At 46.5% G+C, this 242,517-nt stretch overlaps 2 protein-coding genes across 6 annotated transcripts; both read left to right on the forward strand.

Moving 5' to 3' along the window:
- The first annotated feature begins 31,290 nt into the window (after positions 1 to 31,290).
- TMEM71 (transmembrane protein 71) lies at positions 31,291 to 99,235 on the forward strand. 4 transcript variants are annotated; one of them, XM_088449694.1, is made up of 12 exons: positions 31,291 to 31,753; positions 47,347 to 47,416; positions 53,421 to 53,481; positions 55,254 to 55,463; positions 56,777 to 56,925; positions 60,897 to 60,974; positions 63,857 to 63,991; positions 67,829 to 67,942; positions 76,613 to 76,738; positions 79,548 to 79,620; positions 89,117 to 89,168; positions 95,412 to 99,235. In XM_088449694.1, the coding sequence occupies exons 2-12, from the start codon at positions 47,371 to 47,373 to the stop codon at positions 95,418 to 95,420; spliced, it is 1,053 nt and encodes a 350-aa protein (XP_088305820.1). In that variant the 5' UTR covers positions 31,291 to 31,753; positions 47,347 to 47,370; the 3' UTR covers positions 95,421 to 99,235. The 4 variants fall into 4 exon arrangements, with proteins under 4 accessions (XP_088305820.1, XP_088305821.1, XP_088305822.1 ...); XM_088449695.1 differs by having other exon boundaries at positions 67,853 to 67,942; XM_088449696.1 differs by lacking the exon at positions 79,548 to 79,620.
- A 4,440-nt stretch (positions 99,236 to 103,675) lies between these two features.
- Positions 103,676 to 240,012, forward strand: DNAAF11 (dynein axonemal assembly factor 11). 2 transcript variants are annotated; one of them, XM_088449698.1, is made up of 12 exons: positions 103,676 to 103,793; positions 106,673 to 106,840; positions 110,944 to 111,021; positions 115,081 to 115,253; positions 145,687 to 145,916; positions 149,350 to 149,532; positions 168,109 to 168,186; positions 177,671 to 177,736; positions 187,429 to 187,498; positions 191,318 to 191,413; positions 219,949 to 220,025; positions 239,559 to 240,012. In XM_088449698.1, exons 1-12 carry the CDS (start codon positions 103,784 to 103,786, stop codon positions 239,755 to 239,757), a joined length of 1,428 nt encoding a protein of 475 aa, XP_088305824.1. In that variant the 5' UTR covers positions 103,676 to 103,783; the 3' UTR covers positions 239,758 to 240,012. The 2 variants fall into 2 exon arrangements, with proteins under 2 accessions (XP_088305824.1, XP_088305825.1); XM_088449699.1 differs by having other exon boundaries at positions 239,562 to 240,012.
- The last annotated feature ends 2,505 nt before the right edge of the window (positions 240,013 to 242,517 follow it).

Below are 242,517 nucleotides of genomic sequence, written 5' to 3' on the forward strand. Positions count from 1 at the left end.
ATGTGTCACACACTGTATCATCCCTGTCACCTGTGTCACACACTGTATCATCTCTGTTCCCTGTGTCACACACTGTATCATCCCTGTCACCTGTATCACACACTGTATCATCCCTGTGCCCTGTGTCACACACTGTATCATCCCTGTCACCTGTGTCACACACTGTATCAGCCCTGTCACCTGTGTCACACAATGTATCATCCCTGTGCCCTGTGTCACACACTGTATCATCCTTGTGTCACACAATGTATCATCCCTGTCACCTGTGTCACACACTGTATCATCCCTGTGCCCTGTGTCACACACTGTATCATCCCTGTCACCTGTGTCACACACTGTATCATCCCTTTGCCATGTGTCACACACTGTATCATCCCTGTCACCTGTGTCACACATTGTATCATCCCTGTGCCATTTGTCACACACTGTATCATCCCTGTCACCTGTGTCACACACTGTATCATCTCTGTCACCTGTGTCACACACTGTATCATCTCTGTTCCCTGTGTCACACACTGTATCATCCCTGTCACCTGTATCACACACTGTATCATCCCTGTGCCATGTGTCACACACTGTATCATCCCTGTGCCATTGTCACACACTGTATCATCCCTGTCACCTGTGTCACACACTGTATCATTCCTGTCACCTGTTGCACACACTGTATCATCCCTGCGCCCTGTCTCACACACTGTATCATCCCTGTGCCCTGTGTCACACACTGTATCATCCCTGTCACCTGTGTCACACACTGTGGCCCTGATTCAGAGCCGGACGCTATTTGCGCTCGCTCGTTCATTAAAAAGGGGTGGCTATTCAAATGAACCGTTCGCACTTTGCAGTCTGTTCACGCCTCTATGTCTGAACGAGCGAACAAAACTTGCGGTCGTAATTTTGAAAAAGACGCCCCCTGGCCGCTCGCACCATACGTCATGTCCGCTATTTAATAGATTAATCGAGTACATCGAACAGCGTATGAACTGCTCGCTATTCTTGTGGTTGGTTTTTCCTACCGCAATCTTGCGAGCAGTTTTGACTATAAATCAACCAAGTGACGTGGTCAATGAAGCTCCTGCATTAATTATGCACACCCAAAAAACGCCCGTTTTGACCTTTAAGCACGCCTGCGTTCTGATTTCCACTCCCCGTTTTCAAGCACCTTCCCCTGTTACCACCCACATATGCCTCCTCCTGTCACTCAAAATAGCAGGCATTCGCTATTTAGCGAACAAACGATTTTTGGCCGCACTGACTGGTTCACGCATGCGTATTAAAAACCGTACGCATGCGCAGATGAGCGAACATCGCTCATAACGAACGAGCGGCCGCTTACGAGCGGCTCTGAATGAGGGCCTGTATCATCCCTGTCACCTGTGTCACACACTGTATATATCCCTGTGCCCTGTGTCACACACTGTATATATCCCTGTGCCCTGTGTCCCACACTGTATCATCCCTGTGCCCTGTGTCACACACTGTATCATCCCTGTGCCCTGTGTCACACACGGTATCATTCCTGTCACCTGTGTCACACACTGTATATATCCCTGTGCCCTGTGTCCCACACTGTATCATCCCTGTCACCTGTGTCACACACTGTATCATCCCTGTGCCCTGTGTCACACACTGTATCACCCCTGTCACCTGTGTCACACACTGTATCATCCCTGTGCCATGTGTCACACACTGTATCATCCCTGTCACCTGTGTCACACACTGTATCATACCTGTCACCTGTGTCACACACTGTATCATCCCTGTGCCGTATATCACACACTGTATCATCCCTGTGCCATGTGTCACACACTGTATCATCCCTGTCACCTGTGTCACACACTGCATCATCCCTGTCACCTGTGTCACACACTGTATCATCCCTGTGCCCTGTGTCACACACTGTATCACCCCTGTCACCTGTGTCACACCCTGTATCATCCCTGTCACCTGTGTCACACACTGTATCATCCCTGTGCCGTGTATCACACACTGTATCATCCCTGTGCCCTGTGTCACACACTGTATCATTCCTGTCACCTGTGTCACACACTGTATCATCCCTGTGCCCTGTGTCACACACTGTATCATCCCTGTCACCTGTGTCACACACTGTATATATCCCTGTGCCCTGTGTCACACACTGTATCATCCCTGTCACCTGTGTCACACACTGTATATATCCCTGTGCCCTGTGTCACACACTGTATCATCCCTGTGCCCTGTGTCACACACTGTATCATCCCTGTCACCTGTGTCACACACTGTATCATCCCTGTCACCTGTGTCACACACTATCATCCCTGTCACCTGTGTCACACACTGTATCATCCCTGTGCCATGTGTCACACACTGTATCATCCCTGTCACCTGTGTCACACACTGTATCATCCCTGTCACCTGTGTCACACACTGTATCATCCCTGTCACCTGTGTCACACACTGTATCATCCCTGTGCCGTGTATCACTGTCACCTGTATCATCCCTGTCACCTGTGTCACACACTGTATCATCCCTGTGCAGTGTATCACACACTGCATCATCCCTGTGCCCTGTGTCACATACTGTATCATCCCTGTGCCCTGTGTCACACACTGTATCATCCCTGTGCCATGTGTCACACACTGTATCATCCCTGTGCCCTGTGTCACACACTGTATCATCCCTGTGCCATGTGTCACACACTGTATCATCCCTGTGCCCTGTGTCACACACTGTATATATCCCTGTGCCATGTGTCACACACTAGATCACTTTACCATCCCATACTTACAGACAAAAACAAATTGTATCCGCACAGACTAATGTTTTCTAATTGCAAATATGATCCTTCCCTCTCATCCAGTAATAATAATCTCTAATTTATTGTGCAGGGGGTGCACCCAGGAACCGAATTGACTAAGGAGAAAACACAGAAGAGAATATATTCCTATTATGGGGCACTCATGACATCATATTATATCACTGTTATCAAATCATGATCTGGAGATTCAGAATAAAGACAATTTTCCCCAAAAAAATCTAAAATATAACTTTTATTACATATCTTTAAAAATTACAAGCAAGCGAAATATTAAAAGTTGAGTATGAAAAAATGTATTCACGTGTTATTGTCTTCAATGTGATAATTAGGATATTTTATAATGATCTTATCCTCATTATAGTTCCGTATGTTTAATTATAATCCAACGGATAGGAATCTTGTAATGACTGGGTTATGTAGTGTACCTGGTGATCTTATCAATTAGTCCTACATAAATCTCCAAATATCAGTATAATAGTGACTTGATTAATAAGACAGTAATCGATTAATAATACAGGTCCATATTTGCCTGGTGAGTCTGATGTCCAAGTACCTACTGATATTAATATAATATAATTATTTATATCACTTATCGCTGCTGCAATAACAATATCTCTCACAGAAATGACAGTAGAACTGAATTGTCTTCTCTTACTTTCTCTACATTTGAGGTTCATGCTATACGCCTCTTCCAACCAGTTCACCTTAGAGTAGCTGTCATTTACCGTCCCCCTGGCCCTCCTTCCAAATTCATTGACAACTACGCTTCCTGGCTTCCTCACTTTCTCTCCTCTGACCTTCCCTCTGTTATCCTAGGTGACTTCAATATTCCTATTGATATCCCCACAGAAGCCTCTGCCTCCAAACTCCTTACCCTCACGTCTTCATTTGGTCTCTCCCAATGGACCTCCTCACCCACCCATGTGAGTGGGCATTCACTTGACCTGGTCTTCACTCACCGTTGTGATATTTCAGATTACTCCAATTCCCTATTCCCCCTCTCAGACCATCACCTTCTCTCTTTTAACCTATCTCTCTCTCCGTCCCTTCCTCTACCTCCTAAGGCCACCATCACTAAGCGCAACATTGATGCTATTGACACCATTTCTTTTTCTTCCCAGCTTGATTCACTTCTCTCCCCTATCCTTTCTCTCTCCTGCCCTGAACTAGCCATTTCTCTATACAATACCTCCCTTACTTCTGCTCTTGACTCTGTTGCTCCGGTGATCACTATTCACCCTCGCAGATTTACACCTCAACCCTGGCATTCCAAATGCAACAGATACCTGCAAAAGTGTTCGCGAACTGCTGAGCGACAGTGGAGAAGATCACGCTCTAAGGCTGATTTTCTCCATTTCAAATTTATGCTCTCATCATACAGTGCTGCCCTTTCCCTCTCTAAGTCATATTTCAAGAACCTCATCTCTTCTCAGTCCTCAAATCCCCAACGTCTCTTCACCACCTTCAACTCCCTCCTCCGCCCACCCCCTCCTAGCCTCCCCTCCTCGCTCTCTGCCCTTGACTTTGCTACCTATTTTACATATAAAATTGACTCCATACGTCAGGACATCATATCCCACCAGTCCCCCTGCTATCCACCTCCTCTCTTCCCAGATCACCCCTCTCCTTCCATTTTATAGACTAACTTTCTTCTCCCCTGTATCTGGAGAGGAAGTCATGTCCCTCATACAGTCCTCCCCCCCTTCCACCTCCCCCCTTGACCCTATCCCCTCCCGCCTCCTCCGCTACCTCTCTCCTTCTGCCTGCTCCCATCTTGCCCACCTCCTTAATCTCTCCCTATCATCAGGCACTGTCCCGTCTGCATTCAAACATGCCCTTGTCTCCCCCATACTAAAAAAAACAACTCTTGATTCTAACACTCTCTCCAACTACCGTCCCATCTCTCTCCTCCCTTTTGCCTCCAAGCTCCTTGAGCGTGTTGTTTGCAACCGCCTTACCACCTTTCTTTCCTCTCATTCCCTCCTTCACCCTTTTCAGTCTGGCTTCCATTCTCTCCACTCCACTGAAACTGCCCTCATAAAAGTCAGCAATTACCTTCTTACTGCCAAATCCAAGGGCCACTACTCTCTGCTCGTTCTCCTTGACCTTTCTGCTGCTTTCGACACTGTGGACCACCCTCTCCTTCTGCAAATCCTTCACTCCCTTGGTCTACGTGACACTGCCCTCTCCTGGCTATCCTCCTACCTCTCTGACCGATCCTTCTCTGTCTCCTCTCATGACTCCTCTTCTCCCCCACAGCCTGTTGCAGTGGGTTTTCCCCAAAGTTCTGTTCTTGGACCTCTCCTTTTCTCACTCTATACATCCTCACTAGGTGAACTCATCAGCTCTTTTGACCGCCAATATCATCTCTATGCTGATGATAATCAGATCTACCTTTCCTCCTCTGACCTCTCTCCTTCTCTCTTCACTCGTGTCTCCAATTGTCTCTCTGCTATCTCTTCCTGGATGTCCCAGCGATTTCTTAAACTTAATATATCTAAGACTGAGCTAAACATCTTCCCTCCCCCCTACATAACCACACTTCCCACCATTTCTTTATCAATTGATGGCACAACTATCTCCTCTAGCCCCAAAGTGCGCTGTCTTGGAGTTATCCTGGACTCCTCCCTCTCCTTCAAACCACATATCCAGAATCTCTCACAGTCCTGTCGTTTTCATCTTAAAAATATTTCCAAGATTAGACCCTTTCTCACCCAGGATGCCACTAAAACCCTCATACACTCATTGGTCATCTCCAGATTGGACTACTGTAACCTTCTTCTAGTTGGCCTCCCCAAATCCCTTCTCCCCCCTCTCCAGTCTGTCCTCAATGCTGCTGCTCGGCTCATCTTCCTCTCAAAACGCTCTGAATCTGCGTCCCCTCCCCTCTCCGCTGGCTCCCCTTCCCTTTTAAAACCCAATTTAAGGTTCTCACACTCACTTACAAAGCCCTCAGCCATTCCTCTCCCATTTACATCTCTGATCTCATCTCCCTTCACTTTCCTATCCGCCCTCTTCGTTCAACAAATGCATGCCGCCTCTCATGCCAATTGATTACTTCCTCCCACTCCCGCCTCCAAGATTTTGCCCGTGCTGCTCCCACCTTTGGAACTCTCCCCCGCTTCCCATCAGACTCTCCACCTCTCTTCAATTCTTCAAATGGGCTCTCAAGACCCGCTATTTCATCAAAGCCTTCCAGCTCTCATCTTAACTTGCTGCTACATACTCCTTCATCTCTGCCTACCCCATCTGTTTCACCCCTGTTTGTCTGTCCCTCCCCCTTAGAATGTAAGCTCCTATGAGCAGGGCCCTCTACCCTCTTGTGCTTCTCCTTACTCTATCTTCATCTACTTCTTACTCTCTACCAGGGCACCTAACACTTGGTTCCTTTGCATTGTTGCTTATCTGGGTGTTATGGTCGCGAACGTAGCAATGTATATTATCCATGTCCTGTAATGTATTGTATTGTACTGTACAGTAAGTTACTGTAAATCAATATATTTGTTTATGTACTTTGTAAGGCACTGCGGAACACTTGTGGCGCCATATAAATAAACGATAATAATAATAATATTGTAATAATCAGTATTGTCTGAACTGCTGTACCCCTGCTATAGTGACACTATCTCTCATAGGAGTATGGATTTTGCCTATCGATTCCTACCTACCTATACCTTCTAAAACTGCCGCTATTTAGCGTAATGAGTTGCACAAGAAATAAATGCTTTCAGACTTTGAGTGTGGTTCCAAAACACAAAAAGTTATTATTCAATATAAAAACAGATGGTTACACGCTGTGATCTAAATACAATTAGCTCAAATAAATCATACAGACCCAAGGTACAGTTTATACATACGCACGCGCTCTGGACCCAGAATCCGGCATCAATATAGAAACCTCCGTCAACAGCAAGGCAAGAAGACTGGCATCCAAGTTTAGAGAGCCCACATATATACTCTTACAGGGATAAGCAATACAATAGAACAGTTTGGCATGATTCCATTGGTTCTTCTTCCTGGTTCTTCTGTTACAGTATAGTTCATAGGTCAATTCGAATGGACACAAATCAGCCTCCAACAGCCCTTTGTGTCCTTTTTCCTGCTGCATACTAAATCAAAGCTGGTTACATTACAGAGTACATTTTAATGTTTAACTCTGTATAGTTCATAGTTTGCAGACACATGTTGCGATCTTCTCACCGATGGTACCGGAAATCTGCAAAAACACAGTGGATTAGTACAACACCAAACACGGTCTGCTTACCATGTACTAAACCTTAGATATCAATTACATTTATTTCACAACATTAATAATACTGAATAAACCTTGAATATTACACTTCAATACTAAGTGTGCAGTGTGTAAGTATTGGGGTTTTGGGAAAAGACGCTAGCTAGCGTTGTGCAACTACGTGTTTATGGAGTACACCATGGTACATGTTTTGCAGGGTTAATCATTTTATATGTTTTAGTGACTGTCTGTATTTATATGATGAGGACTTTTAACTTCTTTCTATTGCATGGGAATCGCACAACGCTAAATAGCATCGCCGTATGATCTTATAATATGTGAGATTCACTAAAAATGGCGCTGGGCGGCCAGTCGCAAAATGGCGTCTTATTGCCATTCGCAAAATGGCGTCGTGCAGATTTAATTTTAAACCGATCCTGTCTCAGCCAATTATCCAGCTTTGACAGTCCACCCTTTGATAGCAAACAACATGCTATCATACTCTGATTTTTAAATTAATTTAGGCTTACATTATGACATATTATTTAATGTTCATTTATGGGATGGCACAAGGTGGTTCTTAATCCAACAATAATGTGTCTCTATTAGGGGACATAAAACTACCCTTATACGCACACCGCGGATCTTGGAAGATCATGGGACAGATGTGGGGATGCACCAATCCTATGAAGGAAGTCTTGAGGGGGAATAGGGGCTTACATTATTTAAGATGTTTTAAAATAACATTTTAATAACACATTTTTATGCATGTCTAAATCTTATACATCATATGATGGTACCTTCTAGTTCAGGGTTGTAATGCAGTCCTACATTTACCTCAGTATTCATATTGTTACTACTGACCACCATCATAATTTCATTCCTTTGATTCACCTTATCTTTACATTTTCCACATTTCAACACAGTAGGAAGTGGAACACACCTGACACATATGCCAATTACTATGATGACAACCAGTATGAGAATCAGGAGTTTACCTATACTCGCAATCATTTCCTGGACCCACTCTCATAGACCTGAGAACCATTTCACTGGGTTCAACCATGAAACCCATTCCTCTACCTTCTCCTCTACTTCAGCCACTGAAGCATTATGGCTCTTTCAAAAATCCCATTTCAGCTGCAGAATTTCATCCATCTTCCGGTCTATCACCTCCTTGGGATCGCTGGTATCGTTTGTAATGTAAGTGCAACACTTTACTCCAAATTGGGTGGCCAAAGTTACGCAATACCCTCCAGTGACAGCTGTTAAATAATTTAACACTAATCTATGTTGCACGAGTTCTTTCTTGTAAGCTTGCAACTCCCTACCTGTATACCTGAATGTGTCATCATACATCTTGGTGATATTATCTACTAATTTAGCAAGATCTTGGATATATCTAAAATTTAGTGTACCCCAAGCGATCCTGGTGGGATCCAATGCTACCAAAACTTGAAAGCCAGTTGTCTCACTAATTAACTGTGTGGCTGTATGTACGTTACCAGGTATCATATTTCTTTTGTCTCTGTATTCATACTGTGTGTGAAGTTATGGTGATGGTGTGTTTTTATGAATACCAAGCATTTCACCATGTGTAAGGGTCATAACCTCTGGAAGTACTCTTCCCAAATAACACAAAATTTCGGAACTCAGAGAGAGCCACTTATACGCTTTCCTTCCACATATAAAATATACAGTACATCATCGGGGAGAACATAAGGAATAGTGAACATCAGTAACCCACACATTTCCCTAGCAAGTGATCCTACTTCAGGTTCTCCCATTTGACTCATACAAGTTTCTCGTTGTAATATCTTGGTACAATACCCTTCTGGTACCCTACCAATCATTTCTTTGGTGGAACTTAGTGTATATTTATACCGGAAGTGTTTTCCACCCGACCTAATTGTGCGTGACAGTTCATAATTCATAGGCTCACGATCAGCTCTTAGTGAGAAGGTCATCGTCTGGTTATTCCCAGTCACCTCCCAACTTCCTGGTTCATTGGAGTTGGTGATGTTTAAACATAAAAGTGATTTATCTACTTGGTACTGGTGGAGTTTAAAATTAGGTGGTTTTGATTTAAGAAATTTTCCATCTAGTGCATGCCCTCTCTGTGATTCTAAAATTTCAGAGACATTTAATGGGAATGGCACTAATCCTACATTATGCTGTCCTTGGGGCACATGAGAGCACACCCAACAGTCGGTTTGGTTTTGCCCACCATGGTGTGATAATCTTCTAAAGGATACCCAGCCCAATACTGGTTACTGGTTATACTTAGGTTGACACCGTTGGATGCATCTCTCATCAATTACGGACACACAGAACTCACACATACAATAATCCTCAGACGACAGACCTTCACACTGTCTCCGAGTATCCAGAATAGCAGATCTCTTAACAATTACTAAGATTGGTCAGACACTCCCCTGATTGGCATAGCACTCCTCCTCTCGACTCCACTCCATCAATACTGCCATTAGCTCCCATCTCCTCTATCGTCCCCCATCACAGAAACCAGAAATCCCTGAGCAAACCAGGATGATGGAAACTCTGGAAGAGAATACAAAAATGAACACAGCAGACCAGTCCATTGCCGTAACAAGGATCTACAAATTTCTTTAGTTCAGATATCTCACTGCAACCTTTTAACCCTCCCGGAACAAGATCGCGATCGAGAGGTCCACGTTATCTGCCTCGTCTCCGCCTTGTATCTCCACCAGTTGGTTGACCTTCTTACAGTGAGTGGAATGGAACCAGGTATCTCTCTCCGCCACCTTCAATGAGGTTGTACTCATCAGCAACACCTGATATGGACCTTCCCACCGATCAGTCAAACAACCTGAACGCAAGAAATTTCTGATCATAACAAATTCTCCAGGTTCAACATTATGACAGCTTGTTTCAGGCATATCATGTGACAACAATTTCAGTTTCTGCTTTTGCTGTTTTAACTGTTTACTCATTGTTATAAGATACCCTACAGTTACCTCGTTGTTACCTTTCGAATCTTCCTGCGGACTTATAATCAAATGAGGTTGTCTACTGTCAAAGCCGGATAATCAGCTAAGACAGAATCTGTTTACAATCGGAATCTGTGCAACGCCATCTCACGAATGGCGACAAGATTCCATCTTAGAAATAGATCACACAACGCCATTTTGTCAAAACCACAGAGTAACAATCTTCCACAAACACATACCGACAGTGTTTAACATACATAAAAAAGGACTTATTAGCATTAGAACACTTTAGTACATGATAAGTGGACCATGTTTGGCACCGATCTAAACTACTTTGTCTCCACAGATCTCCGGTCATATCGGCGGGGACATCGTAACATGTGTCTGCGAATTATGAACTATATTAGAGTTAGGCATTAAAAATGTATTCTACAATGTAACCAGACTAGATTACTATGCAGCGGGAAAGTGGAAACAATGGGCTTTCGGAGGCCGGATTGTGATCTTTGCACTGACCTATGAATTGTACCGTAACAGAAGAAGCAAGAGGAAGAACCAATGAGAACATGCCAACGTGTTTTATTGTATTGCTTATCTCTGTAAGAGTATATATGTGAGTGCCTCTGAGAGCAGACCCAGTCTTCATATTTTTTTGGTGTGGACGGAGGTATCTTACAGAAGCCGGGGATCTGAATTCTTCAGAGGAGCTTGCGTAAATAACGGCTGTACCTTGGCTCTGTATAATTTATCTATTTGCGCTTATTATATTAGATCATAGCGTGTAACTATCTGTACTTTTACCTTGAATAATAACTTTGTGCGTTGAAAATACAATTCAATGTCTAAAGGTATTTATTGCTGTGTGCGCCACTGATAACGCTGAATAGCGACATCTGAGGTTTAGAGGTCTTAGGCAGGATTGTTTAGAGGTCTTAGGCAGGAGTGTCTAGAGGTTTATAGGCAGGATTGTACCAAGGTTTAATTACGATTCAACACTACCAAACAGTATTTCAAAGGGGGACAGATTGAGAGGGGGCCTAGGAGTTGTCCTGATACTATGAAGGACAAGTGCTAGTGCTTGTGGCCAACCCAGTCCAGTTTCCGACATGATTTTACTTAATTTGTTTTTAATAGTCCCGTTCAACCTCTCCACCTTGGCACTGGCTTGCGGTCGGTATGGGGTATGAAGTCAACTATTAATAACCATCAGCTTACACATATTTTGGAAAACATCACCTGTGAAATGAGTACCCCGATCACTCTCAATAATTCTAGGGATACCATATCTGCATACAAACTCCTGAACAATTTTCTTGGCAATAAACACAGCAGTATTAGTGGCAGCTGGGTATGCCTCAATGAAATTTGAAAACACATCAGTGCACACTAATACATACTTGAGATTCCTGCAGGGTGGTAATTGGATGAAATCAATTTGTATTACCTGCAAAGGTCCGTCAGTCGGAGGAATGTGGGATGGTTCGGTAGGGATCGTTTCCCCAATGTTTTTCCTCAAGCAGGTCAGACAGGACATTGCTCTCTTCTACGCACCAGTATGCTCTCACCAATTTGCACATACCTTGCTTTCCAAGTGAGTCAGACCGTGCGCTGCCTCAGCCAGGCTTGGGTAGTACAACTTGGGAGCCACTGGCTTACCTTGTCCATCTCTCTAGAGTCCAGAAGACTCTTGTCCACATCCCTTGGACTTCCAGACTGCCTTTTCTTGAATGGAACACAATTTTGCATCTCAATTAATTCAGCATGTCAATCGTTTGAAAAGTCATTTGTTCAGTTGTTACATTCATCTATAACCCTGCTGCCCATTTTGTAGCTTTGTCTGCCCTGTTGTTGCCCAGTGACACCGGATCATCCTCACATGTATGGGCTTTACACTTAATTACCGCCACTGTCTTAGGCAATTGGATTGCTGTCAATAGTCGTTTTATATGTCTGGAATGTGCAATTTGTGTGTCTGCAGCTGTCATAAATTTTCTCAGACGCCATAGAGCACCGAAATCATGTACCACCCCGAAGGCGTACCTATAGTCAGTGTAGATATTAGCAGATTTACCTTCCACTAATTCACACGCCCTCTTTAGTGCCACCAGTCCGCCACTTGGGCCAAGTGTGGTGGGCCTAAAGGTTCGGCCTCTATGATGACCTCGTCATTTACCACAGCATAGCCTGTACATAACTCTCCAGTGTCAGTTTGTCTATGACAACTCCCATCCGTGTAAAATGTCACATCTACATTTTCTAAAGGTGTATCCCGTATGTCAGGTCTTGCATTAAAGGTTTGATTCAGATATTCCATACAATCATGTGCATCAATATACCTGCAGAACTCACCTTTCACCAGTGACTCACCTATCTCCACCCTTTGTGCATTATGTTACACATATGGTAAATACGTAGCTGGGTTTAACGTACTGCACCTTTTGATGGTGATGTTTGCAGGTGCTATTAAGGCTAGTTCCCATTTTGTGAATCTAGCTGAGGAGACATGTCTGGTTTGGGCAGAGTTTAGCAAAGCAGATACAGCATGGGGAGTATAGACAATCATATCATGGCCTAGTACCACATGCTCACTCTTACTGACTAATAGAGCAGTTGCTGCTACACTTCTTAAACACGTTGGGAGTGATCTTGCCACAGTGTCCAATTGTGCACTGTAGTATGCTACGGGCCTACTGGCATCACCATGTTTTTGTGTGAGGACACCTGCTGCACAACCATCAGCTTCGGTACAATACAAATCAAAAGGTTTTTCATAATCAGGTATTCCCAATGCAGGTGCTCTTGTCAGACTATCCTTAAAATTAAGGAAAGCCTGCTCTGATTCCTCTGTGTGTATGACACGATCGGGCTTTGAGGAAGAGACTAAGTCCTGCAATGGCAAGGCCAAAATAGAAAAACCTGGGATCCACATTCTGCAGTATAGACACATTCCCAAGAAGGTACGAATTTGCTGTTGATTCTGTGGCAGTGTCATGTTCTGTATGGCTTGGATTCTGTCATTTGTCAGATGTCGTAACCCTTGGGTTAGGCAATGTCCCAAGTATTTAACCCTGGACAGGCATGGCTGTAGTTTGTCCTTAGCAACCTTGTGTCCTGTTTGCGAGAGATGAAGCAATAAAAGTTTAGTATCATTTAAACATGACATAAACAAATCAGAACATAACAATAAGTCCACATATTGTATTAGAACAGATTCATTGGCAGGTTGAAAAGATTGTAAACAGTCATATAAGGCCTGGGAGAAGATACTGGGGCTGTCTATGAAACCCTGGGGCAATCGTGTCCATGTATATTGTACACCCCTGTATGTAAAAGCGAATAGGTACTGACAGTCAGGATGAAGAGGTACAGAGAAGAAAGCAGAACAGAGGTCAATGACAGTGAAATGGGTTGCATTTGGTGGGATCTGCATAAGAATGACAGCTGTATTTGGCACTACGGGAAATTGGCTCTCCACTACCTTATTAATCCCTCTAAGGTCTTGTATCAGCCTATAACCCCTCCCACCACTCTTCTTCACAGGAAAGATGGGACTGTTGGCTACACTTGCTGTATGGACTAAAATTCCCTGCTGTAATAATCGCTCAATTATGGGATAAACCCCTAATTCTACCACCTGTTTTAATGGGTACTGGGGAATTTTTGGAGCTTGGCTAACGCTTTTTAGATTTACCATTACGGGAGCTACATTTGCCATTAATCCAGTGTCCTGTCCATCCTTGGTCCAAAGTGAATCTGGAATTTGGGATAACATTTGATCTACCTGAGATGAATTTTTACCTGAACCAGTAGAGTGATACATTATCCTTTGGGGAGTGTCCAATATATCCCTCATCTCGTGTGCAACTCGCTCTGGGATATCTAGAAATATACCATCAGGGGTACAATATATGACACATCCCATCTTACATAACAAATCCCTTCCCAGTAGGTTAGTAGGAGCCGCTGCTGCCAGGAGGAAAGAATGCCTGGTATGCAATGGCCTGATAGTGACCTTTGTGGATTTAGTTAAAGGATAATGTTGCACTTTACCCGTTACACCCATTGTTGGTACTGTCTCGCTGGTCACCTCTAAATTAGCTGTAGATTTTATCACTGATCTGGTCGCCCCTGTGTCTACAAGAAAAGGTTATTTAGTACCAGCTACATCAACCATCGTTACCGGTTCTTCCCTAGTACTTCCCGTTAACCTGACTATCTGTAGACTACAGGTATGACCTGACCCCTAGCGTTGACTCTCACTCTCCATTACAGCATTTAAGGCCACAATTGGAGCTGGTGACTGTTGTGGATTTCCTGTACTCTGTGTATACCCTTATGGGGACATCCAGGTACTCCCTGGTTAGGGGGTCCTACCTTCTTCACCTTACAGTTCCTACTTACATGTCCCACTTGGTTGCAGTTAAAGCACCTTCGTGAGTGGGGTGGGTGAAAGGGTTGCTGTGTGGGTTGAGTGGTAGAGAAAGATTATGGGTGTGGATAAGGATTTTGAGGGTAATATGGTGGTTGTGGATAGTATGGATTTTGTGGCTGTGTGTGATAAGTGGGGTAGGGCTGTGTGGTGGTGCAGGATTGGTGACGGCGTGTAGCTGTGCAGGTGCATGTGTGTCTGGTGGCTGTGATGTTACAGTCATTCCTTCTAGAGCTTGAATACTAACAGCCATTAGCTTCTCGCTCTGGGTCTCTCTCTTTTTGAGGATGTTTTTATCATGTTCATTAGCGGATTCCATGAGTGTGTCTACAGTAACTCCTCTCCAGCCAGGTAGTGAGGTCTGAACTCGGGTCTTTAGATTGTCTTTTAGACCATCCATGAGTACTGTGATGATTATTCCCCTGTGATGAGTGCTATCTTTAATAACCTCTATCCCAGTGTACGGGGTGATAGCCTGCAGAGCTCGGTTACAGTAATCCTCTGCAGATTCACTCTCTTTTTGTTTTATGGTGAAAATTTTACTCCAGTTAACTACTACTGGAAAATATACACCCAATTGAGTTATTATGCGGGTAATGTTACCTTGGTTACCCTTGTCTGTTAAGGGACCATCTCCATCCAATACGCAATCCGTGATAAACTTTTTCACGTCGGTATTGTGTGGAAGACAAGCCCTTAACACCACTCGCCAATCTTTATTGGTTGGCTCTTGAGCATTACCCAAATTTTTAAAAAATCTTTGGCATTTCGCTAATTCCTTTTTAGGGTCAGGGAAATCATTCATTATGGAATTTAGCTCAGCTCTTGTCCAAGGACAATGCATTGCTACCTCCCTTGTGGGCACTACACCGTTCGTATCCTCATTCCCATTTGGAACAGTTATTGTCCGAATGGGATGCAGACCGGCCGCACTGCTACTTTTGACCTTGTTACCTGGCTGGGGATATGGGGCTCTATTTATTAACATTATTTTTACTAAATAAAGTGAAAAAGGGTGTTTTCACACCCTCTTCACATTATTTTAGTATCACCTATAGTTATTACAGGGCAATTGGAGTAGAATTCGTAAAATTCTACTCCAACCCCTAAGTATCACTTATTTTTAGTAAGCAGATCGCACTTCCCATAATTGTAATGGGAAATGTGATCCGACCAAAGTTACTATAAATAAATTGTAAAAAAATATCGGGGAAAGCCCTGTGATAATAACGCCACCTGGAAGTGGCGTTATCCAGGGTCTCCTTTAACGGGGAGAGCAGAGTCGGGAGTCGGTCCCAGTAATCAGCTGTGTGGTCTAAACAGACTGCAAGCTGATTACTGTAAAAAACAGGAAAAACATTTTTCAAAAATATTGTTAATTACCTGACTCCAGGGACCGGTGATCGGGCCTCCGGTGGTGTCTCCCCTCCGGTCAGCTGGTCTCCCATAGTGCAGTGCGGCCCAGTCATCAGGTGATCGGGTCCCAGTGCAGTATGGAAGATCACCTGATCGGAGGCATGGAAGACATCACCGGAGGCTCGGATCATGCAGGTAAGTGCTATTAAATGAGGGGTGGTCGCGGGGGGGTCAGCAATTGTGGGGGCGGGGCTTAACGACAGGGGCGGGGCTCAGCGCCGGGGGGGTAGCAGCGGAGGCCGGTCGGCGCATGCGCGGGCACTTTGTCACGGTATGTTTTGCGAGAATACCGTGACTAGTGTGCGGAGGGGATTCGCAGAGACAGAGCTTTCTCGCAAGCTCTGTCCCTGCAAGGGATTTGTAGTAAATCCCTGTGATATTGCCTGAATTCGCAATGCGAATTCAGTCGATAATATCACACTACAATCTGCATTCAATATGTGGATTGTAGTAAATAGAGCCCTTAGTCTACTACTGCTACATATAGAGTTAACTTCCTCTATGGGTGCAGTGGATGTTAACACTTCCTGTACTATCACTGATGAAGATGGGCCCACCACTCGTGCTTGTTGTGATGGTGCATCTAACATGTGCACAGCATGGGAAATGGCAGACATAAAAACAGGTTCATCATCTGCATCATAAACATTTTCTTTGTGATTACTCAAGAGAGGGTACAAGTTACTTGTTACATTTTTATGGGTTTTTAAACCGACTGTACCTTCACCTCCATCCGCGTAGGGCGGTGGTGGTGCGCGTGAACCACTGGCAATACCTTCCGCAATGCTACCTTGCCGTGCGTGCACGCTATTCTGAGGGGCGCACGCACCGCAGTTTAGCGCCGCATGTGCACTCTCCTGTATTGTGCTCGTGACGCTAGTTTGCATCGCGTGCACACCTTTAAGCCACGCATCCCCCTCATGCTGCCACAACTTTAAACACTCGTTATATTTTATCTTTTTCATTCGAGATTCGAGAGTGCACCATACAGATGCTATCTTGGACATTGTTCAATACCTCCTTATCAAAGCTGCCAATTCTGGGGAACGGTCTATCACTCTTCATCATCATATTAAACAATATATCACAGTACCTAGTTGCATGAGCACCATACCTAGTATGCATAATATGCCGTGCCGACCCAAGCGGCGCTTCCAACAGCAGCACATCATCTAACATCTCTACCATTTGCTTGGCTCCCATCCTGGGAGAACCCTAAGCTTTTCAATAGAGATTTAGACTGGTGAAAGAACGTCAAGGCTACTTTCACTTACCTGTGGACGATATTAACAGGATGCGCCCACACACCTATGGAAGAATAACCAGGCTGCTTCCACGCACCTAATCCATTTTTGACTACCTTTCAACTGCTAGCATGTAGGCATTCCAATAACACCTACCCTTCTCAGTGATTTCGTCCACCCTCTACTCAGTTCACAATCACAATTTGCCACAACTGTGCGGTTCAATTACAATGCTCAAATAACCCTAACTGATTACTGAATACTGTAATCACACTGAGAGCCGATACCTACAACAAGGACAACAACTACACCTGCTTATGAGTATAGACTGCGGTATCTACTACCGAGCCACTAGGCCGACACCAGGCGCCTAGCACTTAAGGGTCTTACGATACCCTTAACTAGGGAACATGTTACCCCTACCAACAAATGTTCACTGTTACACACCCTTTTCCTGCGCAGAAAAATACACGTTTTCCCAGATTATGGCAACACTGATAAAGATGCTTACAACAATGCTATCTATCAATATCACAATGCAATCTCAACGGCTTTGTTTGAAACACGTGGCAGCAATACAGGAAATACGTATACGCTATTGTGCGACTATTTCGCATACACAATAATGTGACTACTACACCAAACTTATTATTACCCTTACGTTATTGTGCGACTTCCCCTTTTTAACATAAAATTCTATCAACGAAGGAAAACAAACTTTTTCCACCCTTGTCCCTGGATTCTAATCAGCGTTCATGAGCCACATAATAACGGGTAGCGGACTCTCAGCAACAAAGTGGTAGCAGATTTTCGAAGGCACAATGCGTTCTTTCCTGCTATGGCACCTCCACCCTTTTGCTGAGAGATCGCTGACCGAGTGTTACCGTATGACTGGTAGCGTGATTTCACACTGCGAGCCCCCAACTATCAATTCCTACCTACCTATACACTCTAAAATAATTGTCGCTGTTTAGCGTTATGAGTCGCACTAGAAATAATTGCTTTCAGACTTTGATTGTGGTTCCAAAGCACAAAAAGTTATTATTCAACATAAAAACAGATAGTTACTCGCTGTAATCTAAATACAATTAGCGCAAATAAATTATACAGACCCAAGGTACAGTCGTTACATATGCATGCACTCTGGACCCAGATCCCGGCATCAAAGTAGAAACCTCCGTCAACAGCAAAGTAAGAAGACTAGCATCCAGTTTCAGAGAGCATGCATATATACTCTAGCAGAGATAGGCAATACAATAGAACAGTTTGGCATGATTCCATTGGCTCTTCTTCTTGGTTCTTCTCTGGACAGTATAGTTCATAGGTCAGTTCGTATGGTCACAATCCAGCCTCCAACAGCTCTTTGTGTCCTGTTTCCCGCTGCATAATAAATCTAAGCTGGTTACATTACAGAGTACATTTTAATGTTTAACTCTCTATGGTCCATAGTTTGCAGACACAGGTTGCGATCTCACCGATGATACCGGAAATCTGCAAAGACACAGTGGATCAGTACAACACCAAACACGGTCTGCTTACCATGTACTAAACCTTAGATATCAAATAACATTTATTTTACAACATTACTAATACTGAATAAACCTTGAATATTACACTTTAATGCTAGGGAACCTTTTTATATAAGTGTGCAGTGTGTAAGTATTGGGGTATTGAGAAAAGACGCTAGTTAGCGTTGTGCGACTACGTGTTTGTGGAGTACACCATGGTACGTGTTTTGCAGGGTTGATCATTTTATATGTTTTAGTGACTGTCTGTATTTATATGATGAGGACTTTTAACATCTTTCTATTGCGTGGGAATCGCATGACACTAAATAATAGCATTATGGTTGGGCGGCCAGTCGCAAAATGGCGTCTCATTGCCATTCGCAAAATGGCGTAGCGCAGATTTAATTTTAAACCGATCCTGTCTCAGCCAATTATCCGGCTTCGACACACAGCAGGGTCACTCTGCAGTCACCGGCACTCTGAGACCCGCCGATTTGTGCCTGACCAGTGCCTGACGTCAATGGCCAGGCCCTTCCAGACTTCCCCTGCTTCCAGCGAAGCAGTGGTCACTGGTGCAGCGTAGCGGAGGAGCAGTGAGGAGAGGGGAGGAAGGAGGGGGAACAGCAGGGGGTGGGACTTTATGAAGAGCTGGTCAGACTCAGCCGCACTTCTCTCTGCAGCAGGCTTCCGTTGCATGTCATACAGTGTGACAGGTGCAGCGGAAACCTGCAGCAGCGTCAATGAACCCAGCAGCTGCTGCAGGGAGAGCGCCTCTACAGCCTGGCGCCTCCCTGCAGTGCAGGATCTGCTGAGTGGGTTGCTGCGGCCCCTCTGTACCTCAGGGGACGGGTTTGGGGTACCCTCTGAACCCCCTTGTCGTCTGGGCTAGGCTGCATGTGTGGGAACCATGGCTTTCTACATGGTAAAGCATAATCATAGTTTCAATTCAATGAACCTCAGAAATTGTAAGGGAACTCTTTGGAAAAAAAAGAAGGCTACGTGTGCACGGCAAAAGAATTGTATTTAATGTGCTGGCACCGTGTGCGATGCAAGAAGTTGTTTGTGAACTAGAAGATACATTATTTGTTTCACTATGATAGTTCCTGTCCTTGTGAACTATTTTGTGCCATGTGTAGATATCAGGGTGAAAATTATAAATTTTTCTATCCATTCAAGCACCTTGCACCTGTCACAACTCATGCAGTACCCCTTTTCTGCCTGGAGTGTCGCTGTCTGCTCTGGTGCTTCTAGCACACTCACTTGATGCAACAAAAACTGCTGAGATACAGACCAGAGTGTGCTAGAAGCACCAGAGTAGAGAGCAACACCCCAAGCGGGAAAGAGGAACTGCACAGGTTGTGACAGGTGCAGGATGCTAGAATTAAAATATCTTTACTAATCTTCAGGGGGAAACTTCTGACCTGATTACGGGTTTGATTACTCCAACTTTGGAGGAGTCAGCCGCGGGGAAAAAGCTCTATTTAAAAAGGAACATTTTTGGAAAGGGGTGTATTTGTAGCAGGGGCCAATGTACTAGTGCTGTCACTGGCCCTGCTATTGTGCGCCCTCACCCTCCACGCCCGGGGCGGTGGAGGTGTCAGGGCTTGGAGGTGGCCTAGGGCATCATGGCGAGAGGATCCGGAGAGCTCCTGGCTCCATTCGCTGATGCAGTGGGGTCCAGCGCAGCAACAGGCAGGGAGGTGGGCCTGGATCTGGTAGGATCCAGTCCCCACCTGCCACAGCAGCAGAGTTCAGCAGCAGGCATGGAAGTAGCAGTGGCTTTCCACCGCTGCCCCACGTGCGCAATGGTGGCAGGCCTGAATCTGCAAGGATTCGGGCCCCGCCTATTGGCGGGCAGCATTTTAAATATGGCGTCGGCCGCCAGCCGCAAGCCGCATCATCGCTCCACCCCCTGACATCGGCTTTTAATAGCCAGCATGAAGGAGTGGCAGCCTGTCTGATGGCCAGGAAGAAGGAATGCAGAGCTCCTGAAGATGGAAAAAGGCAGCAGAAAACGCCAAAAGTCCTGGAGAGTGGCGGCCATTGCAAAAGAGTGCAAACAGGCTGGGTGAAGATCTAAATGCCGATGCCCACCAGCAGTGGGGTCAGTGAAGACATCAGGGGCAGCAGTGGGCCAGGAGGCGGTGGGAGGTGTCCCCCACTCCGGTCCCGTGGAGGCTACAGGAGTAGTAAGTCCAGTGTTATTTTACCTTAATAGACCATCAGGGTTTAGCTACAAGCTCGTGGACATTGTCAGACACTAGGCCTTGGAGCAGTAGTTGGGCAGTAGGCCCAATAAACATAAAGGGCACTGGGCCGTGTTAGGAAGGGCACTAGGACCATATGCATGCCACCCCCTCCCCTCTTTCAGATCTGGTAGGTGTTCAATTTATCTGCTAATGGATAGGCCCCTTTACCCCATGACGTAGGTAGGCCGTAGGCCTGAGTTGCTATTGTTATAAGCACCATTGATTAGGCAGTCAGGCCCTCATTAAAGGTAGGCTATTGGTAAGTCCTTGAATATCCCACAGTCAGGTCCCTGTTAAAGGTAGGCTGTTGGTAAGTCCTTGAATATCCCACAGTCAGGCCCCTGTTAAAGGTAGGCTGTTGGTAAGTCATTCTATTCCTCGCAGTCAGGCCCCCGTTAAAGTTAGGCTGTTGGTAAAGTACCTGTTTTGTATTTGGTTCTGTCACTGTACTGTGCATTGTTCATTGATTGTTACTGCATTATGGTGTACACGCATTGGGAAGTCTAGGAGTAGTGTGTTAAGGGAGTTCACTACACACAGCCTGCGATATTGTTGTTGTCCACCGGATCAGCTAGAGTTAGGGCCTGGTGTGTGAATGAGTAGACAGGTTGTTGTGGGTGGCACACGTTAGGGAAAGAGGTCAGGGTATTGCAGCAGTGGGGTTGGGCTGTATCATTGTGCATATTTGCAGGTGCCGAGATCAGGAACATTCATCCATTAAAGGGACCAGAGCACATTAGGTGAGCGTAATTTGTGTTGTGTGCGTATTCTGTGTTTTGTGCATTATCCACCCCCTTTAGTCATTTTAATTCAGGGTGAACGTAGGTATAACCAGTTTGAGGCCAAAAGTGCCAATGATGACCATCCACTGATGCCAAGAGCGACCTCTAATTATTCACAAGGCCTACAGCCTTTACTGGCAGATTAATGCTTCAGTGTGGCTGGTAGGACTGTTGCCCTGGGCCTACCAAAGGCCACTGGTCCCATTACACTTACTAGTAATGGAGTATGGATAGGGAGTCCCTGACAGAGCTTATATCTCAACCCCAAGTGTTTAAAGAACTGGCTTCAGCCTTATGTTCTTGACTACCCTGACATCAGGGTTGCCTACCCTCCCGATTTGGGCGGGAGCCTCCCGATAATCGGGTGCAGCTCCCGCCCCCCCGGAAAGGCGGGCAAGCCTCCTGGCGGCCACCGATCCCCCCGTCCTCCCCTGCAATTTATTGTAAACCCCCGCTGTGAGAGCAGCCAGTGACGCGATTCGCGTCATTTTTGCCCCCGCCCCCTGCCTCACTATGCCTGTATTATCAGCGTTGTGTAGCGGGGGTGGGGCCAAAATGACGCCACCCCCCGTCATACCTACAGACGTCAGGCACCGTCCGGACATGCCCCCTTTTCTGGCCACGCCCCCCGCTGCCCTGCCGATCTGGCTGCTCCCTCCTGGAAGGAGCAGCCAGAAAGTTGGCAACTATGCCCTGACATTAGCCCAAGTCCTAAATCTGAAAATAAAAATCAAGTTTTAGCCCTAGACCAAGCATAAGCTGAAACATAGCAACAACCCTAGCTCAACCTCTTCAATTATCCTGTCCTAAGAGATCTCTGTACCTCTGGGGTCTATTTAAAAGCAAAGGGAAAATCAGCACAAAAAAAATTGCCACTTTTTGCTTAGTTTTTGTCTCGATATTTATATTTTTTAAGCGCCGGGCCAGCCCTTGAGAAGGCGGGGAAATCAGTGACTAAATACTGAGATAACAAAAGTATGTCTTTCACCAGCTAAAATGCTGGAGAAAAGCCATATTTGTTTATTAAAGAGACCCCTTTAAATGAAAAAAAAAAAAAAATTCACACATACTATTTTATACTAGTTTTGCACCATTATTGCATACTTACCCACTTTTGTAGTTGAGTGGTGATGGGGGATGGGGCCGGATTATTCACTTCATTAGGCTCTGCTCCCTTGCAGCAAATTGCGCAGATTTTAATAGGGGAGGAGCCAAATTATGTAAATTTTATAGAATTGCATGAATAGGCCCCACCCCCTTCTCACGGACCATGAATTACTGGTATTATTTTACCCATTATGTGCACTTCTCTGGGAAGTCGGTGGGATATGGGAGGAGTACCTACTCTAACGGGGGTGTGGCAGGCTTGCCGTCTTCCCGGCAGCCCCCTCTGGGGGGCGTGGTGCGGTAGAGGAGGAATGGTTGGGTATACTACCCGACAATGGGCGCGGGGCAGGGGGCGTGGACACAGAATCGCAGCACTGAGATGTTCAGCATTGTGTAGCAGGGGGGCGGGGCCACGATGACACAATTTACTGCGAATCGCGTCACCAGACCCCCCCCGCACGCGCCGCTGTTGGGGTTTTATTGTAACCGCTGGGGGAGGCTTGCCTGCCTTTCCGGGGGGCTGAGAGCGGCACCCGATTTTCGGGAGGCACCCGCCCCAATCGGGATGGTAGGCAAGTATGGGGTGTGGGGGACTACCCGAAAAATCGGGAGCCTCCCACAAGTTCTGGGAGAGTAGACAAGTATGTATTATTGCTTTCAAGTTAAATGTAAACATTCTACACATTTCCCCTTGTGTTCCACAAAGGGCATTGGAGTCCTCCAGTTGCTGTGAACCTTTTTATAATCATCCCACATGGAAATGAATGTAGAAATAAAAAGACCCACACTTTCTGCTGTCAGTCCTGTTTTTCGCAGTCAGGTGCTGCCGAGGAGTCAGTCAGTCGCTGACATGTATCTGCTGTAGTCAGGGCTCCTACCAGGGGTAGAACTATGGGAGACAATGGAGGCGCCTGCCGCCGAGCGCCAACACGGAAGGGGCACCTCCTCCATTGCCCACAATATATTCACCCCACATAGGGCTGTAAATATGTACCAATCACGGCCGCCCAATACATGGTATTTTCCTTTTTTTTTTTATAACTTGCCTCCGGGCGTCTGGGATGAACTTACGCCACTGGCTCCTCTGTATAGCAAAACAATGTTTTCTGTCACAATTTTGTAGTCACGTGCAGCATACAGTACTGACATTCAGAAAGTAGGATGAGATAATCCAGCCTGTTGTAGATGTAAGAAAACACATGAGATCATTCTGAGAATCCTGTTCTGTGAGGTATGAAAACAGCTTATTTTTCGTTTATTCTGAAAATGACAGAACAGGGGTTAGTTTATATCAGTGATGGGCAGCAGGCGTCCTGAGTGTAGCCCAATCAACCGTTAGTCAACCGAGGTTCTTACCAAGGGCCCTGCATGCTCAGAGGGGCCGTAATTACCCTAACCCGTTCTTATGTTTTTCAAAAGACCCATATTGTGTAAGGGCCTTATTCATTCCCAATCAGAACTGTGATTTACGCATGCAGACGGGCGATAGTTGCTTTCTGCGCATGCTTATGCATCGCGGTGCACGAAGGTCTTACTGCGTTCGGGCTGCAATCGCAGTGACTACGCGGACCCATCGCAGAGTGATTGACAAGAAGTGACCGTTTGGGGGTGGTGACAGGGGAGTGGTCAGTGAAACGCAGGCGTGCCGTGCGTTTTAACGCCGTTACAGGGGCATGCATAAAGTAGCCACTGCATGCCATACGCAGCTTGGGCTTCCACTGCGTGCCATGAGGTTAGCATTTCCTGAGTAAGGTCAGAGCTTGTGCAAGTGTGCGTGAGGCTGCGATGGTACTCGCTGTTACCGATGGTTTGGCAGACTTGCATTATATTACGGATGTGTGTAAGGTGAATGAGGCCCTAAATTCTGGACCCAAGGGTCACATGTGGTTTGCCGAGACTTTACCTCTTTACCCTCTGTATGGCCTTCAGTCCTTTTCTCTGCTTTTTGTCCAGTTATCCCCAGCTCGTATTCTCTATTTCATGTCCAAAGAAGTTTCAACTGCGTCCCAACTTGTAATGAATGATACTGGCCTGGAGTGGAAAGAGTTAACTTCCTGCTTCACTTGTCTGTTCAGTTGAGCACATATATGAGCAGGTTTTCAGTTCCATTCATTCTAAATATTATTGATTTTTTTTTGTACGAAAAACTTCAATCTGAGACTAAAACATTTTTAATGCTGGCTGTGTAAATAAATCTGCTATAGATTCGGATTGGTTTATATGGGTTGTTGCACATTTAAACCTTTTTTAATTGTCTCATGTTTGTATGACTTCCATCAGAAATTGTTAGTCTCGGGACTGATAAAGTAGGCAGCCCCCCTCCGTGTTTCTGCAACTCCAACCCTGCAGTGTCTCTCCTGCCAGCACCTTCTGTCGCTCCAACCAGCACCCCTTCTGTCTCTCCAGCCAGCCCCCTTCTCCCTATCCAGCCAGCACACCTCTTATCTTGCCAGCCATTCCCAGTCAGCAGCCCTTCTGTCTCTCCAGCAAGCACCCCTTCTATCTCTCCAGCCAGCACACCCTTTGTCTTTCCAGTCAGCACCCTCCTGTCTATCCACTCAGCACCCCTTCTATCTCTCCAGTCAGCACCCCTTCTACCTCTCCAGTCAGCACCCCTTCTATCTCTCCAGTCAGCACCCCTTCTGTCTCTCCAGTCAGCACCGCTTCTGTCTCTCCAGCCAGCACCCCTTTTGTCTCCTCAGCCAGCACCCCTGTCTTCTCAATCAGCACCCCTTCTGTCTATCCAGCCAGCACCCCTTCTGTCTCTCCAGCAAGCTCCTGCATCAAGACCCCTGCAGCCCACAGAAACTTACCTCCTCCTGTCTTCTGGCTGGTCATCTTCCTTCCAGCCCCTTCTGTCGATCCAGCCAGCACCCCTTCTGTCTCTCCAGCCAGCCCCCTTCTGTCTCTCCATCCAGCCACCTTCTATCTATCCAGCTAGCACCCCTTCTATCACTCCATCCAGCCCTCTTCTGTCTCTCCATCCAGCCCCCTTCTGTCTCTCCATCCAGCCCCCTTCTATCTATCCAACTAGCACCCCTTCTGTCACTCCAGCCAGCCCACTTCTGTCTCTCCATCCAGCCCCCTTCTATATCTCTAGCCAGCACCCCTTCTGTCTCTTCAGCCAGCCCCCCTCTGTCTCTCCATCCAGCCCCCTTCTGTCTATCCAGCTAGCACCCCTTCTGTCTCTCCAGTCAGGCCCCTTCTGTCTCTCCATCCAGCCCCCTTCTGTCTCTCCAGCTAGCACCCCTCCTGTCACTCCAGCCAGCATGACTTCTGTCTAGCCAGCCCACTTCTGTCTCTCCAGCCAGCACCTCTTCTGTCTTCCCAGCCAGCACCCTTCTCCCTATCTAGCCAGCACCCCTTCTGTCTCGCAAAGCCATTCCCCTTTTGTCACCCCAGTCAGCACCCCTTCTGTCTCTCCAGCCAGCACCCCTTCTATCTCTCCAGCCAGCACACCCTTTGTCTTTCCAGCCAGCAACCCTCTGTCTATCCAGTCAGCACCCCTTATGTCTCTCCAGGCAGCACCCCTTTTGTCTCCCCAGCCAGCACCATTGTCTTCTCAATCAGCACCCTTCTGTCTCTCCAGCCAGCATCCCTTTTGTCTCCCCAGCCAGCACCCATGTCTTCTCAATCAGCACCCCTTCTGTCTCTCCAGCCAGCACCACTTCTGTCTCCAGCACCCCTTCTGCATCCAGACCCCTGCAGCCCACAGAAACTTACCTCCTCCTGTGTCTTCTGGCTGCTCCTCTTCACAAGCAGCTTCCCAGATTGACACCACAAAAATGGATGGGATAAATCTATAACCACTGCCTGTGCTGCTGCAGTGATCAGCATGGCACAGGCAGTGGTTATAGTTGGATCTCTCTGTGCCCCCTGACAGCTGGTGTCCGGAGGTCAATGCTTCCATGGCGTCTGGGAGTTCCGCTAATGTGCTGTACTCTAGATATTGACGGTAGGAGCAACTGGAAGGCACCCCTCTCTATCCGGTCTTGGGGCTTCAACCGCGGCAGTCCCCCCTGGTGGCAGCCCTGCATGTATGCAAAATATATTTTCAATATCTTTATAATTTTTGTGTTTAAGAGGACATGCAATGGGACTTATTCAGAGGTCAATATACATGTAAAAGCAAAATGTGTCTGAAAAATTTTTGCAACCTATTCTCAGTTGGCCACAGGTGCGAAATGCGACCAATTCTAAGTAGGTAACTGCATAACGGTGGGTTTCGTTCTGATCGAAATGAAATAGTACACACATGTGACCAATATGAGTGAGTACAAATAAACACACCTTATTTACAAGTACAAACAAACAATAAACAAACAACATACAAAGTATACAGTATACTCAACTTTTGTCTATGTATTCAGATGACACCGGTAAATCATCATCTTCAGCATAAGATGTACTTCATCTTATCTTCTCTCTGGGGAGCCCTCGTTTTCCAATGCCCAGATAATTCAATTTACATTGCAGGCACCTCTACTGCAGAGTCTTAGGTCCATACATGAGCTAATGGGTCCTTTGTGTACCTCTGGTTTATATACCTTAGTCTGGGGTGTTGGCTTGCCGGATATTAAGCCCATATCAATTACATACAGTGCTAGGTATCAAGCACTCATTGGTCCAGCATAGCATTGACCAAACTTATCTCTCTTGCACATGCTCCGTAAGCACTAAGATATACTACCAGACAAAGACATACAGTAATGACGTATCCTAATGTCTGGAGATGAACTCTATTTCAAGGCTGTTTTGTGTGTAGAGTCTGGACATCACTAACAGATACCCATAATGCTTAGCATCTCTACACAGCTTACGATGGAATGTAGCTAACTGATAAGAACATAGAAGCTATGAATGGCTCATTATACTTCTACTAAAAGCAGTGGCAGGTAGGAGCTAGGCCTCAATTTATGTCTTCTTTGACCTCAAAAGGTTATATCTAACCATTCTGTCCATAGACTGCAACTGTAATAAGACAATCTCATTTCAAACCTCAAGAGGCCTAGCAAGGGTACATGTGTGTTACATGTTATATGCCTATGTAGAAATTAACTATTAAACCCACTGATTACAGTAACAAATGCAGTTAAAACAAGGTTGCAAAGGGAGCAAAATCTTTTATAAATCAGTTGCAGCACTTTAACTTCTTTTGCATTAATGAGTGTGACTGAGACGCATTGGACCAACCAGACGCAGTCTGCAGCATACTTACCTACTCTCCCGGAAGATTTTCCACATCACACCCACTTCCTAGTGAAGTGGAGAGAATACTGGGAATCGCTGCTCCGTAGGGAAGGGGCGGAGCTAAAATGACTCAAAACGCATTGTTTTATCCCTAGATGCAGATGATGGTCTGCAGCCATCATCATCCGTAGCTCACAGTTTGCACCAGGTGCCCATTTTGCAACACATCCTTAGGGTATATTTACTAAAGTGCAGGTATTTAGAAGTAGAGTTGTTGCCCGTAGCAACCAATCAGATTCTAACTATTATCTTCTAGAACAGGGATGGAGAATCTCAGGCCCGGGGGAATCATTTGGTCTGGCCCTCTGAGCTTTTTGCTGCTAGTCTCATCTGGCTAGCAGGGGGCCTAGAATGACACCCTGCAGCCAGTATCTATGCAGCAGTGCCATCTGGAGTGTTCTTAGGATGCTTCAGACAGTCACACCGCTGCCCTTACAGCTCCCCGGAGCATCCTGAGGATGCTCCGAACATTGCTGTAATCACCGGCGATTGTGGCCCCGCCCAAGTGTGATGTTACACGTAGAGGGGTGGCCTGCACCGCGCCCGCAAATAATGTTATATACATCAAAATGGCCGTCAGCAGAAAAAAGGTTCCCCACCCCTGTTCTAGAAGGTGCTAGATAAATGTTACGTAGAATCTGATTGGTTGTTATGGACAACACCTCCACTCCACTTCTATAAACCCTGCACTTTAGTAAATATATCCCTCACTGTACTTAGGCCATGTCTACACTCCTCCTCCTCTCCCAACCTGAGCCCCTTGTGCGGATCTGCAAGTGAAAGGTTTTTGTGAAAAAAAAAGATGATCACTGCAACTTGCTTTACAGACAGCCTGAATAAGGTCTAATATGTGACGTACATGCAGGAGATGAGATTATTAAATCTGTGAAACTTTTACGAAATGTTATCAGTGTCTAAACCAGTGTTGAATTAGGACCTCATTCAGAGCCACTCGCTATTTGCGGTCGTTCGTTCTAAAACAAGGGGTGGCTATTCAAATGAACCATTCGCTGTTTGCGGTCTGTTCACGCCTCTATGTCTGAACGAGCGAGCAAAACTTGCGTTCGTTTTTTGGAAAAATACGCCCCCCGGCCGCTCGCAGCATACGTCATGTCCGCTATTTATTAGATTAATCGAGTACATCGAACAGGGTATGAACTGCTCGCTATTCTTGTGGTTGGTTTTTTCAACCGCTATTTTGCGAGCAGTTCTGACTTAAAAAAAACCAAATGACGTGGTCATTGACGCTGCTGTATTAATTATGCACACCCATAAAACGCCCGTTTTGACCTTTAAGCACGCCTGCGTTCTGATCTCCACTCCCCGTTTTCAAGCACCTTCCCCTGTTACCACCCACATACGCCTTATTCTGTCACTCAAAATAGCAGGCACTCGCTATATAGCGAACAAACGATTTTCGGCCGCACTGACTGGTTCGCGCATGCGTACTAAAAACCGTACGCATGCGCAGATGTGCGAACATCGCTCGGAACGAGCGTACTGCCGCTAGCGAGTGGCTCTGAATCAGGGCCTTAGATTGTTGTTTTGAGGCCACATCATACTGTACATGATTAGTTAGTGCTCAGGGGCGTCTTTAGAGAGGAGGGGGCCCGTGTGCATCCCCCATCACTGGCCCCTCCCCTCACCCCGGCGGGGCACTAGAGTGTGCAAGGAGTCTATTGTGCATGCGCAGATCGCTGGGGAAATGGCGCGGCACCATTTTCCCAGCAATTTCCTCACAGCGCATGTGCAAAACGCCAGAAAAATGAGCAGCGCTGGGAGACTCGACGCGGGACCTCGGAGAGGTAAGTTTTACATAATATGGGTGTGCGGTGCGGGCCCCCCCCTGGATCCGAGGGCCCGTGTACACCCTGCACCCATTATAGATACGCCCCTGTTAGTACTGCCTAGAAATCATAGCACATCAATCAAATTTTCAAAGGAATAAAATGCTGATATCTTATTTGAATTGATGGGCCTGATTCAGCTTAGATCGCAGGTGCCAATGCGCATGCAATCGGCCGATAGTTACGTTCTGCACGTGCATCGCAGTGCATGAGCCAGCCACTGCAATCAGAGCTGCGATCGCAGCAACTATGCAGACCCATCGCAGAGTGATTGACAGGAAGTGCCGTTTGTGGGTGGTGACGGGGGGAAGGGGTGGTCGGAGAAACTCAGGCGTGCCAGTGCGTTTGAACGCCATTGCATGGGCGTGGATAAATTATCCACTGCGATGCCCTACGCAGCCTGAGGCCTCATAGCGTGCGATGAGGTTAGCAATTTCTGAGTAAGGTCAGAGCTTGTGTAAGTGTGCATGAGGCTGCGATGGTCCTCGATGTTACCGATGGTTTTCGCAGTCTTGCTAAACATTCCGGATGTGTGTAAGGTAAAGTGGGCATCCCTATGTTGTGCTGCGACAGCATAGCGATCACAATGCATTAGCATACTATCGCAGTGAGACTGCGTGCGTAATCGCTATTGTAATCACAGTTGCGATCCATATTGAATGAGGCCCAATGTGCGGTAGAATAGTTTCACTGCTTGGGTTAGGGTTAGGCACTTACTGTACAGTTAGGCACTTACCGGAGGGTTAGGGTTAGGCACTTACCAGAGGGTTAGGGTTAGGCACTTACCGAAGGGTTAGGGTTAAGCACTTACCGGAGGGTTACGGTTAGGCACTTAATGGAGGGTTAGGCACTTACCGGAGGGTTAGTGTTAGGCACTTACCGGAGAATTAGGTTTAGGCACTTACCGGAGGATTAGGGTTAGGCACTTACCCCGATGGTTAGGGTTAGGCACCAGGATGGAGGGTTAGGCACTTACCGGAGGGTTAGGGTTAGGCACCAGGAGGAAGGGTTAGGATTAGAGTGAACATTTTTGTGTCTACCGTATTCATGTCGACGTTTTGACACTGTTGACCTTTTGGTGTGTCGACCTTTTGTCCCTGTCGACCTATTGCCTGTCTAACATCTGGTGTCTATCTAGACATTGTCTACCTTTTTACTGTCTATCTGTTAATCCACCCCCGAGAAGAACATCCATTTAGAAATATTTAGCATTTATTTATATAATGCCATCATATTTCATTGCGCTTTACAATTGGCAACAAGACAGTAATAAATCAAGACTGGGTAATAATAACACACAGGCAGCGAGGTAAGCAGCAGGCATACAATATAAATCTTACACCACGAGATGTTGCAACAATGTATTTATGTTATTGGTCCAGTTTTGCAGCAACGTATCTCTCCTTAGCAGACAATTATGCTGTAGTTTAAGCATCTTATGCAAAGTTCCAGCACACTGTACGGCTCCATCTGTTTCTGCCGCTAATCTACATTGTCTATCCCCTATGAATGCCTCTCATCGGAGCTGTAATGCAACAGGAAACGTGACCTCATTCTGCCTGACAGCCACTGACTGCTCAGACTATTTTTGAAAGGAAACAAGAGGGTTGAAAAAGTGAAGCGCCCTCCCCAACAACACTGCAGAGCACTCAGAGGAAGAGAGCAAGATACACAGTAACACTTGTGGGACAGTCCTGATCTGTGCTGTACTTCCATAGGATGTACTGTACTTTCTATGCCATGCATTGCTACACCGGCCAATGACAGCTGACACTGCTGGGGCCTCTCTATAAAGAACAGCTAATTCATTGGCTTTCTGGGCACCTCAGCAACCAAAGAATAATCAGCAACTGTCTACAAAAGCTGCCAGATACCAGCTGACGTCTCCTGAGAATAATAATTTATCTTTGTACATGACTGGTAAGTAATACCCCTTAGCAAGTTTGTTAACATGGCGGTACCCAGAGTGAGTATGTTTTCACCTGGCACCTGGCTGTTGGTTCCATTTAAAGCTCCACCACCAACTGTTCTCCTCCGTAACTGAGAGACTCTACGGCGCCATTTAATGTTGGTGAACGAGATAGATTTGCTGAGTCTGTACTGCGGTACTGGCAGAGCCCCAGGAACAATTGCTGCACGTAGCAGCGTCCTGGACTACGGCGAGTAGTGATTCAGTATGGCCTTTTACAATTGGCAGAACTACCGCCACTGTAGGGGGTGCCGACGCTACAGGGCATGGAGGTGAGGGGGTCCAGCAATGTAGGGTCTACCCCTCCTCCAAGATCTTGGCCCTCGTTGCCTTTGGGCCCATTGCTGTTATTAAAGAGAAGAGCTTAGGCCCCTACTGAGTATGTATGGGTCAGGAGCATGCACAGTGAAGCTCGGCCCCATGCATGCGCAGAAAGGGGTCCCACTCTGCACTTCTAAGAGGAAGAGACGGGAAACTAGAACAGCTTGTCAGGCTTTTATTGAACATTATATGGGGCACCAAGATGTACCGTTCCAAAACTGTCTTTTACCTAAATGGCCATTACAAGGTTTAAATAAAGATGTTGTGGGTCCAGGGAACGCTGTGCACCTAGGACCAAGCAATTCTCCACTGTGACTTTCCATGCGACTCCCCTTTCTCTGCTCATCCGGCGCGGACATCTTACCGGTGATACATTCAGAAAGATGGCTCCGCGGTATGTAGTCAGGAAGCCGCCGGCTTCCCGACAGTGAAATCCCGGCACGGGACTAATGATAGGCATCTAAATACTGACGCCTATCATTAGCCCTACGCCAAAATCCCGCCGGCCGGCATACCGATCAAAGGTAAGCCCTTTAGGTTTAGGGTCTTCCGGGGGGACTTAGGGTTAGGCATCCCCCCCGGGAGGGTTAGGGTTAGGCTAGGGGAAGAGGGGGTTAGGGTCAGGCACCCCCAGGGGGGGAGGGGAGTTAGGTTTAGGGGGAGGGGGGTTAGGCACCCCTAAGGGAGGATTAGGGTTAGGGGGAGGAGGGTTAGGGATAGGCTTTATACTTATCCTGTCGGGATCACCATATGCCAGCCTTCCGGCATTGGTATTTCATCCGTCGGGCTGACTTCCGGCCGGCATAACATACCGATTCCGGCTCCGCACAGGAGGTAGCACAGACACTGTACCAAAGTCCATGCTGTCTTCTGTGCATGCGATGTCAGTACAGCGTTTAGTCTGCCTTGATGTTATACTTGCCTACTCTTAAAAAAGCTTTTCAGGGAGATTGTGAAAGCAGCACCTATGAGCGCGGCGGTAAAGTGGGCGTGTACTGCTACATCTGAGGGGCGTGTCATAATACTGACTTACATACAAATGTAAATGAGCCCCAAAGCAGTCAGTAAGATCTACTTGTTGATGAAAACACACTGATACATTTCAGAAAATGCATGTAACCATAGGGATCATTGTGCCTTATAACCAATGCAGGGAAACGATCCTAATAATCCAATTTGAATGTATATATCTATATATATATATATATATATTTATATCAAACAGCTTCATAATGGGGGTAAGGTGCAATCAGGGAGATTGCTAGGCTCTTCAGGGAGTCAGGGAGACTGCTACTATTTCAGGGAGTCTCCCTGACAATCAGGGAGAGTTGGTTAGTATGTCTTGATGTCATTGCAAAATGATGCATGGATATTATATTGCTGTAATCACGCTACGTGGCCAATACATGGCTTGCCAGCAGGTTTGGAACTACAAGATCCAGTTCCACAGCAGCCAGAGAAGTGCAGGTTGTCTACCTCTGTAGTAAACAATTGGTATTCTTCAGACATGTATTTTCCTATTAATTGTGACACTGCCTGTTCTCTAATAATAAAATCCATAGTGTAAACAATTGTCATAATAAATAACCCTGTTCTTCATTACTGACCTGTTGTGCATTGGATTTATTTGTTGCAAATAAATCACCTACGCTGCAAAAAAATTGCTGATTAATTAGTGAGCGATGTAAAACAGGGGACATGTATTTATACTGCCATTTGTCTAATCATATTTCTATAATACATACTGTATTCTGTCTGCGATATAGAAATATACACAAAAGGTGATTGTCACCTTCAAAGGAAGTTTATTGTATTGTCTGTCTTACATGTACCCTCCTTTAACTTTTACTAACTACTGTACATATTACATTACCTTCCAGACTTCCCTCTATGGAGTATTTCTATATATTCTATTACCAGACAGTGGTAAATATTATTGATGCCCTATCACACTGCTCTGATGTCTCCTCTGTATAAGACAAAATTGCTGTATATCCAAGGTCAGCAGAGAATACATAACTCTGTTTGATAATATCAAGACATGGCTGAATATCACACAGCTTGTGTACATAGTAAAATGCTCGAGGTCACATTTAAATGGGTAAAATAACCTGAAGGTGGAATCCTGCCTGAAGCACATGTGTGTGTTATTGTATAATATGATTTGTTATATCTCTGTAAATATTGTGACATTTAATTTACTTTTGCAGAATTCACTTAACAAACATCATAGTTCATAATAGTTCACACTGTTCTATGGCTCTTTCAAATAATAATAATAATAATAATAAAAGTAATATTAATGCGTATATGAGTTACGTTATGCATTTTACAACAGATAAACAAAACTCAATTGGAAATTATATTCGCTGGATAAAGTGCTGTGTGTAGTGTTTCCTTGTCAGTCTTTGTGTTATTCTGCACATAGCAGGAATTCCAGATATCTGTGGGAATCTCAAGTGTTAAACCAGCAGCCACCACTTTGAATAACTGCTGGAACTGCAGCCATACAATAAGTATCACTGTACAGTGAAGCTACTGTTCCAAAACAGTCACAGAACACACTTGTCTACTTTTGAAAAAGCATTTCAGTTGTACGGCTACATCTGAGAGGCGTGTCATACAATTGACTTTCATGCAAATATAAAGGAGCTCCAAAGCAGTTAGGTGTCTATACATGATGTTAATTATCAGGGTCCGATAATTAACATACTAACTCACCGCGAGCGCCGGAGAAATGCATCATGGCTCCGGCGCGGAGACAGCTGATCCGAAAATCAACTGTCTCTGCAAGCGGCTTCACTGCTCCAGATTCAAATTGCGCCAGCGCTGTCTGTCCATGTCTGCTGCTGCCTGCCGGTGTGCCAGCTGTAATTAGCTGGCGGCCCGGACTAAATACACACCTGCTGGCTGCTGATGGCAAGCAGGGGGATGCGAGAGGCTGCTGGAGGGACACGGGGAGGTGAGTTGCTGGGGAGGTATAATGTGTAAGGGGCATTACTGTGTGGCATAATGTGTAAAGGGCACTACTATTGTGTGGAATAATGTGTTACATGGGGCACTACTACTATGTGGCATAATCTGTAAAGGGCATCACTGTGTAGTTTAAGGGGCATTACTGTGTGGTATAATGTATAAGGTGCACTACTACAGTACTGTGTGGCATAATGTGTATAAGGGGTACTACTTAGTAGCATAACCTGAATAGGCTCTGTGTGGCATATCATGAATGGGCTTTGGGTGGGGGTCAAATGTATGTGTTTTTTTTTTTACCTCTGGGGGGCCCTTTTAAGATCTTGCTATGTGGCCCCCAAAGTTGTAGATATGCCCTTGCATGCAAATACAGAGGGCTGACTAAAGCTGGGTACACACTAGACGATTTCTAATGTGCCCAACATCGTCAGCGAGGGGACCTGGCAGGGGAGCCAGCATCGGCAAGTGCATACACATCTGCCAATGCTGGCAGCGACGGAGTGATGGCGGGGGCCATGCTGCATTCAGCAGCATGGCCCTTGGTAACGACATACCCTGTCAGACTTGCATGTGGAACAACAGAGGATGTAGAAGACGCGCGGGAGCGCGCATTGTCAATAACATAGTGGGTACACACTAGACGATGTGCCCGATTTGTTGCTCTGATCCACCGGATTGGATGACATATCATCTAGTGTGTACCCAGCATAATATAAATAGTCACTTTAAAAAGTACTAACTGGCTTTAATATGAACTCTCATGAGTCATAAAGTTTGACACTTGCTCAGACTGTGGTGCCTATTCATCAACCGATAAATGGCCCGGTAACCATGCTGCCGAGAACAAGCACCATCTTCAGACTAGAGATGTGCAGGCTCGGATTAGTTCTGATTTTTCCGCCAATTTCAGATTTTTCCCGCCAAAAATTGGGTCTCAGAAAGAGGCACAACGTCATCTTTCATGGACAAACATCATCATTCCTGGACAAAAGTGAATGAAAGATGATGTTTGTCCATGAAAGATGTCGTTTTGCCTCTTTCTGAGACCTGATTTTTGGTGGAAAAAATCTGAACGAATCTGAGCCTGCACATCCCTACTTCAGACAGTGCTTGTTCTCGGATCCCCGCTCCTTCCTATGGGAAAGAGTTCTGGGGATGCGAAGAGGGATCCCCCCACCGCCTCCTCACTCCCTCCCAGCGGCTTTACGCATGCGTGACCCGATGTCACTCATGCGTTGCCGGGATGACGGGGAGCAGGTAAGTAACATAGCTACATCTGTAGCTGCGATACTTTCCACGGGGACAACTGCTTTTCGGAGCCGTTGTCCCCTCACCAGAGCATTGATGAATTGCTCCGGTGTCAGGCTTCCCCCGCTGCGAGTTGGATACTGAAGTATCCCTCTCAGCGAGTTCAAAACGTCATCATCGGAGGCTATATGGCCTTCGTTGATGAATAGGCCCCTGTGAGGTTAAAAGAATACTTTTGAACCAGCTCCGGAACCTGTGTAATGTAAGTGTCCCCATTTTTAGTTATTGTGTGACAGCGTGTGACCCCGACGAAGTTCAAACCTAGGAAAAAACATAATCCTGGTCATACTACACCACCCTACCACATTTAGTGGAGTTAGGTCTAAAACTGCATAAAGGACAAACAGACAGACAGACACGCTTTCTCGCTTATTGTATAGATTACTATATTTAGGCCAGGATGTACTAAAGGAAAAATGCGATAAAAACACTGTTTTCTGGGGTTTTACTGCATTTTCGTATGTACTAAGCCCCGGCCGACCTATTATCGATGCAGAGGGTAACACCAGAACAACCTGGCATTACCCTATAGAAGCCTATGGGCTTCTTACCGCATCCCGCACCCAATGCTTTGCCGCCGCCTCGCCACCCTGCAGTCGCCCAGCACTGGCCCCCACTCACCTTAGTCTCCTGGTCGCCGGCCCGTACTCCTCCTGGGTCCTCCGCTTCCTTCTCCTCCTAATCTTCCGGGTGCAGAGAGGAGGAGGAGGAGTCCGGGACTTCCTGTACAGGTCACCAGCAGGAAGTTCTCCGGGCTAGGAGGGGGTGGAGTCCCACGGAGACCCCCTCACCCGGGCGTCGGCTGCTTCGCAAAGGGCAGCTCTTATTGTTAGTACATATGCAATTAGTAAGGTTGCGGTGACTGGCGGAATGTACATCGCAACCTTAGTACATCCCGGCCTAAGCAGCGGGTTTAGAACCTGCTGCGTTACTGATGGTAAAGATACCCATATAAATGCCTGATTGACTGCGGATTCTCATCCGGATTGTGGCGGGAAAGGGTCTTTAAAACAGAGGATTCTAAATGACAGTCAAAACTGATGCTTAGTAAATTTACTCCCAGGAAGCAAGTTGTGACCATTTAAATGCTGCAGCGTTCAGCCCGATCTAACATTACCCCTCTGTGAGGGACCACAATGACCTGGCTCTTGTGGTTGAATCTTATGGAAGGCTTTTCTCAACCAAGGATGTCTCTCTGGACATAACCCTTGCACTGGATGAGATGGTGTAACTTTCCCTGCACCTTTTTTGGAGTCTAACCTTTTTGTCTACCTAGAATTCAGGCTGGCCATCTACTATCACTGCTGGAGGCATAACAGTAACGCTGGCAGGAATTTTGTGTGAAAAGAAAGAACATTTAAAAAAAGAACAGTGGAGGTTTCTGGGAATTCTAAGGACTTGGTGCACGGTACCTTGGGGGTGGTTCCATTGGTGCCCCTAACACAGGGCCGTAACGTATGGTTGTGCGACCTGTGGCACGGCAGGGCAGGGGGCGCTGTTTGGGCCGGTCAGTTTTCCTGTTTATTATCATTCTCACATGTAGCTTCCGCTTATTTTATCCCCAGCATCTCCTGACCTCCCCTATCTCTCCCCTGGCCCTGCCCCATGAGGCCATGGCCCTTTTTCAGGTGCACTATCTTATGTCCTTATTTAAAAAGTGTGTGTGTGTGTGTGTGGGGGGGGGGGGGCAGGCAGGGACAGGCAGAGCACCAAAGGTTCGCGCCCCCGAAAAGGGGTGTGGCTTACAAAGGGGGCGGAGCAAGATAAAAATGGGGTGGAGCCTCGTGGCTTCTTCCGTTTTTGTCACTTTGGGGGTGTGCCCAGCACTCTCTGAGGTGCTGGGCAGCCCCCAGGCTCTCCCTACATGAATGAACAGATGCCGTGCGCATGCGCACAGCATCCAGTGGCAAACGCAGGATTTCTAGAGGGGGGTTTCCAAATGCTTGATTTTAGAGCGAATGTGGCCAGTCCATGAAGAGGGCAGAATTAGTATTCAACCAGTTTTATTATGCATCATACATAGGGGCCTATTCATTAAACCTAAAAATTCCCTGGAGATAATTAGCTTTAGAATTCTCATGGAGTTCTAGCTAATTATAGGTGGAATCCATCATTCCACCTCTCCATAAGTATCTATTCCGAAAAGCTGTCATTTTTGCGATGACAGCTTTTCGGGAAATAGATACTTTTCCCTGCCTACACTACCTTATCGCATCTGGAAACAGTGCTGCGCATGCGCTGTTACATCTGTAAAACCAGCGCATGCACAGCACTGCCTACAGATGCGTCAAGTTTCGTACCCCCCCCCCGACCTCCCCCCACCCCCCTCCGCTCACCTTCCCCCCCCCCCCCGACTTACCTGTCCGCGCAGCAGCCTCCGGCTCCGTCCTGCTGGTCTGTCATGTGGTTTCCCAGCAGACCACATGACAGATTAGAAAAAAAAAAAAAACTTATTTTTTTTTTGTCTAAACTTTCTTGTGCTCTGCTGGGGAGCACACATGTCCGACCAGCCTCCGGAGCCTGAGGACGGGGGACCTGCACACGCGGATACAGGTAAGTTTCACCTGCTATTCGCCACCTCACAGTAGTGAATAGTAACTTCATCAAATTCTGAAAATTGATAATTTTCGGAATTTGATGAATACCATAATTTCCACATCCCCATACTAATGTACTAATGTACTAATGTATGGGGAGTGTGGAAATTAACGCAGGGGAACTTAGCAAGGAGATATCTGTGATATCTCCTGTGCTAAGTGGCTACATGAATACCAAAATAACGTTATTTAAGGAAAATGTCCTTAAAAACGTTATTTTAGTGTTGATGCATAGGCCCCAAAGTGTATTGTGTATCATAATTCCAGCATATACAAGACCAGCGATCACAGTAAGCCATTAGATGCGGCAGTAGGGCAAGTCCGGGAGTCTGGAGTAGCAGCAGAAGAACCCAGCACTGCTCTGGACATATATGTACATATTGGGCTCTATAACAGTGCATCCCTAATAGTACATGTTTTCCAGATCTCCTAGTTGGTGCACAGGTTATTTATTACTGTCTGATGCATGTTAAAAGATCCACAGATGGTGCTAATTATTTCATTTGTGATACTGAGAAGAACATGCAACACTAGCAAAATTCTATTATATTACTATTTCTACTGTGGTCATGTGTGTGCTGGGAAGGGGGGTTTCCAGGCAGACGGAAACCCCCCCTGCGTTTGCCTATGGCATCTATTCTACTCCTGCACACCCGCTGCTCTGCTATGCTCTGCTATGTGGCTACTTGCTGCCGGGAATAGCATACCTCCAAACTGTCCCGGACCCAGCGGGACAGTTGGGAGGTATGCTATTCCCGGAAGTAAGTAGCCACAGAGCCACCTAAAGCCTCCTTAGGGGTCTCTGGGTGCTCAGCTTCTCAATGGTTCCTGTGGCTCCGGACCCTCATTTTGACATGTTTGGGGGCGGGGTCCTGCACAGGTCACATTTTTGCCCTACTTCGGCCCTGTCCTAAAGGCCCCAATATATTGGTGTACTAGTTGACAGCTGCACCATGCCACCAACATTAAAAGTGCAATTGTTTTTCCTTTTGCAGTAAAAAACAAACAGAAACTGCTTGTAGCCCCCCTAATTTTTGGAATCCATATACACAGAAAGATGGTGAAATCCCTGAACAAGAATGTGGAACGTTGTTCTAACACCTGAGATACTGGTTGACCCTTAGACTGACCATTAGTGATGTGCAGATGAAAAACATATATGCAAGGCGCCTGGCCTCATACAGTACAAGGACTCCCTACGAATCCTGCGTTGGCCCCTGGTTAATGCTTTTAATACTACTAGGGCTTGGTTCTTTTAAACATACTTACCAACTTTTAAGTCTTAGGGCCATATTCAATTAGCGGGGAAAAGCCTTTTTTGCCAGGTTTTTTTTGCCGATGACGTAAATTTCGCCATTCTGCAATTATCCCCGTTTTCAATTCCGTTGACTTTTCGCAGGTGTGAAAAGGCAATGGGAAAAATCAGCGATAAGTTTTCACATATGAATAGGTGTCAAGAACTAGTGCAGAATTGGGGTATAGGGGTGCAGGGTTGCGGGAACCCCCTAGAACCACTTGGACAGTCCACCAGAGCTTAACTGTGTAAAAAAAAAAACACTGGACACCCCAAAAAACTACTTTCATTTTGGGGGTGAAAATAAAAAGTTGGGGTACAAACTTTAAAACTAGCAAACTAGACTCAGGGGGGGTCCCCAAGTATGCCCCAGGTGTTTTTTTAATTGCGGGTGTTTTTTTCTGCATTTTTAAGTTAACTTTAACCACTTGAAAATATGCTTGCACCCTTTTTCCGGTTCCCCAATTTGATGGGACTACTTTTTTTTTTTTAAACTTGCTAAATTATATTCATCACCCCTTATCCAAAGACGCTAAACTGCACTTATTGAGACCGTTTAAACACCCCAAATACCTTCAGCAGGGCTATTCGGAGGTACCCATAGTGAACCCCCATGTCAGAGCATCTTTTGGGGGGGTGTCAGGCTGATTTCCCCAAAAAATTACAGCACTTTTTGCCTGTTTCAGATTCGCTGCCTCACGTTTTTGCCGATTTGGAATTGAATACGGGGATACGCGGGCACGAGCGCGATACTTTATCCCTCTGAAAAGCGGCGATGATGGCGAAAAAGTCTGGCAACAGACTTTTCGCTCCTAATTGAATATGGCCCATAGATGCAGTTTGTCACTGTGGGGGGGCAGACCCATGCCACTGATTGCGGAGAGAATGTAAGAGAATTGCGGCCCCCGTCCTGTCCATTTCGCTAGGTGGGTTTGTGGGGATTCCCCTAAATTCAAAAGTCCAGCAGACGCTTCGGGAGAGTAAGCAAGTACACTTTAATCAATATACAAATTTAAACCTATAATACAAAACAATTATAGATGGCTTACATGGGTCCCTATTATTGTTTTATAAATTTATATACTTATGTTTTATGCAAAGGAGTTATTAGAATGTATGAGATTTTTTTTGCTCTATTGTATGGATAGTTTTATAAGATGCTATTATGTTGTTATAATAATACTAATTATACTTGCCTACTTGCTGAGAAGCCCAGGGAGGAGAAGCAGGTGGGTTCTGACGGGGGCGGGGCCTGATGGTTCGCGTAAGTAAGCCCCACCCCCTCACAGTAAATTTAAATAGGGGGCGGTGCTAAATGACGCGATGTATGAAGAATCGCATCATTAAGCCCTGCCCTCTACACGGGGACCCACGATCGCCGCGGAAACTCTCCCCATTCTGCGGCTGTCCACTTCACTAGGAAGTGTGCAGAATGCGGGAGAAATGCCTACCGAGGGTGCGGGGCGGGGGGTTACCCGAAAAATCGGCAGCCTCCCGCGACTAATATGGTATAAAGCCTTGTAATAGGGGGGATGCTTTTTGCACATTAAATTTTTTAGATCGGAGCCCATCCCTGCCATGTGTAAAAGTAAAGTGAACATTAATTCAATCTCTTTACTTACTGCTTTGGGACCTCGGTGAGCTACTATGTCTGCATGGTCATCAAACGGTATGCAGTCGGGAAGCCGGCGGACGTAATCCCGACTGCCGGCTTCCCGACTGCTTTATCCCGGCGAGGGTTAAATGACAGGCGTCAAAATCTAGACGCCTATCTTTTTACCGATGCCGGGAGACCGGCGCCCGGCATCCCGATCGAAGGGATGCCGTGCGCCAGGCGCGGACAGCCGCGGGGGGGGAGGGTTAGGTTTAGGTCTCCCGGGGGGGACTTAAGGTTAGGCACCCCCCCGGGAGGTTAGGGTTAGGCTAGGAGGAGGGAGGGTTATGGTTAGGCACCCCCGGGGGGATTTAGGGTTAAGCACCCCCCCGGGGGACTTAGGTTTAGGCGGCGGGGAAAGGGGGGTTAGGTTTAGGCACTTAGAGGGGGGATTATAGTTAGGCACTGGGGGGAAGGTCAGGGTTAGGCACCCCTAAGGGAGAGTTAGGGTTAGGGGAGGGAATTAGGTTAGTCTATACTTACCTTAGGGACGATCGGGATTTTCACCCATGTCGGGCAGCTGCTGTCGGGATTCCAACCGCCAGCGATAAATCATACCGATTCCCATCAAACCATGCATGAGCGAGAGGCCATTGCAGGAGGGGGGGGGGGGTGGGGACCCTCTCCTAGTAAACGCTGTGAAGTATAGCCCATAGGCTACAATGGCTTAAGCCATGTAAGAATGATTTTAGCTATCGAGAACATCTGTAAATCTGATAAATAGTAGCCCCTATACAAACCTATGGTGGCTGTTAGTGCGAGTGAAAAAGGAGGAGCACAAGAGATGTTGGCGATATCTGCTGCGCTCCCTCATTTTTTATACATCCAAGTGATACCTGAAATTTGCAGATATCAGCCCAAAACAGGTGTTTTAAGGGGACAGTCTGCAAATTTCTTTAGATAAATAGCCCCCTAAATTACTGTTTTAACTCCATTTTATAATGTGCCAATGTTAAACACGAAGGTAAATTATGAATCTACCAGTTTGGCGTTTACTGTGGGAGGAAGCCGGAGTTCCTGAAGGAAAGCCATGAAATAATGAGAACATACAAACTCCACACAGACCCTTGGTGGGAATTGTACCCAAGACCCCAGTGATGTCATGCAACAATGCTAACCACTATACCACCACACTACCCACATCTATGTAAGAGGCGTTAGGCTTTGTATTGTGTTTATTGTTTTATCCTTAGCCTCCGTACCCCTTTACTAGAGTGATCTACTTGAACCGCGTCACGCATACCGTCAGGTGCATAAATATTGGGACATTGACAGAATTTTCATATTTTGGCCTCTATTCACCACCACAATGATTTGAAATGAAACAAACAAGATGTGCTTTAACTGCAGACTTTCAGATTTAATTTGAGGGTAATTACATCCAAATCAGGTGAACGGTGTAGGAATTACAACGGTTTCTATATGTGCCTCCCACTTATTAAGGGGCCAAAAGTAATGGGACAAACTAAACAATCCTAAATCTAACTTTCACTTTTTAATACTTTGTTGCAAATCCTTTGCAGGCAATTACAGCCTGAAGTGTGGATCGCATAGACATCACCAGACGTTGGGTTTCATCCCTGGTGATGCTTTGCCAGGCCTCTACTGCAAATGTCTTCAGTTCCTGCTTGTTCTTGGGGCATTTTCCCTTCAGTTTTGTCTTCATCAAGTGAAATGCATGCTCAATCGGATTCAGGTCAGGGGATTGACTTGGCCATTGCATAACATTCCACTTTTTAAGCTTAAAAAACTCTTTGGTTGCTTTTGCAGTATGCTTCGGGTCATTGTCCATCTGCACTGTGAAGCGCCGTCCAATGAGTTCTGAAGCATTTGACTGAATATGAGGATATAATATTGCCCGAAACACTACAGAATTCATTCTGCTGCTTTTGTCAGCAGTCACATCATCAATAAATACAAGGGAACCAGTTCCATTGGCAGCCATACATGCCCACGCCATGACACTACCACCACCATGCTTCACTGATAAGGTGGTATGTTTTGGATCATGAGCAGTTCCTTTCCTTTTCCATACTCTTCTCTTCCCATCACTCTGGTACAAGTTGATCTTTGTCTCATCTGTCCATAGGATGTTGTTCCAGAACTGTAATGGTTTTTTTAGATGTTGTTTGGCAAACTCTAATTTGGTCTTGTTTTTGAGGCTCACCAATGGTTTACATCTTGTGGTGAACCCTCTATATTCACTCTTGTGAAGTCTTCTCTTGATTGTCAACTTTGACACATATACACCTACCTCCTGGAGAGTGTTCTTGATTTGGCCAACTGTTGTGAAGGGGTTTTTCTTCACCAGGGAAATAATTCTTCTGTCATCCACCACAGTTGTTTTCCGTGGTCTTCTGGGTCTTTTGGTGTTGCTGAGCTCTCTGGTGCGTTCTTTCTTATTAAGAATGTTCCAAACAGTTGATTTGGCCACACCTAATGTTTTTGCTATCTCTCTGATGGGTTTGTTTTGATTTTTCAGCCTAATGATGGCTTGCTTCACTGATAGTGACAGCTCTTTGGATCTCATATTGAGAGTCGACAGCAACTGATTCCAAATGCAAATGTCACACCTAGAATCAACTCCGGACCTTTTACCTGCTTAATTGATAATGAAATAATGAGGCAATAGCCCACACCTGTCCATGAAATAGCTTTTTAGTTGATAGTCCCATTACTTTTGGCACCTTAAAAAGTGGGAGGCACATATAGAAACCGTTGTAATTCCTACACCGTTCACCTGAATTGGATGTAATTACCCTCAAATTAAACCTGCAGTTAAAGCACATCTTGTTTGTTTCATTTCAAAGCCACTGTGGTGGTGAATAGAGGCCAACATATGAAAATTCTGTCAATGTCCTAATATTTATGCACCTGACTGTATATTCACCTCATTTCACATTTTTGCGCTAAAAATTGTTTAAAATTAGTTGGCAGAACTTTGCCTTGAGTGTTCCCAGTCCTACCCCAAACGCACCACTCAACAGAAAGGACTGACCGTCCTAGTCCAGACCTGTTCTTAGACCAGAGGTTCCTAAATTTGGTCCCTAAGGCACCCTAACAACACAGGTTTTAAGGATATCCATGCTTAAGCATAGGTGATTTAATTTGATTTAACCATCTGTACTCAACCATGGATATCCTTAAAATCTGGACTGATAGGGTATTTGGGAGTTTGGGAACCTCTGTCTTAGACTATAAAGTGTGCAAAGTTGTGATATTTCCTTTCCTTTGTCTACTTTGCATTAATAACAGGGATCAGAGAGTACAGTATAATGAGAGAGACTAGAAAAAGCTGATTTTACTAGGAAACGAGGAGTTACTGTCTCCTGTCTTTTACACCCTGTGTGGCCAAGGAGCAGCATTAGTCTGCTTCATTGTATGTGGTAAAATATGCCCAACTGATACCAAATGACGTAGGTGCCAGAGCTAAATTAGGTACAGGACAAGTGCTGAAGATAGGAAGGAATTTCTTCAAGTGGCTTCACCCTCTAATGCAGTCCAGCGAGGCTGATAGACCTATAATGTACATTGCACAGTTCAAGACAGATTGAAGCAGTAATTCCTTATGGATCAGCAGCAGAGGAAATCTTCATGGATGGTTTTTAGAATGCAGCGGCCAATCAACTTTGATGGGGTGCTATGATGGGTAGAGCCGTTATGAACTGTGAGGGGCTCTGGTGCTAATAGGGGCATAACCACGTATGGGAGGGTGCCTATTCCTTGTTGTGGGCCCTATGCATTAACAGCATGCTACCTCGCCGAGGGGGCACGCCCACGTCTCCTCTGCTTTCCCAAGCCCCTCAGAGAGGCCCAGATACTTTGAACTTACCACCCTCTCATTGACACTGATGATGTCCATGTAAGGCACATGTGGCGAGGTCTGATGGTCATGTGGGGAGGTCTTATGGTCATGTAAGGTTCATGCTGAGAGGTCTGATGATCATGTGGGGAGGTTTGATGGTCATGTAAGGGGCATGTTGAGAGGTCTGATGGTCATGGGGGGAGGTCTGATGATCATGTGGGGAGGTCTGATGAACATTTGGGGTGGTCTGATAATCAAGTGGGGAGGTCTGATGGTCATGTGGGGAGGTTGATGGTCATTTGGGGTGGTCTGATGGTCATGTGGGGAGGTCTGATGGTCATGTGGGGAGGTCTGATGGTCATGTAAGGAGGTCTGATACTGAAGTATGATGGACATGTGAGGGGCATATGGGGTAAGTCCATGTGGGACTATTTTGAGAGTGGGTGAAAGCATGTTGGCACTTTAGGATGTGGGCATACCAAGGTAATTTTTGTTTTCAGTCTTGAAATTAGGGGCAATATGTGGCCCTTTCTAACTTACAGGACTATTGATGAAGTATATCAGGTTGTTTTTCTTCATCTAGTAAATGATGATCAATCAAAAGTGCTTTATTCTTTGAATAAATAATTTTTTTATGTTCAAAGATTTTTTTTTCTCAACTGTTATTTTACATTTTATTTCATTATTACTAGAATTGAAATCGCGTTCCATTGCACATGCGTGATCTGGCAAGTATTTACACAGAGACTGGCTGGCAAAACGGTAAATTAAGCCATTTGCTCCAGGCCAGTACACAAGGACAGCCGAGTGTCATTTCAGGCACTCCGGTAATATCTGTTATATACACAACCACACACAAACAGTGCTGACATATGGGAAAATGTACCTGGTGAGAGAAATGGACAGGTGATTCAAACTTCATTCATTATGTCTGTATTAAATAATGTTCCTGTTTAAACAGAAGTCAAAGCTGATATACATTAGCACCTGGTCCTAACCACGTAGTGTGTCCACCAGGCCTGGCAGCTCTCACTACCTCTGTATGCTAGAGGCTGTCACATTCATGAATTTAAGATTTAACAGTGGATATGGATACCATATGATATCATTGTATGCTTTGTATTTACTCCAATAAAATAATAAATAACAGTGGGGAGACAATGGGCATCTAACGATACATAACAATGTATTAAAATAAGGGTGCATCCCTATTAAGTAGCCAGAAAGGAGGGCTCTACATTACTGATATCTGGCACTTGCATTTAAAAGAAATGTACACTACAGCTTCAAATTCGCCCCTCATACCCTGTATTACTGATATACATGCTGGCCCGTCTCTGCCACCGTTCCACAAATGCAAGATTAGGTGAGACACAAGTTGCAGCTTGCCTCTTTCGAGACCTAACAATCTGCCCTCATCATATATATATATATACAGGTGAAAAGGTCACAGGAAATCCCTGGACTAGAAGATGACTCTCTCTAATACTCTCCTAAATGAAACAAATAAAGACAAAACTCGGTCTCTGTATAATAAAGTCATCTTTTTACCAAATTTCCCAAGTTAATCTGATTTTTTTTTTCCCACACAGATATTGAACACAAATATTTTCAAGATGGCCGCAGAGACACCCCTGACCTCAACGCCAATGAAAGGAAAATGTACGTGTGACATTACTGTGGTAAAACAAAACAAATATTCAGTATGATGTTTCAGTCAGGTGGGAGTCTTGGTGACGTAGCACCACGATCATGTTATTGTAGCCTTGCCCCCACTACACAAAGCTGCGATTGCCGGCATTGTAAAGCTGTGACTGGGACCATGATGAGGTGATTCAGGGCCTAATTCAGAGGCGCTCGCTGTTTGCGAGCGCTCGCTCTGAAACAGGGCGTTTCTTGTTGTTGTTGTTTCGGCCTCCAGGCCGCTCACAAAGCTGTGGGTGACCACCCACAGCTAGTGCAAGCGGCCTGGCGATGGTCGCATTATCGCCATTGGGCTTGCGTCGAGAACCTGCGGGAGGGTCTCGGCTCCCGCAAGCCCGAGTGGACTTCCTGCTCTAATAGATGCAGGAAGTCCACTACTGACATCACAAGTGATGTCAGTAGGGCCGCCCACAAACGGGAACTCCTGCGTTTGTGCAGCCACCCCCCTCCCCGCCTACAAAACGGGGCGAGCTGTCAATCAACATCGACAGCCGCCCCATCTTGTAGTGAGCCCCGGAGCTTACGTATGCGCACGCCGGAGGCGGTACATGCGCAGTGGGGGAACATCGACCCGCTTGTGAGTGCTGTGCGCTCGCGAGCGGGTCTGAATCAGGCCCTCAGTGCGAATGGCGTCATCAAGCCTCCTGGACTGTCCATTTCACTAAGGAAGTGGGCAGCAGGGGGCGAGGGTGAGGCGCATACAAGAGACAGGAACTCCAGGAGAGCCACAAAATAAAAAAATATGTAAGTAACTATGCAACTTGACAAAACATGTTGCAGTACAAGAGGTGCAAATACTATACATTTATTATTTTTCATGCAGTGTATATACTAGCTGCTTTTGCATGTAGCTCACAAATGTTGGGCAGCCTTATTGTTACACTGCTATTTAGATTTGAGGTAGGTTTGGTCACCTGTGAATCTTTAAAATGTGACAGTTGGTAATATATACCTGTGCCCAGCTGGGTGGTCTGGAAATGTGACCTGTTAGGAGTCCTGAGGACCAGGGTTGAGAAAAACTGAGCTACTGTAGGACACACCCCTAACAACCAGAGGCGGGCCCAGAGGTTGTGCTGCAGAGCAGTCCAAAATTCAAATAGGGGAGCCACAACAACTGCCAATGAGTCCCGGCCTGCGATATTTGGCAGGAGTTGGGGTGGCAGTTGGTGTGGCTCCCCTATTTGAATTTTGGGCTGAGTTTCAGCCCCACCTCTGGAGCCGCCACTGCAAACAAGAGAGCTCTCTAATGCTGTCTGTACATCTTACATCTGCCCCACCTACAGTGCAACACGGAATTTGCCAGGGTGTAAAGTTTACTGCTTTGTTCCTAAGAGGTCTATGTACTAGGAGTCTATTTACTAAGCCTTGGATGGAGATAAAGTGAACGGCGATAAAAGTACCAGCCAATCAGCTCCTAACTGCCATGTCACAGGCTTTGTTATGAAAAATAACAGTTAGGAGCTGGTTGGTTGGTACTTTATCTGCCCACTTTATCTCCATCCAAGGTTTAGTAAATAGATCCCATAGAACCAACCAACCAATCATCTCCTAACTTTCATTTTTCAAAGACAGCCTGTAACATGGCAGTTTGGAACTGTTGGTACTTTTTATCTCTCTCCAAGGCTTAGTACGAGGGGTAATTGAAAAGTTCATAGCCTAAGGTGCTATGGATACAAGGATTTAGTTGTAGGCAATTTAACATTATTTTTCAACATAATTTCCTTGCAGATGTACACACTTAGAGCCTGATTCAGAGCCGCTCGCTAGATGCGATCGCTCGCACAATTTGTAAGCAAATTGTGTAGGCAGTGCTGTCGCACAGCAATGCATTAGCACCCCCAGTATTTCTTAGAGAGCGATCACATAGTGTATGCAGACGCCCACCAGCCTGTCTTAAGAAGCTCACCTGTTCACGTCATGTCCAGGAAGTGTATGCAACCATCGGTACATCGGGTAACATCGGATGCTATCGCAGCGCTTGAGGTTGACCATACCCTTCCGCAAGCACTGCGAGCACGTCAGTGTAAAAACAAGCCAGGTGACATGTACTACGATGCTGTCTTATAATTATGCACACCTCTAAAACGCCGCTGAGATGCTCAGGCACGCCTGCGTTTGCTCCTCCACTCCCCCGTTTTTAATGGCCAACCCCTGTAACCACCTACAAATAGCTTCTCCTGTCACTCACTCTGCTGGGCTGTCTATGTGCAGCGAGCGAATGTATTGTGAACTTTCGCTAAGGTAAGTGCATACACACTGCATACCATCGGCAGCAGCAAGAGTATGCATCTTAGCGAGCGCGTCTGAATGAGCTCCTTAGACCAGCGGTCGTGGAGCATACATATCCCTGTTTTGTAGAAGTCAGCATCTTGTACCCTCAAAAACTGATCAATGGCTTCAATGACGTCATTGTCCATGGCAAAATGGCGACCACCGTCCTCTTTATTCCATTTGGGGAAGAGATAGTAGTCAGAGGGTGCCAAATCAGGTGAATAAGGCTGGTGTTCAAGCAGCTGGAATCCACAATTCTGGATAGCAGTCATTGCCACCAGTGACTTGTGAGCTGGAGCATTGTTTTGGTGGAAGAGCACACCTCTTGTCAACTTCCCACGTCAATTCTTCTTGATTTTGTGTCGTAGTTGCTTCAAAAGATCAGCATAGTATGTCCTGGTGATAGTTTTACCCTTTTCGAGGTAGTCCAGGAGCAGTAATCCTTCTGCATCCCAAAAGATGGAGGCCGTCACCTTTCTAGCAGACAGACTTCTTCTTTGGAGCAGGAGATCCCAGATGCTTCCACTGTTTTGATTGTTCCCAACTTATCTTTTTGCAAACACAGCCTGTGAGATGGCAGTTAGGAGCTGATTGGCTGGCACCTTATCACTTTTCACTCTGTCTCCTAACACTACTTAGTAAATAGACCCCTTAGTCTCATGTTGGAAGTGATGCACCCAATTTTCATCCATGGTTACAAATTCCTGGAGTAACCTCTCAGGATCTGCATCAAACAGAGACCGATTGGTGAGACGTTCCCGCTTGTGATCAACACTAAGAAGTTTTGGGACCCATCGAGCTGAGACCTTGGTCATTTGGAGTTCGTTGTGAATAACAGCATGAACACTTTCCTGGGAGACACACAGATGTCTGGCAATGTAACACTCTTATTCTTTGGTCTTACAATATCATGTCATGGATTTTGTCAATGGTTGCTTGTGTGGTAACATTGACAGGCCTCCCGGGCGAGGATCATCTTCAAGGCTCTCCCTTCCTCGTTTGAATTCTGCTGCCCATTTCTTAAACATGCTGTAAGAAGGAGCAGCCTCCCCTATTGTCATAACCATGTCCTCATGGATCTCTGTAGGTGTTAAACCCTTTATGACGAGGTAGCGGATGACTGCGTGATGAGCAATGAAACTTGTAATCCTAAAAGAAGTTCAATTTTATGTGGAAAGAATAAGAACTGTTTAGCACATTTAATTGTACATTAGGCCACAAACTTTTCAATCACCCCGTAAACATAGACCCCTAACATTGAATCAGCCCCTACAATATGTATAGCAGTGATACTGATGAAGTTATTGGTGCACTGTCTCTAGCTGTACTGTACCTCTGATGTCACAATGCTGCCTGTGACACTACTTCTACACTACTTGTCATGTCAGTCACACAAGGTGTTGCAGTACATGCCCTCAGTAAAGCACTTGCCCTGGGCAGCCTCATTCTACCTCATGTTGGGAGTTCCTATAGGATGATTTCGGTGCATTCAGTGAGTACTAACAAAGTGTGAGATTATTATATTATAATGATGGACAACCAGAGTGATGACATCATTCAATGTCTTACCCCATTGAGTGACAACATGAGAGGTGGCCACCTGCTTCCCAGATCTTTCCAGGTCCATGCAGTAGGTGAAGCTCCATCCACCCAGTAAGGTGTACTGAGGGGTCTATTTACTAAGCAGTTTTAGGAGACAGAGGCCCTGATTCAGAGCCGGACGCTCTGACAGAGCAGTCGCTCTGAATCAGGGTCGGCCTTCTGTTTTTTTAGAGCGGCCTCTTGGCTGCTTGCATAGCTGTGGGTGACCACCCACAGCTATAGCAAGCGGCCAGGAAGATGGTTGCGACCATCGGGCTTGCGACGAGACCCTTGTGGTAGGGTCTCGTTGCCGCAAACACCAGAGTGCTTTTGGCTCTAACAGAGCCGAAAGCACTCCCACTGACATCACTTGTGATGTCAGTGAGGCCGGCCCCAGACGGTAGGCGTTCCCATGGGAACGCCTCCATCTGGGCAGCCACGCCCCCAGCCCGCTCACCAAAGGGGGCGTGCTGTCACTCAACATCGACAGCACGCCCCCTATGGTACGAGACCCGGAGCGACGGATTGCCCGTCGCTATCCAGGTCTCGCGCATGCGCACGAGGGAGCCGGCTCCGTTGTGCGCATGCACACTGGGCCACCATCGACCCGCTTACGAGCGCATAGCGCTCACGAGCGGGTCTGAATCAGGCCCAGAGTGAAAAGTGATAAGGTACCAGCCAATCAGCTCCCAACTGTCATTTTTCAAACACAGCCTGTGAGATGGCAGTTGGGAGCTGATTGGCTGGCACCTTATCACTTTTCACTCTGTCTCCTAACACTGCTTAGTAAATAGATCCCTCAGTGCGATAAGCAACTAGTGTTTAGTGGCAAGAGGAGCTATGCTGACCTACATTCTTTATTGGCTGGTGTCAATCTTTCACCTCCAATAATACTTTGTTGTATTGCAACTTTTACTGCATATACTGTATTAACCTCTGTATTCTGTGCTTTCCACCAAAACTCTTTATATCAGCATTCAGAATGACTTTAGTTATTTAGATACCTTGGGATATGACAAAGGTTTGCTGTGTTCTTCGCATTGGATATAATAGTATAAAAAAAATGGTTGGGCAAAATTTACGCTGCGTGGTCTAAACTCCAGCGGTTTGGTGGTGGGTCCTAAACCTCGACGGTTTGGCGGCAGTTTCTAAATGACACCAAAACCACCGCTTAGTAATTTTAGAACCTAGCTATTCTATAATGTGCTTTGACGGCAGTTTTGCAACAGTTTTGGCTTTAGTAAATCTGCGGATAGCAAAACTGCCACCAAACCGCCACCAAACCCACCGCTTAGTAAATTTTGCTCATTGTTTGTAATAACCCAAAGCAACAAAACTGTTCCTAATGAAGCTTGAGTTGAGAAACAAAGACAAAAAAAAATTATTTAAGAAACAAAGAAGGGCAGGTTCACTCTTGAATGAAATTAATCTGTAGGTGCTTACCCTTATGTACAGTGGGCCTGATTCAGACCCGGTTGCAAGCGCTGAGCGCTTGCAACCGGGTCGATGGTGGGCCAGAGTGCATGCGCACGACGGAGCCGGCTCCGTCGTGCGCATGCGCGAGACCCCGATAGCGACTGGCAAACCATTGCTCCGGGTCTCATACCAGAGGGGGCGTGCTGTCGATGTTGAGTGACAGCACACCCTCTTTGGTGGGCGGGCCGGGGGGGTGGCTGCCCAAACGGAGGCGTTCCCATGTGAACGCCTACCGTTTGGGGCCGGCCCCACTGACATCACAAGTGATGTCAGTGGAGAGATTCCGCCTCTGTTAGAGCCGAAATCTCTCTGGGGCTTGCGGCAACGAGACCCTACCACAAGGGTCTCGTCGCAAGCCCGATGGTCGCCATGGTCTTGACCATCGTGACCATCTTCCTGGCCGCTCGCTATAGCTGTGGGTGGTCACCCACAGCTGTGCGAGTGGCCAGGAGGCCGTTCTTAAAAAAAAAAAGACCGGCCCTGATTCAGAGCGAGCGCTCTATCAGAGCGTCCGGCTCTGAATCGGGGCCAGTATTTCTTGTGCATTTATTTTCCATAACATCGTTACAAACAAAATTGCAAAGTAATGTATTTTTTTATTATTTTATTTTCTGTGTGTACTTTCCCCTAACAGATTCATCACTTTTCAAGGAGCTGGCTCGGCTGCCTTCCAGGCTCTTTGGATATTTCCCTGGGTAAGTTTTAGCTAAATGTTGAGTTTTTGACACAATATAAAGTAAAGAGAGAAAAAGAGGGAGTCAGATAGGCAGATGGGAGTGAAGACGTTGTAAGAGCGGGGTTGTTAATCATTACTCAATGTTCAAAAAGTCATTTAAAAAAAATCTAACCCCCCCACCAAGTAAGCTACTGTAAGCAGCAGCCTGGGCATGCTTTTGAAGGCGATGGCGGGACTAACATCAATGGATGGGGTGCGGTCGCTACAAGGCCTGTTGGTGAACTAATGCAGGTCTTCGCCCCACATAAGCACCAAAGCACCCCTCTCTCCCTAATGGCCCAAATAATGGTGCAGTGGTATGGCCGAGCTCTTACTCAAACTTTGGTATGGGGCCTGATGATGCACTGTTCCAACACTACATTGGCTATAGGGACTAATACAATTAACTTTCAATCCAATCAGAGCTCATGATTGGTTGACTTATGGGCCATGTTACTAAATACACTAGTGTTATAGAAAAAGTCAATGGGGCTTAGGGCCTGATTCAGAGGCGCTCGCTATTTGCTAGCGCTCACTCTGAATCAGGGCGGATTTTTTCTTAAAATCCGACTCCAGGCCGCTCACCTAGCTGTGGGTGACCACCCACAGCTTTTGCGAGCGGCCCGGCGATGGTCGCGATTATCGTGACCATCGGGCTTGCGACGAGACCCTTGTGGTAGGGTCTCGGTTCCCGCAAGCCCAAGTGAACTTCCTGCTCTAATAGAGCAGGAAGGTCACTGCTGACATCACGAATTATGTCAGTAGGGCCGCCCACAAAAGGCAGGCTTTCCTTCGGGAACGCCTCCGTTTGTCCAGCCACCCCCCCTCCCCGCCTACAAAACGGGGCGAGCTGTCGATCAACATCGACAGCCGCCCCATTTTGTAGCGAGCCCTGGAGTGACTGAAGTTCTCACTCGCTCCGGGGCCAGCGCACGCCGAGCGTGCGCACTGGCTGGCCATTGACCCGCTTGCGAGTGCTATGTGCTCGCGAGCGGGTCTGAATCAGGCCCTTAGTCAATAATGTTGTGTAACTTGCCTAGATGTGCTGTAAACCAAGTTAGCAAAAGTTACAAAGTGAAATTTGCACCCACCCAATTATTAATTTAAACGTTTCTTATTTTCACCCATTGTACGGCAGTTTCCCCGCAATTTACATGTCATAGGATCCTGCATGACCTGCACTAGTGACCGCCCCTCTAACGCTGGGGTACCCCAACTTCGTTATGCTGCTGGGGTGATGTGTCTTAGGGGCTGATTCAGATTTATATGCTATGCCGATGTTTAAGCAGTTGAGCGATCAGTAAAACGCGCATGCGTGTACTGTAAGTCGCACTACGCCTGCGTCAGGGTACATTACGGTAGTCGCACGCAGCGACTTTATTACACGCAGTCTGATTGACAATCTGGGAGCATTTGGTGGAGGTAACTGGGACATGCCTGCGTTCTTTGCCGATGCTCCCAGTAATCCCACATGGACGCCGCTGTCATTGATTACTTAGAGTACGCTTAGGATGGGGGAATGGGAGGAGGTGGTTATCATTATGGGCTTGTTACCCACTTATACCATATCCCCAGACAGCTTCGTCTGATAAGGAGACACCTGTGTTGCCTTGTTTATTCATTTAGTGGGTGAAATCAGGAGCAGCGTGTGCAAAAAAAAGTCACATCATCACAATCTTACCCTTCACGCCAGCCGCTTATGTTCCTATGCACACGCCATCGATTGAGAGTTTTCATCGGTTTGTTCCACAGAAATACCTTTGACTTGCTGAAGATGGACATGGCCAAGAACCCCTTCCTGATTCCGCAAGATGGAACGATAAGTCCATGCCGGCACAGCCCTCGCTTGCTCTCTAACGGGTACTACACCGTGGATGAAGAAAGTCTCTGCTCCGACGAGTTTGGCAATATATCCATCACTCCTACGCAATATAATGTCTCCTACAAAGAGAACGTTGTAAGGTAAGTTGCTGGAATGGGAGGAGAGTTTTACTATCCGCGCGAACTCACCTGTATGAAGGAGATAGTGTTCATTTTTATAGATATAGGTTATATGGCTGCTGTGCCGCAACTTGTTGGAGAAATATACAGAGACATCTCCATTCACCAGCAGCTTGGACATGTAACGCCAAAACATACCATGTACCCCAATGACTTTTTGCTATGGGACCCTATGTACGTTCTGCACTGGTTGTCAAAGGTTTGCTAATCTTGCTCATCCTTTAATGCCCTGTCATTGTCATTTAATGTCCTGTCATTTAATGCCCCTTCCATTGTGCTGTGTGCAGAGCTGTATCATTAGGCAATCTAGGTTCCCACCTAGAGCCCATGGGTATTGAGGGTCTCAGATCACTGTAAACCAGTGGTTCCTAAACTTGGTCCTCAGAGCACCCTAACAGTCCAGGTTTTAAGGATATCCATGGTTGAGCACAGATGGTTAAATCAAATTGACTGAGGTCCTAATAGAACCACTTGTGCTCAAGCATGTATATCCTGAAAACCTGGACTCCAAGGGTGCTATGAGGACCGAGTTTAGGAACCACGACTGTAAACCATTTTTACGTGTTTTGTTTTTTTAAACAGATGGTGAGGAGGGGTCTCAAGCTTATATTATGCCTATGTATGTCTCTGTGTGGTTTTAGGCTCTAAAGACTTTCTGTTAAGATGGCCAGATTGTGACCACACGTGGGCTGATCCTGGTGCTCAGTCAGCTCTCACATAGGTAGCCAAGTTTAATGAGATCTTGCCGTTTGGACACTTGGGCTGTGCAGCCTGATCACTTCTGGCGTAATTGAGAACTGTTAGTACAGCTACAAGCTGACTGTACGCACGACAGCCGTCATGTCCTGACCACGTTTACCAACATGCCTTATAAAGATCCAACAAGTATCCCATTAATAGCCCCTCTTGTTAGACATCTTCCCACAAATGACCACTCCATTTTCAATAGGTGTTGCCCCGCTTCCCTACCACTTCTTGGGTGGTGGAGGGGTTTTATATCATTTTATATTCTCAGGAGTGTGGTGTTGGCTTCACAGGCCCCTTGGTGTTAGCAGCCTTGTGTGGTCGCCATGCTAGTCAGAAAGCTGTTGAATGAGTGTCAAAATGTAGGTGCCTCCTAAATCCTGGCACTGTAGGCTTACCTTGATGTAGTGCTGGGCGTGACAACAGGGATGTTGTGTGTAGAGTAGTTTTAGTTTACACAACTAAACTGAGATATCCGGTGAGGGACCACATCCTACAACACTCCTGGAACACGCTTCTCCTTTGTGCAGGATTTTTAGGAGGCGGCGTAAGCCACATGCCCAGAGATGCCTGGATCTGCAGAGCAGAGGGAAGCAGGAGGATTGTCTGTCTCTCCCAGAAAATGACATCTATGATTGTGAACCACTTGTGCTGGAGAGACCCTGCAATTGCCATTCAGGTGATTTCTTTCTTTATTATAAAAAGTCCACTTCATCTGTAATTTGCACATTACATTTCTTAATTCATTTGTTTTGGGGGGTAATCCAAAGTGTCTTTGTACTGCACCTACAGTAAAAGCTCCCCACATGTGGGTAGTAGTCCCATCTCGCCAGTCAGGCTGAATTACAGACACCTGGGTTGCCAGATTGGGCAGTTCCTGAGATGAATGACAAGTTTTGGGTATGGGAAGCTGGCACTCAGGATCATGGCGCTTAGAATACAGACGCCGGCATCCCGACTGAGTTAAAATGCCGATACCGGCTGCTAAATACTCTAACCCTACCCTTACCCCTAAACTTACCTCCCTCCCCGCAGCCTATCCCTAACTCTCCGCCCCTGCAGCCTAACCCTCCCCCTAGTGCTTAACCCTGAACCCTAACCTTCCCTCCTCGCAACCTAACCTTAACCCTCCCCCCTGCAGCCTAACCCTCACCCTAGTGCTTAACGCTAAACCCTAACCCTCTCCCTAAGCCCAATACTTGCCGTTGGGATGCTGGTGCCGGGATTCTGACTGGTGACGAGATTGCGTCACCGGCATACTGAGCGCCTGCATCCTGACCGCCGAGATGCCACCTACATCCCCTCAAAATAATCTCTTCAAACTTACATTTATTTAATAATCGTCTTTTGGCTCCTTAAAATGTCAGCCGGAGTCATAGGCGTGCATTTACTAAAGGTCGATTTTAATCAATTTTACTTGATTTGAAATCTATCTAAATCAATCTAAATCGATGTTATGTTTCAGGTGATGAATCACACATTTACTAACACTTAAAAAAACAAGTAAAAATTGCCTATTAGTAAATGTGTGATTGAGCCCCAGAAACATAACATCAATTTAGATGGATTTAAAACCGACCTTTAGTAAACATAACCCCTAGGCTGTGAAGTTATGAATTACGCCACCTAGCTGATAGTCTTAAGGGTAGCAATGTCTCACCTCCATGAATAAGGCAGCATGCCGAAACGCGTTGGGTAACCCACACCTACCATCGTATACTAAACTAAGTCCTCACTCTGCTCAGCTTTACCAATCCCCTAGCTGCACGCAGGGTGGTGCGGCACAAGGAGCCGCCAGCACCTTCGGCGAGCGGCATCCCCACCTTGTGCACACACCACTTCCGGCGGCAACCCAGTGACCTCACTATCAGGAGCCGGGAGCAGCCGCCAGACTCCGCACCGGTCTGCCCCGCCAGCACACGCGGCACAAGATCCGGCCGGCAGCGCGCCTCCCGCACCTCGGAGCCGCTACCCCACCGCAACCGACTCTCCACCCGGGTACAGGCACACCCGGCTTCCAGAAGCACTCACCAAGCTCCCACCCCCGGTCGTCCCGCCGGCACACGCGGAACCTCCACTCCACCAGGTGCCGCCAGCCCTACCGGGTACAGACACTGAGCCTACGCAGACATCTCCAGTCTGCCATCAAGTACGCTACCACCATCACCATCAGCACGTGGCATAACCGCTCCAAGAGTTACAGGACAGAAACAACAGTCCACAACCACAACGCTGCACAACAACCAGAGACTGCCGAATACCATCATCCCCATATCGCAACGCCATCCCAGGCACCTACCGGTAGGTAAGTTGCACACTGTGCGAGACGCCGCCTCCACACCCTCCATACCACATTTGCCGGGCGATAAGACTGTTGACCAAAGGTCCAGCAGGGATTCCGTGCTGGTCGAGAACTGCACGGTAAGGAGCCCCCTAAAAGGGTCCACCTACCTTCCCCCCCGTGCACGTATCTATCCACACCCCCTTACACCCCAGGGTCAATTGATTCTCAAGCAGCACTGTGCCTACCCAAATAAAGCGTTCTGACCCAACATTACCGACTCAGTCTCTCTTTTAGACATTCTGTGCACACCCACACGCAGCACACACCCATATCCCCACAAAAGAGCGCGCCTCACCACCCTATTATTTGTCCGATATCCAGGTAGGATCAGGTATTCCTACCACAGGTGCAGCACTTACCCTCCCCCAAACCCCCCCTCCCCCCCAGCTATACACACGCACATCCCTTTCCCCATCCCTCTCCCTCTCCACACCCCCCCTTCCCCTACTCTCACCCCTCTCCCCATACCCTATAACCATACCAGTGAGCGCGGTTCACCCCCCTCATCCACGTCTCATGGGTGTATCTATAATGTGTGCACACTATGCCCATAGACTGTAAGTACATCTCCACTGGCGGGCTCAAAAATCACTGTTATAATGTCCCTAACGCCATTTTCCCGAAAAGCTGCACACGTCTCTCCTCCTGCACTGCCTAGGCCAGTGGTTCCCAAACTTTTTTGAACCAAGGCGCCCTAGAGTATCAGCATTGTTTTCACGGCACCCCTAAGACAAAAGTTTGTTATTGAGACATTAAAAAAAAAAGAAGAAAAGTAGTAAAGTGAAGTAAATTGTGCTGACCTGTCATCCTTAGGCTCAGTTATGTGGTGGTGGACAGGTTTGTGCTTCTGTTTGTCCACATGTTTACATTACATTGACCATAAATAATTTGAGTTGGTGCTGGACCACCAACATGAGGCACCCCTGCAAGTGTCCTGAGGCACCCCAGGGTGCCACGGCGCACAGTTTGGGAACCACTGGTCTAGGCCAACGGATTCACTTCAAGGGTGCAGCCCCCATCCCTTCAAAAGGGCCGCACATTACCTTTAGTGTCAGTAATAATTTCTAACAATAAATTTAGCAAAAGAAAAAAAAAACACCTCATGTAATTGGTTATCACAGATATCTCCTGGTTACAATTCTCCCCCGATAGTTTCCACAGCTCCCATACTTTGGTATGGGGACGTAGACATTATGCCATTCATTAAGCTCTGAAAAAATATTTTTTTTTCGGAACTTGAGTGTGTGACTGTACGCCATCCTGAGATGGCGCACAGGCCCCCAAAGTCATTCACAAGTTCAGAGATCTTTTCAGATCCCTCCCTGCTCTATCCCCACTGCCTTTGGCGGCTGTCTGCTACATCTGCCTCCCTCCTCCCCTCCATAATACCCGCAGCTATCTTATCTGCCTCTGGCGGCTCTCTCACTGCTCCTGGTTCTTCTTCAGCATCGGCCATCGCTCTCATCTGAAGCTGCAGGAGGGGGGTGCTGACCGCTGACACCAGCATGGAGAGGAGACACTGGGGGGGAGAGGAGACATAAGGAGGAAGTTGGGGAAGTGAGAGGGAAGACATGGGGAGGAGGTCCGGGCACTGAGAGGGGAGACACGAGGAGGAGGTGCGGGCTGGGAGAGGGGAGAAACCGGGGATAGGCTACGGCCAGGGGTGCTCAGGGAGCAGATGGAGGTAGAGGCTGCGGGTTGGGAGAAGGGAGATGGGGCAGAGGCAGTGGGCTGGGAGTGGAGACATGTATGGATTAAAGAGAAAAACTGACTCCGCAGAAAGTGATACTTTAGTTAATGAGGGATGATGAATGACTCTGAACGGTACTTGGAACTTGCAGCGAGTTCAACACATAATTATCACCATTAATAATTAAGTAATGATGAATAGACCCCTAAGAGATGTACGCAAACCCAATAGGAGTGCCTGGTTTCAGCTGCTGAGCTCCGAGAGCCATTCGGGGTAACCTCAGGCTTACTCTAATGGCCGATGGTATAGCAAAAGATCTGATGATGCGTCTTTGGATGCATCACTCGGATCTGCACTGCTGGTGGGAGGCGTCCTCAGACGCTGCTGCAGTAGCATATGTTAGCAAAACTTCCGCGTGCAAAGAGGCAGCAGCCATGCTTAACAGCGTCCATCTCTGAATGAGGCCCAGTGATTGCAAAGACTATAACTGTACAGTTTCCTCATCACTAGATTACACTGAAACAGATGAAAGTTCTATGATATTGCTACACAGACAGCACATGATAATATGCTGCAATTGCTTAATGTTTAACGGTTTATTTTCTCTATACTGCAGAAATCACTGATCCTGGTAACGCAGCAAGCACCAGTGCGAGTCTGTGTCCCACCAGACATTCTCTGCGCACGTACCATGGTAGGAGCCTGAGAACTCTCTTATTAAGTTATCTATGGCAGCGATTGTCTGCAAATATGAACATTGCAGACATCAGCATTCTGAGTCGGATGCAGCGGCCTTGTTTTTCATCTGCGCACGTGTCTTGAGTCGCACCGTGTACTAATTGTTAGCGCACAGAGGGCCTGATTCAGTGATGTGCATGATACCGATGTTCCAGCAGTTGAGCGATTATCTGTGGTCTTCACATGCGTCTTAAATGGGGCCCTTTGGTCTAACATTTTGTCAAACATAATAGGAAATATATGCACTAGTCGTTATAGTAGCTTTAGTAGGTAGCAAACCTATTGTAATCAGTCCACTTTAGTATGCTCAGTATCCAACTGGTGATTCTGTTACTTTATTAAAAAATTTGCCCAGGTTACACAAATTGTCATACTTTTACCAAATATATGTAGATGTATCCCCTAGATGTCCCCATCTTGCAATAAAATTGTGAGAGGCCTATTCATCATAACTTAAAATTCTCTGGAGGTAAGTAGGTTTAGAACTCGCATGGAGCTCTACCTAATTACCGGGGGAATTCATCATTCCTCCTCTCCATCAGTATCTATTCCGAAAAGCTGTCATTTTTGCGATGACAGCTATTCAGGAAATAGATAGTTATCTCTATCTACACTAACTTACCGCAGCTGGAATCCGTGCTGCACATGCGCTGTTACATCTGTAAAACCAGCGCATACGCAGCACAGCATACAGCTGCGGTAATTTTGTGTGTGTCCCCAACCCCCTCCGCATACCTCCCCCCTATCCCGTTCTTACCTGCCCGCTGCAGCGCCTCCGGTGGCTGCTCTGACACTGTGTTCTCCCAGCAGACCACAGTACAGTTTAGAAAAAAAAAAAAATTTTTATTTTTTTTCTAAACTTTGTTGTGTTCTGCTGGGAGAACACAGTGTCAGAGCAACCACTGGAGCCAGAGGAGGGAACAGGGGACCTCATTCAGAGCCGCTCGTAAGCGGCCGCTCGTTCGTTCCGAGCGATGTTCGCACATCTGTGCATGCGTATGGGTTTTAGTACGCATGCGCGAACCAGTCAGTGCGGTCGAAAATCGTGTGCTCGCAAAATAGCGAGTGCCTGCTAATTTGAGTGACAGGATGAGGCGTTTGTGGGTGGTAACAGGGGAAGGTGCTTGAAAACGGGGAGTGGAGATCAGAACGGAGGCGTGCCTCATTGCATAATTAACAAAGTAGCGTCATCGACCACGTCAGTTGGGTGTCTTTTAGCCAGAACTGCTCGCATGATTGCGGTAGGAAAATGCAACCACAAGAATAGCGAGCAGTTCATACGCCGTTCGATGTACTCGATTAATCTAATAAATAGCGGAGATGACGTATGATGCGAACGGCCAGGGGGAGTTTTTTACAAAATAACGACCACATGTTTTGTTCGCTCGTTCAGACATAGAGGCGTCAACAGACCGCAAAGAGCGAACGGTCAATTTAAATAGCCAGCCCCTTTGTCTAAACGAGCGAGCGCAAATAGCGTCCGGCTCTGAATCAGACCCAGAGCACCGGAGGAAGATGCCGGGGGACCTGCCCATGCTGACACAGGTGTTACCTGCTATTCGCCACCTCACAGTGGCGGATAGTAACTCCATCAAATTCCGAAAATACATAATTTTCGGAATTTGATGAATAGTGTAATTTCCATATCCTCGTACTAATGTACTAATGTATGGGGAGTGTGGAAAGTAACGCAGGGGGACTTAACCAGGAGATATCAGTGATATCTTCTGTGTTAAGTCTCTTCATGAATACTAAAATAACAGTAATTAAGGAAAATGTCCTTAAAAACGTTATTTTAGTGTTGATGAATAGGCCCCTGAAAATCTAGAGGTACACACACACGGCTCTATGCATCATCACTTAATTTCTACAAAAGCAGGTGAAAATTAAGATTTTCTCCCTATTTTTGTAGAAATGAAGTGCCAGGGTAAATCATCATTCCTATAACGCAAGGGATATCACTGATATCTCCTGGTTACAATTGTCCCCTGATAATGTCCATAGAACCTGATTCAGACCAGCTCGCGAGCGCTGAGCGCTCGCAAGCGGGTCGATGTTGGGCAGGTGCGCATGCGCACGACGGAGGCTGCTCCGTCGTGCATATGCGTGAGACCCGTATAGCGACAGCCAAGCCGTCGCTCCGGGGTCTCGCACCAAAGGGGGCGTGCTGTCGATGGTGAGTGACAGCACACCCCCTTTGGTGGGCGTGCCGGGGGCATGGCTGCCCAGACGGAGGCATTCCCATTGGAACACCTACCGTCTGGGGCCGGCCCCACTGACATCACTAGTGATGTCAGTGGGAGTGCTTTTGGCTCTGATAGAGCCAAAAGCACTCCTGGGCTTGCGGCCAACGAGACCCTACCGCAAGGGTCTCGTCGCAAGCCCGATGGTCAAGACCATCGCGACCATCATCATGGACGCTCGCATAAGCTATGCGAGCGGCCAAAAGGCCGCACTATGAAAAAAAAAAAAAAGCCCTGATTCATAGCGGGCGCTCGTTCAGAGCGTCCGGCTCTGAATCAGGCCTATAGTCCCCATACTATACTATAGTGCGGCAATGGTGCGTTTAAGGGCAAACTGAGACGGATTAGCGCCAGTACAAGTGGGCTACTGAGTATGAACAGAATAGGTGGTGGCTACGGCACAATGAGGCCCTGGGTGTGCTTAGTGAATGAATCCCATTGATTCCAGATGGCCGGATAATATTGCAATGTACAGAAAGATTTGTGCGCTATGATTTCTATGACATCATTCATTAAACTGTGACGCAGAAAATTGTGCTTCGTTCTAACATGATGACGTATTGATGAACTTTTATTCACTTGTTTTGTACTGCAGAAAATGCTGGTATTGGTAATAAAGGAAACATGGCTGCGAGTCTGCTTCACGCTACCCCTCCCCCCAGGACAGGGGGCCGTGTCGATGAATCAGCGCAACATCCGCCTTCTGTGTCGCCCCAGCACATGGATCATGGTAGGAGCTTAGGAAATCTTCTATGTCATTGTAAGGTGGGATTGGTGACGTCACTGAGCCAATCTATGATATAATATCACATTATTGTCCGTACACAAGTTATTAAAAAAAAACTAACAACAGATTTTTGAGCTATGGGGCTGATTCGGAGTCAGATACCCAGTGCGCATACTCACCCTGTCACCCCTCGCTGTAGACTCCTTGCACACGCACTCACAAAAGGGGCGTGGCCTCGTGCCTGCTAACCCACACTCACTGTTGAATAACAAATGGGGGACTCGACTGCGTGTCACATCCCCGTTCTCGTCACACTAGGGGCTTGCCGAGCGCTCCGGGAACTACTGGTCAGCCCCCCAGCCTTTCCGGACACAGGACTTCATTCAGAGTCGGTCGAAGCGGCCGCACGGTCATACGCAGCCGATGTTCGCTTAACTGCGCATGCGTACAGTTCGCAATGCGCGTGCGCAAACTAGCGGCTACGATCAGAAATTTCTCTCTCCTTGAACACCGCCAAGTCGGTAGTTTGAGTGACAGATTGCGGCATTTGTGGGTGGTAACAGGGGAAGGTGCTTGAAAACGGGGGTGTGGAGATCCGAACGCAGGCGTGCCTCATTATGCGAACGGCGTTTTAAGGGAGTGCATAATTAACAAAGTAGTGTCATGGCACACATGACATGGGAGGTTTTACACTGACCTGATCGTAGTGCTTAAGAGAGGGCATGGTCAACCTTTAGCTCTACGACCAGTTCCGATGGTTTACGATGCTCGCGATTAATCCTTATGTAGCCGGAGATGACGTGTTATGCGTACGAGATGTGGGCGTATTTTTAGCGATCCGACCGCATCCTCCCCTTGGTCGGCCAGCTAACGATCTGACCTTAGGGACGCAACATGCGTGTGCATCATTTGCATATCCGGCCCCTTTTTCTATACGACCGTGCGGCCGCAACGACCGACTCTGAATGAAGTCCACAGTGTGGATGATGCGTGCATGAGCACGTCTTCCGCTATCACAGCTGCTTGGTGACACCATCCAAGGGGTTGGGTATGGGATGCTGGCGCTCGGGAAGCCAGCGTACGGGATCCTAGATGTCAGAATTCCAACGCCGACAGGGTTATTATTCCCCCCCCCCTCTGACCCTAATCCATTCCTAACCCTTTCTTCCACTAGTACCTAAGCCTAACCCTCCCCCTGGTGCCTAACCGTAACCCCTAATTGTAACCTTAGCTCTCCACCGGGACTCTGAGAGGTGTAGGTATTTTGGGCACGACTCACAAGGCAGCATTCGCATGCACCCGGTCGATGTTTGCGTTCTGCGCATGCATATGAATCACAGTCCGCGTGCGCGAACCGGGCCACTGCGATCGGGAAGCGATCACAGAGAGCACGCAGTCCCATCGCACAGTGATTGACTAGAAGTGTCCGTTTGGGGGTGGTGACGTGGGGGGTGCGACAGAACACAGGCGTGCCTCTGCGTTTGAACGCCGTTACAGGGGCGTGCATAATTAAGCCACTGCGAATGCATACGCAACTAGCGGTCTAGATGGCGACAGGAGGTTTAGCAGTTTGTGAGTGATGGCATGGTCAACCACAACCGTGCGTATGGGTCCGATGTTACCGATGTTTTTTAGCTGACTTGTGGATGTACGTAATGGGAAGTGGGCTGGCTTTATACAGTGGTGGGCGTCCTGTTATAGTGCTGCGGTTGCCGTGCGATCGCATTCATTAGCATATTTTAGCAGCTATCGGGTGCGTGTGCGAACGCAGCCTTGCAATCCGTGCTAAATCAGGCCCTTTGACCACATCCTATCTGAGGGGGTCACACCGAAATAGCAGAGCAGCTCTGTTCTTCTGGTGTTACCCCCTTCGGATGGGGTCACACCCCAATAGTGACGCCACTGGGTAAGCAGGCTGCTGTGGTCGAATGGATAAATGGCCGTGGACGCGTCCAAATGAAAACCAGTCCCTATATGTTTGGCGTGAAGCATTAGATAAATTGACCCCGTACACAGTGAATGTATCTAACGCAATGGTTCCGAAACTTTTCTGAGTCACGGCGTCCCAGAGAATCAGCATTTATTTCCATGGCACCCCTAGGCCAAAGGCTCCTAACTGAGAAACTGCTAAATGATTAAATGAAGTAAATTGTGCTCACCTGTCACTCTTTGCTGTTTCCTGTTCTACTACAGCACAGGTTCTCAAACTTGGTCCTCAGGACCCCAAACAGTGCATGTTTTGCAGGTCTCCTCACAGAATCGAAAGGGAAACAATTAGCTCCACCTGTGGATCTTCTAAAATGTGTCAGTGAGTAATGAATACACCTGTGTACTTTCTTGGTAACCTGGAAAACGTGAACTGTGTGGGGTCCTGAGGACCGAGTTTGAGAACCACTGTACTACAGTATTAGGTGGTAGACAGATTTGTGCTTCTCTTTGTCCACATAACTTTATGATTGGCAGACTTTGTTTTATCACATTGATCTAAAATAATTTTCTTTGGTAGTTGACCACCAACCTATGGCATCACTCCAAGTGCCCCGCGGAAACCCAGGGTGCCCAGCCAGTTTGGGAACCACTGATTTCCTAATGCATAACATAACAGATTTTGGGCCTGATTCAGACCCGCTCGCGAGCCCCGTAGCGAGTGAATTTTCACTCGCTGCGGAACTCACTACAAGACGGGGCGGCTGTCGATTGTGATTGACAGCTCGCACCGTTTTGTAGGCGTGCAGGGGGGGTGGCTGGAAAAACAGAGGTGATGTCAGTAGTGAGCTTCCTGCTCTATTTGAGCAGGAAGCTCACTGGGGCTTGCGGTGGACGAGACCCTACCACAAGGGTCACCCACAGCTTAGCGAGCGGCCTGGAGGCCGGTGACTAAAAAAAACGTCCCGCCCTGATTCAGAGCGAGCGCTCGCAAATAGTGAGCGCCTCTGAATCAGGGCCTTTGTTTTAAAGACATTGTGGCTGCCACTCTGGCACTGGTGAGATGATGGCTCATCTTAGCTTCAGTCCAGATATACTGTGAAATGAGCGAAAAGGGACTTAGGGGGCGATTCAACTGACCGGGATGTTAATAGCGCCAGGATGTTGATTCCGGAGTTATTCTTTTCTAGTCCAACTATAATCACTTAAGTTGGAGAATGCCGGTTCTCGCAACTAAAGCTGGGTGTTTATTCCCGAGAAACGCCATTTTCTGACTAAAGTGCCAGCCGCGAGGTTGGTAGCACCGTGATAAGCCAGGAAAACAGCTTTGCGGCCGGGACTTTAGTCACATTGTGAGCAGAAATTGCCCTAACACTACGCTAAATTGAATAGCTCCGGGAGCTCCCTCCAGGCGCTATCAGTAGCACACTGAATTGATTCGACCCCTTAGATAGGTATATAGGGCAGGGTGTAGAGGTAAAGTGCAGTGCTGTAGTTGTACACCTCTGTGCCCTGGGCCGCATCCTCCCCCCTGGCCACGGTGCATGTGATGTCATGATGTCACACATCAAGCGCTTGGGGAGTACAGGAAGCAGGAAGTTGAGTCCCAGACGCATCCTAAGAACATAGCAGGGCGCCTCTTCAGTCAGCCCACAAGGTGGAAAGGGTGGCGGGCTGTGTCTCCCAGGCGGCGGGCTGTGTCTCCAGGCCTTGTGCCCTGGTCGGCAGCACCGGTCACACACCACTCGTTATGGCCATGGCAAAATTGGTGAAGATTGCGAGCGAAGAGAAATGAGCGAATGTGAGTGGAGGACACTGTGCCGTTTCCTGCTAAATCTTGTCTAAGCAAGCTTTACCCATACAGCAACACAATGTGATCAAAATTATACTTTATTTGTTTTTTTTAATAAAAAGTGACTACGACTCTGCTTCCGATAGCACATTCCCTCAGTATGGCAGAGATGGAGACCTATGTAGAGGAAATGTCAGAGCATTGTTCCAATGGAGGATACGTGCACGTGGACAACGGTAGGAACTTGTAGCATATAATGAGATAAGTTGATTAAATATCAGTACCTTTTAAAGTATGGAACTATATATGTAAGTGTACAAATAAAGAGATAAAAAATTTACCATTGTACTTACTGTACATGTAGCTGTACCCTCTACCCATGAGGGAGTGTTTTGCTGCCGCAATCTGCGGAAGCGGCTGTCTCTACAGTGCGCGGCATAATATTTTTCGCAACCACAAGACCCCAGGCACAGTCATTGCCACACTATTGCTCCTGGTTCTACATCACCCACTGGCACCCGACTGCTTCTTTTTTTTTTTGTGCCCTAGGTGCCTTCTTTGCTCTCTCTACCCAACCTTGATTTCATATGTGCCTCCTGTGCATTTTTTTCATTGGACCTCACACGGTGCTTTTCTACTTTCCCACCATTACATTTATTGTTACACAAGTTGGTACTCCCTGGGCCAGTGTCATTACCAGCAGTCATGGATACCACGGATTGCTGGCCTTTCCAATTAGAATCCTTATTAGAACCCAGCTGGGCTCAGCCTCAGGCTAGAGATGACATAACACCTCTCTCAGGTGTTACCACTGACCTCCTGCACCGATGACTCATGCGGGGAATCACCCATCAGACAGCCACTATAAGAACCTGCTCAGTGCACTATTCCAGTGCCTGAGTATCAATTGTGCTCCACATAGATACTCTTGCCCCAGAACTACACTATTCAGTATAGTTTTCTGCCAGTGTTGTTTAAACCTCAGTTTACTCAACAGCAGCACATCTATACCCGCATTTCCATCTGCGGTGTTTCCAGGCAGACTCCTTATACTGTACCAGCTAAGTATTCTGTTGCTTTCATGGTGGGAACCAACCTGGGCCCTCACCAAGTAAAGTCCTTATCCTCTTGTGTTAAATCCTGGTGAAGTCCAATAGGGGGTCTTAGACTCAACACCAGGGTATTTGGTTGTTCGAATTCCACCAGTTTGCATTTATCACCTGTGTAGGTGTGTGTACTCTGATGCCCTTGCTGTCTGTTTCGAGCTACAGGTTTATTGCAATATATGCCATGTATCTCATTGCACACTAGGCATTGTTCCCACAGTGCCAACGTATCCGTGCCTCTTACTGCATGCTACGTGCTGTTCCCACAGTGCCAACACATCCGATCCTCTCACTACACGCTACGCGCTGTTCCCACAGTGCCAACGCATCCATTTCTCTCACTGCGCGCTACGCGCTGTTCCCACAGTGCAAACACATCCGTGTCTCTCACTTCACGCTACACGCTGTTCCCACAGTGCTAACGAATCCATGTCTCTCACTGCGCGCTATGTGCTGTTCCCACAGTGCAAACACATCCGTGCCTCTCACTTCGCGCTACACACTATTCCCACTGTGCTAACGCATCCATGTCTCTCACTGCGCGCTATGTGCTGTTCCCACAGTGCCAACGCATCCATGTCTCTCACTGCGCGCTATGTGCTGTTCCCACAGTGCCAACGCATCCATGTCTCTCACTGCGCGCTATGTGCTGTTCCCACAGTGCCAACGCATCCATGTCTCTCACTGCATTTGGGCTGATAGTGTATGGGGTGTACACTCCCACATTATACTGACCACACCCACACAGCACTGGCCATGCCCACATTACACTGACCACACCCACACAGCACTGGTCACTGCTCCCTTGCTTCCTATGATAGGCCTGTGATTTTTTTCTTTCCCAGGCCCGTCTGGCTATTCCATGTGTGTAGACTCCCTCTTTTATATATCTTTCCTTTTCAGAGGCAGGTAGGGTAGATTCTTGCACTGGATCACGTGTCACACACCAGCTGCTGTACTATACTGATTTATATACAAATTCTGCATGCAGCAATGTAATCACAAGAGAAATAGACTGGTAATGTTCCCAAGGGTAGGGTATGTTGTGATTATATACAGGTAAGAAAATTAGTCTATAAAGGGGCGCTCTTATATTAATACTTAACTTTAATTAAATATACCTTATATATGGTATAAAAATTACTTCAATTTATGGTACATGCAATGCGCCATCTTGTCACTGTGTTATGCTGAGTACACACTCAACCATGTGTACCCAGCACGATGTCGGTCTCGGCAGGGGTTACCGGTATCGGCAAATGCATGTCCGACAGGCGATGTCTCTGAGGACGCACGGGAGCGCGCATCGTCAGCAACATAGCGGGTACACACTGGCCGATGTGCCCGATAGGACATATCATCTAGTATTTACGTGGCTTTAGAGCGCCATAGTGGAAGATGGACGTCTCCCACTTAGCTCCCCAAGAGACCTTATCTACCTATATCTACCTATATCTGCCTAGTATCCTGTGACACATTTTTATTAAGCTCTGTTTTGCCCCATGTGATCCACTAGGGTCAGGTGGGCGTTATTCCGGGTCAGCAGTCATGGGACCCAGAGAAGGCATTTGGCAGGGTCAGTTGGCCATTCATTCTCCACCATTTTATACAGGTGTACTGGCCTTATACTCTGCCCCCTGCACCAACGTTTCAATCAATGGGATTGCAACCCGCCCTCTCCAAAATGACCAATGGAACAAGACAGGGGTGCCCTTTTTCACACCTGATCTTTGCTCTGGTTCTAGTGCTTCTCGTGGTGCAGGTGTGACTTTCTTCCCACGTTAAAGGGATCTCAGTGGGCTTGTCGTACTACATGGCTTAGCAATATCTGGAGATGCCATGCTCAGAAAAGGACCCACTGTCCTTCTCTGAGCATGTGCGGGGGTCCGCGTATTGTTAGTGACATCTAAAACTGGGCCCCGGAATGCTGCTGTTCTCCTGACTCCCTCTATTCTCCAACTATAGTGTTCATTCTAGCACCCTGCACCTGTCACAACCCATGCAGTTCCTCTTTCCTGCCTGGGGTGTCGCTTTCTGCTCTGGTGCTTCTAGCACACTCAGTTGATTCAACAATCTGCTGAGATACAGACCAGGGTGTGCTAGAAGCATCAGAGCAGAGAGTGACACCCCAGGCAGGAAAGAGGAACTGCAACAGTCGTTGTGACAGGTGCAGGGTGCTAGAATGAAGACCAAGCTATTACAAAACTTTAGGCGCGGAATGAGGATGACAGAGGTATCTGATCGGATACGCGCCGTTGCTTATCCAATCATGTGCGTTTAACACTTTATCACAGCTCACAATCAGTTTTCACCACACAGAATTCTAGAGCACAGGTTCTCAAACTTGGACCAAACAGTGCATGTTTTCCAGGTCTCCTCACAGAATCACAAGTGAAATAATTAGCTTCACCTTTGGATCTTTTAAAATGTGTCAGTGAGTAATTAATACACCTGAGCTCCTGCTGGGCGACCTGGCAAAACGTGACCTGTGTGTAGTCCCAATGACCAAGTTTGAGAACCACTGTTGATTCACTACGGAACGCAGCTGCGAATGCAATAGCGATTACGCATGCAGTTCAACTGCGAGAGTATGCTAATCCATTGCAATCGCTATCCCGTCGCAGCACTATACAAGGACGCCCACTTTACTTAGCACACATACTGCAAAACCATCTGTACAAACGAGGACCATCCCAGCCTCACGCACACTTGCACAAGCTCTGTCCTTACTCAGGAATTGTTAACTTCCACGCACGCTATGAAACCACAGGCTGCATACGGCGTCGCAGTGGATAATTTATGCACGGTATCTTAACGCACTGAGACACCTGCTGTTCACAGATCACCCCCCTCCCTCGTCACCTCCCACAAACGGCAATTCCTGTCTGGGGACTGATCGCAGTCCCCATCGCAGTGATTGCTTCGCACAGGCGCACTGCGACGTATGCGCAGTACACCACAATCGGCCGATTGCGTGCGTATTGGCAACTGCGTTCCTTGCTGAATCAAGCCCACAGTTCAACGTGAGTACATCGTTAACAGCAAGTTTACTGGGAAAGAAGAGTTATGTAAAGATTCATTAAACATTAAAATTCTCTTGAGATAATTAGCTTTAGAACTCTCATGGAGTTCTAGCTAATTATAGGTGGAATTCATCATTCCACCTCTCCATAAGTATCTATTCCGAAAAGCTGTCATTTTTGCGATGACAGCTTTTCGGGAAATAGATACTTTTCCCTGCCTACACTACCTTATCTCATCTGGAAACAGTGCTGCGCATGCGCTGTTACATCTGTAAAACCAGCGCATGCGCAGCACTGCCTACAGACGCGTTAAGTTTCGTACCCCCCCATCCCCGCTCACCTTCCCCCCCCCCGACTTACCTCTCCGCGCAGCAGCCTCCGGCTCCGTCCTGCTGGTCTGTCATGTGGTTTCCCAGCAGACCACATGACATATTAGAAAAAAATAAATTTTTTTTTTCTTTTTCTAAACTTTCTTGTGCTCTGCTGGGGAGCACACATGTCCGACCAGCCTCCGGAGCCTGAGGACGGAGCAGAGCGCCGGAGGGACTCGTCGGGGGACCTGCACACGCTGACACAGGTAAGTGGATTCTGCTATTCGCCACCTCACAGTGGCGAATAGTAACTGCATCAAATTCCGAAAATTGGTAATTTTCGGAATTTGATGAATACCACAATTTCCACATCCCCACACTAATGTACTAATGTACTAATGTATGGGGAGTGTGGAAATTAACGCAGGGGAACTTAGCAAGGAGATATCTGTGATGAATACCAAAATAAAGTTTTTTAAGGAAAATGTCCTTAAAAACGTTATTTTAGTGTTGATGAATAGGCCCCTATCTGCAAAGCTGAACTTCACCTTTAAGAAACAAATACAGCTTAAAAAGACTTCAGTAAAATAAAGATACTATTCGTGCCAGATAATTAATTTTAATGTACAGATATTTCCTTGCAGCTGAATGTATCTGTTCTGTTCTCAGTCAATAAATAACTGTTGGGCTTTCTGCAGGTATTATATTCAGCAATATCTCTTTGCTAATGCAGTGTGCATTATGTTATTTAATTGTGTTCTTGTATAACAACTTAAATAGCAAAGTGTGTTGGAACTCATACTGTACACCACAACAATGGTCTATATCTGGTCAGCATTAGGGGGAATACATTATTAATGTCTTTTGCGGCCTGTCATGCAATTTTACTGCAATTTAAATACATTTTCTTGCTCAGCAATTTTCACAAAGTGCTTAGAGCTTTAGTTATTTCACTCATTTTTAACCCAAGCTCTAAACCTAGTCCTATGGCTTAAGAAACATGTGTTGTTTGTGAATACAGCATTAACGGGGGATCATTAATCCCACAAGAAAACAAACCCGATAACTGTTGGAGTATGACAACAGTTTACAGGCTAAGGCCCGTATTCAATAAGTTTTGCACCCGCGATACTTTTTCGCCTGCCGGACTTTTCGCCTGTATCTCGTGTTTTGGGTGCGGAAACTTTTCGCGCGTGTCCCCGCGATTCCCCTTGTTCAATTTAAAAGTGCGCAAAAACGGCACCCGGCGAAACTTGAACAGGCAGAAAGTCCTCTCCAAAATGGGGTAATCAGCCTGACACCCCCGAAAAGATGCACTGACATGCGGGATCACTATGTATACCCCCGAATTGGCCTGCTGAAGGTATTTGGTATATTTAAATGGTCTCAATAGGTGCTGTTTTGCGTATTTGGATAAGGGGTGAAGAATAGCATATAGATTTTTTTTTTTTATGAAAAAAACTAGTCCAAGCAAATTTTGGATACCTGAAAATGGATGCTAGCATATTTTAAAGTTGTTAAAGTAAAATGTAAAAAATTGTGAAAAATCCACCTGCCGCAAGCACCAGCAAAGTAAAAAACACCTGGGGCATACTTGGGGGACCCCCCTGAGTCTATTTAGCTAGTTTTTAAGTTTGTCCCCCAACTTTGAACTTTTTCACTCCCAAAATGAAAGTACTTTTTTAGGGTGTTCTACAGTCTTTTTTTAATAACCTTTTGGGGGACTGTCTTAAGCCTGCACGGGGGTTCCCGCAATGTTGCACCCCAAAACCCCAATTCTGCACTTTTTTCCGCATGCAATTCATAGGCGAAACTTTTTCGCCAGGTCCATTGCATTGACATTCCGCCTAGGCGAAAAGTATTTGAAATTGAATACGGCGAAAAGTTCCGCCTGGCAAAATTACATCACCCGCGATACTTTTTTGCCGAAATGGACTTTTCTCTTCAAATTGAATACGAGCCTAAGAAGTTACACTGTAGAGACAATAGGTGGCACTGTTTTTTAAGTTATGACCGCTTTATTGTAGAAACTTCTTGGTAGTCCTTCATGTTATAGTTTAACACTTATTTGTTTTATCGCATAAACTTCCCCGCTTGTTTGACGCTTGAACAGCAAAGCATATTCTGCAGCAAGTTGTGGGCCCTGGCAGAGCACATAGAAGAATACAGGCAATCTTTCAGTGAAATCTGCAGAATGTTTGTCATTAGTCATTCAGCACTGTATTTCAAAGGGAGTAGAGAAATAATAAAAAAAAATGTCTGGCAGCTAAAAGACAGACAGGCCAGAGAAACTGTTTATTAGTCGAAGATATCAAACTAAGTCAGTTAAGTTATGAGGCTACTGCAAAAAGCATGTTGGATGCATCACAGAAGCTGCGTAAAACATCAGGTCTAAAGCCGTTTCTACTGAGGAAACTATACCTAATGAGACAGGAGAAAGTAAAGGACTTTGTATGTAATACTATAAACAGCAGCTCAACGTCTATCAGTAAATCCACATGGTCGCCATACTTCTGTGCAGTCTGGAACATAGGGCCTGATTCTGAACTGCACGCAATCCGCATCCCGTGAAATGCTCATGTAGTTCAGCAATTTTTTTAAACTGAAAATTTCCAAAAACTCCTCTGGTGCATAAAGTGTACACACAAAGGTGCTGTTGTGATCGGGACAGAAGCGTTGTGGAAAAGTGATGAGCGTTCCTGAGAGGTTACTGTGAGGTGGCTGCGAAGCGTTCCCAGACACACAGCCACAGGCATAAGAGTCCATGGTCAGATGGAGAAATGGCACCTGCCATAGGGCCTGGTGCAAGTCTCCATGGTGTGACCGATGGTGACGTATAAGGACACACAAATCGGTATTACAGCGTGCACGGTGCTAAAAGTCGGCATCTCAGTCCTTGCACATTTGCCGAACGGATGTACTCAAGGGGAGGTGTTTGATTCGGCATTTGCATAAATTTGCAGATGGACGACCGCTATTAGATGCTGACACGTCCGCTTCTGTGTGTGACTCAGAACCAGCCGGCTAGTGTGCACTGATTAATGCCTCGGAAACTAGGTCTGAAGCAGTAACACTGGATGTTGTGAAAACCCAGGTCCATAGATGAACACCAGCGCACCCTACTGTCACCCTACTGTCACCCTACTGTCAAGTCACACATGACGTGGAATCCACAGAAATAAACGCACACAATAAGCGAATGAGAGCAAGTGTCAGGTGTGATAAACAGGGATGCTTGAAGGAAGATTGCTCAGCATCAATAGAGCAGAAGAACAGTGCAAAGGTCCAAAAAGGTCATTAAAGGTGTAATTGTTGCATAAAATCTAAAGCCACACGAGCTACAATTTCCTAAACTAAGACCAGACCACTCGATCTCATGTACAGTGACTTGTGTGGTCCTATGAAATGACCCACACTAGGGACCTCATTCAGAGCCACTTGCAAAATGCGAGCGCTCGGTCTGAATGAGGGCGGCCACTTCTCTGCAATGAGCCGGCCTCCTGGCCGCTCGCTAAGCTGTGGGTGACCAAACGCCGCCGTTTGGCCAGCCACCCCCCCACCCCGCCTACAAAACGTGGCGAGCTGTTGATCACCATCGACAGCCGCTGCTTTTGTAGTGAGCCCCGGAGCGAGAGAATTTCTCTCTCGTTCTAGGGCTTGCACACTCGCAGTGCGGCCACTGCGCGTGCGCAGGGCCTCAATATCGACCCGCTTGCGAGCGGATCTGAATGAGACCCTAGGAGGTAACAGATACATATTAAGCTTTACAGACAACTTATTAAGATGTACAATCACTTACAGTATCTAATGAAGTACAAAGATAGAGTTAGTAGTCTTACAGCCTATCAGGAGCTATGTCTTATCTTCAAGAAAAGACACAGCCAATCAGAGGCCCTTCGGAGCAAGTTAGCTCAGTTCAAGGTTGTTGTTTTTTTTAATTCCGAGAGAATTACATCTGGCCAAGCCAGGAACGAGAGAAGAGGTAAGTATAAATTTAGGGATGATACAGTATATGTATGACGAAAATGCTTTGCCACTGAAACGTTGAGCACAGGAAGACTCTTGTCACGTGTACTATTGAAGCCTCTGAGTGCCGCACGTACTTTGCTCTTTTATATCTATCTATATATATTAATGTAAAGAATGGCATTTTTTTTCAAATAAATTTTTTTACTTTATCAATATAGTGCCACTAATTATTTTTTTTAATGTTAAAAGTGGACAATACAGTACTTTAATACACATTTTAGAAGGGGCACCAGATCCTTACCAACGTTGGGCTAGTTATCTCACGGTAAGGGGGACGGTATGTTTGTCATGAAAATGCTACATTTCGCATCCTACTGCAGGTGTATAATGTGCAGACGTGTTATAGAGTCCATCCGTCTCTAGTTCAGAACACTTCAGTTCTTTATTGTTATAATCCTCAAACAAAACAAATGTATTTTTTCAATGTCATTTTACAGGTGTCTGCACAGTTTCATATGATATTACAAACTGGACTCCAGCAAGGAAGCGGAACCTAAACAAAATGTCTCAACATCCTGAATACCCGGCTGTAACGGTGGAAGCGGTCTTTGCAGAACAAGTTGGTAAGGGACCCCCATAGTTGTGATGTGTGGTTATGAAACGGTATAGTCTATATTTGATGGCCTTGAAGTGCTAACTACACACAGAAACTGAATAGAACTTTTTTAAGCAGTGCAGATAAACTCCCTCCTGGCTGATGACAGCCTCCATCAACCCCCAACCAGCAGCATCAACTTACATATCAAAACAATTATCTAAAAATAACGAGACCAGACAAGTATTAGTGGGGCAATTAGGTCAGCTTTATTTAAATATTAAATTATGCTATTCAGTTAAAAAAATAATATATGGTGGCAAAGAAAGAACGGCCAATTACTGCACTAAACTCCACCTTCCTGGTTATTTAACAAAACATTTGGAACAATGATAAGGGCCAACTGCCAGTCCAACAGCCCAAAATGAGGGCCATCCGCCAGCCCATTCAGATGGGGGCCATTTGCCAGCCCAATCAGTTGGGGGCCATCTGCCAGCCCAATCAGATGGGGGCCATCTGCTAGCCCAATCAGATGGGGAGCATCTGCCAGCCCATTTCAACATCAGCTTTTCCTCGATATCTTGACTCCCTTCTAATGACCATTATGACAGGCCCACCCGGAATGATGGTGCCGCTGACTCCAGTAGGGTATAAAATTAGTCTAAAAAGGAGTACCCTATGGGAGTGCCCTTAAGATCTATTAGATCAAGGTGGCCCCTTTACTGACTGGCGATCTTTCACGCCCCAAAATCTGACATGAAATGACGGAGGGATTCCTAGACCAAAGAGACTGATTGACTGCCTGCACTAGCATACAAAAGGCTAAAACCCCTCCCTCTAAGGCCCTAAGCTATGTAATAGGTACACTAAAGTTGAGTACACATTAGACGATACGCCGTCCGAAAAAAGAAGTTTTCCAATAGTATGTAACCCCTCTAACATTTATTCTGGTAATTTGTACATGAAATCTTGCTAAATTGCATACCCATAGCTAGGATGATATGGAGATATTGAGCTTGTTAAATGCTGGGTCAGACTGGGATATGAATGGTCCACTGGGGAAGCAATAGCCCATGAAAAAGGGTTTATGTGTGGAGAGGGTATCGCCAGTCCATGGAAAGAGCGTGTTTAACACTTGACTAGTCCAACCGGGATGTAGTTTATATCCTGGCTGTCGGGATGCCGGGGCTCAGAATGCCGGCTCCGGAATCCCGACACCAGTGAGAATCCTGGCACCAGCAACCCGACTGCTGGCATCCCGACGGCAAGTAATGGGGCTAGGTGGAGGGTTAGGGGTTAGGGTTAGACATTAGGCGGAGGTTAGGTTTAGCACTGGGGGGGGGTTCGGTTTAAGGGTAGGGTTATGTAAGATCTTATGAGCAGGGCCTTCTACCTTCTTGTGCTTCTCCTTACTATACTTTCATCTACTTCTATAGGGGGGTATCCACTAGATGATTAAGTTGAACGATTGAATGATAACGATAAAATTGTTCGATAATCGTTCGATAATCGTTTGAAAATCATTTGAAAATTTGGTCTTTTAGACATCCATCATCGTTCAAACATGCTGGTCAACCTGACGATATCGTCAGATTCAGCATGTTTGCAGATAATTAATTGTGCCTGCACTGAACGACATATCGACATATCGTTCAGTTGGGCACCTTGCAGTGTAGTGAACGCCTGAACGATAAAGATATAGTTATCGTTCAGTCTTTTCACTGTCGGGTAGGGGATATATGCTTATATGGGTGTTATGGTCGCTACTGTAGCAATGTATATTATCCATGTGCTTGTCCTGTATTGTATTGTATTGTATTGAAAGTCTTTGGTCACCTATTTGTTTATATACTTTGTTTAGCGCGGTGGAACACTTGTGGAGCCATTTAAATAAATAATAATAATTATAATAATAATACGGTTAGGATATACATGTTTTCCAGGTATAATGGTTTGGTTACACTCAGCTGTCTAAGGGCCTCATTCAGACCGACTCGCAAGCGGCTGTCCGCTCGTAAGTGGGTCGATGGTGTGCACTGCGCATGCGCACGACGGAGGGAGCTCCGTCGTGCGCATGCGCCAGACGCGACGAGCGAAGGACTTTCCTTCGCTCGTTGTGTCTGATCAAAGGGGGCGTGCTGTCGATGTTGATTGACAGCACGCCCCCTTTGGTGGGCGTGCCGGGGGCGTGCCTCCCAGACGGGGGCGTTCCCAAGGGAACGCCTACCGTCAGAAGCCGGCCCACTGACATCACTAGTGATGTCAGTGGGAGTGATTTTGGCTCTGATAGGGCCAAAATCACTCCGGGCCTTGCGGTTGAGAAACTCAACCGCAGGCTCCGGCTCGCAGTGGCGATGGTCGCGATGGTCAAGACCATCACGGCCATCAACCTGCACGCTCATATAGGCTGTGGGTGGTGACCCACAGCTATACGAGCGTCCAGAAGGACGCTCCATAACTATGGAGGACGGCCCTCATTGAGAGCGTGCGCTCTGCTCAGAGCGTCCGGCTCTGAATGAGGGCCTAAATCCAGAGCAGATTAGGAGCTGTGATGTAGGGAGTGGGTCTGGCCAGTCCAACACTGGTTAAATGATCAAAATAGGCCTAAATAACCACTGGCATGACTGCATACACCTGGTCCCCTGACACAGCATATCTGCAGGAAAAGGAACGTTAGTGTATGTAAGCCATAGTAGAGGGAGGATCTGTTTTGCAGATTTAGCCCCCATATAAAGAATTGCAGGTCTCCTCTTTAAATGTTCCTCTGACGCTTGGAATGTTGGGCATATGTACATTCACATTGTAATACATATATTGCATATGTGTTTTTTTTTCAGATGCTGAAGGATGGAAGAAGTATAGTCATGTTGTCATAATTGTATTCTGCGTCTTCATTTTATTATTTGCAACGTAAGCGAATATTTTGTACATTATATTATTATTATAATGCATTTGATGCACTTATGTTAATGGAAAGACAGGAATCAGCCATTAGGCACATCAGGTCTGCCATAATACTTCTGGTTACAGCCAATCAGCACTTGTCAGGTGTGTACCAATTCGGTGACTACAGCACATGGCTGACTACTTGTTTTCTATATAGGAACACCATGAGGGAGGGCAGGTTACCCAGGCTTCAGCGAGCTGTGTATAAGGACAATGACCCCCCCCCGCGGTGCGCATCGCTGCTTCCTAGGGGAATGTACAGATGTGTCCACATACACCTATCCTCCGTGCGTTACAAGCCGCGCTACACATAACGCAGGAGCTCCGTGTGACTCGGTATAGCCGAGCTTCTATTCGTGTAACTTTTTACCTTCAAATGCGTCTTTTTTGGGGTGCACTGCGCCCCAGACGTGAACCCCTTAGTGTTAGGGACTGCTGGTAACAGAGAAGCCGTGACGTGGCCCAGCAGCCTCCCATGTATTTGCAAATGCATGCAACTAATATTTCTGAATTTATATGACCATATAGTCTTCATATATTGTTGCAGGTATTATTCAGTGTGCTGAGGTACAATAGGGGGTTAAATCCCCCTCCTTTCTCTACTTAGTATGACCCCTCCCTTTCATGCACCTGATTAGTTCTGCTAGATTGATTGAGCAGCTGCCATTTTTGTTTGTTTGTTATGAGTTGCATGAAGGAGCCAGCATTAGTAGGGCATGCTGGTTCTAGTAGTGCTAGTTGGAGTTCCCAGGGGTGACTCCCAGGTAAGCTGGCTCTCAATTTGGATGCATTTATGTATGTGCCTTTATCATGAGGCCTTACATTTGACAAAATTATATATGTGCCTTTATCATGAGGCCTTATAATTGGTATATTTTACATTTGGGGTGAGCGTTTGGGCGTAGGGCCCCCGGGACTGGTCTGGCTGGGCCTCCTCAGGGCATCACCACTTAATACACATAGTTGCTTTTCACATCACCTTTTATGTTTGTTTATTATTCATGTATTTTTTCACATATATTTTAATCTCTCATTCCACACTTAATGATTATTCACACACAGCTATACTTTATACTGCACTGTCACTCTTTTTCCATTTTCGTGTGATGCCCTGGGGGGGGTCCTGGGCTGGACGTTTTTTGGGGTGCACTGCGCCCCAGACGTGAACCCCTTAGTGTTAGGGACTGTTGGTAAGAGAGAAGCCGTGACGTGGCCCAGCAGCCTCCCATGTATTTGCAAATGCATGCAACTAATATCTCTGAATTTCTATGACCATATAGTCTTCATATATTGTTGCAGGTATTATTCAGTGTGCTGAGGTACAATAGGGGGTTAAATCCCCCTCCTTTCTCTACATAGCCGAGCTTCTATTCGTGTAACTTTTTACCTTCAAATGCATCTTTTTCGCACAGCGATGCGAATAGATAGCACAAGCTATGTTACAGTGTTACAGTTGCATAAAAAGACATTTGTTGCTACCAACTGACGCCACGGCATGGCGCGACTAGTGGACTGGTTAACGCGCAAGGAGGCTAGATGTATGAGGACCCTTCTGTATGGTATGTTTCAGAGTAGCTATGGCCACACCTCCCATATTGGACCACACCCCCCGTATGACCTGATGATGCTGCATGCGGCTGGCGTTTCTCCCCAGTTGGCGCTATTCCTGCTCCTCAAAAAGGCTTCGTTCTGCGCCAGCCCAGATAAGTTCCAACCTATACTTTTAATAGGAACATGCGCCCGTATGCTACACTTTGGCGGAGAACTGGTGCACTGTAGCTCCTGTATAAAGTAACAGGAACAGTAGTGCGCTGTTTAAAGTAAAGAATAAATTATGGGCAGCATGCCCCCTCTTACATATCCTTAACCAGTTACAAACATGATGCCTCCCTGCCATAGAGAAGACCATGGGGGTTTTAAGAAATGAACGGGCATGTATATGGGATTTAGGCCCTCATTCAGAGCCGCTCGCTAGCGGCAGTACGCTTGTTCCGAGCGATGTTCGCACATCTGCGCATGCGTACGGTTTTTAGTACGCATGCGCGAACCAGTCAGTGCGGCCGAAAATCGTTTGTACGCGCTATAGCGAGTGCCTGCTATTTTGAGTGACAGAATGAGGCGTATGTGGGTTGTAACAGGGGAAGGTGCTTGAAAACGGGGAGTGGAGATCAGAACGCAGGCGTGCTTAAAGTCAAAACGGGCGTTTTAAGGGAGTGCATAATTAATACAGCAGCGTCATTGACCACGTCACTTGGTTGTTTTATAGCCAGAACTGCTCGCAAAATAGCGGTTGGAAAAACCAACCACAAGAATAGCGAGCAGTTCATACGCTGTACGCTGTACGATGTACTCGATTAATCTAATAAATAGCTGACATGACGTATGGTGCGAGCGGCCAGGGGGCGTTTTTATCAAATAAACGAGCGTATGTTTTGCTCGCTCGTTCAGACTTAGAGGTGTGAACAGACTGCAATGTGCGAACGGATCATTTGAATAGCCACCCCTTGTTTTTGAACGAACGACTGCAAATAGTGAACGGCTCTGAATGAGGGCCTTAGTCAGCATGTCTACATTAACAATGTAGACATTCATTATGTCAACACCAAAATGTCGAATTTTACTGTGTCGACATAGTTCAACACTTGCAAAATGTCAACAGTCTTAAAATGTTCACATATGACATGTTAACATTTTTACAATAGAATTGTTAGGGTTAGCATTTAGGTTTAGGGTTAGCATTAGGCCTACAGCTAGTGTTAGAGTTTGGGCTAGTATTAGGCAATGGCGTAAATATAGAGGGTGCAGGGGATGCGCTTGCTATGGGGCCTGGCAGGTTTAGGTTCCCCGCCAGCTCAGCAAGCATGCCCCTGCACCCTCTGTAGCATGGCCGGCCAAGTTGCTGGTGCAACTGGGAGCGTTGGTCTCTGAAGAGATCGGAGACTAAAGACACCTCTGATCACTTCAGAGGCCAGCGTTCCCAGTGATGCAGTGCGTGGGTGACGTTATGACATCACTTTTGTCACTCGCGATGAGAAGAGCCTGCGCTTGCTGATGGATCTGGTTAGATCTAGTCAGTGGCATCGTATACACGGGAGGAGAGCTGACGGCGTGGACTGGAGTGTTGCACAGCGGTCAGTGTGAGAGGTAAGTATGACACAAGGGAGGGGAGCCACACCATAGGGGGCACTACTATGGGCATTACTGGGGGCACTGCATTAGGGGCATTACTGGGGGCACATCATAAGGGGCACTGCATAAGGGGTACTACCGGGGGCACAGCATAAGGGGCTTTAATACAGGGGGCATTGCATAAGGGGCTCTAATACAGGGGGCATTGTATAATGGGCACAACTATAGGGGGCATTGTATAATGGGCACTGCATAAGGGGCACTGTATAGGTAGACCAATGGGGGCCCCGAGTAAATTTTGTTATGAGGCCCCCATACCTCTGGTTACGCCCCGGGTATTATGGTTGCCGTTAGGGTAAGTGATAGGGCTAGCATTAGGGCTACTGTTAGGGTAAGTGATAGGGCTAGCATTAGGGCTACTGTTAGGGTTAGTGATAGGGCTAGCATTAGGGCTACTGTTAGGGTTAGTGATAGGGCTACTGTTACTGGTAAGGATTAGGGTTAGTGATAGGGCTACTGTTACTGGTAAGGATTAGGGTTAGTGATAAGGCTACTGTTACTGGTAAGGATTAGGGTTAGTGATAGGGCTACTGTTAGGTAAGGATTAGGGTTAGTGATAGGGCTACTGTTAGGGTTAGTGATAGGGCTAGCATTAGGGCTATTGTTAGGGTTAGTGATAGGGCTAGCATTAGGGCTACTGTTAGGGTTAGTGATAGGGCTAGCATTAGGGCTACTGTTAGGGTTAGTGATAGGGCTAGCATTAAGGCTACTGTTAGGGTTAGTGATAGGGCTAGCATTAGGGCTACTGTTAGGGTTAGTGATAGGGCTAGCATTAGGGCTACTGTTAGGGTTAGTGATAGGGCTAGCATTAAGGCTACTGTTAGGGTTAGTGATAGGGCTAGCATTAAGGCTACTGTTAGGGTTAGTGATAGGGCTAGCATTAGGGCTACTGTTAGGGTTAGTGATAGGGCTAGCATTAGGGCTACTGTTAGGGTTAGTGATAGGGCTAGCATTAAGTCTACTGTTAGGGTTAGTGATAGGGCTAGCATTAGGGCTACTGTTAGGGTTAGGATTAGTGCTAGGGCTAGCATTAGGGCTACTGTTAGGGATAGGATTAGGGTTAGTGATAGGGCTAGCATTAGGGCTACTGTTAGGGTTAGTGATAGGGCTAGCATTAGTACTACTGTTAGGGTTAGTGATAGGGCTAGCATTAGGGTTACTGTTAGGGTTAGTGATAGGGCTAGCATTAGGGCTACTGTTAGGGTTAGTGATAGGGCTACTGTTAGGGTTAGTGATAGGGCTAGCATTAGGGCTAGTAATAGGGCTAGCATTAGGGTTACTGTTAGGGTTAGTGATAGGGCTAGCATTAGGGCTACTGTTAGGGTTAGTGATAGGGCTAGCATTAGGGTTACTGTTAGGGTTAGTGATAGGGCTAGCATTATGGTTACTGTTAGGGTTAGTGATAGGGTTACTGTTAGGGTTAGTGATAGGGCTAGCATTAGGGTTACTGTTAGGGTTAGTGATAGGGCTAGCATTAGGGCTACTGTTAGGGTTAGTGATAGGGCTAGCATTAAGTCTACTGTTAGGGCTAGCATTAGGGCTACTGTTAGGATTAGTGCTAGGGCTAGCATTAGGGCTACTGTTAGGGATAGGATTAGGGTCAGTGATAGGGCTAGCATTAGTACTACTGTTACTGGTTAGGATTAGGGTTAGTGATAGGGCTACTGTTACTGGTTAGGATTAGGGTTAGTGATAGGGCTACTGTTACTGGTAAAGATTAGGGTTAGTGATAGGGCTACTGTTACTGGTAAGGATTAGGGTTAGTGATAGGGCTAGTGTTACTGGTAAGGATTAGGGTTAGTGATAGGGCTACTGTTACTGGTAAGGATTAGGGTTAGTGATAGGGCTACTGTTACTGGTAAGGATTAGGGTTAGTGATAGGGCTAGTGTTACTGGTAAGGATTAGGGTTAGTGATAGGGCTAGCATTAGGGCTACTGTTAGGGTTAATGATAGGGCTAGCATTAGGGTTAGTAATAGGGCTAGCATTAGGGTTACTGTTAGGGTTAGTGATAGGGCTAGCATTAGGGCTACTGTTAGGGTTAGTGATAGGGCTAGCATTAGGGTTACTGTTAGGGTTAGTGATAGGGCTAGCATTAGGGTTACTGTTAGGGTTAGTGATAGGGCTAGCATTAGGGTTACTGTTAGGGTTAGTGATAGGGCTAGCATTAGGGTTACTGTTAGGGTTAGTGATAGGGCTAGCATTAGGGCTACTGTTAGGGTTAGTGATAGGGCTAGCATTAAGTCTACTGTTAGGGTTAGTGATATAGTGATAGGGCTAGCATTAGGGCTATTGTTAGGATTAGTGCTAGGGCTAGCATTAGGGCTACTGTTAGGGATAGGATTAGGGTCAGTGATAGGGCTAGCATTAGTACTACTGTTACTGGTTAGGATTAGGGTTAGTGATAGGGCTACTGTTACTGGTTAGGATTAGGGTTAGTGATAGGGCTACTGTTACTGGTAAGGATTAGGGTTAGTGATAGGGCTACTGTTACTGGTAAGGATTAGGGTTAGTGATAGGGCTACTCTTACTGGTAAGGATTAGGGTTAGTGATAGGGCTAGTGTTACTGGTAAGGATTAGGGTTAGTGATAGGGTTACTGGTTAGGATTAGGGCTACTGTTACTGGTTAGGATTAGGGTTAGTGATAGGGCTAGCATTAGGGCTACTGTAACTGGTTAGGATTAGGGTTAGTGATAGGGCTAGCATTAGGGTTACTGTTAGGGTTAGTACTAGGGCTAGCATTAGGGTTACTGTTAGGGTTAGTGATAGGGCTAGCATTAGGGCTACTGTTTGGATTAGAGTTATGGGGCCCATACATCTGCAAAGCATAGACCCAAATGCTTGTTCTGCAGATGCCAGGATCGGGGGATATGAAAATTTCAACATTATGGACAATCTCGATTCTCCAATTCTGCATAAAAAATTTTCAGAATCGACACATCATGGATTTTTAACATGTTGAATTTACCCAAATGGATTGTCGATCATCAATCACCACAGATCAGCGCCTTTGATTGCCGATCGGCGTCAGCAGAACAGGGAATCGGGCCGTAGATGTAAGGTTAGGGCATATGGCTAGTGTTTTAGTTTGGGGTAGCATTAGGGTTACCGTTACAGTGTTATGAACCATATTCTCAGCGGCTGATAACCCCTACACAGAACATGGTACGGGATGTTTTTCACCATTAACAGCCACCTTTTCCGGAACCGCACTGTTTACTGGTACTAGGTATACTTGCCTACTCTCTTGAAATGGTCGGGAGCCTCCCAAAAATCGGGTGTTGCTTCCGGCCCACAGTAAGAGTCTCCCGGCCAGCGCCACACGCCCGCACCTCCCGACCTTTCGCCGGCATCCGCTCTCACCTTGCATAGGTGGCAGGTACGGGGGGTACTGATGACGCGATGTGCACTAAATCGCGTCAATGTGGCCCTGCCCCTGGCTACACACTGTGTAGCGGGGGTGGGGCTATGATGACGCGATCACGTCCCCGCCCCCACTAACAAAACCGCATCATGCCCCCTAGTTGCGCCTTGCTGGCTGCCACCTCCCAGAAGAGGCAGCCAGATTGTCGACAAGCCTGGTACTAGGGTGCCACCTGGACTTGATCCCAGTAGTATATAGTTGTTAACAGTTGAGAGTGAGATAGTCAGGAAGACTCGCAGCTATGGAGCAAATAACTGTCCTAGAGTCCCAGGACAGGCAGAGATCCAAAAGCAAGGGCCAGTAAACGTAGCCAAGGCCAAACATACTGACTACAGCATTAGAAAGTATAACAAACTTTCAGTAACAAGGTACAAGAGCTAGCCTAGGTAAACCTAACACCAGCAATGAGTGTATTTGTGTAGGTCCTGGCCAAATAGATGCTGGATAGAATCCATATATTATCAGAAAGTGTGGACTGATGAGTCTTGCAGGAGCTGAGAATTCAGCTGCAATGTAAAATCCTTGTTATCAGCAGATCAGACAGCACCGTGCGTATGGTCGCTTAGCAACCTCCAGTACACAGAGACACAACACAACAGACCTGGTATTGATTCTGAGACAGCAGTGCAGCAACACATATAACATATAGGGTTAGTGTTAGGGCTAGCATTAGGCTTACTGTAAGGGTTAGGGCTAGCTACATAGGAATAGAGATGTCAGGAAGGTAACTTCTAATGGCCGGTGGGAATGTTTATTAGTTTTTAAAACACTGCATTTGAGGTGGCGAGAGGACCTCCACGGCGAAATGGCAGAAAGACGTTCAGTAACGCTGGCCAACACAGACGTTAAGAGAGTGTATACCCTCTGTGTCGCCTACGATAAACGCTGCCTCGCGTCGTCAGCGATATCATTAGCGAGGGTCATTCTGCAGCCTGCACCCACCGTCGCTCAGTCGCTGCCAGCATCGTCAAGTGTCTATGCACCCCTGCCCGGTCCCATCGCTAATGAGGTCATACACACTACACTAGACAGCGTCTAGTGCAGGCCTGGCCAACCTGTGGCTCTCCAGCTGTTGTGAAACTACAAGTCTCAGCATGCTTTGCCAGAGTTTTAGCATTCCCTATAGCAAAACTGTGGCAAGGCATGCTGGGACTTGTTGTTTCACAACAGCTGCAGAGCCACAGGTTGGCCAGGCCTGGTCTAGTGTGTACCGGCCTTCAGAAGTGGGATGAGAACCCAGATAGAACAGTGTCCTGTAGACCTAGAAATTGTAGCCTTTGTATAACAAGTGAGCAGTCACAGTGCTGCAGAGCGATGCTGGGGTATTAGAGGTGAGTAACTCTGATTTACAAATGCCCCATTAGTGCAGCAGAAGACAGCAGAGACTCTGGCACTTTCCTCTCTTGTACCTTGACTACATTCCAAGTCAGTTCAGGGAATGGCGCATCTGCAACTGGGCAGAAGACTATGGCATCTCTAGGGGTGGTCCAAGAGCATAAAACAGCATGCCCCTTCTTCTGCTTTGAGATTGCCATACCTACCAGAAAAGGACTGGGACTCTCTTTGAGCCCCCTAGAAGGAATTTAAAAACAACCCCAATCGGTATGCGTTTGTGATGCCGGCGGTCGCTATGCCGACCACCGGCATCTCCACTATAGAATCCCGGCAAGGGTTAATTAACCTACGCCAGGAGACCGGGATGCCAGGCGCCGAGTGCGGACAACCGCCGGGGGGGGGTTAGGTTTAGGGTTTCCTGGAGGTTGTTAGGTTTAGGCTAGGGGGAGGGAGGGTTAGGGTTAGGCACCCCCAGGAGGAACTTAGGGTTAGGCACCCCCCCGGGGGACTTAGGTTTAGATGGCGGGGAAGGGGGGGTTAGGTTTAGGCACTTAGAGGGGGGATTATGGTTAGGCATGGGGGGGAGGTTAGGGTTAGGAACCCTTAAGGAGTGTTAGGGTTAGGGGGTAGATTAGGTTAGCTAATACTTACCCTTCGCTCGATCAGGATTTCCTTCCACTCGGGCTGGCGCTGCCAGGATTTGAACCGCCAGCCTTCACGTATGTATTCCCTCCAATCTTATATACCAGACAGAACGCTCACAACACCAACTGAGTTCATCTTTGTTAAACCTGCTTACTTGATAGCTGGTACCCAATCAGGATGATCTCTCATTCACGGATGTCAACCCGTTTACCGTCAGGAGCTCCTTGGACCAGCGAGTTGCACTGGGGAATCATTTGGCTGCAATAAGTGGAACTTTTGGTGCAAAAAGATATATGATGCTGCATTGATTTGGCCCTGCACTAACAATCCACTATGGCTATACTATTACTATGTAAATATTGTCTTTATGCACCTTGATATATCTGTTCCACATCACTGACTTTACTGAATATATAAGATACCCCAGGGGGGGATTTCCCACTAGGCATGTGAGGCACGTGTTTAGTGGCACCACTTGATGGGGGTGGCACAGCAGGAGCTCCTGCATTAGTACTCTGGTAGGCCACCGACCATCACGGGCAACGAATTGTGGTGCAGGAGGTTGGGGAATGAGTTTGGGTCAACACCCTGTTTGTCCAGAGGCATCGGGACTGACCACGACATAATGTTGGCGAATTTGGAAGTGACCTAAGAGGGGCCAATGGTAGAATAGCAGCTAGTGATATTGTACCTGACTCCATCGGCTCCTGGGCTTCACTATTAGCAGCAATGTTTCCATATTGTCAATATGTTAGTGATTGTTTTTCCTACATTCATAGACACTGTCACGCGCATTACAGTACAATCAGTTCTGCTGTATGGAAATCTCTTTCTCTTGTGTAATAACCAACTTTGTTTCAATTAAAGGTTTATCTTTTCACAATCAAGTAACAGCAAAGATATGAGTAGGCACAGAAAGGTAAGGAAAATACAATGTACTGTATGATTATTACTACAGAATGAAGGTTTTTCTGCAGCAATATGGAATTATTACTAGAGGAAATTAGTATGGGGACTGTATAGTACTGTAGTATGGGGACTGTATAGTACTATAGTATGGGGAGTGTATAGTACTATAGTATGGAGGACGTATAGTACTGTAGTATGGGGATTGTATAGTACAATAGTATGGGGAGTGTATAGTGCTATAGTATGGGGAGTGTATAGTACTATAGTATGGGGAGTGTATAGTGCTATAGTATGGGGAGTGTATAGTGCTATAGTATGGGGAGTGTATAGTGCTATAGTATGGGGAGTGTATAGTACTATAGTTTGGGGAGTGTATAGTACTATAGTATGGGGACTGTATAGTGCTATAGTATGGGGAGTGTATAGTGCTATAGTATGGGGAGTGTATAGTGCTATAGTATGGGGAGTGTATAGTACTATAGTATGGGGACTGTATAGTACTATAGTATGGGGAGTTTATAGTACTATAGTATGGGGAGTGTATAGTACATTAGTACTATAGTATGGGGAGTGTATAGTGCTATAGTATGGGGAGTGTATAGTGCTATAGTATGGGGAGTGTATAGTACTATAGTATGGGGAGTGTATAGTGCTATAGTATGGGGAGTGTATAGTGCTATAGGATGGGGAGTGTATAGTGCTATAGTATGGGGAGTGTATAGTACTATAGTATGGAGACTGTATAGTACTGTAGTATGGGGAGTGTATAGTACTATAGTATGGGGACTGTATAGTACTGTAGTATGGGGAGTGTATAGTGCTGTATTATGGGGACTGTATAGTGCTGTAGTATGGGGAGTGTATAGTGCTATAGTATGGGGAGTGTATAGTGCTATAGTATGGGGAGTGTATAGTGCTATAGTATGGGGAGTGTATAGTGCTATAGTATGGGGAGTGTATAGTGCTATAGTATGGGGAGTGTATAGTGCTATAGTATGGGGAGTGAATAGTGCTATAGTATGGGGAGTGTATAGTGCTATAGTATGGGGAGTGTATAGTGCTATAGTTTGGGGAGTGTATAGTACTATAGTATGGGGACTGTATAGTGCTATAGTATGGGGAGTGTATAGTGCTATAGTATGGGGAGTGTATAGTGCTATAGTATGGGGACTGTATAGTGCTATAGTATGGGGACTGTATAGTGCTATAGTATGGGGAGTTTATAGTACTATAGTATGGGGAGTGTATAGTACATTAGTACTATAGTATGGGGAGTGTATAGTGCTATAGTATGGGGAGTGTATAGTACTATAGTATGGGGAGTGTATAGTACTATAGTATGGGGACTGTATAGTACTGTAGTATGGGGACTGTATAGTACTGTAGTATGGGGAGTGTATAGTACTGTAGTATGGGGAGTGTATAGTACTATAGTATGGGGAGTGTATAGTGCTATAGTATGGGGAGTGTATAGTACTATAGTATGGGGAGTGTATAGTGCTATAGTATGGGGAGTGTATAGTGCTATAGTATGGGGACTGTATAGTACTATAGTATGGGGAGTGTATAGTGCTATAGTATGGGGAGTGTATAGTGCTATAGTATGGGGAGTGTATAGTACTATAGTTTGGGGAGTGTATAGTACTATAGTATGGGGACTGTATAGTGCTATAGTATGGGGAGTGTATAGTACTATAGTATGGGGACTGTATAGTGCTATAGTATGGGGAGTGTATAGTACTATAGTATGGGGAGTGTATAGTGCTATAGTATGGGGAGTGTATAGTGCTATAGTATGGGGACTGTATAGTACTATAGTATGGGGACTGTATAGTACTATAGTATGGGGAGTTTATAGTACTATAGTATGGGGAGTGTATAGTACATTAGTACTATAGTATGGGGAGTGTATAGTGCTATAGTATGGGGAGTGTATAGTACTATAGTATAGGGAGTGTATAATACTATAGTATGGGGAGTGTATAGTGCTATAGTATGGGGAGTGTATAATACTATAGTATGGGGAGTGTATAGTGCTATAGTATGGGGAGTGTATAGTACTATAGTATGGGGAGTGTATAGTGCTATAGTATGGGGACTGTATAGTGCTATAGTATGGGGACTGTATAGTGCTATAGTATGGGGACTGTATAGTACTATAGTATGGGGACTGTATAGTACTATAGTATGGGGAGTGTATAGTGCTATAGTATGGGGAGTGTATAGTACTATAGTATGGGCAGTGTATAGTACTGTAGTATGGGGACTGTATAGTACTGTAGTATAGGGAGTGTATAGTACTGTAGTATGGGGACTGTATAGTACTATAGTATAGAGAGTGTATAGTACTGTAGTATGGGCAGTGTATAGTACTGTAGTATGGGGACTGTATAGTACTGTAGTATGGGCAGTGTATAGTTCTGTAGTATGGGGACTGTATAGTACTATAGTATGGGGACTGTATAGTACTATAGTATGGGGAGTGTATAGTACTATAGTATGGGGAGTGTATAGTACTATAGTATGGGCAGTGTATAGTACTGTAGTATGGGGACTGTATAGTACTATAGTATGGGGACTGTATAGTACTATAGTATAGGGACTGTATAGTACTATAGTATGGGGACTGTATAGTACTATAGTATAGGGACTGTATAGTACTATAGTATAGGCAGGGGCTGGCTGGCAACTTTTAGCCTGGGGGGCAAATGCATGCAGGCGGCCCTGGCAGAGGAGTAGCGCGTAGCCAGGGTGCCCAAAGAACGTACGTGCTACGGCGCTCCCCTCAAGTGTTCCAGGGAGGAGGCTGACCATATGGGATTAATGTAAAGTAAAAATAAAGATTAGGGACAGCCCCGTCGTGGTGCCCATATGCAGTGCCCCCCTGTGCCCCAGGAGAGGATCCCCTTATGCAGGCCTCCAGTAGTGATCCTCCCTATGCAGTGCCCCTTATACAGTGCCCCCAGTTGTGGTCCCCCCTGTGCAGTGACCCTTGTGCCCCCAGTAGTAAGCCCCTTATATAGTGCCCCCAGTAGTGGTACCCCCTATGCAGTGCTCCTTATATAGTGCCCCAGTAGCCATCCACACCCCATGCAGTGCCCCCAATAGTGGTAACCCTTATGCAGTGCCCCTTAAATAGTGGCCCCAGTTGTAATCTCCCCCCTATGCAGTACCCCCAGTATTGCCCTTTTTATAGAGCCCCCAGCAGTGGTCCCTCGATGCAGTGCCCCCAGTGGTAGTCCCCTCCCCCATATGTAGTGCCCCTAGTAGTAGTCCCCTCCCCCCTATGCAGTGCCCCTAGTAGTTGTCCCCTCCCCTTGTAGTGCCCATAGTAGTAGTAGTAGTCTCCCCCTTGTAGTAGTAGTCCCCCACCTTGTAGTGCCCCCAATAGTAGTCCCCCCAGTTGTAGTCCCCCCCCTTGAAGTGCCCCCAGTTATAATCCCCAGTAGTGGTCCCCCCTTGTAGTGCCCCCCCTGTAGTGCCCCCAGTAGTGATCTCCCCCTTGTAGTACCCCCAGTAGTGGTCTCCCTCTTGTAGTGCCCCCAGTAGTAGTCCCTCCCTCTTGTAGTGCCCCCAGTAGTCCCCCCCTTATAGTGCCCCCAGTAGTAGTAGTCCCCCCCTTGTATTGCCCCCATTAGAAGTAGTCCCCCCCCTTGCAGTGCCTCCAGTAGTGGTTTCCCCCCTTGCAGTGCCTCCAGTAGTGGTTCCCCCCTTGTGGTGCCCCCAGTAGTGGTCTCCCCCTTGTAGTGCCAGCCCCCTCCCCCTCCCTAGTAGACGCACGTAGTAAAAAAAACCAAACAAAAAAAACACTTACCTGAATCCCTGCTCCCGCCGTCGCCATCCGCCCCTCCGTCTGTCCTTCACGGGCCGGGCCGCTCTGCATTGTGGGAGAGACGTCATATGACATCATGACTCCTCTCCCATTGCCCACTGCGGAAGCAGGAAGATGGAGCGGCTCCTGCAGTGGGCGCAGCAGCAGCTAATGAGAGTCTGACAGACTCTCATTGGCTGCTGATCAAAACAAACGCACAGCTGCCGGAGCCGGCGGCTGTGTGTTTGTCACTTGTGTAGCGCTGACCGAACTCCGTCTGGTCAGCGCTACACACGCGGTGCAGTCTGTGTCACGGTGACAGACTGCCCGCTGCCCGCATGACGCTGCGGCCCGGGGGGCACATGGCACCCTGCCCCCCGGCCCAGCCCGCCACTGAGTATAGGGAGTGTATAGTGCTATAGTATGGGGGCTGTATAGTACTGTAGTATGGGGACTGTATAGTACTATAGTATGGGCAGTGTATAGTACTGTAGTATGGGGACTGTAGAGTACTGTAGTATTCGGAATGTATAGTACTGTTGTATGGGGACTGTAGAGTACTGTAGTATGGGGACTGTAGAGTACTGTAGTATGGGGACTGTATAGTACTGTAGTATGGGGATCGTATAGTACTATAGTACGGGGAGTGTATAGTACTATAGTATGGGGAGTGTATAGTACTATAGAATGGGGACTGTATAGTACTGTAGTATAGAGAGTGTATAATACTAAATACTATAGTATGTGGACTGTATAATACTATAGTATGGGGACTGTATAGTACTATAGTATGGGGACTGTATAGTACTATAGTATGGGGACTGTATAGGACTATAGTATGGGAACTGTGGATATTATTGATGCACAATTGTAACCAGGAGCTATCTGTGATATCTCCTGCGTTACATGAATGATGAATAACCCTGACACTTAAATTATACAAAATTAGGTGTAAATGCTATTTTCACCTGCTTTTGTATAAATTGTGATGATGAATAGGCCCCATAGCTGCGTATCTCGGCTCAGTGGCGCCCTCCAGCTCCCCACAGCTGCAAGTGTCACCACTCTTTTTGTGTAAATCAACTTTATTTAAAATGGCGCTGGCCACTACATCCTTTCCCAAAATGGCAACTGTAGGGTATCACGTAGTCAGTTCAATTACTTGACACTATAAAACTGGTGAGTGCCGGGTCACAATTGTGTGTGTGTGTGTGTGTGTGTATATAGAGAGAGAGAGAGAGAGAGTATATAATAAATACTGGTAGTGCCTGCATGATATTGTGCCAGATTAATAACAGCAATGCATTGACAGTGGGGTCCACCGGGGGTTTCCCCTGTACTCCTGTGGGCCAGTCCGACCCTGGACACGTCACCCTCACTGGCGCGGGTTACAGTTGAAGGAGTATTGTTACTTTCAACCTAAAACTCAAACTCATCAGTCAAAGCTTAGCTTAGAATGACACCCTGACCCTTTAATCATTCACGCACCCAACACGCCTCCCAAAGTGTTACACTTACACAGTGCAGTACTTCTATCACTTGATACAGTGCTATTTCATACTCTCCATACTTGTCTAGTCTCCCAGAATTGGATGAATACAAACCTTTGCAGTGCGAATATTGGGGGTACCCTTTTCTCAGAACCAATGTGATAGAGCATGGGAGAAGCTGGCTAAAAAACAAAACAAAAAAGAAATTTCATGTGGAATTATTATTTACAATGAACAAAAAGCCAGCACGGTTGGTGTAGTGGTTAGCGTTACTGCCTCACAGCCCCGAGGTCATGAGTTCAATTCCCGCTCAAGGCACTTGAGTGTGGTTTTCCACCGAATGCTTTTGTTCAGTGCTGTGACTGAGCTACGGCGCCCGGTACCGATGCATGATGTCATGACATGATGGGGCCGCCAGGAACCAGAACAGCAGTGCTGCACAGAGCATCTTCAGGATGCTCCAGGGGCTGTTATGGCTGCAGTCTGCCGTTTGGAGCGCCCAGAGGATGCTTCGGGCAGCACTTCAGCTGTGATTCTGGCTGCAGGTTGCAGTTCCAGGCACCCTACAAGCCAGGTACGGGGGCCGCGGGGGTGCTGCCCACAGAGGTCTGTGCTCTGTGCTGTGGCACCGGTCGCCCGTAGCTTGTTATTGACCTAATAACCATAGTGTGTGTGTGTCCACGTGATGAGGAATATAGATTGTAAGCTCCATTGACCTGAATGAATAGTTGAGGGGTGTGAAAAGAATGTGTGCAGAACATTTACGTGCTGCATACGTGCTTGGTGCATAGGAGAGACCCTGCTTTTATATTCTGCAGCTTCAATCCAAACATAAATTCTATTGCTGTTACTGGACATATAACAGCACATTGTACTGTGAGCAGCAGCTTCAGAATGTGATATTTGTATGTATTTTGTTTCCGGATAACTTTATTTTCTTTTTATTTAACAGGTCACCTGAAAAAGATTCCGACCCGTAATCCCGACCAAGGACTCATGAGTAACACAATCATTAAAGAGCTCAACACCGTGCAATATTTTTGAATGTGATCTATTTAAAGTGCTAAAATAAAGCCCCCAGTCGTTGCTTCTGGCCGCCACAATGCATATATGCTATTTACAAACCTGCGTCGGTGTCACAAATTACCTTCTCCACCTGTGATGACAGCTAGATTTAAACCGCTGAGAGACATAGACCATAGTGCAGCATTGTGGGCGTTATACGATTTAGAAAGTGTCTTTGTATAGAAAAAGACATGGTACTGTACACACAATCAGGCAGATGTACTAAGTCATTTAGAGAGAGACAGTGGAGAGATATATAGTACCAACCAATCAGCTCCTGACATTTTTCAAGCACAGCCTGTAAACTTACAGTTAGAAGCTGATTGGTTGGTACTTTATCTCTCTCCACTTTATCTCTCTCACCCAGGCGCTTAGTACATCTCCCCCAATATCCTTACATTGCAGCCATTGGCAGCGGGAACCTATTCTTTATTTACTATGAAAGTGTTTAGTGCAGGAGTAATGGAGAGTTGCTGCACGCATTGGTGTACATCCCTATTACTACTATAGTATCATTTATGTCCCTCTGAGTGTGAGAGGAATATGCTGGACATGTATATATTACAGTTATACTGTGTACGGATGTTTAATAGAAGATAACACAAAAACACTGCAAGGTACAACAGTAAACATTATGTTTTCCTTCTTGTTCTTCCCCTACCTGTGCTTCTTGTGTATTGTCCAATTTGACACAGGGGGAGATTTATCAAGCCTTGGAGAGAAATAAAGTGGTGAGAGATAAAGGGGGAGATGTATTTGTGCCGCTATAGCTCTTCCTGCTTTGTCTCTTTACCGAGCAGGAAGCAGTAACAATGAGATGTATGAACATCTCGTCAGCTGGAGTGGGGGGAGTGAACCCCCCCCCCTCCGGTGATCCCCGTCAGAGCACACAGCGCATCAGCCTAGTGCTAATGCGCTGTGCCTCACCTCCCCGCCGGCTCCAATGGGCATGCGCGAGATCTCCTGTGCCCAGCCCTGAGCCCAGCGGCCAGCGCAGCCAGGGACCGCGCTGTGCCTGCTGTGGTGCTAGGGCAACGACAATATCGATAGCTGCAGCTATCGGTACGGTCATTGCCACTGACCGGTCATACATCGCCTAGCATATCGACGTGCTATCTTGTAGATAGCAGCGCCGATAATGACAGGGGCGCATAGCACCCTTATCATTTACCACTCTTATCCTCACTAATACATGGGGGAGAAGTGGTATCAGCGCACATAACGTTCTCTGATACCACTTATCCCCCTAACGCACTTTCATACATCTCCCCCAAAGTACCAAATACTCAGCGCCTAACTGTCATTTTTTCAAACAAGTGATAGGAGCTGATTGGTTGGTCCTCTCCATCCACTTTATTTCTCTCCAAGCTTTGATAAATATACCCCACTGTCTTCTAGGCAATACGATGGATTACAGGGTCATCAAGTGCTGTTATGTGCCCCGTCAACCCTCCCCCAATTCCTCCTTATGCAAAATTATGCCACAAGGCCATGCTCCATTCCCACGAGGCCACGGAGAGAGAGATAAAGTGGAGAAGTTGCCTATAGCAACCAAACAAGGGGTATATTTACTAAAGTGAGAGTTTTTAGAAGTGGAGATGTTGCCCCTAGCAACCAATCAGATTCTACTTATCATTTAACTAGCACCTTCTAGAAGATAATAGCTAGAATGTGATTGGTTGCTACGGGCAACATCTCCACCTCTAAACATTCTCACTTTATTAAATGTACCCCTAACTGTGCCTGAGCTAGATAAATGACAGTTTGAAGCTGATTGGTTGCCTTGGGCAACTTCTCCACTTTCTCTCCAAGGCTTGATACATCTCCCCCCCTGTACAGTGTGTTATCATAGCGTTCCCCTCTACTCATCATTCCCTGACTGTGATTTTACTGCAATGTTTGCATTCGTGCTTCGTACTTATGCAATGGCTTTCTGGTGTGCATTGCATTTAGACTTTTTATTTACTGTTTATTGTTTTTACTATTTATAATAATAATGAATAACATTTTAATGCACATTTATTATATATTTGCTTAATGTAAAATTGAAAATAAAATCTTAATATACTATACAAATAAAAAAAACAGCAATAATTGGTTACATAACAATTGATCCCTTTACTAACATACATCCTAAAGAAACCCTGTACAATGGCAATAAAAGTATATATTTTTCACATTTACATCATGGAATCAAAAATATATATTTTTATATTCACTTTAAGATCTTGGTTTCATATAGAGGAATGCTCGACACCATGATCTCCCTGGGTACGCGGCTCACGCCGTCCCACTGCAATTTATCAATAAAATTTTGCCAGGGCAGCTGGGCCATACTCAGCTGTCACTGCAATACTGGCCCGGATCGCTGAGGGTTAACTTAAGGCCAGTCTCATGGGATCTACACGCGTGTGACCTGACTTGTCGGTTCATGCATGTTCAGTGGAATGGAAAGCCCAGTTTGTAAAAAAAAAAAATATAAAATATATAAATAAAAAATAAAAAAATATATATTTAAATAATATTCTATAGCAAAAAAAAAAAAAGCTTTATTAAAAGACTAAAAATGTCTTCCTTCATTTCCTTCTGTTCTCGCCTTTTGGTTGAATTGAATAGAGGATGTTTAATCGCTGCAATAAGCGCAATATAAAATCTTTACTGTTGCTGCAAAACTAAAAATTCAGGTATGATGATACAATGAGGCAATAAGCAATTAGACAATCAACATTACCAACTGTAATGCTGGGTACACACTACACGATGTGTACACAGCACGACATGGCCGGCGATGGAACCTGTCAGGTCGCATTCTGCAGCACGGCATCGTTGGCGACATCCCCTGTCCGCCCTGCAGTAGGGCCGATGGGTGATGCCGCCAGCTTAAGGGTCTGTTATTAGTAATTAAAAGTATGTTTAACCCATACTTGCCTACACTCCTGAAATGGCCGGGAGGTTCCCGAAAATCGTGTGGCACTCCCGGCCACCCAGAAAGGTAGGCAAGTCGCCTGCACCACCTCCCTCCATCGCCAGTGACCCAACTCGCCACCCACCCCCCGCGGCCGCACACTTACAGAGCACGAGTGGGTGCCCACCCCCCCGGGGACCAATGACGCGATTCGCGGTGTATTGCGTAATTGCAGCCCGGCCCTCGCTATACAATGCGGGAGGCGGGGCTATGATGATACAATTGCGACGCTACGCCCCCTGTACTGCCCACTTTCCAAGCTGCCATGCGCCCTCTCTGCCGACCTGGCTGCCCCCTTCTGTAGGAGGGGGCAGCAAAATAGGCAAGTATGGTTTAAACTATAACTGTCACAACAAGGGGTGGGGGTGAAAGTTCTTAGGCTTTGTCAGTTAGGAGCTGATTGGTTGGTACTTTATTTCTCTCCATGTTTTGTTACATTTCCTGCTAAATACAGGCACTCTATGCTCTGTTGAGGTGCTGAGCATAAGAGTTTATAGAAATGTCTCATTTAGGTATTTTATTTTCCTATTTGTCATATATTAAATAAAATGTAAAGAAATAAGTAAATGCAGAGTCACTTTCTCACAATGTGCTCTGATTAGCGCTTGTTAGAATAATGGAGTAATTATGGTACCACTTTAAAGCTATGTGTATAATTATTCTTACAGATATGATTACAAATAAATGTACAGTATATTCTGACTTATGGCTTAATATAATATTTATTTACATTAACTTTATTGACAGGTTGCAATACTTTAGATTTGACAAAGATATTTTATATTTGATTACTGTATTAAGAGATTATTGTTGTATGCGTAAATAAAAGTATTGAAAACATCATTATTATGTGACAGAAATGCGTGATTATATTGGTGTATTTGATACAATATCCTGTAACTTAATGTTTGTTTAGTTTAATTGTTCAGATAAGTGAAGGAATGTTTTACGCGCCCGGCCGAAGCAATGTAAAATACCATCCAGCATAACATGGTCTATTGTGTCTTTGAAAATTCTCATTTTATTCAACAAGAAAAGAAAAACAAAACATACATCATACTTGTCCTTTTTTCATTCGCCTGAAGTTCCCAGATAGGGAATAGAAGGGGAAGCAGAGGTGTATTAAACCTATTAGACCTTAGCCGATAGATGAAAATGACCATGTATTTAGGACTGTAGTGGGCTGCAGTCCAGGATTGGCTGATATAGGTTGAGTCTCCCATATACAAAATGCTTGGGACCATAAGTGTTTTGTATATTGGATATTCCAATATTTTGGAATATGTTTATACCACAATGAGTGATCTTGGGGATGGGACCCAAATCTGAACACGGAATGCATTTTTTTTTTGTGTTTCATATACACCTTAAACACACAGCCTGAAGGCAATTTTATACAATATTTTTAATCATTTTGTGCATTAAAGTTTGTGTACATACACTTAATTTATTAATTAATGTTCCATAGACACTTTATACACACAGCCTGCAGATGATGGTATTTAATATTAGACTTACCATACTACTCCTTTAAACCGGGACACTCGTGAATTACACGGGTTCTGGGGCTGATTAAAACCAGGTGAAATGCAGGCTTGAAGTCAGTCAGCCACAGAGCCTGTGTAATTCATGAGTGGTCCCGGTTTAAAGGGATAGTATGGTAAGCCTACATAATATCTTAAATAATTTTATACATTAAACAAATTTTGTTTACATTGAACCATCAAAAAGCAAAGGTGTCACTATCTCAGTCACGCTCCAAAAATTCCATAATTTCGGAATTTTCCATATTTCGGAATATTTGGATGTGGGAGACTCAACCTGTAGTAATATTTGGAAAATTACCATTTCCACCCTACCCCCATTGAATCCTTGGATTTTGGTTTGGCTAATGGACAGGAGACTGGATTTTCACAGTCATTAGTGTAATAGAGGAAGGGCTGGTAACCAACAGAGAACCCCATGGATCAGTCATATGCTCTATTCTGTTTATTGTAGTCAATAGAGATATTACTTGTGGTCTACAGGAAAAGTTACCATACAGAACACAGAATGAGAGTGATTTAACGTCAACAACCTGTAAGTTATAGTATCAGTATAATCCCTGCAGACAGTGCACTCAGCAGTGGGAAAAGCCCCGGAGATACTTTTGAGATACTTACCGACTTTCTGGCTGGCCCCTCTGGGAGGGGGCAGCCAGGTCGGCTTCCTCATCAGAGCAGGGGCGCGTGGCATGGCATGAGGTGGGCGGTGAGAGGGGTGGGGTGGCTTGATTGATTGAGAGGGGTGGGACTACAATTACGCAATTCTAGGTGAATTGCGTCATCGGCCGCCTTGGACTGGCCACTTTTGCTCAGTAAGTGGGAGGCCACTGGGGTGCCGGCCAGTTTCGGGAGACTTACTTACTCTTCCGGGCGGCCGGGAATGCCACCCAATTGTCTGGAGCCTCCCATTTCAGAAGAGTAGGCAAGGATGACTTTTGCTGGGCATACACTGTCCAATTATCGGACTGATCAGCCAATAATCAGATAACACTGTACAACAAATAAATACTTTTAATTTGTTTCCTTTCTAAAAATAGTCATACATTACTAATATGAGGTCAAGAAAAACTAAAATGATTTCAGAATGTTTTTACTAGCTCTATTTTTTTAGCTACACTACTTGCACTATACTGTATGTACATTAGTAATATAGTCATAGGGAAAAGCTATTTTACAATAATCTAATATTTTCTTGATTGAAAATAAATAACAGTTGTTTTAATTCAATCACAAATAAGAACACAAAACGAAACAAACATACAGCATAGGAAACAAACATACAGCATAGGAAAGTACTATGTAATATAGTGGCCTATACATGGGGCTGCTCTCTCTTTGCTTGTCGCTTGTACTCCTCCTCTGGGGCATCTCTTGTCACTGTATAACAGTAGTGATCACCTCCCCTGATATCTTTGTTTCATTGCTGAAATGTCTTGGTGGAATCGCTCACTATGCTTGTCACTCAGTGCACCACAGTTATCTTGTGCTGGTAATCCCGTGATTCGCATATATTTGAATAGGGGAGGGGACAAATAACTGATTCATTTAATTGGGTCATTAGGCCCCGCCCCCTCTGTGCGGAACGCAGATTGCTGGTAAGATTCTCTCCATTCTGCCCACTTCACTAGGAATACCCCTACATCCTCATAAATGGGTTATATCTCGGAACTCAGAGCTAACTGAGAGTTTTAAATGTCATATTCATTCTTTGCATGCTGACATCAATTAGAAGTAACTATTTTCACATCGGAAACATTTTAATTGTTGTGCAGTGTAATTGAACAGTGTATTGCTGCGACTGATTAGTAATTATCAGTAATTATTAGTCTGTCGGACATGCAAAATCATCCAGCCTGTCCGATAGATCCAATAATTGATCGGCTGCATATGGTAGTGTATGCGTTGCCATGGTCGACCACCCCACATTTTTCATGTTCCTTCATAGGGGAGGAACGGGGAAATGTTTCCTTCCCAGAGGAGGGACCCTGATATCGTGGTCATATACACTGTGACATATCTCACAATGCATGGCCACGATATCTGATGGGTTTCAACTAGTCAGATAAAATGTCTGACAGACATTTTATCTGACAGTGTATGCCCAGCAGCATTAATTGCATAGGAAGAGGTACTAGTAGCAGGGGACGTGGCTGGCTTTCTCGCCTTTGTTGCCCCTCCACAGCTGTATAAAGTTTAAATTTGCACCATTTAACAGAGGGGTACGTGGCTACACATCATCGTGGCCCCCTCCACTGTTCAAAAGCATGATTCGCTGCATTTTACAGCGGGATGGGGCTAGGATGAGATATTTCAATGCAAATCGTATAATCCAACCTCCTGTCGCCCAATCCAGTAGGGAAGTGAGCAGCGCTGGGAGATTGGCCAACTCTGTCGGGAGTCCGGGAGAGCCCCCTCTCACCCCCAAATTCGGGACTCTCCCAGACCTTCCAGGAGAGTTGGCAAGCATGGATAGTAAGCTCCGCTGAGGCAGAGACTAATGGGAACGACAGAAATACTCTTTGTAAAGTGCTGCTGCATATGTGAGCAACAATAAATAGCTGATAATGAATAAATAAATAACTCTAACTGCATGCTAGTGTAAACTTTCTCCACTTATTAGAGGCGACAGTAAATATTTTTTGTGATTGTGGGACAACCGCATTTTGGAGCAATACTGAATAATGAATTGTTTAAAACACAATTTCTGCGGGACCACAGCCCTTCATAATGAATAAGCCTCTTAATGTGCTTTCTGTTAACAAATAAGAGGATGACAAAAGTGCTCAATTAGAACATAATTTTACTAAGTGCACTTTGCACCCAGACCTATGGCCATACCTCCCTACAGGGACAGACTGGGCTGTACATCAGCCCTGGCAGTCCACCCTATGCGCGCACTCATGAAGGGGGCGTGGTTTAGTTTCAAAGGCTGGTGTGCTGCTAGTCATGGAGGTCCTGGCCTTGCGGCACGCCCCCCACCCCCTCTTCCCGGCCCACTGTCGCCACCCCTTCCCTTCACCGCATCTAATACCATGAATGGGGTGCAGGGGGGGGGTACTTCCGCCCTCCGAGAACCAGCCCACAGACTATTGGCCCTTCCGGCAAATGCCAGAAATGCCAGATGGCCAATCCGCCCCTGCCTCCCAACATGACCCATTCCAGGAGGGACAAAAAATGCTCTGCACCTTTCTTATCAATTACCTTGTTCAGGCCTGGCCAACCTGTGGCTCTCCAGCTGTTGTGAAACTACAAGTCCCAGCATGCCCTGCTACAGTTTTGCTATTAGGGAATGCTAAAACTGTTGCAAGGCATTCTGGTACTTGTAGTTTCACTACAGCTGGAGAGCCACAGGTTGGCCAGGTCTGACCTAGTTCAACACAGGTGATGGCAATCATAAACTAAGAGGGAAGCCCAGGAGCAGAGCATTTTGTCCCTCCTGGAATGGGTCATGGTGTGCTGGGAGCTATGCCCATGACAAATCTACTGGTAGAAGAACCACTGAGCAGGTATTAAAAATGACTGTACTTTTATTGCTGTACTGAGCATGCGCGTCCCGGGGAGTACAACGCGCATTTAGCGCCCTCTGCAGGCCACCCCCGGTATATACACACGCTGCTCCCTGTAGTAGCCTCTTGTCTCTCCCCGGCTGCCGTACGCCGCTGTTGTCATGGTTACCGGAGCAGCGTCTCTCTCTCTGTGGCCGATGATCTTACAGGCAGGACAGCGTCGGGACTCGGGGGGCTACGCAACATGGTTCTCAGTGAGTACACATCCCGGCCCGGCAGCGCTGCCGGTGTCTCAGTTCCGCCGTCTGCAAGTCCCAGCATCATACTGGCAGGGGCTGTTTGTGCACTATGGAGGCCATAGGCGGTCTCCATGTGCTGTGGGACTACAGTTCCCAGCACATCCTGCCAGCTATGTCAGGTGGCCCCAAGCAGCTCTTGTAAAGATGCTTTGGTCCTAAAAATAAAAATAATAATAATAAAATATATATATATATACTGCGTGTATGTATATATATATATATATATATATATATGAAAAATATTTACATTTATTTACTTTAATAAAATGAATTAAATATATAATATATATATATAAACAATATTTACATTTGTTTAATTAAAAAAATAATTAAAAAAAAAAAAAAAAAAAAATATATATATATATATATATATATTTACATTTATGTAATAAATAAAATGAATTAAAAAAAAAAAAGTATACATATATATATATATATATATATATATATATATAAAAAATGTTTACATTTATTTAATAAAAAATGCTTTGAGTAATAAAGAAATTTTTCTTATCCTGAGCCCAGCTACCCTAGATAAATAGCTAATATATATATCTCTATACTGTATATCTGATGTAGATGAAGAGGATAGCAGGATAGCCGCTGGAAATAAACCCAATCTCCAGAGATATTGCTTTTCATATGGCTTTTGATAAATACCCCCTGAAATGCCAGTATAGGGCCTGATTCACATACAGATCACAGCTGCGCATTACGCACGCAGTTCTTCTGATGCGAAAGCATGCTAATGAATGCTATTGCAATGTTGTCGCACACCCAGCATAGAGACGCCCACTCCCGCTATCTCACCTCCGTAACACCTTTGCAATCCTGCGTATACATCGGGAACATCGAGTACCAACGGCCCCTCACACACAATTACAATAGCCCTGACCTTACTCAGAAATCGCTAATCTCGTCGCACGCAGGGAGCACTCAAGCTGCGCAGGCCGTTGCAGTGGCTGATTTATGCATGCCCATGCAACGGCGTTCAAACGGACAGGCACGCCTGCGTTTCTCCGTTCGCTCCCCTGTCACCCACCCCCCAAATGCTGAGGTCCCGCCCCCTCCATCTGCGATAGTGTGTGATCGCAGAGCGGTTGCAATGTTAACTGACACACGCGCACTGCGATGCATGCGAAGTACGCACCATCAGCCGATCTGCGTATGCTGTTGCGATCCGTAATGAATCAGACCTGCCATAGGCTAAAGATTGCACGACGTATGCAGGGAAGTGGTGTCGTGCAGTTGGACCCCTTTAAACACTTAAATTACATGGTCCCATGGGATGCACACCACACCGCAACGCACATGGGCAGGACGGATCTCCTCTGACTCCTCGGACTCTCCTGCTGACCCACCAATTTCTCACCGGTTTTGCTGGAAAAAAACAGTCAGTTAAGTGGTTAATATAATATAACAGGTAATTCATAGGGATGAAAAACCCCCATGGATATCTGTACAGTAATTGCCAACACTGCCAGACTGAGGCGTGCAGGTTACACTGACAGCCAGCAGTGTCCACTGTACAGCATCATACATGTTATTTAGCAGGCATTTCATACTGTAAACAAAACTGAACACTTATGTGCGAGCTCATAGGACAGTAATGGCACAAGTCCTGTGTTCAATAGGACAGTAATGGCACAAGTCCTGTGTTCAATAGGATCCACATAGGCTTAGGTCCCCACATAGGCTTATGTCCCCACATAGGCTTAGGTCCCTGCATGGAAACCTCTTGTAACTTATTAGTCATTCTGATCTTTCCTGGCATTGTCCCTGGGGAATTGGTATGATTTACCACTGGACGCAAGTCCGGCGGTTGGATTCCCGACAGCGGCTGCCCGACATGGGTGAAAATCCCGATCGTCCCTAAGGTGAATATTCACTAAGCTAAGTCCCTCCCCTAACCCTAACCCTCCTTAGGGGTGCCTAACCCTAACCTTCCACCCAGTGCCTAACCCTAATCCCCCCTCTAAGTGCCTAAACCTAGCCCCCTTCCCCGCCGCCTAAACCTAAGTCCCCTGGGGGGGAGCCTAACCCTAAGTCCCCCCCAGGGGTGCCTAACCCTAACCCTCCCTCCCCCTAGCCTAACCCTTCCGGGGGGGGTGCCTAACCCTAAGTCCCCCTCAGGAGCCCTAAGCCTAACCCTCCCCCCCCCGAGGCTGTCCGCCCTCGGCGCCTGGCATCACATCGATCGGGATGCCGGGCATCGGACTTCTGGCGTTGGTAAAATGACAGGTGTCTAGATTTAGACGCCTGTCATATAACCCTAGCCGGGATAAAGCAGTCGGGAAGCCGGCTGTCGGGATTAGGTCCGCCGGCTTCCCGACTGCATACCGTCCCTGGAACTTAGGTGTAATTGGTAACTATGGACCTGTGCAATGTCTGGTCCCCCTTCCCTGCTGCTGTTTCTATGCTCTACTCCATGACTTTGAGGTTTGTTCCTAGGTTCCCAGATAATGTTAGATAATATTTACACATTTTACATTGCAACTTGCCTACATCTTCTGGTCAGACAGGGATAGTTCCTAACATTGCAATATCGCTGTGAAAAAAAAATACAGTATGCCAATAGCCGTGGCGTGCGCTAAAATGGTTCTCTTCCAAACCCACTGGGCCTTGGACGGCTGGGGTAATTAGTGATGGGTCTTGAAGTTACAGTATACATAAGATTGACCATCTGACTTCGAGGTCTGAAGAACGTAATGGGTCTGACCGGGGGATAAAACTTTCCTTTTAAAGTGTCAGCTCTGGGGCATCTCGCTGTGCAGTGCAGACGTGTTACATGCCTGGCCATTATGTGTATCTCATTGTCACCTTGTGTCTGGCAGTCACAGAAGATCTAATCAGGAAGCGAGCTGAACACAATAACTGCGAAATCTTCTCCTTGGAAGAAATCTCCCTTCACCAACAAGATCTAGAAAGGATTGAACATGTGGACAAGTGGTGTAAAGAGCTGAAAATTCTCTATCTCCAGAACAATCTCATCCCCAAAATAGGTGAGTCACGAGCAGGGTCCCCACAGATGCGTTGATGTGGCATTTACATAACTAGCAGCTATTAGAAATCTTACAGTGATTATTTATGAAGATTTAGCATATTTCAGGGACATTCCAACTGCAGTTACTAATAAATACCTCCCAACAGTCCTTATATTTGTGGCATCGTCCAGAGTTTTGGCAGTACAAAGCGTGTTCTCCTGATGATTGTGATTCGTGTGGATCATGTACGGTCCAGGCTTATGGGGGAATGGCCTAACTTGGACTTCTAATGGGGAGCATTGGCGGCATCTGTGAAGTTATCTGTTTATTATACAGCTTTACAATTGCAGTCTACGTTAGTCCCAGCTCTTCTTCTGGACTCAAGTCTCTCTTTCCCTCCTGTTTCTCTCTGATTTGTATGGACAACTTCATGTAGACCCGGAATTTGTCCATTATGCTCCTCTGTTTATCAGCGTCACCATCGTGTGTATTACAACGCGTTTTAGTGCTTAGCGGTATCTCCAGATGTGTACAGTAAAGTAGTCTGGTCATCTACACATATCTGATATCTAAACAGTCACAGTATATATAATCATTTGTTCAATTTCCTGTGTGTTTTAGCTATATACTTTCTTCTATATTCATCTAGCATAAAGTTACCCATCGTCTGGGAAGCTGTAAATGAGTCTTAGAGCTGGTATACCCCTCTCTGCTGTTAATGCACTTTGGCCCTGATTCAGACCCACTCGCGAGCGGCTGTCCGCTCGCAAGTGGGTCGATGTTCTGCACTGAGCATGCGCACGACGGAGGGAGCTCCGTCGTGCGCATATGCCAGACGCGACGAGCGAAGGAAAGTCCTTCGCTCGTTGTGTCTGATCAAAGGGGGCGTGCTGTTGATGTTGATTGACAGCACGCCCCCTTTGGTGGGCGTGCCGGGGGCGTGCCTCCCTGACGGGGGCGTTCCCACGGGAACGCCTCCCGTCAGAAGCCGGCCCACTAACATCACTAGTGATGTCAGTGGGAGTGATTTTGGCTCTGATAGAGCCAAAATCACTCCGGAGCTTGCGGTTGAAAACCTCAACCGCAGGCTCCGGCTCGCAGTTTCGATGGTCGCGATGGTCACGACCATCGCGGCCATCAAACTGCACGCTCGTATAGGCTGTGGGTGGTGACCCACAGCTATGCGAGCGTCCAGGAGGACGCTCCATTTTTATGGAGGGCGGCCCTCATTCAGAGCGTGCGCTCTGCTCAGAGCGTACGGCTCTGAATGAGGGCCTTTGTTTTAACTTAAATGCACATTAAAAGTAGGATGAATGTTTTTTATGGGCTTGTTCCCACCATTAAAAAAAGGTGTATAATTGATACCTTAATTGGCGCAACAAGCAGTAATTTATGCAGCAGGTAGGTATAACACAACATAAGTAAAAACACTAATACTTAAAAGAAAATAATGGTGCAAGTATTTGTAGTGAAAACCTTATTCAGCGCTAATTACTGCTAAGATGTTTCCAGCACCACAAATGGATACTCTAAGGACCTGATTCAGAGCCGCTCGCTAGCGCTGTGCGCTCACAAGCGGCCCAATGGTTTGCGAACGCGCATGCGCATGCTTCGTTCTGCATGTGCGCAAACTACTCTGTGCGATCGCAGGCCGCTCGCTCGCCCAGCAAAGACAGCCCAGTGAAATGAGTGACAGGAGAGGCCGTTTGTGGGTGGTAACTGGTGCAGGACACTAATAAGGCGGGAGTGGAGGTGCGAACGCAGGCGTGCCTGGGTGTTTCAACGCCGTTTTTAAGGTGTGCATAATTAACAGACAGCGTCACAGTACACGTCACATGCCTGTTATTTACGCTGAAGTCCTCGCAGTGCATGTCCTCGCGTGTTTTAATACACTTCCTGGAGATGACGTGCGCTAGTGGGCGTCTCTACATAGGCTAATGGGTGTCAGCATACACAGAGCGATCGCTCGCACAGCCAAAGTGGGTGTGCTTATGCCTTGGCGAGCGATCGCTTCCCATGGCGTCACTTTGACAAATTTGCATACGCTGGATGCAAGCGGCTCTGAATCAGGTCCTAATACCCAAATTATTGAGAAAGCAGGAATTCATTGGAATAACACATAAAATATGGAGTATTTATCTTCAATTAAATGTGGTATACAAAGTCCATACAGATGTATTAAAAGAATGATATATAACAACATGAAAAAACATTTCTGTGCTGCTCCTATATCGTACCCTTGTTGGCTGGTGATGTGTGCAAACAGGTAGTAAGAAAGCCAAGTCCGGAATTGAGGCTACACACCACATGCATGAAGCCTTCCAAATAACAAATCAGGAGCCCCGTGTAGTAGACTATTTGTTTTTTTTCATGTTGTTATATGTTATTTTTTTTATACATCTGTACGGATTTTTTATCTTCAGTTAAATCTGGTGTGTGTGTATATATATATATATATATATATATATATATATACTCCATATTTTATGTGTTATCGCAATTAATTGGGTCATTTTTAATTTTTGCTTTCCCAATAATTTGGGTGTGAGTGTCCATTTCTCGTTCCCACCATTGCCTCCAGTGGTTGTAGCGTTACATTTAAAACTTTAAAACCACATGATTGTTTTCCCCATGACCTGAAGCGTTTTACAGTACAATAGACACATGAACAGCAAATGGGAAAACTCATTAACAGTATATGTTATTTTTCATGTGCTTGTACCCATTTTCCCAGTTGAAATGTATGAATAAGCTGAATGTGCTACTGGGAAACATTCTGTGACATCATCAAAGTCTAGGAAGTATAAGATTGGCTGCGAGTAATCGCAGGATATTCATTATCCTTTATTATAAAACACCAACAAGTAAATTTCAACTCTAAAGCCAGGTACAGAGCTTTTAGATTACAGGCTGATCGGGGAAACCTCTCCCGATCAGCCGCACAGTCTGTCCCCAGTGTGACCCTTGTCAGCCGCATATACACTGTGCAGACATAGCAAACATGGCACAGTATGTACGGGCTTCTATGGGATCAGGAGGTCGAACCGATAAATATTAAACAGTACATAAGATGCGACCTCCCGATCCCGACCGTTTCAGGAGCGTTAAAAGCCATTTATCTGCTAACGCTCCTGCATCGGGCAGCGCACACACCTATATAATCCAATGGCCGTTCTCTCGATATTGAAAGAACGGCCCGACGCTTGTATAGGTGTGTACCCAGCTTAAGTTCTGATGGAATTGTTTGTGCATGAACAGCGCAAATATTGACATTTTCATCAGTACAGATGGTTTTGTATTGAACTTTTAATCAAGCCAAAAGTGATAGAAGGAATCATAATATACAGAACGAGTGCTATGGTAATTTTAGGAGGCTATGGGGTATATGTAAAGTAACAGGGTGTAAGTTCTGTGAATCAGCGCAATCCCTATTAAGGCTGTATATTTAAAGCGGCAATAATTTGAAAGGTAAAACCAACCTGGTTTTGCCGTTTAAATGATTGCTGCTTTAACATCCTTAATTGTCAGGATTGCGCCATTTCACACAACTCGCACACTATTATACCCCTTTTACAACAGAGCAAAAACCTGTGTTATTGCTGGGTCTACCCGGGTCGCAGCTCAGTGTAAAAGGGTCCCTGAAAAATAACCCGGGTCAAGTGACCCGGCAATCCAACCCAGGTAGCTACCAGGGTCAAACCCAGGATGGACCTGGGTAATGGTGCAGTGTAAACGGCGCAACCCTGGTTATCTGACCTGGATCATGCCTAAAATGAGCTGATTGGTGCTTGTGGAGCAGTCACCTCCCACTTTTTATGACCTCACAAGTTTAGCAGGGAAGAACCGGGTTCAGTGTGAACGGGGCTGACCTGAGAATAACCAAGATCGATGGTGCTGTGTAAACGGTGTCTGACCTGGGTTGGAACCATGTCTGGAAACCCAGGTTGGACCCGGGTTTTTGGTGGAAAAGAGGTATTACTTATACCCCTATATGTACGACTGTGAGCCAATGGAGAAGTTTATCTTTAAGGAACAAAAACATAAAGCACAAAAGACGTTGTAAATTGCAGCACTTTTATATTCATTCTCTGCTATCTGAGTGTTTGCTTTTTGCATTGCAGAAAATGTCAGCAGGCTGAAGAAACTGGAATATTTAAATTTAGCATTGAACAACATTGAGAGGATTGAAAACCTGGAGGGTGAGTGCTGCAATCTTTACCAGCCACCGCAGGCTGAGGGGTTCATTTACTAAAGTGAGAGTTCTCAGAAGTGGAGATGTTACCCCTAGCAACCAATCAGATTCTACTAAACATTTAACTAGCACCTTCTAGAAGATAATAGCTAGAATCTGATTGGTTGCTATGGGAAACATCCCCACTTCTAAAAACTCTCACTTAGAATCTTGTAATTCATTTCTGTCTAATGCAGTTGTTGTTGTCATGTTTTGCTATTTGTATGGGGAAGTACTTTGTACCCCACATATTGCTTTCTTCTGTAATTATCTCTGCCTGGCTGTGATCTAGAAGATGGATTCACCTCATTTCACCTGGGTCATCAAACCTGGGCAACAAGAGCCACAGATGATGCAGGTATAGAGGAGGGGGCCGATGTGCAGTCTCCGTGTGAGCCCCCCACCCGTTGTGCTGGGGCATGCATTGAGAAGACTATGGGTCTGTCACTATAGATCGTTATTCTTCTTATATACACACAACTGCTGATATCAGCGGTGTTACTTGAGTTATTTAAATGTTTGAATTTGCATAGCGATCGCAGTCTGACAGAAGGACCCCCACTTTCCCTTACTCACATTCCTATACTTGGCCAACATAGTGAAGCAATCGGTAACATCGAGTACCATCGGACAGTTAGGGAAGCCCAGACCTCACTCAGGAATTGCTTACTTATACGCATGTTATGACGCCTCAGGCGGCATCTGGTATCGCAGTGGATAATTTATGCACGCCTCTGCAACGGCGTTGTAATACACTGGCACACCTGCATTCGCCCATCCCCCCCCCCCCCATCACCAGCCGCAAATGACACTGTCAATCACTCTGTCATGGGTCTGTGTTCATAGTTCCGAACGCAGCGACTGCTTGGCACGCGGACACTGCGATGCATGCGAGTACGAATTATCAGCCGATTGCGTGCGTATAAACAACTGCGTTCCTTGCTGAATCAGGCCCTATGGCTCTATGTCAGAGTCTATGGCGCCGGTGCCATTTTCCTAGAGATTTCTGCAGCTCTGGCAGAAAGATAGTAAGTGGGTGCAGGATATGGGGTGTGGCCCCTCTTGACTCAGTGGCCCGTGTGCACCACACACCCTGCTCTCATTATAGATACGCCACTGAGGTGATGCCATATGTAGGGTTATCTGTTTAGTGAGATGGGTTGTACATGGCAATGTGATGTAGTTACTATGCCTACACCCAGGATGCCGGCTCTTGAAATCCCGGCGCCAGAATCCCCATTGCCAGCCAGAAGACCGGCGCTGGTATCTCGACAGTAGTGAAGATGCCGCCGCCAGAATCCCGGCAGCCGGCATTCCGATCGTAAGTATAGCGGGGCCGGGTATGTTTTAGCCGCTGGGTGGAAGGGTTGGGGGGGTTTGGTTTAGGCACCCCAGTAGGGGTGTTAGGCTTAGGCTGCAGGGGGGGAAGGTTAGGGTTAGGCTCCAGACAGGGGGGTTAGGGTTAGGCACCACCGGGAGTAGGTTAGGGTTGGGCACTAAGGGGGGAGGGTTAGGTACTAAGGGAGGCGGTTAGGGTTAGGCACTAAGGGGAGGGTTAGGGTTAGGCACTAAGGGGGAGGGTTACGGTTATGCACTTACCTGGAGGGTTACGGTTAGGCACTAACGGGGGAGGGTTACGGTTAGGCACTAAGGGGGGAGGGTTACGGTTAGGCACTTACCTGGAGGGTTACGGTTAGGCACTAAGGGGGGAAGGTCAGGGCTGCCAGCAGAAATTGTGGGGCCCAGGGCTGCCTATTTTGTCAGTACCAGGCCCCCTCCCCCACATTATCAATAAAAATAAAACAAAAAATTGTCAAATGTTTTGGGCATAAATTATTAAGCTTTTACCCCACTTCACTCTCCCCGACCCTATTTATTAAATCCAATATGTGCCATGATCTGCCCCGCTCATTCCCCACTTCCTCCCCTCCCCTCCCCCGTTTATTAAGTCCAGTCTGTGCCCTGCCCGGTTCTTTTTTCCAAACCACTCCCCCCAGTCCTGTTTATTATTATTAAATCCATCTGCCATCTCCCCGCTGTGCCCAGCTTTTACCCACTTACCTTATTTCCTTGAAGAAGGCTCTGAGTTCCCCGCTCCGGCTCCGGCTTCTTCTCCGCTTCCTCCCTGGCAGAGATGCTGCTCCTCTCGATTCGCAGCTTCTCCGACCTCTCCCTCCAGTAGCGCGTGATGTCATGACGTCACGCGTGCCGAGGCTAAACAAACTTTATTAAATATAGCAGGGGGCAGCAAGTGTACTTTAGGTGGAGCGGGCAGAGCGACTCGAGCGGGCCCGGGCTGCCTCCTCCTCCTCTATTTACTTAATGGGACCGGGACCAGGTCGGCAGCGGCAGGTGGTAGCTAGCAGTGACTGGTGGCGGGCAGTATCAGCGGCCGGGCCCCCTCCATTCAGCCAGGGTCCGGGCCCGGGACTCCAGTCCCGGCAGACCCCCTCTGATGGCGGCCCTGGTCAGGGTTAGGCACTTACCGGGAGGGTTTTTCCTTCTAACCTTAATCTTCACCCCAGTGACTTAAGTTCAACACAGATGCCCGGAGGCAAGTTATAATTTGGCTCCCACCCGTAAGACAGAGAGTTGTGGGTGAGGGGGGCGCCGGACATGTCACACTGACATAGGAAGCTGCTGAGGAGCAGCAGCACCAATGAGCAGAGACCGGCTATAGATAGACGGAGGCGGCAGCTGATGGTCTGACACAGAGCTCCCCACTAGTGTATGGTGGCTTCTCAGGTGCCGGGCAGGGGTACTATGGAGGAGGTGCCCCTTCAGAGCTGGCGCCTCCATTGTCTCCCATAGTTCTGCCCCTGCTTCACCCTAACCTACCCCATGGTGCCTAATAGCCTAACCTTCCCTCCTAGTGCCTAACCCTAACCTTCCCTCCTAGTGCCTAACCCCAACCTTCCCTCCTAGTGCCTGACCCTAACCGTCCCTCCTAGTGCCTGACCCTAACCTTCCCTCCTAGTGCCTAACCCTAACCTTCCCTCCTAGTGCATAACCCTAACCGTCCCTCCTAGTGCCTAACCCTAACCTTCCCTCCTAGTGCCTAACTCTAACCGTCCCTCCTAGTGCATAACCCTAAAATTCACACCTAATGCCTAACCCTAACCTTCCCTCCTAGTGCCTAACTCTAACCGTCGCTCCTAATGCCTAACCCTAGCCTTCCCTCCTAGTGCCTGACCCTAACCGTCCCTCCTAGTGCCTAACCCTAACCTTCCCTCCTAATGCCTAATGCCTAACCTTCCCTCCTAGTGCCTAACTCTAACCGTCGCTCCTAGTGCCTAACCCTAACCGTCCCTCCTAGTGCCTGACCCTAACCGTCCCTCCTAGTGCCTGACCCTAACCTTCCCTCCTAGTGCCTAACCCTAACCTTCCCTCCTAGTGCCTAACCCTAACCGTCCCTCCTAGTGCCTAACCCTAACCGTCCCTCCTAGTGCCTAACCCTAACCATCCCTCCTAGTGCCAAACCCTAACCTTCCCTCCTAGTGCCTAACCCTAACCGTCCCTCCTAGTGCCTAACCCTAACCGTCCCTCCTAGTGCCTAACCCTAACCGTCCCTCCTAGTGCCAAACCCTAACCTTCCCTCCTAGTGCCTAACCCTAACCGTCGGGGTAAGTGCCTAATCCTAATCTTCCCTCCTAATGCCTAACCCTAATCTTCCCTCCTAATGCCTAAACATAACCGTCGGGGTAAGTGCCTAATCCTAATGTTCCCTCCTAATACCTAACTCTAATCTTCCCTCCTAATGCCTAACCCTAATCTTCCCTCCTAATGCCTAACCCTAACAAAAAAAAGGTGACGACCATTTCCATGTCGACCTTTTGTACTAACCTTTTTCTATATCGACCTATTTCTATGTCGACCTTTTTGTGTCGACCAAATTAGTTTCAACCTTTTTATTGTCAACCTTTTGTATGGAACCCCTTTCAAATGATGTTCGTGATAAACCTAATTCTAGATATAATCTGTGTAACTATGTAGTAGCCGAACCTCACTGTATATTTCTGTCTGTCAGGCTGCGAGTGGCTACAGAAACTGGACCTGACTGTGAATTTTGTGGGGGAGTTGTCTAGTGTCAAGAGCCTACGAGACAACGTTTATCTGCGAGAGCTGTACCTGGTGGGGAACCCCTGTGCGCAGTTTGAAGGTTACCGGAAGTATGTAGTGACCACACTCCCACAGCTGAAGGTACAGTGAGGGAACAAGGAGAATTTTGTCAGGGGTCTGCTTCAATAAACTAGCTCTGTACAATACTGTTATATAATCTGTAACGCTCCTAACCAGCTTACAATAACCACTACTCTTTGTAGATGGAACAATTGCATCTATTTGAATTAGGGGTGAGCGGGTTCGGTTTTACTCTGATCTTTTTATTGGCTATCGCCGAACACGTGTTTTGGATAGCGAATAAAATCGAGCCGAATTTGCGGTAAAGTGGCGATAAGAACCGAGTAAAACCGAGTAAAACCGAACCCGCTCACCCCTAATTTGAATATGAACCCATTAAAGTGCTCATTTGGGGTTATCGCCAAAACTCCTCCACAGTCTACAGGACGTGACCTCTGTAACACAAAGTGGCTCTCATTTGTCACCTCACATGCAGCATGATTGACATGCTACAGTGTTTGGGGTGTCTGGTCACCGTTCCCGGAAACGGAAGCGCGTCGCCCGAATTTTCCGGGTAAGACGAGGTCAGGATCTGCATCGTTGGATGCAGATTCCCAGCACCGGTCAGGCTGCGGAAAGCTTCAACTTCCGCAGCCTGTCCAAACGGCCAACCATCGCGACCATCGGTTACGACGGTGATCCCAGTCTGTGACGTTGGTCGCGGTGCTGGGGTCGTAAAATGCAGAATAGAGGTGTCTGATGCCTCCTTCTGAGATGGACAGAATTGCACCATCTATCTCCGAATCAGGCCCTCCGTGCGCACACTATCTGGACGCATGTGCAGGGCGGACATAGATGCACGCGCAGAAAACAAATCGCTCCACTGCATCCAACATCGGCTCAGAATCAGGCCAATTATCTTGAAAATAATTAAGAGTAATGAGGGCCTAATTCAGAGACGTACAGTAATGTGGTTATCATGCAAATCGAGCGATTGTCATAGAGCATGCGTATAAGCCACACTTATACGCAGTGATTGCATTACGGATGCACAGAGGATCCCATCGCAGAGTGACTGACAGGTTGTCAGCGCTTGGAGGTGGTAACGGGGTGGAGTGGTCAGAAAAACGTAGGCGTGGCTGACCGTTTAAACGCCATTACATGGGCATGCATAAATGATCCCTTGCCAACTCCTTGGCAGCATGAGATCTCCTCTGCGAGTCAGGAGAGCTGGAGAAACCTTCCGCAAGGGCAAGATGGCCAATCTATGGCATCAGTGTTCCCGATGTGGGTGTCCCTATGCTCGGGTCATCTTTTGCACCATTAGTATATTTTCGCAGCGGCGTTCCGTACGAAATCGCAGCTGCGATCGCATTAGCATCCATCTCTGAATCAGGGTCGAGTAAAGAATGTTATTTATGATCCATGTTGGCTTATTTAAAGGGTAAATCTGCAAAAAAAATACATTTTGCTGGGTACTAACACTTTCTGTTACTGTATGTCTGAAATAGCCTGTTGAAAACACATAGGACCTCATTCAGAGTCGGTCGTTGCGGCCGCTCGGTCGTACGCAGCCGATGTTCGCTAAACTGCGCGTGCGTAAAATTCGCAATGCGCGTGTGCAAACTAGCTGTTACGATCGGAAATATCTCTCTCCTTGAACTTGGCCAGGTCGTTAGTTTGAGTGACAGGATGAGGCATTTGTGGGTGGTAACAGGGGAAGGTGCTTGTGAACGGGGGAGTGGAGATCCGAACGCAGGCGTGCCTGACTATGCAAACGGCGTTTTATGGGAGTGCATAATTAACAAAGTAGTGTCATGGTACATGTGACATGGGAGGATTTTACACTGACTTGATCATAGAGCTTAAGAGAGGATATGGTCAACCTTAAGCTTTACGACTAGCTCCGATGGTCTCGATTAATCCTTATGCCCGGAGATGACGTGTAATGCGAACTAGAAGGGAGCGTATTTTTAGTGTTACGGCCGCATCCTCCCCTTGGTCGTCCAGCTAACGATCCCATCTTAATGACGCAACTTGCGAGTGCATCATTTGCATATCCGGCCCCTTTTCCCTTACGACCGTGCGGCCGCAACGACCGACTCTGAATGAGGTCCATAGGTCCTTCCTTAGCACCATGTTTAACCATGAAATAAAAACTGTAATGCTGCGTATCCACTAGCTGATATATTTAACGAAATCGTTCATTATATCGGCCAGTGGATATGCCGTCAACAACCAGCGATGCTCACTCCCACTGTTCGTTGATGACGTCGTACATCGCCCGAACTTGCTTCCCAACCTGGCGATATCGTCAGGTTGTGCAGGTTCGGGGATGAGGGAGGGAGCCAGCACTGAACAATATCGTGCATGATATTGTTCACTGTGTGTGCTCCATGTCGTTAAGGGCATTGAGCACACCCCTGCCGGGGACACACACTACACGATATCGCTCATGAATCGATATCGTGTAATGGATATGCGCCTTAACTGTGCTGATTGTTTCTGTTTGGGAACCATTGTTGTTCGGTTATTCATATGCTGGCCAGATGCCAGCAAACAGTGGACCTGATTCAGACCCGGTCGCTAAGTTGCGCCCGCTCGCTCTGAGCGAGTTTCACCCATCTGCGCATGCGTATAATTCGCAGTGCGCGTGCGCAAGCCAGTCTTTGCGATCTGTTTTTGGTTGCTCGTAAGCCACTATCAGGTCGCTAGTTTGAGTGCCGTTTGTGGGTGGTAACAGGGAAGGTGCTTGTAAACGGGGGTGTGGTGTTGCGAACGCAGGCGTGTCAGGACGCCACAACGCTGTTTAAAGGGCGTGCATAATTAGCAAAGTAGCGTCATTGTACACGTCACCTGCATGTATTTCAGCCAGCAGTGATCGCAGTGCTTGCGGCGGGGTTAGGCAACCTCAAAGGCTGCGAGCAGCTCCGATGCCTCTCAATGTTACCGATTAATCAAACAATTCCAGGAGATGACGTGTGTTGCGAGGGGAAAGGGGGCGTCTTAATACACTTGCCGTAGCTCGTTAAGACATAGCGTATGTCCTTACGCCCACGCAGTGCAAGCATTTAATTTAAATATCCGTCCCCTTTTTGCCAGCGAGCGGCCGCATCTTGCAAGCAGGTCTGAATGAGCTCCAGAGTGTGTTTCTAAGTTTTCAACAGGCAATTTCAGACAGAGGTCCTGTTTCCTATATCAGGAGTTTTCTTCCAGTAAGTTTTAGGGCCTAGCGTAATGATTTTATTCAGGCATTTTTAGTGGGGTTAAGCTTTAATGAAGGTGAAACATAGTGACAATACTTTGATGGGCCAGATCAATGCCACGATTAATTAGTACTCTGTTTCTCAGTTCTCAGCATATAACGACTAGTTAGTGTATAACTCTCTATTTCCCAGTAATGAGGTTTATACAGCTTAATATAAATCACTATCCAGATAGTTATCTGTACTCAGGCGAGAGCCTTATTTCATTAAAATGATGCTCTTCTCTAATAGTTAATTGGCCCTTTAAAATGAAAGATCTGTACTGTCACATAGAAGGAATGAAGAGGACGGTAATGACATCACAGAACTATTCTTCCTCAGACTGCAGGAGACGGTTTCTTTGCTTGTCTGGGTATATGGAGAAAGATAAAAGATTTGTCATTACCTCTCACTGAACAAATCACACATTCAAAGAAAAACATGGAATCGCTCACAAAGGCTTCACTATTAATGGTCCCTGTTTTTCATTTGAGCCCAGGACTCCAGTGATGTTGGTCTGTTCTCTTTCCTTTGGGGAATCATTTCTGTACGCAGGGCCTGATTCCCGTCTGTATGGATCAGCACAGTGCTCTAATATTCCAAAGCAGCAGGAGGCGTCTAAATATTCGCCACCTGCATGCTTCTGTGATCCGCGGGCGCAGCCATCGGGCCACTTGCATGAACATCAGCCATCTGTGTAACCCCCAGGTTACTCTGTTCACGCTGCCGGTGCCGGAAAATCTGCATCCAAAGATGCAGAGCCTAGCCTCTGCACTCCCACAAAACAGAGGCGGCGCGCTTTGTGGAACGGGCCCAGTCACCACCCACAAACGGGCGCAGCCCACTGATTATCAACTCACAGCCACAATTGTCATCATTAGTATCGGCACCCGCACCGGCCCCATGCTGGGATTGTTTTTTGGGGGGGGGTTCCTCACTTTCTGAGTAATCCCATAGCTGGGGTTACCAGTTGGGTTGGGTGCGCAATCCCGGCGATTGGAATCCCGGCACGGAATCCTGACGATTGAAATCCCGACGACTTCAAATAATTTAACCCTTTTCCTAACCCTCCCCCCAACTCTCCCATAGCCTAACCCTAACCCTCCCCCCACCTTTCCCACAGCCTAACTCTAACCCTCCCCCTACCTTTCCCATAGCCTATCCCACCCCCACCTTTCCAATAGCCTATCCCTCCCCCCACCTTTCCCATAGCCTATCCCTCCCCCCACCTTTCCCACAGCCTAACCCTAACCCTCCCCCACCTTTCCCACAGCCTAACCCTAACCCTCCCCCCCACCTTTCCCACAGCCTTACCCTAACCCTCCCCCCACCTTTCCCACAGCCTAACCCTAACCCTCCCCCCACCTTTCCCATAGCCTATCCCACCCCCACCTTTCCCACAGTCTAACCCTAACCCTTCTCTCTCACACGCTACCCCTACCCCTCCCCCTAGTGCCTAACCCAAATACTTACCGTCGGGATCACAGCCGCCGGGATTCTCGAGTCGGGATTTTTTTACCCTTCGGGATTGTGAGTGTTGGCATTCTGTGCGTAAGGACGCCAACTACATCCTGTCCAGTTTGGGGCTAGATAATGCTTTGTGGGACCCCATGATGTGTATCCCCCTGCTATGGCCGCATGATGTGTGTCCCCCTGCTATGGCCCCATGATGTGTGTCCCCCTGCTATGGCCCCATGATGTGTGTTTGTCCCTGCTATGGCCCCATGATGTGTGTGTGTCCCTGCTATGGCCCCATGATGTGTGTGTGTCCCTGCTATGGCCCCATGATGTGTGTGTGTCCCTGCTATGGCCCCATGATGTGTGTGTGTTCCTGTTATGGCCCCATGATGTGTGTGTCCCTGTTATGGCCCCATGATGTGTGTGTCCCCTGCTATGGCACCATGATGTGTGTGTCCCCTGCTATGGCCCCATGATGTGTGTGTCCCCTGCTATGGCCCCGTGATGTGTGTCCCCCTGCTATGGCCCCGTGATGTGTGTCCCCCTGCTATGCCCCCGTGATGTGTGTCCCCCTGCTATGGCCCCATGATGTGTGTCCCCCTGCTATGGCCTCATGATGTGTGTGTGTCCCTGCTATGGTCCCATGATGTGTGTGTGTCCCCCTGCTATGGTCCCATGATGTGTGTGTGTCCCTGCTATGGTCCCATGACGTGTGTGTCCCTGCTATGGCCCCATGACGTGTGTGTCCCTGCTATGGCCCCATGACGTGTGTGTCCCTGTTATGGCCCCATGACGTGTGTGTCCCTGTTATGGCCCCATGACGTGTGTCCCCCTGCTATGGCCCCATGACGTGTGTCCCCCTGCTATGGCCCCATGACGTGTGTCCCCCTGCTATGGCCCCATGACGTGTGTCCCCCTGCTCTGGCCCCATGACGTGTGTCCCCCTGCTCTGGCCCCATGACGTGTGTGTCCCTGCTCTGGCCCCATGACGTGTGTGTCCCTGCTTTGGCCCCATGATGTGTGTCCCCCTGCTTTGGCCCCATGATGTGTGTCCCCCTGCTTTGGCCCCATGGTGTGTCCCCCCCTGCTATGGCCCCATGGTGTGTGTCCCCCTGCTATGGCCCCATGGTGTGTGTCCCCCTGCTATGGCCCCATGGTGTGTGTCCCCCTGCTATGGCCCCATGATGTGTCCCCCCCTGCTATGGCCCCATGATGTGTCCCCCCCTGCTATGGCCCCATGATGTGTCCCCCCCTGCTATGGCCCCATGATGTGTCCCCCCCTGCTATGGCCCCATGATGTGTCTGTCCCTGCTATGGCCCCATGATGTGTCTGTCCCTGCTATGGCCCCATGATGTGTGTCCCCCTGCTATGGCATAAGCCCTCGGCTGGATGAGCCTGATGCTGGTTACTGGAAATACAAGGGGACTACATATAATTTTTCTAGAACCAGAACGGGCTCAGAGGTCCGGGGCTGTTTATGCTATTGGGGGGGACAGACCCACACCAATTTTTTTTTTTTTCCTTCCTTTTATTTATACTGTAACGCACAGAAGCCTTCACAGATCAAAGTGGTCTGTGCAGTGCTCAGTGGAGTATATTTAAAAGGGCCAATACGACTGAACTCGCACACGATACAACACGATAAGTATCGCCATCGGATCAAAATAGACAACCGAACGTGATTCTTAGTAAATAAAAAACTTGTGTGAATCCCAGTATTGCCCAGCGTGTTTAAACATGGCCAGACTTGATTCTGGTGTTGGAGCCCCATGATATAGGCAGTATTCTACCTATGTTGTCGCATATCATGGCATAACCGTTATTGATGGATATGGCTTCTCCATGTCCTGTTACCCATAACAACCAATCATTTACTGGCTTTCATCAATATGGAGGAGTCTTTCTGTAATCATCCTTTGTATACTCTCGCCAGATCCAGCTTTGTCAATTTCCATCCTGGGAGCGGTTTTAATATAAACACCCCCCCCCTCCACTTTTTCGACTAATAGTGGCTTGTGCTGTAACTGGCACAGTCCCATCACTTTTAGAAGACCCCAAACAAGTGAATACACTATAGTCCTGGGAATGCATTATAATGTAACATATGTCTAAAAATGGGCATACAGTCAAAATGACGATGGCCAGGAAGCCGACCGAATAAATCCCGACGTCTAAATACTGACGCGGACCAAAGGCAGGTGTCGAGATCCCGACGCCCGTCTTTATCCCGATGCTGGAATCTAAACAGACGGCTTCCTGAGCAAAGGAAAGCCGGGCAGTGTTAGCGCTTAGCCGCGGGAGGGAGGGTTAGGTTCAGGGACCCCCGGGGGGACTTAGGGTTAGGCACCACCCCAGGAGGGTTAGAGTGCGGGGAGGTTAGGTTTAGGCACCCCCGGGAGTAGGTTAGGGTTAGGCACCACCGGGGGGAAGTGGCGTAACTAGGGTCTTCGGAGCCCAGGGCAAGTTTCAGATTGGCGCCCCCCCCCCACTACACAGCCAAATATATCTTGCGCATGGCAAAAATATGGGCGTGGTCACCTACCAGAAGGGGCGTGGTTACTGAAAATGGGGCATGCCAACATGACACGCCACCCATTTTTTGTCACATTCCTTTACATTCCATATGCTAGCTAGATTTGAGGGCCTGATTCAGAGCCGAACGCTCTGACTCTGAATCAGGGCCCTCCTCTCTAAAAATGGAGCGGCCTCTTGGACGCTCGCATAGCTGTGGGTTACCACCCACAACTATGCGAGCGTCCATGATGATGGTCGCGATGGCCATCGGGCTTGCGACAAGACCCTGCGGTAGGGTCTCGGTGACCGCAAGCCCTGGAGTGATTTTGGCTCTATCGCCGGGTCTCGCGCATGCGCATTCGGCCACCATCAACCCGCTTGCGAGCGTCCTTCGCTCGCGAGCGGGTCTGCATCAGGCCCTGAGTGCGCTGATCACCTAGATAGTATATCCTGATTATGACAGGCTGCTCCTACAGCAGGATCTGCATCTGCTAATATGATAAACAAGAAAAAAGGTGTGTAAGGAGCGCTAGTCAAGATCAGGTGACCACGATGTGTAAATTGTATTTATTAAAACTCTTATAAAAAATTAGAACGCGCACACAGGATACAATAAATGATAAGTATCAAATCACAATAAAAAAAACGTGGGTAAAGAGCATCTGAGAACACATGGAGATGTAATACGGAACTGCTATGAAAGTCCCTCTCCTAAGATGGAGCTTAAGACGGAGTCTCTGCTACCTTGTATTTATCCGTATTACATTTCCAGGTGTTCTCAGATGCTCTTTACCCACGTTTTTTCTGTTATTGTGATTTGATACTTATCATTTATTGTATCCTGTGTGCACGTTCTCATTTTTTATAAGAGTCTTAATAAATACAATTTACACATCGTGGTCACCTAATCCTCACTAGCGCTCCATACACACCTTTTTCCACATTCCATATGCACCTTACCTTTGCGGTAGTTTCTCACAATGTGGAACCTCTGAAGAAATGTATCCTCCCTGGAACGATGGCGTCTTCAGTCTTTATTCACTATTCATGTAGGTCACATCGTCCGGAAGATGCCTGTATGTGTGTTAAAAAAGTAATCAGAAAACAGCGGTTCAACCAGACTCGTTCCCCCTGTGTAACTTCCTTCCCCTGCGTCTCTCAGCCACACCATCATCTCACTGCATCCTCTCTTAGCCACACCATCATCTCCCTCCCTGTGTCATCTCTTCTTAGCTACACCATCGCCTCCCCCTGCGTTGTCTCTCAGCACACCATCACCGCCCCCACCTGCGTCAATTCTCAGCACACCAACAACTCCCCATCTAGTCGTCTCTCAGCACACCATCACCGCCCCTCCTGCATTGTCTCTGTCAGGCGATCAGCTCCCCCCTGCATCGTCTATCAGTTACGCGATCAGCTCCCCCCCTGCATCGTCTCTGTCACACCATCATCTTCCCCTGCATTGTCTCTCAGCGCAGACACAGATACACACACACACTGACATGTGTACTATATATATATATATATATATATATATATATATATATATATACACACACACAGACAGACATATACACATACACACACTGACATATACAGTACACAAACTGACAGTGGCAGGTGGGGATTTTGACTTGGGCGGTATACCTGTCAAACCGTAACACAGGTGTCCTAAGGCGAGCTCTGGGAGGACAGATACCTCCCGTGGAGCACACTGACATATATATATATATATATATATATATATTGTGATAGGATCACTGGTAAAGTGCCTGTGACAGGGACATTTATCCCAGATTCCTGTCTTATGTGTTTTAAATCCCCAGGAGAAAGTCTGCAGTGTAGCAGGCTTGAGTCTCGGCTTTCTGAAAAGCCGGTTTGGGACCTTGGGGTTGGGGGTGAGAGGAGAGGGAGGGCTCCACCCACGGCCACTCCAGGTTTTGGTTCTCGCAGCCTGGTAACATGCTTGTTAGGGTTTCCACCTGAGAGTGGCCAATATAAGCCTAGTGTGTTTAGGGCTGAGTGTCTCACCTGGGAGAGCAGACAGGGAGTTTGCTCAGAGACACTTGAAAACCTAACTGTGAGTGTTGTGCTGTGCTTTTGTTGCTGGTGAGGGCATTAGGCCCTGCCAGGTTCTGGTAGTGAGGGAACTACCTGTGAAGTTAGTGCCCCGACAGGGCTAGGATTTATGTTTATGTTTTCTTTATATTTCTGACATTGTACAATAAAGACTGGCGCCGACCAGCTTGTACTTGCATCCAGACTGGTGTGCTGCTTCCCTGCTGCTGTGTGTGTGTGTAAGGAAGGAGTCCTCTACCCAGGAGAGGGACCCCCTAACCTAACTGTGTCACAATATATATATATATATATATATATATACATATACACATACACACACTGACATATACACATACACACACTGACACATATACAGTACACTGACACATATACACATACACACACTGACATATACAGTACACTGGCACATACACACTGACACATACAGTACACTGACACATACAGTACACTGACACATATATACATACACACACTGACATACACAGTACACTGGCACATATATACATACACACACTGACATACACAGTACACTGGCACATATATACATACACACACTGACATATACAGTACACTGACACATATATAGTTACATGCACGCACTGACATATACAGTACACTGACACATATATACATGCACACACTGACATACAGTTCACTGACACATATACAGTACACTGACACATATACAGTACACTGACACATATATACATACACAGACTGACATATACAGTACACTGACACATATATACATGCACACACTGACATATACAGTACACTGACACATATTTATTTACAGTCCACTGACATATATACATACACACTGACATATACAGTACACTGACACATATATACATACACACACTGACATATACAGTACACTGACACATATTTATATACAGTACACTGACACATATATACATACACACTGACATATACAGTACACTGACACATATATACATACACACACTGACATATACAGTACACTGGCACATATATACATGCACACACTGACAGCCTACACAGACACACATATCTCTTTCACACAAATGCAGCCAGCAGCCCCCTCCCCACACATAACACACACCAACCTCCCCCCCCCATTACCCACCTGCAGTGAGCAGAGAGAGCTGGGGAAGGAAGAATCACTCCTCTCCTACTACCCGGAGTCAGACGGCAGCTCGTTTCAGGCAGGTCGGGGAACAGGAAGAGCTCTCACTCTCTCAGCAACAAGACTGCCTGTGAGGGGCTGCACGCTTCCACTGCAGCTCCCCCTAGAATCAGCCCAATTAGCAGCAGGCTAGCAGGCACAACACACTGACCTGCTCGTTATTAGTCGGGATACAATGATGGCGGGAGGGGGAAGGGCGGGTGTGCATGCGGGTATGATGCCCTGCCGGCACCCCCTCTGCTGGGCTTGCCAGGGCGCCCATGGCACGTGCGCCGCTCTACCCCCCCTAGTTACGCCAGGGGGAGGTTAGGGTTAAGCACCACTAAAGGAGGGTTAGGGGGGGAGGGGAGGGTTAGGGTACTTACCAGCCCCAGTCGGGATCTTCAGCATTCAGGCTTGCAGCGTAGGGATTTAGGGCCTGATTCAGAGCCGCTCGTAAGCGGCAGTACGCTCGTTCAGAGCGATGTTCGCCCATCTGCATGCGTACGGTTTTTAATACGCGTGCGCGAACCAGTCAGTGCGGCCGAAAATCGTTTGTTCGCTATATAGCGAATGCCTGCTATTTTGAGTGACAGGAGGAGGCGTATGTGGGTGGTAACAGGGGAAGGTGCTTGAAAACGGGGAGTGGAAATCAGAACGCAGGCGTGCTTAAAGGTGAAAACGGGCGTTTTATGGGTGTGCATAATTAATACAGCAGCGTCATTGACCACGTCACCTGGTTAATTTATAGTCAGAACTGCTCGCAATATAGTGGTAGGAAAAACCAGCCACAAGAATAGCGAGCAGTTCATACGCGGTTCGATGTATTCGATTAATCTAATAAATAGCGGACATGACGTATGATGCGAGCGGCCTGGGGACGTATTTTTCAAATAAACGTACGCATGTTTTGTTCGCTCGTTCAGACATGAAGGCGGCAACAGACCGCAAGGAGCGCACGGTTCATTTGAATAGCCACCCCCTTTTTCTGAACGAGCGAGCGCTAATTGCGTCTGGCTCTGAATCAGGGCCTTAGTCAGACGGCTTCCCAGCCGTCCGCATTTCATACCCAACCCCTAAAAATGTAGTACCTGATGGTACTGTCTATATCAGTGGTCTCCAACCTTAATTGGGGTGGGAGCTACTTGAGAAAAATGAAACGTCTTGAAAAGCCACATTTTATTTTTGAAAACTAAAATATGGCTGATAGCCAATTTATTCCTAGAAAAACAACAATGCATTTATTAATACAGTGATAAGTATGACTGTATGATAAGTATGACTGTATTATCAAGTATGATAAGTATAACTGTATTATTATAAGTATGACTGTATTATAAGTATGATAAGTATGACTGTATTATAAGTACGATAAGTGTAACTGTATTATAAGTATGATAAGTATGACTATTATAATTTCTAAGTATAAGTATGACTGTATTATAAGTACGATAAGTGTAACTGTATTATAAGTACGATAAGTATGGCTGTATTATAAGTATAAGTATGACTGTATTATAAGTATAAGTGTGACTGTATTATAAGTATGACTGTATTATAAGTATGATAAGTATAACTGTATTATAAGTATGATAAGTATGACTGTATTATAAGTATGATAAGTATGACTGTATTATACAAGTATGATAAGTATAACTGTATTATAAGTATGACTGTATTATAAGTATAACTGTATTATAAGTATAAGTATGACTGTATTATAAGTATAACTATTATAATTTATAAGTATAAGTATGACTGTATTATAAGTACGATAAGTATAACTGTATTATAAGTACGATAAGTATGACTGTATTATAAGTGTGACTGTATTATAAGTATGATAAGTATGACTGTACTATAAGTACGATAAGTATGACTGTATTATAAGTATAAGTATGACTGTATTATAAGTATAAGTGTGACTGTATTATAAGTGTGACTGTATTATAAGTATTATAAGTATGACTGTATTATAAGTATGACTGTATTATAAGTATGATAAGTATGACTGTATTATTTATAAGTATGACTGTATTATAAGGATAAGTGTGACTGTATTATAAGTATAAGTATGACTGTATTATAAGTATAACTGTATTATAAGTATGATAAGTATGACTGTATTATAAGTATAACTGTATTATAAGTATGATAAATATAACTGTATTATAAGTACGATAAGTATAACTGTATTATAAGTATAAGTGTGACTGTATTATAAGTATGATAAGTATGACTGTATTATAAGTATAAGTATGACTGTATTATAAGTATGACTGTATTATAAGTACGATAAGTATAACTGTATTATAAGTACGATAAGTATGACTGTATTATAAGTATAAGTGTGACTGTATTATAAGTATGATAAGTATGACTGTATTATAAGTATAAGTATGACTGTATTATAAGTATGACTGTATTATAAGTATGACTGTATTATTTATAAGTATGACTGTATTATAAGTATAAGTATGACTATTATAAGTATGAAAAGTATGACTGTATTATAAGTATAAGTATAACTGTATTATAAGTATAAGTGTGACTGTATTATAAGTATAAGTATAACTGTATTATAAGTAGGGGTGTGCACCGGCCACTTTTTCGTGTTTTGTGTTTTGGATCTGGATCTTTCTTCGTGTTTTGGATCTGGATTGGTTTTGCCAAAACCACCCTTCCGTGTTTTGGGTTCTGGGTTTTGTGTTTTGGATCTGTATTTTTTTTAAAAAAAAAGCATAAAAACAGCTAAAATCACAGAATTTGTGTGTTTTTCTGCTCCTATGCTATTATTAACCTCAATAACCTTAATTTCCACTCATTTCCAGTCTATTCTGAACACCTCACACCTCACAATAGTGTTTTTATGTCCAAAAGGTTGCACCGAGGTAGCTGGATGACTATGCTAAGCGACACGAGTGGGCGGCACAAACACGTGGCCCATCAAGGAATGACACTGCAGTGGCAGACAGGATGGCAGTTTGAAAAACTAGGCCCCAAACAGTACATAATGCAAAGAAAAAAAAGAGGTGCAAGATGGAATTGTCCTCCCACCCACCCTTATGTTGTATAAACAGGACATGCACACTTTAACAAACCAAACATTTCAGCGCCAGGGTCTGCCACACGACTGTGGCTGAAATGATTGGTTCGTTTGGGCCCCCACAAAACAAGCTGGCAATTAATCTGTCCCTGCACAAACTGGCTCTACGGAGGCAAGATGTCGTCCTCATCCTCCGATTCCTCACCCTCTTCAGTGTTGTGTACATCCTCATCCTCACAGAGTATTAATTCGTCCCCACTGGAATCCACAGCCACAGGTCCCTCTGTACGTTCTGGAGGCTGGTCTCCCTGGAAGAGTTGATAATTCATTTTATGAACATCATCTTCTCCACATTTTGTGGAAGCAACCTCCTACGCCTTTTGCTGACAAGGTTCCCGGCTGCACTAAACACTCTTTCGGAGTACACACTGGAGGGGGGGCAACTCAGGTAAAATAGAGCCAGTTTGTACAGGGACCTCCAAATTGCTTCTTTTTCCTGCCAGTACAGGTACGGACTGTCTGACATGCCTACTTGGATGCTGTCACCGATGTAATCCTTTAACAGACAGACGCACGCTTGTCGCTGCTGCTTTAAAGATGCAGGTGCGGCTACAGCCCACACATTTCACAAAGACAGAAAAAAAAATAAGAATTTTTTAATTGTTTGTGGAGCGCACTTTGAGGGTTCTACCCTTTAACAGACAGACGCACGCTTGTCGCTGCTGCTTTGAGGATGCAGGTGGAATCTAGACGGGATTTGGAACCTGGGACACACTACCTCCATCTATTGTCTAAATCCCACTGCACTAATGGCGGATAACGGACCCACGTCTAACACCAACATAGCAGTCAAGGCCTCAGTTATACGTTTTGCTTCAGGATGACTGCTGTCGTACTTCATCCTCATCGCTAGGGACTGTTGGAGGGTCAATTGTTTAGTAAAAGTGGTGGTGTTCCTACTTCCTCTCTGGGATGATGAACAACTCCCAGCAGCAGCAACAGCACTAGGAGGAAGTGGTTTTGATCTTTCCCTATTTTATTTTTATCGGAGAAAGTTTGGTCCTCCATTTATGTTATATTGATATATACGTGCGGCTAAAGCGCACACAAACACAGAAAATATTTTTTTATTTTTGCTGGAGAGTAGTGCACTTTGTGGGTTACACCACCCTTTAAGAAATGAGCCAGCCGGCTCTTTACTTATGGGACACAGGCGCACGCTTGGCGCTGCTCCTTTGTTGATGCACGTGCAGCCACAGTGCACACAATTCACAAACACAGAAAATATTATTTTTTTTGGTTTGGACTGGAGTGTACTTTGGGGGTTACAGCACCCTTTAACGGTCAAGCCAGCCGGCCCTTTACTTATGACACAGGCGCACGCTTGGCACTACTTTGTGGATGCACGTACGGCTACTGCGCACACAATTCACAAACACAGAAAATATTTTTTTATTTGGTTTGGACTGGAGTGTACTTTGGGGGTTACAGCACCCTTTAACGGTCAAGCCAGCCGGCCCTTTACTTATGACACAGGCGCACGCTTGGCACTACTTTGTTGATGCACGTGCGGCTACTGCGCACACAATTCACAAACACAGAAAATATTTTTTTATTTGGTTTGGACTGGAGTGTACTTTGGGGGTTACAGCACCCTTTAACCGTCAAGCCAGCCGGCCCTTTACTTATGACACAGGCGCACGCTTGGCACTACTTTGTTGATGCACGTGCGGCTACTGCGCACACAATTCACAAACACAAAAAAAATATTTTGTTATTTGGTTTGGAGTGTACTTTGGGGGTTACAGCACCCTTTAACGGTCAAGCCAGCCGGCCCTTTACTTATGACACAGGCGCACGCTGGGCACTACTTTGTTGATGCACGTGCGGCTACTGCGCACACAATTCACAAACACAGAAAATATATATTTTTTTGGTTTGGACTGGAGTGTACTTTGCGGGTTACAGCACCCTTTAACGGTCAAGCCAGCCGGCCCTTTACTTATGACACAGGCGCATGCTTGGCACTACTTTGTTGATGCACGTGCGGCTACTGCGCACACAATTCACAAACACAGAAAAAATATTATTTTTTTAGCACTTGGGGGGAGCACCCCTGATGGACAGAGCACCCCCTGGACAACACTACAGCACCCCTTTAGGACTGGGACACTGCACAGGACTTTGGAGTGGACACAGCCCCTATGGAGAACTGACTGCACAACACAGTCCAGCCAGCCTCTATGGACTTTGAAGCAGTGGACACAGCCCCTATTAACAACAGCAGCACAGCACAACACAGCCAGCCCCTATGGACTTTGAAGTAGTGGACAACAGCAGCACAGCACAACACTACTCTGCACTACACTACGCTACACAGCCCAGCCAGCCCTAACTCCCACCCTCCCTCTTCACTGTCCACAGCCGAGAGAGAAAATGGCGCAGACGCGGGTACGTTATATAGGGTCCAAAACCCGCGAGACCCGGAAGGCGGGATGATGACGTTTTGCCTCGATTTCAGATCCGAGTCAGGCGGGAAAAGTCGAGCCTGACTCGGATCGGCTTCAGATCGGGGGGGCTCGGGGGGGTTCGGATTTCAGAAATCCGAACCCGCTCACCCCTAATTATAAGTATGATAAGTATGACTGTATTATAAGTATGATAAGTATGACTGTATTATAAGTACGATAAGTATAACTGTATTATAAGTATGCTAAGTAAAACTGTATTATAAGTATGACTGTATTATAAGTATGACTGTATTATAAGTATAAGTATGACTGTATTATAAGTATAACTGTATTATAAGTATGATAAGTATGACTGTATTATAAGTATAAGTATGACTGTATTATAAGTATAAGTATGACTGTATTATAAGTATAACTGTATTATAAGTATGATAAGTATGACTGTATTATAAGTATAAGTATGACTGTATTATAAGTATAAGTATGACTGTATAATAAGTATGATAAGTGTGACTGTATTATAAGTACTATAAGTATAACTGTATAAGTATAACTGTATAATAAGTATGATAAGTATGACTGTATTATAAGTATAAGTATAACTGTATTATAAGTACGATAAGTATGACTATTATAAGTATGACTGTATTTAAGTATGATAAGTATAACTGTATTATAAGTATGACGGTATTATAAGTATGATAAGTATGACTGTATTATAAGTATGATAAGTATGACTATTATTATAAGTACGATAAGTATGACTGTATTATAAGTATAAGTATAACTGTTTTATAAGTATGATAAGTATAACTGTATTATAAGTATGATAAGTATAACTGTATTATAAGTATAAGTATAACTGTATAATAAGTATGATAAGTGACTGTATTTTAAGTACTATAAGTATAACTGTATAATAAGTATAAGTATGACTGTATTATAAGTATAAGTATAACTGTGTTATAAGTATAAGTATAACTGTATAATAAGTATGATAAGTGACTGTATTTTAAGTACTATAAGTATAACTGTATAATAAGTATAAGTATGACTGTATTATAAGTATAACTGTATTATAAGTACGATAAGTATGACTGTATTATAAGTACGATAAGTATGACTGTATTTAAGTGTGATAAGTATGATAAGTATAACTGTATTATAAGTATGACTGTAGTATAAGTATGATAAGTAACTGTATTATAAGTATGATAAGTATAACTGTATTATAAGTATAACTGTATGATAAGTATGACTGTATTATAAGTATAGGTATAACTGTATAATAAGTATAAGTGTGACTGTATTATAAGTACTATAAGTATAACTGTATAATAAGTATAAGTATAACTGTATTATAAGTACGATAAGTATGACTGTATTATAAGTATAAGTATAACTGTATAATAAATATAAGTGTGACTGTATTATAAGTACTATAAGTATAACTGTATAATAAGTATGACTGTATTGTAAGTATAACTGTATTATAAGTACGATAAGTATGACTGTATTATAAGTACGATAAGTATAACTGTATTATAAGTATGACTGTATTATAAGTATAAGTGTGACTGTATTATAAGTACTATAAGTATAACTGTATAAGTATGACTGTATTATAAGTATAACTGTATAATAAGTATAAGTATGACTGTATTATAAGTATAAGTATAACTGTATTATAAGTACGATAAGTATGACTATTATTATAAGTACGATAAGTATGACTGTATTATAAGTATGATAAGTATGACTGTATTATTATAAGTACGATAAGTATGACTGTATTATAAGTATAACTGTATGATAAGTATGACTGTATTATAAGTATGATAAGTATAACTGTATTATAAGTATAAGTATGACTGTATTATAAGTATGATAAGTATGACTGTATTATAAGTACGATAAGTATGACTGTATTATAAGTACGATAAGTATAACTGTATAAGTATGACTGTATTATAAGTATAACTGTATAATAAGTATAAGTATGACTGTATTATAAGTATAAGTATAACTGTATTATAAGTACGATAAGTATGACTATTATTATAAGTACGATAAGTATGACTGTATTATAAGTATGATAAGTATGACTGTATTATTATAAGTACGATAAGTATGACTGTATTATAAGTATAACTGTATGATAAGTATGACTGTATTATAAGTATGATAAGTATAACTGTATTATAAGTATAAGTATGACTGTATTATAAGTATGATAAGTATGACTGTATTATTATAAGTACGATAAGTATGACTGTATTATAAGTATGATAAGTATAACTGTATTATAAGTATAAGTATGACTGTATTATAAGTATGATAAGTATGACTATTATTATAAGTACGATAAGTATGACTGTATTATAAGTATAAGTATGACTATTATTATAAGTACGATAAGTATGACTGTATTATAAGTATGATAAGTATAACTGTTTTATAAGTATGATAAGTATAACTGTATTATAAGTATGATAAGTATAACTGTATTATAAGTATAAGTATAACTGTATAATAAGTATGATAAGTGACTGTATTTTAAGTACTATAAGTATAACTGTATAATAAGTATAAGTATGACTGTATTATAAGTATAAGTATAACTGTATTATAAGTATAAGTATAACTGTATAATAAGGATAAGTGACTGTATTTTAAGTACTATAAGTATAACTGTATAATAAGTATAAGTATAACTGTATTATAAGTACGATAAGTATGACTGTATTATAAGTATAAGTATAACTGTATTATAAGTACGATAAGTATGACTGTATTATAAGTATAAGTATAACTGTATTATAAGTACGATAAATATGACTGTATTATAAGTACGATAAGTATGACTGTATTTAAGTGTGATAAGTATAAGTATAACTGTATTATAAGTATGACTGTAGTATAAGTATGATAAGTAACTGTATTATAAGTATGATAAGTATAACTGTATTATAAGTATAACTGTATGATAAGTATGACTGTATTATAAGTATAAGTATAACTGTATAATAAGTATAAGTGTGACTGTATTATAAGTACTATAAGTATAACTGTATAATAAGTATAAGTATAACTGTATTATAAGTACGATAAGTATGACTATTATAAGTATGACTGTATTTAAGTATGATAAGTATAACTGTATTATAAGTATGACTGTATTATAAGTACGATAAGTATGACTGTATTATAAGTATAAGTATAACTGTATAATAAGTATAAGTGTGACTGTATTATAAGTACTATAAGTATAACTGTATAATAAGTATGACTGTATTATAAGTACGATAAGTATAACTGTATTATAAGTATGATAAGTATAACTGTATTATAAGTATGACTGTATTATAAGTATAAGTATGACTGTATTATAAGTATGATCAGTATGACTGTATTATAAGTATAAGTATGACTGTATAATAAGTATGATAAGTGTGACTGTATTATAAGTACTATAAGTATATCTGTATAAGTATGACTGTATTATAAGTATAACTGTATAATAAGTATAAGTATGACTGTATTATAAGTATAAGTATAACTGTATTATAAGTACGATAAGTATGACTATTATTATAAGTACGATAAGTATGACTGTATTATAAGTATGATAAGTATAACTGTATTATAAGTATGATAAGTATGACTGTATTATTATAAGTACGATAAGTATGACTGTATTATAAGTATGATAAGTATAACTGTATTATAAGTATAAGTATGACTGTATTATAAGTATGATAAGTATGACTGTATTATTATAAGTACGATAAGTATGACTGTATTATAAGTATAACTGTATTATAAGTATGATAAGTATGACTGTATTATTATAAGTACGATAAGTATGACTGTATTATAAGTATGATAAGTATAACTGTATTATAAGTATGATAAGTATGACTGTATTATAAGTATAACTGTTTTATAAGTATGATAAGTATGACTGTATTATAAGTATAAGTATAACTGTATAATAAGTACTATAAGTATAACTGTATAATAAGTATAAGTATGACTGTATTATAAGTACGATAAGTATGACTGTATTATAAGTACGATAAGTGTGACTGTATTTAAGTATGATAAGTATAACTGTATTATAAGTATGACTGTAGTATAAGTATGATAAGTATGACTGTATTATAAGTACGATAAGTAACTGTATTATAAGTATAAGTATAACTGTATTATAAGTATAACTGTATGATAAGTATAACTGTATAATAAGTATAACTGTATAATAAGTATGATAAGTGACTGTATTATAAGTACTATAAGTATGACTGTATTATAGGTATAAGTATGACTGTATTATAAGTATAAGTATAACTGTATTATAAGTACGATAAGTATGACTGTATTATAAGTACGATGAGTATGACTGTATTTAAGTGTGATAAGTATGATAAGTATAACTGTATTATAAGTATGACTGTAGTATAAGTATGATAAGTATGACTGTATAATAAGTATAAGTGTGACTGTATTATAAGTACTATAAGTATAACTGTATAATAAGTATAAGTATGACTGTATTATAAGTATGATAAGTATAACTGCATAATAAGTATAAGTGTGACTGTATTATAAGTATAAGTATGACTGTATTATAAGTATGATAAGTATAACTGTATATTAAGTATAAGTATAACTGTATAATAATAAGTATGATAAGTATGACTGTATTATAAGTATAACTGTATAATAAGTATGATAAGTATAAGTATGACTGTATTATAAGTATAAGTGTAACTTTATAATAAGTATAAGTATAACTGTATAATAATAAGTATGATAAGTATGACTGTATTATAGGTATAAGTATAACTGTATAATAAGTATAAGTATGATAAGTATGACTGTATTATAAGTATAAGTATAACTGTATAATAAGTATAAGTATGACTGTATTATAAGTATAAGTATGACTGTATAATAAGTATGACTGTATTATAATAAGTATGATAAGTATAACTGTATAATAAGTATGATAAGTGACTGTATTATAAGTATGATAAGTATAACTGTATTATAAGTACGATAAGTATGACTGTATAATAAGTATGATAAGTATAAGTATGACTGTATTATAAGTATAAGTATGACTGTATAATAAGTATGATAAGTATGACTGTATTATAAGTATGACAAGTATGACTGTATTATAAGTACGATAAGTATGACTGTATTATAAGTACGATAAGTATGACTGTATTATAAGTATGATAAGTATAACTGTATTATAAGTACGATAAGTATAACTGTATAATAAGTATGACTGTATTATAAGTATAAGTATAACTGTATAATAAGTATGATTGTATTATAAGTATAAGTATAACTGTATAATAAGTATGATAAGTATGACTGTATAATAAGTATAACTGTATGATAATTATAACTGTATAAGTATGACTGTATAATAAGTATAACTGTATTATAAGTACGATAAGTATAACTGTATGATAAGTATAACTGTATAATAAGTACGATAAGTATAACTGTATGATAAGTATAACTGTATTATATGACTGTATTATAAGTATAAGTATGACTGTATTATAAGTACGATAAGTATAACTGTATAATAAGTACGATAAGTATAACTGTATAATAAGTATAAGTATAACTGTATTATAAGTATGATAAGTATAACTGTATTATAAGTATAAGTATGACTGTATAATAAGTATGATAAGTATGACTGTATTATAATAAGTATGATAAGTATAACTGTATAATAAGTATGATAAGTGACTGTATTATAAGTATGATAAGTATAACTGTATTATAAGTACGATAAGTATGACTATGATAAGTATGACTGTATTATAAGTATAACTGTATAATAAGTATAATAAGTATGATAAGTATAAGTATGACTGTATAATAAGTATAAGTATGACTGTATAAGTATGACTGTATTATAAGTATGACAAGTATAACTGTATTATAAGTACGATAAGTATGACTGTATTATAAGTACGATAAGTATGACTGTATTATAAGTATGATAAGTATAACTGTATTATAAGTACGATAAGTATAACTGTATAATAAGTATAAGTATAACTGTATAATAAGTATGACTGTATTATAAGTATAAGTATAACTGTATAATAAGTATGACTGTATTATAAGTATAAGTGTATAATAAGTATGATTAATATGACTGTATAATAAGTATGACTGTATGATAATTATAACTGTATAAGTATGACTGTATAATAAGTATAACTGTATTATAAGTACGATAAGTATAACTGTATAATAAGTATGATAAGTATAACTGCATAATAAGTACGATAAGTATAACTGTATAATAAGTATGATAAGTATAACTGTATTATATGACTGTATTGTAAGTATAAGTATTACTGTATTATAAGTACGATAAGTATAACTGTATAATAAGTATAACTGTATAATAAGTATAAGTATAACTGTATTATAAGTATGATAAGTATAACTGTATAATAAGTACGATAAGTATAACTGTATAATAAGTATAACAGTATGATAAGTATGACTGTATAAGTATGACTGTATTATAAGTACGATAAGTATAACTGTATTATAAGTATAAGTGTGACTGTATTATAAGTACTATAAGTATAACTGTATGATAAGTATGACTATTATTGGTATGATAAGTATGACTGTATTATAAGTATAAGTATAACTGTATAATAAGTATAAGTATGATAAGTATGACTGTATTATAAGTATAAGTATAACTGTATAATAAGTATAAGTATGACTGTATTATAAGTATAAGTATGACTGTATAATAAGTATGATAAGTATGACTGTATTATAATAAGTATGATAAGTATAACTGTATAATAAGTATGATAAGTGACTGTATTATAAGTATGATAAGTATAACTATTATAAGTACGATAAGTATGACTGTATGATAAGTATGACTGTATTATAAGTATAACTGTATAATAAGTATAAGTATGACTGTATAATAAGTATAAGTATGACTGTATTATAAGTATGACAAGTATAACTGTATTATAAGTACGATAAGTATGACTGTATTATAAGTACGATAAGTATAACTGTATTATAAGTACGATAAGTATGACTGTATTATAAGTATGATAAGTATAACTGTATTATAAGTACGATAAGTATAACTGTATAATAAGTATGACTGTATTATAAGTATAAGTATAACTGTATAATAAGTATGACTGTATTATAAGTATAAGTATAACTGTATAATAAGTATGATAAGTATGACTGTATAATAAGTATAACTGTATAATAAGTATGACTGTATGATAATTATAACTGTATAAGTATGACTGTATAATAAGTATAACTGTATTATAAGTACGATAAGTATAACTGTATAATAAGTATGATAAGTATAACTGTATAATAAGTACGATAAGTATAACTGTATAATAAGTATGATAAGTATAACTGTATTATATGACTGTATTATAAATATAAGTATGACTGTATTATAAGTACGATAAGTATAACTGTATAATAAGTACGATAAGTATAACTGTATAATAAGTATAAGTATAACTGTATTATAAGTATGATAAGTATAACTGTATTATAAGTATAAGTATAACTGTATAATAAGTACGATAAGTATAACTGTATAATAAGTATAAGTAAAACAGTATGATAAGTATGACTGTATAAGTATGACTGTATTATAAGTACGATAAGTATAACTGTATTATAAGTACGATAAGTATAACTGTATTATAAGTATAAGTGTGACTGTATTATAAGTACTATAAGTATAACTGTATGATAAGTATGACTATTATTGGTATGATAAGTATGACTGTATTATAAGTATAAGTATGACTGTATTATAAGTACGATAAATGTAACTATAATAAGTATAAGTATAACTGTATAATAAGTATAAGTATGACTGTATTATAAGTATATGTATAACTGTATTATAAGTATGACTATTATAAGTACGATAAGCATGACTGTATTATAAGTATAAGTGTGACTGTATTATAAGTATAAGTATGACTGTATTATAAGTATGACTGTATTATAAGTATAACTGTATAATAAGTATAAGTATGACTATTATAATAAGTATAAGTATAACTGTATAATATGTATGATAAATATAACTGTATAGTAACTTAATAAGTATAAGTATGACTGTATAATAAGTATGATAAGTATGACTGTATTATAAGTATAAGTATGACTGTATAATAAGTATGACTGTATAATAAGTATAACTGTATAATAAGTATGACTGTATGATAAGTATAACTGTATAAGTATGACTGTATTATAAGTAGTGGTGTGCACCGGCCACTTTTCGTGTTTTGGTTTTGGATCTGGATCTTTCTTCGTGTTTTGGATCTGGATTGGTTTTGCCAAAACCACCCTTCCGTGTTTTGGGTTCTGGGTTTTGTGTTTTGGATCTGTATTTTTTTTAAAAAAAGCATAAAAACAGCTAAAATCACAGAATTTGTAGGTTTTTCTGCTCCTATGCTATTATTAACCTCAATAACCTTAATTTCCACTAATTTCCAGTCTATTCTGAATACCTCACACCTCACAATAGTGTTTTTATGTCCAAAAGGTTGCACCGAGGTAGCTGGATGACTATGCTAAGCGACACGAGTGGGCGGCACAAACACGTGACCCATCTAGGCGTGAAACTGCAGTGGCAGACAGGATGGCATTGAAAAACTAGGCCCCAAACTGTACATAATGCAAAGAAAAAAAAGAGGTGCAAGATGGAATTGTCCTTGGGCCCTCCCACCCACCCTTATGTTGTATAAACAGGACATGCACACTTTAACAAACCAATCATTTCAGCGCCAGGGTCTGCCACACAACTGTGGCTGAAATGATTGGTTCGTTTGGGCCCCCACAAAACAAGCTGGCAATTAATCTGTCCCTGCACAAACTGGCTCTACGGAGGCAAGAAGTCGTCCTCATCCTCCTCATCCACAGATTCCTCACCCTCTTCAGTGTTATGTACATCCTCATCCTCACAGAGTATTAATTCGTCCCTGCTGGAACCACAGGTCCCTCTGTACGTTCTGGAGGCTGGTCTCCCTGGAAGAGTTGATCATTCATTTTATGAACATCATCTCCACATTTTGTGGAAGCAACCTCCTACGCCTTTCGCTAACAAGGTTCCCGGCTGCACTAAACACTCTTTCGGAGTACACACTGGAGGGGGGGCAACTCAGGTAAAATAGAGCCAGTTTGTACAGGGACCTCCAAATTGCTTCTTTTTCCTGCCAGTACAGGTACGGACTGTCTGACATGCCTACTTGGATGCTGTCACCGATGTAATCCTTTAACAGACAGACGCACGCTTGTCGTTGCTGCTTTGAGGATTCAAGTGCGGCTACAGCCCACACAATTCACAAAGACAGAAAAAAAAAAAGAATATTTTTATTGTTTGTGGAGCACACTTTGAGGGTTACACCACCCTCTAACAGACAGATGCACGCTTGTCGCTGCTGCTTTGAGGATGCAAGTGCGGCTACAGCCCACACAATTCACAAAGACAGAAAAAAGAAGAAGAATATTTTTATTCTTTGTGTAGCACACTTTGAGGGTGTCACCACCCTTTAACAGACAGACGCACGCTTGTCGCAGCTGCTTTAAGGATGCAGGTGCGGCTACAGCCCACACAATTCACAAAGACAGAAAAAAGAACAATATTTTAATTGTTTGTGTAGCACACTTTGAGGGTGTCACCACCCTTTAACAGACAGACGCACGCTTGTCGCTGCTGCTTTAAGGATGCAGGTGCGGCTACAGCCCACACAATTCACAGACAGAAAAAAGAAGAATATTTTTATTGTTTGTGTAGCACACTTTGAGGGTGTCACCACCCTTTAACAGACAGACGCACGCTTGTCGCTGCTGCTTTGAGGATGCAAGTGCGGCTACATCGCACACAAGTCACAAACACATTAAAAAAATAGTTTTTTATTTTTTGGAGCACTTTGTGAGTTACACCACCCTTTAACAGACAGACGCACGCTTGTCGCTGCTGCTTTAAGGATGCAGGTGCGGCTACAGCCCACACAATTCACAAAGACAGAAAAAAGAAGAAGAATATTTTTATTGTTTGTGTAGCACACTTTGAGGGTGTCACCACCCTTTAACAGACAGACGCACGCTTGTCGCTGCTGCTTTGAGGATGCAAGTGTGGCTACATCGCACACAAGTCACAAACACATTAAAAAAAATTTTTTGATTTTTTGGAGCACTTTGAGAGTTACAACACCCTTTAACAGACAGACGCACGCTTGTCGCTGCTGCTTTGAGGATGCAAGTGCGGCTACAGCCCACACAATTCACAAAGACAGAAAAAAAAAGAACAATATTTTAATTGTTTGTGTAGCACACTTTGAGGGTGTCACCACCCTTTAACAGACAGACGCACGCTTGTCGCTGCTGCTTTAAGGATGCAGGTGCGGCTACAGCCCACACATTTCACAAAGACAGAAAAAAAAATAACAATATTTTAATTGTTTGTGTAGCACACTTTGAGGGTGTCACCACCCTTTAACAGACAGACGCACGCTTGTCGCTGCTGCTTTAAGGATGCAGGTGCGGCTACAGCCCACACATTTCACAAAGACAGAAAAAAAAATAACAATATTTTAATTGTTTGTGTAGCACACTTTGAGGGTGTCACCACCCTTTAACAGACAGACGCACGCTTGTCGCTGCTGCTTTGAGGATGCAGGTGGAATCTAGACGGGATTTGGAACCGAGGACACACTACCTCCATCAATTGTCTAAATCCCACTGCACTAATGTCGGATACCGGACGCACGTCTAACACCAACATAGCAGTCAAGGCCTCAGTTATACGTTTTGCTTCAGGATGACTGCTGTCGTACTTCATCCTCATCGCTAGGGACTGTTGGAGGGTCAATTGTTTAGTAAAAGTAGTGATGTTCCTACTTCCTCTCTGGGATGATGAACAACTCCCAGCAGCAGCAACAGCACTAGTAGGAAGTGGTTCTTGATCTTTCCCTATTTTATTTTTATCAGAGAAAGTTTGGTCCTCCATTTATGTTATATTGATATATATACGTGCGGCTAAAGCGCACACAAACACAGAAAATATTTTTTTATTTTTGCTGGAGAGTAGTGCACTTTGTGGGTTACACCACCCTTTAAGAAATGAGCCAGCCGGCTCTTTACTTATGGGACACAGGCGCACGCTTGGCGCTGCTCCTTTGTTGATGCACGTGCAGCCACAGTGCACACAAGTCACAAACACAGAAAATATATATTTTTTTGGTTTGGAGTGTACTTTGGGGGTTACAGAACCCTTTAACGGTCAAGCCAGCCGGCCCTTTACTTATGACACAGGCGCACGCTTGGCACTACTTTGTTGATGCACGTGCGGCTACTGCGCACACAATTCACAAACACAGAAAATAATTTTTTTTTTGGTTTGGACTGGAGTGTACTTTCGGGGGTTACAGCACCCTTTAACGGTCAAGCCAGCCGGCCCTTTACTTATGACACAGGCGCACACTTGGCACTACTTTGTTGATGCACGTGCGGCTACTGCGCACACAATTCACAAACACAGAAAATAATTTTTTTTCGGTTTGGACTGGAGTGTACTTTAGGGGTTACAGCACCCTTTAACGGTCAAGCCAGCCGGCCCTTTACTTATGACACAGGCGCACGCTTGGCACTACTTTGTTGATGCACGTGCGGCTACTGCGCACACAATTCACAAACACAGAAAATAAATTTTTTTTTGGTTTGGACTGGAGTGTACTTTGGGGGTTACAGCACCCTTTAACGGTCAAGCCAGCCGGCCCTTTACTTATGACACAGGCGCACGCTTGGCACTACTTTGTTGATGCACGTGCGGCTACTGCGCACACAATTCACAAACACAGAAAATAAATTTTTTTTTGGTTTGGACTGGAGTGTACTTTGGGGGTTACAGCACCCTTTAACGGTCAAGCCAGCCGGCCCTTTACTTATGACACAGGCGCACGCTTGGCACTACTTTGTTGATGCACGTGCGGCTACTGCGCACACAATTCACAAACACAGAAAATATTTTTTTTTTTGGTTTGGACTGGAGTGTACTTTCGGGGGTTACAGCACCCTTAACGGTCAAGCCAGCCGGCCCTTTACTTATGACACAGGCGCACGCTTGGCACTACTTTGTTGATGCACGTGCGGCTACTGCGCACACAATTCACAAACAGAAAATAATTTTTTTTTGGTTTGGACTGGAGTGTACTTTCGGGGGTTATAGCACCCTTTAACGGTCAAGCCAGCCGGCCCTTTACTTATGACACAGGCGCACGCTTGGCACTACTTTGTTGATGCACGTGCGGCTACTGCACACACAATTCACAAACACAGAAAATATATTATTTTTTTAGCACTTGGGGGGAGCACCCCTGATGGACAGAGCACCCCCTGGACAACACTACAGCACCTCTTTAGGACTGGGACACTGCACAGGACTTTGGAGTGGACACAGCCCCTATGGAGAACTGACTGCACAACACAGTCCAGCCAGCCCCTATGGACTTTGAAGTAGTGGACACAGCCCCTATTAACAACAGCAGCACAGCACAACACAGCCAGCCCCTATGGACTTTGAAGTAGTGGACAACAGCAGCACTACACTACACAGCCCTAACTCCCACCCTCCCTCTTCACTGTCCACAGCCAAGTGAGAAAATGGCGCCGACGTGGGTACCTTATATAGGATCCAAAACCCGCGAGACTCGGAAGGCGGGATGATGACGTTTTGCCTCGATTTCAGATCCGAGTCAGGCGGGAAAAGTCGAGCCTGATTCGGATCGGACTCGGATCGGGGGGGCTCGGGGGGGTTCGGATTTCAGAAATCCGAACCCGCTCACCCCTAATTATAAGTATGATAAGTATAACTGTATTATAAGTATGATAAGTATAACTGTATTATAAGTATGATAAGTATGACTGTATTATAAGTATGATAAGTATAACTGTATAATAAGTATGATAAGTATAACTGTATAATAAGTATGATAAGTATAACTGTATAATAAGTATGAGAAGTATGACTGTATTATAAGTGTTTTTTTATTATTATTATTATCAGGGGCATAACTAGGAATTTGAAGGCTCCATAGGAAAAGTTTGTTAGGGCCCCTATGTGCCACCCAAAATGTATATTACCCATGTAACTTTGACAAGGTAGATGGGACCCCCTAAGCTCTGGGCCCCATAACAGCTGCCCCCCCTTGCACCTATAGTAATTACGCCTATGGTTATTATTATTTATTTTACAACTACATCATAGTTTGCAATATGCTATATTTTAAATGGGGTTTTTTTCTTCACACAGAATAACTTTAGATCTTAAACCTCAACCACTAATTTTGAATGACCGGAGGGCGAATCTTTGTGTTGTTTCTATAGAAACAAACCAAGCCCCCATGTTCCTGCACTACCAGATAACTTACCCTCTAATAGAGTAACAATGTATACCTCCAGTACCCGGTCTGGAACCTGACTAGTAGAGGGGGTGAGACACTCAGGTAATTGCTGCCCACCAGGGATTTCCCCTGTACCCCGTGGGCCAGTTTTACCCTGGTGTTATGTTCCTGTCCCTATTGATACATCTACCTACCTGTGCATTTATGTGACCTCTGATATTTGTTAGTCTGTCACACAAACTGCGTTTCCCATGTTCCTAAATAATGTGATGAAGGGTAGAGAAGCATCGGCCGCCTAAGCAAAATCTCCTTTAGATAGAACAGACAAAATCCTAGACAGCTTTTAAAAAAAAAAGATTAGAACATCTGTTATGTCAGGTATGTGATTTAGATCCATAATACACAGATATTCATGTATGACAATGACAAAAAAAAAATTTTGCTTTACTTCACTCTTAATTCCGCCTATCTCAAAAAATCTCCAATAACAGAAAAAAATATTTTTGCAAAAAAAATATCTGCAATGTAAATTTTTGCCACACTGTTACCACGTCTTCAAGAGTGTGTGATGTTTGTATAACCCCACCACTTACAGATATCCCTGTTCTCATTTAAGTTAGGTGCTAAATACAGCAGATGTTTACGAGACACGACCCTGCGCCATCGCCCTGTGTTGTTCTCACATTAACCCTTACTAGTCTAGATTGCTACTCCACTTTAGCACAGTTCTATCTTATCCTTAGCCTGGTGGAGCATACTCTGAGAATCCTGTCTATTCTTCATGAATACTTCACTATGTTTATTTCCTAAATTGCTCTGGAAGGATTGCATGTCCCAATTAATTCCCTGCACCGCGTGAGCTCACTGCACACCAGAATGTGAGGGACATAAATTATGCAGGCAGTAGACGTGTGTCTTCGGCATCCTTCACTTTCCCAGGGACTTCAGCTGATGGGCTCACAGGCTCCGCATTTGTACCTTTAATTCTGTACTGAAGGCGAGATTTGTGCTGTGATTGTTTTTCTTCTCCTGATTCCACTCATGTCAGCTGAAAGTGTGATATTGTTTCCCTTTGAAGTGGCTGGACGGGGTAGAGATAGAGCGTTCTGAGCGTATCCAAGCCCAGCAGGATTATGCCCAAGTGCAACAGCAAATCAAAGAACAAGAGGAGGCTTATATGCTGAAGAGAGCCAGGGAAAGGGAAGAGGCTCAAAACAGATCATGTGGGAAGCCAAGCGAGCACCAGAAACCACAAGAGAGAGAGCCTGGATTTGATGGACGCTGGTATACGGACATCAACAACACATTGTATGTCAGACAGGTTCTTCATCCGCCTGTTTAACACTATAAGAGAACTATAAGTGAATCGAAATAAGTAATGTTATTTATAATAATGGAAAACATTTATGGTATGCTTATGCAGGTGCCGTCATGTTGGAACAACAAGAAAATCACTTATAAATGACTGCCAGCATCAGGGTAGATCATTCTGGTGGGTATGCAGTCGGGAAGCCGGCGGACCTAATCCCGACTGACGGCTTCCCGACTGTCATATCCCGGCAAGGGTCTAAAGACAGGCGTCGATATGCCGACACCTGTCATTAGACATACGCCGGGAGCCCGACGTCCGGCATCCCGATCGAAGGGACGCCGAGCGCGGATGCGGATAGCTGCGCGATTAGGGGGGGTTAGGTTTAGAGTTCCCAGGGGGGGGGGGACTTAGGGTTAGGCACCCCCCTGGGAGGTTAGGTTTAGGCTAGGGGAAGGGGGGTTAGCGTTAGGCATCTCCCGGGGGGGACTTAGGTATAGGCGGCGGGGAAGGGGGGTTAGTTTAGGCACTTAGAGGGGGAATTAGGGTTAGACACTGAGGGGGACAGTTAGGGTTAGGCACCCCTAAGGGAGGGTTAGGGGGTAGAATTAGGTTAGAGAATACTTGTACCTTAGACGATCAGGATTTCCTCCTCTGCCGGGATGCCGCTGTCGGGATTCCAACCGCCGGGCATGGGTGTGGCAGTAAATCATACCAATTCCTGCTGGTGCCTACCCTCCGTTGGTGTTCACATGGGCTGTATTAAAACGCCGGGAAAATTATGATTTTCAGAGATTAAGGGGTCTATGTACTAAGCCTTGGAGAGAGGTTAGTTGGATGGAGATGAATTAACCAGCCAATTATCTCATAACTGCTATGTTACAGGCTTGAAAAATGACAGCTAGGAGCTGATTGGTTGGTACTTTATCTCTCTCCAAGGCATAGACCCTTTACGCCACTCTAGCACCAAATCCAACAGCACTAATTATTAGAAGGGGCTGCAGTCTAATATAAAACCTGTTTTATATTAGAAGAGCATTTATATAATACAAAACCTCTTATGGAGTATGTGCTTTTTTATGTAACGTAAGAAGATGAGAAGCTCACGTGATTGGCTGAGTGCGGGTTTGGCTCAGTCTTTTTCCGCTCTCCTGAGACGTCTTTTCGAGACTCCCAAGAGCCAATCGCCGTAAAACACAGCACACAGATGTCACACATTAGGGTACAGAACGCCTGATTCAGACCCGCTCGCAAGCGGGTCGATGGTGGGCTCTGCGCACGCGCAGCGGCCGCACTGCGCGTGCGCAAGCCCCGGAGCGAGAGAGAAATTCTCTCGCTCCGTGGCTCACTACAAAAGGGGCGGCTGTCGATGTTGATCGACAGCTCGCCCTGTTTTGTAGGCATGGCAGGGGGGGTGGCTTCACAAACGGAGGCGTTCCCAAGTGAACGCCTGCCGTTTGTGGGCGGCCCCACTGACATCACCAGTGATGTCAGTGGGAGAGCATCCGGCTCTATTAGAGCCAGAAGCTTTTTGGGGCTTGCGGCCATGAGAACCTACCACAAGGATCTCGTCGCAAGCCCCGATGGTCGCGATGGACTTGACCATCGCGACCATCATCCTGGCCGCTCGCAATAGCTGTGCGTGATCACCCACAGCTATGCGAGCGGCCGGGAGGCCTCACAAAAAAAAAAAAAATGCCCTGATTCAGAGCGAGCGCTCTTTCAGAGCGTCCATCTCTGAATCAGGCCCAGATTCCCTTTAAAATTATTTTAACTTAGTTTTAAACATATTACATTCTAATAAACTCCATTCTCCAGCCCCGAAATGGTCCCCATTCTGTAGTTTTATTTGCACTTTTCACTTATTAGAGACTGTATAGGCATGACCGTTATTAGAGTCAGTCTGACTTGTCCATCAGTCTTCCTTAGGAGCACTGGTGTTTGTGCCTCAGTTACTGTAGGGTCACCTTAATCCCTCTACTCCCAGCAAACCATTAATCCTGTGTAGATAGGACAGCGTTCATCCATCATGCTGCTCTTCACGGAATGATGATGAATTTGTAGAGTACAAACCAGGGAGCTTGTTTTACTGGTCGTTTGTATACTTGGGGAAAATACTGAACTCTCTTATATAAATTGCAATAGCGTACAACCTATAAGATAATAGGTAGGAGCCGAATGGTTGCTATTGGCGACTTCTCCACGCTTTTCACTGCTTGATACATAGACCCCAAAAACCGTTAAACTCCAAACGGTAGACGCTGTCTATGCTGCCTAATAGATAACTGTCCGTCCTGTAAAAAACCTATAGCATTCTACTAATAAACACACAGCACGCATAATTGGCGTTTAATAAGGTCATTGCTTATTAATAAGAAGCAAAAACATTATAGAGAATGGTGGTAGGGAAGAGGGGGGTAGGCAGATCACCAGCAACAACCAGGCCCTGCAATACTACAGAGGCCTCAGATGTGACACAGAGGTGGCAGCGTCCTGTCCTTGGTGTTTAGATCAAATGGTTTCCAATACTGCTTCATATCATTTGTAAAAATGAAGAACCATCACGTAGGATGGTGTCACCGTTCCCCGGATGGAGGATACCTGCCAGGCCCATCTGTGAAAGAAGGTATATCGGCCAAGCACAACAAATTTGCTGCACCTCCCCTACCTTCCATCCCCCTTCTCTCCCTAAGAGCACTAGAAGACAAATATAGGATCAAGGAGGATGGGTAGGGTGATCTGAAGCCAAAGACACCTCATTCTGGGCATTAAGCCCCTGTAAAGACTCCTGAGGCCCAATCCCTTCCCTTCCTAATGTCTCATTGGCCCAAACTAAATAAGAACCACTTCAAAAACTAAAAAGACTTGACTTCATCAAAAAGGCCTGCACAATCTCAGGGTTTAACCCCCTTCAGTCCTATTGAAGCCTTCTGTTATCCTTAGTCTTTTAAAGGCAAGGGGAAGGGGGCTTGGACTGCACACCCTAATTTTAAACATAGTAAGAGGTGCTACCATGCTGAGACTTGTAGTACATTGCAGGGAACAAAGAATTCAGGTGCACACTCTAAGTATGGATCCCTCGTTCCATCCTTCATTTACTTGCACGGCATCATGTGCGATATCGACCGGTTGGCGGTTCAGCACGGCCGACCAGAAGATATCGCTAATGACCGCTGTGCAGGAGCGTGCAGATTGGCCGGACACACTGGACGATATGTCGTTCCGATTTGACCGGAAACAACATATCGGGCTGATATCTCTTCAGTGTGTACCCAGCTTTAAACATGATACATCCCTAGCAGCACGGATTAGGAATTTGCATGGTACATATATGACAATGTAGAAGAGGGTAAAAGTTTTTTTAGTTTTTAAATCGTCTATTTCCTGTAAAACAAGCTCGCGCACTAAATGATTTGAACATTTATTTTTAAGGCCAGAATGTGTTGAAAACAAACAAAGCTGTCCTGAGATGAACCCCGGAGCCCGGGAGGTGAGAATAGATGAGAGTGAAGAGGACAGAGCATTTTGGCAGGAGCCATCGCTGTACACGCCAGAAAGTAGATTAGAGACGCACAGATACATTGAGGAAAAACGCAAATCTAAGGAGAGCACAAGGTAAGTGCACAGGAACTGTGACTCCTCATCACCTTGTTTAATAGAGCTCAGAGCCCTTGACTGGGCGGAGTGTTGTAAACATTTGGGATATGACCAATTACCAATACTAGCTAATAATAAAGGCAGATAAACCACTCTATCAGCCTGGCGGGCCGGACAGGAGTGAAGCGCGGGTGATAATGGAGACCTGTTGGCAGGAAGCGAATGCCTTTGTCTAATGCAACAAATGGAAGGAAGTCAGTAGTGCTGCACCGTCATATAGCTGTGTCCTCATACACTGAGCGGCTTTACGCCATAAACGCCAGATGCCCAGCGTGACTAAGACAAGTGGCATACTGTATTTTTCTTTAAATTTGAGTCTTCGTTGCATTGCAGACACTAGGTCAAGCCATTCACAGTATACCAGAGAAGCTAGACTGTGATTGTAATCAGATAGGACTTGGTATAATACATGTACAACGGAACTTAATTACAGAAAAAGTCGCAGCTGCTCACATCGGAGCCTTTTATACAGAGGTTCAGAATCCTTTGCACACAGATGTACAAATGTTGCAAGTTCCAGTGGTCAGTGTACGCTAGCAACGTAGTTCTGTCGCTTCCAGTTGTTTATTTTATGCAGACAAGTCGTACATTTTGTGCAAAAATGATTCTCGGCGCAGCCAAGTCACACTGACCAGGCACAACGAGAGTGGCTGTTTGCCGCGACTTGAGCAATAGAGTATTAGGGCACATCTGTATATATCCTTATTTTCCTCTTGAACATTTATATGGTTTATGTATGTTCATTGGGTATAAAAACACATACATCTCTTAAGTGTCCGCAATGTCCGGGCTATTCGGGTTGTTATTTTGCCAAGGCCAGCACTCTACTGGAGAAGAGACCGATCTGCACCAGGAGATATGTGAGTATTGCTTTTTTCTCCCATGAGATCCACGGCCTGAGCTGACTAGCTTGGGGTGTTAATGCTTTGGCTGGGGTTATACCCGCTAGTTTGAGTCCGATGCTTGTTTTAAAATTACGGGGACACCCACGCCTTTCCCCCTCCCTATTTTTAAAACTAGGACTGGCTAATAGTCCAGTGCTGGTTCACAAAATACAGGGGAACCCTACACGTTTTGTCCCTTGTGTTTTTAGAACCAGGATTGGCTCATGAGCCCGGAGCAAGTTATGCTATGGGAAGGGGAATCGCACGTCAATTTTTTTTTTTTTTTACATTTGACCCTTGTTTGTGCCTATTTGCAGGAAGAAATATACATGGATCACACGGATCTGTGTATGTTTTTGCAGAACTTGCAGCTCACGGGCAGTGATTTCCTGAATTTGGACACGAGTTTTGTCCATTCTCGTGAGTGTTTAGAAACTCGAATATTGGTAAATTCCTGATTCCTATTTTTACTAGGGAAAAGTTTCTCGAGTTTGGTTGATAGTGAATTGAAGTGTCTTCGCTAACTCTCCCAACTTTTACCGTAGCAAACAAGAATTCTCTCCCGAGTTTGTTGTTTGGAAATTTCCGAGTTGTAAAAAAAATGGCCAAACTCTCCAGAGAATGCGTACTCGACCAAACTCTATTGTTAGCAAATATACCCCTAGGTGTATGAGCGCACATCTGTACACAAGTAGAGATGCGACTAGTTGCGTGCGACTCTGTAACGCCCATAAGCTTTTGGCTGGATTAAGGGCCACATGAGCATAGAGTTGAAAATAACCAAGGGCCTATTGTCAGAAGCGAAGGATGTGTGGCTGGTGCAGTGTGGGCGTGGCCAGTGCTGTAGGGGTGTGACCAGTGCTGTAGAGGTGTGGTCAGTGCCATGTGGGTGTGTACACCCCCTACACTATCAGCCCCAATGTCACCCTGAATACATAACAGAAGAAAAATTGCATAATTTTGTGAAGAAAATAGAAATACAATTTTAATACTAATGATTTACGGGCGACCGTGTGACCAGCTGTACGGTTGGTCATCATTATGCTGTCATGATGAAGAACCTATTTATATGGGGAGGCCTGGGGCTAAAACTCCATCTGCCCCAATGTTACTCTGGGCCTGCGTACGCTCAGTTCAGGAGCTTGACCAGTGCGAAAACATGCAAGAAACTCTACATCAGCCCCACGGTGTGTACGAGCATAGTGACAAGCGTAGGAGGGGCGCTGAGGAGACCGTCCACTCCTTACACTCTCTGACCCCACTGTCATCTTCTTCCTATTAAAGTAGTAAAGGAGGAAGCATTGAGTGATCTCAACCAATCCTCCTCCTGCAGTCTGTGAGTTCAGCCAATGGCTGACTACAATATTAGATGAGGCGGGGACTATGTCAGGTGATATCTGTTCACATCTGAAAACATTGTATTATGTCACTTTTGGGTGGAGGTGCATGCGTTCCACCAGCCGGGCTGCCGAGACGTAAGATGGGCCCCGGTGCTAGAGAGGGGCCAATCATGGGGGCATGGTCATAACCTGCTCAGTGTATTATGCAGTATCAGGAACGTGCGCAAAGAAATGGGGGTGTTTCTCTATCTCCCCCGGCTGAACCGAGCCCCTGCCGAGGGTCCACCATAAAAGCCTGGGCCCGAGAAAACTGTGCCCACCTCTCTCTCTGCGCCCCACAGTGCAATAGACTGAGATGGTTTCCTCTTATTGTCAGGACTTATTCATCTATTAGAAACCTGCTGTAATGTGGTAGCAAGTGAGTGAACATGGCTCTGTTGATGCTTCTTGGTAGGGGTTCCTGACTCCTGTGCATGACTTTGTGGTCTGTAGGTCCCTGATGCTATAAATAGTCTTTAAATCTGTAGTTGATGTTGATTTAGTATTGCTATAAGAAGATGGACTGGTTTTGCTAATTAGCTGCCCATACTTATTTTAGTATCAATTTATTTGTAAAATGTGCAGATATTGGGCCTGATTCAGACCCACTCGCGAGCGGCTGTCCGCTCGCAAGTGGGTCGATGTTCTGGACTGAGCATGCGCACGACGCGACGAGCGAAGGAAAGTCCTTCTCTCGTTGTGTCTGATCAAAGGGGGCGTGCTGTCGATGTTGATTGACAGCACGCCCCCTTTGGTAGGCGTGCCAGGGGCGTGCCTCCCTGACGGGGGCGTTCCCACAGGAAGCCGGCCCCACTGACATCACTAGTGATGTCAGTGGGAGTGATGTTGGCTCTGATAGAGCCAAAATCACTCCGGAGCTTGCGGTTGAAAACCTCAACCGCAGGCTCCGGCTCGCAGTTTCGATGGTCGCGATGGTCAAGACCATCGCGGCCATCAAACTGCACGCTCGTATAGCCTGTGGGTGGTGACCCACAGCTATACGAGCGTCCAGGAGGACGCTCCATTTTCATGGAGGCCGGCCCTCATTCAGAGCGTGCGCTCTGCTCAGAGCGTACGGCTCTGAATGAGGGCCTTTGTCTTAGGTTTGCTGCAACCCGCCATGTTAGTGACACGCATTGCCCTGATTGGCTGTCTCACGCTATCTTATGTCATTTACTGTGATTGACAGTCCTAGCTCTAATACAGCGCTCATTCATCTACTTCATGAGAGCTCGGACTGAGGAATTGTGGGTAGTGTAGTTCTTTTTTTTTTTTTCTTTTCTTCACAGAATAATCCCTACAGTGTTCGACAGACCAACAAGGTTAATGAGGATTACCTAAATGAAATACAGGACCTCATTGAGAGCCGCTCGCTCTGAATGAGAGCAGCCGCTTTTTTTGTTAAAAGCCAGCCTCCTGGCCGCTCGCTAAGCTGTGGGTGACCACCCACAGCTTTTGCGAGCGGCCAGGTGATGGTCGCGATGGACCATCATGACCATCGGGCTTGCGACGAGGCCCTTGTGGTAGGGTCTCGTCTGTCGCAAGCCCCAGTGAGCTTCCGGCCCTAATAGAGCCGGAAGTCACTACTGACATCACTGGTGATGTCAGTAGGGCCGTCCACAAACGGCAGGCGTTCCTTCGGGAACGCCTCCGTTTGGCCAGCCACCTCCCCACCCTGCCTACAAAACGGGGCGAGCTGTCGATCAACTTCGTCAGCCACCCCATTTGTAGCGAGCCCTGGAGCGAGTGAATTTCTCACTCGCTACGGGGCTTGCGCACGCCGCGCGTGCGTAATGCGCAACCATCGACACGCCTGCGTGCGGGTCTGAATGAGACCCATAGTCACAAAATGGCACTAAAGTAGAAAAATGTTTTCTTGTTTTGAAGGCGGCGTTCCTTTTTAAGTCGATGGTGGCTATAAAAAAAGCGATTTGCTCTGAGCTCTCGCATGATTAATGTCCGTCCCTAGAGAGAGACATTGTACATTGAGGAACGCTGTTGCTGTGACATTTGTACGGCTGAGGAAATAGCTGCTGGGAAAGTTGGAGGTTATGGGATTTATTTAGCTGCAGCGATCGGCGCCGCGTCTCATGCGGCTAGTATTTTATTTTGGTGACACTGATTTTATTTCTGTGTTGTCCGCTTTTCATTTATTTTATCCTTTCACGCATTGTCACACAAAAATGTTCATAGGGTCTGAATCAGACCGTTCGCTAGGGTGCGTTCGTACGTAGCCAGCCGATTTTAGCAGTCTGCGTATAAGACGCAGTGCGGGAACCAGTCCATGCGATTGCGAAGCGTTCGCACTCTGTACACAGACGCCCCGCTAGAATGAGTAGCAGGACGAGCCGTTTGTGGGTGGTGACGGGGTAGTCGCTGGAAACGGGGGAGTGGTGGTGTGAACACAGGCGTGTCTGTGCGTCTGAACGCCGTCTCAGGGGCGTGCATAATTAACACGCATCGTCAGCGTACACGTCACATGGCTGAATTACACACAGCAGTACTCTCAGTGCTTGCGGTACGGTATGGTCAGCCACAAGTGCTGCGTATGGGTCCGATGTTACTCGATGTTAACGATTGTTTAATACAGTTCCTGGAGTTGACGTATGTTGCTAAGGGAAAGTAGGCGTCTTGTGTCAGGCTGGTGGGCGTCTAATATAATACCGCGATCGCACGGCAAGACATAGTGGGCGTGCTAATGTCTTGCTAGTGATCGCAGAATTTGCATGCTTTGGCTGCTGACGGCTGCGTGCGAACACCTCCTAGTGAATGGGTCTGAATCGGGCCCATAGGACCTCATTCAGAGCCGGACGCTATTTGCGCTCGCTCGTTCAGAAAAAAGGGGTGGCTATTCAAATGAACCTTTCGCTCTTTGCGGTCTGATCACGCCTCTAGGTTTGAACGAGCGAACCAAACATGCGGCCGTTTTTTTGAAAAATACGCCCCCTGGCCGCTCGCATCCTATGTCATGTCCGCTATTTATTAGATTAATCGAGTACATCGACCAGTGTATGAACTGCTCGCTATTCTTGTGGTTGGTTTTTCCTACCGCAATCATGCGAGCAGTTCTGACTATAAAATAACCCAGTCACGTGGTCAATGACGCTGCTGTATTAATTATGCACACCCATAAAACGCCCGATTTGACCTTTAAGCACGCCTGCGTTCGGATCTCCACTCCCCGTTTTCAAGCACCTTCCCCTGTTACCACCCACATACGCCTCCTCCTGTCACTCAAAATAGCAGGCATTCGCTATTTAGCGAACAAACGATTTTCGTCCGCATTGACTGGTTCGCGCATGCGTATTACGATCCGTACGCATGCGCAGTTGTGCAAACATCGTTCGGAACGAACGAGCGCCCGCTTACGAGCGGCTCTGAATCAGGCCCATAGTTCCTTCTTTAAAAATAACCCAGCCGGCACAGAGTTACTTTGTACATATAGGGGATATGTTGCGGTAGATTGTTGTAAAGGGTGTTAATCAGAGGATCCGGACCCTATAGCGAAATTTGGATAGACTGTCTCTGTTTTTCTGTCCCATAGGTAGATGTGCCAACGCTATGCTGGTTATTGTGAAGCTCATACATCGATGTGTCTGAACTTGCGGTGGGACTGCCGTAGTCTTGTTTGTTTGGTCACAGCGAGTGGAAGATCTTCGTACGTTTCGTCATGGCGGATGAGGAAGACGTGTCTGTGAGATTACGTCAGAGATGCGTGATTGAATTTTGTGTTAAACTTGATAAAAGCGGAAATTAACTCATGAAATATTACGGCAAGCATACGGTGGAGAAACAATTAGCCATGCTGCAGTATTTCTACTTCAGGGTCCATAGGGGTTCACAGGGTGACCTTGGGGGTATAGCTGGATCCTGGATCCTCGGGCACCACGGAGTTAAAGCTTTTAGCTGCTCCCAGGATGCACTTGGGTCCAACCTCCCCTATACCCCGCCCCCGAGCCACAGGCACCTCAGTTTAAGATGGTGCCCGGCCGGAGTCGGGTCACCCTGCGGGGGGGGGGCTGCAGGAGCAGCCCCCTAAAGCTTTTTTAAACTTAGTTAAATGTATTTATTTTTTTTACTAGAGTTTTTTTCTCTAGAGCAGCAGCGATGGGCTGTCTGTACAGACGCCCACGCTGCCGCTCCTTCTCCCTGCTGGCGCCGCGACGCCAGCACTGAACTGGGGATCGCGGCGGGGGAAGCCAGAGTCTGTACTAGCCGGACTCTGGTTTCCCCCGGGACTGCTGCCGGAAGACGCCGGGGAGATTAAGGTAAGCCGCGCACCGCTGATTAGCGGCGGTGCGCGGGTTCCTTGTAAATGCAGTCCCATGCCCCCGGTCTAGGGGACAGACCGGGGGTGCTAGCGGTGGCAGCGGGCCCCCCCTCCAGCGGAGGCATACCCCGCCAGACCACTAGACCACCAGGGTAAATTAAGCGGCAAGCGGGATGCCGGCAACCCGGGGGTTAAATATGCTAGCCAGGGGAGGAAGCCTTCCCTGTCTAGCGGCTCCTCCCCTCAGCTCAGCGCGCCTTTCAGCTCGTAGTCTGGCGTCGCTGAGCTGCAGCTACTCGGCCACTCCTCCTCTGAGGTCTCCAGCAGCCATTTTCTCCAGTGGATACTCGGGGAACACGTGGACCGGTCCCCCTGTGTACCTCTCCCCCGACAAGGACAGTGTACACAGCACTATAGCCCTCCCAGACTCTGAATCTGGGAAGGTTGATTGTAGTGGAAAGGTGCAGTGAGTATATCTTCCTGCATGGTATGTGACTTTTGCTAGTGCTGCCTGTCTGTGTCTTTTTTCTACTTACTGTCAGCCTATACCTATCCCTTTCCTTCTCTACAAGCCCTACAGGTGTGCGGGGGAAGGGTGTTTCTACAGACCTCACCTATATAAATCACGTATTTGTGAGGTCCGTCACATACAGTTGTGTGCTACACAGTACCATATTGTGGGCTGTTGTTCAGCACACTGGTGAGTGCGCACATTTTCTTCCTAAGTCATGTCTGAGGAGGAGATTGAGCACTCCGGGGCTCCGGTATTGTTCTCCTGCAGGCGCTATTCTGCAGGAGTGGATAGGGAGGATTTGTCACAGGACGGCCTGTGCGGACGGTGCCAGGCGCTTCCTGGTATGTCTAAACCTCTCATGTCGCAGGAGCCACCATGGGCGATGTTTTCCCAGGTGCTGGTGTCCATCGCGGACCGTCTGTCGGTCCCGACTGCCGCCCCTACTAGGGCGTTGCCCCAGCCTGCCATCCCCCATTCCCCGGGTGTCCCACAATTATTGCAGACTCCCCCGGGGTCTCAGCCTGTTGGTCCCTATGCGGGGTTGCCAATGTATATTCAGTCCACCCCTGTGGCACAGCAGGCTGTGGTGCCGTTTCAGGCTCCTGTGGCAGCTCCTCCACCCTGGGTGGATGCGCTTTCCCACACTGTCCAAGATTTGGCGGCAGCATCTTCGGCTTTTCAGTCGATGTTGCGCAGTGACGTGCCCTCCAGGGCGTCTAAACGCTCAGTCATGGCGCAGGCTGCGCATCTTTCGGATTCTGAGGGGTCCTCGGATGATTGTGAGGTGCAGGATGACTCAGCCTCAGATGCCTCAGTCCAGGAGGTAGACACTAAGTCTTCCATCAATGTGCAGGCTCTGGTTAAGGCGGTGCGGGCCATTCTTCTGATTGAGGATGAGGCACCCGCTCCCAAGTCGAGGTATCCTAGTTTTAAAAAAGCTAAGGTTACTTCTGCAGCGTTCCCCTTGTCTGATCAGTTGACTGATCACATGGCGGTGGCCTGGCAGACTCCCAGTAAGCGTTTCCTGCCACAGAAACGCTTGGCGTCCAATTATCCATTCCCGGAAGCGCATTGTAGGAAATGGGAAACTCCGCCTGCAGTCGAATCCCATGTAACACGCCTCATCGGGAGTGCTACTTTGCCATTGCCGTCTATATCCTCGCTGAAGGATCCTACGGACAGGAAGGTGGAGACTTGTCTAAAGTCTATTTATTCTCTCTCAGGGGCTGTAGCCCGGCCGTCCATGGCCATCTCCTGGGTGGCCAAGGCCATTGAGGGGTGGGCCAACGCCTTGGAGGACACGTTTACGGATGAAGCTCCGGACGTCCAGAGGGCGTTGTTAGGACAGATGAGAGATGCCGCCTCCTACATTGGAGAAGCATCGTTGGATGCTAGCCTGTTGACCTCTAGGGTTTCGGCGGCAGCATTGTCTGCTCGTAGATCCTTGTGGTTGCGGTCTTGGAGAGCAGACGCGGATTCAAAGAAAGGCTTGGAGGCCTTACCTTTTAATAGAGAATTACTATTTGGTCCGGACCCGGACAAAATAGTAGATGCCCTGGCAAAATCCAAGTCAGCCTTCCTCCCTTCAGCTACTACACCTGCTAAGGTCTGGAGCTCTGCCTTTCGTTCCTTTCGGGTTCAGGGCAAGGCAAAGGGTCAGTCCTTCCCGAGGCAGTCCGCACCCAAGACCGCCTCAAAGCCAAAGAAGCAAGCCTGGAGTGCTAGGCGCCCTTCTTCCAAGCAAGAAGATAAACCTTCTGCATGATGGGACGGGCCTTCCTCTGGGGGACCCCAGAGTGGGAGGCCGACTTCTTCAATTCGCCCAGTGCTGGCACAATACCACCACGGATGCCTGGGTGCGAGAAGTGGTCTCCCAGGGGTACGCCCTGTCTTTTCGGCACAGGCCGCCTGGCCAGTTTTTTTGCACAAGTCCTTCTCAGGACAAAACCAAGGCCTTGCAGGTTCAGGAAGCCATAGAGGCCTTGCTGACGGCGGGGGTCATTATACCCGTACCACAGTCTCAACGTGGGATGGGGTATTACTCTACACTGTTTCTGGTGCAGAAACCCAATGGCTCTCATCGCCCCATCCTCAATTTGAAGTCCCTGAACAGGTTTCTCAGGGTTCCCAAATTCAGGATGGAAACTTTGCGTTCCATCATTCTGGCAATGGAACCAGGGGACTATATGGTCTCCCTGGATATCCAGGACGCCTACCTCCATGTGCCTATAGCAACATCGCACCAACGGTTTCTGCGGTTTGCTATTCTCCACAACCACTACCAATTCAGGGCTCTACCCTTTGGTCTCTCCACGGCACCAAGGGTATTTACCAAGGTGATGGCGGTCATGGCGGCTCATCTTCGGAGCCAGGGAATACGGTTGCTACCGTATCTAGACGACCTCCTCTTGCTGGCAAGCTCCCCGGAGGTACTGATCCAGCATCTCCACCTGACGGTCGCTTGTCTACAGGTGCACGGCTGGTTGATCAACTGGAAGAAGTCCTCCCTCATCCCATCACAGCGGATGGTTCATTTGGGGGCCCTGCTGGATTCTCGTCAGCAACGGATTTTTCTGACTCCAGAGAAGGTCTCCTCCTTACAGCTGCGGATTCACAGTTGTCTGAGCAGTGGCAGAGTGTCGGTGCACTCAGCGATGAGAGTTTTGGGGTCCATGGTGTCGGCATTCGACATGGTGGAGTTTGCCCAGTTCCATTCCAGGCCCCTGCAGGGGCTGATTCTTTCGGAATGGAACGGATTGCCACACAGGATCCGCTCTCAGATGCTGGTGTTGTCCTCGGAGGTGCGTTTGGCCTGGTGGCTGCAGACGGCTCATCTCCTAGAGGGGCGCCCCTTTTGGATCCCGGAATGGGTTCTGCTCACGACAGATGCCAGTCTCCGGGGTTGGGGGGCGGTGACAGGCTCCTTGTCACTTCAGGGTCGTTGGTCGGCGGAGGAAGCGATTCTTCCCATCAACATCCTGGAACTGCGGGCAGTATACAGAGCCCTGCAGTTGTCCGGCACCGCTCTTCACGGAAGGGCCGTTCAGGTGCAGTCAGACAACGCCACCACGGTGGCGTACATCAATCACCAGGGAGGGACTCGCAGTCGAGCTGCGATGTCGGAGGTGTCCCGCGTCCTGGCTTGGGCGGAGCGCTATCTTCCAGCTCTCTCGGCAGTTTTCATCCCAGGAGTCCTCAATTGGGAGGCAGACTTCCTCAGCCGTTACGACTTGCATCCCGGGGAATGGTCTCTTCATCCAGAGGTATTCCAACTACTCGTGGACAAGTGGGGGCTGCCAGAGCTGGACCTGATGGCGTCCCGTCACAATCACAAGCTGCCTGTGTACGGGTCAAGGACAAGGGACGCAGGCGCAAGTCTGATAGACGCGCTGTCGGTGAAATGGCTGTTTCAACTGGCTTACTTGTTCCCTCTGATATCTCTGCTGCCTTGGGTCCTGCGCAAGTTCAAACAGGACGGAGGCACACTGATCCTGGTGGCCCCAGCGTGGCCCAGAAGGCCGTGGTACTCCGATCTGCGGAGCCTGTCCATCGACGCTCCGTACCTCCTACCTCAACGGCGGGACCTGTTGTCTCAGGGGCCCTGTCTTCACCCGGATCTGGGTCGACTATCTTTGACGGCGTGGCTCTTGAGACAGCCGTCCTGAGGTCTCGGGGCTTTTCTAGCTCCGTTATTACCACCATGCTGAGGGCGCGCAAGCCTGCTTCCGCGAGGATCTATCACAGAGTATGGCACACTTACTTTCAGTGGTGCGAGGCCAGAAACTATGATCCCCAGGTGTTCCGGGTTTCGCGTATTCTGGCTTTCCTTCAGTCGGGTTTGGATTTACGATTACGTCTTTCTTCGCTGAAGGTGCACGTGTCTGCTCTGTCGGTGTGGTTCCAGCGCAGGATCGCTGATATGCCGGACGTACACACAACTTTTTCCAGGGAGTTTTGAGAATCCAGCCTCCCTTTGTGCCACCTGTGGCCCCGTGGGATTTGGCGGTGGTTCTTCGGGCCTTACAGGGTCCGCCTTTTGAGCCCTTGGAGTCAGTCGAGCTCAAGTGGCTAACTTTTAAAACTGTTTTCCTCTTGGCAATTGCTTCTGCCAGGAGGGTTTCAGATTTGGGGGCGCTTTCTTGTCGTCCCCCTTTTCTGATTTTTCATAAGGACAGAGCAGTGCTTCGCACTCTTCCTGATTTCCTGCCTAAGGTGGTTTCCAGGTTCCACATTAATCAGGAAATTGTTGTACCAGCCTTTCAGTCGCCTGATCTTTCGGCTGGGGAGGCTTCCTTAGACGTTGTCCGTGCACTCCAGGTTTATGTGGGCCGGACTAGTTCTGTGAGGAAGTCGGATTCTTTGTTTATCCTCTTTGGTTTTCACAAGAGGGGTTGGCCTGCCAACAAACAGACTCTAGCCCGTTGGCTTCGTTCTGTTATTATTGAGGCTTATATGCAGGAGGGTTTACCTGTTCCAGCCTCTGTTAAGGCTCATTCCACTTGGTCTGTGGGCCCTTCTTGGGCTGCTAGCCGTGGCGCCTCTGCTGTTCAGCTCTGTAAGGCGGCCACCTGGTCTTCCATTCAGACCTTTTTGAGGTTCTATGCGTTTGACACCTTTGCCTCTCAGGATGCATCCTTTGGGCGCCGGGTTCTCCTATCAGCACAGGAGCGTCCCCGCCCTTAGTTGGACTGCTTTGGGACATCCCCAAGGTCACCCTGTGGACCCCTATGGACCCTGAAGTAGAAAACAAGAGATATGGTAAGAACTTACCTTTGTTATCTCTGTTTCTACGAAGTCCATAGGGTCCACAGGGCACCCGCCCTGACGCACCTGGCTTCATATGGGCTCTGTGACTGGTCGCCGGTTTTCCGTCTCCCATTTCTGTGAGTATGGTTCTTGTGTGTTCCAGTCATCCTTCTCTCTGTTTCGTCTCCTCCTCCGGCCTGGGCTGCTTACCAACTGAGGTGCCTGTGGCTCGGGGGCGGGGTATAGGGGAGGTTGGACCCAAGTGCATCCTGGGAGCAGCTAAAAGCTTTAACTCCGTGGTGCCCGAGGATCCAGGATCCAGCTATATCCCCAAGGTCACCCTGTGGACCCTATGGACTTCGTAGAAACAGAGATAACAAAGGTAAGTTCTTACCATATCTCTTGTTTTCGGTGGTGGAAGCACTTCAAAGAGGGTAATACGCGAGTGACTGACGAAGCGCGTTCTGGGGGACCATCCACCGCGGTTACAGATGTCAGCATTGCCAAACCGCGGAAATGTTGCAAAATGACAGAAGGTAACGTTACGCAAACTTTCGGCTTCACTTGGCGTCTCATTCCAACGGGTTCAGCATATTGTGACAAAGGAACTGAAAATGCATCGTGTGTGTGCCAGGTGGGTACCCAGAACTCCCACAGAAGAGCAGATGTGACGACGAGTTGAATAGTGTAAGAACGCCGTTCCAATGTCGGAGAGGATACGCGATATACTGATATCAATTGTGACGAAAGTTATCGTAACGTTACCTCCTGTCATTTTGCAACATCTCAGCAGCTTTGGCAATGTTGACATCTGTAACCGCGGTGGATGGTCTCCCAGAACGCGTTTAGTCAGTCACTCGCGTATTACCCTCTTTGAAGTGCTTACACCACCGAAATACTGCAGCACGGCTAATTGTTTCTCCACCATATGCTTGCCGTAACATTTCATGAGTTTCATTTCCGCTTTTTCCAAGTTTAACACAAAATTCCATCACAAATCTCTGACGTAATCTCAGACACGTCTTCCTCACGTACGAAGATCTTCCATTCGCTATGACAAAATATAGAGGACCACGGCAGTCCCAACGCAGGTGTAGAAACATCAATGTATGAGCTTCACAATAACCGGCATAGCGTTGCCACGTCTACCTATGGGACAGAAAAACACAGGCAGTCTCATTACTATTCAGTCAGCCCTCATAGAAGTAGCCTGGAGCTTTAGGGTATGGCTGGGCGTTGTAGTGTACCGGACGACTGAATGGTAAATGCACTGGCGGATGTTAGTAATATGCCCATACGCTATAGCGGTGGTGATATAGTATGCATACGGTGTTTGTATAGTCTCTGTATGGCTAGTGTGTTGGAGGCTGCGTTTACACAGTAGACATATCGTCTAACCAGAGTACACTGAGGATGGCGGCAGCGCCAAAGTGCTCCTCACCCAGCACCTATGCCCATAGCTGTGTTTTCCATCCACCACCACCAAGGCTGCTGTAGCCACTGGGGGAAGGTGAAAAGCACTTTTGTTATTTTAATAAAACGTGTTTTTAGCTGGGCCTTTAACTAACTATAAAGCGTTTATTTTCCCTCTTATTTATCTATTCTACACATTTTTCTACACTTGAAAGTGGAATCGAAATCCCAAGTCTGGACATTTAATCACACTACGCATTTGCGAGATGGCCACCCGGGTTACTCCTGCGCAGATAGAGGAAGGCAGACTGGCAAAGTGGTTAAGCGTGCTCTTATCTCTGCCAGCCAGCATGACCGGGCACCTGAGAAACGCTCCTGGCTGCTTCAGCCACATGTTAATAATAAACTGCGTCGATTAATGGATCGCTGCGATAGAAATTGTAAAAGTAAGTAAGTATGAGTAATGTGTACAGGGAAAACTTCTAGTTGTGTCTGTCAGACTGTGCAAAACAAACTCTTTTCCGGGAGTGGCAAGGCCAGGATCTGTGTCCATGGATGCAGATTCCTGGCCTCACATGCCAGCCTGCGTAAGTTGAGGCTTATTTAGATGGCCAGCGCCATCCAACATCGCGACCGACTGTCGCCTTGGTGATCCCAGGCTGCGACCTCGGACGCAGCGCTGGGATCGCAGATGCAGCAGAAGGTGTCAGACACCTCCTTCTGCGTTTGCATTTTTAGGAAGGATGGATTTGCACATCTGCTTGTGTGCGGCTCTGCGATTTCTCCCTCTGATGAATGAGACCCTAAATTAGAAAAAAATGACATGAAGGAGATTGCCATGATTGCGACAATACAGTTGTGTGCAATGGCTCCACAGCAAAATGGCTAAAAAACATTTAATATCTAAATTATTAACCTGATTTTTTATGAACAATTGACCTCCTGTGCCTGAGTAATGTCACTGGTCTCTAGTGAATTAATCGGATACCGTCTGAGGCACATACTGTAGGCACAGCAGCAAAAGAGCTGAGTCAGTAATGTCACTGGTTCCTAGTGAATCAATTATTGACTAATGACTATCTCAGTGATGTCACCGGTCCCTCGCTATTTGACAGACGGTCGACCTCTCTCACGAATATTGTTTTTTGTTTACAGAATGGATGCCCCAGTGATGTCACTTGCCTGTACTGGATCTAATAGTATAATTTTAACCCAGAGGCCTGTATTAAATACTCTGCGATGTCTGGAGGTGGGCAACATGGTAAAATATGGTGCCCTAACATCGCTAATCTTTATGAGCGAGGGAAAATGTACAAAGTTGGTGGGTGCAAAGAGCCATCATCCTGACGGCTTCTCTGGCACTTTGCAGCCATTGAATCGTCCCTTGAGAATGTCTTGAATATCACAACGAATTACTTGTCTCTTTATGTACCAATGACATTCAGTGTCGCAGAGGCATGATTTCAACTGTTTTATTGAGCAATACATGTCTAAAAATATAGGTTTCTACAACCAATCAGATGTTGGCTTTCATTTTTGTAACATAAACTAGACAGAGTAAATCCACTGAGGGGTTGAGGTCGGAGCAGGTACTAATTACCCAGGCCTGAGCTTGTTGGAGGGGCCTGGATCAGCTATCAATGGGGACATTGGCCCTGATTCAGAGCCGGACGCTCTGAAAGAGCGCTCGCTCTGAATCGGGGCGTTTTTTTATTTTATTTGCGGCCACCTGGCCGCTCGCATAGCTGTGAGTGACCACCCACAGCTATTGCGAGCAGCCAGGATGATGGTTGCGATGGTCAAGACCATCGCGACCATCGGGTTTGCGACGAGAGCCTTGTGGTAGGGTCTCGTGGCCGCAAGCCCCAGAGAGATTTCAGCTCTAACAGAGCTGGAATCTCTCCACTGACATCACTCGTGATGTCAGTGGGGCCGCCCCCAAAAGGCAGGCGTTCTCATGTGAACGCCTCTGTTTGGGCAGGCCCCCCCCCCCGGCCCGCCCACCAAAGGCAGCCGTTTGGGCTGCCACCCCCCCCCCCGGCCCGCCCACCAACATCGACAGCTCGCCCCCTTTAATGCGAGACCCGGAGCGACGGATTGCCCGTCGCTAGCCGGGTCTCGCGCATGCGCACGACGGAGCTGGCTCCGTCTTGCGCATGCGCTGTGGGCCACCATCGACCCGGTTTCGAGTGCTCAGCGCTTTCGACCGGTGCTGAATCAGGCCCATTGTCCCCCTAAGCAGCATGCAGCACTGCACATAGTATTTTTGGCGGCGGATCTCTCTGACAGGGAGAGGCAGAGGATGACGGGGAGAGGCAGAGGATGACGGGGAGAGGCAGAGGATGACGGGGAGAGGCAGAGGATGACGGGGAGAGGCAGAGGATGACGGGGAGAGGCAGAGGGTGACGGGGAGAGGCAGAGGGTGACGGGGAGAGGCAGAGGGTGACGGGGAGAGGCAGAGGGTGACTGGGAGAGGCAGAGGGTGACTGGGAGAGGCAGAGGGTGACGGGGAGAGGCAGAGGGTGACGGGGAGAGGCAGAGGGTGACGGGGAGAGGCAGAGGGTGACGGGGAGAGGCAGAGGGTGACGGGGAGAGGCAGAGGGTGACGGGGAGAAGCAGAGGGTGACAGTGGAAGGAAGTGGATGACAGGGAGAGGCAGAGGGTGACGGGGAGAGGCAGAGGGTGACGGGGAGAGGCAGAGGGTGACGGGGAGAGGCAGAGGGTGACGGGGAGAGGCAGAGGGTGACGGGGAGAAGCAGAGGGTGACTGGGAGAAGCAGAGGGTGACAGTGGAAGGAAGTGGATGACAGGGAGAGGCAAAGGGTGACGGGGAGAGGCAGAGGGTGACGGGGAGAGGCAGAGGGTGACGGGGAGAGGCAGAGGGTGACAGGGGAAGGAAATGGATAACAGGAGAAGGCGGAGAGGAACAGAGAGAGGCAGAGGGTGATAGAGAGAGGCAATGGGTGACAGAGGAATGCAGTGGGTGATGGGGAAGCAGAGGGTGATAGAGGAATCCAGTGGATGATGGGGAAGCAGAGGGTGACGGGAGAGACGTACAGTCCGATCCTTACCATGGAGATGCATGTGTGCTCGGTGCCCACTGAGGCAGCCCTGCCAGACAGGGAACACAGGTGCTGGCCGCCGATCTCTCCCGGGATCAGTAGCCTCTTCCTACACAAACGCTTGCAGCACGCGCAGCATCCTGCTGTATTTTTTATCACTGGCTCCTCAAGGTTTCCCCTGGTTTCACAAGGTCTCCCGACAGCTAGAGAAGCAGGACCACCTTAGAGAAGAGGAGCCAGGGACTCAGAAGTGATAGAGATAAGGGGAGGTGAGGACCCCCTACCCCTCCTCCTCCAGCCGGACCACATCCTCCCTCTTTGTTATGACACAGGCAATCGGCATGCCAGCCATTTACTATAATGAGTCAGGTCTGATTCATTATAATGCCACCATCTGCGGGCACCTTCATTGCGGAGGATCCGATGCAATGCCTCGGCTGCACTGCTGCTAATTCCGCCCCTGCCCTCCCGAATTGTTGGGACGACTCTTGTATCATTATGAAGGGAGGCAGTAGTCCCGGATTCCCCCTAGGCCCGTTGTTGTGTGGTGGGGAGGACAGACACACAGACGAGCCTACGTCATGATGCGGGATGTAGGAGGAAGATTTAAGAAGCCGGCCACAACAGAGTTTTTGGTATCGGTGGCCTGTCCAACTATGGTCTGGGGGTCAGACGAGTGATGTACTGTAGTTTATGTTCCGGACCCTCTAGCTGGCGGCTTATTAAATAATACAGGAAAAATAAAATGCAGATGCACACTCTAAGCCAGGGGTCTTCAACCTTGGCCCTCCAGCTGCTGTGGAACTACACATCCAAGCATGCACTAACATAGTGTTAGCATGCTCTTATATCAAAAAGGTGGCAGTGCATGCTGGGATGTGTAGTTCCACAGCAGCTGGAGGGCCAAGGTTGAAGATCCCTGCTCTAAGCCCTAACTACACTCATAGTCAAAATTATAATGAACTCTACACTTAAAATGGGGTATAAATGAAGTTCACAGCGCATTTCTGACCAAATAAGTGAGCTTCTAATCTATCGCATTAATCAGCGCAGTCTTCTGGTGCGCCCTAGTCGAATCGCATTTTTGGCAGAAAAAGATGCAAAAAACAGTCGCCCGGCAGTAGCAGATTGGCACGGGACCTGGCACGCTGAGAGGGGCTGATTGGCGTAATTTCAGCAATAATCTGTACCCAGTTTATGAAATGCTACTTGTTAACTGGCTTCTACAATTGTTGCCAATACAGTCTTTACTAAGCTACAGGCAGATTTGGTTGGACAACTTCACCACCTGTCCTCTGTGTCTTTAGAAAGTTTGACACATCTGCCCCTTACTATGATGAAGTACAATATAACACATCCATTATCCAATGTATCAAAACGACTTCAGCTTATTTAACATAAGAGAATTTAATACAGTCCACCCCGCCAGTGTGTAATTACGTATATATTACATGTATGGGAATGTTGTGCAACACATTGTTCACAAGCGGATTTAACGTTTCTTTACTCCCCTGTAGCCTTAATGTACAGGTGGACATACTTTGTTTTCCTTCACGTCCATGTACTATAATAGAGCAAGGAAAATGTCATTATTATTTTACAGTTAACTAGTGTTCATTCTAGCACCCTGCACCTGTCACAACCTGTGCAGTCCCTCTACCTGCCTGGGGTGTCACTCTCTGCTCTGGTGCTTCTACCACACTCTGCTCTGTATCTCATCAGTTTGTTACATCAGCTGAGTGTGCTAGAAGCACCACAGCAGAGAGCGACACCCCAGGCAGGAAAGAGGTACTGCACGAGTTGTGACAGGTGCAGGTGCTAGAATCAACACTAAGTTAACATAAAGGAAGATACAGCCTGATCCGATTAAATAGGTTTTCAGCCTTCAGACAAATTGAGTGTATTGATTTTTGTTCATTCCAGCTTGTACGAAATGTATTGCTTTACCTGTATGGCTTTCCTTAGCTGTATATTTACATTGCCCTTGGATATGACACATGACTGCTTGGATATGACACATGATGTCTTATCCAAGTGTAAGGAAAATAAACCTCTCTTCCTGTTGAAAACAGAGAGTGGCCAGAAACACGAAGCAATGTGCTAATACCTGTACAAGGGCGTGAACATAATATTTAAAATCTATGTTGTAACTACATGAAAAATTTGTTTTTTGTGTGTGTTTATATTCAGTGAATACACGCATGAGCCTGTGTTGTGTTCAGTATGTAACGTGTCATTTTATGTGCGTCTCTTTGTTTTCGCTTCAGTGAAGACAGAAAGAAAGTAAGACCTCAGAGGACGCTGATCACAGCGGATGGACGCGCTCTGAATGTTAACGAGCCCAAGTAGGTGACTAAGGAAACGCCGATCGTGAATAAAGTTTGTAGGAAACGCTGCACTTTTAATAAGCGCCTGCCGTGCTCAGGTCTGATTTCACAATATTTCATACAAAAACACATTTGACAGATCTGTAGAAATCTGCTGCAGCCCGTGCCTGCTGCATCTCCCTGGTAATTAGAGCTGCGCCCTGGAACCTGGCAACCTGAGAATTATCATGTACCGGAAACACTGAAAAACAAGTCTCTGCCGCTTTCTGTGGAATTTACATTGATACGGAGAATAATATGGGTTCATTGTGATGTATGCAATGCGGATTGCCGTCGTAGGACACTAATTAATGGACATTTTATTCCGTCAAGTTCATAGTCCAGCTTTATCCTTTAAGATGATCCCTTATGTATGTTAAGTATCAGTAAATTTGCTAGCGCACCTTATTAGCTTAATGTGTCTGACGGCAATTAGTTAATTTTTTATACAGCGCTGTAGACAGAATTTGTTCGGCACCGTTTCCCTGCACATTTAAGCTGACAATCTAATTTCTGGTACCTCAGATATAGAGACAAATTGACTTATCCAAGGTGACAAAAAGACGTCTCCGGCAATGCAATCCGAGTCTTTCCTTCTCGGGTTTATACAGGCGGTGTATGTAGCCAATAATTATTGATTACTGTTACTTGTAATTTGGTTTCATGTGTTACGTGAAATCGGTGACATTTTACAAGTAGCACATCTATCAAATAATCCCCTGATACAGCAACACGACTACCAAATATATCACTACCTTCCGTCATCCTAAACATGTATCCTGATGTGTACAGACCCGTTGTCATCCGTGCTAGATCACGGTACTAGACTACGGTCTGTATGTGCGATAAACGTCTTCATGTCAGACAGAACATGCCTGTTGGGTACTGTCCTTACCCTCTCTCCGCTCTCTATATAAAGCTCTTTCCCAAATTAGACTTGGTTAATTCATTTTATTTTAATTTAACTGATAATTTGATGCAATGTTATTGTAATTGACTGATAATTTGGTGCAATTTAAATAGATATTAATTTGATACCAATGTTAATTAAATGATGAACGATTCTGTAGATTATAATGATACTAGAAGCCACCAAGGGATGCCAACGCCAAATTCCTTATAGTACATTATAGTGTTTCTGATATGTACTGCTGTTGGTCTTAAGATGCGTATCCACTACCCGATTTTACCAGGCGATTGAACGATAATGGCGTCGTTATCGCTCAATCGTTTGAAAATCGGGCAGTTTAATGTCAAAGACGACCAGCGATGCGCACGCCCGCTGGTCGTTTTTGACATCTATCATCGCCCGAACATGCTGGTCAACCTGACGACGTCGTCGGGTTATGCATGTTCGGGGATGATTGATGTGCCTACATTGGACGACTGAACGTTCAGTGTAGGCACATCGCAGACTGCGAAACGACTGCACGATTACAATATCGTAATCGTGCTCTCGTTTCACAGACGCTGAGTGGATACGCACCTTTAGAGCTGACTGATTATTTTTGTGTAGCTGCTGTATCTACACTGTTTACGTCTCAAATGGATACTCATCACATCTGTGACTTGGAACTTACTGTAAAGGTTACACAGGGTTTCAGCACCCCGGGGGTTACTCTAAATTTAAAGCAGCAGTCAGATTTAAAGCTTGTTTTGCCGTATAATTAATTGCCGCTTTAAGTGTAGCATCGAATTTGCCCAAATCCCGCCAGTTCCATGGTCCTGGAAACTATTACATGACACCTTCAGTCCAGCATTCACCTACCACCTAGGTACTTATCTATCTTAGTGGCCCCGCAATCCAATTCTCGCACATCCATGCGCAACATAGTCCCTGCCGCCATCTATTGGATTAGCTCACTAGCACGCTAAACTCTGCTACGCAAATGTACACGCTGACGCATACTATGCACCCTGGTACTCAGAGGGTTAACACTTCAAGCCCACGCATTCAAAGGTTCAAGACATCGCATCTTTGCACTGACAACACAGCCAAGCAACACTTCTCTTCACAAAAGGATATGTTAGAGTAACAACAACAAACGTATTTCATTTTAGATTTAATATAAAAAGATGCAGCTTTTAGATATAAGAAAAACATATAACAAAATGGTCAAATAAAAGCAGTAACAGGTCTAAAAAAAACAGAATAGACAAAAATCCAGAATAGAACACTTAAGTGACAGAATATGGACCATATTGATGCCTTAGAGAAGAAGCATCTACACGTTCCTGCCTCAGCCTCCCTCCCCCATCTCTGTGATGTCATTGACATAAGGCTATTGCTATGTTAATGAGGCTTGTAGCCTTTACATATCTGTCAGCAGTTTTGTAGCCATAAATCTATGTAAGTGACCCTCCTTGCTTCCAACACTGCTTAGATAATTCACAGCACCCTGAATATACCGCTCAGTAACCTCACATTAAACCCCTAGAAACAACACATGCCCAACACCTTCTCCATTTCCCCCAAATTGTATTTATACACTGAGAATAGTATATTATGGGGCCTATTCATCATCACTTAATTTCTACAAAAGCAGGTAAAAATTTACATTTTCACCTACAATTGTAAAAATGTAGTTATCGGGCCATTCATCAATTGGGTAAAGCAGGAGATATCACAGATATCTCCTACTTACCTTCCTCTCCCTCCCGGAATGGCCTGCTGTCCCCATACACTAGTATCACAGATATCTCCTACTTACCTTCCTCTCCCTCCCGGAATGGCCCGCTGTCCCCATACACTAGTATCACAGATATCTCCTACTTACCTTCCTCTCCCTCCCGGAATGGCCTGCTGTCCCCATACACTAGTATCACAGATATCTCCTGCTTACCTTCCTCTCCCGGAATGGCCCTGCTGTCCCCATACACTAGTATCACAGATATCTCCTACTTACCTTCCTCTCCCGGAATGGCCCGCTGTCCCCATACACTAGTATCACAGATAACTCCTGCTTACCTTTCTCTCCCGGAATGGCCCTCTGTCCCCATACACTAGTATCACAGATATCTCCTACTTACCTTTCTCTCCCGATGTGGCCCGCTGTCCGCTGTCCCCATACTCTAGTATCACAGATATCTCCTGCTTAGCTTCCTTTTGCGGAATGGCCCGCTGTCCCCATACACTAGTATCACAGATATCTCCTACTTTCCTTCCTCTCCCGGAATGGCCCGATGCCCCCATACACTAGCATCACAGATATCCTACTTACCTTCCTCTCCCGGAATGGCCCTCTGTCCCCATACACTAGCATCACAGATATCTCCTACTTACCTTCCTCTCCCGGAATGGCCCGCTGTCCCCATACACTAGAATCACAGATATCTCCTACTTACCTTCCTCTCCTGGAATGGCCCTCTGTCCCCATACACTAGAATCACAGATATCTCCTACTTACCTTCCTCTCCCGGAATGGCCCGATGCCCCCATACACTAGTATCACAGATATCTCCTACTTACCTTCCTCTCCCGGAATGGCCCGCTGTCCCCATATACTAGTATCACAGATATCTCCTACTTACCTTCCTCTCCCGATGTGGCCCGCTGTCCCCATACACTAGTATCACAGATATCTCCTACTTACCTTCCTCTCCCGGAATGGCCCGCTGTCCCCATATACTAGTATCACAGATATCTCCTACTTACCTTCCTCTCCCGATGTGGCCCGCTGTCCCCATACACTAGTATCACAGATATCTCCTACTTACCTTCCTCTCCTGGAATGGCCCTCTGTCCCCATACACTAGTATCACAGATATCTCCTACTTACCTTCCTCTCCCGGAATGGCCCGCTGTCCCCATACACTAGTATCACAGATATCTCCTACTTACCTTCCTCTCCCGATGTGGCCCGCTGTCCCCATACACTAGTATCACAGATATCTCCTACTTACCTTCCTCTCCTGGAATGGCCCTCTGTCCCCATACACTAGAATCACAGATATCTCCTACTTACCTTCCTCTCCCGGAATGGCCCGATGCCCCCATACACTAGTATCACAGTAACGATACTGCCTTTGAACCTCTATATACCCCTGCCTATACCTTCTAATATCCTTCCTATAAACCTCTAAGGATGACGCTAATTTACGTACGCAGTCATACTGTAAATAAAGACACTAGACCTAGAACCTGTGGTTCCAAAGCACAAAGTATTATTCAAGTAAAAGTACAGCAGTTACACGCTATGATCCTCATATAATCTTAGCGCAAAGAGATTATACAGACCCAAGTACAATTATACATACGCAGCGCTCTCTGGTCCAGATGTTAGGCATCAGCAAGAAACCCCTCGTCAATCAGCATTCAGCACAAAGACTAGGAACCCAGGGTCAGAGCACACATATTTATACCCCCCAGAAATAAACAACACAATAGAGAAGTTTGTTGCTAATACCATTGGTCCTAAAGGAGAGGGCATATGTTACAAGGCATTTAACAGGTTGATTCAAATAGACACAACCCAGCCTCTAACAACTGGGGGTCTCTGGTTTCCTGCCTCTTGCAACATCCTTACAGTTGTTCATATAATGTACATTTTGTTGCTTGAAGTCTCTGCGGTCCAAAAGTTGAGAATGCATGATGTGATCTCCACACCGATAATACCGGAATACTGTTGAAAGAGTACGCATCAGTACAATACCAATCATGGCTTACTTAGCATGTATAAAACCTTAGTTACCAAATAATCTTTATTTCACAGCATTTATGCTAAATGAACAAACTTAAATCTAATACTTTAAAGCTTATTAAACCTTTTATGTGAATATGTAATGTGTGAGTATGCGGGGTGTGATGTAAAGACGCTAGTTAACTTGGGGCGATGCATGCGCATGAAGTTAATAAACAGCGTTTTCATACAGGATCTTATGCATTCGCTAATATGCGACTAGTTAACAGCGCAATTGTGCGTATTAATGTGTGTATGAGAAATGGTGCGCTTAAATCTCACTTAAACTAAGTGAACACCTAGCAGTGTGGAATGCTGAGCCTTATAGTTCCATGACTTGCTCATGCCCCAGCAACCCCCACCTTTTTCAGGCTCCAAAATACTGGTCTTTGTTCTCCCAGGGCCTGTGTGGATGCAAATTAGCACAGCTACAAGACCCAAACCTCAGATAACACTCTTGGCTTTGAAGGTATTTTATTGTAGGAAGTCTGCTAATGTAAGGTGCTACAAACGACCCTCTTGCTGTATTCGAGCAGGGCCACCTGGAGTGAGAGCAGACGTTATGTCCATGAAGCTTGTCTTCACAGGCTAGTTGTCATGTGGCCATTTGCTCTGTTTAGCTAATGCAATCCAATTTTGACATGCTGTACAGCCATTTCTGAAATATATCCTTTAGGGGAATTATAATAATACACACACTTTATCCAGAGCACCCAAACTACGTAAAGTCATGAAATGGGCTTTTGATGAATCGCCGTAACTTATGGCGATGGTCACAGATGCAATCGCATGATGCTAATAGTAATATTGCCACATGTACTAAAGTGTGAGTTTATCTAAAATGGCGCTTAGGCGGCCATTCGCAAAATGGCGTCTTGCGATCTCATTTCCAAGATGGCGTCTTGCGGCCAGTCGCAAGATGGTGTCGCTGCGATTCAATTTTAAACTGATCTTGTCTCAGCCAATAATCCAGCTTCGACAAAAGATATCTCCTACTTACCTTCCTCTCCCAGAATGGCCCGCTGTCCCCATACACTAGTATCACAGATATCTCCTACTTACCTTCCTCTCCCAGAATGGCCCGCTGTCCCCATACACTAGTATCACAGATATCTCCTACTTACCTTCCTCTCCCAGAATGGCCCGCTGTCCCCATACACTAGTATCACAGATATCTCCTACTTACCTTCCTCTCCCAGAATGGCCCGCTGTCCCCATACACTAGTATCACAGATATCTCCTACTTACCTTCCTCTCCCAGCATGTCCCGCTGTCCCCATACACTAGTATCACAGATATCTCCTACTTACCTTCCTCTCCCGGAATGGCCCGCTGTCCCCATACACTAGTATCACAGATATCTCCTACTTACCTTCCTCTCCCGGAATGGCCCGCTGTCCCCATACACTAGTATCACAGATATCTCCTACTTACCTTCCTCTCCCAGAATGTCCCGCTGTCCCCATACACTAGTATCACAGATATCTCCTACTTACCTTCCTTTTGCGGAATGACCCGCTGTCCCCATACACTAGTATCACAGATATCTCCTACTTACCTTCCTTTTGCGGAATGACCCGCTGTCCCCATACACTAGTATGGGGACAGAGGCCCTGATTCAGAGCCGGACGCCCTGAAAGAGCGCTCGCTCTGAATAAGGGCAGTTTTTTTTTGGTGCGGCCTCCTGGCCGCTCGCATAGCTGTGGGTGACCACCCACAGCTATTACGAGCGGCCAGGATGATGTTCGCGATGGTCAAGACCATCGCGACCATCAGGCTTGCGACGAGACCCTTGTGGTAGGGTCTCGTGGCCACAAGCCCCAGAGAGCTTCTGGCTCTAATAGAGGGCCGGAAGCTCTCCCACTGACATCGCTGGTGATGTCAGTGGGGCCGCCCTCAAACGGCAGGCATTCCTTCGGGAACGCCTCCGTTTGGCCAGCCACCCCCCCTGGCCGCCTACCAAATGGGGCAAGCTGTCAATCACTATCGACAGCTCGCCCCCTTTGGTGCGAGACCCGGAGCGACGGAACACCCGGAACTATCCGGGTCTTGCGCATGCCCACGACGGAGCCGGCTCCGTCGTGCGCATGCCCAGTGGGCAAAAATCAACCCGGTTGCGAGTGCTCAGCGCTAGCGACCGGGTCTGAATCATGCCCAGAATTCATCAAGCTCTGAAAATACAATATTTTCGTAGCTTGAGTGCGGTAGCAGTCGCCATCTTCAGAATGCTCCTGATACCCGCTCCTTCCCTATGGGAAGTGGTCCTGGCTCGCGAAGAAGGATTCTTTCGGATCCGTCCACCCCTGTCCGGCTCCTTCCGCCGAACGTCGGGGCTCTTGTGCTCATGTGTGGCCCGTCACTGCTCCGAAAGGAAAGCCGTGAAAAGATTCACTGCTCCGAAAAGGAGCAGTGTTCGGAGCAGTGAAGCCGCTCGTGGGGACAGGAGATTTTGCTCAGCTGTCACCGCACCAGAGTAATGATGAATTGCTCTGGTTTCTGCGGCGAATGTTAATTATCGGGGACCCCGATAACATCATGAAAAGGCCCCAAAGTGTGACATAATTTAGTTTTCCCCACGTCGTCCTTGCTGAGCAACCACATTCCCCCAGGCTGACTACAACCAGGTACCTCAGCCTTATCTACTCACAGACCTGCTTGCACCTCTGCAGGTGTCCCGAGCTCCCAGATACATTAAACCCATTCACGCTGTGACTTTACACATCTAGTTAATATTCAGGTCCTTTGAGCTCTGCCAATTATAGTTTCTAATTGGGTCAGGAGGCAGGAAAGCAGAATCCTCACTGAGATAGGGTTCCTAATGTAATAGGGTGAGAGCTTAGAGAATGTGACCATTTAGCAGGAAGCTCTCACACTTTTTAAACTCGCCCAGTGTAATAGAGTCCGAGAACATACAAACTCACAGGTTTTTAGACTAAAAAAAAAAACAACTCACGATTTAAACTCTCATCCAGATGTTTTCTCATTTTGAAGATAAAACTCGACCAATGTGAGAGGTTACTGCTAAACTCTCACATTTTCTAATCTCTCACCCTATTACATTTGACCCAGGATGTTAGTCCTAATTGGCTGCAAATTGCTGTTTGTATGGACCCAAAAAGACAGCTGATCCTTTTAAACAGCAGCACGGTTTACGTAGTGGTCAGCATTTCTGCCTCACAGCCCTGAGGTCAGGGCTGTGAGGCCCTATTTGTGTGGAGTTTGTATGTCCCTCCAGTGTTTGCGTGTGTTTCCTCCAATCCAAAAATATACTGGTAGGTTAATGGGTAAATTTTTTGTCAGAAGCCAATCATGTATGTGGTAGGGAATATAGGTTGTAAGCGCCACTTGGGCAGGAACTGAGGTGAATGGCCAAATATTCTATAACTGGTAATCAGGGTTGGACTGGCCCACAGGTGTACAGGGGAAATCCCCAGTGGGCCCCACTGCTTGAGGGCCCACTCCCTCCTCTAGGGATCAGATTCCAGACTGTGCACTTGATACATAGATGTGGCTATACATCATACATATACTGCACAGGGCTATGGTGTATTTTCTACAAAACATTGCTGTTATTAGGCTGGTACATTATCATTCATGCACCAGCAGTATGTACTAGAGCAGGGGTCTTCAACCCGTGGCCCGCGGAGCCATTCCCCGTGACCCGACGATGGTTACTGTCGTGCAGTCCACAGTAAGAGCAGTCTGCACTACACACAGAAACAAACACACCGCTGCCGGCAGCAGTGTGTTTGTTTTGACAGCCAGAAAATGAGAGTCAGACCGACTCTCATTGGCTGCTGCGCCCACTCATGAGCTCCATCTTCCGGGCTCCCGCAATAGGTGATGGGAGAGATTTCATGTCGTCACTCCCGTAATTCAGAGCGGGCCGGCCCGGGAGGACGGAGGAGCGGACAGAGGCAGGAGCCGAGATTCAGGGAAGTGTTTTTTTTTATTTTTTTGTACGTGTGTCTTTGTCTGCAATGCTTGGGGGGGGGGGACCACTACTGGGGGCAGTGCATTGAGGGGACTACTACTTGGGGCACTACTGGGGGGTTCAACTACTGGAAGAACTACTGGGGGGAGGGTGGGGACTACTACTGGAGGCACTGCATCGGGGGACCACTACTGGGGGAACTGTATAGGTGGGGACTACTACTGAAGGCACTATATAAGCGGCACTGCATAGGGGGGACCACTACTGGGGGCACTAACCCATGGGCAGACAAGGTTTCATTTTAATCAGAAGTCAATTAACCTACCAGTACTGTATGTGTTTGGAATGTGGGAGTAAACCGGAGAGCTTGTGTGAACATACAAGCTCCACACATATAGTGGCCTGGTCGACATCAATCTTCATGGCCCCAGTGCTGTGGACCAGCATTGCTATCCACTATGCCACCGTGCTTAGCCACATATATGTATGTAAGTATTTATGTGCATAGCCAAATCACTGATCCAACTGGATCAACTATACATTTATAATAAAGTCATTCTACATCCAACATATGCATTGTGTTATATTTTCTAAATACAGTAAACTCTTGAATTACGTTTTTAAGTTGGGGCTCTTCATGTTCCCCTGAGGTATCAGGCACTTCTATTACAGATTGAAAAACTCTAAGTATTCTGTATTACACCGATGATGAAAAACAAATGAAGATTTAGAATTCTGAGTAGCTAGAGTTTGGTTTCTTGTTTAGCTCCCCTTCTATCCATAGATGTTCTCCACTGAGATATGTGATAAGCACCTCTTCCCTCCATATTTACTACTCTCTTATTTACAGGCTGGATTTCTCTTTGGTTGATGATGAAGAGAATAATCAGTTCATCCTGGACCTTGCTATCTACAGGTATTTATTGTATACTGCATAAATAATATTTTTAAGGGACTCAATAAATGCTACAGCTTAAATCCATGGAGGCAAGTGACCTTGGGAGGCTGAGATGGCTCTCCTGGCTAGGAGAAATTGATGTAATTAGTCAGAGACTATTTGTGATCAATACCACAATTTATTTGTGGAACAATTGTGCAGGTGGCAGGTCCTCCTCAGAGTCCCCCGGTTGCCTGTGCACAGAGGAGGCAGCCATTTTGTGGACTGAACCAATATTCACAAGAAAGCAGCCTTTCAGTTCTGTGGTAAAGTGACATCACTGTGTGCTCTCCTTGTGATTTCATAGGCTGCACTAACGTGAGCATTGGTTCAGCACACAAAATGGCTGCCTTCTTTGCACACTATAGAGAGATCAGTTAACAAATAGCTCATCTATGTTATGAATTCATTTTTACACATAACTGCATTAAGCTACCCATCGAATAGACAGAAATATGTAATAAAGGAGGTTTCTGTCATTGTTTAAATCATTTCCCCTAGCAGTATTCGTTTTTTTTGGATAGGTCGTTCCCTCGGGAGCACTTGCATATAGCTGAGACTCCCCTACGGTGCTGCTTGTCTCTCGTTGTAGCAGGATCAGTCACAGCATTCCTCATTGCACGCAGGACACACACTGTATACAGATGCGTCTTCATACATCTAGCCTCAGTATGCCATGTGGCGTGAGGTGTCTGGTGCTGGCATGCTTCCTCATTGCACGCAGGACCCACACTGTATACAGATGCGTCTTCATACATCTAGCCTCAGTATGCCATGTGGCGTGAGGCGTCTGGTGCTGGCACTGCTTCCTCATTGCACGCAGGGCATACACTGTATACAGATGCGTCTTCATACATCTAGCCTCTGTATGCCATGTGGCGTGAGGCGTCTGGTGCTGGCACTGCTTCCTCATTGCACGCAGGGCATACACTGTATACAGATGCGTCTTCATACATCTAGCCTCTGTATGCCATGTGGCGCAAGGCGTCTGGTGCTGGCATGCTTCCTCATTGCACGCAGGACCCACACTGTATACAGATGCGTCTTCATACATCTAGCCTCAGTATGCCATGTGGCGTGAGGCGTCTGGTGCTGGCATGCTTCCTCATTGCACGCAGGACCCACACTGTATACAGATGCGTCTTCATACATCTAGCCTCAGTATGCCATGTGGCGTGAGGCGTCTGGTGCTGGCACTGCTTCCTCATTGCACGCAGGGCATACACTGTATACAGATGCGTCTTCATACATCTAGCCTCTGTATGCCATGTGGCGTGAGGCGTCTGGTGCTGGCACTGCTTCCTCATTGCACGCAGGGCATACACTGTATACAGATGCGTCTTCATACATCTAGCCTCTGTATGCCATGTGGCGCAAGGCGTCTGGTGCTGGCATGCTTCCTCATTGCACGCAGGACCCACACTGTATACAGATGCGTCTTCATACATCTATCCTCAGTATGCCATGTGGTGTGAGGTGTCTGGTGCTGGCACTGCTTCCTCATTGCACGCAGGACACACACTGTATACAGATGCGTCTTCATACATCTAGCCTCAGTATGCCATGTGGCGTGATGCGTCTGGTGCTGGCACTGCTTCCTCATTGCACGCAGGGCATACACTGTATACAGATGCGTCTTCATACATCTAGCCTCTGTATGCCATGTGGCGCAAGGCGTCTGGTGCTGGCATGCTTCCTCATTGCACGCAGGACCCACACTGTATACAGATGCGTCTTCATACATCTAGCCTCAGTATGCCATGTGGCGTAAGGTGTCTGGTGCTGGCACTGCTTCCTCATTGCACGCAGGACACACACTGTATACAGATGCGTCTTCATACATCTAGCCTCAGTATGCCATGTGGCGTGAGGTGTCTGGTGCTGGCACTGCTTCCTCATTGCACGCAGGACACACACTGTATACAGATGCGTCTTCATACATCTAGCCTCAGTATGCCATGTGGCGTGAGGCGTCTGGTGCTGGCACTGCTTCCTCATTGCACGCAGGGCATACACTGTATACAGATGCGTCTTCATACATCTAGCCTCTGTATGCTATGTGGCGCAAGGCGTCTGGTGCTGGCATGCTTCCTCATTGCACGCAGGACCCACACTGTATACAGATGCGTCTTCATACATCTAGCCTCAGTATGCCATGTGGCGTGAGGTGTCTGGTGCTGGCACTGCTTCCTCATTGCACGCAGGACACACACTGTATACAGATGCGTCTTCATACATCTAGCCTCAGTATGCCATGTGGCGTGAGGTGTCTGGTGCTGGCACTGCTTCCTCATTGCACGCAGGACACACACTGTATACAGATGCGTCTTCATACATCTAGCCTCAGTATGCCATGTGGCGTGAGGCGTCTGGTGCTGGCATGCTTCCTCATTGCACGCAGGACCCACACTGTATACAGATGCGTCTTCATACATCTAGCCTCAGTATGCCATGTGGCGTGAGGTGTCTGGTGCTGTCACTGCTTCCTCATTGCACGCAGGACACACACTGTATACAGATGCGTCTTCATACATCTAGCCTCAGTATGCCATGTGGCGTGAGGCGTCTGGTGCTGGCACTGCTTCCTCATTGCACGCAGGGCATACACTGTATACCGATGCGTCTTCATACATCTAGCCTCTGTATGCCATGTGGCGTGAGGCGTCTGGTGCTGGCATGCTTCCTCATTGCACGCAGGACCCACACTGTATACAGATGCGTCTTCATACATCTAGCCTCAGTATGCCATGTGGTGTGAGGCGTCTGGTGCTGGCATGCTTCCTCATTGCATGCAGGACCCACACTGTATACAGATGCGTCTTCATACATCTAGCCTCAGTATGCCATGTGGCGTGAGGCGTCTGGTGCTGGCATGCTTCCTCATTGCACGCAGGACCCACACTGTATACAGATACGTCTTCATACATCTAGCCTCAGTATGCCATGTGGCGCGAGGCGTCTGGTGCTGGCACTGCTTCCTCATTGCACGCAGGACACACACTGTATACAGATGCGTCTTCATACATCTAGCCTCAGTATGCCATGTGGCGTGAGGCGTCTGGTGCTGGCACTGCTTACTCATTGCACGCAGGACCCACACTGTATACAGATGCGTCTTCATACATCTAGCCTCAGTATGCCATGTGGTGTGAGGCGTCTGGTGCTGGCACTGCTTCCTCATTGCACGCAGGACCCACACTGTATACAGATGCGTCTTCATACATCTAGCCTCAGTATGCCATGTGGTGTGAGGCGTCTGGTGCTGGCACTGCTTCCTCATTGCACGCAGGACACACACTGTATACAGATGCGTCTTCATACATCTAGCCTCAGTATGCCATGTGGCGCGAGGCGTCTGGTGCTGGCACTGCTTACTCATTGCACGCAGGACCCACACTGTATACAGATGCGTCTTCATACATCTAGCCTCAGTATGCCATGTGGTGTGAGGCGTCTGGTGCTGGCACTGCTTCCTCATTGCACGCAGGACACACACTGTATACAGATGCGTCTTCATACATCTAGCCTCAGTATGCCATGTGGCGCGAGGCGTCTGGTGCTGGCACTGCTTACTCATTGCACGCAGGACCCACACTGTATACAGATGCGTCTTCATACATCTAGCCTCAGTATGCCATGTGGTGTGAGGCGTCTGGTGCTGGCACTGCTTCCTCATTGCACGCAGGACCCACACTGTATACAGATGCGTCTTCATACATCTAGCCTCAGTATGCCATGTGGTGTGAGGCGTCTGGTGCTGGCATGCTTCCTCATTGCACGCAGGACACACACTGTATACAGATGCGTCTTCATACATCTAGCCTCAGTATGCCATGTGGCGTGAGGAGTCTGGTGCTGGCATGCTTCCTCATTGCACGCAGGACACACACTGTATACAGATGCGTCTTCATACATCTAGCCTCAGTATGCTATGTGGTGTGAGGCGTCTGGTGCTGGCATGCTTCCTCATTGCACGCAGGACACACACTGTATACAGATGCGTCTTCATACATCTAGCCTCAGTATGCCATGTGGCGTGAGGCGTCTGGTGCTGGCACTGCTTCCTCATTGCACGCAGGACACACACTGTATACAGATGCGTCTTCATACATCTAGCCTCAGTATGCCATGTGGCGTGAGGCGTCTGGTGCTGGCACTGCTTCCTCATTGCACACAGGACACGCACTGTATACAGATGCGTCTTCATACATCTATCCTCAGTATGCCATGTGGCGTGAGGCATCTGGTGCTGGCATGCTTCCTCATTGCACACAGGACACACACTGTATACAGATGCGTCTTCATACATCTAGCCTCAGTATGCCATGTGGTGTGAGGCGTCTGGTGCTGGCATGCTTCCTCATTGCACGCAGGACACACACTGTATACAGATGCGTCTTCATACATCTAGCCTCAGTATGCCATGTGGCGTGAGGCGTCTGGTGCTGGCATGCTTCCTCATTGCACGCAGGACACACACTGTATACAGATACGTCTTCATACATCTAGCCTCAGTATGCCATGTGGCGTGAGGCGTCTGGTGCTGGCACTGCTTCCTCATTGCACGCAGGACACACACTGTATACAGATGCGTCTTCATACATCTATCCTCAATATGCCATGTGGCGTGAGGCGTCTGGTGCTGCCACTGCTTCCTCATTGCACGCAGGACACACACTGTATACAGATGCGTCTTCATACATCTAGCCTCAGTATGCCATGTGGTGTGAGGCGTCTGGTGCTGGCACTGCTTCCTCATTGCACGCAGGACCCACACTGTATACAGATGCGTCTTCATACATCTAGCCTCAGTATGCCATGTGGCGTGAGGCGTCTGGTGCTGGCATGCTTCCTCATTGCACGCAGGACCCACACTGTATACAGATGCGTCTTCATACATCTAGCCTAAGTATGCCATGTGGTGTGAGGCGTCTGGTGCTGGCACTGCTTCCTCATTGCACGCAGGACCCACACTGTATACAGATGCGTCTTCATACATCTAGCCTCAGTATGCCATGTGGTGTGAGGCGTCTGGTGCTGGCACTGCTTCCTCATTGCACGCAGGGCATACACTGTATACAGATGCGTCTTCATACATCTAGCCTCTGTATGCCATGTGGCGCAAGGCGTCTGGTGCTGGCATGCTTCCTCATTGCACGCAGGACCCACACTGTATACAGATGCGTCTTCATACATCTAGCCTCAGTATGCCATGTGGCGTAAGGTGTCTGGTGCTGGCACTGCTTCCTCATTGCACGCAGGACACACACTGTATACAGATGCGTCTTCATACATCTAGCCTCAGTATGCCATGTGGCGTGAGGTGTCTGGTGCTGGCACTGCTTCCTCATTGCACGCAGGACACACACTGTATACAGATGCGTCTTCATACATCTAGCCTCAGTATGCCATGTGGCGTGAGGCGTCTGGTGCTGGCACTGCTTCCTCATTGCACGCAGGGCATACACTGTATACAGATGCGTCTTCATACATCTAGCCTCTGTATGCTATGTGGCGCAAGGCGTCTGGTGCTGGCATGCTTCCTCATTGCACGCAGGACCCACACTGTATACAGATGCGTCTTCATACATCTAGCCTCAGTATGCCATGTGGCGTGAGGTGTCTGGTGCTGGCACTGCTTCCTCATTGCACGCAGGACACACACTGTATACAGATGCGTCTTCATACATCTAGCCTCAGTATGCCATGTGGCGTGAGGCGTCTGGTGCTGGCATGCTTCCTCATTGCACGCAGGACCCACACTGTATACAGATGCGTCTTCATACATCTAGCCTCAGTATGCCATGTGGCGTGAGGTGTCTGGTGCTGTCACTGCTTCCTCATTGCACGCAGGACACACACTGTATACAGATGCGTCTTCATACATCTAGCCTCAGTATGCCATGTGGCGTGAGGCGTCTGGTGCTGGCACTGCTTCCTCATTGCACGCAGGGCATACACTGTATACCGATGCGTCTTCATACATCTAGCCTCTGTATGCCATGTGGCGTGAGGCGTCTGGTGCTGGCATGCTTCCTCATTGCACGCAGGACCCACACTGTATACAGATGCGTCTTCATACATCTAGCCTCAGTATGCCATGTGGTGTGAGGCGTCTGGTGCTGGCATGCTTCCTCATTGCACGCAGGACCCACACTGTATACAGATGCGTCTTCATACATCTAGCCTCAGTATGCCATGTGGCGTGAGGCGTCTGGTGCTGGCATGCTTCCTCATTGCACGCAGGACCCACACTGTATACAGATGCGTCTTCATACATCTAGCCTCAGTATGCCATGTGGCGCGAGGCGTCTGGTGCTGGCACTGCTTCCTCATTGCACGCAGGACACACACTGTATACAGATGCGTCTTCATACATCTAGCCTCAGTATGCCATGTGGCGTGAGGCGTCTGGTGCTGGCACTGCTTACTCATTGCACGCAGGACCCACACTGTATACAGATGCGTCTTCATACATCTAGCCTCAGTATGCCATGTGGTGTGAGGCGTCTGGTGCTGGCACTGCTTCCTCATTGCACGCAGGACCCACACTGTATACAGATGCGTCTTCATACATCTAGCCTCAGTATGCCATGTGGTGTGAGGCGTCTGGTGCTGGCACTGCTTCCTCATTGCACGCAGGACACACACTGTATACAGATGCGTCTTCATACATCTAGCCTCAGTATGCCATGTGGCGCGAGGCGTCTGGTGCTGGCACTGCTTACTCATTGCACGCAGGACCCACACTGTATACAGATGCGTCTTCATACATCTAGCCTCAGTATGCCATGTGGTGTGAGGCGTCTGGTGCTGGCACTGCTTCCTCATTGCACGCAGGACCCACACTGTATACAGATGCGTCTTCATACATCTAGCCTCAGTATGCCATGTGGTGTGAGGCGTCTGGTGCTGGCATGCTTCCTCATTGCACGCAGGACACACACTGTATACAGATGCGTCTTCATACATCTAGCCTCAGTATGCCATGTGGCGTGAGGCGTCTGGTGCTGGCATGCTTCCTCATTGCACGCAGGACACACACTGTATACAGATGCGTCTTCATACATCTAGCCTCAGTATGCTATGTGGTGTGAGGCGTCTGGTGCTGGCATGCTTCCTCATTGCACGCAGGACACACACTGTATACAGATGCGTCTTCATACATCTAGCCTCAGTATGCCATGTGGCGTGAGGCGTCTGGTGCTGGCACTGCTTCCTCATTGCACGCAGGACACACACTGTATACAGATGCGTCTTCATACATCTAGCCTCAGTATGCCATGTGGCGTGAGGCGTCTGGTGCTGGCACTGCTTCCTCATTGCACACAGGACACACACTGTATACAGATGCGTCTTCATACATCTATCCTCAGTATGCCATGTGGCGTGAGGCATCTGGTGCTGGCATGCTTCCTCATTGCACACAGGACACACACTGTATACAGATGCGTCTTCATACATCTAGCCTCAGTATGCCATGTGGTGTGAGGCGTCTGGTGCTGGCATGCTTCCTCATTGCACGCAGGACACACACTGTATACAGATGCGTCTTCATACATCTAGCCTCAGTATGCCATGTGGCGTGAGGCGTCTGGTGCTGGCATGCTTCCTCATTGCACGCAGGACACACACTGTATACAGATGCGTCTTCATACATCTAGCCTCAGTATGCCATGTGGCGTGAGGCGTCTGGTGCTGGCATGCTTCCTCATTGCACGCAGGACACACACTGTATACAGATACGTCTTCATACATCTAGCCTCAGTATGCCATGTGGCGTGAGGCGTCTGGTGCTGGCACTGCTTCCTCATTGCACGCAGGACACACACTGTATACAGATGCGTCTTCATACATCTATCCTCAATATGCCATGTGGCGTGAGGCGTCTGGTGCTGCCACTGCTTCCTCATTGCACGCAGGACACACACTGTATACAGATGCGTCTTCATACATCTAGCCTCAGTATGCCATGTGGTGTGAGGCGTCTGGTGCTGGCACTGCTTCCTCATTGCACGCAGGACCCACACTGTATACAGATGCGTCTTCATACATCTAGCCTCAGTATGCCATGTGGCGTGAGGCGTCTGGTGCTGGCATGCTTCCTCATTGCACGCAGGAAAAAAACACTGTATACAGATGCGTCTTCATACATCTAGCCTAAGTATGCCATGTGGTGTGAGGCGTCTGGTGCTGGCACTGCTTCCTCATTGCACGCAGGACCCACACTGTATACAGATGCGTCTTCATACATCTAGCCTCAGTATGCCATGTGGCGTGAGGCGTCTGGTGCTGGCACTGCTTCCTCATTGCACGCAGGACCCACACTGTATACAGATGCGTCTTCATACATCTAGCCTCAGTATGCCATGTGGCGTGAGGCGTCTGGTGCTGGCATGCTTCCTCATTGCACGCAGGACACACACTGTATACAGATGCGTCTTCATACATCTAGCCTCAGTATGCCATGTGGTGTGAGGCGTCTGGTGCTGGCACTGCTTCCTCATTGCACGCAGGACACACACTGTATACAGATGCGTCTTCATGCATCTAGCCTCAGTATGCCATGTGGCGTGAGGCGTCTGGTGCTGGCATGCTTCCTCATTGCACGCAGGACACACACTGTATACAGATGCGTCTTCATACATCTATCCTCAGTATGCCATGTGGCGTGAGGCGTCTGGTGCTGGCACTGCTTCCTCATTGCACGCAGGACACACACTGTATACAGATGCGTCTTCATACATCTAGCCTCAGTATGCCATGTGGTGTGAGGCGTCTGGTGCTGGCACTGCTTCCTCATTGCACGCAGGACACACACTGTATACAGATGCGTCTTCATGCATCTAGCCTCAGTATGCCATGTGGCGTGAGGCGTCTGGTGCTGGCATGCTTCCTCATTGCACGCAGGACACACACTGTATACAGATGCGTCTTCATACATCTATCCTCAGTATGCCATGTGGCGCGAGGCGTCTGGTGCTGGCACTGCTTCCTCATTGCACGCAGGACACACACTGTATACAGATGCGTCTTCATCTAGCCTCAGTATGCCATGTGTCGCGAGGCGTCTGGTGCTGGCATGCTTCCTCATTGCACGCAGGACACACACTGTGTACAGATGCGTCTTCATACATCTAGCCTCAGTATGCCATGTGGCGTGAGGCGTCTGGTGCGAGTGAGCTGCCATGTCCCGTACTAATCGGCTAGTCTATTTAGCAATTTTCGCTTGAGAATGTGTGTTAGTTGCGATTTGATGAGACTGTGGGGCCCATTTATCATTCAATATTTGAGGTAAAATCCCCGAAAACACACGTTTTTGGGGGTTTACCTCAAATACTAAGTATCCCCCGGATGTATGAAGGAGGGACCGCAGCGCTACCAGCGCGTCCAGTATTTGAAATCAGAGGGATCTCTGCGCACGTTCACCTCTGAGTAGGCTTCAGTCCTGCCTACATGCAGAATGGCGCCCAGTTACACTCAGTCAGACGCAGTGTTGCTCATGCTCTGCTATGAAGCGTTCGCTGTGCTAAGAAAACATGGCATGATCAGTCTGCAGAACGGACGGACGTGTCGGACGTGTGTGATACGCTGAATCCACTTCTGTTGTTGTTTTTCTTTCTTCTGAATTACATTTCTTACATGCAACAAATTCATTATTTCTACCACAGGCATATGGACACGTCCCTGATTGATGTTGATGTTCAGACCAGTTATATAAAAGTGTTGGTCAAAAACAAGGTAAGTGAAAAGCAAGTAGGCCCCTTATAGATCACATGTATGTATGAAAGGCTGCTTATTACTGATATATATACATATATACATGCGTATCTTTTCCTGCAAGTACAAAGCAAATTGTAACATCACAATAAATCTTCCTGTCTGGGATGTGACTAAGCATAGAACCAGGGGGGCTTCTCACCTACACAAAGGGGTCCCTGTAACATGAATGTAATAAGCAGGACTAATACTAATACCTCTCTCCATCTCTGCCTCTGTACTACACTGGCTGCAGTCATTATCCATGGCAGTAATGAGGCCAGAAACCAGATGTTACCGATGCCTAGTGAAGGTCTACACGTCATCGCTGGAACTGCTCACAGTTCAGGAATATGGGTGAAATGTAGAAACCCAGAGCCGTAACTAGACTGTTTGGTGCCCTGTGCCAGAGAGAGCATTGGCGCCCTCCCCCACATTTTTTAAATAGGGACATAAGAAAGTGCACCTGAAAAAGGGCCGTGGCGTCCTGGGGAAGGGCCAGGGAAGAGATAGGAGAGGCCAGGAGATGCTGGGGATAAAATAAGAGGAAGCTACAAGTGAGAATGATAATAAACAGGAAAATTTACAGGCCCAAACAGCACCCCCTGCCCTGCGGTGCCCTGGTCGCACTACCCTAGTTATGGCCCTGTAGAAACTCCTTAGTACTGACCACTCCCTATATATATATATATATATATATATATTTATATATATATATATATATATATATATATATACACAGTATATATGTATATATATATATATATATATATTTCTGTTTCCAGTCCTCTCCTTACACAATGAACAAAAACAGATCAAAATAACACACTAACTATCTGCTCCCTCCATTCCTATGTGTTAGTTTAAAACCAGAGGCTCCTGATTGACCCGGGAGATGGGGGCTGTTGATGGGTGTGGTATAACAGATAGACAGTCAATAGTTAGACAAGGATAAAAGTTCAACACGGAACAGAGTCACAGACACACTACAGTTAGACATGTAAAAAGTTTGTCAGGTACATACGGTCGACATGAAAATGATCGACTCAAAAATGGTCAACGCAACCCTCCCCTTGGTGCCTAAGCCTCCCTCCTGGTGCCTAACCCTAACCATCTGGGTAAGTGCCTAACCCTAACCGTGGGAGTAAGTGCTTAACCCTAACCTTCCCCATGGTGCCTAACCCTCCCATTGGTGCCTAACCCTCCCTTCTGGTGCCTAACCTTAACCATCTGGCTAAGTGCCAATCCCTAACCTTCCCCATGGTGCCTAACCCTAACCCTCCTATTGTTGCCTAACCCTAACCTTCCCCACGGTGCCTAACCCTCCCATTGGTGCCTAACCCTCGCTCCTGGTGCCTAACCCTAACCATCTGGGTAAGTGCCTAACCCTAACCTTCCCCATGGTGCCTAACCCTCCCATTGGTGCCTAACCCTCCCTCCTGGTGCCTAACCCTAACCATCTGGGTAAGTGCCTAACCCTAACCTTCCCCATGGTGCCTAACCCTCCCATTGGTGCCTAACCCTCCCTCCTGGTGCCTAACCCTAACCATCTGGGTAAGTGCCTAACCCTAACCTTCCCCATGGTGCCTAACCCTCCCATTGGTGCCTAACCCTAACCTTCCCTACTGGTGCCTAACCCTAACTGTGGGGGTATGTGTCTAACCCTCCACTAAACCTAAACCTAACCCTAGTCCTAAAAAAAGACAAAAACGTTAAAAAAAAAAAAACGTCAACCATTTTCATGTCGAACTTTTGACCCTGTCGACCTTTTTGTACCTGTTGAACTTTTTACATGTCTAACTTTAGTGTGCCTAACTTTTTTCCGTGTTGAACTTTTATCCTTGTCTAATTATTAACTGTCTAACATCTGGTGTCTATCTAGACATTGTCTATCTAATTACTGTCTGTCTATAGTCGGGAACCCCAGTGTGATATACGGGACGTTGGAAAGCGAGCAGTGATATAATACAGGCACCTATCAGCCATATACAGAGTAGGTAGGTGAGGCAAGGATGTAGGGGCATCTATCTGCCTGTGAAACCCCTGCGTCAGGTGACACATGTCTGCATCGTACAGTATAATGGATACAGCATCCAAACTAACCAAGATACTGAACCAATCAGCTTATCTGGGCAACAGCAAGCCAGCCAAACCCAACAGTGGCCACTATCCCTGCCTACTCAGTGGTGTCCATCACAAATTGCTGGTAAGCGCCGAATGTTCATGTAAAGACATCTCATCACTAGGAAGAGAATACCCTATCACACTGCTCTTGAACAGAGCTGCATTAAAATGTCTACTTAGTTTTCCTTTAATCACACGTCACCCCCTAGACCGGTGGCCCACACTGCTTTTGGTGGGCGTTCATGGCATCTGAATAGAAAGCGTAAATCATTTGGAGACCTCTGTGTAATTTGGGAAACATTAAATATGTCCGTTCTGCAAGCTTGGGTAATTCACTGCTCGCATCTGTGTTTATACAGCTCACGTGGGAATTGAGTTGCAGAATTATTTGGTATCTGCCACTTCCCGCTACTCATTTCATCAATCAATGTCCGCACATACAGAAACACAGTCTGCGTCCCCGTCAGATCAGCCGTGTACTGTGTATTTCCTTCGTGGCAGGTCCTGATGTGATGGAAGGTCAAAAGGGGACATTTCTGAAAACTGATGTTTACAAAGTGTTGTAACCTATAGCAACCAATTAGAATTGGACTTTCACATTCTCGCAATGCAAAAACAAGATTTAATTTCTAGGATAAGATTAAAGCAAATTTACAATGTAAGGACTGCCCGTTACAATATCAGCCGCTGATATTGTAACGTAGCATTCCGCATGCAGATACACCCACAGACGCACACACAGAACATAGGCATGCTGCATGTAATTTTAGTCAGCAGAAGCTGGTGGTGTTAGCTATCCGCATGCGAATAAGACGCATTTGAAGGTAAAAAGACGCATGAAAAGACGCTCAGCGCTACCGAGTCACACTGAGCTCCCACGTTATGTGTGACTTGTTTCGCACGGAGGATAGATGTACGTGGGCACATCTGTATTTGATGTATTTTTCTGGACTCACCATGTTGTAATAGACATGTAAAATGGACGATTTTCACACCAATTCATAGGTTGTGATAATCCGTAATCATCAAAACTTTTCAGTGGGAGACCTTTTGCCCTATTAATGTGCTTGTTATATAGGCCGCACATTCTTATGCAGCGCCAGAGCAGGGCAATAATACCCCCTGGGCCAACCCCTTTGTTCCTGTCATCAGCATATGTGACGTCACATACAGATGTATCCTCTGGCCTCAATACGCCACGCGACGTGCTTAGCATGAGTGAGCTGCCAGGCCCCGTGCTACTCTGCAAGCCTCGGGCGTCTCTTATTGCTAACAATGCATCTAAGGATGACCCAGCAGACTGTGCTGATGAATTAGATATGTGACACTTGTATATCTGTGTGCACCTGAGTCTGTATATGAAGCACAACAGAATTTGGAATGAAAAATGCTGCGGCCGCTACATTTTAGCACTTCCTATACAGATTCAGAGACCCCGTACCACGTACAGGCGCAAAGATGTGTTGGTATTGGGCCAGATAATGACTGTCCAGTGCAGGTCCATCAGGCAACCACCTGCGGTGTCGCTCTCTACTCTGGTGCTTGTAGCAGGGTGTAGTAGGTATTACCGCCGGCCGCATGGGTGCCTAACCCTAACCTCCCCCCCAAGTGCCTAACCCTAATCTTCCTATAACTTTTCTATTTTTATTTTTTTTTTTATTTATTTTTCACTTTTAGCCATTTCAGCTCGTACTGCCGGAAGAAGTGAAGCCAGACAGTAGCACTGCAAGGAGATCTCAGACAACGGGCCATTTAGTGGTCACTATGCCGAAGGTACGTGAAGTCCATGTGGACAAATAGAAGGTTAGAGGGTCAGCTTTGTGCCCAAGAAAGTGCCCTATAATTTAATTGCTGTAATCCAGTCGCAGCAAAATCTGGACTGTTACTACCTGGTAACCCATTGCAGAGAGCTTCATGGTGGCCTATCAAGATTGGGCACACCGAGAATCAATCCGTGTACAGAATGAGAGAGTGATTGAGGGTGTGGCATCTCAGGAAAGCTGGTATGTGATTGGACGAAAGCTGCAACTAACAAGTCACATGCCGCCTTTGCCACCAGATATCCCTTGTTTTCAGATCTCCTTCAACCTGACCACTGGTAGACTTAAAACATGGAGGGTGGTGAAAGCCTTTTATACAATATATTATAAAATGCACCAAAGTGGAAAACCACTCTTAAAAATGGTCAGGTCCAGCAACAAATATCTTGGGGGCTGGTACACTCATGTTTTAGGGGCTCCTTCATCCCTCTCCCCGGTAAGTACAGAGATGATATAAAGAAAAGTACAAAGTTTATGGAGGGTGAAACACATAAATTAAATGACAGCACATTGCAAAATATACAGATGTGTCCACATACATCTATTCTCCGCGCACTACAGGACGCGTTACTCATAACACGTTAGTGCTGTGCGACTCAGTAGCGCCGAGCGTCTTTTCGTGCAAATTTCTCCTTTAAAATGTGTCTCCCAGAGGCTGGAGCGACCTGCCATGGCCGCCCACTCCCGAGTGAGGTGGTCCGAACATGCAGCCGATGACGCAAATTGCGTCGTCATGGCTCCGCCCCCACTTCACAATGCCGGTAATCACGGCATTGTAACAGGAATTTTGCACATGCAGAATCTCCGTTCTGTGAACACTGATTCCGCTGCTTCAGATTTCTCTGTTTTAGGAGCTGACCCACGTGCGCGGCAGCTCTGATGGCAGCCCAATGCAGCGCAGAGATGGAGAAACAACTGTCTCCATTTGCACATGGGCCCCTGGGTCCCACACCGCACACCCTGCACCCATACAGTTAGTATACTTACCTCTTCGGAGTCCCGCGTCGGCCTGTTCTTCTGACTTTTATCACTGGGAAAATGACGCGGCCGACATTTACCCAGTGATTTGCGCATGCGCAGTAGTGTTTCCTGGAATGAAGCGCGAGTGCACAAAGACAGAGGGCCTGATTCAGACCAGCTCGCTAGGAAGCTGACGCTCGTAGCTGGCCGATATGTGCAATCTGCGCATGCGTATGCTTCACAATGCGCGTGCGCGAACCACTGCGAAAGGTCGGGAAGGGCTCGCTCGCCCAGCATAGACAGCCCCTCTGAATGAGTGACAGGAGAGGCCGTTTGTGGGTGGTAACGGGCAGTCCACTAGAAACGGGGGAGTGGAGGTGGGAACGCAGGCGTGCCTGAGTGTTACAATGCCATTTCAGAGGCTTTCATAATTAAAAGCCAGCGTCATAGTACACGTCACTTGGTGGAATTTCACACTGAAGTGATCGTAGTGCTTGCGGAAGGCTAATGTCAACCTCAAGTGCTGCGATCGCATCCGATGGTGCTCGATGTACCAGTGTTTTCAGGCACTTCCAGGAGATGACGAGCGCAAGTGGGCGTCTTAAGAATGGCTGGTGGGCGTCCGCATACAATAAGTGATCGCACGCCAAGACATAGTGGGCGTGCTTATGCCTTGCCGTGCGATCGCCTGCCTTGCTGGGCGTACGCAGGATTTGCATAGGTTGGGAGCGAGTGAATGCATCTAGCGAGCGGGTCTGAATCAGGCCCAGAGTCAACTGCGGGGGGGGCTTGCACGGAGGCTGCACACAGGTCTACTTCTCTGTTAAAATGCCCCTGTCTGTGAATAACAAGCAGTTTGCAGGTAGGATCATTAGTGGCCGCCGGAGTCCTACAGAAACGCTGGGCTCAGGACAAGTGTCATCCTTGTACCACCATGTCGCCAGGCCTGGCATTGATCACCATGAATGATAAGTTTAGTGCATGCCAGTCTGTATTGCCCCTGATAATTAATTGTCATAAAAATGTTTTTCTAATGTGATATATTTTGCTTTGAATTGTGCTCTCTCTACTCTTTCTATTGTAGCTATGTGATTGCCCTATGGAATCAGTGCTCTTTGTAGCTATGTGATTGCCCTATGGAATCAGTGCTCTTTGTAGCTATGTGATTGCCCTATAGAATCAGTGCTCTTTGTAGCTTTGTGATTGTCCTATGGAATCAGTGCTCTTTGTAGCTATGTGATTGTCCTATAGAATCAGTGCTCTTTGTAGCTATGTGATTGCTCTATGAATCAGTGCTCTTTGTAGCTATGTGATTGCCCTTTAGAATCAGTGCTCTTTGTAGCTATGTGATTGTCCTATGGAATCAGTGCTCTTTGTAGCTATGTGATTGCCCTATGGAATCAGTGCTCTTTGTAGCTATGTGATTGCCCTATGGAATCAGTGCTCTTTGTAGCTATGTGATTACCCTATGGAATCAGTGCTCTTTGTAGCTATGTGATTGCCCTATGGAATCGGTGCTCTTTGTAGCTATGTGATTGCCCTATGGGATCAGTGCTCTTGGTAGCTATGTGATTGCCCTATGGAATCAGTGCTCTTTGTAGCTGTGATTGCCCTATGGAATCAGTGCTCTTTGTAGCTATGTGATTGCCCTATGGAATCAGTGCTCTTTGTAGCTATGCGATTGCCCTATGGAATCAGTGCTCTTTGTAGCTATGCGATTGCCCTATGGAATCAGTGCTCTTTGTAGCTATGTGATTGCTCTATGGAATCAGTGCTCTTTGTAGCTATGTGATTGCTCTATGGAATCGGTGCTCTTTGTAGCTATGTGATTGCCCTATGGAATCGGTGCTCTTTGTAGCTATGTGATTGCCCTATGGAATCGGTGCTCTTTGTAGCTATGTGATTGCCCTATGGAATCAGTGCTCTTTGTAGCTATGTGATTGCCCTATGAATCAGTGCTCTTTGTAGCTATGTGATTGCCCTATGGAATCGGTGCTCTTTGTAGCTATGTTATTGCGATATGGAATCAGTGCTCTTTGTAGCTATGTGATTGCCCTATGGAATCAGTGCTCTTTGTAGTTACTGCATGTGATTGCCCAATGGAATCAGTGCTCTTTATAGCTATGTGATTGCCCCATGGAATCAGTGCTCTTGATGAAGAGATAGCAGAGTTGGTACAGATCGGCAGCGGTAACTTACTGGCCCTCATTATAGTTCTCTAAGCAGGAGCTGCACATTTATGAGTAATGTGTGAGCTCCGTGATTGCAAGGCGTAAAATGACTAATGTATCAGTGTTGTGAGGTGGACATACAGGGAAAGTGTCTTATAGCTATAGAAGTACTGTTTTATGGTTCCCATGCGTTTGCCTGGCTTTCATAAGACCTTTTCCCAGAATTATCTGTGTATTCCATTGTTTTGTCATTAATATTAGTATATATTCCCCTATGGCTACAGCAGTCTTCAATATTTAATCGGGTTCAACCCAATGATTGCCGAACAGCCAGGCATGCATATGAATCATTCTATAATATAGAATGATTCATATGCATGCCGGCTGTGCCGTAGGGAGGCTCTAAGCCGGGTGCCCGCTGAGATGTTATTACCAGTGGGTGCCCGGCTCCTTCCCTGCAGCGCCACGTTAGCCGGAGGCTGGAGTTCTCTTCTGAACTCCAGCTTCGGCCTCTTACCATGCGCACTATGGGAGAGACGTCATGATGTCTCTCCCATAGTTTCGAGGAGCAGCCGGGCAGACAGGATGGCAGCGGATGCAGGAGCGGGGATTAAGGTAAGTGGGGTTTTTTTTGTACAAGCGGCACTACAGGGGAATTATATGGGGGCACTACTACAGGGGCACTATATGGGGGCACTTCTACAGGGTCATTATATGGGGGCACTACTACAGGGGTATGGGGGCACTTCTACAGGGTCATTATATGGGGCACTACTACAGGGGCACTTCTACAGGGTCATTATATGGGGGCACTACTACAGGGGCACTATATGGGGGCACTTCTACAGGGTCATTATATGGGGCACTACTATGGGGCACTACTACAGGGGCATTATATGGGGGCACTACTACAGGGGCATTATATAGGGGCACTACTACAGGGGCATTATATGGAGGCACTACTACAGGGGCATAAGTATGAGGGCACTACTACAGGGGCATAACTATGAGGGCACTACTACAGGGGAATTATATGGGGGCACTACTACAGGGGCATAACTATGGGGGCACTACTACAGGGGCATAACTATGGGGGCACTACTACATGATTTCCTTCCTTTCAAATCAAGGGGGCAACATCGGCATATCTAAATATATTTTGGGGTAAAAAGTAAAGTTCCCTGACTCCTGCACTAAACAATACAGATCATATTATTGTGACCTAATTAGGATAGAGATATAGTTGTAGTGTACAAGTTATAATACAGAGAGTATTTTAGGTCATCAATAAAGGGATAGAACAGATTACAGTGCTACACAGAATACTGGGGTATCCGTCCATTCACTAGACTTAAATAAACTTGAAGGTTAATGTCTTGTGTAATAAAGAAATAACCCTAGTGTACTGTATGTGTGTCTCTGTGTAAGATATTTAAAAGGTTGTGATCGGGAGTAGAGGCCGAGGCGATTGCGTTTGTTCCCCACTGGGTCTTGGGGTATCAGGGATTCCCGCTTACCATCAGTAACCGTCTGCTACTGACTCTGCCCACTGCGCCGTGGGCATATTACAATGCTGCCACCACCAAACTCTACCATCAGCGTTTGGAACCGCTTTTACGTACACTCAGGCTCCTACCGCTGGCACCTGAAACCGCTTCTGCTGCGTATGCGTCGACTAGCTGCGGCCACACCTCCTGATTGGTGACGGCTGATTCCTCCTGATCCCTCGCAATGGACCAGGCTCTACACGGTAGCTGGCAGAGGGCGAGAACGTAATAGCATTTTGCCCAGTTCTGTTGGTCGCAGGATGCAGATGCTGTCGTAAGGCAAAGATGTTTATTGCTCATTGGTCTTTAAAAAGACCCTTCCCCTTAGCTTCAAGGGGGTACAGCATACTGAGATCTTACAGCAGTCTTGATATTCAAAAGATATACAAAGATGTACATTATTACCAGGCACACAGCCTTCTTTTATGCCACTCCAATACACATTACCACAGGGAGTAAGTCCACCTTGTGGTTTCCAACCAATCACCTTAAGTGCATGTGCTGGCCACATGCACGTTTAACAGTGTCCCCTATGGACAGTGGGGAGTGGTCACTCCCCTGTGCCTGAGCCCATCCGCAGAGCTCGGCACACCCCCGGCTCTGTCACGTCTGCAAGGGACAAAGTTTTCCCTCCAAATCGGACTTCCAGGAATCTGCCCAGGGACTCAGCTCACCACCTCTAGCCTGAATCCAAGCTCCAGAGATAGGCAGCCCAGGTCCCCTGGCAGCGTCTCATGCCCACCGAGTAGGAGCCCTTTTGGAACTCCCTGAGAACAATTAGCTGGCTGCATTAGCCAGCTTCCTATGCACCTCCTCATACCACTGTCAGGCATGAGGCTGCATAGGAGGACAGTTGATGTCTCTGGAAGGGGCTGGAGGATCCAGCAGCCCACTGAGGTTTCTGGATGCCCTGGGACTTCCAGGAAAACAAAAGTAAGTGCACTTTTAACTTTTAAACTATACATTTAAAATCATACAATAAATATATACATTTAAAATAAATTTTTACATTGTACACATATACACTGCCCAGCATCAGGCTTTAATCCCTTCAGCACTGCAGCCCACTACCTGTTTCCCTGGCTCAGTGCTGCACATACCACTTTAAATACATCTATATTAACAACTGTATATGTGTGTGCTTGTGTTATTTACTGTGCGCTGGGTTCCACTAGCCCTGCAGCCTGGGACTGCTGGGGCTTTCCCTGGTGCAGGGTTCAGGAGTTAAGTCTCCCGATTATCTGCTCACAGTGCTGGGGGGTCCAGGCTCTCCCTGTCCCCCAGCGTGCAACCACTCGGCTTGGAGCTCCGGGAGCCAGGCTCCCGGTCCCCAGCTGGGAACGCTCAGCGGCTCCTTACAACCCATCCCTCAGTGTTGCAACTAGAGATGGCTACTGAGTGAGTGTCTCAACACAATGACTCATCATTTAGACGTTCGAATGATTCGAGTCATTCAAAGTTTGAAGTGTCGAGACAGCCACCCCTTTAGCCTCTCTGTCGGGCACAGGGGGAGCCGTTACCGCCGGGCCCGGGGTGACTCAGCGAAGTAGCTAGTAGAATGTACATCAGCGCGTGTGGGTCTGGCAGGGGGGGGGGGGGGCTGGCAGCGACTCACTGGGTTGCACTGCTGCTGCCGGGGGAATCGGGTCTGTGCTTCTGATCTGCAGTTCTGGGCTGCGGGGGGGGGGGGGGGGGGCGGCGGAGTTCAGTACGAGTCAGCGACTCACTGCCTGGGCCCTGTAGGAAGTTCTGCAGTGTGTGGGTCTGGGGGGGGGGGTGGAGCTGGCAGCGAGTTGACTCACTCGGAGTCGCACTGCTAATGCCGGGAGGGGTCAGGTCTGTGTTTTTGCACTGGTCTGCAGTGTGGGGGGGGGGTGAAGCTCACTTTGAGTCAGCGGCCCCCCTGCTTCCTATTGCGCCACTGTATCTAAATGAGCCATTGGGCTCAACTCAGAACACTGAGTCACTCTGCCCATGACTGGTTGCAACACACCAAGAGGTTAACATACCGCTTGCCGCGGCCGCCAGAGTGGGTCCGGGCCGCGGCAGCTTATACATTTACGGTACCCACGATGCCTAGCGCCGAACACATTTCCAAATTTGACGCCTAGCGCCCAAACGCTCTGCTCCTGGACTTCCCTCTTACTGTATGATTGCAGCCACCTGTGTTGAAACACCTGTCTCATCAATTACTTAGCTCAGCACAGGTGACTGCAATCATTAATTAGGTGGGAAGTCCAGGAGCAGAGTATTTTGTACCTGGTGGAACGGGTCATGTTGGAGGGTAGGATATAGTATACTGTAATAAAGCTGGCCACACACTAGACCAACTTTCATACAACCATTCAACTAGTTGGCTGGTTGCAATGAAAATCTGGTAACCAGTGGCGTATCTATAATGGGTGCAGTGTGTGCGGGGCACACGGACCCCCGGGTACACACTGCACCCACATATTTTTTGTAAACTTACCTGTCCGAGGTCCCGCGTCGGGTGTCACTGCTGCTCAGAACACTGGAAAAATGGCCGCCGTGGCCATTTTCCGGTGTTCTGCGCATGCGCAGTAGACTCCGGGCATTAGAGTGTGCCCAGAGTCTACAGAACGCGGAAAATGGCCACCGCAGCCATTTTTTCGGCGTTCTGCGCATGCGCAGTCGACTCCGGGCACACTCTAGTGCCCGAAGTCTACTAATGCTCCGGTGGCTGGCCAGCCGCGTCAGTTGGCTGCCAGTCACCGTGGAGAGAGGAGGGGGCCCTGCACGAGGAGTACACACGGGCCCCCTCCTCTCTTAAAATGCCCCTACTGGTAACGTATGGGAGTAACTGATGATCAGCAATTTGCTCCTAAATGCCAGAAAACAGATGAAAATGGCGTCAGACAAGTTTGTTAAATGTTTGATCTAAACAATTTGTTCAAACAACAGTTTTTGTCCATTTTCCAGCATTTGGGAGCAAATTGCTGATTGTCATTTACTTTCATACCTTACCAGATTTTCATTCCAACTAATCAACTAGTTGGATGTAAGTTGGTCTAGTGTGTGGCCAGCTTTAGAGAGTGACTGAATTCTTTGCAGTAAAGTGCTGTGTAATCTTTTAGAAATTTAATAAAAAGAAAACACTGAATGACTTACATAGGGGCCTATTCATCATCACTCAAATTTTACAAAAGCAGGTGACAATTAACATTTTCACCTGCAATGGTAAAAGTTAAGTTATCGGGCCATTCATCAAGTTGGTAAAGCAGGAAATATCACAGATATATCTCCTGCTTCCCTTCCTTTTGTGGAATAGCTCGCTGTCCCCATACACTAGTGTGGGGACAGAATTTATCAAGCTCCGAAAATACAATATTTACAGAGCTTGAGTGCGGGAGCGCGAATGCTCCCCCCCCCCCCCCCCCCCCCCGGGCTCACAGCCCGCTCCTTCCCTAGCAGAAAGAGTCCCGGGTTGTGAGGAGGTATCCTTTCAGATCCCTCTGCCCCTGTCCGGCTCCTTCCGCCGGACGTCGGGGCTCCTGTGCGCCTGACCTGTAGGTCGCACTAGCGTCACTGCTCTGAAAGGAGCAGTGAAAAGATTCACTGCTACGAAAGGAACAGTGAAGCCGGATGGCTGATTATCGGATCAGCAGTCAGCTCGCAGGAGCAATGCTGAATTGCTCCGGATTCTGCATCAAGTTCGAATGTTAATTATCGGTGTCCACACGGACCCCGATAATTAACATCATGAATAGACCCCTTAATCTTATAACATCCCTCATTCAGTGTTGTTATATCCCCTGCAAGTTGCACCGATCGTTCACGGACTGGGAATTTAAATTACATAACACTCTACCCCCCCTTGACAGACAATGAGGTTAGTTGGGTGTGTGTAATTATTTAAAAGCATCCTGTCCAGCCCTCACCTCCCCTTGTCCACTTGCTCTGTAAGACAGCAGGTGAGCAGTCTCTGGTCATGTGATCATACACATCATGCTGCTGCTGCTCACTCTCGTTGATTGGTTGGGAGCGTGGCACGGCCGCAGTGACATCAGAATGAAACCGTAGCAGTTTTGACCTGAGGATGGAGGGAAGGTTGAATTACAGAGTGTCAAGTCCGAAGTGGGAAGTGGACCTGAACTGGGTGCAGGTTAGTCCTTGCGAGCAGTTTCCTGATATTGGAACGAGGCTGGACGAATGGGATACTTATTCATGAACGTCTCTGCCTTTGCAGGATGATACGGAGGACGGAGACCAGAGGAAAAGAAGGCTTAACCCCACCGTGTATTCAGAGCACAACTCTGGAGACCAGTGGCGTAAGTTCACCCCAGATGCCCGGAGGAAAGTTATAATTTGGTGCCCCCCCCCCCCCATCACAGCCGCTGACTCTGTAATGTAGCAATTCGCATGCAGACAGGCTATAGATATACGAAGGCAGCAGCTGTTGGTCTGACATGGAGCTCTCCACTAGTATATGGTGGCTTCTCAGTTGCCGGGAAGGGGTACCATGTATTGGGCGGCCGTGACTGTACACTCCGGGTATGTAATTACAGCCCTAAGTGGGATGAATATGTTGTGGACAATGGAGGAGGTGCCCCTTCAGAGCTGGAGCCCGGCGGCAAACGCCTCCATTGTCTCCCATAGTTCTGCCCCTGCTGGAGACGCTGAGGTTTGGGTACCTAGTTCCGGTGCTGACTGGGATGCTGGTGGAGGAGGCTCTGCAACGTAGCACAGGTAGCGGTTAGATTACTGGAACTGAGATGGGCAGAGCACTGGCAGTGGCACTATGAATGGAGCAGGCAGCAAACAAATTCTCCAACTAAATACTGCAACTGGGACACTGGAGGAAAAACGAGACAAAGAAGCACAGAGAACTAGCACACAGACTAGCTGTGTAAGACGTTGCACTGGCAACCTGAGGACTCCCAGGAAGCCCTTAAGTACCCAAGGCTGGAGCTGGATTGGCTGTCAGAGCCCATTGTGAATCATTCAGACTGGATTCGCTCCTTCCTGACATATGACCAAATCCAAGATGGCGGTGCCCAACTCCCAACAGCGTTTGCACAGACTCCCAGCCACAGCACCTCCAACATGCCAGAGACCCAGCGCTGCCTCTCAGGGACCTGCCCGCACACCGCGCTAACCACCAGCAGCCTGCACCCCCGCCAGAGCGCCCGGACAGGTAAGTCCCGAACCCCCCGCGGACCTCCAGAGCGGCCCATGACACAGGGTAGATGGAGGGGGGAATAAATTACTGGGGAGGGTAAGATGGGGGTAGGAATTACAGCGGAGATTGTGGGGAAGGAAAGAATTACAGGGGGAGGGTGGAGAGGGAGACTTAGGTGAGAAGTGAGGACAATGGATTATAGGAGAGTCTGGTGAAAATGAAGGCTAAGGGAGGGGACACAGCTGTCCTGATTTGGGAGGACTGTGCTGTGCAATCGGGTAGTACGTACCTCAGTATAAGTTCATTTATGGACGGAATATATTGGGAGGGATTTGAATGGGGAATGACGTGGCCATAATGCTCATTCCATACCATTGTCCCGTCCCCTCCGGCAGAGGGGAGAGTGTCGGATTGAAGCTTTGTCTGGGGTACCTGATACCCTAGTACCGGTCTTCCTAATGACAAATCTAAGACACAGGGCCTGATTCAGACATGTCTGCAAATCCCGTCGCGACCGTGATTCCGTATGCAGCGGACTTGCAGAAATACGCTAATGACTCAGCCGCAGTCTTGTGTACTGAGACGCCCACATCCAGTGTCTGACATCCGCCGCTCACGTACAAAAGTGAGAACATCGGAATTATGGGTGGAACATCGATCTTCTGAGTAACCATATGCTGTCTCAGAAATAGCAGCTGTCCGAGGACGCCGGGGCCTCTGCTGATGTAAATTAATTCATTCAGGGATGCCCATAAAGCGGTCCTGACATGCCTTTGTTTTTTTAAACCCCCCCCCTGTTACCTCCCCCAAAAACTGACTACCTGTCACTCACTTAGTATATAAATCTGCTCCTTGATCGCTAATCCATCTTCACAGGTGCACATTCCTGCTTTGATGCATGCGCAGTGCCAAAAAACCGCTCCACTGCGCCCAACGTCTTTGAATCAGAACCACAGTCTCACTGTATCTCCTCCCTTGTGCGTGGTTATTAAATCTGCTGGCTGGAGGTGGGGGCACCAGCTTCGTCCCCATGTTTGATGGATATCTGTGCCAGACGTTCTGGCTGGGAGTGGAACCTGGATGGGGGGACAGTGTAGCTATGACTTCACCAGCTTCTGGCATTTGTAAAGCTGGATGAGGGGAACATATTTTGAATGTTCAGATGATCTATTTTCCCATTCATAAGTTGCCTGGCTGTCTGACTCCTACTGTATTAGAGAGTTCCCCAGGGTTTGAGATTTATTTCCTGGTGTGTTTATTGATCGTGGTGTTACAGATTGTGAGCTTCAGGGGGAAGGGGCCTGGGCAGGATTTTGCAGTATATTATAGAATACAATTGGACAATCCAGCATATATATGTGCAGCTGATTACTCCAGTTCTTTTTATACAATGTTAGCTGGAATCTGATTGCCTGCTCCACTTGTCCCCTTTAGAAGGTTTGATAAATCTCACTCTAATAGGGGTATTCAATATGGAGCGAAAACTCAGTTTTTGCGATGTTTTCGCACCGATGACGTCATTATCGCAGGTTTTGGTTTTACACCGTATTCAATTTCAAAGACTTTTCGCAGGTTCGAAAAGTCTTTGAAAAAAAACGGGGATAACTTTTCACCACTGAATAGGTTGCAAAAAAAAAGTGCAGAATTGGGGTTTAGGGGTGCAGGCTTAAAAAAAATAGACTGCACCCTTCAGAATGACCCCTTGAAATGATCTGTGTAAAAAAAAAAAATCGGGACACCCCAAAAAAAGCACTTTGAATTTGGGGGCCAGAAAAAAAATGTTGGGGGACAAAGTTAAAAAATAGCGAACTTGACTCTGGGGGGGTCCCCAAGTATGCCTCAGGTGTTTTTTTGTCATTGCAGCTGCTTGCGGCAGGTGGGTTTTTCACGATTTTTCAAGTCACTTTAGCAACTTTAAAATATGCTGACCCCCATTTTCAAGTACCCCAAATTTGTTGGGCATAAACCTGAAGGGTTTCTAATAGCCGCGGCAGGAAAAAACACCTGGCAAGCTATTTAAAAACCCGACTTTCTTTTGCAGGCAAAAACGGGGTTACCCATAGTGATCCCCCATGTATGGACATCTTTAGGGGGGTCCCAGGCATATTTCCCGAAAATTCACGTTTTTTTCCTTAAATGGGGTCAAGGGTCATTTTAAAAAAAACAGGGATAATTTTTTAAAGCACTATAGCAAGTGAAAAAAAATGCAGAATAGGGGTTTGGGGGTGTAGGCTTATAAAAAATAGCCTGTAGTTTTGGGAATGTCCCCTTTAAAAGGAAATGTTCAAAAAAAAAAGGTAAAAAAAAAATCGGGACACCCTTAAAAAATAAATAAATAATTGGGTTAAAAAAAAAAAATTTAGGTAAAAAAAAAGCCAAAGTAACAAAATTAATTCTGGTGGGGTCCCCAAGTATGGGGCGGGTGTTTTTTTCATTGCGCAAAGTAGCGGCAGGTGCATTTTTGCAGAATTTTAAAAAATTACCTTTAGGGACTTACAAATATGCTAGTACCCATTTTCATGTAACCCAAATTTGATGGGACCACTTAAAAAAACGAAAAAAAAAAAACCTAAGTGCTCTTCTGCATCACTTCTTCAATGTCGGGAAAAAAAACACCTGCGCGGCTATTTAAAAATCACGACTTTCTTCTGCAGGCAAAAAACCGGGGGTACCCATAGTGATCCCCAAGGTCTGGACATCTTTAGGAGGCTCCTACAATTATTTCCTGAAAATTCAAGTTTTTTTTCGCCGATCCAAGTATCGCCGGGTCCCGTTTTCGCCGATTTCAAATTGAATACGGGGATAAGCGGGAGCGCTCGCGATACTTTTTCGCTGGCAAAACCTCCGATGTGCGGCGAAAATGTCGCTGGCGAGGTTCACATTTCATATTGAATACCCCTCTTAATGGGTGACTCCACCTTCAGTGCGCCTGCCCTCATGTGACGCTGAGAGCCAGCTTATATCTTGTAGCTCTTTGCTTTTGTTTGTTGCGCTATTGAGTTGCTATGAATAGTTTGTAGCGAAAAATGACTGATTGTAAATGGGATGGCTACTAGTTCAGTTATTGGGAGGGAAGTGGTTCTTGGAGAAGGAAATCCTTATATGCTGTACATGGGATTGCCACAATAAATGTGTTGAAAAGCTGGTTTGCATGTTAATAGTCAGGTGTTTCCCCAATTTAACAAGCAGATAAGGAGTGACAGCTTGACATACAGTACTTGTTTCTCAAGGTGCGTACACACGCAGCGATTTTTTGGACGTTCAGTCGTCCAAAATAGCGTCTAGTTTCAGCCCCAAAACGATGAACGATAATTACCAATGCGCGCTCTCCTTTGTAGTTGGTAGTTATCGTTCATCGCCCGAGCGATATTGTCAGGTTGAACATGTTCAGGAATGAGGGAGGGAGCCCGGCACTGAACAAAATTGTTCTTGATTTCGTTCAGTTTTTGTGCGCAGTGTCGTTAACGAGCACATCCCTGCCAGGGACACACGGGACAACGTCGCTCATGAAGCGAATCGTCCCGTGTGTATGTACCTTTAGAAATGGTTTGGTTTACTCATACACAGGGGCAGGGCCATGGCACAATGGGGCATGACCACACCACCTGGGGCGTGCAATGCATTTTCTAACCGTGGGGCCATCTCCTTTCTCCTCCCCTAAAACCATTTCTCCATTGCCACACGGCATTAAAGGGGCACCCCATCAGCAGGCACCCCACCTGGCTGTCCTGGAATTACCGGAACTACCTTCCATTTCCAAATACTTATTTTGAGGGGCCTTGTTGAAAAGCTCCTATTGTTCCTGCCGGCACATCTGGATCTACTACCAGATCTCACTGGAAACTTGGCGCCAGTCACACGTACTTTCATGTCCTGGAATTACGACAAATCTCCTGATCCATGGGACAGGCCCCTCAAATCAGAACTGTCCTGCATAATTCGGGTATTTGGGGGGAACTGTTTATTTTCACTTGTCCAAGACATGATAGGACACACAAACACCCATTAGAAGTCCTCTCAGCACATGTAGCGGCACTAAGGAGGGGGCCCCCCACGGAGAATGCACACTAGTACACTCCCCTCCTCTGACAAAAACACCCCTGTGTGTGAACATATACTGTGTATGTGCTAAGTACGTGTAACTGTGTGTATATCTATATAATAAGCGAGAAAGTTTGTCTGTCTGTCTGTCCATCTTGGTGTCCTTTATGCACGGCCACAGTTTTGGACCTACAGATATGCCCAGCAGCATCCTTGTCTGTAGCGCAGCCACGGCGCGAGACAGAAGGTTTCAAAGGAGTCACACTCCTGCAACCGGGGACGCGCTAAATCATCTCCATAGGTTCCAATGGAGGCGCATTCCCGCAACCGTGGATGCGAGATAGATTAGCGTGGCACATAGAGTGATTCGCGGGCACGATCCGCCACAATGAACTTGGGCGCATCTGTAGCTCTGCCAAATTTGGCATGGTGGTGCGGTTTTAACAGGATTAGGCTTTTGCCTAGGTTTGAACTTCGTCAGGGCCAGAAACTGTCACACAATCTCTAAAAATGGGGACACTCTTAAATTACACACGTTCCGTGCCTGGCTCCAGTGGAAATTGGCAGTCTGACAAAAACATGTGAGAAAGCAACAAGTATAATTTTAACTTCAGTCTGAGCAAACTTGAAGACTAGAACACAGTAATGCCCTTTACACATCATACCACATTATGAGGGAGATGTATGAAGCTCAGAAGCGGTATCAGCGCACGTTATGTGCGCTGATACTGCTTTCCCCGATGTATGATCGGGGGTTCGGGCGGTAAATGACAGAGGCGCTATGCGCCCCTGTCATTTTTGGCGCTGCTATCAACAAGATAGCAGCGACGTTGGCCTGGGCCATGTATGAACGGTCAGAGCGCCTGACCATTCAGCCCGCTGTAGCTGTCGCTATCGACAGCTACAGCCTGGCGCTGCCCTATCCAGCAGCAGGGACAGCGCTATCTCTGCTGCAGCGGCTGCTGGCTCCAGGCTGCGCGCGGGGATCTTGCGAGATCCCGCACATGCTCAGTGGAGCCGGCTGGGACTGACACACAGTGCATCAGCACTAGGCTGGTACGCTGTGGTCTCTAGCGGGTAGCGCCGGAGGGGGGCGTTAACGCTCCCCCTGTCCGGCCGTTGAGATACATCTCATCGGTAGTGCCCTTACACATTATGCTCACCCCCCGTGTCCCCCCAGCAGCCTCTCACCTCCCCCTCTGTGCCATTATCAGCCAGCAGGTGTGGATTTGGGGCCTGGCCACCAGCTACTTACAGCTGGAGCACTGGCAGGCAGTGGCAGATATGTACAGAAAGGGCTGGCGTAATTTTAATCCGTTGCCGGTCGCGAGCCAAGCAGAGCTCCCAGGCCAGCAGCAACTCAGGAGCTGCCACTACTGATCGGCTTCCGATCTGCGAGTTCTGATTGCCTCGCGACCGGTAGCGCTGTCTCTCCATGACTGCCTGCCAGTGCGCCAGCTGTAATCAGCTGGTGTGCCGGCACCAAATCAGTATCTCTAACACCCGGGTCCCCCTCAATGGCACTGACTGGAGCAGCCCACCTTGTGTGTGACTGGGTGCAGGGGGAGCGGCGGGCCACAGAGGCAGCTCGGCCAACATAGCAGCCGCACCCCTTGCACCCACAGTAGTTACGCCACTGTTTGCATGAATGTTAGCAAACAGTGGGGTCCGTTTCAGGATCAGTGGAATGGGGTTATAGGCGAGGACAGTGCTGCAGGTGTACTTCAGAGTCCAGTCTTCAACCCGGGCAACGCTGGGTATCCCAACTAGTGTACTACATTATGTGCAGCTAAAGCTGCATACACACACAACGATTTTGTTACCATCGATTTTCTGAATGATTTTATGAACGATTATCTGTCAGATATTTCTTTCAGATTTTTTAAAGCGTAATGAACGATTTTTTTGAAGTACAAGCGATTTTTGCATATTAACTTAATGAAAATCGTTGAGTTGGCCAGTCTGACTAAACTACAAATGTGAACGTGCATGAACGATAATTGTTCATCGTTTTCACTTAGAAAGTGAACGATTTTTTCAACGATTGAACGATAAACGATTTAGTTAACGATAATCGTTCAAAAAATCGTTGCGTGTGTATGCAGCTTTATGGTGCATACACACGGTCAGATCTGTCAGATGAACGATTTTACCAAAGATATGAACGATTTTTGACTGCATTAAAATTAATGGAATCGTCCAAGTCTGACTGCAAACACATCAGATGTCAGATATCATTATCTGACCATCGGGAACGCGCATCGTTCATCGTTCAGGCATGTCAGATATGTCAGATTTTCCTTCAGATATGAACGATTGAACGATTTTTTTAAATCGTTATCGTTCATATCTGAAGAAAAATCTGACCGTGTGTATGCACCATTACACTTTAGAATTGATTTAATTTGTGTTCTATTTTCCTGTTTCATAATGGAATCTATAGCTGATATTCATGAAACCCAAATTGTGTGTAATACTATAGCAGTGTCATATTCACCTAATTTACACATTCACAGTTGACTAAAACATATGACACTTTAATGTAGCTCAATTTCCACCTTCCCATTCTAAAATGTAAAACCTGCATCGAGTGACTTAATTGGGAAGACATTTATATTTGGCAATTACAACGCGGCAGGATTAGCACTCAGAGATGACAGCGCTTATTGTACAGTACTTACACTTATTACTCACTAATGCCCGATTTTCACAGTTTCAGTGGATGTGATCCCCGGGTGACGGACATCTGATCTCTGCGCTGAGAACTCCGTTATCCATAATTTATCAAAACCAATTATCGAGGAGTCAGATAAACAGAAAACTTTTCCTCAGCATCTTACATCCCCATACACATTATTCAGTCACCCACAGATACACAGCACTAAGAGAAACACTACGTTATGGGTGGATTGAAAATGAAATGAAAATAATAAGTGACAACTAAAGTACAACTGTGATGTGTTCCGAGCTGTTTCAAGAGGGATATATGTATATATATATATATATATATATATATATATATATATAATATGTGTGTGTATGTATATATATATATATATATATATATGTGTGTTTGTGAATATATATATATATATGTGTGTGTGTGTATATATATATATATATATATATATATATATATATATATGCAGGGGCGTTTTAAGAGAGGAGGGGGCCCATGTGCAGCCTCCGTTGGTGCCCCCTTCCTCTCTGTCAGTGGCTCAGCGCACTGAGCGCTGTAGATCCTGGCTTCATGCCAGAATCTACAGCGCATGCGCGGGTCTCCGGAAAAATGATGCCCGAGCCTACTTTCCCAGGGACATCTTTTCTGCGCATGCACAGATCACTGGGAAAAAGGCCGCCGCCATTTTCCAAGTGAGTGTTTGCTGCTCTACAGCGCCAGTCCGGCGCTACGGAGCAGCACTTCGAGAATTGGCGGAAAGGTAAGTATGATTATAGGGTGTGCGGTGTGGGCCCACCTGGACCCATTATAGATACGCCCCTGTATATATGTCTAAATTGGTGAAATAAATTATACATCTGTGTTTACAGTTTTAGAAGTATGTCCAGCATTATTTAGATGGCTGGTGCTTCTCTACCCTGCAGCAGGGAAAAGCTATAGCCTTTGAGACTCCCAACGTTTCAGAAATACTGTATATAGGCTGCATACAGGGGCGTATCTGTGATGGGTGCAGGGTGTGCGGGGCCCACACAGCACACCCTGCACCCATATTTCGTTATACTTACCTTTCCACAGATTACGGTGTGCAGAGAAGCAAATAAATGACTGGGAAAATGGTGGCCGCCATTTTCCCGGTGACTCGCACAGGCTGCAGAAAACGTCCCCAGGAAAGAGGCACTGGCACCATTTTCCCGGAGACCCGCGTATGCGCAGTAGATTCTGGCATGAAGCCGGAATTTACTGTACTGACAGAGAGGCGGGGGCACAAACGAAGGCTGCACCACGGACCCCCCTTCTCTCTGTTTTTTTTACCCTGTGAGGGCCAATGTGTGTGTGTTGTTTTACCCTGTGAGGGCCAATGTGTGTGTGTTTTTTTTTACACTGTGAGGGTCAATGTGTGTTTTCTTTTACCCTGTGAGGGCCAATGTGTGTGTTTTTTACACTGTGAGGGCCAATGTGTGTGTTTTCTTTTACCCTGTGAGGGCCAAAGTGTGTGTTTTTTACCCTGTGAGGGCCAATGTGTGTGTTTTCTTTTACCCTGTGAGGGCCAAAGTGTGTGTTTTTTACCCTGTGAGGGCCAAAGTGTGTGTTTTTTACCCTGTGAGGGCCAATGTGTGTGTGGTTTTATGTCCATTCTAAGATTGACGGTACTGCAATTGCAACTGCATTATCTCACGGATCGCAGTTGCTAAATTATGTTAATGCCTTCTGTAGCTAATCATAGGGACACCCACTGCTGCCTTGTCATATACGTGCGGCAACAGCGGAAACATCGGTAACATCGACGCACATTGGGCAGTCATGCAACATCTAAGTCAAATTTGATCATCTGCAAAAACTGCAGCTCTCCTGACACGCAGACAGCTCTCCTGACACGCAGACATCTCTACTGACACGCAGACATCTCTCCTAACATGCAGACATCTCTCCTGACACGCAGACATCTCTCCTGACACGCAGACATCTCTCCTGACACGCAGACATCTCTCCTGACACGCAGACATCTCTCCTGACACGCAGACAGCTCTCCTGACACGCAGACAGCTCTCCTGACACGCAGACATCTCTCCTGACACGCAGACATCTCTCCTGGCACGCAGACATCTCTCTTGGCACGCAGAGAGCTCTCCTGACACGCAGAGAGCTCTCCTGACACGCAGACATCTCTCCTGACACGCAGACATCTCTCCTGACACGCAGACATCTCTCCTGACACGCAGACATCTCTCCTGACACGCAGACATCTCTCCTGACACGCAGACATCTCTCCTGACACGCAGACATCTCTCCTGACACGCAGACATCTCTCCTGGCACGCAGACATCTCTCCTGGCACGCAGACATCTCTCCTGGCACGCAGACATCTCTCCTGACACGCAGACATCTCTCCTGACACGCAGACATCTCTCCTGACACGCAGACATCTCTCCTGACACGCAGACTGCTCTCCTGACACGCAGAGAGCTCTCCTGACACGCAGACATCTCTCCTGACACGCAGACATCTCTCCTGACACGCAAAGAGCTCTCCTGACACGCAGACATCTCTCCTGACACGCAGAGAGCTCTCCTGACACGCAGACAGCTCGTATGCTGCGAAGGAGGAAGGAGATCGGAATGGCCAATTTATGTACGCTTATTAAATGGTCCGATGTGTCTGCGTTTCTCTAACCACCCCCCCTTTCCTCGTTACCACTCCTAAACGCTGACTACCTGTCACTCTCCATATTCGCGCTGCAATACCTGCACATGTGCAGTGCGGCATTCGCAATGGCAAACAATCGCTTGATCTGTGTAAGCATCAGATTTGCGAAAATCTCTGAATCAGGCCCAACGTGTATTTTTTTTATAATGTGGGGGCCAATGTGTGTGTCTTTATTCATGTGGGGGCCAATATGTGTATTTTTATTCATGTGGGGGCCAATGTGTGTGTCTTTATTCATGTGGGGGCCAATCTGTGTGTCTATATTCTTGTGGGGGCCAATGTGTGTGTCTTTATTCATGTGGGGGCCAATCTGTGTGTCTTTATTCATGTGGGGGCCAATGTGTGTGTCTTTATTCATGTGGGGGTCAATGTGTGTGTTTTTATTCATGTGGGGGCCAATGTGTGTGTCTTTATTCATGTGGGGGTCAATGTGTGTGTTTTTATTCATGTGGGGGTCAGTGTGTGTGTCTTCATTGATGTGGGAGCCAATGTGTGTGTCTTTATTCATGTGGGGGCCAATTTGTGTGTCTTTATTCATGTTGGGGCAAATGTGTGTGTCTTTATTCATGTGGGGGCCAATGTGTGTGTCTTTATTCTTGTGGGGGTCAATGTGTGTGTCTTTATTCATGTGGGGGCCAATGTGTGTGTCTTTATTCATGTGGGGGCCAATCTGTGTGTTTTTATTCATGCGGGGGTCAATGTGTGTGTCTTTATTCATGTGGGGGCCAATCTGTGTGTCTTTATTCTTGTGGGGGTCAATGTGTTGTCTTTATTCATGTGGGGGCCAATGTGTGTGTCTTTATGCATGTGGGGGCCAATGTGTGTGTCTTTATTCATGTGGGGGTCAATGTGTGTGTCTTTATTCTTGTGGGGGCCAATGTGTGTGTCTTTATTCTTGTGGGGGTCAATGTGTGTGTCTTTATTCATGTGGGGGCCAATGTGTGTGTCTTTATGCATGTGGGGGCTAATGTGTGTGTCTTTATTCATGTGGGGGTCAATGTGTGTGTCTTTATTCTTGTGGGGGGAATGTGTGTGTCTTTATTCTTGTGGGGGTCAATGTGTGTGTCTTTATTCATGTGGGGGCCAATGTGTGTGTCTTTATTCATGGGGGGGCCAATCTGTGTGTTTTTATTCATGTGGGGGTCAATGTGTGTGTCTTTATTCATGTGGGGGCCAATCTGTGTGTCTATATTCTTGTGGGGGCCAATGTGTGTGTGTCTATTCATGTGGGGGTCAATGTGTGTGTCTTTATTCATGTGGGGGCCAATGTGTGTGTCTTTATGCATGTGGGGGCCAATGTGTGTGTCTTTATTCATGTGGGGGTCAATGTGTGTGTCTTTATTCTTGTGGGGGCCAATGTGTGTGTCTTTTTTCTTGTGGGGGTCAATGTGTGTGTCTTTATTCATGTGGGGGCCAATGTGTGTGTCTTTATGCATGTGGGGGCTAATGTGTGTGTCTTTATTCATGTGGGGGTCAATGTGTGTATCTTTATTCATGTGGGGGCCAATGTGTGTGTCTTTATTCATGTGGGGGCCAATCTGTGTTTTTATTCATGTGGGGGTCAATGTGTGTGTCTTTATTCATGTGGGGGCCAATCTGTGTGTCTATATTCTTGTGGGGGCGAATGTGTGTGTGTGTCTATTCATGTGGGGGTCAATGTGTGTGTCTTTATTTATGTGGGGGCCAATCTGTGTGTCTATATTCTTGTGGGGGCCAATGTGTGTGTCTTTATTCATGTGGGGGCCAATCTGTGTGTCTTTATTCATGTGGGGGTCAATGTGTGTGTCTTTATTCATGTGGGGGTCAATGTGTGTGTCTTTATTCATGTGGGGGCCAATGTGTGTGTCTTTATGCATGTGGGGGCTAATGTGTGTGTCTTTATTCATGTGGGGGTCAATGTGTGTGTCTTTATTCTTGTGGGGGGGAATGTGTGTGTCTTTATTCTTGTGGGGGTCAATGTGTGTGTCTTTATTCATGTGGGGGCCAATGTGTGTGTCTTTATTCATGTGGGGGCCAATGTGTGTGTCTTTATTTATGTGGGGGCCAATCTGTGTGTCTATATTCTTGTGGGGGCCAATGTGTGTGTCTTTATTCATGTGGGGGCCAATCTGTGTGTCTTTATTCATGTGGGGGTCAATGTGTGTGTCTTTATTCATGTGGGGGCCAATGTGTGTGTCTTTATTCATGTGGGGGCCAATGTGTGTGTCTTTATTCATGTGGGGGCCAATGTGTGTGTCTTTATTCATGTGGGGACCAATGTGTGTGTCTTTATTCATGTGGGGGCAAATCTGTGTGTTTTTATTCATGTGGGGGTCAATGTGTGTGTCTTTATTCATGTGGGGGGCCAATCTGTGTGTCTATATTCTTGTGGGGGCCAATGTGTGTGTGTCTATTCATGTGGGGGTCAATGTGTGTGTCTTTATTTATGTGGGGGCCAATCTGTGTGTCTATATTCTTGTGGAGGCCAATGTGTGTGTCTTTATTCATGTGGGGGCCAATGTGTGTGTCTTTATTCATGTGGGGGCCAATGTGTGTGTCTTTATTCATGTGGGGGCCAATGTGTGTGTCTTTATTCATGTGGGGGCCAATGTGTGTGTCTTTATTCATGTGGGGACCAATGTGTGTGTCTTTATTCATGTGGGGACCAATGTGTGTGTCTTTATTCATGTGGGGACCAATGTGTGTGTGTGTCTATTCATGTGGGGGCTAATGTGTGTGTCTTTATTCATGTGGGGGTCAATGTGTGTGTCTTTATTCATGTGGGGGCCAATGTGTGTGTCTTTATTCATGTGGGGGCCAATGTGTGTGTCTTTATTCATGTGGGGGCCAATGTGTGTGTCTTTATTCATGTGGGGACCAATGTGTGTGTCTTTATTCATGTGGGGGCAAATCTGTGTGTTTTTATTCATGTGGGGGTCAATGTGTGTGTCTTTATTCATGTGGGGGGCCAATCTGTGTGTCTATATTCTTGTGGGGGCCAATGTGTGTGTGTCTATTCATGTGGGGGTCAATGTGTGTGTCTTTATTTATGTGGGGGCCAATCTGTGTCTATATTCTTGTGGAGGCCAATGTGTGTGTCTTTATTCATGTGGGGGCCAATGTGTGTGTCTTTATTCATGTGGGGGCCAATGTGTGTGTCTTTATTCATGTGGGGGCCAATGTGTGTGTCTTTATTCATGTGGGGGCCAATGTGTGTGTCTTTATTCATGTGGGGACCAATGTGTGTGTCTTTATTCATGTGGGGACCAATGTGTGTGTCTTTATTCATGTGGGGACCAATGTGTGTGTGTGTCTATTCATGTGGGGGTTAATGTGTGTGTCTTTATTCATGTGGGGACCAATGTGTGTGTCTTTATTCATGTGGGGACCAATGTGTGTGTCTTTATTCATGTGGGGGCAAATCTGTGTGTCTTTATTCATGTGGGGGGCCAATCTGTGTGTCTATATTCTTGTGGGGGCCAATGTGTGTGTGTCTATTCATGTGGGGGTCAATGTGTGTGTCTTTATTTATGTGGGGGCCAATCTGTGTGTCTATATTCTTGTGGAGGCCAATGTGTGTGTCTTTATTCATGTGGGGGCCAATGTGTGTGTCTTTATTCATGTGGGGGCCAATGTGTGTGTCTTTATTCATGTGGGGGCCAATGTGTGTGTCTTTATTCATGTGGGGGCCAATGTGTGTGTCTTTATTCATGTGGGGACCAATGTGTGTGTCTTTATTCATGTGGGGACCAATGTGTGTGTCTTTATTCATGTGGGGACCAATGTGTGTGTGTGTCTATTCATGTGGGGGTTAATGTGTGTGTCTTTATTCATGTGGGGGCCAATGTGTGTGTCTTTATTCATGTGGGGGCCAATGTGTGTGTCTTTATTCATGTGGGGGCCAATGTGTGTGTCTTTATTCATGTGGGGGTCAATGTGTGTGTCTTTATTCATGTGGGGGCCAATCTGTGTGTCTATATTCTTGTGGGGGCCAATGTGTGTGTGTGTCTATTCATGTGGGGGTCAATGTGTGTGTCTTTATTTATGTGGGGGCCAATCTGTGTGTCTATATTCTTGTGGGGGCCAATGTGTGTGTCTTTATTCATGTGGGGGCCAATGTGTGTGTCTTTATTCATGTGGGGGCCAATGTGTGTGTCTTTATTCATGTGGGGGCCAATGTGTGTGTCTTTATTCATGTGGGGGCCAATGTGTGTGTCTTTATTCATGTGGGGGCCAATCTGTGTGTTTTTATTCATGTGGGGGTCAATGTGTGTGTCTTTATTCATGTGGGGGCCAATCTGTGTGTCTATATTCTTGTGGGGGCCAATGTGTGTGTGTCTATTCATGTGGGGGTCAATGTGTGTGTCTTTATTTATGTGGGGGCCAATCTGTGTGTCTATATTCTTGTGGGGGCCAATGTGTGTGTCTTTATTCATGTGGGGGCCAATCTGTGTGTCTTTATTCATGTGGGGGTCAATGTGTGTGTCTTTATTCATGTGGGGACCAATGTGTGTGTCTTTATTCATGTGGGGGCCAATGTGTGTGTCTTTATTCTTGTGGGGGTCAATGTGTGTGTCTTTATTCTTTTGGGGGTCAATGTGTGTGTCTTTATTCATGTGGGGGCCAATGTGTGTGTCTTTATTCATGTGGGGGCCAATCTGTGTGTCTTTATTCATGTGGGGGCCAATCTGTGTGTCTTTATTCATGTGGGGGCCAATCTGTGTGTCTTTATTCTTGTGAGGGTCAATGTGTGTGTCTTTATTCATGTGGGGGCCAATCTGTGTGTCTTTATTCATGTGGGGACCAATGTGTGTGTCTTTATTCATGCGGGGACCAATGTGTGTGTCTTTATTCATGTGGGGGCCAATCTGTGTGTCTTTATTCATGTGGGGACCAATGTGTGTGTCTTTATTCATGTGGGGGCCAATGTGTGTGTCTTTATTCATGTGGGGGCCAATGTGTGTGTCTTTATTCATGTGGGGGCCAATCTGCGTGTCTTTATTCATTTTTATTCATGTGGGGGTCAATGTGTGTGTCTTTATTCATGTGGGGGCCAATGTGTGTGTCTTTATTCATGTGGGGGCCAATCTGTGTGTCTTTATTCTTGTGGGGGTCAATGTGTGTGTCTTTATTCATGTGCAGGCCAATCTGTGGGCCTCATTCAGAGGCGGTCGGAGGATGCAAGCGGTCGCTCAGAAACTGGGCGGCCACTTGCATCCTGACCGTCCGCCTCTGTTGCGGACGGTGATGGTCGTGATGGTCAGAGACCATCACGACCATCGGGGCTTAGGACGAGACCCTAGGGTAGGGTCTCCCTTGTCGTAAGCTTCGGAGAGCTTCTGGCTCTGTCAGAGGGAACGCCTCCATTTGGGCTGCCACCCCCCCGGCCCGCCTTCCAAACGGGGCGAGCTGTCAATCAACATCGACAGCTCGCCCCCTTTGGATCAAGACCCGCTACGACCGGCGCTGTCGGTCGTAGCGGATCTCACGCATGTTTTGCACAGGATGCTAGTAGCTAGTAGCCCGTCCGTCAGAATCAGACTTCCCTTCTCCGTACTCAAAACTCAGAATAACCCGGACCTATAGATACACGCTCACAGCACTCCCATGAGACTGATCTCTTCTGTGCACTCACACATTGTCACCCAGGAACGCCTATTTTATGCAAAGTGGGTTCCGGCAAAGCTCTGTTCGGCTGCGCATGCGCAGTGCATTTAAACTCAATATTTTTTCTTCAACTAAGGAGCTGCGCCCACCCAGAATCTGCCCCAGTATGTGTGAGGACTATGGGCCTGATTCCGAGATGCACGCAATCCGTGTCGCTGCTGCGATCTCGTACACAGTGTACTTGCGTAAATATGCTATTTACTCAGCCTCTTGTGCACAGAGACGCCTGACATCTGCATCCGGCGTCTAATATCCGCTTTCTACATACAAAAGCGGAAACATCAGCCAGACATCGGTCGCACATGGAACTTCTGAGCAAGCCTATGCTGACTCAGAACGAGCGTCTCACCTAAGACGCCAGGTCGCATCTAGCTGCGTACAAAAACGCAGAAGCTCACTAGAGTACGCTTAGAGGACGCTCCCGACGCGCCTGCGTGTTTCTAGCCACCCGTTACCTCCCCCGAACGCTGACTACCTGACACTCACTTTGAGAATAAATCCTCTCTGCAGCTGTCGTCGCGAGGCAATCACTGCGCATCAGCAGTGCAGCTTTGGCGCAGTAGCAGAAAATCGCTGCACTGCGTCTGACATCGACATTGCGTGCATCGCTGAATCAGGTCCTATATGAGGAAACCCACAAAGGGCTAAATACCAGATATGGGGGTGTTTGTGCTTTAATTATGTTTTATATGGTAAATGCAACTTTCACAGTTATTAAAGTGAGGTAGCGAGGACACTATTCTCTCACACAGGCGGGATCTCGCAGAAGGACGCCAGAGGGGTTTCTAGGTCATAAACGCGGATGTCCCTCTATCGCAAAGTACAACTCCTATCGGGAGAGCTGTGCTTTGTGACTTTATTCCTGCATACCGGTGTTATTAACGCCAGCATGCAAACGATGAGGGACGGGATGTATGTAATGCTTGATGCATCCTGTCCACTGGGAGAATATACAAGCTCCACACAGACGCCTGCTTTCAGCTTTGGTATATGTCGTAGTGCATACACTCAGGGAAGCGCATGTGCCAGAGGGAATTTCAGAATTCTTCACCCAGGTGCAGTTGCAAATAATGGCTTAACAACGTGAATATCAGCATTGCACGTGGATTGCGTGCAACTCAGAACCAGGCCCATAGTATGGACCTGATAATAGTAGAACCCATGGCCTCAGTGCTGTGAGATAACCCTTGTACCACCACACATCCCAAAGAGTTTTGTTTTTATGTTTACATTCTGAAAAACATATTATTGTGTTTTTGTTTTTTTTAACACATGTTTTTGTGGGAAATTAAAGACTGGGTACTAATACATAGAAAAAGAAGTTGAGTGATGGGACAGTGGCCCTCATTCAGAGTCGATCGCAAGAAGCGATCGCTCACTCTGAATGAGGGCGGGCCCACAGCTTAGCTTGCGATCAGAGTGATGGTCGCAATGGTCATCACCATCGCGACCATTGGGACTTACGACCAGACCCTAAGGTTGGGTCTGGGAACTCGTAAGCCCCAGGGAACTTCCTGCTCTGTTTGAGCAGGAAGTTCCTCACTGACATCATCAATGATGTCAGTGGGGCCGCCCCCAAACGGCAAGCGTTCCGACTGGAACGCCTCCTTTTGGCCGGGCACGCCCCCGGCCCTCCCAGCAAACGGGGCGAGCTGTCACTCAACATCGACAGCTCGTCCCGTCTGCTACGAGACCCCTAGCGACGGAGCGCCCGTCGCTAGCCGGGTCTCGCGCATGCGCACAACGGAGCCAGCTCCGTCGTGCGCATGCTCTGTGGGGACCATCGATCTGAATGAGACCCAGTAACCTTAGAGAGAATTTGGGTCGGGATTATTTTTCTGGGCAACTGGAACCCCCCCCCCCCCCCCCTTGAGTTTGCCTATGGACCCTAACAGAATAATAGGAACAACTAGTACCAACCAAGTGGTTTTGCTGAACGTTTTCACTGAAAATGCCCTTTTGATGTGGCCTAATTTCAATGTTGTAGCAGGTAACAGGTCACATTCTGTAATGTCCCACATGTAGATATTCAGCAGTAAGTTGCTGCCATGTTGTAACGGCCACTTAGGCTGCACCGTCATAAATATCAGTTCAGTCCATAAATTGTCTGTGTATCAACAATGGATAAATATTAACATCTAGCATAAATGTACATAGGCCCTGATTCAGAGCCGGACGCTTTGACCAGAGCGCTCGCTCTGAATCAGGGCCCTCCTACCTCAACTTGGAGCGGGCTCTTAGACGCTCGCATAGCTGTGGGTTACCACCCACAGCTTATGCGAGCGTCCATGATGATGGTCGCGATGGTCAAGACCATCGCGACCATCGGGCTTGCGACGAGACCCTGCGGTAGGGTCTTGCTGCCGCAAGCCCTGGAGTGATTTTGGCTCTATCAGAGCCAAAATCACTCCCACTGACATCACTACTGATGTCAGTGAGGCCGGACCCAGACGGTAGGCGTTCCCATGGGAACGCCTCCGTCTGGAATCCACGCCCCCAGCACGCCCACCAAAGGGGGCGTGCTGTCAGTCACCATCGACAGCATGCCCCCTTTGGTGCGAGACCCCGAGCGACGGCTACCCCGTCGCTCGCCGGGTCTCGCGCATGCGCACGACGGAGCTCCCTCCGTCGTGCGAATGCGCATTAGGGCACCATCGACCCGCTTGCGAGCGTCCTGCGCTCGCGAGCGGGTCTGAATTAGGCCCATAGATCCTAACATTGTACACCTAAGTGTAAGCATAGAATCTAATGGAGCATATTTTAAAAAATCATTCAATCGTTCATATCTGAAGGAAAATCTGACATATCTGAACGATTTGAACGATGCGCGTTCCCGATGGTCAGATAACAATATCTGACATCTGATGTGTTTGCAGTCAGACTTGGGGCCTGATTCAGAGCCGCTCGTAAGCGGCCGCTCGTTCGTTCCGAACGATGTTCGCACATCTGCACATGCGTACGGATCGTTATACGCATGCGCTAACCAGTCAATGCGGCCGAAATTCATGTGCTCGCAAAATAGCGAATGCCTGCTAATTTGATTGACAGAAAGAGGCGTATGTGGGTGGTAACAGGGGAAGGTGCTTGAAAACGGGGAGTGGAGATCCGATCGCAGGCGTGCTTAAAGGTCAAAACGGGCGTTTTATGGGTGTGCATATTTAAAACAGCAGCGTCATTGACCACGTCACTGGGTTATTTTATAGCCAGAACTGCTCGCAAAATTGTGGTAGCAAACACCAACCCCAAGAATAGCGAGCAGCTCATACCCTGGTCGATGTACTCGATTAATCTAATAAATAGCGGACATGACGTAGGATGCGAGCGGCCAGGGGGCGTATTTTTTCACAAAAAGGAACGCAAGTTTTGTTCGTTCGTTCAGACATAGAGGCGTGAACAGACCGCAAACAGCGAACGGTTCATTTGAATAGCCACCCCTTGTTTTAGAACGAACGACCGCAAATAGCGAGTGGCTCTGAATGAGGGCCTTGGACGATTACATTCATTTTAATGCAGTCAAAAATCGTTCAAATCATTCGTCTGACAGATCTGACAAATCTGAACGTGTGTATGCTCCATAACAATCATCCTTTTGTGTTTCAGGCCTCGGAGCTCATACAGAAAAGGAGGACGTCTTCAGTCCCACCGAAAAGGCAAAACTGCAATAATGTACAAAACAGGTAAAGTTCAATTAGACCTTTAACCTTAATAACATTGCAATATAACTGTAAGCTTGCAGGAGAGAAAAGTAATTACTATTGTGATAAACCGTGCTCTGAAAGCCAGGCTCGGAGAATGGAGCCAAAGTGGTGAGAGCTGATCTTGTATTGGACTGAGGATTATTTACCGGTCTCAGCATTTATGCTGTTGTACAGCTTCAGGCACCGAACGCTACAGGATCCGTAATCGTCATTCGGGTCTCACTAGTATGCTGCACAATATAAGATATATAAAGGGGCCCTCCTCATGAAATATATACTTTACTATGTAATGTTGGGGAACTGCTGCTTAACCATATATATATACTGAGTGGCCAAATTATTATGACCACCAGGTTAGTACTTTGGGTTTGATTCAGCACGGAACGCAAGTTGGCATATGCACGCACCCGGCCGCTGCAGAAATATGCTAAGGAACACAAATGCCAGGGCCGGTTCTGTGCATACACATGGTACGCAGCTGAGTAGGGCGCCACATAGTGGAGGGCGCCTCAGCTGCAACCATGCGGGCCGATTGTGGCTCTATGACACAGAAGCACCGCGCGTGTAGTGCTGACCGGACGGAGTTCGGTTAGCACTACACAGTGACAAACACACAGCCGTTGGCACCGGCGGCTGTGTGTTTGTTTTAATTAGCAGCCAATGAGAGTCTGTCAGACTCTCATCGGCTTCTGCGCCCACTGCCGGATCCGGGCTGGAGCTCACTCATGAGCTCCATCTTCCGGCTCCCGCAGTGGGTAATGGGAGAGACGTCATGACGTCTCTCCCATAATGTAGAGTGGCCCGGCCCGAGAGGAGCGGATGGAGGCGTGGGGTTCAGGAGGGGGGGGGCTACTACTTGGGGCACTACAAGGGGGGCTACTACTGGGGGAACCGCCACTGGGGGCACAACAAGGGGGGACAACTACAAAGGGGGACTACTACTAGGGGCACTACAAGGGGGTGGCTACTACTGGGGGCACTGCATATGGGAGGCTCCACTGGGGGCACAACAAGGGGGGAACTACAAATGGGGACTACTACTAGGGGCACTACAAGGAGGAATACTACTGAGGTCACTGCATGGGGGGGGAACTTCCACTGGGGGCACAACAAGGGGTGACTACTACAAGGGGGGGACTACTACTAGGGGCACTACAAGGGGGGGGCTACTACTAGGGGCACTGCATTAGGGGGGGAACCTCCACTGGGGGCACAACAAGGGGGGGACTACTACAAGGGGAGATTACTACTAGGGGCACTTCAAGGAGGGGGACTACTACAAGGGGCACTGCATCGGGGGACCAATACTGGGGGTACTGCATAGGGGGGTGGAACTGCAACTGCGGCCACTGCTTAAAGGGCACTGCATAAGGGGTACCACTATTGGGGGCACTATATAAGGGGCACTGCATAGGGGGTACCACTACTGGGGGCACTGCATATGGGGGGCTACTACTGGGGGCATTATATAAGGGGCTTACTACTGGGGGCACAAGGGGCACTGCACAGGGGGGACCACTACTGGGGGCACTGTAAAAGGGGCACTGCATAGGGGGGACCACTACAGGGGGCACTGCATAGGGGGGACTACTACTGGGGGCACTATATAAGGGGCACTACTGGGGGACTGCATAAGGGGGACCACTCCTGGGGTGCAAGGGGTACTGCACAGGGTGGACAACTACTGGGGGCACTGTATAAGGGGCACTGCATAGGGGGGACAACTACTGGGGGCACTGTATAAGGGGCGCTGCATAGGGGAGATCACTCCTGGGGGCAATGTATAAGGGGCACTACTTGGGGCCTGCATAAGAGGGACCACTACTGGGGGCATTGCATACTGGGGGTACTGTATAAGGGGCACTACTGGGGGTATTGTATAAGGGGCACTACTGGGGGGACTGCATTAAGGTGCATATGGAATGGAAAGGATTGTTCACAGAGTGACGAGAAATGGGTGTGTATCATGGTTATGGCTTTTTCCATGAGACCACGGCCGCTTAATTTGTTTGGGCACGCGCAACAATATGCCTGGGGGCGCCAAAAAATATACTCGCTTAACAAAAAATTTGGGCTAGGGCCGGCCATGGCAATCGCAATGCCGCCGCTGCACAATATGCAGACGCCCCGCACTACATAATGCCGCCTCCTTGCCTTTGCTCACATCCACAATACCACGCTATACTGCGTAAACATCGGTAACATCGAGAACCATCGAAGCCATTAGCATAATAGTGGTTGACCTGACCTCACTCAGGATTTTGGCCGCTTCCTGTGTGCATCTAGTACTCATGCTGCATCTTCCGACGCAGGGGCTTAATCATGCAATCGGAGGCGTCTCACCCTGTTCGCAGCTGATAACATTGGGAGACAGAGAGGCCTCTGCCTCTGTAGCCCATACAATGTAATGTGTAGTGTACTGTCCATTGAAAGGCCATCTGAATTGGCCCCTCATTCATATTGTCTGTAATTTGATGCGCATCTGTTGGAATGAACAGGTCAGCCCACTCTCCGTTCCACTCGAGCATCCAGTAGGCGTCTACGGCCACAGGCCTTGCGCTCAAACCCAGTGTTCTGGCTGCCGTTCCTACACTTTAACAACTGCTGCTCTCAAACAATTCACAAGTGCAGCCGTTTTGCTCATGCTCGCACTGCTGTTGCGAGGGCCAACAATCATTCCACGTTCAAAGCCTGCCATACCTTCTTCCCATCGTGCATATTGGCGCCATCTCGCCCTCAGGTCAACGATGCACTTGCACCCAGCCATCCACTTAATGTAAATGAAAACGTGATTCATCAGACCAGGCCAGCTTCTGTTGCATGGACCAGTTCTGATGCTCGCGTGCCCACTCTAGGTGCTTTCGGCAGGGGACAGGATCAGCATGGGCACGCTGACAGGTATGCAGCTACCCAGCAAACTGCAATACTCTGTGTGTTCTGACACCTTTCTAACAACATAGCCATCATTAACTTATTCATCAATTTGTGCTACGTAGCTTTTCTGTGGGGTCAGACCAGACGGGCTAGTCTTCTCTCCCCATGAGCATTAATCAGCCTTTGGCATCTATGACAACGTCATCGGTTCACCGATTGTCCTTCCTTTGACCACTTTTGGTAGGCACTAACAACTGCATTAAGGGATCCCACCGCAAGACCTGCCGGTTTAGAGATTCTCAGACCCAGTTGTCTTGCCATCACCATTGTGTTCACTTGCTGCCTAATATATCCCACCCCTTGCCAGGTGCCATTGCAACGAGATAATGTTATTCACTTCAACTGCCAGTGGTTTTAATGTTATGGGTTTATATACTGTAATCTTCAATATATTTTATATATCTATTTGTAACAGTAGACAGATACAAAGGGTGTCCACCCTTGTATATAGGTCACACAGCGGCAGTCAGAAGTCCCGAACTGGCCCCCAGGATCAAAAAAGGAAGCGTTATATTACAGGGAGCTGCGCAGTTAGGGGAACATTTCTATCAGTCTGGCCGGGGAGGGCAGGGGCGTCTTTAGAGAGGAGGGGGCCCGGACGGGGAGTGCACACAGGCCCCCTCCTCTCTTCCCGGCGGCCTGCAGCTGACTGACGCGGCTGGTCGGCCACCGGAGCATTAGTAGACTCTGGGCACCAGAGTGTGCCCGGAGTCTACTGCGCATGCTCAAAACGCCAGAAAAATGGCCGTGGCGGACATTTTTCCGGCTTTTTGTACAGCGCTGACACCCGGTGCGGGACCTCGGAGAGGTAAGTTTTAAATAACATGGGTCTGCGGTACGGGCCCCCCTGGACCCGGGGGCCCATGTGCACCGCACACCCTGCACCCATTATAGATACGCCCCTGCGGGAAGGGTCAGGTGTGATAATCTGTTGTTATTGCCACTTGTCTCTATATAACTTACCTCTGCCATCCCCTCTATAAGGATGCCGGCATATAAACCTCTCCAGGTGCTCCGATGTTCTCCGAGCATGGAGTGAGCATTACGACCGCACCGCATGCTCAGAAATAAATGTAAAACTTTGGGCCTGATTCATTATGGATCGCAACTGCAACAGCGCACGCAGATCGGCCGATGGTGCGTACTGTGCAGCGGCTGAATTGCGATCACACTGCGATTACGCAGAACACAGGAACCCAGCGCAGAGTGAGCGACAGGCTGTCAGAGTTTGGGGGTGGTGACGGGGGAGTGGTCGGAGAAACGCAGGCGTGGTTGTCCGTTTGAACGCCGTTGCATGGGCATAAATTAGCCACTGCGACGGTATACGCAGCTTGAGTACTTACTGCGTGCGATAAGGGTAACAATTTCTGAGCAAGGTCAAACCTGCTGTAATTGTGCATAAGGGCCCAATGTTACTCGATGTTACTGATGTGTACGCAGGACTGGGAGGTATTAAGGATGTGAGATACCGGCAGTGGGCGTCTCTACGCTGGCTATGGCGACGACTTTGCGATTGCAGTCATTTGCATATTTTCGCAGCAGACTTCTGTGTGTAATTGCAGCCGCGTTCGCAATAACGATCCGTGCCGACTCAGGCCCTTTGCCCTGTAATTGGAGTTAGCCACATCTATGCGGTCGCACCGTCCCTAAACGTCCGCTCGTGAAAGTAGCCATCATCACTATCAGCGCGGATTTCCGCCATTACTGTCCTTGTCGCTAGAGATCTGAAATCAGACGGATCACTGCATACAATTAACTCTAAATAGCTGCCAATTTCCGTCTACACTTCCATGACATGGTCCTCAGAACACCTAGGCATGCATTTACTAAAGGTCGATTTTAATCGATTAAAAAAACGATCGACATCGATGTTGCGTTTCCGGGTCTAAATCACACAATTACTAACAGACAATTTCTTTTATATTGATTTTTAAGTGTTAGTAAACGTGCGATTTAGCTCCTGAAAAACAGTGATGATCGATGTACATCAAGGGAAGGGTTTATACTAGCATCAGCATAGTATCGCAGACTACGGCAGAAGACGCTAATGCGTTTGCAGAATCAGCCCCTATGTTTGCATGACGTGCATTTATCCCTATTTTTATGCATCCCAGGATTTTGTTACATTTCCATCTACACTCTGACACTGATTGCTGCTCTCTGCCTATTGTTATTCCCAAGGACATTCATCTACCATCTCCTGGCCCCAGCTAATACCGTGTCCATATATTTCTGCAGAGCGTTATTATCCTGCTGCCATTTAATAGCCCCGCACGGCTTAGTATTATCAGAACATAAGGACGCCTTACATTCTAGGCCATCCGCAAGGTCACAACTAAAGAGATTGCAGAGAGCAGGGCTCAATAATCCCTTTTGTACCACATAATAGCTTGAGCTCAGCATGAATATATTTTGTATATAATGGTTCCCAAACTCCGCCATTGCAGATCACATTTTTAGTGTTCCCTCTAGCTCCGGTGCGAGGCAGGGCGCTGGAGCTAGAGAGGGCATGTCTGTGCGCGCGCGTGCGACCGAGAAGGGGGCGTGGTCATCGAAAAGGGAGCGTGGCTATAAGACGCATCCCCTTTTGGTCACTCTTGGGGGCGTGCCCGGCACTTACGGACACGCCGGGCAGCCCCCAAGCCCTGCAGACAGGGAGAATAGACGCCGGGCGCATGCGCCCGGCGTCTATTCTCCGGCGGTGACCCGGGTCACCGCACATTTCTTCACCCGCGGGACACTGCGACCCGCGGGTGAAGACGGTTCCCGCAGGCTGTTAGGGCAGGGCGCTTTTTGCCTTCCAGAAAGAGGGCAGGGCGCCGCGCCCCGCTAAAGCAGCCTAGCGGGAACTCTACATTTTACGGATCTCCTGCTTAAGCACATGTGACTTAATTAGTGCCTCAGTCAGTTTTATTTAACCATCTGGACTCAAGCATGGATACCCTTAAAACCTGGACTGTATTGGTGGAATTTGGGAACCTCTTGTTTACACGGTATGCAGTCGGGAAGCCGGCGGACCTACTCTCGACAGCCGGCTTCCTGACTGCTTAATCCCGGCGAGGGTAAAATGACAGGCGTCTAAATTTAGACGCCTGTCATTTTACCGACGCCGAGTGCGGACAGCCGCAGGGGGGGAGGGTTAGGTTTAGGGTTCCCGGGGGGGACTTAGGGTTAGGCTAGGGAAAGGGGGGGTTAGGTTTAGGGTTCCCGGGGGGGACTTAGGGTTAGGCACCCCCCAGGAGGTTAGGGTTAGGCTAGGAGGAGGGACGGTTAGGGTTAGGCACTTAGAGGGGTGATTAGGGTTAGGCACTGGGGGGGGAAGATAAGGGTTAGGCAAGGGTTAGGGGGTAGAATACGTTAGTCAATACTTACCTGGGAACGATCAGGATTTTCATCCTTGTCGGCCTGCCGCTGTCGAGATTTGAACCTCCGGGCATGGGTCTGGCGGTAAATCATACCGATTCGGTTTACACCACCCTTAAATCATACTTGCCGACTCTCCCGGAATGGCTGGGAGGCTCCCGAAAATCTGGGGGTGCAAGAGAAGGCAAGTCTCCCTGTCCAGCTGCCACCTGCGAAAAAACCCTCTCCGTAGCCGCCCACTTAATGCATAAAAGTGTGCGGTCTGGGGTTGCCCATGACGCAATTTGCGCCGAATCACATCATCCATCGGGTCAGGAAGTACCAATATGTCTGTTTACTTCCACGTTTCCATTCTCCTTTGCAGGGGAGCATTTATAATGGGTGCAGGGTTTGTGGTGCACACCGGCCCCTGGGTCCAGGGGGGTCCGCACCGCACAGCTTGCACCCATATTATACTTGCCTCTCCTGGGTCCCACATCGGCGCCGGTGTCAGCGCTGGAAAAACGTATGGAAAATGGCTGCCGCCCCATTTTTCCGGTGACCTGCACACGCGCTATAGACTCTGGGCACACTCTAGTGCTCAGAGCCCATCAGTGCTGGCCGCACTGCGCTCAGGGCCTGATTCAGCAAGGGACGAACACTAGCAGACGCATGCACCCAGCCGCTGCGAGAATATGCTAAATCAGGCCCTCCGTGCGCTGCCAGCCGCCGGACTGAGAGAAGGGGGCCCGTGACGGAGACTACGCACAACCCCCTCCTCTCTAGAAACGCCCCTGCTCCTTTGTATTATCATAAAATATGGCAGAGATTTCTGACTAATTATCAAAGATAAAAAAACAAAAATCTGTAAATATCTTTCATTATATACCTAGGGGGTCTGTGCTTGTCCAAAAAAATCTACATTAGTTGAGGCGTTTTTCAATTTGCCGGCTTGTTGGAAAAGCAGAAAAGGTCACATCCAAGTTCCTGATCCCAGAATGTCACTCTCCCTCCCGCTCCGCTCCTGGGCTCGTTTGTCCTCTTGGGAGCTGAAATCCCTAAAACAACATTTTTTTTTTTTTTTTTTATAATAAGAACTTTCTAAAAATATTTTGCCATGAGTTATCCATTATAAATGTCTCCCCTGGGTATATCGTAGCAGAGATCTGCACAATGATGGAAAATTCTCTATTTTAAAAATGAAGGAAAGGACAGATCTATGTTAGCATTGGGCCTGCTTTATAGGTGACGCTGCGTATGCTGATGTTCACACAATGGAGCAATTATCAGTGGTCTGTGCATGGGTCACAGCTGCATTGCGCACGAGCGGCGAATGAGTTGCGATAAACCGCACTGTGAGGATTAATTCGCAATGGATTGACAGGAAGAGACTGTTTTGTGGGTGGTTAACGGGGAGTTCCGGCCAAAATGCGGCTTGTGCCAGTGTCTGCGATTGCTCACGCAGAGAACGAAGCTCCAGCAAATCACTTACCGGTGCCATTCTGAGTGACCATAAAGTCACTCGTTGTTTTCAGGATCTTCGTACAATGCTGCGTTTGTGTTCATAGTTATTATTATTATTATTACATTTTATTTATAGGGCGCCACAAGAGGTCCGCAGCGCCATACATACAGTAAAGCGTACACAGAACATTACAATACAGTAACCAAAATATAAACAGGACACAAGTAACAATTAGCAACACAATTCTCCATACACAGTACAGCTCTGGAGGTGAAGGCTGTCATAGAAGTGCTAGAGAAGAAGGCTGTGAGACAGTGGGGAGGAGGACTCTGCTTCTAGGAGATTACAATCTAGGGGAGGGGGGAGCCGGACAGATGACATGAGGCATGAGTGTGTAGAGGGGGACCTGAGTGCAGGAAGTAGGCGAGGTAGAGATGGCTGAGGCAGGAGGGAGAGCGACCTGGTAACATGGTAATGTGGGGGAAGGGTACGCTTTGATGAACAGGTGGGTTTTCAGTGCACGTTTGAAGCTCTGCAAGGTCGGGGAGAGCCTGACCGAGCGAGGGAGCACATTCCAGTGGAGGGGGGCTGCACGGGCAAAATCTTGGACACGAGCATGCGATGAAGTAACCAGGGTGGAGGAGAGGTAACAGCCATTGGTAGACCGGAGTGAGCGGTAGGGAGTGTGTAAGGAGATGAGGTTGGAGATGTAGGGAGCAGTAGAGTTAGAGAGGGCAGGAGGGTGGGTGTAAGGAGATGAGGTTGGAGATGTAGGGAGCAGTAGAGTTAGAGATGGCCTTGTATGTGAAGGTGAGGAGTTTGAAGAGGATTCTGTAGGGGAATGGGAGCCAGTGCAGGTTTTGGCAGAGGGGAGCAACAGAAGTGGAAAGGCCGAGGAGGAAGATAAGTCTAGCTGCAGCATTGAGAACAAACTGGAGGGGGGCAAGATGGCAACATGGGAGGCCAGTAAGGAGAAGGTTGCAGTAGTCAAGCCGAGAAATGATTAGTGAATGAATAATCAGTTTGGTAGCATTCTGGGAGAGGAAAGGCCTAATGCAAGCGATGTTGCGAGCACCTGCGAGGGCTCCGGTGGGTGTCTCAATACAAATTCCGCCGGCTGATCCATAAGCCTATTTTAGCATATTTTAGCCATTGCTAAGCAGCAAAATGCCCAACTGCCTCCTTATTCAGGGCCTGATTCAGAGCCAGACGCTATTTGCGCTCGCTCGTTCAGAAAAATGGGCCGGCTATTTAAATAGAGTGCTCGCTCGTCTGTTGACGCCTCTATGTGTGAGCGAGCGAACGAAACATGCGCTCGCTATTTTGTAAAGACGCCCCCTGGCCGCTCGCATCCTACGTCATCTCCGCTATTTATTAGATTAATCGAGTACATCGAAAGGCGTCTGAACTGCTCGCAGTGCTTGTGGTAGGTTTATTCTACCGTAATCATGTGAGATGTTCAGGCTAAGAGACAACCAAGTGACGTGGCCAATGACGCTGCTTTGTTAATTATGCACACCCTGAAAACGCCCGTTTTGACCGTTTGGCACGCCTGCGTTCGGATCTCCACTCCCCGTTTTCAAGCACCTTCCCCTGTTACCACCCACAAACGCCTCATCCTGTCACTCAAATTAGCAGGCACTCGCTATTTTGCGAGCGCTCGATTCCCGACCGCAATGACTGGTCGGCGCATGCGCATTATGACCCATACGCATGCGCAGATGTGCGAACATCGCTCGGAGCGAACGAGCGGCCGCTTACGAGCGGCTCTGAATCAGGCCCTCAGAGTGTGGTGGATATACTGGGCTATCAGGTATTCAGTACAGATTTGAGACATTTCTGTAATTCAGTGAAGGCACTGAAGGGGATTTAGAGGTGGACGCAGGTAAAGTCTGATGTTTTCCCCTGCGCATACATCCGAGATGCACTGCCGAGAGACGCAGATCTGATTGCTCGGAGATCTGTGCAATTTCAATGGCCGTTTCTGGGCAGTAACGGGCTAAGAGTTCAGAGCTTGTTGCGGGCGTGTCGGTGCACTAACAACAGCGGCCATGGTCACTCGGACATTTTGCGTCTGTCATCGGCAGGTGCAATGTCCAATGGTCCGGCCGATGGCCCGGCCGAATGTACGCACATCGTCACATTTGCGCCGCAGCCAGCGGGCTTCTAAAATAACCGGACACCTCGTTTTCTGTTGGTGTAAATTTGGAGGCGAGGTTTCCGATGTTCTGGCATTTTAGTGTCGGCTCGTAGAATTCCAATATGCCCACCCCATTGCTTTTGACTTTATCATGTATGAAACCCAGCAAATGAAGTACACCCATGTGGTATCACGATGCACAGGAGTTGAATAGTAAAAAAGGGAACGGCTCTTAAGCAAGCAGCTAGAATAGTGTAGGGCAGAGTGTTCAACTCCAGTCCTCAAAAGCCTCCAACAGGTCATGTTTTCAGGATTTCTGTATGTGGAATCAGATAGGATGATTACTTAACCAGTAAAATAGATTTTAAGCGGCCCATTTATTAATTATCAGGTTTTAGAAATTCTTTACTTCCTAGATGTACTATAAAGCACTTCCAGGGACAGGAGCTCAGATGCAGTCACTTTACTTTCTACTGCGTGACCTCCGGCGGCCTACAGTGCGTGCGCGCTTGAGTGGCCATGTCTCCTGATAAATTCTGCCATCTGCAGCCTATAGTCTACAATGGCTAACGCCACCTAGCCAGGCCAAGCTGCTTGGTAAATTTCACAATGTAGCAACCCCATAAAATGCTATGGGGGTCTCCTATCGCGATTGGAAATGGAGGAACACCTACATACATCCAGGGAATGCATACATTTTGTGGGTATGCCCCCAAAAACTTCAGTTTTTCTGGAATTTTTCCACAAACTTTGTTTAATAAATATGCCCCTAAATCATCTGTGCATGACTAAAGTAATTCTAAAAACATGACTTGTTGGAGGTACTTGAGGAATGGCGTTGAAAAGCTGTGCAGGTGTTTGCTGTAATATTCACTTTAGGGCCTGATTCAGACTAGTACACAAACTCGACGGTTTGCGCACTACTCCAATTGTAAGAAACTTGCACATGCGTAAGGGTCTGTACTGTGCAAGTGCAGGTCTCCCTCTGCGAGATCTCTCACAGTTCCACCTAACCGCTGCCTGATTTGGGGGTGGGGGCGGCCGCCGTGCCCAGAAGCGGTGGGTGCGTCACCCCCCCCCCCCCCCGTATTCTGGGAGTTCCGAGGTTAGGACCTGTGTCTTTACGATGCAGATTTACTGGCCTTAGTACCAGAGCTGCGAGGGGACAGCTGAGTAACCTCAGGGTTACTCAGACTGACGATGATCTCACAGAAGATCTGATGCTGTGTCTTAGGACACAGTACTTGGATCTGTGATGCAGTCAGAAGGCATCTATTCACGCCAGGCGCCTCCTGTTGTATTTGCATATGAGTTGTACGTACATCTCTGAATTAGACCCGTAAAGAAAAAAATAATGTATGGTGACAGGTGCCCTGTAAATCGTGTCTGGCTGTGCACAGGGAATGGTGGCTTCGGTGTAGCCACCTGCACTACCAAAAATGCCAAATTTACTATTCATCCCAAAGGGTCGGAGACTCGGAGTAGCCAGAAGATATTTAATGGGTAAAGCAAGATTTCCTTAAAAGGTCATTTTCCAGAATAAACTTCTAATGTGTTTTCCCCATCATTTAGGAGTTTGATTCAGTCTTCCAGCTGTTTAGTTTGTATCTTGAGGCATCCGTGCAAATTTGCAATTAAGTAGAATTAAGCAGCAGATAAATAATGTATGAGCAATCCCAGGAATATTGATTGTGTGTTCATCTTGTCTCTGGGGTCCGTGTGGTTGCACTTGTCTCCTTTGTGAAGCCTTCTGTGATGCTCCAAACGTTTCTAACATAGGGACAGAACGTGACAACATCAGGAAAACAGGTCTGAATGTGGGAGAGGAAAGGGAGTAGCATTCCATATACTCTTCCCTGCAAGCTGTCCTTTTGGAAACCGTAATGTTACATATTGAACTTGTTAGGACACATTTCAGCAGAATCGCACTGAACAGCAGACTTTTTGTGTAGTCCATCGAAGTGGCCGTTACTGCTGCCTAATAGCAGGTGCTGGGCGGCAATATTTGGAGAGAGAGCTCTAAATCCATCCTTAACTGTCCATACAGGAGGCGTTGAGTAAACCTGGAACTTGATTGGATGGAATCATCTACTATCCAATCAGATCGCTCATTACCATCGGGATTCCAGTCCCAGCAGTTTTCAGTCTCTTAGCTGCACCACTGATCGCTCCCTGATTAGGTCACAATGAACTAAAAATCCAGTTACTGCCCCCACTGGTTCTCATTGGGTGAGTGCTGGGTACGGATACCTGTACACACTTGATCACACTGCAAGGAGTGCTATGAATGTTTAATTGGCCCCCAATGTTACCATGAATGGTGGAGATAATTATCTCTACTGGAAAGAATGCTGGGGTTAATAATCTGCTGCCCTCCTTATTCCCATAGGGAAGAGTGCTAGGTATGACATTCCGTCTCCCTTGGTACAACTGGGAAGAACACGTGGAGTAATAATCTGGCCTCATCGTTCCCATTGGAAAGAGTGCTGGGGGTGACATTTTGGACCTGATTTTGAGTCTGACTCAAAGCGACCGTAACTGAAGACAGCCACAGCCACAACTGTCATCAGTATCAGCACTTACACCTACCCCGTGCTGGGTGCGAGAGATCCACTGGAAACAGGTGTCTCTTTGTCATTGGCACAACTCATATTGACATGTAACTCTGCTTTCCCATCCATGTCACTCACTCGGAACGGATCTGTTGCGTATGTTCACAAGGTAGTCGAACTGGCCCACAGGTGTACAGGAGAAATTCTGGCGGGCCCTACCGTCTATGGCCCCTCCTCTAGGGGTCATGTTCCACACCGTCCATTCAGATTATGCGTTGTTACTCTACTAGAGGGTCAGTAACTTGCTGGAACAGGACCATGGATGATCTTGGGTGCTACACCAAAATTAGCCCTCCTGCCAATCAAAGTGGGCGATCCTGACACAGCCCTATCCCCTCCTTTATTAAAGGGCCCTGTTCTTTACAGGCTGAATATATCTTCTCTAATAGTTGTCCAAGTCCTTCTGGTGGATGGCCACACTACTTAAGCTTGGACCCTTACCCCTGCATTCCCCAGTGGGCTCTTCATGCCCCAGTCTGACACTGACTAGATGTGTGTCTCCCTTTGGTGCTACTGAATGCTTGTAATAATAACCTGACCTCCTTGTCGCCATTGGGAATATTGCTGGGGATCAGAGGCGGGAACCCTGCCCCCGGGACGGTACGGTTTCTGTGTTGTGGGTCCGCCAGTTTCCAGCCGCAGTATGCTCCATATATGCGTCTGGTGGCCGGGAGACATGCCGAGGCTGCTTGGTTGTGTTACATGAGTAATCAGCGCAACCGGCCACGCTGATTATCCTGGTAACAAACTGACCGGCCGGGGAGCATCCTCTGCATGTTTACCAGACCGCCAGACATGTGACTAGGGTGGTCACCCAGGATGTCACGGGTGTCACGACGGTCACTTGTTCTTGCCTGCCCCGATGACACCTGGTCCTCCTGCATGGGCTCAATTTCCCACCACTGGCGCCACTTGCTGTTGCCGGCAATGCCGCGGACATCAAATAAGACGTTGCTATGTTAGCAGCTGCCAGCGGGAACCTGCACTGTGGGGGGAGAGACTGCAGCTGCTGCTGGACTGAGAGTGGACGAGGGGTCGCCGAGCTGCAGCACTGACACAGAGGAAAACTCCAGAGGAAATCAGGTGAGGTGACTCCTGCAGAGGAGGGAGCAGCAAATTAAAAATACTCAGGTGGGGAGGGGGCACAATGGGTATAAAGGTGGGGAGAGGGGCACAATAATGGGTATACAGGTGGGGAGAGGCGCACACCAATGGGTATAAAGGTGGGGAGAGGGGCACAATAATGGGTATACAGGTGGGGAGAGGGGCACAATAATGGGTATACAGGTGGGGAGAGGGGCACACCAATGGGTATACAGGTGGGGAGAGGCGCACACCAATGGGTATACAGGTGGGGAGAGGGGCACAATAATGGGTATACAGGTGGGGAGAGGCGCACACTAATGGGTATAAAGGTGGGGAGAGGGGCACAATAATGGGTATACAGGTTGGGAGGTGGGCACAGCAATGGTTATACAGGTGGGGAGGGGTGCACAATAATGGGTATACAGATAGGGAGGCGGTCCCAATAAAGTGTATAGATATGGGGAGGATTTGCTCAATGAATATACATACACATGATGCCCATTTTTCCGTCAAAGCCGGGGTGGGGCCACTTGCTTGTGTTGCCCCACAGGCTGAAAGTTGCCAGCCGCTCCCTGCTGGGGACATTAATGTCAACTCTTGTCCCCGTTGGTTTGGTGATCTGTCTTCTTGTGCCAGATTCAAGTTGAATTAGAAATAAAAAATTACTTAGTTAAACATAAATTCTTATAATGACTTTTAACTTAGGACTAATAGAAAACAAAACATTCTCCTCCCTTGCCCCCATTTCACATGGAACAAGTATAAAGTGATGCAAACTAAAGAGTGATCCGCGCCGATGTTTACGCACATGTACGTCGGATGGATATGAGAAGGCAGTAGTGGGCGTCCCTATGCTCCGGAAAGCTTGGGAAGACATTTAGCATATTTTCGCTATTGGGAACCGCGAGAGTTCGCAGTTGCGATTACATTTGCGTAAATCTCGGAATCAGGCCACTCTGTTTTGTAAGCAACAGGAGCCCGCTGGAGAGAGTCCTCAATTCTCCATTCTCCGCGTGTGGATGTACGTACTCCAAATACACCCTAAGGGCAAAATTTACTAAGTGGCGGGTTCTAAACCCCGGGGGTTTGGCGGCGGTTTCTAAATGACAGCCCTGTTCCATTCTATTCTAGAATTTGTTTTGACAGCGGTTTTGCAGCAATTTTGGCCTTAGTAAATCTGCGGCTAGCAAAACCGCCGGGGTTTAGAACCCACCGCTTAGTAAATTTTGCCCATAAGCTCTCGCTGGTTTATGCTGTGTCAGCACAAAACGCAACTAATCCAACCTGATTATTTGTTATTTATACCCTTTTTTTTCTGCATCACATCCCGCATGAATGGGAACAGTTTGCCATTACAGTGTGCGCTCCCTGAATCTAAAGCCTGGCTCTTTGTTAGTAATAAAATCTCAGTAATTATCCCAATGGGACTGAGGCACACACAATATTTCACATTATGTTTGCATGACTGGCGCGGCTCGCCAAGACCGTGACTCTGCTTAATCACCTCGTTACTCATTCATCTCACAATTAAAGTAATAACGTTGACACTGCAGCGCGCACTTCAGGAAGAAAATATTCATTCCATGGATATATACAAGTTCAGGTTTCTTGTGCAACAATAATAGAGAGCTGCTGTTTGCCATGAATGAGTTGAACAGTTCTAAGCGTCAGTTGTACAGTACAGGAAAATACTTTGTTAAACAAAGGTGTTCACTTAGATCTATATCTATATGTTTCATGTCCTTTCTCCACTCTTAATCTGGCCTAAGAGCCAGGGCCATCGAGAGCTGAACAGGGCTCAGGTACTGGGGGCGTGTCCAAATCAATGTACCCCTAAGCAGCTAACCCAGGCCCCTCCAGCAAGCCAGGGCCCGGGTAATAAGTATCCACCCCCCTACTACGCACCCATGCATAGAGGGCCTGATTCAGAGCCGCTCGTAAGCGGCCGCTCGTTCGCTCTGAGCGATGTTCGCACATCTGCGCATGCGTATGGGTCGTAATGCGCATGCGCCAACCAGTCAGTGCGGTCGGAAAACGTGTGTTCGTAAAATAGCGAATGCCTGCTAATTTGAGTGACAGAATGAGGCGTTTGTGGGTGGTAACAGGGGAAGGTGCTTGAAAACGGGGAGTGGTGATCCGAACGCAGGCGTGCCAAACGGTCAAAACGGGCGTTTTAAGGGTGTGCATAATTAACAAAGCAGCATCATCGACCATGTCACTTGGTTGTTTCTTAGCCTGAACTGTTCGCATGATTGCGGTAGGAAAATCCAACCACAAGCACTGCGAGCAGTTCAGACGCCTTTCGATGTACTCGATTAATCAAATAAATAGTGGAGATGACGTGGGATGCGAGCGGCCAGGGGGCGTCTTTACAAAATAGCGAGCGCATGTTTCGTTCGCTCGCTCAGGCATAGAGGCGTCAACAGACCGCAAAGAGCGAGCGCTCAATTTAAATAGCTGGCCCCTTTTTCTGAGCGAGCGCAAATAGCGTCCGGCTCTGAATCAGGCCCAGAGCGCACTATAGTGCAGCTAACACGGAGCAGGGGAAGGGGTCACTGTGTTCTGCTCTGCAGAATGTATGGAGGCAATTTCCATTCCACATAGTTGGCTGAATGACAGTCCTGTGGATCAGACTGGATTGATGCCCAAACCGGTCACTGAGCGAATAATCGTTCACGCAAGTTATTTGCATGACGATAGTGCATTGTATGGCCAGCTGTATTAGTGGAGCACAAAGGTCAGTCCTTTGGTACGCACAATATGCTCGGATTTATAAATGGACGGATTTTGCGGAGCCGCACACAAGCGACCGTGCAAATCCGACCATCTCAGATGAAAATGCAGAGGGAGGTGTCAGACACCCCCTTATTGCTGCATTTGCGATCCCAGCACTGCGATTGATGTCGCAGACTGGGGTCTCCATCGCAACCAATGGTCTTGATAGTTGCTGTTTTGGTCGGGCTGCGGGAATTGAAGCTTCCCGCAGTCTGACCGGGTGCTGGTCACGTAATGACCAATGCAGACCCTGACCTCAGCCATCCCGGAAACTGTTTCTGGGAACGGTGACCAGCCCCACCCCACTCTCCAGCATAGTCGCAGGAACCATTCTTCACATGCGCAAACCCAAAACTCCTGAGATAAACGTGCATCTCTGACTCACTCCTGAGATCCTGTACTTTGTACATTTCAAGCTTTACTAGCTGAGGAACGTCCGAGTCAGGATGCTGGTCCCTGATTTACCTCGCCGTTAGCTACCAAGCTGCTCCATGCTAATGACTTCTAAAGATGTAATCCCCTTGGGAAACTAGGCCTCGGTTCCAGGGATATACTACGGTTTGCTATCTGACGACTATCGTAGGAATGTGTCTTATAAAAAAACCACTATGGCCCACATTCAATTTGAATACATTTTCACGGCCCGGACTTGTCGCCTACTTCGCCTGTTTTGCAGGCGGAAAAGTATCGCGCGCGTGCCCGTGTATCCCCGTATTCAATTTGAAAGTAGGCGAAAATGGGACACGCCAAAACTTGAACAGGCGAAAAGTACTGTCAGAAATGGGGAAATCAGCCTGACACCCCCCAAAAGATGCTCTGACATGGGGGTTCACCATGGTACCCCACGATTTGGCTTGCTGAAGGTATTTGGAATTTTTAAACGGGCTCAATAGCTGCTAAATAGCGTTTTTCTATACGTGGTGCAGAATAGTATTCAGGAGTATTTTTTTCAGAAAATAACTTATCCCAGCAAATTTGGGGTACTTGAAAATGGGGGTCAGCATATTTAAAAGTTGCTAAAGTGAAGTTGAAAAAATCGTGAAAAATCCACCTGCCGCAAACACCTGCAATCAAAAAAACACTTGGGGAATACTTGGGGGCGCCCCAAGAGACAAGTTCGCTAGTTTACCCCAACTTTTTTTTTTTTTCGTCCCCTTTTTCAAAGTAATTTTTTTGGGGTGTCCTTAAGTGTTTTTTAAAATAATTTTGATACAGATTACCTTTGGGGGACTGTCTGAAGGCTACAGGGGGGTTCACGCAACGTTGCACCCCAAAACCCCAAGTCTGCACTTTTTTCTGCCTGCTATTCATAGGCGAAACTTTTTCGCCTAGTCCATTGCATTGACTTTCCGCCTAGGCGGAAAGTCTTTCAAATTGAATACGGGGTAAAAGCAAAACAGGCGAAAATTACGTCATCGGCGAAAAAGTATCGCGGATCCAGACTTTCTGCCTCAAATTGAATACGGGCCTATATGTTGATTTACTTCTTTAAAAAATGGAAATATTTACAATTAGTTTCATATGAAGAATTTGAATAGTGTCGTGTACGGGTTGCAGAGGATGCCAATATGTCTCTTTAGGGTAGCTCTTATGCATTATTATAAATGATTTATTATATTGAAAACTACATATGATTAACAAACTGCTTCCATAAATGAATTAAACAATGGCTTCCGGCTATAACGGTGCTGAGTATTAAGCCTCAAGGGCCCCAAAAATTGCCTGTTATGCGTAATCTCCATTGGGCTCCCCATTGTAGTCTATGGGGACATCCCGGGCGATGGTCAGCTGCACACATCCCAGAGAAGTACGGTAGGGCGACATTGCACATTTTCCTGGGCACCTCTGTGGGGTGATGTTGGTGGCCACAAGGTGCTGGCATGTATGAACAATGCTAAAAAGTGACCACCGGTATTTGTAATCTGCATATAGACCCATCATAAACATGTTTAGACCATGCGGTATATGTAATCCTGAGAGTTGCTGGAAACTGCCAGGTTGGTTTAGCCTTTTAAATATTTGCCCCTTTAAATCTAGTAGCTAAATCGCAGACATCTAGCAGCTTCCTGCATCTCGTAGACTATTACACATACCCCCATGTCTGATTTGTTGTCTGTGCTAAAGGTATGCATCATACTGTATATATTATGGATGAGGGTTAATCTACAACTACTAAAGCCCTTGGAATGGGACTACTGCCTTGCCGAATTGCTCTTCACTGGTTAGGCCCTTCATGTTGCATTTGGTTCCTGGGGCTCTGCGATTTTATGGACTGTAGCTGCAGGTGGATTTGGAAAAGTACAGATCTTACCTTTTTTTTTTTTTAAATTTGTGTTACAGGTTGAGTCTCCCATATCCAAAATGCTTGGGACCAGGGGTATTTTGGATAACGGAATATTCTGTATTTTGGAATATTTGCATATCATAATGAAATATCTTGGGAATGGGACCCAACTATACACACATAATGCATTTATTTGTTATATACACCTTATACACACAGCCTGCAGGTCATTTTATACAATATTTTTAATAATTTTGTGGCTCAAGCAAAGTTTGTGTACAGAAATTAAAATAATTTATGTTTCATATACACCTTATACACACAGCCTGCAGGTCATTTTATAAAAATATTTTTAATAATTTGTGCCTTGGACAAAGTTTGTGTACATTGAACCATCAAAAATCAAAGATTTCATTACCTCAGTCATGCCAAAATAATTCTGTATTTCAGTATATTTGGATATGGGAGACTCAACCTGTATCATTATTACTGTTATTATTGCACTAAAACTATTATTATTATTATTATTATTATTACACTATAACATTATTATTATTATTATTATTATTATTATTATTATTATTATTATTATTATTATTGCACTATAATCATCATTATTATTATTACACTATAACTTATTATTACTATTGCACTATAACCATTATTTTTATTGCACTCATTATTATTCTCATTTATGTGTTGGAATAAGATGTAAAAAGACAGAGGTTTCTACATTTTGGGAGGTGGATGTAAGAGATGTTACGATAACCACAGCCAATATCGACTCATTACTCTGTGATGCTCTATGTTCTGTACAGTATATGTCATTGACCGGAACAGCCCTAACTCATTTCAGACACTGGTTTATTTTCAGCAGTTCAAACGGAATTGAAAAACTGGAGGTGGATCCAAAAGCGTATTCCTTTCCTGACGTGGCAAATATCATCCAAGAAAAGAGAAGTGGTCCGCATGGGGTCTGCGGACCACTTCATTTGCAAAGCTCCACGCCGAAAGATGCAAAGGAGCATGATGGAGATTTCATAGACAACTCGGAGGTCCCACCTCTTATATGAAAGTAGAAGCAGCTGATACATGATGGTTTAATTCGTCCACCTGTGGGACTGTAAGTCCCAGCATGCCCTGACTACCCCTAGCTGGGACTTGTAGTTTCACAACACTGGGAGAAACCACTAGAAATACTAGACATGCAGGAGAGCCTACATCTGGTGGAACTACACGTCCCAGAATGCCTTGCCAACCACTAATCGCCTTTCCCGATGAGAAGTAAATTGAAAGTATTATACATTTTTCCTAATTACCTGTAATGTGTTTACACAATGCAATTAAACATTCTGAATGTATAATTAACAGCGTGTGTTCTACATTCTCCGTTTAAATTGTCTGGAGAATTTATCTGCAGCCACAGTAGGTATAATTAATTTTAATTATTGAAATGATAACTAGCTTGAAAAAGATATTTTCCGAGTAGTTGTTTTAATGCATGAAAATAATGACCATACCCAGAACTGTATACAGTATATACATATCACACAATTATGGCTGGGCAGTAGGACTAGTTATCTTTAAAGAGATATCAGAGGCACTGATATATCGCAAAGTTTACCATATTGCTACAATACTGCCTTTAGAGTGGAACCAAACCTGCAATTAAAATGTTACATCAATTCTGTAAAGCTCCTTTCCCTCTTCCAAGTTGCTGGCTTGGAGCAATAAATGTACCACCTTAAACGGGAAGCCGATGGACGTAATCCCGACCGCCGGCTTCCCGACTGTCTAATCCCAGCAAGTGTCTAATGACAGGCATGAAAATCCCGACGCCTGTCATTAGACCTACGCCGGGAGCCCGACACCTGGCTTAATGATCGAAGAAGTCGGGCACGGACAGCTGTGCGCGCGGGGGGGGGGTTAGGTTAGGGGCTTCCGGGGGGGATTTAGGGTTAAGCACCCCCTCGGGAGGTTAGGGTTAGGCACCCCCCCAGGAGACTTCGGGTTAGGCTGTGGGGAAGGGGGGTTAGGCACTTAGAGGAGGGTAAGAGTTAGGCCCCCCAAAGGAGGGTTAGAGTTAGGGGGTAGAATTAGGTTAGTTTATACTTACCTTTGTACGTTCGGGATCTTCAACCCTGCCGGGCTTCCGCTGTCGGGATTTGAACCATGCGGCCGGTGGAAAATCATACTGGTTCCCCTTAAACAGCAATGCAAGTTACAACAGACTTTTTAATCTCCTGTATGTAAGATGGATGTCCAGAGCAAACATTTGCCCTCAGCATGTAGCTCACAGCAGTGGTTCCCAAACTGGGTACATGGGGCAGTTGCAGGGGTGTCATGGGTCAGTGGTTCAAGACCAAATACGATTATTTATGGTCAATGTAATAGGCAAAACCAGTGGTGGTGGCTGCAAATCATGACATGTGGACAAACAGCAGCACAACCATGACTGAACCCATGGATGAGATATCAGCACAAACGACTTCATTTAATCATTTTTGCTGAATTTCTCAATAAGAAACTTTTGGCCTAAGCAGTGCTGTTACAGGCCTTTATTGTGCCCTGGGCCGGCCATGCTCCCTGACTGCATGACGTCATGCAGAGGGGGCAGGGGCGCTAGCGCTGGGCATTACAGCTCTGCCCAGAGCATCCTCAGGATGTTCCAGGGGGCTGTAGACATGCACATGCTGCAGTCTGCATGTCTGGAGTGTACAAAGGTAGTCAGGTGTAGGGGCAGTGGGGCAACGACATTGCCGCCCACAGGGCACTGTGCAGCGGCCACGCTCGCATACCCCTAGTTATGGCTCTGGGTTGCCGTGAAAAAAAATACTGATACTCTATGCGGTCATGGTTCGTGATAGTGTGGGCACCACCACCTCACAGTGTCGTCTGTTTAACCACTTAACTGACACATTTTTTTTCCAAAAACCGCTCCGAAATTGTAGTTTTTTTTATGATTGAATTAGGTCAAGAACATATTTTTAAAACTATTTCAACGCAATTTTTTTTTTTTTGTTAAACACCATATACCATAAAAATTAAAATTTTTATGGTATACTGTAGTTCTGGTCATTGACAGCTGTACAAGCGATGGCCGATTGGTCCAACCATCGATAGAAACAATCAATTGTTTGATATTGGTTGGGGGCTCAACACACACTATATATATATACAAAATGAACCCTTATATCGCGCGTACACTGGTTCAGCTGCACCAATTAGGTGGACCTCTGCTAGTAGAGGGCCTAAAAATAGAAATGGAAGAGAAGAAATTTCCACCACTTAGGGGGATTTATTGCAATATTAGCTGTTGGTCAAACACAACCCTCTAGTTAGTCTTCAAATCACCATAAGTTTATGTTTTGGATATTGTTCATAAAATAAAAGCCCTATGGTAGCCCATAATTCTTATACCTGAATATTTTATTCTTGGTATATCAACAGAGGTAAAAATATAAACAATTTACAATACAAATAAATACATAAATCGCATAAAACAACTTTTAGTAAACCTGCCCCAGTACAGAAAGATAGATGTTGTTATCTGCCACCTACACCTTTACAGGTGTGAGCTCTTAGGTGGACTTCTTATGTGGTAGGTGCAGGTTTTTCAAAGCGATGACCCTACGCGTTTCGTCCACCTACTGGACTTCATCAGGGGTAAACACAAAAATGGAACTGGTCTGAACAAACACTTGATGATATGGAACTGGTTAGAACACTCAGTAGTATAAGCTTATTTTCTGTCCCTTGATAGGGAAAAATTCCTAGAAAGGCTTTTAAAAGCCAAGTAGTTCTTATAAAGATTTTACTGGAACGATTAGATG

The sequence above is a fragment of the Taudactylus pleione genome, unplaced genomic scaffold (assembly GCF_031769625.1).
Source record: "Taudactylus pleione unplaced genomic scaffold, aTauple2 ptg000493l, whole genome shotgun sequence".
NCBI classification, from domain to species: domain Eukaryota; kingdom Metazoa; phylum Chordata; class Amphibia; order Anura; family Myobatrachidae; genus Taudactylus; species Taudactylus pleione.

Coding starts and splice junctions, on each gene's coding strand:
- TMEM71 (XM_088449694.1), top strand. CDS start 47,371: ATGGCCGCAGAGACACCCCTGACCTCAACGCCAATGAAAGGAAAAT. Junction 55,464..56,776: donor TACAAAGAGAACGTTGTAAG/GTAAGTTGCTGG, acceptor TCCTTTGTGCAG/GATTTTTAGGAGGCGGCGTA. Junction 67,943..76,612: donor ATACGTGCACGTGGACAACG/GTAGGAACTTGT, acceptor GTCATTTTACAG/GTGTCTGCACAGTTTCATAT.
- DNAAF11 (XM_088449698.1), top strand. Junction 115,254..145,686: donor CCACACTCCCACAGCTGAAG/GTACAGTGAGGG, acceptor TTCCCTTTGAAG/TGGCTGGACGGGGTAGAGAT. Junction 168,187..177,670: donor CTGAATGTTAACGAGCCCAA/GTAGGTGACTAA, acceptor TCTTATTTACAG/GCTGGATTTCTCTTTGGTTG.